Here is a 288,358-nt window from a genome sequence, read left to right on the forward strand (position 1 = left end):
CTCCAGTCTTCACATTGGATTTTCCCTGTGTATATCTGGGTTTTTACATGATGCTCCTTCTACAATAACATTAGTCATATTGAATTAGGGTCCCACCATACTCCACTACAACTTCATCTCAACAAATAATTACATCCTCAATGACCCTATTTCCAAATAAAGTGACTTTATTTGGTAGAGAGGTTAGAAAATCAATATATGAATTTGGAGGGGGCACAATTCAAACCATAACACAGTGTATCATATTGGTTAGTTTTCTCATGTTGAACCTTCCTTGCATTGTGGGATAAATCCCATTGAGTCATGGTGTCTAATCCTTTTAATATGCTATTAAATTCAGTGTGCTAGTTTTCTGTTGAGAATTTTTGCATTTATATTCATAAAAAATATTGGTATTTAATTTTCTTTTCTTGTGATGTCCTTACATGGCTTTGGTGTCAGGGTAATGCTGGCCTCATAGTACAGGTTAGGAAATGTTCCTTCCTCTTCCATTTTTGGAAAAGTTTGAGAAATACTGTTGTTATGTGTCATTTAAGTGTTCAGTATAATTCACTACTGAAGCCATCTGGTCCTGGATTTTTCTCTGTTGGGAGATTTTTAGTGCCCTGTTTCATCACTACTATCCAACATCATAATAGAACTTTTTTTTACCAGAGCAATTAGACAATAAAAAGACATAAAAGGCATCCAAGTGGGGTAGAAAGAAGTAAAACTATCTCTATTTGCAGATGTGAATAGACATCCCCAAATATGCAAATCCACAAGAAGACTACTAGAACTAATAAGTGAACTCAGCAAGGTTACAGGACAGAATATAAACACAAAAAGTCAATTGTATTTCTATACACCTAAAATAAATAATCCCCCCCAAAATTAAGAGCAATTCCCACTACAATAGCATACCTAAATAAAATAATAATCAATCAAGGACGTGAAAGACTTATACAGTAAAAAGTTCATAACATTTCTGAAAGAAATTTTAAAAGGACTAAATAAATGGAAAAGACCTTCATGTTCTTATATTTTTGGCAATGCATTATTAGATATGACACCAAAAGTGTGAGCAACATATCTGGACTCCATCAAAATTAAAAACTTTTGTGCATCAAAGGATATTATCATGAAAGTGAAGAGACAACTTGTAGAATGGAGGAAAATATTTAAATATTTTCAAATCATATATCTGATGAAGGTGCAACATCCAGAATATATAAAAAACTCATGCAACTCGAAATAAAAAACAATTAAAATATGGGCAAAGACTTGAATAGACATTTCTCCAAACAAGATATAAAAATGGCCAATAAGCTTTTGTAAACATGCAGTATCATTGACCATTAGGAAATTGAAATCAAAACCAGAATGAGTTACTGTTTCATACATACTAGGATGACTTTTTTTTTTTTTTTTTTTTTTTAAGGAAAATGACAGGGTTGGCCAGGACATAGAGAAATTAGAATTCTCTTAAATTGCTGTTGGGAATTGCAGCTGCTGTGGAAAAGTTTGGTGGTTCCTCAAAAAGCTACACATAGAATTACCATATGACTTAGCAATTCCACTCTGAAAACAGGAATTCAAATACTTATACAATAACATTCATTGCAGTGTAATTTGTCACAAGGTGGAAACAACTATTGTCAACAGATGAATGGACAAAAACAATGTGGTATACACATATAGTGGAATACTATTCAGCCATCAAAGAATGAAGCCCTTACACATGCTATAACAGAAATGAACCTCTAAAACATTATACTAAATAAGTGAAATAATCCAGACACAGGACAAATATTTATTCTACTTAAATTATATATTGTATACAATAGGCAAATGCATAGACCTAAAAAGTAGATAAAAAGTTACCAGGAACAGGGGTTGAAGGTAGGAATGGAGATTACTGCTTACAATTACTACTTAATTGTTGCAGTTTCTACTTGGAGTACTGAGAAATTTTTGGAAATAGTGGTGATGATTCCTCACCACTATACATCAAATAGTGGTGATGTAATCCTCACAGTGATTACACTGTGAATGTAATGCCACTGAATTTTACACTTAAAAATGTTTAAACTGAAAAATATTGTATGTTCTATCACAATAAAAGAAATTTAAAACTCTCACCCTTCTAGAGAAACTGAAGATGTTATATAGAACTGGACATAGAATAACTGAACAGAGAAAAGCATCAATAAATGAAAAGAGTTACTTACTAGGCACATCTAATGCAGAAAACAGGAAGACCTATTTTAATAGATAAACCTAGACAACTGGATGCAACATTTTTAAAGGTAAGTGAAAAAGGCAATGATGAGAAGAAATGAGTGGGCAGTGAGACACAGTTCTTCTGTTACCCTCTTAAACTGGACTCTGGGAATGGAAATGCAGTAAAACTGACTGGCTGAAATTGTAATCCTCATTGACCATTCAGAAGAAATGCAATCTTTTACAGTTTCTGCAATTCTTTATTATGGATATACTTTATCATACACTGTAGTGATGCAAAAGGGCTAATAAATAGAACAATGGAAAACTAACCTCTACTATAGTTTTAAATCCTCAAACTAGTGTTCCACAGTAACACTATTCTTATTTTAACAATATTAATTAGACTTTAAATACTAGGTTTCCCACACTTTTTCTTATTATATTTGCATTATATAAACCTTTCTCATATATTTTCACATCTTCATAATAAAACTAACTTCTTCCCTCTTTTACCTTGTCCTAAAGCTAGCTGTCCCAATGTTGCTAATCTTATGCATCAGTTTCAATAAGGAGCTTATCAGGTCAATAGTTTTATCTCATACTCTATTTTTTTGGAAAACATAGATATCATGACCAAATGCAATGTGCAGTTTCCCACTGCAGCATGGTCAGAAATGCTGGCCTACAGCATTTCTAAGGAAATTTTGTGGGTTTTTTCCTTAATTTATACCAAACTCTAATACTGGACTTGCATTTTTTCCTAAAGAAGAAAGGAGACCAATTACTGAGCTAACACATTACTTCATACATAGAATTAAGAGTTCACCCTCATATATCCAAGAGAATCTAATTTCATTTGCTGCTTACACTCAATTAAAGGGAACTAAAAACTATGAATCTGAGATGTAAATTAAGCATATGGCAAGATGGAGCCCTTGATAAAACTTTGAGGAAAACAGTGATTAGCCCTCTATCTTTGTTGACTTCTTGACCATTCCTCCATCAAGTCAGTTCTTAGACCTCCCTTTTCCATCTGCTTCCCTGTTTCCCTGATTTCTATTTCTTTTTCTTGAGACCATCTTGGTTGTAGAGTGATGCAAGGGATCAAATGTTTGGAATGTGTTAGATTATTTAATTGGGACACAGGCACTGAGTTAACAATAATACAGTGCCTGTACTATAGGCCCCAAAATTCACTGATTCAAAGCTTGCATTTTTGTTTTTAGTATTCAATTATTCAATCTGTAAATCTCAGTCTCCTTAAACTTGTAACACAACCTGTCACTTATAATAGTCACTTGTAAATATAGTAAATTTGTGTTAAAATTAAAGGCACTCACTTTTACTTGTGTCCTTTGTTCAAATAATACTTAGTTTATCATTTTGACAGTGGAGAATTACCGTAAGTATTTACCAGTTTACAAATTTCATTAGGTAAATTCCTTAAGATGGTTCAAGCTATACGAAAAAATTAGTTTATTTTTCTCAAGCATTCAAAATATCTACATCTCAATCTAGACAACAAAGGCTTCCTACCACTTATAAAACTCTTTTAAATTTAAGAGATCAGACTTTTAAATTTAAAAAATCAAACACTCAAGTATTTCAAAGCATGAAGAAAAGCATAGCGATTATAAAATTTGTCACTACGATTCTTAAATATATCAAATAAATTAGCAATGCTATGGATTTTTTATAAACATGCACCCATTCAAGTACACCCACACACATATATGAATATTTAAACATTATTATAATCGCAAGGCAGCTTTAAGCTTTGTGACCAAAAATAAAGTTTGGGGTGATGAATTTCATTGATGGGTGTCATTAGAGGGCCTGAAATGACTGAAGATTACCAGGATCACCTCACCACTCTAAGGCTAAGAGCAATGATCAGAGAGGAAACCCAACTGTCAATACTTGCTCAATTGAAGCAGTCATCCCCAAGAGACTATTTGTCCTCTGATACTGCTTAAATTAACTGAACATGTAACCAAAAGAGATTTAAACAAGAGTAACAGGATGTTGTCAAGTAAGGAGTTTATTTTTCCATTAGCAGAGTGAGATCCCATGGAAGGCAAAGGGAAGGAATATTAGAACACTTACAGAAAGATGAAGAAACTGTTTTCTCTGAATACCAAAGTATTGTCTGGGTTAATGTGCAGAACTTGTGGCTGGGACTTCTGGCTATGGCTTTGAGGAATTTAATGAATCCTCCTCCTCAAAAATACGTATAAAATTAGACAGAATTATCAAAACAAACCATATTAGGAATCTGGAAATAGAACAATGGCAAAAAAATTTGGGAAGGTATTATTCATAATTTCAGGTAAGAACAGAGTCTGTTTTTTGCATGGGCGGTGCGGGGAGCAGTGTGGGGCTGCTCCCTTCCTTCTCTCTTCCCAACTTGATCAGCTAGGACAGTTTTCACAGAGCATGGTTGACCACTATAACCAGAAGCTTTGCTTCCAGAAAGGGACACTTGATTTGGGGTGAAAGCTAAAAACTTGTGGTGATTTTTTTTTCATTAATAGTAGGGAACTGAGTGGGAAATAAAGGGCAAAACCTGTAACTCTGCTAGGAATAGTTTGTAGTCCTAGTTGGTACACAGTGCCCTAGCCAGAGAGGCTGGATACTGGAGAACTATGTAAGGGTGAGATAAGCTGTCCTGGCTGACACATTCCTGGCTGACAAAGAAACTATGTACATGCATAAGGGATACTTGAGAGATCCTGAGATCTCTCATCCCTGAGATATTTCAGATATCTGAGAAGTGGAAGCCTAGAAAGACTGGAAGACTGGCTGTATTTTGAATGCATTTCAACATACATGCAGGTAATTAGGCTAAGGTTTAAATTCTTAAGGACTTGAGTTGTAGGAGCACATGTTTTTCCCCTATCACTGGCTGACACCTTTGCAGTCTTAGCCTCTTAGACACTAGGCTAAAAAATAATTAGAATAAAAAATATGAGAAGAGATATAACCAGATATATTCTTTGAGATGCAGGAAAGTTACAAAAAATAAAGCAGGATTCAGACTTGCTACAACATATTACCTAAAATGCACAATTTTGTCAATAAAATTAGGAAATATGAAAGAATAAGAAAGCCATGATCCATACTCTGGAAGAAAAGCAGGCACTAAAAATAGACTTTCAGAGGGCCTAGATGTTGGATTTAGTAGATAAATGCTTCAACTATTTTACATATATATATATATGTTTAAAGAATTAAAATAGGATAAAAATGACTCAATAGAGGGAATTTTCTAGTTATTTTTCTGTTATTTCTAGTTCAATTCCATTGTGTTCTAAGAGCAGTCACTATATGATTTCCATTCTTTTAAATTCATTAAGGTGTGTTTTATGGCTCAGAATGTAGTCAGCCTTGATGAATATATTATGTGTGCTTGAAAAGAATGTATATGCTGCTGTTGTTGGAGAAAGTGGTTATAGATGTCAGTTATATCCAGTTGATTGTCCTTATTGATTTTCTGCCTACTGAATCTGCCCATTTATAATATGGGGATGTTGAAGTCTCCAGTGATGATAATTGGTTTATCTATTTCTCTTTGCAACTTTATTAATTTTTGCCTCATGTAGTTTGTCATTCTCTTATTGGGTGTATACATGTTAAGGATTGTTATACTTCTTGGATAATTTATCTTATTATTATGTAATGCCCTTATTTATCTCTGATATCTTTCCTTGCTTTGAAGTCCTCGCTGTCTAAAATTAATATAACTACTCCTGTCTTCTTTTGATTAGTATTAGCATATTATATTTTTCTCCATCCATTTACTTTTAACCTATATATGTCTTCATATTAATGCAATTTCTTGTAGACAACATATACTTAGTCTATTTTTTTACCCATCTGACAACTTGTCTTTTAATTGGTAAATTTAGACAATTGATGTTCAAAGTAATTACTAACTTAAAAGGATATTAGAGGACAAAACTACTAATCTTCCCAAATTTCATAGATCATTTGTTATCACTTTAATGTCAGTGCTTTTACTGGCAAAAAAAAAAAAAAAAAAAAAAAAACTGGAACAAATATAGCTATATTACAAATTAATCATGTTATTACAAATTGATCATGTTTTCAAAAGTAACACTAAATTATAAAATTTCCAGTATCATGAAGAAAAAATGTGCTCTCAAACGTTTCTATGCTATAGCACTTATAAGAATGCCGTTTAATATAATAATGCTATTTAAAGCATTTCAAAAGTTGAAAAGCATAGTGAAATATACTTTTGTGAAGGAGGTTATTTTTGATAGTACATATAACTTAAGTCTTTATTTTGATGGAATAAAATCACCTTTGGAATTTCTAAGAAAAATCTTATTTCAAAAATTCTTATTGAAATTCCAAGAAAGTTGTACTAGAGAGGTGATATGATGAAAATTGAAGAGTTATGAGAATTAAATGATTTGCAATGTGTAAAGCACTTAGAACAGCCTGACACAAAGTAAATTTAAGAGTGCTCAAATGAAATAATTAACATATATTCCCAACTAACCTCTCATTCCTAATTTCTTCCCTGGAGAATTAAAACAATCCAGGAAATCATATTGAAAGGCACCTAGTTTACTTTAGACCAAAAGCAGAGTTAACAGTTATACAATTTTTTCAAAGGCAGTTGGTGACGGCCGAGGGACCTATGGCAAGGAAGTCTTGTGGTACTTTCACGTGAGGTAAAATCATAGATTTGGAAATGTGCTAAGAGTTCTAGGGATAAAAAAGAATAATAAATATACTTAGGAAGTGCTCATATCAGTTAAATTTGGTTCTTGTAAGAGTTAACTAGCTCTTTTTACCCCAATAAATATGTGAAGATGTTATGTTGGTCAGATAAATTGCTCCCAGTGGGCACAGTGGCATCCTTAGAGAATATTGCCACTTGCATCCAGAAAGATCTGAGTTAAGAGAGACAAGAGGTAGTTATGACTTTTCACCTCAATATATGCAAACTACAAATGCTATGTTGATGATCTCAAAAGCTAAATTAAATTGCACACAGGATTTTAGATATATATCCTGATGCTCTTGAATGCCACGAAGAGGGATGGCTTCAAATATTTACTGAGCTTCTACTACATCTCAGGCACTGCTCACATTGGGTAATACAGAAATAAGTAAAACAGTTTGCAGCCTCTGGCTCAGTATAGAATACAAGGAATATATATTAACTGATAATCACAATAATGTAAAATAGGTAGTATGGCTAATATAAACAAAACATGAAAGATAAATGAAAAACATATCTAAATGTACCAAATAGCATAATTTTTAAATCACTGAACTTTCAGTTCCATAGTAATTATATAAATAAATTTGTAGAAAATGAAAATACAAATATGTCTTCTGTAACAAAAAAAAATAACTGATGGAAATATAAGCAATATAAAGAACTGTATTATATCACCATCATAGAAAAGAATCTGGAAGTCAGATATAAAAACATGTAAAGAAATATTTATAAATATGCATGTATATAAGTAGAAGTCTGGAAAGTGATATGGGAAATTGAAACAGTTGTTTTAGCTCTGAGGAGCATTTACTTTTTTCTTTTATAAAATATTCTTGGGGTTAAAATTAATAAGTGAATACCTATATCTTCCTTTCTGCTATTACGTTAATTATCTACTACTTCTGTTATAGCTATATCTTCCTTTCTGCTATTACGTTAATTATCTACTACTTCTGTTATTACATTATCTATCATGGAGTACATGTCAAAACACGTGGGTTTTGGTTAATCCATATTTAAATATTATAATGTGGTGAATAATGACAGAGAGTTGAGAAACAAACACACCTGGGTGCATATTTTCTCTCTGTCACCCAGTACCTGGGACAGGTTACTTATTCTTGCTGTACAATGGGATACTAAGAATTCCCATTTCACAGAGATGTTGTGGAAGAATTATTGAAGCATGTAGATGATGCTCAATAACTTATTACTCTCAATTATTATCAACTACTGACTTTGTTTAGCAATTTCACTTTACAGATGAGAAAACTGAGATCGAAAAAAGTTAATAGACTTACCCAAGGTCATAGATCATAAAATTTAAAGCCAGATTTACAACTATTTATTCTAAATAACAGCTACTTTGCTGTATGTTGATGAATTTTAGTTAAATTTACCATTACTTCAATTTTTTCTAAAATTAATGAATTGTATAATTCACAGATAATTTTCATTCAGATCAAATATCCTCAATGCCCTAATATTCCTTCACAGCCAGAAATATTCACTCCACTATTGAGTCTTGTGCACATGTTCCATACTCTATAAAAACATGAGGAAAAGGTAAAAATCTCACCTAGCCCCACTCCACACCTGGAAGCCCTTTCTGCCTTGCAGTGAGAAAACTATTTCCAGCTAATAATTTGGAAAAAATCAGAGGATCATGTTGTTCGCTTTTCTCTTCTCAAAGGATCACAAACTTACACTGCATTTTGTCCAATGTCCAAAAACAATTATTTCATATTTTTCGTCTGCCTTCAGATTTTGTTTTTGCCGAAGGAGAAAGGGCAAATCCAGTTCATTACTCTGTCATAGATGGAAAGGGAAGTTATTATTTTATTCTTACTCTTATTTTAAAATTTTATTAGAAAACTATTAGGTAGTTTTAGTTGGAAACTTCCTAGCAGATCAACTAAAAGATTTTATACACTAGAGTTTAATCAGTTCAGTTCATGATCAAGACAGTTTTATATACATTCCTTGTGGAGCACATGAATTTCCTCTGAGCTTAGAACACCAAGTCTAAATATCCCTGACCTTAGAGAACTCTTAGTTAGAGTGTATGAGTTTAGTTTTTTATTGACTTGAGAAGTGTGGTTTAGATAAATCACTTTTTGATGTTCTAAACAGTTTCATCACATCATTCAGAACAATTATATTTTGTGTTTAAGACTCCCGTTGCTAATATGTGCCAGGCTCTGATATTATATATTTATAAAAATTTTACATCTGATCTTTTATCGATGATTACACAAAAGATTCCAAAATTCACAAGCTTCAATTTCTTTAAAAGTTTGAAATAGGGTATTGTCTTAACTAAGAAATAAGAATTTCAAAATAATACTATAACACAATCAGATAATTGATCATTATCAATATGTTTTGCTATAAATTATATACTCATTTTCTGAAAATTATATAATTCTAACTTGCTGACAGCCTATTTTAAACACTGAATAAACTATTTTACTCTCTAATGTATTTCACTTATGATTTATTTTTTATTGCAGTATAAGGAAAAAGAAAGCAGCTGCATTCTCCAGCTGTGACAAAGTGTTTCAATATATGAGGCAAGCAACATCAGTAATAAATAAAGCAATTTACTTCTTTACAAAAATGACTATCTCTATTTAATATCAAAGCTGTGGTAATATCAAAGCTAGTGGTAGAGACTAGCAGCTGGTATGGCTAAAGTGAATACTCACAGGGAAATTAGGTTGCCACTATATCAGCTATATTATGCTCACAAAGGCATACTAAGATTCCTGTGGAAAACATTTAAGTGCTTTCCTTTTGAATTCACTACCAAGAAACTATCTTATTTCACTTAGGTCACTGATAACAATTGAGTGACAGAATGCAGTCCATTGCTGCTACCACAAAGCAGTTAACTTCCACTTCCCATTGTAGGCAAAGAGTCCAGAGTGTCCTTTAATGTAAATAAGTAATATACTAAATTCATAAAATTGATGCAAAAGAATAAAATTATATTGAATCTCCAGCAGTTGCCATGTTTCTAGAACAGCTAGGGGCTGTGGAAATAGAGTATGTTCCAATAAGAAGCTTTCAGGTAATTCATCATTTTACACACACACACACTTCCCCAGTTATCAACTATCACAAGTTAGACTACTATGATAAAATTAAAACTTCCCAAAGGGACTTCAGAACTAGTTGTATTTTTGAGCAACCACTAATCTATAAGGATCTATAATTAGACTGAATTTTCTAATGTCATTTTCACTAGAGAAACCAGGCAACTACCCAACAGGTATTTTTCAACCATCGACCTGGAATCATATTTTCACACTAATATTTGGATATTAGAGATCAAGGCATCATCTATTCCTGGATCCAGGTATGTGTCTTGAATTTACATATGTCAACGACTAAGATGCACTGTGTTCATATTTCATTGAAATAACTATAGCTTATATTTGGATATCACCTTATAGTTTACATTATATTTTTTGTATATTAATATATTTAATAACTATGTAAGATGGATATGAGAGTGTAACAGAGAAAAACAAACCTGACTTCATATTGGATCTATTCCTTTAGCTCTAACCCTTGTGCTCTGTTGCCTGTGCTTAGTCATGCTGGCTGTGCACCTTTGTAAAAGAATGTTACCTATAGCCTGAAATATACATGATAGGCTCTGACCTTTAAAGGTATAACACTTTTCCATTTACATAGAGATAAAAAGTTGCAAAACAGAAAATAACATTTGCCTTCTTGGAGGCTCACAAGAACATTGTGAAGGACAGCTGCAAGAACAAAGGATTTCTTCACCAAGAAGTCTGCAACCTTTTAGTATAAAAGAAGCCTGAATTCTAACTCGGGTAAGACGGCTCTTTGGACACTAGTCCACCATCTTTTTGGTTCAGTCTGCTGGATTTCCAAATAAAGACACTAGTCCTTGCCCCAACAACTTGTCTCTCATTTATTGGCCTGTCATGAAGCGAGCAGTATGATCTTGGACTCAGTAAAAAAGGAATTATTGCCCCACTTGATATGAGACCATGAATTTCATAAGGGTAAATAATAGCCTAATGCTACATAGCAGTCATTTGCAATCTGTTTGCTAGACTGTGAAAAGGGAAAATTCCACAGAATAACTGTCAAAGTCATTATCATTACACTAATACACCAACTTTTGGAAATAAGTTAATGGTAGGGAAAAAAAGCTTATAATAGATAATGGAGAAAGGAAATGATTACAAAGGAATTTCTGTTAACTTGCATGTTTTCATCAGTATTTTATTCTATATCTTTTTACTGTATCAACTGAAATAAGTTTCTGCATATAAAACCACATTATATATTATTTGTGGAGAAATTCTGTATTCTGAGAGTGCTAACAATCTTGTCAACTTGCTTGAGCTACTAAATGCCCAGCAGGTACATACTGATAAGAATTTTTATACCCCAAAGGTCTGACACTGAGGACAAATTGGAGAATTTTTCCATAGCTGTCGAATAGTACAACATGATTATAGAAAACTAATAGGTAACTTAAAAGGCCACTTCTTGGTTTTCTATATCTCATAAAATGGTCAGTGAAGTAAAAATTATTTTCTCAATAATAATAACAGTAATATGAAGCAGCAGAAGAGAAGGAAGAAGAGGAAGAAGAGAAGGGGGAGGGGAAGAACAAGTTTGCCTTTTTCATGCTACTTTCTTAAGTATTCCAGACCACGTGATGTATATTACAACTGAATGAATAAGCTCTGTTCTATTGAACCAAACATGAGATTTCTAAAATGATAAGATGCCACTCTTCTTGCTATTTTTGTTTTAAAGTTATTTTTATAGTTATATGAATATATAGAATATTTTATAAATATTTCATAATATATTCATTTTAATTATATTGTTTTATATTATATACAATACCTATTTTAAATGAATATTCTAAAAGTTCTCCATTTAAATTTCTAATATGAAAAATATAGATAGAATTTACCCACTTTAAGGGTCCCCACAATTTTTAAGAATTTTATAAGTTTCTGAGAGAAAATTTTGAGAGCCACTCCCTTAAATTATGTTTTAGAGTATGTTACACCAGGTACATAACTAATATATTTATCTTTTCAAATGGGCAAAGAGTTCTGCTTGTGCTACATATAATATAATGAGTTCTTTTTGTCTGGTCTACTAAGTTAAAATTTTAGAATAAATATTTTCTATGGAATATTTTAAAAATACTCAAATTATCATTAAGCATAGGTAAATGAAATAAAAATTCATATTAAGGATGTGGGTCAAAATTTGTTATTTAATTTGATAGTTTATCATTATAGGTAAAGAATTTTCCTTTTCATAGTCATGACAATTTATTATTATATTGGTGAGTGACTATAAAACTTATCTGTATAAGGAGTAGTATATTTTGAAGTAGAGAGAAAACATATAAACAGTATTCTGGCAATGGTCAAAGTGGATTATATTAAATGACTTCAGTAATAGCACTCTCTTCTTTGGTGTTCAAAACAATAGATCTAAAAGGTTCCTGACTGAAAATTTTGAGAATCACTCAAAGTCACATGAGTATTAGAAAATTTTTTTCAATGAATGTAATTGTCCTCCCTTATAACACAAAATATTTAAAATAATCAGAAGTTAGAAACAACCTATAAAATAAGAATGCTAAAGTTAAAACTAAAGTAATTTGAAAGTATACTATGGGATGTAGATTGGCATATTTTAGATTACCTGAATAATCCCATAATTCTGTCTTTTACAATTTCTAGAGTATGGATATATGATGTTACATTTTCACTTAGAAAACTGATTTAACACATATTATGTGTCACAAATTGTGAGTAAAACTGGAACACGAAGTTAAGATTGATGTCTCAGGCCTAGATGTTACAAAATTTCCAGTCTCTTAGTATGAAAAGTATATATGTATATTATTTGTTAAGTTTTGATATATATATATATATATATACACACACACATATATAAATATACACACACATACACATAAATATAGATATAAATATAGGTATAAAAGGGTGTGAAGACCAATTCTTAATCTATGTAGAAGCTGGGAAGACCTGAAATAGACTAAGGGGTTCTATCAGTCTACTGCGGGTCATGAAGTTCTGATACAATACTATGATGGTTGGTCATTTTGCATGAACTTGGGGAGGTTCATTTCATTATTAAATTTAACTGAATATTTAGTTTGTTTTGTTATTCTTCCACGGAAATCTAAAAAATCTAGCTTGATCTGAGTTATGCTAGTTCTGCCTGTCTTAGTATAAAAGTTAACCTTTATTCTATCTTGGTTTACTTTGTTTCAGCACCAACTTTTGGTCCATATTCAACTGTTTTATTCTTATTGGAAGAAAATTATATATTATATAATTTTTTATCATGGATCATAAGAGTAAAACTAAATTTATCACCACTGCCTAAATTAAAGATTTTTGGTTACACTACTTTATTAACCTAACCACCTGCTTATGCTTCAATAGTTAAATAAACATCTTAATTTATGAAACTAATTGTATATACAACTGCAATTGTACTAGTTAGGAATTATTACTAGAGCTCATACATTGAAAATCTAGCAATCTAGTTAAACTAGCTAATCCCAGTTGTCTTGCATTGGGAAAGAGTTTAAGTAAACCATGCTAATAATAAAGGATACTTCTCTAACAATAATCAGTGCTCTTCTACTCATTTAGCTGTAAGGATAGATAGGGCTCCTTAGCAAAGAAAATAAAATCATGCATTGAAACATTTTCTTCACTATGTAAAGCAATCTATTAAAATATCAACACTGTGATTCCCTTGCAGGTATGAAGAAGCAACTGCCTCAAATCAATCATCTGAGCTTCTGATGTGGTTAGTTTTATGTCAACTTGACTGGTGCCCACGGGGTGGCCAGATATTTGGTCAAACATATTTATGGGTCTGTGAGGGTGTTTCTAGATGAGATTAACATTTGAATTCATAAAAGCAAGTAAAGCAGACTGTCCTCCCCAATGTGAATGGGGCTCAACCAACCCATTGAAGGAATGAATAGACTAAAAGACTGAATAAGAAAACTTATTTCTAACTGCTTGACTGTCTTCAAGCTGGGACATCAGTATTCTCCTGCATTCAAGCTCAGTCTGGAACTTACACCACTAGCTGGCTCTCCTGCATCTCCAGTTTGCTAACTACAGATCTCAGATCTTATGTCAAAAAAACTCGCCTCGCATCACTTCGCTTCACCTCACCTCGCCTCGCGTCTTCGCCTTGCTGTGCCTCAGCCGAGTCATGCCACGCCTGCCGGTTCTCTGCCTACTTCCCAGCTGCCACGTGACCCTGCTGGTCCTGCAGCCTGGTCAGCGTCTGGCCCACTCGGAGCCTCCCCGCCAGCACCCCGTGTCGACCGTAGAGGTGGCTATTGCCCTCGTGGTGTTTTTTACCACCTTCTTAACCCCTAGTGGTTATGTGCTAAGCAATATGAACCAGTTCTGAAGACGGTAGTGGGAGAAGATGTAGAGCAGCTGTTAACGTCCAACAAACTTTCAAAAAACGCTGTGGCTTCTTTAAATGAGTAAAAGTGCTTAGTTGGGTTGATGATGCAACCGCTGTGGGTATTCACTTTCATAACCACATGCTTATGGTAAATATTTTGCACTTTTTTTGTATTGTGTATTATAGAAAGTTGTATAGTCATTTAAAAATGTTAAATAAGATTGAGACAGTTGTTCATGCTTGGTAAAAAAAAAAAAAAGAGAGAGAGGTGTCTTATATTGATACGACACACACACACAGAGTCAAATTCTCAAAAGCAAAGAATACAACAGTGTTTGCCAGGGGCTGGGGGGATGGAGAAAATGGGGAATTGTTATTTAATGGGCATAAAATTTCAGTTACACTGGATGAATAAATTCTAGAATATATGCTGCGCAACATAGTACATATAGTTTACAATACAGTATTGCGCTCTTAAAAATTTAAGAGGGTAGATCGCATGTTAATATCTCACCACAATAAATAAATAAACAAGAAAACTCTGGAAGGTACTGCTATGTATATTACCTTGATTGTGGTGATGGTATCAAAGGTGTATCAAAGGTGTTTGCATATGTCCCAATTCATCAAACTGTACACATTAAATACATGCAGCATACATATAAATGATAACTCAACAAGGCTGTTAAAAAATAGGAAACTTCCTCAATCTGATCAAATGAATCTAAAAAAAAATCTACAGCCTAGATTTTCAATAATGAAGGAAACCTGAATATTTACCCTGTGTAATCAGGAAAAGGGTAATGATTCCCACTTTCAACATTCCTGTTCAACATTGTTCTGAAGGCCCTAGCCATTGCAATAAGGCAAAAAAAAATCAATAAAAGATAAAGCCAGGAAAGTAAGAAGTAAACCTTTTGCAGATAGTATGATTGTTTAAATAGAAAATTCCATGAATCCACAAAAAACTACTAATATTTATGAATTAATACGGCAAAATTCAAGGATAAAAGATTAAAATACCAAAATCAGTTGTACTTTTGTTAACTAGTGGCAACAATTAAAAAAATAAAATATTTAAATTTCCATTCACTATACACAAAATAAAATATTCATGAAAAGTCTAACAAAAGATGCACTATTTCTCAACAATGTAAATTACATATCGTTAATGATAGAAAATAAAAGACTACTAGGTGGAGAAATATTCAATACTCATGGACTGAAACACTTAGTATTTTTAAGATAGTAACGCCTCCCATTTCAACTATGCATTAAATACAATTCCAATCATACAAGTCGACAAGCTGATTCAAAAATGATTTTGAATAAAAAGAAAAATCTGGAAGACTTATTCCACCTAATTTTGAGAATAAAGCTACAAAATCAAAACTGTTTGGTATTAGTGAAAAGATAATATACATCAATGTAACAAAATGGAACATCCAGAAATAGGCCACATATATAGGGTCAATTTGTTTCTGACAAAGATGCCAAAGCAATTAAATTTAATCTGTATGCATAAAGATTGAGCATTCTCCCTTTTCTCATGCCATGAAGAAAAAATGAACTCAAAATGAAAAGCCTACCTAAATATTCAACTAAAAATGATAAAATTTCTTAAAGAAAACAGTTTATTTGTAATCTAATAAAGATTTTTTAGATAAATTAACAAAACATGGAACATAAAAGAAAAAATTGTAAACTGCGACTTCATTAAAAAAAAGTGTTCTTGGGCTTCCCTGGTGACGCAGTGGTTGAGAGTCTGCCTGCTGATGCAAGGGACACGGGTTTGTGCCCCGGTCTGGGAAGATCCCACATGCCGCAGAGCGGCTAGGCCCGTGAGCCATGGCCGCTGAGCCTGCGCATCCGTAGCCTGTGCTCTGCAACGGGAGAGGCCACAACAGTGAGAGGCCCGCGTACCGGGGGAAAAAAAAAAAAAAGCTTTCTTCAAGGACTTCCCCGGTTGTCCAGTAGTTAAGACTCCACACTCCCAATGCAGGGGACTCAGTTCCATCCCTGGTCAGGGAAGTGGATCCCACATGCCTCAATTAAAAGATCCCACATGCCTCAACTAAGACCCGGCGCAGCCAAATAAATTTTTTTTTAAAGTTTTCCTCAAAAAACATTATACAATGAAGAGAAAAACTGTTGAGCTGCCAGGTGTCAAGGTGGTAGATTACCGACAATGAGCCAAACCAAAAGTAACAATCAAGGCTTTGTTCACTTACTGTGTGTGTTTGTTAGGACTGCCATAACTGCCTAAACCATACCACAGACTGGGTGGTTTAAACTTACAGTTCTAGAGGCTAGAGATCAAGATGTCAGCAGGGTTGTTTCTTCTGAGGCCTCTCTCCTGGGCTTGTAGATAACCATCTTCTCCCTATGTCTTCACGTGATCTTCCCTCTGTGTGTCTTTGTCCTAAAATTCTCTTCTTATAAGGACACCAGTCATACTGGATTAGAGTCCATGCCAATGACCTCATTTAAACTTATTACCTCTTTAAGTCCGTATTTCCAAATACAGTCACATTCTGAGGTACTGGAAGTTAGGACTTCAGCATATGAATTGTTCGGGGACACAATTTTCCCCATGATACTGCGATAGTGCAGGCAAGAAGCAAAGAAAAAGAAAAGTATAGGCTAGCCAATGTTCCATTTTTCCCCATGGAAGGGTACCGGCAGAGGGTCAGTCAGATGATATGCAGCACAGTGGGGGAAATCATCTCAAGGCTGAGGATCCTGAGAAAGAAAGAAAGAAAAAGAAACCCTCCTGCCTTTTATAGACCCAGGTGGCCAGGAGCAGGGGGAGGGAGATGTGCTAGGAGTGAAAAAGTGCTGAGTCAGAGTGGAGCAAATATTTCAGCAAGAAGGTTTCAGCTGAGGCGCCTAAAATGTGCCTCAGCTGTGGGCTCTGAATGGCAGCACCTACTTTAGGAATGCTGATATGCATATGAACATGGCTCGCCCAGAAGTGGGGGGCTTTGTCCTTGTCTGCCACTCTCTCCATAGTTACAGTCTCAAGAATGGTTTTTCATGAATACAGTGTATAAATACGTGAAAGTCTACATTTTAAATATAAAATTAGGAACACATATTCTAGAAGCAATTAAAATAAATTTGTCAGGGTACTGATAAAGGAACTGTGGAAATAAACTAAGACAACCCAAATGAGAATGAGCAAATGAGATTTATTCAGAGCCTGCTATAGCAAGGGAGTCAGCCATCAACCCTTTTGTTGGCAGAGACTCAAAGGCAGACAGATGAATGGGAAAGCTTTATATGGAAAGAAAAAAAAAAGGAAGGCTTCAGTATCCTCTGATTGGAGGCTGTTGCCCTGGAGAAGCCGTAAGCAGACTAACTAGAAGTGGAGCAACCTATACAATTGGTTAGGGGAGCACACTTGGCTTTCTCTGGTTGATCCTAAGTTGGAAGCAGGGGCAAAAATTAGAGAAGCCTCCGTTACTGATCAAGTCCTGGCTGTTTTGGGTCAATGGCTACTGAGGCTGTTGTTTAGCTTCCTGGACTGGTTGCTGCAGGTTGAGGGTCAGAATTCTACTTTTATATATGGTTTTGAGATAGGCTGGGACCGGGACCCTTTACTGGAGTGCTTGCCCCTGGACAGACGTCTCCTTCTTGAGCAACAGAATACAAAGAAACTATAAGGGATTAAAAATAACTGCATGCATGCACAGTTGGGGCAAATTATGAACAGTAAGATAGAAAAAGGCCAAAAACCAACTGACACGTCTGAGGTTCCAGGAGCAAAAGCAGGGTACTGCACATGATCCCTGCACACAGCACCACCAAGGGGGTACGCAGACCACCTAAGCCACCCTTCCTGCTCACCCACCCATCTGCCCCTACTCTCACCACATTTAAGGAACCAGCTTGCCCCACCCTGGGGGAGCAAGTAAGGGCACCTGTTACTTGTTTTCACTCCCTCTTGCTGAAGCAGGAGTCCCAGTAAAGCCTTGCTTAAGTTTCTCATCTGACCTCTATCAATTTCTATTTGATTAAGGAGTCCAAGGACCTAGGTTGGTAACACTTTGGCTATTGTCCATTTATATATTCAATCTCTCAGTGAGAAAGCAGTAAAAAATTAGTGCAGAATTTTATGACCAACTTATACTGTCAACTGCTGAATAAAGCCCAAGTAACATATATTCTTTTGCATTTTTTTCTGGAGTTTATATGTGGAATTGAAAGTAACATTAAATATGTAATTAGAATTAAAATTACATTGTAAAGTAGGAAAAGTGTGCACAAAATTAAGTGAAATAACCATGAATGTACTATAAGATACTGAGGAGAAAAAATCAAAGCCTGGAGTTTCCCAGAAGACAGTGAATGCAATGCAAGTCACAAATAAGGCATAACACAAGATCAGCAGATTAGAGATCCTAAAGGCAAATTATAATTTTTTAATTTACCACATTTTTTTCCAGAAAAAAACAACAACTTGGAGTAGTATTTAGAACAGGCATATATTCCAAGGCATTGAAAAAATTAATGACTGGAGAACAAACCAAATTTTAAACTGTCTCTCAGCCAGGGTAAAAATAAATGTTAATTGCATTTGCTCTCTTTAATTGAAAGAATGAACAATACCGAAACCTCAAAGAAGGGAATCATGTTTTAAACACTAAAAGAAATTTCTCATAGTCTGGTAGTTTGATATGATGATAAATAGTGTAGTCTCTAAAATCAGACTGCCTCAGATCAAGTCCTATCTCTGCCACTTATAAGCTGGTTGTTTCTCTCTATAACATGAAATTCTTGTCATGGTTATGTAGCATATATTTAAACCACTTAAACATAACACCTAGCACCTCATTTAATATCTCTTCAAAGTTAGCTATAAATATATTATTCACATAAGAAATAAGTATTGAGTGCTGAAAACTGTCTAGTCACTATTTTAAACACTGGGGATACAACAGTAAGCCAAATAGACATGGTCCCTGGTTTTATAGTTGCATTATGGAGCCATATAAATGCTATAAGGAAGATTAGGGCAAAGTAAGAGTTAGCCATACTGCAGAGAGAAGTGTTCTATATATAGAATAGTCCAAGAAGAACTTCTACACAGTAACTTTTGAACATAGACCTGAAAATAGGGGAAAAGTCACAGGGAAAGGTAGAAGAGTGTGTTTGATAGAAGGAACTTTCTGAAGTGTCACACACATGTCAATGCATTCTTAGCATGTTCCAAAAACAACAGGGCCATATTGGTGAAATGGAAACCATGACATGCTTTGAGCAGAGCAATGATTTGATTTTATTTTGAAAGTATTATACTGGCTACTCTTAGCAGCATGAACTATAGGGAGGCAAGACAGAAGAAAGATCATTATCTTTGTCAATGTCTCCCCCACCTTTCCCCCATATATATCATCCATCCATTCATTTATCTATCTATCTAGAGTATATTATATAATACACATATGTTATATGTATAAAAGAAGACCAGCTATTATATTTGCCTTGTTCATCTAAGGTGATATAACGAGAACTCTTTTGGAGAGAATTTTTAAAACAGAAGTAAATAGAGGGTATTGTTTTGCTTTGGTTTTTGTATTCTGTTTGTCTTGCTATAATTTTAATAAAAGATGACGGCCTGGGAAAGTGAAATTCAATGAAAGCAAGGTTGTAAGCATCTAAGATAAGTATGCCTCAGTTTGGGTCTTGGTTCTGTGACCTTGGACAAATTACTTAACCTCCCTGTGATTCAGTTTCTTCATCTTTAAATTGGAATAATGCTAGGACCTACAGCAAAGTTGATATTTTTGTTGTTGAGAATAAAGTCAATATATATAAAATACTTAGGAAAATGCCCAATTTAACAAGCATTTAATAAATATGAGTTCTTATTATTCTTATTATTGAAGAAAGAGAAAAATGATTTGATTGATCAAACATCATGTGGCTCTAAAAGAATATTTTAAATTCTAACTTAACTAGTAGAATTGTGTCAGTGTAGGTGATTTTGCTTAGCAGCACAGTGGTGAGCCTCTGGGTCAGACACTCTGAAGGACAGCAGCCATCTGAGGTCTTTTATAGACTGAGGTTTATCATACAGATGGCTAGCAGGTGTTGAGTGCAGTTTTGCAGGGTATGCAAAGCAAACAGTCTCTAAATGGCGTAATCTAAAAAATCTGAGTTTGGTGCCTGTGGGCTTTGGAGCTAATGGGCCCCAGCCTGCTATGAAGAAATAATCACCATAGGCCCAATAGACAGAGGCCATCTTTGCCTTGTTTATATAACAGAGCCTCCCATGAGTCCCATGTGATGTGGACATGACTGGTTCAGAGTCAAGTCTGTAGTCAGGGACCCTGAAATAGCAGGGTCCCAAAAAGCAGGTGCCCGAAGAAAAATATGACAGAGAAGTAAAGAGGGCTCCTCTTCCACTCAGGATGAAAGGAAGCCTGAGAGGGACAAGCGCTGTCAGTGGGCACTTTTTAAGACACGGAGATCAGGTTCTTTGTTACTCTGGCATGGACTTTTGTTGCAAAGGCTATCTGGGCAGTGACCAGAGGATACGAATGACAGAAGTGTTCTGTGCCTCACCTTAATAAGAGATCCCATAAACCATATTTCCACACACCTCTTGTCATTTGTAGACAAAGTCTGAGAAGCCTGAGAGACCAAGCATTTTACCTAGAGAGACTGAATGTTTCCTTAAAAGATTCTTGAATCACTTATCTATACTAAGTCTAGCTCTTTTGTTGATTTTCCTTTGCCTGCTATCCAAGATAGGGGTTGGGGATGGCCTGTGAGGAAAAAGAAACCATTTATAGACAAAGAAATCACCTTTCATCTGATCACAGCTGTGGTTGTTTGAGGATTTTTTCCCAGGCTTTCTACCTACTCATTATTTGAGATTATGGTATTGCGGGGGATGGGGGGGGCGGGGGCGGGGGAGGGAGGTGTGGTATCTGTGTTTGGTAAAAAACTTTTATGGTTGCTTGTATTTTCTTTAGTTCTCAATTTATTCAGTTTACAAATTTAAAAAACTATTTTCCTTTTAAACTCCTAAACATGGTTTATAATCTGGTGTATTCAATTATAAATATAGTAATGTGGGTTATCATTAAATACCTTTATTTGGAAAATTTGTTTTTTTAACAACTTTATTGAGGTATACAAAAAACTACACATATTTAAATATGCCATTTGATGGGTTTAGACACAAGTAAACATCTGTGATGCCATCAGTATAATCAAGGTAGTAGACATATCCAACACCTCCCAAAGTTTTCTTGTGTCCCTTTATTGTTGTTTAATTTTTCAGTAAGAACACTTAACATGAGGTATACCTTCCTAACAAATTTTGGAGTGCACCATGCCTTATTGTTAGCCATAGGCACTATTATACAGCAGATTTCTAGAATTTACTCACCTAGCATAACGGAAACTTTGCTTCCATTGAACAACAGCTCTCCATTTCCCTCAACCCCCCAGCCCCTGGCAACCACTATTCTACTCTCTGTTTCTATGAGTTTGACTATTTTAGAAACCTTAGATAAGTGGAATCAAATTTAATGCCCAATTAATTTTCATTTTCATTTCCATGAGTAAATTTCCCTAAATATCTAGTAATGTTTACAAACTTAATTTTATCAATTCTGTAAGACATTTCAAACTACATCTGAAAATGTAATCTATTTCTCTCAACCATTTGCAATACCTACTTCCAAATGTTTGAAAAACTCTTTTACATCTAATAAATCAGACTTTTTTCAATCTCCTTCAATGCTTCAAATAAACATACAGACAAGCACAATGATTTTAAAACTTGTCACTACACTTGTTAAATACAATTTAAACCAATTAATGTTATATTTAAATCTACTATAATTCTATAAATACAAACATTAATTTAAATCTATGAATGTTATAGAATTTGATTTAAAAATCACACAAACACTCCCATGCAGACATGCATAAATATGGATAATTATAGACATAGGGGACAGTGTTAAAAATAACTACATCAACTTCGTAAACACTGATCCACTTACAGACACCTCCCATCTTCTCTCATTCCCACATACATCATATTCAAACCATCCATACATGTCCATATCCAAAAGCATAAGACCCATTGTTCCAAAAGCATACATAAACTCATATTTACATATACATGTTTAAATATAACTGGAATGGACTTATAAATATTGTTGGAAAAATATCAATCCTAAAATAATCTTGCCATATCAATATATTCTAATGATTTAAATACACATGTGGTATAATAAATAATACCAAAATTCTTATAAAAATTGAATTGCTTCATTTGGTATTGCAATATAAAATATTCACATAAAGAAATCTTGTAGAATTGGCAACAATATAGCATATCTGTTCCTTTGTGTTTAAAGCACATCATTTCTTAGGTGAAGATTAGCTCCAGATCTCTAAGGAGTCACTTTTAGTCCTCAAAGTGAACATTGTGAAGAATGGGACATTCTTATATAATAGGTTTCCTTAGATTTGTCACCTATTTCAGCCAGGTTTAAGATTATTTTAGACTTTGCATCTTTTAATCTGAACATCAGAGTTTTCGCAGCAACTTTTGAATAAGCTTATTACTAAGTCATGGAGTTGGAAATGACTAGTTGAGAATGGCCCTTGCAAAATAGCACCTGAGCTGTATACCCAGCAGTAATAGGATTTGCAAAGTGAAGCAAACAAAAAGTCTAATTCATTCTCTTTAGAGTTTAAAATAAAAGGGATCATTTTACATAGTAAATAATTAATTCATTTCTCAAAATGATAACCCCCTGCTAGTTACCTTCTGAATAAAAAACTATTTTTATGGTTTTGGATATATGTAAAGAGAAAGTTTTAATGCTTAAAAATATATGTAGATTCCAAAATGAATCTGAGGATACAGTATATTTAAATATACTTCAATATTAATGTTGAAATATGTTATAATTCATCAATGAGTTTATTTTTGGTTTCAGTATGAATTCATAATTAGACCAAACATGGTTTGAACAGTATATATTTGCAATGAAGAAACTGAATATTTGGGGTAATTGAATCATAAATTTTACCCATTATACCTGGACTTTATGTCTATATCCTTCAAAAGAGCTCTAACATCCTTAATTGCATCCTGTATTATTTTTGTAAAATAGCTTTGCACAATTTATTGCACAATTATTTCAGAACAATATGAGGACACAGAGATATCACATTCATTTTATTTTCTTTCCATTGTGTTTTATGGTTGTGTGAGGAACTGTGGTTCTATAATTTGTATTTTGTTTGAATATTGGACACTACATTAATTTAATTGAAATTTTTAAAAACTTAACAATCGTCCACAGTGAAGAAATACTATTTCAACATTTTTGGTAAATATAGAGATGTACCACCAGATCTCCCACAAGGAAGGCTGACTGCATAACAGTGGAGAGGAAAGTCAGCAGACAGCTTCCAGCTCGTAAGTTCTTCAGAGCCTGCCGCAGCTGCAAACACCTAACCTCACCCAACTTCATGCCCTTCCCAGGAAACCTGTATCCAGACTGAAAGAGATAAGGAGACAAGGGCCTTGCCCTTTTGAACCAACTGGGTATCATCTGATGGGCAACACTCCTGAGAGCCCCTTGCCAGGTTGACCAAGGCTTTTCTTTTATTTTTTTTTCTTTTTTCCTTTAACATCTTTATTGGAGTATAATTGCTTTACAACGTTGTGTTAGTTTCTGCTGTATAACAGACTGAATCAGCTATATGTATACATATATCCCCATAATGCCTCCTCCTTGCATCTCCCTCCCACCCTCCTTATCCCACCCCTCTGGGTGGTCACAAAGCACCGAGCTGATCTCCCTGTGCTATACAGCTGCTTCCCACTAGCTATCTGTTTTACATTTGGTAGTGTATATATGTCAATGTTACCCTCTCACTTCATCCCAGCTTACCCTTCTCCCTCCCCGTGTCCTCAAGTCCATTTTCTATGTCTGTGTCTTTATTCCTGTCCTACCCCTAGGTCCTTTAGAACTTTTTCTTTTTAGATTCCATATATATGTGTTAGCATATGTGTTAGCATACAGTATTTGTCTTTCTCTTTCTGACTTACTTCACTCTGTATGACAGACTCAAGGTCCATCCAACTCACTACAAATAACTCAATTTTGTTTCTTTGTATGGCTGAGTAATATTCCATTGTATATATGTGCCACATCTTCTTTATCCATTCATCTCTCAACTTAGGTGGCTGCCATGTCCTGGCTATTGTAAACAGAGCTGCAATGAACATTGTGGTACATGACTCTTTTTGAATTATGGTTTTCTCAGGGTATATGCCCAGTAGTGGGATTGCTGGGTCATATGGTAGTTCTATTTTCAGTTTTTTAAGGAACCTCCATAATGTTCTCCATAGTGGCTGTATCAATTTACATTCCCACCAACAGTGCAAGAGGTTTCCCTTTTCTCCACACCCCTTCTAGCATTTATAGTTTGTAGATATTTTGATGATTGCCATTCTGACAGGTGTGAGGTGATACTTCATTGTAGTTTTGATTTGCATTTCTCTAATAATAGTGATGTTGAGCATCCTTTCATGTGTTTGTTGGCAATCTGTATATCTTCTTTGGAGAAATGTCTATTTAGGTTTTCTGCCCATTTTTGGATTGAGTTGTTTGTTCTTTTGATATTGAGCTGCATGAGCTGCTTGTATATTTTGGAGATTAATCCTTTGTCAGTGGCTTCCTTTGAAAATATTTTCTCCCATTCTGAGGGTTGTCTTTTCATCTTGTTTATGGTATGCAAAAGCTTTTAAGTTTCATTCGGTCCCATTTGTTTACTTTTGTTTTTATTTCCATTTCTCTAGGAGGTGGGTCAAAAAGGATCTTGCTGTGATTTATGTCATAGAGTGTTCTGCCTATGTTTTCCTCTAAGACTTTGATAGTTTCTGCCCTTACATTTAGGTCTTTAATCCATTTTTAGTTTATTTTTGTGTATGGTGTTCAGAAGTGTTCTAATTTCATTCTTTTACATGTAGTTGTCCAGTTTTCCCAGCACCACTTATTGAAGAGGCAGTTTTTCCTCCATTGTATACTCTTGCCTCCTTTATCAAACATAAGGTGACCATAGGTGTATGGGTTTATCTCTGGGCTTTCTATCCTGTTCCATTGATCTATATTTCTGTTTTTGTGCCAGTACCATACTGTCTTGATTACTGTAGCTTTGTAGTATAGTCTGAAGTCCAGGAGCCTGATTCCTCCAGCTCCGTTTATCTTTCTCAAGATTGCTTTGGCTATTCGAGGTCTTTTGTATTTCCACACAAATTGTGAAATTTTTTGTTCTAGTTCTGTGAAAAATGTCATTGGTAGTTTGATAGGGATTGCACTGAATCTGTAGATTGCTTTGGGTAGTATAGTCATTTTCACAATGTTGATTCTTCCAATCCAAGAACATGGTATATCTCTCCATCTGTTTGTATCACCTTTAATTTCTTTCATCACTGTCTTATAGTTTTCTGCATACAGGTCTTTTGTCTCCTTAGGTAGGGTTATTCCTAGATATTTTATTCTTTTGTTGCAGTGGTAAATGGGAGTGTTTCCTTAATTTCTCTTTCAGATTTTTCATCATTAGTGTATAGTAATGCAAGAGATTTTTGTGCATTAATTTTGTATCCTGCTACTTTACCAAATTCATTGATTAGCTCTAGTAATTTTCTAATAGCATCTTTAGGATTCTCTACATATAGTATCATGTCACCTGCAAACATTGACAGTTTTACTTCTTCTTTTCCAATTTGGATTCCTTTTATTTCTTTTTCTTCTCTGATTGCTGTGGCTAAAACTTCCAAAACTATGTGAATAATAATGGTAAGTGTGGGCAACCTTGTCTTGGTCCTGATCTGAGAGGAAATGGTTTCAGTTTTTCACCATTGAGAATAATCTTGGCTGTGGGTTTGTCATATATGTTTTTTATTATGTTGAGGTAGGTTCCCTCTATGCCTATTTTCTGGAGAGTTTTTATCATAAATGGGTGTTGAATTTTGTAAAAAGCTTTTTCTGCATCTACTGAGATTATCATATGGTTTTTATCCTTCATTTTGTTGATATTGTATATCACATTGATTGATTTGTATTTATTGAAGATTTCTTGCTTTTCTGTGATAAACCCCACTTGATCATCATGTATGATCCTTTTAATGTGCTGTTGGATTCTGTTTGCTAGTATTTTGTTGAGGATTTTTGCATCTATGTTCATCAGTGATATTGGCCTGTAGTTTACTCTCTTTGTGACATCTTTGTCTGGTTTTGGTATCAGGGTGATGGTGGCCGTGTAGAATGAGTTTGGGAGTGTTCCTCCCTCTGCAATTTTTGGGAAGAGTTTGAGAAGGATAGGTGTTAGCTCTTCTCTAAATGTTTGATGGAATTTGCCATCTGTGAAGCCATCTGTTCCTGGGCTTTTGTTTGTTGGAAGATTTTTAATCACAGTTTCAATTTCAGTGCTTCTGATTGGTCTGTGTATATTTTTTATTTCTTCCTGGTTCAGTCTCAGAAGGTTGTGCTTTTCTAAGAATTTGTCCATTTCTTCCAGGTTGTCCATTTTATTGACATATAGTTCCTTGTAGTAACCATTTTATCTTCCAGCTCACTTATCTGTTCTTCTGCCTCAGTTATTCTGCTATTGATTCCTTCTAGAGTATTTTAATTTCAGTAATTGTGCTGTTCATCACTGCTGTTTGCTCTTTAGTTCTTGTAGATCCTCGTTAAATATTTCTTGTATTTTCTCCATTCTGTTTCTGAGATTTTGGATCAATTGCAGACAATTTTGTTATACCACTACTTAAATGAACCAAGGCTCTTAATATCAATCTGAAAATAAACATTATGACATTTTAAGAGCTCACAGAACTTTATCTGTGGTCAGGTCATTATTAACCTCAAAGCACTACACCTTCTGTTAGGGAGCACTTCCTGACCTTTAGTTTCTTGGTGTCAAGACTACCCTTCTATCCTCTGCTCAGTGATGCTGGGGTAGGAAACCTGCAAACTATATTTAGCTAATTCCTTTACCAGCTGAGAGTTACTCTCTCCTAGTAGTAATCACTGGTGGAAGATTAGAAAGCTGGAATGAGGAGAAGAGCTTCCAGCTCATTGGTCTGGTTGACCTCTCTCTGGTTAGGAAGGTTAAGTCCAGATTCCAGCATTTTTTGACACACCCAGCAGTCATGTGTCACTCCTTCTGGAGTATGCATAACAGCCCAGAAACATGAACTGAGGCGTTAGAGCTTCAGAAGCACCAATTTGTACCCACCCCTCCTCTGCTCTCTATACTCCATCAATCACAGCCCTTCATCACAGGTGTGAGCATCAGCGTCAGGATTCCTAGACTCAGGTGATATAACTTCTTCCCTTTGGTTTCCCTGCTCAAATAACGGTGGGGCCTTTATGCAATTTTGATTCTCTGGGTTCCCTTAGGATCCTTTTATCCTCTGTTGGGCTCCACCTATGAAAACAGATGCCTGTATTAAATCTCTGTGTTTTGTTTTTTTTTTACTGGACCCTGGCTGATACAGGATGTTTTCTCAGAACTGGGGTGGAGTGGAATATAAATTCTTATACATCAAGAAAATTTAGTTTATAAACATGAACACAACATGAAAAGATGTGACAGCATGAGAGCACAAGCCAAGTATTATTGAAATTCTTACATTGGAAAATCAATACAAAATACATGTTTAATAAAATCATAATGTTTTAAGTAGTGATCTTTTTTCACAGTGCATACATATACAAAACAAGACCTAAAATAAAGTTACCTAGAAAAGATAACTTCACCAACATCTAATTAGAGTCTGCTAAATTATAACTTACAAGATACATTGAGAAAATCGTCCATTCATTCAAGATTTGTAATTTTTTCTTTAAGACATAAAGTATATAACATCTTTGGTAAAAACCTTGCAATTGGGGGTAATATTTAACTCAATATTACAGACAAAACTATTGCAGCATGCAGCCTTGAAGATGTTCCCTACCTCATCCCTCCATTGCCCCTGCCTATGGGTATTCAAGTCCTTGTGTAATACCCTACCCTTGAATATGGCCTGGACTTACTTGCTCATTTCTAGTGAATATGATATAGCGGACATGAAGAGCTGCAGTCTTTCTTGCTCTGTCTTAGACTGCCCACTCAGTGGGAAACCAGCTGGCAGCCCTGTGGAAAGGCCACATCACTATGCCTACAAACAGACTTTCTGAGACCTGTCAATAATCGTGAAAGTAAGCTTGGAAGTGAATCCTACCCTAGTTGAAATATGAGTCAACTGCAGTCCTAGCTGACACTTTGATTGCAGTCTCTTGAGAGGTCATTGAGCAGTAATACGCAGCAAATCTGTGCCTGACTTCCTGACTGACAGAAACCGTGAAATAATAAAAGTTTGCTGTTTTCAACCACTAAGTTTTGGAGTAATTTATTAGGCAGAAATAGATTACTAACACAGATTTTGGTGCCTGAATGTAAGGACTGCCATTACAAAAACCTAAAACGTGGGAACAACTTTGAAACTGAGCAGTGGACTTTAAGGAGAGTGTTAGTGAAAACTTAAAATGCCTTCAACATTCTGTCTGTGGAATTTAGGACTTTATGCTATGGGTGAGGGCTTACAAGAAAGAGAGGAAAATCTTTCTGAAAAATGGAATAAGGAGAATCCTTGTTACTTAGTGGCAGAAAGATTAACAACACTAAACTGGATTGTGTAGAAAGTAGAACATATGCCTAATGAGCTGGGTGATCTCCCTAAAGAGATGTATAAGAAAAGAGATACATAAGAAAAAAGATGTATAAGAAAAGTTTTGAAGGTGCAGCCTAGCTTCTTCGTGTTGCTAATAGTGAACTGAAAGAAAAAAGAGATAAATTGAAAGACAGACTTAAAAAAGAGCCAAAACTTGACGGTTTAAAAAATCTTCAGCCTCTCCAGACAGCACATGATGCTAAAATTAAGAATGTACCAAAAGAGAAGAGGCCTTTGGACCTCCAGATTCTACTTGCAGGAAGCAGGCTACTACATCTGTTTAGCTACAAAAAAAAGTGCTACCTTTCATGCAATAGGTAAAATGACTCAGAGGGTGAAAACATGAGTTTTTTGTGAGTGCCAAGGAAAATTATTTCCAGGCCTTAAGGCATAATCAAGGAGCTCCTAACATTTCCATACATTTTAGAATTCTTATAAACAAGTGACCACTTGTCTCACTTCCCCCCTTTCTAAACTGAATGTCTATAGCAGTTATCCTATACCTGTCTCACCATTAATGTTAGGTATTTTGAGGGTGGACAACATGTCTTTTTGGTTTCCAGGGTCTACAGATTCAGAACTATAATTGAGGAGCTGTACTTAGAAAACAAACTTAAAGGGCTTTATCCATGTATGGAATTAGATGATGAGATTCTGGACTTTGAGCTGATTAAGTAATGGTATAAAGAGCTCTCTAAGGAGAAATACAGGATATATGTCAGAAAATAAAACTGTTTTGAAATGGAAAAGAGTTTTCAAAAACTATCCAAACTTTACTAATTTCTTAAAAGCATAAGAAGGAAAAAATAATCAAGAACATAATCTTTTCCTCATTTTTATTAGATTATGTTCTTATTATTGAGTTCTAAGTGTTCATTTTATATGTGTGTGTGTGTGTGTGTGTGTACAAGTCCTTTATCAGATATGTGTTTTGAAAATATTTCCTTCCATTCTATGGCTTGCCTTTTTATTTTCTTACAATGACTATTGAAGAGCATCATAATTTTAACTTTGATGAAGTCCCATTTATCATTTTTTTTGGATTTTATAATTCATGATTTTTTTGTCCAGTCTAAGAAGTATTTGCCTAACCTATGGTCACAAAATTTTTTTCTTTGTACCTACTAGAAGCTTTAAAGTTTTACTTTTTACATTTAGGTCAATGATCAGCTCTGAATTAGGTATTGTAAATGTGTAAATTAAGTTTTTAGGTTAAATTTTTTTCCCATGTGGATATTTAACTTTCCCATCATCACTTTTTTTTGAGTATTTCTCCCACCGTATTTCTTTTATAAAAACTGAATTGACCATATCTGTGCAGGTGTATTTCTGAACTCTCTATTTTATGCACCAATATATACATATAATACTTAAGTAATAGTACACTATCTTAATTACTGTAGCTTTATGGTAAATCTTGAAATCAGGCAGCTTAAATCCTTTAACTTTGCTCTCCTTTTTCTAAAATGTTTTGGATTTTCTATGTCCTTCATATTTTCTTATGAATTTGAGAATCAGCCTGTCAATTTCTGAGAACTCCCAGTGAGGTTTTGATGGAATTAATGTTTGCCATGTTTTACATATGGTTGCTTCCTAAAAATTAGTAGTATACAGAAGAAAATAGCTTAGCTTTCAAAAGTGCTTACTCAAGGAAAATGCAAATGATTAGTTAGAGAGGAAAACATTTGGCCAATAGGCTTTTAATCAATTAATAATTTTCTTCATTAAAATACATAAATCCAGCAATAACTCTTAAATAAAAGAAATACAATACTGTCTAACTCCCTTTTTGTATCTAGCTTTACATCATTAAGATGTCTTTCTCACTAGATTACAGGTGAAAATCAAAATGTTAGTGCAAATTAACAATGCTTGCTATAATAAGCATAGCGTAAACACTTTTTTTAACATCTTTATTGGAGTATAATTGCTTTACAATGGTGTGTTAGCTTCTGCTGTATCACAAAGTGAATCAGCTATACATATACATATATCCTTCCTCTTGCATCTCCCTCCCACCCTCCCTATCCCACCCCTCTAGATGGTCACAAAGCACTGAGCTGATCTCCCTGTACTATGCAGCTGCTTCCCACTAGCTACTTTACATTTGGTAGTATATATAAGTCCATGCCACTCTCTCACTTCATCCCAGCTTACCCTTCCCCCTCCCCGTGTCCTCAAGTCCATTCTCTACGTCTGCATCTTTATTCCTGTCCTGCCCCTAGGTTCTTCAGAGCCATTTTTTTTTTTTTTTTAGATTCCATATATATGTGTTAGCATATGGTATTTGTTTTTCTCCTTCTGACTTACTTGACTTTGTATGACAGACTCTAGGTCCATCCACCTCACTATAAATAACTCAATTTCGTTTCTTTTTATGGCTGAGTAATATTCCATTGTATATATGTACCACCATATGACCCAGCAATCCCACTACTGGGCATATACCCTGAGAAAACCATAATTCAAAAAGAGTCATGTACCACAATGTTCACTGCAACTCTATTTACAATAGCCAGGACATGGAAGAAACCTAAGTGTCCATCGACAGATGAATGGATAAAGATGTGGCGTAAACTCTTCTTAATTTTCTTATTGTTCATTAATGAGACAGCAACACATTTTATTTATATATTATTATATTCATTAGAAACATATAGCATTCTTATTCTTCTCAGATGCCCCACTGAATGAGTTTGATGATGCAATTCTCAAGAGAGAGAAATATATAGTGCTGTGTGGCTAAAAGCAAATTTTCTTTAAATAGATTATCTCTTTCATAGACTGAAAAGTACATGCAGTTCTTATAAACATTTAAATTCTGTTTAAGTAGTAGAATAACAATTTGACAATATACTTCAAACATTTTTTAGGTTTAAGTAGATACATTTATAAACAGTCAAAAAATATCTGTCAGCTCTTTTGGTCTACAATTATAATATATAGACTTAATAGAACAGCATCTCTGAACACTTGTACCTTTACTGGCTGGAATGACAACAGAAAATCATGTTGAGTGGAACCTAGAGAAATATGCTTAAGTATTCTGCTGTCTAGGGAGCAAAGGCTCTGAAATACCTCAGTCTGGCACTGTTCCCACTGAGTGAGCTGAAAAGGTCAGGCAAGGGTCTTTAGGGAGCTGGAAGGGGTCAGTGTTTATAGGTATGTTGAGTTATCTGTCACTCAGTTTCTCTGGATGATCAGTATGAGATTTCCCACTGGCTAATCATCTTTCATAGTTAGCATATCTAGACTGACACATATTATCTGAAACTCTGACCATTTCTTACTATATCCACTGTGAGTAACCACCACCATTTCTCAGCTGGGTCATTATTATAGATTCTTAACTGGTCTTTCCTCGCATTTCTATGTCTATTCTCTACTCAAAAGCCAGAGTGAGGCTTAGAATCATTATCCAGATCATCTCATTCTATTTTTCAAAACCATTCAGTGCCTCTCCATCTCACTCAAAGCAAAAGCCAAAGTTCTCACATGGTCTGAATGACCCTCCAAGGTCTGTGCTTCTCAGTAAAGTTTTGTCCCTGCTTCTTTCAAGACAGTATTAAAGGCCACAAGAATGAGTCAACATAATTCTACAGTCTGACATTTTTCTGCTTAGTTCTCTAAACATCCAAACTCTGTAGGCATATGATATACGTCTTTCCACAACACACACACACACACACACACACACACACACACACACACACACACACAAAGAGATAATTTAACCAGGTGCTTAATTACCAAATAAGGATTGCCAAATGCCCACTTGTTACTGAATGTATTGGGTTGGTCAAAAAGTTTGTTCATTATGTTATATAAACGTAACATCTTATGGAAAAATCTGAATGAACTTTTTGACTAACCCAACATATTCCCATCCTTCTGACAACTCCAAAAATTTCATACTTTAGAGCTTGTCAGAGGTAACAGCCTACTTGCAAGTATCAGATTAAGTATTAGGAAACTTTTGACTGCAAATGATGCCAGTACATCTCAGACTAGCTCTAAGAAAAGAAAATATAGTGCCTAAATTGAGACTTTGAAAGGGGAAAATGAATTCAGGTCTCTCTTCTCCTATTGACTTGGCTTTGCTTCCTACTGTGCAGGGCTCCTTTTGTGAGCTCTACAGATGGGCTTCCAGCATTCAAATAGGTGAGATGACCATCAGAGTCCTCAACATCACATCTCATAGTTTAGCAGGTTTAGAGGGGGTTTTCTTCCCTCTTTCCTTGTTTCTTAAAATTAATATTTGAGAGTATATCTCACTGGCACTGTTTAGATTACATGCATAATTCTTTGACAAACACTGTTAAGAAAGAGAAATCATAATTGGCCTGATCTTGATCACTGTTCCCGTAAAACCTGGAAGTGCCTTACCAGGATGACATACAGGTAAGACAGTAATTCCCCAAAGGGAAGGATGCTACACAATGGGAAGAGGAAAATTCTCTGATATCTTGCTATGATATTGTATATTTGCACTTTCAATGATAAGATATGGAAGCTAGTAGCATTTGCCAAATTCTGCATCTTTCACTATAACAAGAATTTCTACTCTGAACAAAAATGCAATGTCTTCCATCCCAAACCTGAAGAAGGAAACAGATATCCAGGTACGGGAAGCATAAGGAATCCATCAACAGAAGAATGGATAAAGAAGGTGTGGTATATATATGCAATGGAATATTACTCAGCCATAAAAATGAATGAAATATTGTCCTTTGCAGCAATGAGGATGGACCTAGAGAATCTTATGCTTAGTGAAATAAGGCAGACAGAAACAAATACTGTATGTTATCACTTATATGTAAAATGTTGAAAATAAACTAATGAATATAACAAAACAGAGGAAAAGTGCAATATTTTTATAGAAAAAAATAGCAACAGGCTAAGTACTGAAGTTTTGCTCTTAAGAAACTTTATGGGTGACCCATACCAATGAGAAGTTGGGGACTACTGTGCTATTTATGAAAATATTATATGGCTTAAAGCTATACATGGATAAGGTCTCAAAATGTTTAAATTCTATGATACAAATGGAAACAAACTGCTATAACTATTAATAGAAAGAGGAAAGATTGTTGGATCCAAGAAGAGTTTATAAATTTTTCAGTATAAAAAACAATTATAACACAGTGGCATAAATAAATTAATTAATCAATCAATTCACCTAACAAAAAATACATAACACCTTTATACATATTTTTAAAATTCAATTAAAGAACAGAAAAAAATACCTATATAAATGCAGACATATACCATTTTCATAGTGATGAAAAATATCAATACTGTAAAGATGCCATTCTCTCCAAAATAATTTAAGTATATATTTAAATAAGTAAATTTAATTTATAAATGTAAAGAAATATGAACAAAATATGCAATTTCATAAAGGGGTCCTAAAATTTACATGAGAAAATAAATGCCCACAGTGAGCAAAAGCAATTGAAAAGAACACACATAAGAGAAGTCAAGGAAAATGCACCCTAACAGCTATTAAGCCAGCTGAAGCCACTGCAATTAAGACAATAAGGAACTGATATAGGCAAACAGACCAAATAGAATCCAGAAATAAGTATGATTTATGTAGAGGTATCATCACAAATAAATGTGAAAATAATAGAATGTTCAATAAATTATTGGGGGAATTTAACTCACTTTAAGAAAAAAAATATGATGCTATTATCATTAACTCACATCATAAATAAAAATAAGCCCCAGGTGGATTAAATGCCAGATATGACAAGCAAAATTATAAAGCCTGGAAGATAAAGCTAAGATGATTTATGGAGTGGGAAGGATTTCTTATACAGGGCCTAAAACGCAAGATCTAAGATAATTTTTAATGAATTTTACTACAAAATATAAATACATTTTATTTAGTTACTATAGCTTTGATCAAAACAATCTCCATACCCCATATAAATTTATCAATAATAATTAAGTAATTAATAAGTTAAAATATAGAAAATACTATTGGGAATATAAAAAGTAAATAAGACAAAAATCTCTATTTTCAAGTAGTTGACATGTGCATGGATAATAACTAAAATTCCAAGTAGAATCTGATAGATTTTTTAAAGATAACTCAAATTACTGATCATTTTTCCCACCTTGTATGTTTTAAAACATAATTTGTATGTGTTATCTTCTCCCTATTTCAGAGAATTCATTATAAATGATACATTCAATAATTTTTATGTTTTCATTTATGATAGTACCAGTCAAACTTACTAATATGTTTGTAAAACTGCTTCAAAGAACCTATTTCCACTTAACTTTAACCTAACCTAAATAGGTTAGGTTACAATAGCTTTTTGGCTAACAAATCTTTGTGTTTTAATTACTGTTGTTAAAAGTGTAAAGGCTTTTCTCCCTCATGATTTTATTATGAAAATATCTACCTAAGCCATATACCATATGGACCACACTAGAGAAAATTTATTTAATGTGTTATAAAAGGCTGTACTCCTCTCTTTAATTAGGACTTTAATGCCAACAACAACCACTGCATCTTAAGTTAGCCACAAAATTATCAAATGCAATGCTTAGATTTAATTAAACATTTTATAATCTCTTTTAACCTGGCAAAGATGTTCACCCTTTGCCCAAGTCCAGTTATAAGAATAGAATGGTATATAACTAATAAATTAGAATTAGGTTTGTAATTTTATTTCCAGAAAAATTACATGTTTTTAATATGCATTTCAGCTTATCTGTAAATAACCTAAAAGTGATGTCAAAATCTTACCAGGTAATATCCCTTCTGTCATATTCAAGTATAAGCTGGTGGGTGCTGTGTGTCAAATGACCACAATTTTCCGAAAACATACAACATAATGAATCACATATTTTAAATGTTCATTAAATACCCATTTATTGTCATTTCTCTTAAGACAAAGATAACATGTACTCATTTGTGGAATATTGTAATAACCTTCTGTTATTTTTAAGGTAAAATGAAGCAAGCTCAAAATTATCAAAAAAGATGAGTTTATTTGGAATACAGAGGCATTACAATTCCAGACACACAAACAGGTGAATCTGCTGAGGGTTTAGGGTAGGCTCTATATATGGTTAGGGAACATAACGAAGGGAGAGTGCAGTTGGAATCTGTTAAAATCAAAAACAAATGGAGACCAGATGTGAAAATTCCCTGAGCAGACAAAACCAGTCCAGACATATAAACAAAGCTCAATTCAGCTTATTTTTCAAGACCAACGAGACCTGGCTCATATCTTGTTGCCTCTGGAAATCATAAGCAAACTTTCCCAACGTTGATATGAGGCAACCCCTAACCAACTCCATATCATTTAAGAAAATTCCAATATTATCAGTCATCTGTAAATCAGGCATTTATAGGAAATCAGTCTCTCAGTCCTTAAGTTTTGTTTTCTTAGGGCACATGCATGACATTTTCCATTTTATACTCTCTGGTTCCATTTCAGATTGACATTCTTTCTAACTATACTCTCCACCACCAGTTTCTCTCCTTTGAATTGTCCCAGCATAGCACTGCTTGCTTATTCTTTCAAAAGCACCCTCAAATGATTTCTCTGTTCAAGAGTCATCAGTTCTCCACTGCCTATAGAAAAATGTCAACACTCATTATCTTACTTAATGTCTTTTATAACCTTGCCCAAATAGTTTTTCAATCGAATTTCCCAATACTATCATACAGGAAATTTGCATTTAAAGACCAAGAGTCTACTTACCATCACATAACTCACTTGTAATTTAACTCAAATCATTGAGTACCTACTATGTGCCAGGTACCACCTTAGCACCCTTGTTCATCTCTTGTATAATATGACATCGTTTGGTGATTTTAATTATTAAAAGTCTATGGGTCTTTCATGTCCCAGAACAGACACCATCTGTACCATGATACCTGTCCTAATTGCTTAAACTCAGTCATCTCTACTTGAGCCAAGAACCCATATTCTGTACAGTCGGAAATACTGACAAAGCATACTTCCTTGTGTAGTGTTGTATATTTTCTCATAGTGTTATTTTATGTTTTGATATTTATTGGTTTATTTTACTATAATTCACATGTGTATGTCTTGCAGAAAAAGATAATTGGTCCCTACAGTGCAGAGACAAAATATGGAATATGAATAAAATACTGTTCCTGCTTTCAAGTGCTTATCAACCCCAAATAGATATCAGATGACCTCACAAATACTTTCCTCTGCTATAAACATCAATAGGCATCCAGCATATCAATACACACACACACACACACACACACACACACACACGGAACAGTCACATTAACTTCAAGAAAATACTTCTCTATAATTTATTTACATTTCCCTCTTTCACTTTTAAGATGTATGAGAATTGAAACCATTTACCAGTACATGCACAGAGCTTACCATCTATATTAAAATGACTTCTAGTTTTTCACCGTCTTCATCAGCACAACCAAGTGGTCATAAAGCAGTTACGGCTTTTGAGCTTTTTTTGGTTGTGTTTTCCAGGAAACTCTTGCCCAGGAAGAAAAAAGTTACAAATAATTTTATTATTCATTTCAGGAACAGTTCCTGAGAGATCTATTTCATTGAACATCAGATTACTGAGCATTTTAATCAATAATCTCAAATGACTGTTTCTTTCCCAGACTTTTGTTTTTTTTATTGAAGTATAATTGACATACAATATTATATTAGTTTCAGGTGTATAACATAGTGATTTGACATTTATATATATTACAAATTAATCACCACACTAAGTCTAGTTACCATCTGTCACCATACAAAAGTAATAGAGTATAACTGACTGTATCTCATATGTTGTACATTACTTCCCCATGCCTTATTTATTTTATAACTGGAACTTTGTACCTCTTGATTCCCTTCACCCATTTTGCCCACCACCCAACTGACCTCTTCTCTGGCAACCACCAATTTGTCTTCTGTATCTATGAGTCTGATTTTGTTTTTTGTTGTTGTTCAGTTGTTTTGATTTTTAGATTCCACATATGAGTGAAATCATATGGTATTTGTCTTTCTCTATCTGACTTATTTCACTTAGCATAATACCACATTTTCTTTATCCATTCACCTATCAATGGACACTTAGGTTGCCTCCACATCTTGGCTATTATAAATAATAGTGCAATGAAATAGGGGTGCATATGTCTTTTCAAATTAGTTCTTTTGTTTTCTTTGGATAAATATCCAGAAGTGGAATAATTAGAACTACCATATGATCTTCTAAACTCTTTCAATCCCCTTCCTCAAAACCCTCACTTTGTTGTATCCATGAGGCCTCAAAACCCTCACTTTGCTGTATCCATGAGGCCTAAACTATCATATCATAATCTTTACCCAATCCTAATCAAACTATACTATCAAAAAGTTCATAAATTTCACAACTCTGTGTCTTCCCTTGGAGATGCTAAGACTCTATCTAGGTAGTGCTCACTCTTATCACAGAAAGTAATGGACTCACCTTTGTCTTATTAACAAATTATTCCAGTGGTATTTTGGGGAGGCTAGTATTTAACATTTGTCATCATTATATATTATGTATTCATTTACAGTCTGTGTTCTTAGCTAGAAATTAGAAATTAAAACTAAAATCCCTAAGAGTAATTTGAGAGACTAAAGATTCTTCGTGCATAAGGTATGATGCAGAAAGGAATAGACCATAAGCTTAGGAAAAAATTATATTTGACGTTTGAAACTTATTTTCTTTTAACACCTGAAGAGAAATTTTATATCTTGGGATTTACTCTCTCTGCATTCTGACATATCTTGATTATAAAACTTATTTAAAAACAAAGTGAAAGGGCTTCCCTGGTGGCGCAGTGGTTGAGAGTCCGCCTGCTGATGCAGGGGACACAGGTTCGTGCCCCAGTCCGGGAAGATCCCACATGCCGCGGAGCGGCTAGGACCGTGAGCCATGACTGCTGAGCCTGCGCGTCCGGAGCCTGTGCTCCGCAATGGGAGAGGCCACAACAGTGAGAGGCCCGCGTACCGCAAAAAAAAAAAAAACAAAAAAAACAAAGTGAAACAAAAACTCAAAAGGTATAAGCACTTTGTGTCCACTTAAAGGTAAATAAGGATAGTTACGAACCAAAATTCTATCTCAATCTCTAATTGAGCCACATGGAGAAAGAAAGCTAACAGGAAATAAATTATTTGGGGGAATCATCATAACTAATCTTGGAAAAGAATGTGAGGATTATTCAAGTGAAAGACCAGGCTCAGAAACTGCCTTTTTGCTCACACACTGTCTATAGCACTGTGTCTCAAATATGCCACATGGACTGCATTCTTTCGCCTGGTAACACTTGGGGTTAATGTGAGACGACCACATGCCAACTCTTTACTTTCCATAATTAAGGGTTCAGAAACATTGAAGAAGAGTTAGAGAAACAGGATAGGATTGATGGGACTTCTCCTGGCCTTAGTTCCGTAACAGATGTAAAGTTGCTGGTAATCCTGCCCAAGCATGATAGAGTCCAACCAGATTTGAGGAAAGTCAGTAATTACTGGCATTAGGTCTTTAGTAATTCAAGTGTCCAGCCCAGCAGAGGGTGGAGGTTGGGGAGAATATACAAGCTTATTTCGTTCACTTAAGGGAATATGAAACTCATTATTAGGGAGGCCATACCTTCACCAATGGGCAATATATAGAGTTCACAGGTATCCTGAGAGCCATGACTGCTTCTTCCCATCCAATGTCTCAAAAAGCACAACCCTCATGAACATATACTGGCACATATCATCTCTAAAATAAAATGGACTTAGGTTAAACTGCATTGCAGTTAATGACTTAGGTTATCATGCAATGAGGACAGGAGAGAAAGCTGTATGGGAGTGAGAGCTTGAAGTCAGGAAAACTGCAGTTTTAGACAAATAACAGATGAAAACTCAGCACTCTAGGGAAACAATGTTGGGCTTCTGGAAAGCTACTAAAGAAGCCTTAAAAATTGTTAGTTTTTACCAAAAAAAAGAGAAGAATTATATCTATGGGAGCCTGGGAGAAAAGAAGAAAATTTTAAAGGCATTTGTCTGAATCATTTACTGTCATTTCTAAAGGATGTAAACATTTCTAAAAAAAGTACATATTCATAATTTTAGAATTTGTGGATTAATCCCTTTGTATTACAGATGAGGAGCAGACAGCCAGAGTTTAAGTGACATATCCAAGGTTATATAGATAGAAACAAAGCTATTCAGGAATAGAACCTCAATACTCTTACCCTTGAGAGAGGTTTTTTCCCCCTCTACAATATCACACTCTCTATTTCAATCAATTAAATTGTGTTCTGAATATTCATTATACAATCAAAAAACATTTTAAAGAATCTACCAGCCACTGGGCTAAGTACGAACAATGGTGATCAAAATGGGTATGCCTCCTCCCCTCATGACCCTTACAGTTTGATATTATGAGAAGGAAATAATGGTAGAGTACACGTATCAGGTCCCATAGTGCTTCAAATAAAGTTGGGGAAGTGGGACTTCATGACTAAATGCAGACTAAAGGAATACACAGGGGGAGACATAGTTCTTTAAGTCAGAAACACAGATAGTGTTTACATTTTACACTTAAAGAGAATGGAGAAGGCATTGCTAGCTAGAATGGTAACATAAGCGAAGAAAAGGACAACTGGGTGAAAGAAAGCAATCTTGCATTGCTTTATACTTAAAATTCTTTTTACATATCTACATAATTTAATTTTTAGAAATATCTGTAATTTAGTTTTAATTTTTTTGTATTTTGTATTTAAAATAGCTTAGATTTAGAAAGGCAATTAATGTGTTCAAGTCAGCTAAGCTAAAAAATGCCTAAACTTGGACTAGACCATAGGTCTTCTGATTTCAAGTCCAGTGCTTTTCTACTATAGTGTTGCATAAATCACAGCTCAGATACAATTTCCTGAAGCAAACAATCACAGTTGAGGTTGTGCCTGATTTGTGTAACAAAAATTGGATCTGGTAATAGAAACGCCAACTCACAATCTTAATAACCTAATCATTCAGATCTGAAATTTGTTTTTCAAAATGTGTGACAAATTAGTTTGAAGTAATAATTTATTTGCTTTTTTCCCAAATTTTCCAATATGTGTTGTAATTCTATCACTGTTAATTGGACATTTGATGTTAATAACCATTTTGAAAACTTCAGTACATTTGAATTATATAGCTAAAAGATAAATCAATTTTTTGCTATGTTTCCCTATTAAATAAATACTTATTACTAGGATGATCTAAGAAGGAATATATTTGAAGACCAGAAATGAGTTATAGAATAGAGAAAAAATTATCTAATCTTTATTGCATACATTATCCTATACTATTAATTTTAATCCCTGTATTTATATTATAGACAAAGAAACGTATAGAATTAATAAAAAATAAATTTATAAATAGTCAATAATGACTCACAAAGGCTGCTGCTATGAGACAAATGATAGAATTGACCTATTTTCCCTTTTTCATATTTTTAAGTATTTTATACTTTAGTCATATTCCTATGTACAGAACTATCAATATACACCAGTTCTTAAAAGTAAAATAAGGTTTGCAATAGGGAAGGATGACTCTGACTCTATATGGGTCTGTTTCTTTAACTTTCTATTGTTTTTGCTACAAGTTAATTACTAAAGAGATGTTGCCTATAGTTTAAAGTATACATAATGGCCTATCCCTGGGAACCCTGCCTCCTATACAATGAGGTTAAACTAAAATACCTTTGTTTAGCTCACAGGAAACATCTTGACCAGGCTTACCTGTGAATAGCTGCAGGAAAGAAGAAATTAACACATCCCCTCTAGAGTCTGGTGGGAACCAGGAAATATCTGCAACAACTTATCACCTTTTTTTTACTCACCTCCCCGCCTTTGTTCTATAAAAGAAACTAGCATCCAAACTCAGGCAAGATGGTTCTTTGGGACACTTGTCCACTATCTTCTTCATCAGCCAGCTTTCAGAATAAAGTCATTTCTTGCCCCAACAACCCATCCCTCCACTTATTGGCCAGCCGTGTGGCAAGCAGTATGAGCTTGGACTTGGTAACAAGTTCACTCCCTTCCTCTACTGAAAAATGTGTAATATTTCATACCAATGACCATTGAATAGAGTATAGAAAGTAAGACAGAAAGGGTAAGAAAGGAAGAAAGCAAGCAAGCAAGCAAGAAACAAGAAAAAGAAAGAAAGGGAAAGAGAGAAAGAAAGTTAGACGTCACAAACTCTTGGATAATGAATTTGGTTTTATGACCTTTATGTTTTTAATAATTTGATACCAGGTTATAAATGCTCAGAATGTGAAATGATGAAAGCAGAAAAAATATTAGAGGGATGTTTATTACATACTTAACATCTGAGAAGCCTATATTTTTAAAAATCCTTACATAAAGAGTATATATACATATATATATATATATATATACACATACATAACTAGTTAATGTAGAAAGAAAGAAATAGTTGCTAATTTGTGGCCATTTCTATTATTAAGCTAATGGAGTACTTAGCTCAAGCATAAACTAAACTTTTTTACTGCTTTATATTTCTAATATAACTTTAGAGCTTGTAGTTTACAATGTTTATAGTCTACTTTTTATCATATGAATGGCCCAGTTAGTACATAAGCATTTACAGTCTTAGTTATAGATGATGAACTGCAGGCTTCAGTGGTTAAGTGATTTTCTTAAGGCTACTTAACTAGTAAATAGTAAAGTCTAGATCCAACCATATCTTCTGAATTTAAAGGCAAGGCACATTCTATTATAAATAATTCCTCTGAAAATGAGTTTTCATTACTTAGTAGTCATAATCAAGGCACATATGCTCACTAATTATTAATTCTAAGGATAGAATTCAAAACAGTCTAATGATTACTGAATTAGTCGCTATGAAAAGCAACTTGAGCATGCTTGAAAATTTTCAAATGCCTGGTTCTGCTCCAGATATCAAGCATGTTACCTACCAGAGAAATAGTTCTCTCTTAGCTATAAAATTTTGCTTCTCATCTCTTAGAATTCACCTAAGACTGGTGAGGAACAGAAGAACTCATCATTTCTTTTTCTCATTTCCAAAGCTCTATTTTCTGCAAAGAGGAAAAATCCAAAGTGGAATATCCCCCTGAGGTGAACCCCATCTTACAATATTGCCATGAAATGATGGTGTAAAAAAAGATGAGCACATAAAACAGGAGAACCTCTAGGAGATGTTTCCTTAAGGATGTGATATTGAGTTGAGGTTTGAAGGATAAGATCAACAGAATAGTGAAAATGTTTTAGGCAGAGAAAACAATGTGGACAAAGACCCTCTGACAAGAACATATGACACATTCAAAGAAATATTAAAAAGTCTACATGACTGGCTCAGACAGAAAAAACATGATGGATGTTGTGATAAACTTCTGACAGAATTTCTCACTGCAGTTTCTCTATTGTCTATTGCATCTGCCTTTTGTGGCTTTTCTTTCTTTCTTTTTTGTCCTGCTATCCTAGTCCTTTCAGTCTTTTATTTTCAAAAAAATGGAAAATGAAACCCATTATCAGATAGTAAGTAAATTTATTAAGCTTCCAAGAACTGTACTAATAAGTAAAATATATATAGAATAAAGCACTCTTTCACATATTTTCTTTTGTTTTGTATTAAGTAGTTCAACATTTTAACTGTCATGCTTATTTAAGTTAACACAATCATTCAAAAATCATGATGATTCTGAAAATATAACAAGAATCTTTTTGTAATAATTTTATAGTCCATAAATAATGTATATTCACTTAGTAAAGATTAAATGAATTCAAAGTGAAAAATATCTAGATAATCATGTTACTCACTGAAGTCCATTAGAGAGAAAGTGAGAAACAGAGAGTTAATAAATGAATAACTGCCAAATAGAGAATATTTTGAAACCAACTAGTAGAAAATATCAGAACTGGATATATAAATATATTTACAATTCCAATGGAGTGTATAGAATTTTCTAAGAGAATTTGGCACATCTCTTAGGTATCCAAATAACAAAATCTTGAAGTAAATGTAAGTTTCAGAACAGGCCTGTTGCAGGTGAGATGTGAATCATCCCTAGGTTTCTCATTATAGACTGTATAGTAGTCAGGAAGGAAGAAATAAAGTAGGATATCTGCTTCTTAATCTTCTGAGACCTAGTTGTATAAACCAGAACTCTGGACTGAAGATGTTGCAGAATGGAGAAAAAAGCTTGAGAAAGAAGCACCTTTGTAACTACTGATCCAAGTCACTTGAAACCAGATAAATAAATTTCCACTTGGGAGAACTATGAAAGCAATAAAAACTCCTGCAGATGAAAAAAGGGGTCACCAAACATGAGGGCAGACATGTTACCCCAGGGAGAGGACCCAGTAGATGTGGTGAAAAAGTATCCTTATAGAGTACAACCTAACTAAAACTTTCAGATGATTCTTATCATTCTCCCCAAATTTCCCCCACAAATTCTTGACGTAAATATAGGCAAAGTTTAAAAAATTGTCCCTGATATGAACAAAGTAGCAGTTTTGTTTTGAAATCTCCCATTCAAAATATTGATGTTCTTTCTTAGTGTATAGGACAACACACTTAACAACAAACACACAAGCACACACAAACAAAAAACACTTTCTCAGGGGAGAAAAGCCAAAGAAAGAATGAAAACACTCACACTTGAAACTAGAACACGCTAAGAGGAAATCCTCAAATTCTAAATGCTAACAGAAACAACAGAGAACTTTGGAACATCAGGAAGCAGCAATGGGAGTGACAGTAGAATGGGGAAAGAGAGAAAGGCATTGAATGGCAGATACCCAAAATCAGAAGCAAAAGTGAGCTTTCACCTCATGTTGCATTTGCACAGGATGTGAGCATATGTGAAGGGATAGAGAGAAAGTGTAGAAATAACCCAGTGACACAAAGTTGGCAGACCTCATAAGGTATGAGGAATAAACATCTTCTAAAACAGAGGAATAGGGCTTCCCTGGTGGCGCAGTTGTTGATAGTCCGCCTGCCGATGCAGGGGACACGGGTTCGTGCCCCGTTCCAGGAAGATCCCACATGCCGCGGAGCAGCTAGGCCCGTGAGCCATGACCGCTGAGCCTGCGCGTCTGGAGCCTGTGCTCCGCAATGAGAGAGGTCACAACAGTGAGAGGCCCGCGTACCGCAAAAAAAATAAAAAAATAAAACAGAGGAACATAGCTTATAAGGAGGGGTAGGAACTTTGGAGATAACAGCCAGGGAAGGAACTAGAGAACACAGGAAGCTCCCCAGAACATGACTGAGTTCATAAAAGTCAGAAGCAGGTTACCTACCAATTGGCACAGCACTTAAAGAGAATAACTGCCCCCACAAAGTTCCCTGGGGGTATCTTCCTTGCCTTCTCCCCTTATGCAAAAAGCTGGTATAGAAAAATTAAACTTGGAAGCAGATTCTAGGACTAAGTTAACTGTTAAGAAACAGGCAAAACTCAGTTTCTTAGAAACATAAAACATTTACAGAAACAAGGTCAAAATTTTAAGTCACACGGGAGATGACAGACCTGGTTAGTAGTTAAGTAGAGAACATAAAGGACAGAAATAAAATAGTGAGCAAACTGAAACAAAAATAAACATTAAAAATTACTAGTAAGAAATTGATCACTGAATAGGGAAAGGATAGCTACTGTATGTATACTTGGAGTTTCCAAAGAAAAATATTAAAACAAATGGGGAGAACAAATGTTTAGTAATACAATTCAATAAATTCCTCTAATAATAGACTAGAATCTGATGTTGAAAGGGCACTTTTTGTGACGGAGAAAGTTAACCAAGAGTGTCGAACACCAAGTCAAATGTTAGAGAAATATTTAGATTTTTTAAACAAAAAAATAATTTTTGGTTACTAGGCCAAAAGATCAACTCATATATTTTAGAGAAAAGGACTATGACTAGTATAAAATTTCTCTGCATTAACATTCAACATACACTAAGACAGGAGTGTGCATACTTTGGGATGAATATGACCACGTTTGCATTTGGGAGGGTAGCCATAGGACTGACTACATAGAAAAATTCTAGAATTAAGAAAATAGTAAAGTTAAGAAAACAGTTTATAGTTTAACAGTAAAAGAGACATAGCTAAAGAGAGAATTAGTGAACAAGCAGAGAGTTCACAAACAAATATACCAACTAAAACACAGAGCAGGAAAAGAGAATTACAGAAAAAAAAAGTTAAGAAATACACAGGCTATGGTGGAAAAGTACAACATAAAGTATAAATAAAACACTAAAAGGAGAGGAGATAGATAATGGGGCAGAAGAAATATTTGAAGGTTTTTGGGTAAGAATTTGTAATACCAATAAAAGACATTAACCTATATATTCTATAAGAACTAGGAACACCAAAGAGGAAAAACATGATAAAAACCATACTTAGGGTATCACAATAAAATTTCTGGAAAAAAAAAAAAAGGAAAAGATTTTAAATGCAGCAAGGAAAAAAAGATAGTTCTGCTATAATGAGACATATGTGTTCCTATAAATCATTGTATTATGCAAAATGACATAATAAAATCCACAGGGATTATGGGTCAACAGGGCTGCAGGCACAATATTCAAAAACTGTCAGTGACACGTTAAAAACAACAACAACATGGGACTCTAATAAAACAGTAGTACAATTTTATACACATTAAATGATTAAGAAACACATAAATACTGTAATAAATATGGCACTTTGCCTTGAAAAATGCCCAAAGTTTGTGAAAGAAACTGTGGGAAGAGTTGCAGCTAATACACAATCTTATGAAAATTAAAAAAAAACAAAGTAGCTCTCTCTGATTATCAGTCCTTTCAATACCTACTTTCTAGAATTATTTTGAGTATAAAATATAAGCAAATTGCTTAGAAGAATGCCTGGCACTTTATGTGTTCACTAATTGTCATTAGTTATCAAGGAAATACAAATAAAAACCACAGTATGATAGCACTTCATACCCAATAAAATGGCTGAAATAAAAAGGATTGACTATGCCTAGTGGCGACAAGGATATGGAGCAACTATAATTCTTATATATTTTAGATGAGAGTGTAAAATGTTACAACTACTTTAGAAAACCTTATACAATTAAACATATATTCATTCCGTGTACCAGAGATAGCAATTCATGGATATATACCGAAGAGTACATAATGTATATACTAATAAAAGATTTGTAAACTAATATTCATAGCATTTTTATTCATAATAGCTAAAAACTGGAAACAACACAAAAGTCCATTGACAAGAGAATAAATATGAAAGTTTTGGCATATTCTTACATTGTGATAGTACTCAGTAATAAATGATATAAACTACTGCTTTGTGAAACACCACAGAAAATTCAAAAAAATATATCATGGATGAATTTTTAAAAATAACATAACATTGCTGAGTGAAAGAAGCCAGATGAAAAAAATTTACAACACAATTTATATGTAGTTCCAGAACTGAAAAATCAAAGCTGTAGTGATAAAAATCAGATCAACAGTTACCCAGAGGCCAGGGCATTGAAAGCAAAAGATCAGGAGGACCTTTCAATGATTATAGAAGTAATTTCTATCTTGAGATTGTGGTTCCACAAGTGTATAAATTTGTCAAAACTCATCAAATTGTAGTCTTAAAATCTGCTCATTTTAATTTATGTAAACTTTACCTTGGTAAAATTGATTTAAAAGATCTGAAAACAACCCAAATATCCATCAACAAAAGAATGGATAAAACATTTGGAGTATACTCATATAATGGAATACTCCTAGGATATAAAAATGAATGAAGTACTGATTCATGCAACAATTGGATAAATCTGAAAAACATTGTGTTAAGTATAAGAATCCAGAAACAGAGCACCTGATGTATAATTGCATTAACATGAATTTCTAAAACCAGCAAACGAAGCTAAGGTGCTAAAAGTCTGAATGGTGATTGCTTTGGGGTGGTTTTGGGAGATTAGATAGAAAAGGGAAAAGCATAAATTTCTGAGATGATGGAAATGTCCTATATCTTGATTTGACAAAGCTTGTTAAACATACAATCAAAATTTTAAAATTTTCTTGCATGCTAATTATACTTCAATGATAAACAAGAACATACATATCTATGGATGTATGTCTTTGAAAAGAAATACAATAAAAATAAAAGTTCAAACTATGTTTTTAGTAGTCTTAAACTAGTATGTAAACTAACTCATGTTTCTAGTAAACACAGAAACTGATGTTTACACAGAAACTGATGTTTCTATGTAAACTAACTGATGCATAAAATTCAAGTTCTCTGACAATAAATTCAAAACTGAAGAGAATAGGGAGAAAAAATTCCATTAGTCAAAGAAAACATGAATGATTTGAATTTGGGGATGGAAATATGTAAGTAATACAAAGACAGAAAACCTCTTATAACTGAACATATTGGTTTACTGTCTCTCGTAGAAATTAAAAGAAAACAAAATATCAATGTACAATATTTGCTTGACGTTTTCAGAGTCAGCTTCAAAAGGCAACCTATTGTCTTATATATCAAGATCTAATCATGCAGCTCAGTGGCCTGCATCTATGCCTTTGCTGCTTGAGAGTGAATTTTGCCCATAACTATAACTAAAGGCTAAATTGGAGCTCCAATCTATCATCTGTTTAAATTTCTTTTACTCATGATGACATAAAAATTACTAGGCAGATAATGTCTATCTCTTCTGTAAGATTTCTGTGCTGCGCTTTTCCATTTTATTTAGTAGTTTTGAAAACATGTTTACAAACCAATAATTCCCCTCCAACCTAATGTAACATTTTTCTTTTTCTCTAAATTTAAGATTATATTCGTATTTTAAGGTGAAAGACAGAAATCAGTTCAAATATAAGTTGGAAGACCCTAGCTTGACCCCAGAGGATTGTGCATCAGACCAAATGTTTGTGGGTCTTGTCTCTCCTTCACGTTATTTATTGCCTGTGTTCTACAATTTCAAACTCCCTGTAATATTCTAATTTGCAATATTCTAATTTGTTGCCACCACTCATTTATAATTCAGTCTTCATGTCATCTAATTAGTATCCAGAAATTTACACTGCCTATTTGTAGTTGTAACATAAGCTCAACCCAGACAGAATTCTCTAAATCAGTGGTTTTTAATAATTTTGGGGCTCATGGATGCTTTTGAGAGTGTGATAAAAGTATGAACTGACTCTCCCAAGGAAATATATGTGTGCACAGAGACACATACATGTGCACATTTACACGTATATGTCCACATATTTATTACATATATGTATATATGTGGATTATCAAATTATATATTCTATTGTCAAAAAAAATTTTTCTTAAGTGAAGGACCCTCCATGGATCTTGTAGGTTTTTCTGGACACCCGATTGAAGTAGGTCTCCATATTTGGTTTTACTTATTCTGGGCTCTAGCGTTTGGGCAGATACATATTTCTCTGTATACCATTATCTGATGTAGACTTTTACTCAAAGTTTTATGAAATTGACAGAATTTATTAATAATAACTAAACTGAAGAATAAATATCCAGAATAATAAGTGATATGGATTGTGATTCTAAAACCTGTTTCTAGAACACTAACAACAACAAAAAAAGCTATCATATAAATACTGACTAGGGGAAGTTTTGATAATATTAAGACCATGGAAGGACAAATGTTTTCCTCTCTTCCTGCTGCATTAAATGTAATGAAGTCCATTGTTCAGTTTGGTAAAGGCTCCAGCCACTTCTCTACATAAGGAGAAAAAGATGATCATATTGGAACAGATCTTTAATCTTTAGAGACCTTTGAGAAGCTCTTAGTTTACACAAATTTAAATAAAATAAACACTTTGTGCAAAAAAGAAAAATTCTCAATACAGCATGACTGCACTATGCCTTGTTATTAATATCCAGGAATCTGAAGAGGTTGGACCTATGTATACAGGGTATAAGAAAACTAGAAATCTTGGTAGCAAGATTAAGCAAGGAAGGAAATCACTCAGTCTCCTTCTCCCTAGGCTTCAGAGTTCTGCAACTCTGTCAGATGGATCTCAGTATCTTTGATCAAGGGATCATTTATTGCTATTTACCATCATAAATGACATTAATTGACTGACCATGAGAGAAGAGAGAGTCAGAATTTTGTGACCTTAACAAAAGGACACAGAGGTCCTCTTACAGATGATTTGATTTGGAAAAGATGATGTACAGACTTTGAAGCTTGTTGTTGGGGAATGTTAGTGGTCCAAGGAGGCTCCTCTGTTACCTACTGCTGGTTCCACTGTTCTGACTGAACCTTGACAGACACATACATTGAGAGTGGTTCCAGAGGATCAGACTCTTAAGGATAAGTTCTATGAATTTGTTCTAAGATTTATGGAATGAGATCTCTGATCTGATTAGATATAAAAGCATTAAGGACTCTGCTTCCAATGGTAAAGGAGGCATGATATTCTATGACATGCATAGGAAAACAGTTACTCAAATTATCATGCTAAGATGCTTGTAATCAAGTGTCGAAAGGCAAGGCTCTGTGTGATTATGTATTCACTCCCATAGAATATTTTAGTGAACATAAACAGAATAGGGCAGATGGTTAGTTGCTTGCTTCTCTGTGATTGCTTGCTCCAACTGTGCTGGAGGGTTTGAGAAAGAAAATTATGCACTCGGGCCTTTAAATTCCTAGTTCAAGGCCTTAAGTAAGGGATGTGAAAGCCTCTATGACTTTGCTGAAGAAAGTCTTATTTCTGTAGCTACAGGGCCAAGACTTCTGAAAACCAAAACAAGCCAATTGAATTCCTAAACTTGTGGGGTCTCTTTTATTAAAGTTAGGTCATTAATTGGGAAGGAATGAGATTCTGACAATTGTAATGGGGTTAGAGGACAGATTCCAATATGGGAAACTTGGAATTAGGCTGAGAGAACCGCTCGGTTGTGAACATGTGCTACATTTTCTGAGAAAGAAACTTCACTCAAAAGAGCCCAAAAGGTGGAGCTCAAAGCCATGGAGAATTATTCCAAAGCCTTAAGACAATTCAAACTTGCAGCATTATTCAGTATGGACTTTAGAAATTCTATGGACCAGTGATCAACTTTAGCCTCCCATTTCCCACATTTTGAACAGGAATGTCTGTAGTGGCTATCCTATATCTGCTCCACCATTGTATGTTAGGTGTATGGGGAGCAGATAACTCATCTGTTTAGTTTCACAGATCAAAAGGAAATGTGTTCAAGAAGCTGTAAAGAAATTACACTTGAGGAGCCTCATCCATGCCTGGACCTGATTTAAAGGACAAGGCTATGGATTTTGAACTGATGCTATGAGACGAGACTTCGGGCACTCGTGGGAGGAAGAGAGTGTATTTCATATGTGGGAGGGCTGTGAACTATTGGGGCCCAAAGGGTAGATTATGGAAGCCAGCATCCAAGATAGCACAAATCATCTTACCTCCTGGAATTCAGTCTTTGCATGATCCCTTCCCCTTGCATGTGGACTAGATTTAGACTTACATCTAATACATAAGGTTAAGTGATAATTTACTTCTGAGATTAGGTTATAAATATCTGAGGTGCATTCTTACTTCCTCCAAGATCATTTATTCTGGGTGAAGCCAGTAGCCATGTGAGATTCCTATAAAAGGTCCACATACAGAGGCCAACATCCAGGGATGAATTGATGCCCTCAATCCAAAAGCCCACAAGGAACTGAGGTCTGCCAAAAATCTCTGAGTGACTTTGGAAACAAATTCTACTCTAGTCAAGCCTTCAGATGAGAATGCAGGCCCAGCTCAGAGTGTGACTGAAATAATGAGAAATCTTGAGCCAGAGTTACCCGCTTAGGCTGCTCCTGAACTCATGATCCACAAGAATTATAATATTTGCAGTTTTAAACTGCTAAATTTTGGAGTAATTTGTGGTATAATATATAACTAATATAGTACTGCTAAAATGAATAAACAGAATTGTAAGAGATATAGACTGTGGTTCTGATAGCAGTATCTTAGGTTTTCTACAAAGCAAGTGAAAAGTAAACCTACCAGCCTTTTCAAGGGAAGGATATCTTTTCTGGTCCGGTTTGAATTATATATGTTGTTCACTTTTGATGATTCTCTTTAGTGGATCTAATATTCTTTTATTTCTTCATATCATCACTATTAGAATTCCACTTATTTGTCACAGTGCCCTTACTATTAAGTTCTTAGCCTTTGTATGCTCAATGCTGCAAGTACCACTTAAGAACTGAACCTTTATCAGTTGATATTCAATGCAGAGTCTATTTCTAATGTGTTTTACAAAATGCCAGCTTTCTGCTTTACTTGTTAACCTTGGGAATGACTATTATCTGTTTGGCCCTGCAGTTCCTAGTTCCTTCTGTAACTAATCAGTCTGTCTTTTTTTTTTTTTTTTATCTTGAACTCATACTAAAAGTCAGCCGTGTCATCTCTGCATGCTGGGGCAAATGTGAGTTTTTATTCTTAATTTTTACCAGTAGTAGGAAAAGGGAGGGAAAATATGCCTGCAATCTTATATAGTTACAGAGTAGCTCTTTTACTGAAAATTTATTTGAGGGGAATAGTCTCAATTTATGCCTGTTGTCCTAGCATAATTTTTAGCATATCCTTTTACTCTAGAAAGTGTCTAGATATAAATGATAATTCTTGACAACTGCATTTTTAATCCAAAGTGTTCAATCTAAAGAGGCAGTGTTAAATTGTGATAAGGAGTGCCATTTTTGTCACCAGAAAACTGTAATGAAATTCTAATGCTATCTTTTTTCAGCTTTTTTGCTCTGAGGCAAATTATTTACCTGCTCCTCGTTTCCAAAATAGAAAAAAAAAAAAGTAATATGAACTCATAGATTTGTTATGAGTATTTAATAAATTAATACAAGTAAAATCCTAAGAAAAGTAACTGTCATACAGTAATCAGTAAATATGAATATTGCTATGGTTAATTTTCTGTGTTAACTTGACTGGGTCATGAAGTACTCAGATATTTGGCCAAACATTATTCTGGATGTTTCTAAAAGGGGGTACCTGAATTAGATTAACATTGAAATTGGTAGACTGAGTAAGGCAGATTGCCCTGCCTAATGTGGGTGGGCTTCATCCAATCAGTTGAAGGCCTGAATAGGATAAAAAGGCTGACCCTCCCCTGAGTAACAGAGAATTCTTTCTGAATGACTGCCTTCAAACTGGAACATTGGCTTTTTCCTGCCTTTGGACTTGACCTGAAAGATCAGTGCTTCCTGAGCCTTGAGGCTGCGGTCTTCAGACAGGAACTACACAATTGGCTCTCCTAGGACTCCAGCGTGCTGACTCACCCTGCAGATCTTGGGAGTTGCTAGCCTCTATAACTGCATGAGCAATTCCTTTAAATAAATAACCAATCAAACTAACAAACATCTTATTGATTACGTTTCTCTGGAAAACCCTGACTACTACACGTATTACATAGTCTATGAGAAAATTGCTTAATAACCAGTTGTGTATGCTAGAGAAGGAAAAGGATATATTCTTCAACTTTTCCACCTGTAGCTTTTTAAAAGGGGAGAATTTAACACTGATCCTGAGCAAATCCATTTACAAAATGGTCTGTAGAGAATTTGATTAAATTAGCTTACAATTTAAAAATATGTAGTATACTATAATTCAGGAATTGGGTTCTCAGAATTTTGATATCGTGGTGAACATGACGACAATGATGACTATGGTTATGGAAATCAAAACAACTATTACAGTCATCATTTACCTTAATACAAAGTGACTAAGACTTGAACCCAGTAGCGAGGCAGACAATATTTTAAAATGTCAAAGAAAAAAAGGTGTTTCTTATCATTAAAATAAAAAATTATTCCAATTAAAATAATGAAGCACAATTAACCTATTAGAATAGCAAAATATTTTCTTTACTTTTCAAGTAACAATAATTGATTTTGAACAGTATCCTGTGAAATGGGTAGTTTCTTAAGAAAATGATCAGTCACACTCAAAAAACCAAATAAATAAAAATGCCATTTCATTGAACTTTAATATTCTTTGTTGTTTTCTTTGAATATAAATTAATAGAAGAACAAATTCCAACTATTCCAACCTACTATGTTGTTCTTAGTGAAGGTCTCCATTAAAATCATCCACAAAGGATAACCATTATTAATAGTTCATGTTTTTTCCTGTAAATGTTTTTCTAGATCTCTTTCTCTCCCTTCATTAGTTTATATCATTGGATCTTGCTATAGAAACTATAAAATGACTTTTTCATTAAAAAATATATAATATCGTGGGAGCTGAGGCTCGGGCTTCGGTCGGAGCGCAGGGAGAGGACTGGCAGCGTGAACACAGCCTGAAGGGGTTAGTGCACCACGGCTAGCTGGGAGGGAGTCCGGGAAAAAGTCTGGACTTGCCGAAGAGGCAAGAGACTTTTTCTTCCCTCTTTGTTTCCTGGTGCGCGAGGAGAGGGGATTAAGAGCTGCTTAAAAGAGCTCCAGAGACGGGTGCGAGCCGCGGCTAACAGCGCAGACCCCAGAGAAAGGCAAGAGACGCTAAGGCTGCTGCTGCCGCCACCAAGAAGCCTGTGTGCGAGCACAGGTCACTCTCCACACCTCCCTTCCAGGGAGGCTATGCAGCCCGCCACTGCCAGGGTCCCGGGATCCAGGGACAACTTCCCCGGGAGAACGCACGGCACGCCTGTTCAACGTCATGGGGCCTCTGCCGCCGCAGGTTCGCCCCGCACTCCATACCCCTCCCTCCCCCCGGCCTGAGTGAGCCAGAGCCCCCAAGTCAGCTGCTCCTTTAACCCCCTCCTGTCTGAGCGAAGAACAGATGCCCTCCGGCGACCTACATGCAGAGGCAGGGCCAAATCCAAAGCTGAACCCCGGGAGCTGTGCGAACAAAGAAGAGAAAGGGAAATCTCTCCCAGCAGCCTCAGGAGAAGCGGATTAAAGCTCCACAAACAACTTGATGTACCCTGCCTCTGTGGAATACATGAAGAGACAACGAATCTTCCCAAATTGAGAAGGTGGACTTTGAGAGCAAGATTTATTATTTTTTCCCTTTTTCCTCTTTTTGTGAGTGTGTATGTGTATGCTTCTGTGTGATTTTGTCTGTATAGCTTTGCTTTCATCATTTGTCCCGGGGTTTATCCGTCCATTTTTTTATTGTTGTTGTTTTGTTTTTACTTTTTAAAAAACCTTTTTCCGTAATAATTATTTTAATAACTTTATTTTATTTTACCTTATTTTATATTCTTTTATCCTCTTTCTTTCCTTTCTTCCTTCCTTCCTCTCTCTCTCTCTCTCTTTCTTTCTTTCTTTCTTTCTACTTTTTCTCCCTTTTATTCTGAGCCATGTGGATGAAAGGCTCTTGGTGCTGCAGCTAGGAGTCAGTGCTGTGCCTCTGAGGTGGGAGAGCCAACTTCAGGACAATAGTCCACAAGAGACGTCCCAGTGCCACATAATATCAAACAGCGAAAATCTCCCAAAGATCTCCATCTCAACACCAACACCCAGCTTCACTCAACGATCAGCAAGCTACAGTGCTGGACACCCTATGCCAAACAACTAGCAAGACAGGAACACAACCCCACCCATTAGCAGAGAGGCTGTCTAAAATCATAATAAGTCCACAGACACCCCAAAACACACCACCAGACGTGGACCTGCCCACCAGAAAGACAAGATCCAGCCTTATCCACCAGAACACAGGCACTAGTCCCCTCCACCAGGAAGCCTACACAACCCACGGAACCAACTTTAGCCACTGGGGACAGACACCAAAAACAACGGGAACTACAAACCTGCAGCCTGCAAAAAGGAGACCCCAAACACAGTAAGATAAGCAAAATGAGAAGACAGAAAAACACAAAGCAGATAAAGGAGCAAGATAAAAACCCACCAGACCTAACAAATGAAGAGGAAATAGACAGTCTACCTGAAAAAGAATTCAGAATAATGACAGTAAAGATGATCCAAAATCTTGGAAATAGAATAGACAAAATGCAAGAAATATTTAACAAGGGCCTAGAAGAACTAAAGAGGAAACAAGCAACGATGAACAACACAATAAATGAAATTAAAAATACTCCAGAAGGGATCAATAGCAGAATAACTGAGGCAGAAGAACGGATAAGTGACCTGGAAGATAAAGTAGTGGAAATAACTACTGCAGAGCAGAATAAAGAAAAAAGAAAGAAAAGAACTGAGGACAGTCTCAGAGACCTCTGGGAAAACATTAAATGCACCAATATTCGATTTATAGGGGTTCCAGAAGAAGAAGAGAAAAAGAAAGGGACTGAGAAAATATTTGAAGAGATTATAGTTGAAAACTTCCCTAATATGGGAAAGGAGATAGTTAATCAAGTCCAGGAAGCACAGAGAGTTCCATACAGGATAAATCCAAGGAGAAACATCCCAAGACACGTATTAATCAAACTATCAAAAATTAAATACAAAGAAAATATATTAAAAGCAGCAATGAAAAACAACAAATAACACAAAAGGGAATCCTCATAAGGTTAACAGCTGATCTTTCAGCAGAAACTCTGCAACCCAGAAGGGACTGGCAGGACATATTTAAAGTGATGAAGGAGAAAAACCTACAACCAAGATTACTCTACCCAGCAAGGATCTCTTTCAGATTTGATGGAGAAATTCAAACCTTTACAGACAAGCAAAAGCTGAGAGAGATCAGCACCACCAAACCAGCTTTAGAACAAATGCTAGAGGATGTTCTCTAGGCAAGAAACACAAGAGAAGGAAAAGAAAGACCTACAATAACAAACACAAAACAATTAAGAAAATGGGAATAGGAACATACATATCAATAATTACCTTAAATGTAAATGGATTAAATGCACCCACCAAAAAACACAGACTGGCTGAATGGATACAAAAACAAGACCCACATATATGCTGTCTACAAGAGACCCACTTCAGACATAGAGACACATACAGACTGAAAGTAAGGGGATGGAAAAAGACATTCCATGCAAATGAAAACCCAAAGAAAGCTGGAGTAGCAATTCTCATATCAGACAAAATAGACTTTAAAATAAAGACTATTACAAGAGACATAGAAGGACACTACATAATGATCAAGGGATCAATCCAAGAAGAAGATATAACAATTGTAAATATTTATACACCCAACGTAGGAGCACCTCAATACATAAGGCAAATACTAACAGACATAAAAGGGGAAATCGACAGTAACACATTCATAGTAGGGGACTTTAACACCCCACTTTCACCCATGGACAGATCATCCAAAATGAAAATAAATAAGGAAACACAACCTTTAAATGATACATTAAACTAGATGGACTTAATTGATATTTATAGAACATTCCATGCAAAAACAGCAGATTACACATTTTTCTCAGGTGCTCATGGTACATTCTCCAGGATAGATCATATCTTGGGTCACAAATCAAGCCTTGGTAAATTTAAGAAAATTGAAATTATATCAAGTATCTTTTCTGACCACAACGCTATGAGACTAGATATGAATTACAGGAAATGATTTGTAACAAATACAAACACATGGAGGCTAAACAGTACACTACTTAATAACGAAGTGATCACTGAAGAAATCAAAGAGGAAATAAAAAAATACCTACGAACAAATGACAATGGAGACATGACGACCTAAAACCTATGGGATGCCGCAAAAGCATGCCCAAAGAGGGAAGTTTATAGCAATATAATACTACCTTAAGAAACAGGAAACATCTCGAATAAACAACCTAACCTTGCACCTAAAGCAATTAGAGGAAAGAAGAACAAAAAACCCCCAAAGTTAGCAGAAGGAAAGAAATCATAAAAATCAGATCAGAAATAAATGAAAAAGAAATGAAGGAAACAATAGCAAAGATCAATAAAACTAAAAGCTGGTTCTTTGAGAAGATAAACAAAATTGATAAACCATTAGCCAGACTCATCAAGAAAAAAAGGGAGAAGACTCAAATCAATAGAATTAGAAATGAAAAAGGAGAAGTAACAACTGACACTGCAGAAATAAAAAAGATCATGAGAAATTACAAAAAGCAACTCTATGCCAATAAAATGGACAACCTGGAAGAAATGGACAAATTCTTATAAATGCACAACCTGCCAAAACTGAATCAGGAAGAAATAAAAAATATGACCAGACCAATCACAAGCACTGAAATTGAGACTGTGATTTAAATCTTCCAACAAACAAAAGCCCAGGACAAAATGGCTTCACAGGCGCATTCTTTCAAACATTTAGAGAAGAGCTAACACCTATCCTTCTCAAACTCTTCCAAAATATAGCAGAGGGAGGAACACTCCCAAACTCATTCAACAAGGCCACCATCACCCTGATACCAAAACCAGACAAGGATGTCACTAAGAAAGAAAACTACAGGCCAATATCACTGATGAACATAGATGCAAAAATACTCAACAAAAGACTAGCAAACCGAATCCAACAGCACATTAAAAGGATCATACACCATAATCAAGTGGGGTTTATTCCAGGAATGCAAGGATTTTTCAATATACGCAAATCAATCAATGTGATACACCATATTAAAAAATTGAAGGAGAAAAACCATATGGTCATCTCAATAGATGCAGAAAAAGCTTTCGACAAAATTCAACACCCATTTATGATAAAAACCGTGCAGAAAGTAGGCATAGAGGGAACGTTCCTCAACATAATAAAGGCCATATATGACAAACCCACAGCCAACACTGTCCTCAATGGTGAAAAACTGAAACCATTTCCACTAAGATCAGGAACAAGACAAGGCTGCCCACTCTCATCACTCTTATTCAACATAGCTTTGGAAGTTTTAGCCACAGCAATCAGAGAAGAAAAGGAAATAAAAGGAATCCAAGTTGGAAAAGAAGAAGTAAAGCAGTCACTTTGCAGATGACATGATACTATACATAGAGAATCCTAAAGATGCTAACAGAAAACTATTAGAGCTAATCAATGAATTTGGTAAAGTAGCAGGATACAAAATTAATGCACAGAAATCTCTGGCATTCCTATACACTAATGATGAAAAATCTGAAAGTGAAATCAAGAAAACACTGCCATTTACCATTGCAACGAAAAGAATAAAATATCTAGGAATAACCTACCTAAGGAGACAAAAGTTCTGTATGCAGAAAATTATAAGACACTGATGAAAGAAATTAAAGATGATACAAATAGATGGAGAGATATACCATGTTCTTGGATTGGAAGAATCAACATTGTGAAAATGACTCTACTACCCAAAGTAATCTACAGATTCAGTGCAATCCCTGTCAAACTACCACCGGCATTTTCCACAGAACCAGAACAAAAAACTTCACAATTTGTATGGAAACACAAAAGTCCCCGAAAACGGGCTTCCCTGGTGGCGCAGTGGTTGAGAGTCTGCCTGCCGATGCAGGGGACACGGGTTTGTGTCCTGGTGCGGGAAGATCTCACATGCTGTGGAACGGCTGGGCCTGTGAGCCATGGCCACTGAGCCTGCGCGTCCGGAGCCTGTGTTCCGCAATGGGAGAGGCCACAACAGTGAGAGGCCCGCGTACCGCAAAAAAAAAAAAAAAAAAAAAAGACCCCAAATAGCCAAAGCAACCTTGAGAACGAAAAACGGAGCTGGAGGAATCAGGCTCCCTGACTTCAGATTATACTACAAAGCTACAGTAATCAAGACAGTATGGTACTGGCACAAAAACAGAAATATAGATCAGTGGAACAGGATAGAAAGCCCAGAGATAAACCCACGCACATATGGTCATCTTATCTTTGATAAAGGAGGCAGGAATGTACAGTGGAGAAAGGACAGCCTCTTCAATAAGTGGTGCTGGGAAAAGTGGACAGGTACATGTAAAAGTATGAGATTAGATTACTCCCTAACACCATACACAAAAATAAGCTCTAAATGGATTAAAGACCTAAATATAAGGCCAGAAACTATCAAACTCTTAGAGGAAAACATAGGCAGAACACTCTGGGACATAAATCACAGCAAGATCCTTTTTGACTCACCTCCTAGAGAAATGGAAATAAAAACAAAAATAAACAAATGGGACCTAATGAAACTTCAAAGCTTTTGCACAGCAAAGGAAACCATAAGCAAGACCAAAAGACAATTCTCAGAGTGGGAGAAAATATTTGGAAATGAAGCAACTGACAAGGATTAATCTCCAAAATTTATAAGCAGCTCATGCAGCTCAATAACAAAAAAACAAACAACCCAATCCAAAAATGGGCAGAAGACCTAAATAGACATTTCTCCAAAGAAGATATACAGAGTGCCAACAAACACATGAAAGAATGCTCAACATCACTAATCATGAGAGAAATGCAAATCAAAACTACAATGAGATATCATCTCACACCAGTCAGAATGGCTATCATCAAAAAATCTAGAAACAATAAATGCTGGAGAGGGTGTGGAGAAAAGGGAACCCTCTTACACTGTTGGTGGGAATGTAAATTGATACAGCCACTGTGGAGAACAGTATGGAGGTTCCTTAAAAAGCTACAAATAGAACTACCATATGACCCAGCAATCCCACTACTGGGCATATACCCTGAGAAAACCATAATTCAAAAAGAGTCATGTACCAAAATGTTCATTGTAGCTCTATTTACAATAGCCCAGAGATGGAAACAACCTAAGTGTCCATCATCGGATGAATGGATAAAGAACATGTGGCACATATATACAATGGAATATTACTCAGCCATAAAAAGAGACGAAATTGAGCTATTTGTAATGAGGTGGATAGACCTAGAGTCTGTCATACAGAGTGAAGTAAGTCAGAAAGAGAGAGACAAATACCATATGCTAACACATATATATGGAATTTAAAAAAAAAAAATGTCATGAAAAACCTAGGGGTGAAACAGGAATAAAGACACAGACTTACTAGAGAATGGACTTGAGGCTATGGGGAGGGGGAAGTGTAAACGGTGACAAAGCGATAAAGAGGCATGGACATATATACACTACCAAACGTAAGGTAGATAGCTAGTGGGAAGCAGCCGCATAGCACAGGGAGATCAGCTCGGTGCTTTGTGACTGCCTGGAGGGGTGGGATAGGGAGGGTGGGAGGGAGGGAGACGCAAGCGGGAAGAGATATGGGAATATATGTATATATATAACTGATTCATTTTGTTGTGAAGCTGAAACTAACATACCATTGTAAAGCAATTATACTCCAATAAAGATGTTAAAAAAAAAAAAAGAATGTTCAACATCATTAATCATTAGAGAAATGCAAATCAATACTACTATGAGATATCATCTCACACCAGTCAGAATGGCCATCATCAAAAAATCTAGAAACAATAAATGCTGGAGAGCGTGAGGAAAAAAGGAAACCGTCTTGCACTATTGGTGGGAATGTGAATTGGTAAAGCCACTATGGAGAACAGTATGGAGGTTCCTTAAAAAACTACAAATAGAATTACCATATGACCCAGCAATCCCACTACTGAGCATATACCCTGAGAAAACCATAATTCACAGAGTCATGTACCACAATGTTCATTGCAGCTCTGTTTACAATAGCCAGGACATGGAAGCAACCTAAGTTGAGAGATGAATGGATAAAGAAGATGTGATACATATATACAATGGAATATTACTCAGCCATAAACAGAAACGAAATTGAGTTATTTGTAGTGAGATGGATAGACCTTGAGTGTGTCATACAGAGTGAAGTAAGTCAGAAAGAGAAAGACAAATACTGTATGCTAACACATATATATGGACTCTAAAAAGAAAAAGTTCTGAAAAACCTAGGGGCAGGACAGTAATAAAGACACAGATGTAGAAAATGGACTTGAGGACACGGGGAGGGAGAAGGGTAAGCTGGGATAAAGTGAGAGAGTAGCACTGACATATATACACTACGAAATGTAAAACAGATAGCTAGTGGGAAGCAGCTGTATAGCACAGGGAGATCAGCTCGGTGCTTTGTAACCACCCAGAGGGGTGGGATAAGGAGGGTGGGAGGGAGATGCAAGAGGGAGGCGTTATGGGGATATATGTATACATATAGCTGATTCACTCTGTTATACAGCAGAAACTAACACAACGTTGTAAAGCAATTATACTCCAATAAAGATGTAAAAAAGAGAGAGAAAATGGGTAGGTGCACAGTCAATGATCTGTGATTCCATTTCTGGATATAAAGCTGAGAAAAATCCCACTCAGGGTCACCACAATATTGCTTGTGATAGCAACACAGTGGGGGGCTAGAATGGGGTTTGGTTACAAGTGACAGAAATCCTCCAATAGCAGTGATTTTTTCTTTTTTTTGGCCACACGGCTTGCAGGATCTTAGTTCCCTGGCTAGGTTTTGAACCCGGGTCCCAGCAGTGAAAGTGCCAAGTCCTAACCACTGGACCACCAGGGAATTACCACCCAATAGAAGTGATTTAAACAAGACAGGAAGTTCCAACCCCGAAAAAAAAAATCTATATACCTAAATCTATCTAAAATTCTATTATCATAGCCAATAGCATGGATTTTGTAATTATAAACACTGCATTCAAATTCTACCACATACTGGCTGTGTCACCTAGAAAAATTATGTAAATCTCTCAAAAGCCCAATTTCCTAGTATATAAAATGCTGATAATATTTTCTGACTCATAGGATTCTAATAAAAATTCAATGAGCCAATACATGTAAAGCTCTTAGCACAATGTTAAATATGTTCAGCTGTTTTTTAGTTGTTGGTATTGTTTATTATTATTATTTTATATTTTACAACAAAATAGTATTTTTACATGCATGAAACATTTTCTTCCAACCGTTTCTATTGCAAATTTTTTGTTCTTACAAAATTTATTGTTACAAATATATATTGGATAAAACATACCCATGCAAATATTGCTTGAGGATCTATTTTTATAAGTGAAATTATGGATCTAAATCTTTTCATCTTAAAAAGTTTTAGCCAATTTAAACTCCTTATAAAAACATATGAGAGGGCTTCCCTGGTGGCGCAGTGGTTGAGAGTCTGCCTGCCGATGCAGGGGACACGGGTTCGTGCCCCGGTCCAGGAAGATCCCACATGCCATAGAGCGGCTGGGCCCGTGAGCCATGGCCGCTGAGCCTTCGCGTCGGGAGCCTGTGCTCTGTAACGGGAGAGGGCCACAACAGTGAGAGGCCTGTGTACCACACACACACAAAAAAATATATATATATCAATGGTCTAAATACACCAATTAGAAGATAGTTTGGCCAACTGGACAAAACAAATTGACGAATCATATGCTAGCTAAAATAAACTTACTTCAAATATAATGATTTCAAACAAAATGATTTCAAACAAACTGATTTTAACAAAAATACTTAGGTTGAAAATAAAAGGATGGAAAAAGTTACAGCATGCACCACATCAAGTGAAAGAAATCAGGAATGGCTATATTAGTTAAGTAGGCTTCAGAGCAAAGAGAATTATTAATGACAGAGGGTGACATATTGAAATGCTAAAAGGGCTAATCTACTAAGAAGATATGGAAATCCTAAATGTGTATGTACCAAACAACAGAGCTGCAAAATATGTAAAGCAAAACTGATAGATCTGAAAGGAGAAATAGGCAAATGCACAATTATAAATGGAGACTTCACTTCAATATCCTTTTATCAACAATTGATACAGCCTATTTGTCTATTGACAGAACATCAACAAAGATTTAGAAAAACTCAACAACACTGTCAACCAACAGGATCTAATCAACCTTTGTAGAACAGTCCACTCCAAAACAATAGACATTTTTTTCCCAGCATGGAATATATACCAAGATAGACTATATTCTGTGCTATGAAACAAAACAAACAAATTTAAAATGATATGCTCTCTGACCACAGTGGAATCAAACAAGAAATGAATAACAGAAAGAAAACAGAAAAATCTCCAAATACATGAAAACTAAACAGTGAATTTCTTAATAATCCATAGGTTAAAGAATAACTCTCAAGGGAAATAAAAACAATGCCTTGAATTAAATGAAAAAGAAAATAAAATATATCAAAATTTATGAGAAGCAGCTAAAGCAGTGTTGGAGGGAAATTTGTAGCACTAAATGCTTGCCTTAGAAAAAGGGAAAGTCCTGAGTCAGCTAATATAAACTCTCACCTTGAGAAACTAAAAAAAAGAACAGGAAGATTAACCCAAAGCAAGTAAAATAAAGGAAATAATAAAAGCAGATATCAACAAAGTATGAAACAGAGAAACAATACAGGAAATCAATAAAAAATAGACCTGGGTCTTTGAAAAGATCAATGAAATTGATAAACCTTTATAAAAACTGACAAAATAGAAATAAGACACACATTACTAAAATAAGGAATAAAACAAGGGATATCACCTCAGACTTTGCAGACAACAAAAGGACAATAAGGGAATACTATCAATAATAATACACGTACAAACTTGACAAATTAGATGAATTAGGCCAATTCTTCAAAAAATATAAATGACCACAACACAACCAATATGAAACAGAAAATTTTAATAGCCCTATAACTATTAAGTATATTTATTCTTTTAAATCTCTCAATAAAGAAATCCCTAGCACAGATGGTTTAACTGAAGATTCTACCAAATATTTAAAGAAGAATTAATATTAATTCTACACAATTTCATCCAGAAAATAGAAAAGGAGTAAACACTTCCCAATTCAACCTATGTAGCATTACACAGATATTAAAACCAGACAAAGACAGTACAAAAAAGAAAACTAGACTAATATTCCTCATGAATATAGACGCAAAAATTCTTTAATTTTACCAAGTAGAATTCAGCAATATATAGAAAGAGAATTATATACTATGAACAGAGTATTCCAGGCATTCAAGGCTGGTTTAATAATCAAAAATCAATCAGGGCTTCCCTGGTGGCAGAGTGGTTGGGAGTCCACCTGCCGATGCAAGGGACACGGATTCGTGCCCCGGTCCGGGAGGATCCCGCATGCCACAGAGCGGCTGGGCCTGTGGGCCGTTGCCGCTGGGCCTGCACGTCGGGAGCCTGTGCTCCGCGAAGGGAGAGGCCGCGGCGGTGAGAGGCCCGCGTACCGCAAAAAAAAATAATCAGTCAATGTACTATCATACTAACAAGCTAAAATAGAAAAATCACATGATCATATCAATTGATGAGGAAAAACCTTTTTACATGATTCAAAACCCATTCATAATAAAAACTTTCAGAAATTAAAAATACAAGAAAATTTCTTCAACTTAATAGTATCTACAAAACCCCATATATCTGATAAATGACTCATACGAGAATATATAAATAATTATTAAAATCAACTGTAAAAAAATCTAATTCCAAAAGGGGCAAAAGATATGGAGCGACATTTCACAGAGGATATGTGGATGGCAAACAAGCACATGAAAAGATGTGCAATATCACTACTCATTAAGATCAAAATGATATCACTACACACTTACTAGAATAGCTAAAATAAAAAGTGATAATTTTTACATTTTAAGAATAGCAACCTATATAAAAATATTTAAATGATTTAGTTAAATAATATTAAATATAAAAATAATGTAACCAAATGATGACAAGGATGCAGAGAATCTGATCTCTCATACATTGGTGGAGAAAATGTAAAATGGTACAACCATCCTGGAAAACTAGTTCAGCAGTTTCTAAAACAAAACAAAACAAAACAAAACAAAAAGCCTAAACATATATTTACCATACAACCCAGCAACTGTTATTTGGAGCATTTATGCCAAAGAAATGAAAATTTATGCCCTCACAAAAACCTGCCCGTGATTGTTCATAGTGGCTTTTTAAAAAAATTGTGGCCAAAAATTGGAAACAACCAAAACACCTCTTGATTAGTGAATGGTTAAACACACTACAGTACCCCCATACCATATACTCAGCAATATTAAGGGATAAGCTACTGATACACACAACACCTTAGATGGATCTCAAGGATATTATGCTGAGTGAAAAAAATCCAATTTCAAAAGTCACATACATTATGATTTCATTTATATAACAGTCTTGAAATGCCAATATTAAAGAGTTGGAAAACAGGAATGTTTCCCAGGGGCTAGCAGGGAATACAGATTAGTGGTTTCCAGGTTTGGAGGGTGGAGGGTGGAAATGACTAAAAATGTATAGCATGAGGGAGAACTTTAGAGTGATGGAACAGTCTGTATCTCTACTGCAGTGGTTGTTATATAAATCTACCCATGTGATAAAAGGACAAGAACTACACACACCAACGTCATTGTACCAATGCTAAATTCCTGGTTTTGATATTATTGTACTCTAATTATGTGAGATATAACCATTGGGGGAATTGGGTAAAGGATACAAGGAGTCTTTCTGTCCTATCTTTACAACTTCCTTTGAATCTACAATTATGTCAAAATAAAAGGACTTTAAAAAAACTAGCAGCATAATGTACATATTTCTTTGAGTCTGGAGAAAAAAGTTGTCTTAAAGATTATACCATGCTACCTATTTCTTTATCATGGCTGTTTACTATATCAATTTTAAAAATTCTGGTATTGTTTGATATTTTGTTTTTTTTCTGACTTTTTGGTATGATAAACTGTTGAAATAAATATAAATAGTATGTGATATCAGCAAGTGCTTATCACAGCACATTCATAATAGTTGGTTACAGTAGTAATCTATTCTAAAAGACTGGGCATATCATTTGATGAATCAGTTCCATTAAAATACTGGCTCTAAAAGTTTTATATGTTGTATTAATCTATATGACAAATTTCCAAGAATGAAATTACTGGATAAATCTATTTTTATTAAGCAAAGTTTAAATTAGTTTTAATAGTAGAGATAGTATCTCCTCACTACTTTTTATTTTTACACAATTTCCTGGGAATATTTGTCTATTTATTTTAATGTGAATTTAGAATAAGTTTTGCTAACTAAAACTTCACACTGATATATTATTGGAAATATGTTAAAATTATAGATTAAAATAGGGAGAGATAGTGCCTTTCTGATAGTGAGTCATCTCAAGATCACACTGTGACTGTAATTAATCAGTTCTTCCTAACTATCCCTTAATTTTTCATATAGATCTAAAACATTTCTTATTAAATTATTTCCATTTTGAGGCTTTTGTACACTGTATGTTTTTTCTAGTACATTTTCTAGCTCTACTGAAATTTTTTAATGAGAAAATCATTGATTTGTGTTTTAATGTTAAAAGCTCCCTCTACAGAATGTAGTTCACTGTATTTAACACTTGTTTTGCTTTCCTCCTGAACACACAGTTAACACCTCCCAGCCACAGTACACCTACACACACACACACACACACACACACACACACACACACACACACATAAACACACACACTACCTTGGAGTTAGGTATAACCATATGATTAAGTTCTGACAAACAAATGTGGAAGAAGGGATGTAACGCACTTACATGAAAAGTACTTGCATCATCTACACATTCTCTCTTTTGTAACCAGATGTGAAGGGTCTAACAGAAGACTCTAAATTCAAAGGGGTAGCTTGGTCTTTAAATCATCATGCAGAAGGCCAAAGGGATGATCAACTGCTAAACACCAGCACTAAACTTGGAAGAGAAATAAGAAGCCATCAAGGCATTTCTTCAGTGATATACTTAAGATCATTTAAAAATCAAATTGGAGTAACTATGGTTCAGGTATCCAAAAGGGAGCTGGGTGGCCATTGTGGATGTGGTTTTAGACACATTCCTATATCACTGGGAACTTGAGTTTTCTCTGAACTGTATCAAACTCTAGGACACCACTAACCATTTTCAAAACACTACCTGCTAGCGGCTACCAGCTGCAAACTTGTACTTTGACAGTTCCTCCCTTTGAAACTATGTAATAATTTCAGACCCCAACCAATCCTTGCTTAGCAAGCCCCCATACTTCTTACCAGCTCCAGTTCTAATTATTGACAAACAACTTATGTAACTGGACAGTTTTTTGCCTTTATAAACCTCCCCCATTTTGTAATCAGGCAGCACATAAATCATGTGCTTCTTGAATCTGTCTCTCCCAAACAGCAGGCCTAACAAACAGCAAACAAATGCCTGTTTATTTCAATCAGGTACCCAGTTTTGAAATTTTTGGTTAACATCTTAAAGCATTATGCATGCAATTGTTTCAGGTTTCATTATCCTTCAACTGCTATGGATTTGGATCAAGGGATTTTTAAATTTACTATAGAAGTTTTTTTTCTTTTTGAAGTCAGAAGAAATTATTAAGAGTTTAAATAAAATTATAGCTTCAGAGATGTTCAAAATTAGTTATTTTTTAAATCCACAAAAGAAAAACACATTATGCTGAAAAATATTAATTATCCAATAAAAGTTTTATCTTTTAAAAATAATTTTGCCTGTTACTGAACTATAAGAAATAAAAATGCACTTTTAATTTACTGACATTATGATTAAAATTTTTAAATAGATGTTTCTGTACATTGCAGATTTCATTTAAATAATGTACGTATTCTATTTAGTCTCATAGAGGGGATAGATACAGATACAGAGGCATGGAGATGGGTAGATAGATGGTGATGTAGATAGATAGATAGATAAATAATATAAAAATATATGGATAGAAAAAAATATATGTGTAGATAGAAATATATAAATATATATTATATATATATAAAATTTTAACCTCTCCAAGATGTTATAAAATTAAGCATTTTGAAATTTTGAAATCTGAGTTTATCCAGAAATAAATGTTCTAGTCCAGATAAAGTGGCTTATTGAAGGGCTCTTAATTTTTGTGGTATAAGGATAAAATAATAGAAATTTTAAGCACTTTGTTATCTAGTATTCTACTGGATATTAAAAGAATTAATGTAATAGTCCTTCATTTATAGAAATAAAATTTACTTCAATTCCAAGCTAAATCATAGTTTCATAAGTAGAAATATATTTTCTTCTCATAATTCACATTCCTACTATTCTCATTTTTATGGCATTTATTCTTACTTTATAATGTCTGAGATTATCTTCATTATATTTCTTTTTCAATGTCTTTTGGTAAACAGGCACCTAAGGGTACATCATATTGCTTTTCTTTGTGTAATGGATCAGCTTGAATTGGCCTGGAGGTTGTTGCATAATGATGTTTAAGATACTCTGTAAAAATCATTAACTCATATCTCAATACTGTCAGGAATTCTTGAAACATTTATTTCTCATTCCCACTGGTTTTCTAGTTCCGGTCTCCTCTAATATTTTGTATTACTTTTAATTAATATCTCTATCTAGCCCACTGAGAAAAAATTACACCCTTCTACATTACTTCTAAATGTTTTTCTGAGTGGGTTTCTTAAATCTAGTTATTTACTATTTATTTTCTTTCCCTAATGGTAGAATGTTTTGTTCAACTTCCAAAAATATTATTCAGATGAATTTATCACTACAGAATAGTTGCCTGTAGATTATATCTTTGTTTGGTTAGCCTTTCTTTTGAATAGAATTTTCTTTCATTTTTAAAAACTAAAATATTAGTTATTAAAATGTATTACATTTCTTTGATTCCTACTATCTCCTTTCCTTGTTAACAATTAAGAGGCATTGGTGATTTTATACGTCCTACTACACTATTTTTTCAACATTTACAAAACACTGGGAACAAGTCACATAGAAAGTGTAAAAGAATTTTTCATTTTTCTTTTTCTTTTAAGCTAAATATACATATTTTTGGCTTTTCAAGGAATTTAAAAGTTTTTTTCCAATTAAATTCAAGTTTTTTCAAATTTCCATAAGAAATATTTGCAATATTTTATTTATGTATTACTTTTAAGTCCTTATTTGGAAGGAACATAGGTGTGTGTGTGTGTGTGTCTGTGTCTGTGTCTGTGTGTCTGTGTACACGTATGTGAGAGAGAGAGATTGATTCTGCATATGTGCCTTTGCCTGTGCTTTCATTTTTTCTTGATGTATTCTATTTTATTATGTTGTAATCAAAATGGTGTCTGTACTGTTTAAGATTCATTAGAACTTCAGATGTTGTCTAACATAAGGTAACCTTTTTTAAATGTTATTCCTATGTAAGTTCAAAGAAACAATGAAAACAGAAGTTACAGATAACGTTACTGAAATGTATTGAGATACAACTAAGAGTAGTGCAGAGGAAAATTCTCAGTCCTAAATATTTACATTTATAAAAAGGAAAGATGAACATCAATTAATTAAACACTCAATTCAAGAAATTATAAGGAAAACAACAAAAATATTTGATGAAAGAAATTAAAATTAAAAATCCAAATATTAATAAATTAGAATACAGAAAAAATAATCCTTAAAACCAAGTGTTGGCTGTTTACAAAAGCAAATCATAAAATAAACAAACCATTAGCTCACCTAATCAAGAGAAAAGACAAAAAGCACAAACATGCAAAATAAAAAGGAGCACACATTTTAAATCATATGGGAAAAAACAATCTTAAATTTATCCATTCTCAATTCAAGGTGGGATGAGATGACAATCTACTGAAAAGAAATTGATTATATTCTATAACCCTCCATAAATTCAAGTAACCATAGTCTATCCTAAAACTCAGTTGTGTCACATAACTCAAACATTTTCTGGATTATTTGTGTAATCAAGCAGGATTCTACGGGGCCTTTCCTAAGACAGATCCCTCCCCCATATCCTCTGCTTTAGCTCTTCTCAGCAATACCTAGATAATAGTAGCTGAGGCATATATCCTGAGTTTTTCAGATGCTAAAACCACCACCAAATGGAAGAAATTACTACTTGATGGTCAAGAGCACGAGCCCCCAGACCTTCATAGCCTAAGGATTGATCACGGTCAACCAATCAGAATTGTGCACAAGCTGATCACATACCCTGGGCTACCCCTCCCTTACCTTCCCTTTAAAAATGCTTTGCTGAAACCCTTTGGGAAGCTTGGGGTTTTCTGGAGCACAAGTCACCTGTTCTCCTTGCTTGGCCCTGCAATAAACCTATCTCTGCTCCAAACTCCATCGTTTGAGTTTGTTTGGCCTTACTGTGTCTCGGGTACCAGAACTTGCATTAGGTAACATTTATATTCAGGGTCCAAGGCAAAATATAAAGTTGAGACCAGAGAGACAGTACTGGGAATTATAATAAAGTGTGAGTTACAGAATGCTGAAGTAAAAAGTATTAATTTTCCAGACTGCATAAGAGTCATGGGATTCAACAAAGTGGTAGCAAGGAAACAATGAAATTGATCAAAGGTAGCACCAGCCTCCTCACACTGAGTTTGCCTTTATTTAGATAGGCTTAGTCCTGGAAGCTCTTTGATGTCCTGAATGTGTTATTTCCTTGATTAGAAAGAATACCTTAGTGTCATGAAAAAATAGAATATACCACTATATAACTAAGGACAAGTTTCAAAATGACCTTAATATGTTCTTCAGCAATCCCCTGGTTTCAAAAGTGAACAATCAGGTGTTGTCAGTGCTTCCATGAATGCTGTAACTGTAAATATTGTGGCATGACATGAAATACTCCAGAACCAATAACTCAAGGCACCTAGGAGTTAAATTGTCTAAACCAACCTAGTTGTCATTAAGCTGTCCATTTTTCTTCACCCTCTGCCAATGGAGAGACTTGAAATTCAATTTTTCTAAGTCCCTCCCATGAGGCTACAGCTGGGTCTCCAAATATCTTCACCTAAAAATAATAACAACAGAATAATACAGAAACATTGAGAAATGACTGATAAATATCTAGGGCAGGATCTACAGTAGCAGACCACAGCAGCGTACTGGGAAGTCAGGAACCTGACCCCCTGTTCTATTTCTCTCTGGTGTCCAAGGAATGCTGTCATCAGAGTGGGTAAGCAGGGGAAATAGATACAGAATAGAAAGTCATTTTGAGACAGGAGACAGATGGGCCCCCAGGGCATACAGTTTGAGTTTGTTCCTTGTGGACCGACACTCCAAGATGGGAATAACAGGACAACTGAGAGAGGAGGCTGGGCCCTGCCCAGATAGAAGATAAGAGACCACATATTTCTACAAAACCATAGGGCCAGGGCCTTGTCACTGACCACTGGTCTAGTGGCTAGGATTCGGTGCTCTCACCGCCGCGACCCTACCTCAATCACTGGCCAGGAACCGAAACCCTGCTTCAAGCCGCTGCAGGCCGAGGCCACTGGAGATCAATTTCAGATCCTGCTCTCCAGTCATCACAGAACAACCCTCAACATGCACGTATGCGCGCGCACGCGCGCGCGCACACACACACACACACACACACACACACACACACACACACACACACACAGGAGCTGACTAAGGGTAAGGGATTTCAGAACATTTTGGCCTGTTCCCCTATCAAGTATGGGCTGCAGCAAGGCATGAGTGCAAAGAGCTTCTTACTTGCCTCAGCAGAGTGTGAACCTAAAAGAAATACTCCATGTGTTGCATAAGAAATGTTTTCAGGTCAAAACTGAGATAAATATTCAAAAAATACGTTGCCAATCATGTGACCTCAACAGATTCAAGAAATGGAACCAAAATAGAAGCCAAATCAGATTATGTAAAACCTAGAAGAATACTATATGGAAACCTAGGTATTCCTATTAACTTTTATAGGGTCAAGATGCTATCTATGTGTGCCTGACTCTTCAATAAACTGCAACTAAAGCAGTGGTTTCTAATCTTGACTGCTTGTTGGACTAGTACTGGGCACCAAATCACCACCCAGCTTTCTGATTCAACTCATTTTAGTGTGGTGTGTGCATCAGATTTTTTAAAAGTTTCTCAGAGATTTCTAACATGCAGCAAATGCTGAAATAGGATATGCTTAGTGAGACAGGCACCCTTAGAATAAAGGCACCTATCCCATCCCCCAAGGTATGTAGCTTCTCAAGTGTCACTACACCTAACCAAGCAACAGGGTAATAAAAATGGAATTCTCTTTTTGGTTTAACTTAGGCTCTAGGAAAGAGAATGGCAAATTGTGTACCTTTGCCTATTTTTGTAAATAAAAAGTTTACTGGAACACAGCCATGCTTTTATTTACTCATTGTCTGTGATTGTTTTTATACTACTTTGGCAGAGTTGAGTGGCTGTGCTAGAGACCATATGTCTGGCAAAGCTGAACAGAAGAGAGTTTACTCACCCTTGACTGAGGGACTGGCTGGACCACTCCTGCTCCTTGCTTCTCCTCCCTCTATGCTCCCCTCACTCTAGCCAGTGAGCTAGAAGAAAGACAAAGAGAGCACTGCAGCCAGAGAGAAGCTGCCACAACTTTAAAAGAAGTTCATAATTTTTAAATTTTATACTGGAATAGACATAAAACTTAATGAACCGATATTGTTTGAGACTAAAGAGAAAACAAAACTTTTGGTTTACTAGCTGTTATGAACTGAATGTCTCCCCAAAGTTCATGTGTTGATGACCTAACCCCCAGTGTGACTCTGGGGTGATGGAGCCTCTAAGGAAGTAATTAAGGTTAAGTTAAGTTAAGTAATAAGAGTTGGGACCCTGATAGAATTAGTGTCTGTATGAGGGGAGACAGCAGAGAGCTTTCTCATCCTCTCTGTGTACATGCAAGGAGGAAAGGCCATGGTAGGACATTGTGAGAAGACGGCCATCTGTAATACAGGAAGAACCAAATCAACTGGAACCTTGATCTTGGACTTCGGGGCTCCAGAACTGTGAGAAAATTAATTTCTGTTTGTAAGCCTCCTATTCTATGGTATTTTGTTACGGTAGCCCAAGGAGACTAAGACACCATCAAAAAGTCAAGAGATAAGCTACATATTTGCTCAAGTTTCAACACAGAGAGAAAGGAAAAATTAGCCTCAACACACAGTTTTGAGAGGTCAATTTGGGGAGAATAAGGTAGTTTTCAATTGAATCCTACCTCTGATTTTCTTTGGACATTTGCACAAAGCATTTATTATCAAATTGACAATTTTTGAAAGTAATTTTTAATACAAGATGGATGTTTCCTTTGATAATGAAAGGTTTTGATTCTTCTTCTCTTTTTATGTCTTCTATTTTAGTTTTTGTTATAGTTTGTTTCCATACACTGGGGAAAATGCCTTAATTTACTTCTTTACATAAATTTGTAATGTATGTACAAAATGTGTTGTAAAAATGACTCTTTGTTTAACAATGTAATAAAACCTGATTCCTGTTACGAGGGACCTCCCCTTTTCTTCAATCCACCCCCATCCACACTCCATGAGTGGGATCTTATGGAATCTAATATCCTTCATCTATGACACTGAAGTATGTGTCCATGAAACTGTGGCAAGTACACTTGGTAGCTTACAAGTAGGGTAAAATCTCAGACCATTCACAATTTTTGATAACTTTCGTCCTCCAGTAAAGTAGCCTGGTTGTGATGAACAGAGTCTAGAAGCAGCCTCATGATTGCCACCTCCTGCTGTTCACATCCTTATGGGATTCCCTCCCCTTGGGTATGGGCTGGAACTGTGATTTGCTTCAAAATCCATAGAACATGGCAAAGGGGATGGTATGTATGTGATTATGCATATGAGATTACATGACATAAGAATGCAGTACTTATCTTTTGAGTTTCTTTCTCTCTGGTTGGCTTTAAGGTAGCAAGCAAGCAGCCTTACGGAGAAGCCCCATATGGCAAGGAAGGACAGTATGCCTCTAGGAGCAAAGAATTGAATTCCTCCAACAACCTGTGTGAGCATAGGAGTGGATCTTTTCTCTGTCAGACCTCAGATGAGACTGCAGTCCCAGCCAATACTTTTATTTCAGCTGTGTGACACCCTAATCAAGGACTGAGCATAGCTGTGCCTGGACTCCTAAACCACAGAAACTGTAATAAACATGTGTGGTTTTAAGCCACCAAGTTTACAGTAATATTGTTACACAACAATAGATAACAGACACACTGTCTTTCTCACAGAGTAGCCTGGAGGAAGCATTCCAAGGGAATAAAAGTGGAAGCTGCGAGATCTCTTAAGGTCTAGCCTCCAAAATCAAGTAACATCACTCTAATCACATTCTGTTGGTCAAAGAAAGTCAGAAGTCAGCTTAATATTCCAAGGAATAGAGAAATAAACTCCAAGTCTTGATGGGAGGAGCAGAAAATTACATTGCAGAGGACATGGGAGGAATTGTTTCAAACACCTTTCAAAGCAATCCAACACAGTCTGCTCTTTGGTCTCAATAACTAATATCCATACCACATGCAAAATAAACTCATTCCCCTCTCTCAAGACCCTCAAAGTCTCATCGATCATGGCTTCAGGCTCAAAGTGTATGAGACGCAAATCAGGCTCCTTGAGCATTATCCTTTTAAAGGTTTTACAAACTGGATTTCTTTTCTTTTTTTTTCTTTTTTGTGGCTGAAAGAAGTCTAGAGAGAAGTGTTCCCTGTCAGTGTAAAACTAGTCATATACAATGAAAAAAACAAATAATGAAATAAGAGCCCATCCCTAAAAATAAAGACATTGCTATTTTCCACATCATATTACTCTTTCCTCTTTTTCTCAAAATGCTCAGCTCAGTTTTACTTTCTGTCTTAAACTTCTCCTCCCCATGTAACAACTACAACCACCAATGAGATCACCAGCTCACGCATTTTCTTGCCCTTTAGCCAGTAAGAGCTGATGAACCATGTTTCTTAAAAGGGTCAGCAATGAAGTTTGGCAGCAAGAAGATGTAACAGGAGTTGTTAGAGCAGGAAGGGAGCATAAATGTATTCATCTCAGCCTAGAAACAGAAATTAATGAAGTACAGATTATTGAAGTTTTCTGGTTGATATTATTATCATTGCTTTCTTTTCTTTAAATGAAATAGCTATAATTTCAGGCCCTGAAATATGTACATTTTTTAAATGATGGGCAATTTCCCTTACTAAAATAGGATACCTTTCCATTTGCTAGCTTCTCTTCTCACCTACAGAGTCTTCTTGTGCAGATAAGAAAAAAGCTAAAGATTAACATTAAATAAATCTGCCTGATTATTCCTTTTACTCTAGAACAGTGGTTGGCAAACTTTTTCTTAAAGATCCAGGTAGTAAATATTGTAGGTTTTGAAGATCACATGCTCTCTGTTGCAACTACTAAACTCTGCCATTGTAGCCTAAAAGCAGCTATAGCTAATGTGGAAACATATGGGTGTATTGTTGTACAAAAGGGGTCATTGGTTGGATCTGGCCAAAGGCAGTAGTTTGCTGACTGCTGCCTTAGAGCATCACTGTCACCTAGAAAAGCATGAGCTACACATCTAATACTACATTTTCTAGTGGCCTCATTTAAAACAATAAAAAGAAACAGGTAAAATTAAGTTTAATACTATATTTCATTTAATCCATATATCCAACATTTATCATTTTAAATGTAATCAACACATAAAGTTGTTTTAAGTAATTTTCTTATAAAATTACTATATTCTGCATGCTTTTGTGTACCTAAATAATATCTTTTTTAAAAAATACCTCTAGATATTTCACATTCTTTTCCTTTTCTGTACTAACTTCAGAATTTAGCGTGATCTAATACTTACAGGACATCTCAGTTTGGTCTAGCCATATTTCACGTGCTTAATGGCCACATGTGTCTAGTGGTTACCTTACTGGACAGCACAGTCTGAGAGTATGCAGAAAATGAAAACAACTTGAAATACTACCCAAAACCTATTTCAAGTGACTTTTATCCAGTTCAATTTCTCTTATATTAGGTCTGAATTTAAAGTTTTGGGAGATATTTTAGAGGAGCAAAATTTGCCACCCCAGAATGTATCTCTCTGGCAGGAGGATTAATTTAGGCTGATTATTATTAAGAAAAAGAAGACTCGGGAAGTCTTTCTTTTTACCTCCCCCTAAGCTGCCTGAAGAATTTAGATAAAGGGACTGTTCCCAGAATACAGTTATTACCACAAAGATCTGCAAAGAATATGGGCTTGTTGTGGTGGGGGAAACTCCAGGCCTGGCCTAAAGATGAGAGTCCATCCTGTGTCCCAGTGTCTCTGCCTGGCCCAGCAAACATTTGTTTACCAAACCTTTGCTTTTCCATCTCCATGTGAATTGCCTTTCTCCCCTCTGAACTCCCAAACCCCTACCCGCAATATCCTCTTTTGAATTTAGCTGAAGATGATATTTAAGGTGAGGTCTTTGAAAACTGAGTTACTCAGTTTTCCCAAGTCCCTCCCACCTACACAAGTTAATAAATTTTGTTTGATATTCTCCTGTTAATCTATCTCACATAAATTTAATTCTTAGACTAGCCAGAAGAACCTAGAAAAGTAGAGAAAAATTTCTTCCTCCCCAACATATTTAACAAGAAAAATTTTATAGTGTTTTCCCATAGACATCATAAACTTAGAAGGGGCATACATAGAGAAAAATGTTGCAGTAGTCAAATGATTGTTCTAATTTAGTGGTTGAGTAGTTTTATAATAAGTTTTTAAAGTTTTGTGATCACACAAAATAGTCTGGCCTCTTGTTAATCATATAGAATTCTCCTAGAGATTCTATTTCAATGGAACTGGACTTGGGCCTCAAGATTTATATATAGTAAATTTCCCATATGGTTTTTAGAACCCTGACATGTTTATACAAAGTTATGTAGTAAAGAAAAAAAAAAATCATGTCCATATTGATTTATACAATAACCTGGAAACTAAGATTAAGTTTATTCTTTAAACACTTACACAAACAAAAACAAACAAAACAGTCCCTTGGTACAGAAGTGGATTTGGAAATTTTTGTCATTCTTTCACTCAACAAACAATCCTTATCCATTCTCTATTTTATCTGCTTTATCTTCTCATTTCTCCTGTCTCAGTTTTATTTTCCTTTTATTTTCCCCTTATCCCTTACAAGTTGAACCTCCCCCTTCCTGTGACCATTCTCCTACCATCCTCAGGATTTTACTATCAACTTCTCACTAACAGATTTACTCTTTCCTTTATCCTTACTTTTACTTCCACACCTGGTTCTCTTAGTGTTGCTATATTCCTTAAAACATTCCTGCATTTATCTCCAACTACGTCCATGACTTAAATCATCACTTCAGTAACCAGCTTTCACTTTATCCAGTTCAAAATTCTTCTTCAATAAAACTGACTGAAATACAGCATGAGATTTCATCAATTTACCATAGACTGTTAAAAATGAAACAGACCTTAAAAATAGTTCCTTCCCTTAGAGGTCCCTGCTCCAGCGACAGAATTTTTCATTTATGTGATACATTCCAGAATGTTTCCAGAGGATAGGTGACTTGCTATTTTCCACATCAGTCTTTAACAGTTATAGTAATAAGGTAAAAATAAACTAAAAGTGACAAATATGAAATACTGTGGACATTTTAATTAAAGAAGAGAAAGGGACCAGCAGAGAAAATAACATAAAAAAATAAAAAGACAGAGATAGGAATCAGAGAAAGGAATGAGGGACAAACATAAACAAAGGCAGAGAAAAACAGAGACAAGGAAAGAATAAAGACAAAGAAAGAAACGGAAGGCACCCAGCAAGAGACAAGAGGAAAAAGCCTAACAGGAAATACATTAAAAAAATGATTAAGTATCTTTGGGTGGCATCACTATAAGATATTTTCATTTTCTGTCCTTGTTTATTTTTCATGTTTTCTACCCATAAGCATCAATTACTTTTATAATTAAAGATACATTTTATGTCTCAATCAGAAAAATAATATATATTTTTAGTATAACTTAATATAAAGACCAAATAATTTTACCCATCCTCATGTAAAAGTATGGCATATGTTCACATTCTTGGTCTGAAAAAAAACCAATTTTTAAATCACAGGTGAACCTAACGAGTTTTAGTATAAATCTGAGTTTTAATCTCAGAGCAGCTTTAACAAAATAGTAATTAAGTTTTTGCAATTGATCTGAGCTCTCAAAATTCTAAATGCTCTTGTTCTCTAAAACTGTTAGTTTTTTCATCATTTTTCTAATAAGCAAAGTTATAAGGGCATCTAAAATCTTGACAGTAAAGATCAAAATAAAACTTCAAATTTATTCCACTGGAAAACTCTCAAATATTATTGAAAGAACAATATATTAGAAATTCTTTTAAAAACGAATTAACAGTAGTTTAATATTGAATTGTGTGAGACATACACAAACTCCCAATATTGTATTTAACTCACATATTGTATATAATATGTTCTCACTGTACTTCCTGAATTCTCAGGCATTCTTCTTTCAGGGCTTATTTGTCCTCTTCTAAAAAGCTGAATTACCTAAGTCAACTGTTTAGTCATTTGATAAGTATATGTTAGCTTCTGCTTTATGCCCAGATTTGTTCCAAACCCTTAGTATAAAAAGATAATTTAATAGGGCCCTGCCTCTAGGATCTTGTAAAATAATATTTACAATTTAGTTATAAAGCCTCTAGCAAATGTAGGAATGATTCTTCAACATCCCTATGCATTCAGATGAAATTTCATAAATAGTAGGTGTCCAAAAATATATAATAATACATTTTAGATTAATAGATTGGCAGTATATAGTCAATACATCTGGAATTTATGTAGAATTGATTTGCCCTGTTTCTCACAAACTGAAAAGCAAATTGGCATGGCCCAATTCCTTTACATATAACTTGGTAATGCATCTTGGGCAGATCATTGCTTTCTAAAAAGGGGTAAATAATATTATTGGACAAATAATTTACCAACAAGCACTATGTAGAACCAATACAGGATTAGTATACCCTTTGAGGATTCTGTTTGGATTTGTTTTTTTAGAGTTTTATTTATTCTGTATCTGGTCTTATTTTATAAATCCTTTCTACTTAAATCTTCAAATCATATTATTTTCTGTCTTTGCTTTTAACTTAACAGTATTTGAAAACACTGCAACTTAAAATAAAAGATTTAAAACGTAAAAAAAAGAATAAATGAAAAGTGATTTTTGAGGTATATTAACCTAGAGCTCTGAAACAAAAATAAACTCAGTCTTCAAGTGACAGTAACTTTAGCAAACAGTAATTTGTATAGAAGTACTTCACCTCTTTTTAAAAGCCCCTTAGTATCAAAAGAAGACATGCAAAAAGTAAGAGGGCTTCAGACAGCAGTTTTCCGAATAAGAAAATTAATAGGAGGAAGCAGTTCCTTTTATCTTTCAATTCTTTTTATGTCAAATACTATAATCTAACCTAACTATATGTTAACCCAACTATAATCTAGATTCTGAGCAATCAAGACACAAAGATGTTGGTTTTTACATTTTATTTATATAATCTGGTGTTGAGCAGATGCAGCTATTAAATGATGAGGAGAATCATCTATGAAAATGAATACCATATAATAACAATAAGTAATGAAAAAATGCACAAAAGAAGTCATACTGATTAACAGCATTCTACTATAATCCTCTAAATATGTAGTATTGGTTTATTACAAGTTGCCTTGGAAACTATTTTAGGAGATTTTGTTTTCAGAGCTAAAATGATTTTCCTAATGAGAACAAAGATCTAGTAAAAGTATGCAGTCAATTTCTCTGCCACCACCCTGCAAAAATAAATAAAAAATGAAAATCCCTTGTGTTTGATGTTAGCTGCTTAATGCAACCACAATTTTCGTATTTTAAGCAAAATGCTTAGTTTGCAACAGCAGAGGAGGGTAATCCAGTGTGGCTATTATCAAGAGTTGTGTTTCCATGTTTTGTGGTGAGGGATAAGGCTTTGGAGCCACACGGGTTGGGTTTGAATCCCAGCTCTGCCATTTATAGCTGGCTGTTCATGGATAAGTTTTTAAAGCTCTCTCTGTTTTAATTTCTTCACCAGCAAAACTCAAAAAATGACTTGCACCTGTATCGTAGAACACAAAGTATAACCTTATTAAATGTTAATCATCACTGACAAAGAATACTGATAAAAGGCTAACCAACAATACTGTGGAAACACAATTCTGTATGGTACCTATTGTTATTTCCCAGTTTTCAGATAAGCAATATTTCATCTGAACTTAGCCAGTTTTCACATAAGAAAATGAGACAGTTAAGAAACACACCAGCTACATGGTTAGAATCTGGAAGACTAGGATTCCAACTTCACCTTCTGACTGTAAGTGTACCACCCTAAATGTGCACCTTGGTTCATATCCTCATCAGCGTCTTCCTCTATCTTAGCCTCCTCTGCTACCCTATCCAACCCCAGCCATCTTCGTCATCATCATCATCACCACTACCACCACAGTCAGGGCTTACTGGTTATTGATTTCTAACTATGTGCCAGTCACAGTGGGTTTTTTGGGGGGTCTTTTTGTTCTCTTCGGGTTTTTTTTGTTTTTTTACAATCATTACCTAATTATTTCTCATAATAACTCTGGAAATTTGGTGCAATTTATCCCCATTATACAGAGAAAGACACTGAAGCTTTAGAGTGGTTAGGTAAATTTTCCAAAGTCTTTGAGTTAAGTGATGAAATGGAGTTGAATCATTTGTTTTTTATGCCGAAGTCCAGACTTTTTTTTAACAGCTTCATTTAGATATAATTCACATACTACATAATTCACACATTAAATTGTACAATTCCATGGCTTAGGTATATTACATTATTCTTTTTAATTGTGGAATATATATATATAATAAAATTTACCATTTTATCCATTTTTAAGTATATAATTCAATGACATTAATTACATTCACCATGTTATACAACTATTACCAGTCTCTATTTCTAAAATTTTTTTATCACCCCAAATAGAAATTCTGTAACTATTAAACAAAAACTCTACACCTGACCTCCCCAAGCCACTAGTAACCTCTAATGTACTTTCTGTCTCTGAATTTGCCTATTTCAGATATTTCATATAAATAAAATCATGCAATATTTGTTCTTGTGTGTCTGGCTTGTTTCATTTAGCATGTTTTCCAGGCTCAACCATGTTATAGCATGTATAAGAACTTCATTCCTTTTCATGGATGAAAATTATAAAATGTATACTACGTTTTATCCATTCATATGTTGATGAACACTTGGGTTGTTTCCACCTTTTGGCAATTGTGAATAATGCTGCAATGAACACAATTTATATTTTAAAAATTCTGTTGTTTGTGATTGGTGTCATATCTAAGAATCCATTGCCAAATCCATGGTCATGAAGATTTACTTCTATGTTTTCTTCTAACAATTTTGTGGTTTTTAACTCTATATTTAGGTTGTTGATCATTTTGAGTTAATTTTTTCATATGGTATGATTTAGGGACCCAACATCATTCTTTTGCATGTGGAAATCTACTTGTCCCACCACCATCTTTTGAAGAGAATATCCTTTCTCCATTGAATGAACTTGGCACCCTTGTCAAAAATTAATTGGCTATGGAGGTATAGATTTACTTCTGAACTCTCAATCCTATTCCATTGATTTATATGTCTTATCTTCATGCCAGTATTACAGTATTTTAATCGCCATAGCTTTGTAGTAAGTTTTAAAATCAGGAAGTATGTGTCCTCCAAATTTGGTCATCTTTTTCAAGATTATTTTAGCTATTTGAAGCCTCATGCAGTTTTATTTGAATTTGAGGATCAATTTTTTTCATTTCTGCAAAAAAGGCCATTGAAATTAAAAGGATTTTGTTGAATCTGTAGATCATTTTGAGTAGAATTGACATCTTGATAATATTAAGTCTTTCTATCCTTGAACATAAGAGGTCTTTTCATTACTCCAGTCTTCTTTAATTTCTTTCAGCAATGTTTTGGAATTTTTAGCGTACATTCTTTTACCTCCACAATTAAATTTATCCTCAGTATGTTATTCTTTAAAACGCTATTGTAAATGGAATTTTTTTCTTGATTTCTTTTTCTGATTGTTCATTACTGGTGTATAGAGACACAACTGATTGTTGTGCCTTGATCTCCTACCCTACAACTTTGCTTAATCCATGCATTAGCTCTAATGGCTTTCTTGTGAATTCTTCAGGATATTCAATTTTGGGGTCATGTTACCTGTGAAATGAGTTTACTTCTTCCTCTCTAATTTGAATGCCTTTTATTTCTTTTTCCCTGTCTAAATTTCTTTGTCTAGAATTCCAGTACAATGTCAAATAGTAGGGTGAAAGCAGGCCTCCTTCTCTTGTTCCTGATCTTGAGGGGAAAGCATCTGTCTTTCACCACTGAGTATGATGTTAGCTATGGGTTTTTCACAAATGCCTTTTATCTTGCTGAGGAATTTTCCCTTTATTCCTAGTTCTCTGAGAGCTGTTGTTGTTGTTGTTTTTAATCAAAGTGTATTGGATTTGTCAAATGCCAGTTCTGAATCAATTGAGATCATTCAAGTAATGTGATTATTAGATTAATTTATTTATTTGCTTATGTTGAACTATCCTTGCGTTCCTGGCATAAATCCACTAGAGTTATGGTGTAATCCTTTTAATGTGCTATTGGGACTTCCCTGGCAGTCCAGTGGTTAAGATTTCGCCTTCCAATGCAGGAGGTGCGGGTTTGATCCCTGGTTAGGGAGCTAAGATCCCAAATGCATTGTGGCCAAAAAACCAAAAACAAAACAGAAGCAATATAGTAACAAATTCAATAAAGACTTAAAACATGGTCCACATCAAAAAAAAATCTTTAAAAAAATGTTCTATTAAATTTCATTTGCTAATATTTGATTGAAGATTTTTTTCATCTACACTATAAGAGATATTGGTTTCTAATTTTATTTTCTTGTGATGTCTTATTTTATTGTGATTAAGAACACTCAACATGAAATCTATCCACTTAAAAAAATTTATTGTTGATTATAGGTACAATGTTATACAACACATCTCTAGAACTTTATCTTACTTAATTGAAACTATATGCCTGTGGATTAGTAACTCATCATTTCCTCCCCACACAGCCCCTGGTAATCACCATTCCAGTCTTTGATTTTATAACTTTGACTATTTAAGGTACCTCATATAAGTGGAATCATACAGTACTTATCTATGTCTGGCTTATTTCACTTAGCATAGTATCCTCAAGATCCATCCATGTTCCTGCATATTGCAGAATTTCCTTCTCTCTTAAGTCTGGATAGTATCCCACTGTATGCACATACCACACTTTATTTATCCATTTATCAGCAAATGGAAATTTAAGTTGTTTCCACACCTTGGCTATTGTGTGAATAGTGCTGCAATGAACATTGAGAGTACTAATATCTCTTTAAGATCCTGATTTTGATTCTCATGGATATATATATATATATATATATATATACACACATACATACACAGAGTTGGGATCGCTATATCACATGGTAGTTCTATTTTCAATTTTGGAACTATTAAAAAACTATCTAATTTTAATTTTAATGTTGGAATGTGTTCCAGAATCCAGGCTCTCTGGATCTGGACCTAGACTACATCTCTTGTTTTTTATAAAGGCAGTTAATTGGAGGAAATAATAAATGTACCATAGTTTGGCCATATTTGGTGCCATGAGTACAGATGAAGAAGTACAAGTGTTCTTAATCCACATTCTGTCACTGGCCTTACTTAAACTTGAATATTTCCAACCTATGAAAAGTATGCAGCTTGTAGCTCTGAGGTAAATAATTTTTATAAAGAAAAAAATGTTTTAATTTCCTAAATTGATGGCATTTTATTGTGCTCTAATGTTGTTTGAGTCTTTCCCATTCAAAGCTTCATGAATCAGAAATGCATGTTACAAACACTAAATCAATTTCACTTCTAAATATCTTCTCTTATATGAAAGGGAGGCATTATTATAGAAATAATATAAAACTTTTCTTAAAAAGCATCTATATGAAAGCCAAATGAATATGAAAAATTAATTTAAGCCTTGGTTTCTGGAGCATTTAAAGAATAATGCTTTACAGCACACACACACAGAGGCATGCACACACACATACACACACACAATAAAATTAATGTATATAAAATCATACTCCTTGTTAAAAATGATCAGACCTAAAGAACAGTAATCATAAAGATCAGTTTGCAATGAAATATAAATTACTTATATGACATATTCATAGATTTACTTTAAATTTTTAATTTTTTATTATTGATGGCACAAAACTAGAAAATTGGACAATTTTTTAAAAGTTGATCATCTTTGATAATATCTGAAGAAAGCAATGGTTATTTAGATACTGCTCATTTTGAGAAATGAACATTTAATTACTGAGATATACATTAATTCTCCAAGGAAAAAATTTTAAGTTACAAATTATTAATACATAAAAGTCCATTCATGAAAGACTAACAACTTGGGAGAGTTACTGGGATGATTTATTATCAATCTACTGATTCAACTAAATTTAATTTGAGTTAAAGTCCATTTCAAAATTTAGGTAAGAGTTTGTGTTACAACTCCTACCTATTTACTTTTGATTTTTAATCTATTACTTTTTCCAGTTCTGTGTAAATAAAAATTGGTCCTTAAATATTGCCTCTAATATATTGAACTCTGTAAATATTCGCTGGAGAAAATTATTATCTTTGAGAGTCAATCATTTTTAGAATAATACATGAGATATATTTTTACTGATATTAATAATGGATAAACATGTATCTTGGATAGCTTTCCTTTGTATCTCAATACTTGCAACACCGCTATTTAATTGCTGCTGTTCAACTTTCAATTTCACTTCCCTTACCATGATGATTGTGGAAGCACAATCTCACTTAATTACTTCCATCTGTAAGTGGAACAGATCACTCATGTTCACGTTTTATTGGTCAAAGCAAGTGATATGATCATGTCTAATCTCAAGGAAACAGAGTGATGTAATTCTCCCAAGTAGCCAGAAGTCTATCCTTCTGGTGACCAAACATTAGGTCACTCTTTTACCTACACTCATTATGCATTCTACTCCTGCTCAAAAAGAAATACTCCCAAAGGTTATTCCAATACTGCAATCATGTTCAGGGTCCAGAATTCTTTGGTGAAAGTTGACGATCTCTATCTCAGATGAATGTTGCAACTTTTGATTCATTATCTTATGAACTAAAAGACAAGTTATCTGACCCATGGGCCCTCAATAATCAAAGGGAAAGAATGAGTGACACATATCAGGCAATAGCTGTGATGGATAATTTTATGTGGCAAGTTGACTAGACTAAATATTGAATAATATTTAGTCAAACATTATTCTGATTGTGTCTGTAGGAGTGTTTCTGGATGAGATTAACATATGAAGCAGTAGACTGGGTAAAGCAGGCTGCCCTCCATAATGTGGGTGGACCCCTTTTAATCAGTTGAAGGTCTGGATAGAGAAAAAGGCCAATTCTCCCACAAGTAAGGGGGAATTCCCTCCTGCCTGACAGCCATGAGCTGGAACATAGGTTTTATTTCTGCCTTTGTGAAGCATTAGCTTTTCTTGGGTCTTAAGCTTCCTGTCCTTCAGACTGGGACTACACCATCTACTTTCTTGAGTATACAGCTTGTCAACAGCAAATCATGGGATTGTTAGCCTCCATAATCATGTGAGCCAATTCCCATTTCTATTTAAGAAGGACTTTTTAGAGAAGTCCAAAGACAACAGGAGAGACAAAAATAAAAACACTAGAAGAATTCAAATCCTCTGGCAACTGCAGGTACAGCAACCACTAAACATAGTACAACTCCTAGCAAGAATAACATACAATTTCACAATAAAGGCCTTTACCTCTGCTCTAATTATTTAATACATCATACCTGCTTTCAACCAAAAATTACAAGGCATGAATAAGGCAAGAGAAAACACTATCTGAAGACATAAAGTAAGCATTAAAATAACTATGATTAATATGTTAAGGACTCTAATGGAAAAACTGGAAAACACAAAAGATCAGGTACATTACCCAATGTAGGCAGAGATATAAATTTTTTTAATGAATCTAAAAATGGTAAAAATGTAGGTCTTCCCTAGTGGTGCAGTGGTTAAGAATCCGCCTGACAATGCAGGGGACACAGGTTCGAGCCCTGGTTCAGGAAGATCCCACATACCACAGAGCAACTAAGCCTGTGAACCACAACTACTGAGCCCGCGCGCCTAGAGCCCATGCTCTGCAACAAGAGAAGGCACTGCAATGAGAAGCCCATGCACTGCAACGAACAGTAGCCCTGCTCGCCGCAACTAGAGAAAGCCTGTGCACAGCAACGAAGACCCAATGCAGCCAAAAGTAAATAAGTAAAATAAATAAATGAAAATTTTTTTAAATGGTAAAAATTTAAAATATTGTAACAGAAATAAAGAATTCTTTTGATGAGTTCATCAGTAGACTGGATATGGCTAAGGAAAGAATCAATAGACTTGAAGATATGTCAATATAAACTTCCCAGATCAAAATGCAGTGAGAAAAAGAATAAAGAAAAAACAGTTACAAAAGGTGTAACATAATGGAAATGCCAGAAGGAGAAGAAAGAGAAAAAAGAACAGAAGAAATATTTAAGTAATAATGACTGAGAATTTTCCAAAATTAATGACAGACACCAAACCCAAGGTCCTAGAAACTCAGAGAATACTGAGTGAGCTAAAAAGTTTTAAAAATTTAAAAATACAGGTAAGCATATCACATTCAAACTGCATAAAATCAAAACAGTGAAACCTTGGAAGAAGCCAGAGGAAAATAGCACCTTACTTATAGAAGAACAAGAATAAGAAATAGATCAGACCTCCCTTCAGAAACCATGCAGGCAAGAAGAAAGAGGAGTAAAATACTTAAAGCACTGAAATAAAAAAAAAATCAAACTAGAATTCTGACCAAATTAAATTCTCTTCGAAAGTGAAGGAGAAATGCTTTTTGAAGAAAGCAAAAGTAGAGAGAATTTGTCCCTAGTAGACCTGAATTGTAAGATATATTAAAACAAGTTTTCAGAGAGAAATCATTGTTACAATATCAAATCTTCCAACTTCTCTTCATATTGGATGCATTCCCAATCAAAATTCTAGCAAGTTACTTTGTGGACATCAACAGACTGATTTTAAAGTTTACATGGAAAGGCAAAAGATCTAGAATGGCCAATACAATATTTAAGAAAAAGAACAAAGTCAGAGGACAGATGCTACGTGACTTCATGACTTATTATACAGCTACAACAATCAAGGCAGTGCAGTACTGGTGAAAGAAGAGATAGATCAATGTGACAGAACAGATATCCCAGAAAGCAACCTACACAAATATAGTCAACTAATCTTTGAAAAAGGGGCAGAGGCTATGGCAATAGAAAAAGAATAGTTCTTTTCAACAAATAGTGCTGGAACAACTGGATATTTATGTGCAAGATGACCTTACAACTCTCACAAAAATTGACTCAAAGTGGGGCATATACCTCAAGGTAAAACACAGAACTATAAAGCTTATAGAAGATAACAGAGGAGAATATCTAGGTGACTATCTCTTTGGCAAAATGTTTTTAGGTAAAACAGCAAAAGCATGATCCTTAAAAAAAAGTATATATTGGATCTCATTAAAATTAAAACTACTCTCTGCAAAAGACTATTAAGAGGATGAAGAGACAAGCCACAGACTGAGAGGAAATATTAGCAAAATAAATATCTGATAAAGGACATGTATCCAAAATATACAAAGAACACTCAAAAATCAACAATAAAAAAAATGCAACCCAATCAAAAAAGTGAGGAAAAGGTTAGAACAGATACTTCACCTGAAGATACAAGGATGGCAAAAAAAAAAAAAAGCATACAAAAAGATGCTCCACATCATATGTCATTAAGGAATTGTGAACTAAAACAAAAAGTAGATATAACTATACACTTACTAGAATGGCTAAAATCCAAAACACTGACAATACCAAATGTTATCAAGGCTATAGAGAACCAAGAACTCTCATGCATTGCTGGTAGAAATGCAAAAAGGTACAGCCACTTAGGAAGACAGTTCTGCAGTTTCTTAAAAATAATAAATATAATCTTACCATATGATCCAATAATCATGCTCCTTGGTAGTTATGCAAATGAGCTGAAAACTTATCTCCACACAAAAACTTACACATGGATATTTACAGCAGCTTTATTCATAATTGCCAATACTTGGAAGTAACCAAGATCTTCAATAGATGAATGATAAACAAACTATGATAATCCATTCAATGGAATAAAGAGAAACTATCAAGCTATGAAGAGACATGAGAGAACCTAAAATGCATATTACTAAGTGATAGAAGCCACTCTGTAAAGGTTACAAACTGTATGATTCCAACTATAGGACATTCTGGAAAAGGCAAAATTACGAACAGTAAACTGATTAGCAATTTACAGACATTAGGGAAGATGGGAGAGAGAAAAATGGAATTATATAAAATGTTGAATGAAAACTAGAAAAGGCAGAAAAAGAGGGAAAGGAAAAAGAAACAAAGAACAAATGCAGTGATTAGAAAACAGTTACAAATATGGTAGATATTAATGTAACTCTATCAATAATGCAAATAGTCTAAATATGCCAATGAAAAGACAGATTGTCAGAGTAGACTAGAAAAAAAAGACCCAATTGTAAGTTTTCTACAGAAACCTACTTTAAATATAAGGACTCTGATAGATCAAAAGTAAAGAGATGGGGGAAAATATATAATGCTAATAATAATCAAAAGAAAGCTGAAGTAAGCAAAATAGATTTCAGAACAAGGAATATTATCAGGAATAAAGAGGCATTTCAGAATGACAAAGAACTCAATTTTTCATAAAGACATAACAGCCCTTAATGTGTGTATTTAAAAAGTGTCAAAACACTTGAAACAAAAACTGATAGAACTGCAAGGAGAAATAGACAATTCACCATTATAGTTGGACACCCACTGTAGTCAGCAATCCTCTCTCAGTAATTGATAAATCAAGAAGGCAGAAAATCAGTAGGGATATAGATGACCTGAACAGAACTATCAATCAACTTGATCTCATTGACATTTACAGAATACTCCATTAAACAACAGAAGAGTACACATCTTTCTCAAACTCACATGGAACAGTCACTAAAACAGACCAAACTATAGGCAATAAAATACCCCTTTACCAGTTTAAAAGGACAGAAATCATGCAAAATGTATTCTCAGACCACAATGAAAATGAATTATAAATCAATAACAATCAATAAAAGGTGGAAAATTCTCCAAATATTTGGACATTAAATGACACACTTCTAAGCAAAACATGGGTCAATGAAGAAGTCTCAGGAGAAAATTTTTTTTTAATCAATTTATTTTATTTATTTTATTTTCAGCTGTGTTGGGCCTTCATTGCTGTGTGCGGGCTTTCTCTAGTTGCGGCGAGTGGGTGCTACTCTTCATTGCAGTGCACAGGCTTCTCATTGTGGTGGCTTCTCTTGTAGAGCACGGGCTCTACGCGCGCGGGCTTCAGTAGTTGTGGCACGTGGGCTCAGTAGTTGTGGCTCGTGGGCTCTAGAGTGCAGGCTCTGTAGTTGTGGTGCACGGGCTTTGTTGCTCTGCAGCATGTGGGATCTTCCCAGACCAGGGCTCAAACCCATGTCCCCTGAATTGGCAGGAGGATTCTTAACCACTGTGCCACCAGGGAAGTCCTCTCATGAAAATTTTTTTTAATTTTTTAAACTACATTTAAATCAAAATTTTAAACTAAATATTTATAGTTTAAAAACTAAAACTAAAAAAAACTAATTTTTAAAATTTCAGTTAAATTGATAAACCTCTAGCCAAGCTAACAAAGAAAAAATGAAAGAAGGCAAGATTATCAATATTAAAATGAAAGAGGTGCCATCACTGATGATCCCATGTACTTTAAAAGGATAATATAGGAATATTATTGCTGATCCTAGGACTGGGGAAAAAATAAACAAGATGAACATGCAACATCTTGTAGTGTCACAAAGTAAAGAAGTGTTAAAAACAACAACAGGGCTTCCCTGGTGGCGCAGTGGTTGAGAGTCCGCCTGCCGATGCAGGGAACACGGGTTCGTGCCCCGGTCCGGGAGGATCCCACATGCCGCGGAGCGGCTGAGCCCGTGAGCCATGGCCGCTGAGCCTGCGCGTCCGGAGCCTGTGCTCCACAACGGGAAAGGCCACAACAGTGAGAGGCCCGCGTACCGCAAAAACAACAACAACAACAACAACAATAACAGCAACACAGTGGTGGGGGATTTGTCAAAGGGACATAAAAGCTAATTTAAAGTGCTTCCAATGGCCAAAGCTAAAACTATTTGAGCAAGAAAGTAATGAATTATTGGTTACAACTCAAAGTATAAACTAAATACCCATGATTCCATAATGACATGCATAAGTGACTGAATTAATAAATAAATGAGGGATAAGACCCCATGTAAGAGAACTCCAAATAACTTATGTAGATACTCCCCCTTCAAGGAGGTTGACTGAACTCACTCAGGCGTGAGCTAGGCAGAGTGACTTCCTTCCCATTACTACAATATGGAAAGTGAGTGGAAAAAAGAGTAACTCTACAGTGAAGAAAGCTGAAAAACTACTAGCTCAGCCAGGTGATCAAGGTCAAGATCAACAGTAATAAATCTTGTTGATAACATGTACTCTTGACATGATGTGATAAAAATAGTGCTTTACTTCTGTGGATTCCTCCTCAAAACCTATAACCCCAGTCTAACCATCAGAAAAATATCAGACAAATGCCAATAGAGGGGCATTCTACAAAATATCTGATCAGTGTGGGTGGGAGAGGGAGACTACAAAGGTGTGAATTCTGGAAGGTTAAAATCACGATGCCATCTTGGAGGCTGTCTTCTATAATCTAGCCTCTGACTTTCAGTGATTCATAGCCACTCCACACGCAAAATACATGAACACCTTCTCAAGACCCCTAAATATCTCAACCCATGACCCATGACAGTCAGCTCATGGTCTGGAATCTCATCATCTAAATCAAATCTGAGTGTGAATGAGATCCCGTAGGTGTTGTTCCTTACATACAGCTACTTGCGAATGGTTCCTCTTTATCTGAAGTCTGGAAAACTAAAGAGATAGTTATATGTCTCATACACTCAACATGTTGAGACAGGAATAGGATAAATGTTATGGACATTCTTCCTCAAAGACAGAAAATAATTGGCATACAATGGATACTGGTAAATTTGATTTTTGCTTAGAAACCATTCATTAATTTTAGCTTTCTTTGCCACCTGAAAAGGTTGGTAACCTTCAAAATCAGCAAGTCCCAGCTTCATTATTTAATGATCCTTCTATTAGCTTAACTTTCTCTTCTTTCATTTTGCTACAATCTGCCAGAAGAAACAAGATGACATTTTCAACCCTAGAGTTACAAATTTCTTTAGCTATATCACACAGTTCACTGGGCACATAGTCTAATTTGCACATTACTACAGGAAACAGGGTTGATAAACTTTATGCCACAACATAACGAGGATCCGCTTTCTTCCAATATTCAGTAGTATTTTTCTCACTTTAAGACCTCACCAGCAGCCTCCTCAGAGTTCAAAATTCTATAAACAGTGTTGAAGACATTTAATGATTTAACTAACAGTCTTCTCAAGATCCTTACAGCTTTCTCCAATTCCATTCCCCACCTGGTTCCAAATCATTCCTATATTTTAGGTTTTTGTTATGATAGTACCCAACTTCTGGTACCAAATCTACCTTGTAATTGTTGTGCAAAAATCACTCCCAAACTTAGTAGATTAAAACAACAAATACTTATTACTTTAAATAGTGTTTGAGGTACAGGAATTGAGGAGCAGGCTTTTCTGGGATTCTCTGGCTCAGTGTCTCTTATGAGGTCGCAGTCAAGCTGTCAGACAGGGATACAGTCTCTAAAGAAGAATTTATTGTGAACATACTCACATGTTTGTTTGTAGGAGAAGTTGAAGTTCCTCACAGTGCAGGTCATTTCATAAGGCTGTTCGTGAGCTGGCTTTCTCTAGAACAAGTGCAGAGAGAAAGAAGAAAGTAATCTTTTATAACTCAATCTTGAAAGTGTATTCTATTGGTCACATAGAACAATCCTGGTACAATTTGGGCAGGGACTATACAAAAAGGTATAATGGCAGAAGTTAGAATCATTGGGGACCATTTTTGGAGGCTACCAACCTCAGCAAGATATGTGAGTTTCCATGCAGGTAGAACAGTAGAGTTTGTTATAAAGGGTAGTTCACTTTTTTCCTCAATATAAAGCAGAGTCATCAGCTGAGATTGAGTAAGGCAAGTAAGTTATTAGATTTCTGTGGGAAGGAGTGAATATATGTGATATTCTTGGAGAATGGGAAGAAAACAGAGTAAGGATATATGGTAGGATTGCCATGCTATATTAAGCAACCACTTATTCTTAGTTATAAATTTAAAGTGCAACCAGTCAGCATAATATGTTTTCTCATAATGTTCTATTGCTTGTTAGGTAGGCTCAGTGTAGATGAACTGTTTAGTTTTAATAAGGTGGGAGTTTTGCAACAAAAGTGCAATGGAGTTTTTAAAAAGTTGCAGGAAACAAAAGCGTTTGACAAGAAATTATTAAATGCAATTAATGAACCTCTGTAATGGGTAAATATTGATACTAGGGAGCAGAGCTCAGACCAGAGTAATGGTTAGAGAGTAAACTACCTGAAAGAAAACACTTGTAAGTCTTCAGGAATGTATTAATGCTTTTCTGAAGAAAGAATTGCTGATATGTGAGTCATTAGATGGCATTTGCTATTATGCTTTGAGGAACTATCTAGAGGAATCGTTTTCTTAAGGAAAAAGAAATAAATTTAAATAAAAATTATTACAAGAAAAGGATTACATCACAAAATAATTTTAACACAAAATTAGTAAATGTATACTTTATGTTATATATACATACTGACCACAATTGTCTTTATACTCTACCTGTCATACAACAGACAGATCAGAAACAATAAAGACCTCCTTATTTCAATTTAATCTATTGTTTATAAATATATAACAAATTCAAATGACTTACCTTACTTAATTTCCTTTAAGCCTATCTTTGACATTGAGAAATGCATGTCTATTTGGAATGAAAAATTATTCCTCACTAAGGTTATAAATTTGGTATAATAAAATTATATTCCTATCACTTAGTAAATTTAGTCTAACCAAGATTGAGAAGATCTCAGAGAAAAAATAAATTTTCATATTATCATATTTTATTTGTGAATGAGGAAGAGGCTATTACTTGTCTTCATATTGATGGAAATTATTTTCTCTTGATTGATTTCAACACAGGACAAATATTTTTAACAAATACTTTAAATTTTAAAAATGATTCAGCAGAAAACGAATCATGTTTAGCCATGCTTTTTTAAAGACAACAATTTCTTATAAGTAGCTCAGGTGAGAATAGCAGATTTTAGTCTCCTATTTGTTAAATAGCTCAGCTTCAAAAAGAAAGGTATTACTTTAGCTACTTAGAGGAAAAGCTGAGTGCTGAATTCTATGTCATCCTCTTTCCCTCTGAAAAGAATAACATTTTTAAAATATAAGAACCATTCAGTAAATGAAGAAAGTAGTTATATCAGTAGAATATCTATTTTTAATGTTCTATTTTTTATTTTATAGATTTTTCTATTTAAAATAATGAGGGGGAAAGAGAATGATTCCTTTAAATTCTTGTATTTATCATAAATTGCATAGAGTTTTAATACATAATTGTCATAACTGGAGGAAGGGTTCTGGTTAGACCCGCTTTTTATTCAGATTTGTTTTTGTGCAGATATGTTTAACTGGTCCATTTCCTACTTTTCTTCTTTTGTGATGTCAGCATTTAATATTATAAATTTCTCCTCAAATATCCCTTTTTATATATACCACAAACGTGGCAAAAGTATTTTCATTAGCAGTCAGTACTAAATATTTCTAATTTTCATGTTTCATTTCATTCATAATATTTTATTTTCATTTTTATTTGACACATGTGTTATAAAAAAGTGAGGATTTACATTTCCAACTTTAAGGGGATTTTCAGTTATCTTTTTATTATTTAATTGTAACTTAATTTCATTGTGGCCAGCAAATTGGTCTCAATTTTTTTGAGAAATTTTTAGGGCCCAATAGATAGTCAATTTTTAAATGTTACATGTTTGTTTGGAAAGAATATGTGTTTTCCAGTTCTAGCGGGGAGAGAGAGAGAGAGAGAGAGAGATACATACACAGATGGTAGATCAATGTAAGTATAGATACATACAGATACAGAGATACAGAGATAGATATATATATAATATGCATATACTGGACTAGTTATGTTTGAAATTTTCTTAAAATTTTCTATATTCATATTGATTTTGAGTCTGAATAATCCATAAACTAGTGAGAAAAGTGTGTGAAAATCTCTTCTAAGGAGTTGTTGATTTCTTCTGTATTTAATTTGTCAGGTTTTGCTTTATATATTTTCAGTCTATATAATTAAGCGCATACAACTTTATGGTTGTTACATATTCCTGGAAATTTGTATCTTTCAAAAGCATAAACTGGATTTTTAAAAAATTTCTAGCAATATATATTATATATATATTTTTTTGTCAAAAAGTCTATAGGTGTACAAACTTCTTTTCGGTTAGTCTTTTCCTTGTATATATATATATATATATATATATATATATATATATATATATATATATATATTTTTTTTTTTTTTTTTTTTTTTGCCATGCCTTCACTTTCAAGTTTTCTCTGTCTATATTCCAGGTATGATTTTAGTAAACTGTGCAAAAATCACATTGTTTTCTAATCCAATTTGGCAATTTTTATCTTCATTGGAGGGTTAGTCCATTTGGATTAACCGTTGATGGATGTATTTGAATTAATTTCTAATATCTTGTGTTTTTTACTTAATCTCCTTTGTACATTGGGTTTTTTTTTCTGTTCAGTATACTTTACACATCTTTTTTCTTTTCTCCTGACTTCTTTTGTATTACTGAATTTATATTTCTTTTCTCTGAATCCAGGTTTTCCCTCCTTGTTTTATGTGAGATTTTCTTATATAACCTCCCAACTTCATCCTGACCCTTAGAGAATGGTTCATTAAAATCAAGACTTTGTTTCCTGGTCCCCAAGGAAGTGGCTCATTAAAACTAAGGGGCTAGGCCATCAAAAATAAACATTAAGAGGAAAGATGCCAGATCTAAAGATTTTTTTCTTTAGGATCATCAGATTATCTTGTGTGGTTAATACCATTGAAGTACCTGACTAGAGTAGCAAGAGGAAATCCAACCCAGGCTCCATGCAACAAACATTTCCCTGGAGAAAAGGGTAACTCTTATAATTCTACCCAAAGACCATGTTTGTTTTTTGCAACTCCTTCACCTAAATTTGTTGCCTTTTCGCAATATCTACACAGTCCCCACATGTGCTAGCATGTATCCATGCTTCTTACTCGGGATTAATGTTTCCTTGTTGAATTGTTTAGTATCCTATAAGAAAAGAGAAACTTCTCTAGATATTTCAAGCATGAGAGACTTAATGCAGGGAATTGGATAAAGAACTGGAGGAGCAAAAGGAAAAGGAGAAAATGCACAAGGGACAGGAGGAACAAAAGGAAAAGAGATATCTAGAAGCTGCTTCCTCTTTCAGGTAGGAAGCTATGAGCCTGCACGTGTCACTGAAATGACAGAAGTGATGCTTTTTTTTTTTCTGCATTTAAAACTGGACTGCTTATGATTCAGAAGCCCGCAATCTTGTTGATGTTTTTGGAATTGCCCCTGATCCTAAGGCAACATGGGTCTATTTTCAGTCAACTGCTGCTCTCATTGCCAGCAATCACTGATAGAAGCAGAATATAAATAGCTCCAGCTTTCTTTCTGCCTTTCAATCTTTCACCTATACTTTCCCACTGGCAAAAGCTAACATGAAGTCAAGTATTAAGCAACTCTGGAAAGTGCAATTTGAGGCTTCCAGCCCCAATGAAGAAGAAAGTACAGGTTTCCCCCACTATCGGAAAGTAGAGCATTCCCATGAAAACTTTCATAATTGCCTAAAGTGAAGAAGCAATTAACTTGGGACACATCTTATTAACAGATGCACAAAATAAAATGAGATAAAGCATAGACACAGTTCAAAGTTACAGCGGCTTGATGCTGAGATGCTGAGTGAATTTCCAGGGGAAGGAGCTTGCTGGTGCCACTCCTGCTGCTTAGGGTGCAGGCTGCCTTTATAACAGCTGGCTGCAAAACAAACACTGAATGCTATTTTCACTTTTTACCTTTTTTGTAAAAGTGAAAATCCTCTTTGTATTTCTTTCAATTAGTGAAAACTAATGTAGGTACTACATGTAGGTACCATTGTAGGTCTTTTGTAAAAACAAAGCATAAGGCAAACTTTCAAAAAGTGGGGGACACCTGTATAGGTGTACCAACGTGGAGGGAGACTAGATGTTAGAGTCTACCCCTTCCACAACTCAGCATCCATATACATTTCTCTACTTGCTAAAGACTGAATGTTTGTGTCTCCCCTCAAAATTCACACATTGACACCTAATCTCCAATGTGTTGGTATTTGAAGGTGGGGCCTTTTGGATGTGACTAGGTCATGACAGCAGAGCCCACATGAATGTGCCCTAATAAGAGACCCCAGAGAGTTCCTTTGCCTCCTTCACGATGTGAGGAAACAGCAAAAAGACCACCATCTATGAACAAGGAAGAAGGCTCCCACCAGACACTGAAATTTCCTGTGCCTTGATTTTGGCCTTTTCAGCCTCCAGAACCATGGGACATAAATTTCTGCTGCTTACAGTCTACCCAGTCTATGGTATTCTGTTACAGCAGCCCAACTGGACTAAGACACTGCTCGTATTTAAATTTCTATTCAACAACAATAAAAACAGTATAAATAATACTTTAGTAAAATGCAACAATAGCTCATACAAATGAAAATAAGTTCATCCTCTCCCCAAAAAGGGGAAACAAAATTTCATCAGTCATTGTACTCAACTATGAAAAATGTTAGTTCTTCTTTCGGTCCATTTGGATATTCTAGAATTAAAGATTACATTTTAAATTTATCTATCAACAATGCACTTTATACAAAATGTTAGTAAAACAGGAAAATAATTATGATATTCAAAGATGGAAATAATAAGTGCATACAATTCTATTTGTATAATTTGTTGATCATACATGATAGTTATAACTTCCATGAGATATTACAGGTTTGTTTTTTTTAACCTGAGCAAGAACCTCATATGGCCAAGGATCTTTACTAATGGACTGTCCTAATCCTCCCTGAATCATTAATTGTCCTGTCTTATTGTGTTGCCTTAATCCTCCATGACCTTGTAATAGATTATTTTAACTGTTCGTTGAAGCAAAATATGTATACACAAAGGTACTCATATAATAAATGTGCAGATCAAATTATTTTTCAAAATTGAACACAACTATATAATCAGCACAGATAAAAATCAACACTACCAGCAGTCTGGAAGCTTCTCTCATGCTCCCTTCCATTCACTATCTTCCTCTCTGAGAGTACTCATTATCTTGAATTCAATTTTTACTTGCTTTTACACTTCAAACTTTTTTTTCTTTTTTTTTTTTTGCGTTACTTGGGCCTCTCACTGTTGTGGCCTCTCCTGTCGCGGGGTACAGGCTCCGGACACGCAGGCTCAGCGACCACGGCTCACGGGCCCAGCCGCTCCGCGGCATGTGGGATCTTCCCGGACTGGGGCACGAACCCGTGTCCCCTGCATCGGCAGGCGGACTCTCAACCACTGCGCCACCAGGGAAGCCCTACACTTCAAACTTTTTTACTTTTACCTACTTTAAACCATTACGTGAATAGAATCAATTTAATATAAATCTGTATTAGTCAGAGTTCTCCAGAGAAACCAGTAAGATGATAGATAGATAGATAGATAATGATGAATTGGCTCATGTAATTATGGAGACTGAAAAGTCTCACAGTCTTTCATCTTCAAGCTGGAGACTCAGGAAAGCCAACAGTGTGATTCAGTCTGAGAAGCAAGGAAGCCTATGATGTAGATTCCAGTTTGAGTCTGAAGGACTGAGAACCAGGTACATCAAGAGCAGGAGACGATGAATGCCCCAGCTGAAGCAATCAGGCAGGAAGGGGATAATTCCTCCTCCCTACACCTTTTGTTCTTTTCTTTTTTGCCTCCACCTTCTGTTTTATTCAAGCCTTCAATGATTTAGATGACGTCCACCCACGTTGGGGAGGACAATCTACTTTATTGAATCCACCAATTCAAATGCTAATCTTATCCAGACACCCTCACAAAAACACCCTCTTTAATCTGGGTGCCCCGCAGCCAGTCAAGTTGACAGGTAAAATTAACCATCACAGTATTATTTTGTGCCTGGCATCTTTTCCTCAACATTGTGTTTGTGAGATTCATCAATATTATTCATGTAGTTTTAGATTGTTCACTTTTCTATTCTATCTTGATAGAAATTTGGGTAATTCCTAATTCTTACCTATGAAAATAGTACTTATATATACATTCTAGTATATTGCTTTTAATAAACATATGTATTCATTTCAGTTGAATATGTATAAGAAGTAGAATTGCTGGATCTTGGAAAACACATTTAGTTATAGTAGATACTGCCAAACCATTTAATCTTCTACTAACTTTTACAGCCGGACGTGGAATCACTAAAGTGACACACCAGAGAATGCCTTGAATTCCATTCATAGCCTTCCCTACTTGTATTATGTAGCAGGAACCTCACTGAGTACAGGCGTACCTCAGAAATATTGCAGTTTGGTTCCAGATCATCACAACGAAGTGAATATGGCAATAAAGTGAGTCAAACAAATTTTTTGGTTTCCCAGTGCATATAAAAGTTATGTTTACACTATACTACAGTGTATTAACTGTGCAAATAATAGTATTATTTCTTTAAAAATGTATATATCTTAATTTTAAAATTCTCTATTGCTAAAAAATGCTAACCTTCTCCTGAGCCTTCAGCGAGTTGTAATCTGTTTGCTGGTGGAGGGTCTTGCCTCGATGAAGATGAATGCTGACTGCTCAGGGGGTGATTGCTGAAGTGTTGGTGTGGCTGTGGCAATTTCTTTTTTTTTTTAAATAAATTTATTTATTTATTTTTATTTTTGGCTGTGTTGGGTCTTTGTTTCTACACATGGGCTTTGCCCAGATCCATCAAAGTATTCACTACCTATGGCAGCTATAACCATATGAAATCTTTCCTAAATAATAAGGCTTGAAAGTTGAAATTACTTCTTGACCCATGGGCTACAAAATGGATGCTGTGTTATGCAATGCCAGCTGCTTTTTTTTTTAATATTTTATTTTTATCTTTATTTTTATTTATTTATTTATTTTTTTGGCTGTGCCGCACAGCTTGCGGGATCTTAGTTCCCTGCTCAGGCATTGAACCCACACCTTCAGCAGTGAAAGTGCGGGGTCCTAAACACTGGACAGCCCAGGAATTCCCCCAGGTGCTTTTCCATAATAGAGTATGTGGCAAGACCAGCGAACTCAATCAACATATGCTTATTGTAAAATATATTTTGCTTATGTGTTAACCATTATCAGAAGCAAGGCTATGTGAAGCAACACGGTAGTAAATAAGTACTTTATAAGTTATTGAATGGTGCTGCTAGCTGAAGCACTGTAGCCAAAAAAGGCAATACTCTCCCTAGGATAAATTTCTTTATCAGTGAAACAAATGACTGCTTCTTTTTAATTAAGGTGAATTCAACTGACATTTAAATTCTACAAGTAGCAGTCGAGTTTCGAATTTGATATTTCAACTGTTACAGCCCTTTAGCTTTTGTTATCTTCCTATGTCTTAGCTGTATGAGGGACTGGCTAGAAATTTAAATACTTGAACTAGCCATTTTCTTCCTGCAAGTTATCTAATGTAGTCAGAAGATGGTGGCTGCTGAGTGTTATGGAGGCTCTGAAGGAAGTCCCAGGATGGTGGAGGGTAATTAATCACAAATAAGGGCAAAGTGTGAAAGCTAGAGGCCCTCTTTAGCAGCATTGAAAAATATCTCATCTTCAATTCTGTACCTTCTCAGGAATCTCCTCCAACCATCCTCTTCTGGTTACCACAGAAATAAGAGGATAAAGTCAAAAATTAACCAAACCAAGGAAGTGTTAGACCTCCTAAGGGAGGAAATGGGTTATACTTTGAAATATCTGCAGAATCTAGACAGCATGAACCCAAGGAATCCAGTAGTATGGGTTCAATTGGACCCTGGTAGACCTAAAGCTCTATAAGGCCAGAAAAAATAGAGTCTATAGATGTGGCAGCATTCTTCCATAAAACAAGATTGAACACCCTGAAAAGGCGCCTGGTGAATGGTGCTGGCTAGAAAGGATCCTGGAAACTTTGAAGAAAGTGATATTCCACATCAAGTAAAGTAGAAATGCCAGTATACTCTTGAGAGATGGAGGAAGAAGGGGTGAAAAGATGCAGAGAAGGGAATAAAGTACACAAGACTGGAAAACCCAGCAGATGGTTATGTTCTTCAGGAAAGACTAGAGAAAGTCATGATAACTCCAATTATCAAGCAATAAGAATGTGCTGGTGAGAGGGGCATCAGTAACTCCAACAAGGTCAATGTTGGCTACACTCTTTGGACAAGGAATGACTATGAAAGATGCTCTTACCTACCAAACTGCCTTACTTGAATGCAACGTGGAGGATAGAATCCTGAAATAATAGAGATCAGGTGGCAGCACCGAACAGTCAGAAACAAAGTGGGTGTAATTACAATAATAGCAGCAAGATTTGAACGGCAACAAAGTGAACCTGGATGGTCAAGAGCTACAGAGATGGTTAACAGAACATGACATCTGTAGTGTCAATATAGATGGCAGCCAACAGTATATTTCTCACTCTTTACTACAAAAGAAATGAAGGATCAATAATCAGAAGCCTTGGAAAAACCACCAAAATAAAAAGTCATGATTTCTTGCCTAATTTCTGGATCCAAGCTTACTTTTAAGCCCCAGTAAAAGGAACCCTATAAAATCATAAAAAACATATTTAGTAAGTATTCCCCCTGTCTTCTCCAAAGGGTAAGTGTACTAGGAGAAAAGAAAATACCTGGAGATGTTGAGAACTGTTGGACAATGGGTCCAAGTTGACATCAATACCCAGAGACCCAAAATTTCAGTTATCATGGGGACTTATTGGGAGCATGTCTTAAATGTAATCTTGACTCAGGATCAGTACAGGGTCTACACACCCACCCAGTGGCCATATAATCAATTCACAAATGTGTGATTGGAATAGATATACTTGGTGTTTGCCAGAATATCCACATGGACACCTGGCCTGTGGGGGAAGTTCTATTATAGTGCACAAGGCCAGTATGCACCTTTGAAACTGACCTCCTGTCAAGCTATTAAACCAAAAATATCACCACCTGCTGACAACAGCAGAAATTAATGCAACTCTTAAAGATCTAAAATAATGCAGTGGTGGCAGCCCCCATATTGTCTCCCATTAAATTCATGCACCTCTCTCCAGTAAAAGTCAGAAAGATCCTGGAGGATAACAATGTGTTACCACAAACTCAACTAAGAAGTATTCTCAATGGCAGATGCTTTCCAGATGTAAAATGTTTGCTAGAGCATATTAACACAAGTACATGGTGATTCAGAACTTTCAAAGATGAGGGTATGTTATTACCCCACCAAGTGAGGCATATAGTCCGGCAGAGGTATTAGCTTATGGAAGGCAGTAGAGGGAGTGTCCTCATAGCCCAGAAACCACATAGTAGTGATAAGGGCTGTAGTTACTCCCACTAATGTTTCTACATTTTCCTAAGAAAAGAAACCAACTAGAATAATGGAAGAGCTGTTCCCAGATGTATTGAAGTTAATTTATGGATCTGAAAGGCACAAGTGTGGTCAGGAGCAGATGCTGCCATGTGCTAACCAGGTTTTGCTTAGGACCAAGGCACTAATTCCCCTAGCTGCTGGGAGGGATGCCTACTGTTGGCTGACACCTGAGTGCCTCCCCAGGAACTGTCCTTGGCCAGAGAGAGTTACCTTACCCAAGGTTATGCCTTTTCTCCAGAGGCATCTGACATCCAATCACTTGCTTATGAGTGAGTACAAACTCTGGCTCTAGCTTCAGAGCTCATGATACAATTTGGCCGAGGCCCGGCAGTAACCACATAGCTGCACTTCAGCTTCTCCCTCTTCTCAGTCTTGCCTTCCTCACACCCTAACAGCCATCGTGCTCTAGAGAACTATCCCAGCAAGGTCGTGCACACAAATTTCCACTTCAGAGTCTATTTCCCATGAATCTCGCCTAAAATAAAGACTGAGAAAACACCACTGGATTTGGCAGTTCTGAGTATATAGTGACACTGTAAAGAGGAAATCATTTCGTTCTGCTTCTGACATTGAAAACTAAAGAGCCTGGTTATTAATTTTCTAGTTTATCCATTAATATACGCATTAAATATATGCATAAAATAAGAAAATGAGTACAAGGCTAGGTGGTTTTTCTTTCCATATTAGAAAACATTTATAAATTTAAAATATTTTTCACATCTGCTGAGTGAAAAAAAAAATTTTATTATCTCCATTTAGAAACTTGCAATTATTTTAAAATCAACTGATAAATGATGGGATTTATGATTAAGCAGTTAATCCCAAAGAGAATATCTTTTTAAATATGTATAGTTAATTCAAAACTTTTATAACTGATTGTTTTTCAAAGCAATTACAATACAAAGTTCTGAATTCCATTTGTTGTATCAATATTCAATTATCTTTCCTTTATAAATATGACTTGTTCTGAATTTGTCACTATCAAAAAAAATCCTATCAACATACATTATATAAAATTGCCACTATATTACAAAGGCAAAATAATATGCTAAAGACAAAAGTAGTTCTTTTCCAATATCATATGAATCACTGATTTCAGTTTTATTGATATTATATTCAGGATAAGTAAATGCTCATAATCAAAAGACTAGATAAAGTATAGGATTTTTTAAAATTTTTAATGCACTTTATAATAGGACTGAAAAATTAAAATTGAATTAAACCCATAAGGGTTCATCCACTAAAGTGATTTTTCTGACAGAAAAAAGTACATAACTACAGAGTATATTCTACTGATGGTAAAATATTCTTAAAAACCTTATCAATTTTGATAACATACCAGCTCACTTTCATTCCAGGATTTCTAGCTAGAAATATTTTTGTTACATGAAAGGAAAACACACTTAAGGGAACTCAGAAAAAGGAAAGTTTATTTGAAAGAACACAAGAATCTGCCAAAAAAAAAACAACCCTAGGAAAATTCAACACCCAGGTCCCAGGAGGATCAAAGACTGTTGAAGATTCAGGTAGCTACCCTATTTTGTCTTCACCCTTTCTCAGAAGCTCTCTTCCTAAGTATTGTTCCCAGCATTTTTTTTTTTTCTTTTGTGATAGGTCCGCTCTCTCTGCTTTTTAATCATCCATGAAGCTCATAATACTTGCCCAAGATGCCACTACAACTGAAAACTTCCCTTTTTGCCTCTTAGAATTCCAAATAAATCCAATTTTCCCAACTCATCTCTGTGAGACTGACACAAATCATGAGTGCCTAGACAGACTAAAATTGGTCAAAACGTACAAAACAAGGTTTGGGATCACAAGGTACTAAAGTCTCAGCAGAACCTGTAAATTGGAGCATTTTCCTCCAGAAAGGGTGATAGCTTATAAACAAAACTAAACATCTTCAAGTAGAATAGACTCTGAGATATATAGTAGTCAATTTTTAACGCCTCCTTTTTCATAATGATTTGTTTTCTCCTTGCCATTTTATATTTGTTTTTTTGGAAATATTTCATTGTCTCTATTTTTTTTTTAACATCTTTATTGGAGTACAATTGCTTTACATTGTTGTGTTAGCTTCTGCTGTATAACAAAGTGAATCAGCTCTACGTATACATATATCCCCATATCCTCTCCTTCTTGCGTCTCCCTCCCACCCCTCTAGGTGGTCACAAAGCACCAACCTGGTCTCCTTGTGCTATGTGGCTGATTCCCACTAGCTATCTCTATTTTACATTTGGTAGTGTACATATGTCCATGCCACTATCTCACTTTGTCCCAGCTTACCCTTCCCCCTCCCGGTGTCCTCAAGTCCATTCTCTATGTCTGCGTCTTTATTCCTGTCCTGCCCCTAGGTTCTTCAGAACCTTTTTTTTTTTAGATTCCATACATGTGTGTTAGCATACGGTATTTGTTTTTCTCTTTCTGACTTGCTTCACTCTGTATGACAAACTCTAGGTCCATCCACCTCACTACAAATAAAAGGAGACAAAAGACCTGTATGCAGAAAACTATAAGACACTGATGAAAGAAATTAAAGATGATACAAACAGATGGAGAGATATACCATGTTCTTGGATTGGAAGAATCAACATTGTGAAAATGACTCTACTACCCAAAGCAATCTACAGATTCAATGCAATCCCTATCAAACTACCAATGGCATTTTTCACAGAACTAGAACAAAAAATTTTGCAATTCGTATGGCAACATAGAAGACCCCGAATAGCCAAAGCAAACTTGAGAAAGAAAAACGGATTCTTGAGAATCAGGCTCCCGGACTTTAGACTATATTTGTTTTTAAATATCACATACCTGTTAATTCCAGGCATTGGCAAGAACTAACAGTGTTATAGAGAAAAGAGCTGAGTGGCAAAAAAAAAAAAAAAAAAAAAAAAAAGCTGTTGCAAAGCCCTGGCCATCTGATTCCTGAGAGAAAGAATCTCCCTAAGACCCTATGGAAACAACTATGTAAAAAAATTAAGGGAAACTCTACTTCTGAAATGGCAATGGAAGGACCTCCAAAGACATATTTCCTAGCAAAACAAGTATAACTGGTAGGAAAAATAATTTTTAATGAAGTTTTTGGAAACTGTTCCAAGGGTAAAAAGTAAATAGCAAACATTTAAGAAAATCTATAAGAACAGGGAAAGTCTGTGGTATTTGAACATGATCCACTTCCTCCTTCTCCTCCTAGCTCAGCTTAATGGAAACTCCACTGAAGGTGGCTACAGCCAAGAATACAGGGTTCCTTCTCCCAATCAAGGGCTATGGTATTGTTGCGGAGGAAGAAATTTTCCTCTGCCCTTCTAGGTTCTTCTGGCTAGTCTAAGAATTAAATCGACAGGAGGCAAACTAACAAGAGAAAAACCAAACCAAAAATTTAATAACATGTTCGCATGAGGGAAGCCCAGGAAAACTCAGTAACTCACTTAAAAAGGCCAAAACCCTCACCTTGAACACCATCTTCAGTTAAAGACAAAGAGGATGTTGGGGCTAGTAGTTTGGGATTTCAAAGGGGAAGAAGGCAATGCACATGGAGATGGGAAAGCACATGTTTAGTAAACAAATGTTTGCTGGGCCAGGCAGAGACACTGGGACACAGAGTGTACTCCAGTCTCTAGGCCCTGCTGAGCTTCCCCCACCCCAACTAGCCCATATTCTTTGCAGGTATCTCTGGTGATAGCTCTACTCAGGGACTAAGCCCTCTAGCTAAATTATTTTAGGCAGCTAAGGGGGAGGCCAAAGCTTTTTCCTGAGTCTTTTGGGTCTTGATTGTTTTCAGCTCAAAATAATCCACATGCCAGAGACATTTCAGGGTGGCCAATTTTGCTCCCCCACAGTATCCTCCCGGGAGGAACAGGCTGCCGGGATTTCTCATTTCTGCCAGCTATTAGTTGCAGAAACTAAATCTCAGGTGAGTGTGGCCAAGATAACACAGGCTCTCTTTGTCCACCAGTCTCCACTCATAGGGTAGAGAATCAACCTCAGGCATGAAAGGCTAGGAAAACTGGGCTCCAGTCTATCCTTACCAAGGCCCATACACAGTGTGGAGGTTCCACACCACGAGACACAAGCTGAGAAGACCAGAGGCTACCACCCTACCCAGCACCTTTCTCTTAAAGCAGAGGCATCACTAAGAGAAAAGTGGGCCACTGTCCCACCCCCAGACCCAGAGCCAGGGCTCAGAGATTTGGCCAGAAGAGAGGCAGGCCTTAAGAACAGGGAAATGTGAAGTTCTCCCCAGTGTAACAGAGGGTAGCAAAGGTCAAAGATAATGGTCCTCTCAAAAACAGTGAAGGTTTTGGTGGTAAGCAATTAAGGTAGCTTCACATGAGTAACAAGTTAAGCCATAGAAAACCAAGTTAATCAGATAAAACCAAGTATCCAGACAACTAATAACTTTCATGGGATAAGCTGGAACCTCAAACATTGGCCTCCAAAACTACCCCTGTAAAGGGGCCGAAGTTAATTATATCAGACAGTGGAGCAATTTACACTCCAGGGCATTGTCAAAACAATAGCGCAATTAGTGGAGTCTAACAGCTGGGTTTAATCAGGAAAGGAGACAAAGAGAAACCTAAAAACACTGTCACTCCAGGGTGAATATACACACGCCCAAGACTGCACCTCTGAGAAAGAGTCAGAGGCTTCACACTGCCGGGCAAGTAGATGTCACTAAAATAATCCAGCTAGTCACTAAACAAATAGACCAACAACAACCCCAGGGAGAGGGGAGCTGCTCCAATATATAATCTTAAGTGTCCAATTCGCAACAAAACAACATTAAAACACATGCAAATAAACAGCAACGTGTGACTCAGAAAAACACCAAAACAATCTTGAAAAAGGACAAAGTCAGCAGGCTCACACTTTCCGTTTTCAAAACTTACTACAAAGTTGCAGTAATCAAGACTGCGTGGTACTAGCATAAGAAAAGACACACAGGTATATGGACTAGAATTGAGAAACCAGAAATAAAATCCCTCACATTAATACTAAGTTGATTTCAAGAAGGGTGCCAGACCATTCCATGGGTAAATCATAGTCTTTTTTTGTGTGTGTGTGGTACGCGGGCCTCTCACTGCTGTGGCCTCTCCTGTGGCCTCTGAGCCTCCGGACGCGCAGGCTCAGAGGCCAGGGCTCACGGGCCCAGCCGCTCTGCGGCATGTGGGATCTTCCCGGATCGGGGCACGAACCCGTGTCCCCTGCATCGGCAGGCAGACTCTCAAACACTGCGCCAGCAGGGAAGCCCCCTAAATCATAGTCTTTTCAAATAAATGGTTCTATGACAATTGGATATCCTCATGCAAAAGAGTGAAGATGGTCCCCTACCTCACTCGATATACAAAACATAACTCAAAAGGCATCAGGAACCTAAAAGTAAGTGCTAAAATTATAAAATTAATAGAAGAAAACATAGGAGAAAACTTTCATGATTCTGAATCCAGCAATGACATGACATTCTTAGATATAACATGAAAAAGGAAAGCTACAAGAGAAAAAATAAGGTAAATAATTTAAATTTTATGAAAATTTTAAAATTTTATACTTCAAACTGTACCATCAAGAAAGTATACAGACAACCCACTAGATGGGAGAAAGTATTTGCTGTACTTGAAACTAAAAAAAAAAGGCAATTTATAAAGTAATTTAAAAAAAGGTGAAAGGACTTCCTTGGTGGCGCAGTGGTTAAGAATCCACCTGCCAATGCAGGGGACACAGGTTCGAACCCTGGTCTGGGAAGATCCCACTTGCTGCAGAGCAACTACTGAACAACTACTGAACCTGGGCTCTAGAGCCCACAAACCACAACTACTGAGCCCATGTGCCACAACTACAGAAGCCCACGCGCCTAGAGCCCGTGCTCCACAACAAGAGAAGCCACTGCAATGAGAACCCTGAGCACTTCAACAGAGTAGCCCCCGTTTGCCTCAACTAGAGATAGCCCACGTGCAGCAACGAAGACCCAACCCAGCCAAATATAAATATAAATAATTTTTTTTGAAAGGTGAAAAGTGTAAAAGGCCTCTGAAAGGTAATTTTTTCCACAGAAGTACAATATAGGTCAATTTGAAACCTATACATGAAGATAGGAATATTTCTAATATGTTTCAGTAGAGAGAACATAGAAAAAGTTAAAAAATAAAAAGAAAGAAACGGAAAAAGAAAAGAAAACGATTGTAGAAGGCTTTGACAAAAATAAGTTGTCTTAAAGTAAAAACTTTGTCATTTTAACCAATCTTATTGTGACATTTTGATTTCAAGGAATTTTTTTTTCAACCACAGGAACCCAAGATACATACCAGAGAGATAAAAAGCTTGACTTCTCAGCATGTCAAGAAAATTGGGAGCATGTCAAAGTTATGGACACTGGAGAATATCCAATGAGGAAATAAAGCAAAATTTTTTGATTGTTTTAAAAAAATAAAACACCTTACATCCTTGCAGTTTGCAATGTTCTGTTTTTGAAATGCTGATATGAGTGCATAATCTCATGAAGTAATAAAACTATAAATTATGACCTGTGAAAATACTGTTTAAAATGGCAACTTGGGTATGTAATGCGGTATTAACATGTGCTATGTAGGAATACTGCTAAACTGCAGCTATATAGTATGTTATATATAGAGACACCTTTATGACTAATGCACCAAGGAGAAAATTCTGGCAAAGTAACGTGTGTTCAAATTCCCTGTATATAACTACACTGAAACCTAACATTGATTTGGTATAAATTATAAGTTATTATACCAATAGCTAACCATTTTTTATTGGCTGTCATGGTTTATAGAAAATAGCTACAGCATCAGCTCACTTTTCTACCTACAATGTATCTACTTTGTAAAATAAAAAATCATTATTTTTTTATTCTAGTCTCTTGAATCATAAGTTATAGCATAATAACTAAAGCCATTTAATACAGGAAAATCATTCCAAATCAAAAGGACAGTAGATTGACTATTGCAAAGGAAATAAAAGGGTAAGAAACTAAAATATTGTTTGAATATGCAAAACTAAGTATTTCACATCTACAAATGCAATTACACCACAATATGGCTCTCCAATACATTCCAGAAATGACATAAATACATGGAATGTCCTATGGTCCCCTATAAACTCCAGTTTCAGACGGTGGACCAGGGCGACCAACTTACACACAGTGAAATGGGAATGAGACCTACTTGGATTTTTTTTTCTGTATTAAATGATGCATTTTTACACATGATGAAGCTTCCTGTTTCATTAGTTTCATGATACTGAGAATGACAATTGTATACCAAAAATTTATCATATGTTCATGCTTTTTATGTTTTTTTTAAAGATTTTTTTGATGTGGACCATTTTTAAAGTCTTTATTTTTATTATTATTTTTAAATAAAAGTCTTTATTGAATTTATTACAATATTGCTTCTGTTTTATGTTTTGGTTTTTGGCCGCAAAGCATGTGGGATCTTAGCTCCCCGACCAGGGATGGAAACCGCACCCCCTGCATTGGGAGGCAAAGTCTTAACCGCTGGACTCCCAGGGAAGTCCCCTGTTCATGCCTTTTAAATTGTAAAAAATCATACATAGTTCTGTGGTCTGTTTCCAATGTCAACTCACCAAATAAGTTATTCCGTCATATAATTTGATGAGTAATTTCATTTTATTCAATGTTTTGGGATGTTATTTATTGACTGACCCAAATGACAATAATTTAAAATATTTCCTTGGATATATTAAGGAGAACTATGTCTATTAAAAAAGGGGGTCTTAGTTATATTCCCAATATTTTATTTTACTCTTAAATCTCAAAAACTCTATGTAATCATAAAGAATTTCAGTTTATGGAACAAAAAAAAAACTATACACCTTAACTACAGCCATCTATCCCCGATGTTTATTACTTGCTTAGGTAAGTATTTTAGACATGTAAAGTGCTACCTACTGAGTTAACTGGTAAAATAATTAGAATTACATAGCTGAGATCGCCTTTCTTTTTGTATTATTATAATCCAATTGCTACCACATTTTATCTCCACAATAAAATGTTAATATTTAGTATATATTAACTGCATTCATATTTGCTTAATTTTTCATACTTTATGTTCCCTGCACAAACTGTTTCATAAAATGGGTTGGGAAAAATTTATTCACATACCATATTTCAATGACATTAGCAAGTTAGCCATTTAGTTGATTACAAATTGTGAATAAACATTTTCTGCTCTGGTTTGAAAACCTAAATACCAAGAATGTTGCTATTTATAGTTAAGAAAGTTTTTGAGAAAATGATTCATATGGACTTATTTTTTAAATAGAATCAAATAAACAGTTAATCCCTGACTTTGTAGACTTTTACAACCAAAATATTAAAAAAAATTTTTTTGTGTGGCAAGCCAATAATAGAAAGTTTCGACTCTCCATCCTCAAAGACCATTGTATGGTGGTATATCCCACACAGACTATGAGGGTCAGGTAACCAAGGGGTGGAAGTGGCCTTGCTTACCATACCGAAATACTTGGGGAATCTGTGCTTTCCATTCTTGGTGATGTTGGTCTAGAGGTCCCAGTTCTCAGAGAGATTGTTTATAACACAGGAAACAGCAAGATTCTCATTAAATGATGGCTGCTGATAGGTTTCTTCAGGTTCCTTTTTCCAAGAGAACATCAAGCAAGGAAAGGAGTCACCACACTGGCTGGTGAACTAACCTTGATTATCAAGAGGAGATGGGTATGTTATTATACACTGAAGGCAGAAAAGAATACATTTGTCTCCCTGGGATCCACCGGGGTGTTTCTTAGTACCCCCCACTCTGCCTATTTGGGGCAGCAAATAGACAAGTGCAGGAGCCCCTGCTTGAAAAGGTCATGATAACAGATGCTTGGACCCCTCTGGTGTGAAGGTCTGGCTCACCCCATCTTATAAGTCACCTAGACTAGAGGAGGTCCTAGCTGGGAATTAGGGAATTTAGAATGAGTTATAGATGAGGGACATAAGAAGCATCAGTTGTGTCTTCATGACCAGCTGCAGTTGTTGAGATCTGAGTCCTTTCCACTAACCTGCTTTTTGTAAGCATCCCCCAAATCCTAGAGAAGCTATTTCTCGATGAGCTGAACTTACCACAGGAAGCAAGTGGATGTGAATGCACAGAATAGGCTGTACCGGATTCTGTGGTGCCCCACCAAAATTGCCCTCCAGGCCTGAGGCATCTTCCCTCAGTTGCCAGTACCTGCTGACATCTCACTTTTGATTTGCTCTCCAGGAATTGTCCTTCACCACACATAGCTTCCTCCCCTTTTTTCTTCCAAAAATTGGTCCCTGCCGGGTAATGAGATCTGATTTCCTCCCACTGGTCCAAGACAACTCTGGAAATTGTCCAGCTCCAGAGTTCTCCATATAATTGGCTCCCATATAATTTTTTTTTTGCATCAGAGTTTAACATCTTTCCTGCCCATGTCTGCTTCTCTTGCGCACAGATATTGTTACCAAAAGCACCTCCTAAGAAACCTCCTGCATAAAAATTTCTGCCTCAGAGTGTTAGATTTGAATAATTCAATCTAAGGCAATAGCTAAACTGTGTGATTAGGATATCTTTTAGTGTACTGTTAAAATATGTCAAGCAATAGTGGCTGGGCAGAGTATGAAAATACTAAATAACAATAGGCTTTTTAGAAAAATGAAGTTAAGTATATGTCTTTAATCACAACAAAAAATGAAAGCTACAAAAATATTAAAAATTTGTACAATAATAAAGGTATTTCTGTTATTCAATAGACAACATTTAGCCTGTCTAATTAGAATGAATTGATAAAATTGGAATATCCCTATTTTGTCACTCATAATGAAAAATATGGATCTAACAGTGATTATCGGTGGCTGCCAACATTACAAAAAGAGAAGCCAGACATACATGCTTCCTGATGGACGTGTACAGCACCATATTTGAAGTACTTTACTAAAATATAAATATATAAACCTGAATTGTACAGTCACTAGATCTAACCACTAATTACAAAATCTGTAAGAATACACTAAATGACACTAGAGGATATCATCCCCAAAGTTCAAACAACAGGAACTACGAGACAAAACTGGCTAATAAATAAATTGGGAAAGGGAGGCAGGAAGAAAGAGTGATGTGTGTACAATCATGGGGATTTGAACACTGATGATATTAAAAGAATTATTGGGTTTGCCAAAAAGCGCTTTCAGTTTTTAAGTACAAATAAAAGACACAGTTTTCATTTTCACCAAGAACTTCATTGAACAACGTATTCACCCTTTGGTTCCACTACCTTCTGCCATTTTTCAGGCAACTTCATAATTCCATCTTCCCAAAACTTTTTATCTTTTTGACCAAAGAACTGTTCCAGGTGCCTTTAACAGTCTTGCAGGGAATTGAAATTTTTTCTTTTAAGAGAATTTTGTAAAGACCCAAATAAATGGAAATCCAAAGGTGCAATGTCTGCTGAATAGGTGGATGAATCAGAACTTCCCAGCCAAGCTGTAACAGTTTTTGCCTGGTCATCAAAGAAACATGCAGTCTTGTGTTATCCTGATGGAAGATTATGCGTTTTCTGTTGACTAATTCTGGACGCTTTTTGTTGAGTGCTGCTTTCCGTTGGTCTAACTGGGAGCAGTATTTGTTGGAATTAATCATTTGGTTTTCCAGAAGGAGCTCACACTAGAGGACTCATTTCCAATCACACCATATACACAACATCACCTTCTTTGGATGAAGACCAGCCTTTGGTGTGGTTGGTGGTGGTTCAATTCACTTGCCCCATGATCTTCTGTTCCACATTATTGTACAGTATCCACGTTTCATCACCCGTCACAATTTGTTTTAAAAACAGAACGTTTTCAGTATGTTTAAGTAGAGAATCTCATGCAGAAATATGGTCAAGAAGGTGTTTTCCGCTTAGTTTATATGGAACCCAAACATCAAAGTGATTAACATAACCAAGCTGGTGCAAATAATTTTCAGCGCTTGATTTTGGTATTTTGAGTACGTCGGCTATCTCCTGCGTGGTATAACATTGATTGTTCTCACTTAATGTCTCGATTTGATCGTTATTGACTTCAACTGGTCTACCCAACTATGGAGCATTGTCCAGCGAGAAATCTCCAGCATGAAACTTCACAAACCACTTTTGACACATTTGATCAGTCACAGCACCTTCTCCATACACTGCACAAATCTTTTTTGCGTTTCAGTTGCATTTGTAATCTTCCTTGAAATAATAAATCATAATCTGCTGAAAATGTTGCTTATTTCTTCCATCTGCAATATTAAAATGGCTACACAAAAATTCACCAATTTTGATACTTTTTTTTTAATGCATGCTGATATGACAGCTGTCACAATACAATCTAACAAAATTGTTTCAAATGAAGTTAAAGACAACTAAGTGCTACTACAGCCATCTTACAGAAAAAAAGAACAAACATTTTGGCGAATCCAATATTATTTTTAACTGTATTTTACATATAATTACTAGTCCAAATTGTTTGTGAGGTTTCTAGAAATACATGCTGAAATATTTACATATAAAATTAAATGATCTAACTCAAAAGAAAATCAATGAAGTGTGGAGTATTGGTTGGCATTTGGATAAAAGAAGATTGGCCATATATTATTATTAAATCTGGGTGAAAGGTTCATTCCACTATTCTCTCTACTTCACTATATATTTGAATTTTTCCATGTTTAAAAGTGAAAAAGAATTAAACCATAAAAAAATGAAATAACAAGCCACCCACATGGAGAAAATAGCTGCCATTCTGTAACTGACAAGGTATGCAATGATTAGATATTTCATTTAGCATATTGTAATTGTTACTGGGGTCTTTTCTTCTAGTGCAGCTTCTAACTGCCTAACATTTATATGGAATAAAATTGATTTCTGAACATTAATATTATATCCAACATTTTTCTAAATTCTCATATCCTCTTAGATATTCGAAATAAACATAATTTTTACACTCCTGACATGACAGAAGAATACCTATATTTTTGTGTTAAGTGTAATTGTGATTTTTGGATTGGGCCACATGTAAATATATTTTATGATAATAAATATCTGCCTATCCCAATTTCATTAAATGTAGGCAATTATATTATTAGCAACTATGGAGATGATTTAGGATTTCCTAATGCTGGATCATCTTTTCATTATTGTATAAACTTGACTTGTTCAAAGTTTATTATTCTTTCATGTGCTATCATTTTTCTTTCCATTTTTGTAGCAACATTCAAAAAATTGTCTTGGTTTCTGCTTTCCTTATTTGTTGCTATCTTTCACAGGCCTTCGTATTCTTCAAAAGGATTTGGAATTTGGATTTCTTTTTGATATTCTTCCTTTCATGTTGTTGTTTGCTTCTGAATAATCATTTAAGAATGTCTTGAGCTGGTGTTATTTCAGAAATAGCTTTTCTCTTTTTCTCATTTTTTTAATATGTAAAGTATTCCATATGGATTTTATATCTCTTTTGGCATGTATGTTTTATATTTTCCTAAAAATTCATTCATTCCAACCAGGTTTTCAAATTAATTTGCATAATTCTGATTGAAGTGAGCTTTTTATTTATTAAAATAAGCATTTAAAGCTACAAATTTTCACTCAAGCATTACTTTAGTGAATTCCCATGTATTTGAATATGGAATGCTTATGTTGTTCATTTATTCTAAGTCTTTTGCAATAACAGCTTTGATTTCTTGTGTGGCCCAAAAGTTTTTTAGAGGCATCTTAGGTCTCTTTTAATATATATTTTGTTTCAGTTTGGTAGAAATTATTTTTTTCTAGGCACACCCTATAGGAACAAGAAAAAAGTGAGACTTCATAGAGGATTTGACATGTCTGCTGGGACCATAATAATATGTAGCCATTTTCTAATGAAGGTAAGGGTCTCCCAAGAAGAAAAAGAATAATAAACAAAGGAATAAAACCCTGATACTTGGAGGAGTTATTTGTAAATCAATTACATTATGTTATATGTAGCGTGAGAAGCACTCTATGTATTATGCGGTAGAGTAAAGCAAAAAGAGATAGATGATAGAGGGCCTTATGTGCCACACAACTTATACTTTACTCCAAAGAAAAATTGAAGTATTAGTCATGGAAGTAAAATCACCAAGTTTAAACATTATAATCAAGACAAGGCACTTATAAGAAGGATAAAATGGAGAAATAAAGATTGGAGATTAGAGACTTCTACATTATTCAAACAAGAAACAGAAAGAATCTAAAATAAGATAGTAGATATGGCAATATCATCTTTACCAATTTTCCTGGATTTGGTCCCTGTTATGAACTGAATATTTGGGGAGTTATGAACTCCCCAAATTCATATGTTGAAGCCCAAACCCCAGTGTAGATATATTTGAAGAGGGGACCTCTAAGGAAGTAATTAAGGTTAAATGAGGTCATAAGGATGGGGCCATGATCTGATGGGATTAGTGTCCTTACAAGAAGAGACACCAGAGAGCTCACTTGCTTTCAGCAAGCACACAAAAAAGAGGTCGTGTGAATACACAGTGAGATGGTAGCTGCCTACAAGCTAAGAGAGGAGGCCTCAGAATGAAACATACCTGGCTGGCACCTTAATCTTTGACTTCCCAACCTCCAGAACTGTGATGAACTAATTTCTGTTGTTTAAGCCATCCAGGATGTGGTATTTTGTTACGGAAACCCAAGCAGACTTATAGAGGCCCTTATTGGATATTGGGATGTGAGGGGAGGAGAAGAAAAGAGAGGGCTTTCTTGATAGAATGACAATAAAAAATGCATTAAAGAAATTTAAAAAACATCCAGTTATAAGATAAATAAATACTAGGGATGTAATGTACAACATGATAAATATAATTAACACTGTTGTGTGTTATATATGAAAGTTTATTTTTGGCTGTGTTGCGTTTTCATTGCTGTGTGTAGGCTTTCTCCAGTTGCTGTGAGCATGGGCCACTCCGCTGCAGTGCACATGTTCTCATTGCAGTGGCTTTTTCCATTGCGGAGCACCAGCTGTAGGCGTGTGGGCTTCAGTAGTTGTGGCTTGTGGGCTCTAGAGTGCAGGCCCAGCAGCCATGGCAAACGGGCTTAGTTGCTCCACAGCATGTGGGATCCTCCCGGACCAGGGCTCAAACCCTTGTCCCCTGCATTGGCAGGCGGACTCTCAACCACTACACCACCAGGGAAGTCCTATATGAAAGTTTTTAAGAGAATAAACCCTAAAAGCTTTCAGCACAGGAAAAAATTTTTTTAATTTCTTTTTTTTTTGAGTTTAAAAAGGTATTATTCTTTATTTTAAAAAATAGTGATAAAATATACATAACTAAAACTTACCATCTTCACTATATTTAAGTGTACAGTTCAGTGGCATTAAGTACATTCACATTGTTTGTGCAACCATCACCACCATCCACCTCCAGAATGTTTTTCTTTTTTTTTTCACACACACACACTGTATTTTATTTTTACAAAAGATAAATAAACTGACACCAAGCATTGACCACAACAAAAGCAACAATGATTGCAATTACCAAACACAAAGCACACTCATACTATGTCATAATATTAATTTTGTATCTGTACGAGATGATGAATGTTCAATAAACTTGCGATAATCACTTCATGATGTACGTAAATCAAATCATTATGCTATAAACCTTAAACTTATACAGTGGTATATGTCAATTATATCCCAGTAAAACTAGAAGAAAAAGTACATATATATTTGACTGGTCTTGAAAGTGTTCCATGTTAATACAAAATACATCTTAATGGAATACATGTGTCCATTACTAAACTGGTTAGAATAAATACTTATATAATTGTTATATTTATATAACTTGATTAAAATAGCAACAGGATACATACCATTAATTTAGATATTAGAGCTTACCACTAGAGATTTATGTTTTAGATTGCTAAAGAGAGCCTGAAAAGATGTCACACACTTCCAGTCTAATCAGTCATTAGTTTAAAACCAATAAAAATGACACCTGAAAATTGGAATCTCAGTAATGAGACTATATTGAAAGATAATTTTGGAATACACCAAAGACAGATTTTTCTGATTTAGAAATTCTGCTTTTCACTAGTTCTTTAGGCATTACACATTTTATTTGTCAGTCTCTACACCTGGGAAAATATTTGTACCATAGGTAAAATTGTTTTAATGTCACATAAAGTAGTTACTGTGGTGTTTCTTAGATTACACAGTCTTGACAATAGAGAATCAGTGTGTATACTCAGAAAAATGAGGTACAGATGATGTCACTGTGAAATCAATACTTTCTTAAGTCTCCAGGCATTAGTGCCCACTGGTACTGACAAAGATGACTGCCTTTCAGAATCCTTAGAATTTATGGCCCTAAGCACAGCCTTGGGAAGTGAGAAAATAAAATGAAGGAAAGAGCCCTATACCATGAGAACCATTAAGAATATAATGAGATAATAAGAATGCTGAAGAATTTAGCAAAGCTCATAAAACCCTTTCCTTCTTCCTTTTTCCCTTTCTTTTCTTAGGTCCTCCCTTTATCTCCCCCCTCCCCTCACACACACACACCACACTATCCTCATCAACTGCTCTTCACTGAGAGTAAAATAAAAGAAGATGCAATTACTGTATTCTTAAACTTACAAAGAGAACAGGCTTTCAAAACCTCAAATCCTCCCTTCTCAACATCTGGTTTCACTAGTTCTTTAGTCACTCAATCTATAATTGAACATAATTCTCCAAATGTCATCAAGAATTACACATAATATTTTTACAAATAAAAAATTAAGAAGGCACTGAAAATAAATAGACATGGTGAATTCCAAATCATTACTGTGAATTTGATTACCAAACTGAAAGTAGAAATGTCCATCTAGTTTTGGCAGAACTTTTATAATGTAAAGGTAGTTTACTAACAGTAATATGATCTGTAGCTTCAGATTATGTTAACATCTGAAAGAGGTAAAGAGACAGGAACATATAGATCTTAAATAAACGTTTTGCCTCAGGAAGATTTAAAAGATAGAAGCTTCTGGTGAGAGTGATATTTTCTACTCCATTGCTTTCATTTATTGTCAATGGACTATTGACTCTCCAAGTAAATATCTCTGCTGAAAAAATGTCTCTGGAGTTCTAGACCCACACGCCTACAGGCCAGGTGGGTAGCTCCATTGGTATGGCACACTCGCACCTCCGCCTCAATGGGTTTAAAACTGAAGCCCTCCTCCCCACTTGAACCTGTTCTGCGACCTTTAATAAAATGTTAGCATCATCATCCAGTTTCCCAGGCCAGAAACCCGAGCCTCAACTTTAAAGTGATAATATATTCTCATTTTTCATTAGTGTCCTCTTTCATTCTCGAAAGTATATTCTTTTGGACAATAAATTATAGGATTACCTTGATCATCTTTGTCTCTTCTCTTTCACTTTCAACTTGTATCTGAACAAACACCAGGTCTTTTCATTCTTCTCCTTAAATGTGTCTCAATTTTGCCCACATCTCTTCTTCTTCAATGCTACTACCGTTGCTTCAGGATGTTACTCTCTCTCCCTGGGGAAAAAATTAAACAGAATATTTGAAGCATCTCGTAAAGCAGGTAGCATATCTCTCCTGTTTAATTTTGTATTCTCAGTCCAGTGGGGCACCTGTTGTGAGCTTATAAATGTCTGTCGTTTAAATGAATTATCCAGTGATCCCGAACCCTGGCCACACCTTGTAGATTTGTCCCCCCAGCTCCCTCACACCATCCTCGGTGGGAGCAGTAATGGTTGTAGAATATGGCCTGTGCTAAGATTTGGAATGACTCAAACTCAACAGATGAACCCTATCCTGAGTAACTTTGGGATCTAAGATCCCACATGCCACGCAACGTGACTAACAAATGAAAACAAAAACCAAGAATCGGAACCAAGAGATTCAAGGGTCAGTCTGACTGCTTTTCTCGAAAAGAGAAAGTGTAAACTCAGAATCTGGGAAACAGTGGATGCTTGCCTGTAAGGGTAGAGATGAATAATGTTGACATGCAAAGAAAAAAAAGGGATTAGAAAGCAGGCTGTAGGGGAAGTCCCCTGGGGGTACCCTTCCATGCTCCCAGGCCCTGGCTCTAGTCTATTTCTGGGGCTGAACCACATCCCTACTCTGTTCTGTGAGTGATTTCTGTATCCTTAAAATAAGTCCCCCTTTTATAAGATAGCTCAAGAGGAATTTTTTAATTTATAACCTGAAAAGTCTTAATTAATTCAGTCTCACTATCATCTGTGAAGATTTTTCAAAATAAAAATGACAAGGCTCACCCCAGGAGATTCAGTCTCAGCTTAAGACTCAGTGGGAATGCATGGGGAGGCTGGCCTCTCTCAAGGTATTTTTAACAGCTTCACAGATCATTCTGATGCTCAGCCAGGGTTGAAAACCACTGAACTATACTATTTGTTGTAGGGAAATATAAAAGAAAAGGACAGTAACCCAGTACTCCAGGGACTTTAGATTTCATTAATTATATTGGACATGCATATGTAAATAAGACTTAAGCATGCTTTCAAAGGAATGTATCAAATGTTTGAACTATGTTTAGAAGTATTGAATAACAGGATGGAATTGGGACACTGGAATTATAGCAAACTGTTTCTTTTAGAAAAATGCATTTATCTCAATCTCAAAGATATCTTTCAGCTCTATAAATTAGAAAACTAATTAACCTCTTAATAATACAAAAATGATGGTCATTTAGGTAAAAATGACATAATTTGAGTTTAAATAAAGGGTCAAAATGTTCAAATCATGCAAATAAATTGTAAATTAGGATTAGCTTCTTGAAGACCATAAAACTGAAATTTTCATTTGATTTACTGCCAGATGAATCCATCCTATGTAAATTCTGTATATCTGCTCTGGGCCATTTTTCTCTGAATTATATGCCATTCATCATCCTGACATGACTAAAATGGCATAAACTTCTATTGATAAAGACAATGCATTTTAAATGTCATTGCTGATATTCTGTTTATGTTTCCATTTACACTGGAAGAGGATCTTGAAAATTAGCAATATGTAAATAACATATTGACCAACAATACAATTTGACCCCAGAGAAAAAAATAAATGTGTAATAATTTTTCTCCATCAAAATAACTTGTTTATTCCTCATGATAATTCTCTTTATATGAGGAAAGGTACACAGAGATGTTATTTACAAGGATAGAACCATACAAGTCTCTCAACTCCCAGGCCACCCCTTTCCACTTATTTAAGCATTCATCTATGTTTTGTACAGTATAAAACCTGCACATTCCTTCTGGTTAGTAGGAAAGGGAGACATTCTTGCTTTCCCTCAATTACACTGTATAACCCTGAATTTCAATAGCATTTGTCATGCTTTTGTGGCTATAATTTTTTAAGTATTATGATCACTCAAAAAAATATTTTTAGACAGATGTTATCACTGTAAAGTTCAGTCAATCTATAAAACCTGAATGTACAATTAATTAACTAATATTGGTTTGGGAGCTAGAAGGCAGAAGTGAATCTCCCAGATAAGGAGGAGTTACCACTTTGTAGGGTCTAGATCTCAACCTTACAGGCACAGAAATGAGATGTTCATTTGCTGAGTATTTTTTTTCAAGTTTACCAACCATATGCATTGCTATTTTTCTGAACTGCCTATTCAATTTTTGTCCGATTTTTCTGTTGCAGTACTCAGCATTTTATTATTGACCTTTAATAATTTTGTATCATAAATCTTTACACATGCATTGCCACTATTTTCCAATTTGTTTTTCTTCGATTTGGCATTTGCTTCTTAGTTGTCAGAAGTTTTAAATATTTGTGTAATTCAAACTATCAGTTTTTTTGTCTTTATTGACTTATTTGGCCTGATCACTATTCAGAATATTTATTATAGATAACATAGAAATAAACATCCGTTCAAAAAAAGGCATGGCTAAAGTTGGCAATCTCAATAGAGATTTAGTCAGTCATTTTTCTTAGCTCTTGGCAGGATGTACATGGTTGAGCACTCCTTCTTTCTTGACATTTTTTCTTTATTTTCCATGATATTAAAGTCTCCTGGGTTTCATCTTTCCTCTCTTGCGCCTCTTTTTCTGTTTCCTTCACAGGGCCATCCTACTTTACCCAAACAATAAATATTGCAATTCCTTAAGATTTGATGCTAGAACATATTCTGGCATCATTCTGCACTCTCACCCTTGGATGCTTCATCGAAACTAATGAGTTTAACTGCTATATATGGCCCATTGGTTACTCACATCTTTATAGCTCCCACATGAATCACTCATCCGAACTCCATATATATTCAACTATCTACCTGACATACGTTCTTATAAATTTCAAAGTACCTGAAAACTCAGATGTATGAAACTGAGATCTTTATTTCACTCCACTCCCTCGCCAACGTGATCCTCTTCCAGTATTAACTAACTCATGAATGCTATCAACATGCACATGAAATTCAGAAATTCAGGAGCCTCTCTCACATTACATTTTCCCTTATTTCTATACCCAGTGTACTGTGAAATGGAGGTATGATTATCCCTCTTGGATTCACGTATTACTGTTTATCTTTGTAAGCTCTCAGCTCTCACCTAGATCATTCAATAGCTGAAATCAGTAGTCAGTAAACTTTTTCTGTAAAGGCCCTAAAATAAATAATTTAGGGTGTTTGAGCATTGTGATCTCTATTCCAATTACTAATGCTGAAATTGTAATGACAATAGCAGTCACAGGCAGTAAATTAATGAAATGAATAAGAATGACTGTGGTCCAATAAAACTTTATTTATGGACACAAATTTGAATTTCACATAATTTTTATGTGACATGAAATTTTATTCTTCTATTTTTCTTTCAAACATTTAAAAATGTAAAAACAAAATTTAACTCCTGGGCTGTAAAATAAAGCACGTGGCAGGCTGGATTTAGCCCACAGATCCCTAGTTTGCTAACCCCTTGTCTTAAGTGGTCCTCCACCTTTTACTGCATATCTTTTAAATTTATTTTTAACACTGCAGGCAAAGGGATCTTGTGGAATTCAAATCTGATTATGTCAAACTCCTTCTCAATGACTTTCCTTGGCTTTTAAGGCAAATGTGAAACTTTTTGACACTGTTTCAAGGCTCTGTAGGGTCTGATTCCTACCTTTCTTTATTTTCATTTTATACTATCTTGATGGACATTTCATATCATACTCCATGAATTTCTCTCACCAATAATTTTTGTCCAGAACTTCTTATCAGTATAACATGGAGACTCTGATTCTTAATTTTTATGTCCTGCCTCACATATAGGACACGATCACCAAGTATATATTAAAAAAGGTTAAAAAAAGTTCTCCTACAAACTGTTTATGTAAAGTGAGTTTCACAACTTTGCCTTCTTGCATTTCAATTTACAAACAAAATACGTATTTTCTGGTTGTCAGATCCTATGTGATAACTGTGTGGTGTCATACAATTATAATCTTTAAGACGGCATCTAACTCTATTTCATGTATTTAAAAAAATCTTGCTAAACACCTAGGAATCAAAACAATACTTTTAATAAGACCTTGTAGTGGAATTTACGTAAATTCACACATTATGTGTAACAAAACAAAAATGCTTATTACTCTGATTTAAATGTTGCTTTCTACATGAATAATCTGTACTGAATTCCATTTTTCAAATCAGTTTACTTAAATGACTTTTCACAAGCTATTAAATAATGTCCATAAGCCAGTAAGTCAGAAATATGAGATTGTTATTACATCTGACACTTGACTCTGTTGGGGGCATCCTGTACAATTTAATCAAGAGAAACTCACCTGGCTTCTATACCTATGCTGACTCTCCACTGTGCCAATTAATTGGGTTACATATGCCAAATCTTATTAACATAATCAGCACATTAAATGGTAAAGGTATTAGTGGTTATATAAAAATGAATCTCTATAATCATAGTAATAGTAATAATGACATCTTGACTCTTCTTCAAGTCTGGACATTATAAATTGTGATTTCTCACAATGGCCATCCAATAGGGTAAAAAATAGATTATGAGAGCTGGAAAACTTAAGAGTGAATTAACTAACATGATTTAAATACAAAATTTAGGGCTGAAAGAACTAGTTAATTAACTTCAGGCAAGTCATTTAATTTCTCTTTGTCTAAAATATGTCACATGTAAAATGGGCTAATAGTAACAACCTCATCATATACATTAGAGAATTGTGTGTATGTGTGTGTAAACATTGTCATACACATTTAAGATGTTATAATGCTCACTTTTCCATGGTGCATTTGCCTGGAAGATCAATCAGTCAACCTTTTATTATTGGATTGTTCTAAAATATAATGAAATATCTGATACAAGTTGAACAATATCACTTTCAAAGTAGGTCTATTCTGATCACCCTATTTTAAACTGCAACTCAAAGAATGTACCCTGTACCTCACACTCACAATCTACCCTGATCTTTTTATTCCATAGCATTTATCACAATCTAGCATACAATTTTTCTATGTATGATATTTCCTTTCCTTCTCTACTATACTGTAAGTTCTATGAGTGAGGAGTGCAAAAATATTTTCCTATATTGGGTGGAGTTGAGAAGATAGTAAGCACTTAAAAACTATTTGTTGGATAAATGAATTAATGAACTTCACACTTTGACATTTTGATGCCTTCCTTCTTCTACTTATTCTCAAAAAGTTACTTTTAAGCCTCCAAAAATAACCTCTCATTCTAGTCTCATATGTTCCCATTGACCCAAAAGTTTAACAAATGGTCTACACGTGACCATTTATTCGATATCTAATTTTAGTAGTATTAGTGATTTGGCTATTATAAATCATTTCAATATGCTTTCAAAGAAAGTAGATAGGTGTTTCATCTAATCCTGTGGGACTGTTTTTGTGAATCACTGATAATTTTTTTTCTTGGAACTCTGTCACACCAGGGGAATAGGTTGTCATAGTGTCTGCTGAATTTAACAAGCACAGATCATCCAATAAAAATCATTTGGCATAATCTAAATTATAGGATAAAATGACATGCTAGGTTAATTATGACCACTGTTATTCTAAAGTACATAATGACTTCATCATTTATTTTTCTTCTCTTGTTCTGGGAAACAAGTATTTTGGTTACTTTGAAATGACCTTTAAGTACATAATGACTTCATCATTTATTTTTCTTCTCTTGTTCTGGGAAACAAGTATTTTGGTTACTTTGAAATGACCTTTAAGATATGGCTATTTTAGAAGATTTGAGGTAATAAAAATTGGCATAGAAGAGTCCCTAGAACAAAAATTTTAGGCCATAAATTCACTTTTGTGGGACGTATTTGATGATAATGATAACATTACAGAGAAATTCATTCCAGGAACGTCTAAGTCTCTAGGTATACAACAGACTGACCATTAGATATGATACTTTTGGACTGGTAATAAATGCAAAAGATCAGTCACAACATACACTAAACCACAAGTCAGCGCCAAGGCTTCAGAATAACTCAGAAGATGGCAAAATTCTCAAACTTCCAAAGGTCTTAATTGTCCTTGAAAGTAGACCCAAAGGTTCTTTGTTCTTCCTTAACAAAAAAACTGTCAGAATCTCTCACCAGGCAGGTAAAAATATTTTTTTAAATGAAGAATAATTTTTTAACTTTAAAAGACAAGTAATAAGATAAAATACCAAATAATAATAATAACAATTCAGGCATTTAATCTATTCTTTTTTTTTTTTTGTATTTAATCTATTCTTGCACTAGAAATTCATTCAGGTGATAAAACAAGAAAACTTTAAATAAATATCTCAGAATTTAACTCAGTATTATTTATTTAAAAATTATTGGATTAATATACATAGGCACAGATATTTGAAAGAAAATATATTTTAGATTATATTTGCTTATATCTCTTATAAACTTTTTAATGTAAATGTATGTATTGTGATGGTTTGGGCAGCAAGTAGCCAGAATTCTAGCTCAACTTGCTAACAATGAGTAAGTTGGAATACTCCACACAAAAGATACCAACATCAGCAACTCAGGTTTCATTAACTCAACATTTCAAGGACCCATATTCTTTCTATCATTTCCTCAGGCATTTTCAAAGTGCTTTCTCTGCTAGTTTTGTTTCCTTCATGGCCACGGAATGGCTTCCACAGGCCCAAATGTCCCAAGCAGATAGGACAACATGCAGAGAATATGACAGATGACAATCCTATGTTTCTTACTAAGAGTAAGAAAACAATTCTTAGAAGCCAATAACATGTAAGACTTCACATCTTATTGTACAGAAAGATGTCATATGCCTAAATGATTGGTTACATGAAGCACAGGACCTTGGGAAGGAGAGTGGATTATCTGAACAAAATGAGGGTATTGTATGAAAGGAATGGGGACTGAGGAAATTCCTCTAAATGTTATGTGAGCATTATACAACATCTACTACATTCATCATTTAATTTATTTGTTAAGTAAATATTTATTGAATGTCTACCATGTTGCAGGCATTGAGAATTAAACATCAGAAACAAAATCAAGAATAGGAAAAGTGAGATCTCTGCCCTCATAGCATCTGCTTGTTAATGGAAAGAAAATCTCAGTATCATAATAATAATGAATATTATTAAAGAAAAATAGATGGATATAAAACATTTTAAAGAGATAACTGTATTTGCTAATGCACAGAATGTGAATAGTGAGAGCAAGATAGAAATCTTGGTGGCTGAGTGTATTTACTGAGATAGTGAACAGGTTTGAGGGCCAGTTATGCAGTAGAAATGTGGGGATATCAAGAGGTCTGTTTTGCTCTGAAGTAGGCATGAGAAATTCAAATGAAAATATTGGATACCTTAACCTGGAGTTCCAAGGAGAATCTCTACTGAAAGATTACATATTCCATAGAATTACCTCATGTTCTCTGGATATTTATTTTTACATTATTAAAAACAGCTTATGGTGGGAATGCAAAATGGTACAGCCACCTTAAGACAGTGTGGCAGTTTCTTACAAAACTAAACATCCTCTTACCATATGATTCAGCAGTTGCACTCTTTGGTATTTACCCAGAGGAGTTGAAATCTTAGGTCTGCACAAACATAACACATGGATTTTATATTTTATAGCTTTACTCTCAATTGCCAAAACTTGGAAGCAACCAAGATGTACTTCAATAGGTAAGTGAATAAACAAACTGTCCTATATACAGGCAACAGAATATTATTCAGCACTAAAAAGAAATGAGCAATTTAGCTGTGAAAAGCCATGGAGGGAGACTAACTGCCTATTACTAAGTGAAAGAAGCCAATACAAAAAGCCATATAATATGATTCCTACTACATGATACTCCAGAAAAGTCAAAACTATGGAAATGGTGAAAAAATCTATGGTTGCCAGGGCTTTAGAGGCAGAACATAGAGGATTTGGGGGCAGTAAAACTATCCTGGTTGATACTATAATAGTATATACATGTCACTGTACATCTGCCAAAACTCATAGAATATACAACACCAAGTATAAACCCTAATGTGAACTATGGGCTTTGGGTGGTAATAGAGTGTTGATGTAGATTCATTGACTGTAACAAATGTACCACCCTGGTGTGGCATTTTGATAATGGGGGAGGCTGCACATGCGGGCAGGCAGGGGGTATATGAAAACTGTGTACTTTATGTTCAATTTTTCTGTGAACCTAAAACTGCTTTAAAGAAAAAAAAATGTTTTAAGCAAGTTGCAGGAAGATATTTTTGTAAATACACTTTACAGGCAGAGATGTAATCATTTCAAATTGTAAAGAGGAAGTTATGTCATCTAATACTTTGCTGAAATTAGCCAAAACTATCACTAAAAATTGATTATAGAAAGTGAAAATACGAAATACAGTTTAAAAAATTATTTTCCAAATTGAGTTATCAGTTGATGTGTTCTTCTTAAAAATTACAGGCACAAGTTCATCAACTTGTGGAGTTCAGCAACTCCAGCAGAGTTGCTTTTCCTTTATCTCTTGTTTCTTAAGAGCCTTGAGATCTTTATATAAATTGCTTTGGCAAAATTTAGAAAGCTAATTACTTTCTTATTGACATTCAACGAACCTGTTATTGAAACCTGCACACTCCTTGCAATGATGCATAACACGCATAATTATTTTACCATCTCAGATTTCTCATATAACATAGAGACAATTTCATGAACAATGATATATGATTGTACCAAATAACTCAAGATTAAAAAAGTAAATAAGAAAAATGACTAAGAACTTAATTCCAGGAAGCTGAATACAATGATATATTCAGTTAGTGAGACATTTGTCTGACACCTTGGTGGACAGGGCACTATACTAGATGTCTTTTGATGATATAGGATGATGGAAAGAAACAAGCAGTATGAAGATTATACATATAAAGAAGAAGCAACATTTAGAAAATTTACTAACAACAGTGTGCCTGTTCTTTTGCCACTTAGAATTTTTGAAAAGGGGGAAAGGGAGGGCTTTGTATTTTTCATCTCAATTTCTGACCAAATAACAACAAGAATTTATTTTTGTCTGAAAATCTGTAATAAAAAGAACTAAAGGGGGAAAAGGAAGAATCACAAGAGAATTCTAAAGAACAGAATGAGTAATTTTTTATACAATTTTGGTAGATACAGGTTTGTATATTTAGATTACTATTTATAATTTCATGGTTAAAACTCTTTGGATATAAATATACACATCAAAATTAGACATTAAATTCACAGCAAACCCTCCATGGTACCCGTGAGTGTTTTTTGTTACCTGGAACTAGAAGAAACAGATAAAGAATATTCATAACCAATGTGTGAAGCTGATTTGCAATTTCTGTGAACCTTGATACTGAATAAATTGCAGCCATGCATCAAAATCATAAGCTGATCTTTGACCAAATTTGAGACTTAAGTAAACTTACTTTTCTTTACAGTATTAAGAAACTTTCTATACCTTTGTGAGATTTCTCAGTAGAAATATTTTATTGCTGTATATTTCATCACATCTCATCAAATTATTTTGCTTGTGGTGCTATTTGTTATTTTCCTTTGATATATCCTTTCTCATCATTCTTCTTAAGTGAATTTGTTTCTCCTCAAGAGTTCAACAGAAACAAGGTTTATTTCAAATTTTATTCTGATGTATCAAAGTACTTCATATATGTTTAGAGTGATAATTCTTGGTTTTGCACTTAAAAAGTGCTATTTCTGAATATTTAAGTACATATCTATACAACATTTAAAAATCTGACATTTAGTTTGAAACAACCCATGAAATATTTATATAAATGGAATGCTTCAACTAATACACAAAAACCAATATGAATTTGTAAATGTTGAATTAAATTCAGATATAGAATTATTTCTACCAAGTAACAAAAAATAATATAAAGCAATTTTCATGGGGTTTATTATTAGAGTCTGAAGAAATAAACTTTTGCCACAATGTATAATATAGTTATAATGAAATATAAAATATATTACAAATACCGAAACATCATAAAAATGTGTAATTACTTAAAAACAAAAAAATTTTAGGTAGAAGCATTGAAGAGGAATTTAAGTATGGTGATTTACTTGTAATTATAATATTTATTAGTGTATACTCATAGTTTTATATTGATATGATCAAGATTAATTATGTTAACCACAACTGTATTACGATAGGTTTGATATTATTTATTTACATCATTTTAAATGTAAATACATACAAAGGAACAAGAAAAAAATGTCCCGGAAACCTCTGAAATGAAGAATGTATATCATTATAAAGTAAATTTAATGTCTTTCTAACTTTTGTATAGCTTTTCTCATAGCTCTAGAATATGTCCCTGTATAGCTACTTACGAAGAAGAAAAACCACCTCTTCAACCAATATTGTTGTATTTTCTCCTGTGCTTTTCTACTGTCATGCACAATTTCTTTTGCCATTAAATATTTTATACATGAGAGATTCACCTCAGCTCTTCTGCATATGAATAGAAAAGGGGAGGATAATAGTATCCAAATAAGTGGAGGTGAATGAAATTAAAACAGGAATATTCTGATTTTATGGGGTAAAAACATCGTGATCATGTTCATAATAAAATGTTCTTATGGAATACTGTGATATATCAGGCCAATTATAAGTCTTAGTCAACTTAACCTTAATGACACATTCACCAATGTCAATATACAGGCAACTGGGTCAAATGACTTCTTAAAGTCCTTCCATGTCTCTGAATCTATAATTTATTTTTTGGATTTACCATTATATCTTTTTCATTCTCATGAGATTAAAATTGGTATATTTCACATATGTGTAAACATGGTCTCCTTTTTCATTAAAAGGCCTTTGCTGAACAAATATTTCCTTTAAAAAAATCGATTAATTGCTGCTTCAAGCTAGAAAGCAGTAACAACCTAGGCAAAACCTCTTCTGTAAAAAACTGGAAAGCTAGAAAATTATTTAAAAACTGTTTTCAGAGACCAGAAAAGAGACAACTCAGAACTATGATTTCTGAGACAAGAGAAATAAATGAGATGAACTATAAAATTACCATGGCTTTCTGCTTAGAGGCAATTTCTAGACCAGGAAAACATGGAGGGGGAACCCAAACAAAACCTAGTGGCCTAGTTGAGGTAGGGAAATAGAGATTGCAGTCTGACATATTTATGGAACCCTAACAGGGTCAAGATTTAGTAGTAAGTTTTAACTATCCCTAGAGTGAGGGATATCTCTGCCCTCAAAGATCTAAAGAATTGCTTTGAAGGGATCAAAATGATCTACAATAACTAAAATGCCTGACCAAACAAGAACAAATAAAACACTCTTTAAAGGAAGACAACAAAATCCAAACACTCAACAAGGTAACTCACATGTCTCTAATATACAATAAAAAAATTACTACTCATGTCCAAAACCAAACAATGTAACCCAGTACCTGAAGAAAAATAAGCCAATAGAAACAGACTCAGGAATGACACTAGAAGAAAAGGGCATTCAAAAGGCTATTTTAAATGTATTCTATATACATAAGAAGATAGAGAAATAGATGAATATGATAGGAAATAGAAACTATAAAAAATAATCGAATGTAAATTATAAAGATCAAAAATACAAGGTCTGAAATGAAATTGCCCTTGGATGAGATTAAAAGCAGATTAAACACTGAAAAAGAAAAGATCGTTGAACTTGAAGTCTTAACAACAAAGCAGAAAAAAACCCATCAGTGCCCTGTGTCCTGGTGTTTTTCATCTCCTATATTTCTTGTGTAAGGGAAATAGTATGCAGAGAAGAATAAAGGTAAGAATTAACACAGACTTCTAATTAGAAACTATGCAAGTCAGAGATCACAAAATTATACCATTACATGCTGAAATTAAAAGAACCTGTCGGGCTTCCCTGGTGGCGCAGTGGTTGGGAGTCCGCCTGCCGATGCGGGGGACACGGGTTCGTGGCCCGGTCCGGGAGGATCCCGCGTGCCGCGGAGCGGCTGGGCCCGTGGGCCATGGCCGCTGGGCCTGCGCGTCCGGAGCCTGTGCTCCGCAATGGGAGAGGCCACAGCGGTGGGAGGCCTGCGTACCGCAACAAAAAAAAAAAAAAAAAAAAAGAACCTATTAACATAGAATTCTATACCCCCCATTAAAAAATGTGCTTAAGAAAAAAGAGCAAGATAAAAATGGTTTCAGAAAACAAAAGTCGAGAGAATTCTCTGCTATCAGAATAACACCACAAAAAATGTTAATGAAAATTCCTTGGAAGAATAAAAAGGATTACATATGGAAACTAAGATTTCTACAAAGAAACGAAAAGCACAAGACGTAGTAAACATGGTAGTAAATATAAAATATTGCTTTTTCATTTTTAATTTTTTTAAAATAAAATTATGTGTAAATCAAAAATGTTAAAAATTTATGTGGGGTTTATAATATACGTAGAAGTAGAATGTGTTACAAAATAAGCACCAATTATAATAAGGAATAAAATGGGAACATATAGTCTAAAAAATCTTACATTTCTGAAGTGGTAGAAGTTTTTGGAAGGTAAACTTAGATAGTATGCTGTGACAGATGAGTAAACAAGGAAAATGCTCCACTCCCAAATTCTGTGTGGCCTGGTCACTAAAATCACACAGCTTGTACATAAATCTCAAATTATGTTCTGGCTTCTATCCATTTTTATCCTCTCCAGTGTTAGACCAACATCCTGGAACTAGAAAGAGAAATAACATAGTCCTGTGTTTAAGGTGTACGGGATTAAAAGGTACAAAATATTATGTATAAAATAAATAAGCTACAAGAATATATTGTACAGCCCAGGGAATATAGCCAATATTTTATAATAACTTTAAATGGAGTATAATCTTTAAAATTTTGAATCACTATGCTGTACACCTGAAACTAATATAATATTGGAACTCAATTATACCTCGACTAAAAAGAAAGAAAACAACCCCATTACAACTGCATCAAAAAGAATAAAATACCTAGGAATAAATTTAACCAATGAGGTAAAAGATCTATACTCTGAAAACTATAAGATACTGATGAAATAAATTGACGACAACACAAATAAGTGGAAAGATATACCATGCTCATGAATTGGAAGAATTAATATTGTTAAATGTTCATACTACCCAAAGTAATCTACAGATTCATTATAATTCCTATCAAGATACCAATGACGGGGAGACCTTCAAGATGGCAGAGGAGTAAGATGTGGAGATCACCTTCCTCCCCACAAATACATCAGAAATACATCTACAAGTGGAACAACTTCTACAGAACACCTACTGAATGCTGGCAGAAGACCTCAGACTTCCCAAAAGGCAAGAAACTCCCCACATACCTGGGTAGGGCAAAAGAAAAAAAAGAAAAAACAGAGACAAAAGAATAGGGATGGGATCTGCACCTCTGGGAGGGAGCTGTGAAGGAGGAAAAGTTTCCACATGCTAGGAAGCCACTTCACTGGTGGAGACAGGGAGTGGCAGGGGGGAAGCTTCAGAGCCACGGAGGAGAGTGTAGCAATAGGGGTGCAGAGGGCAAAGAGAAGAGATTCCCACACAGGATTGGTGCCGACCAGCACACACCAGCCTGAGAGGCCTGTCTGCTCACCTGCTGGGGCAGGTGGGGGCTGGGAGCTGAGGCTCTGGCTTCAGAGGTCAGATCCCAGGGAAAGGACGGGGGTTGGCTGTGTAAACACAGCCTGAAGGGGGTTAGTGCTCCACAGCTAGCCGGGAGGGAGTCCGGGAAAAAGTCTGGAACTGCCTAAGAGGCATGAAACCATTGTTCTGGGGTGCACAAGGAGAGGGGATTCAGAGCACCACCTAAGCAAGCTCCAGAGATGGGCGCGAGCCGCAGCTATCAGCTCAGACACCAGAGACAGGCGTGAAATGCTAAGGCTGCTGCTGCAACCACTCTCTTTTTTTCTCCTTTTCCTTCTGAGCCAGGTGGATGACAGGCTCTTGGTGCTCTGGTTGCATGTCACGCCAGAGCCTCTGAGGTGGGAGAGCCAAATTCAGGACATTGGTCCACCAGAGACCTCCAGGCTCCATGTAATATCAAATGGCGAAAACTCTCCCAGAGATCTCAATCTCAACGCTAAGATGCAGCTCCACTCAATGATCAGCAAGCTACAGTGCTGGACACCCTATGCCAAACAACTAGCAAGAAAGGAACACAAACCCACCCATTAGCAGAGAGGCTGCCTAAAATCATGATAAGGTCACAGACACCCCAAAACACACCACCAGACTTGGTCCTGCCCACCAGAAAGATAAGATCCAGCCTCATCCACAACAACACAGGCACCAGTCCCCTCCACCAGGAAGCCTACACAACACACTGAACCAACCTTACCCACTGGGGGCAGACACCAAAAAAAACAGGAACTATGAACGTGCTGCCTGCAAAAAGGAGACCCCAAACACAGTAAGTTAAGCAAAATGAGAAGACAGAGAAACACACAGCAGATGAAGGAGCAAGGTAAAAACCCACCACACCACACAAATGAAGAGGAAATAGGCAGTCTACCTGAAAGGGAATTCTGAGTCATGATAATAAAGATGATCCAAAATCTTGGAAATAGAATGGAGAAAAAACAAGAAACATTTAAAAAGGAAATAGAAGAACTAAGGAGCAAACAAACAATGATGAACAACACAATAAAAGAAATTTAAAATTCTCTAGAAGGGATCAATAGCAGAATAACTGAGGTAGAAGAATGGATAGGTAACATGGAAGATAAAATAGTGGAAATAACTACTGTACAGCAGAATAAAGAAAAAACAATGAAAAGAATTGAGGACAGTCTCACAGACCTATGGGACAACACTAAATGCACCAACATTCGAATTATAGGGGTACTAGAGAAGAAGAGAAAAAGAAAGGGACTGAGAAAATATTTGAACAGATTATAGTGGAAAACTTCCCTAATATGGGAAAGGAAAAAGTCAATCAAGTCCAGGAAGCACAGAGAGACCCATACAGGATAAATACGAGGAGCAACACGCCAAGAGACATATTAATCAAACAATTAAAAATTAAGTACAAAGAAAAAATATTAAAAGCAGCAAGGAAAAAAAACAATAATATACAAGGGAATCCCCATAAGGTTAACAGCTGATCTTTCAGCAGAAACTCAGCCAGCCAGAAGGCACTGGCAGGACATATTTAAAGTGATGAAAGGGAAAAACCAAGATTACGATACCCAGCAAGGGTCTCATTTAGATTCGACGGAGAAATTAAAGACTTTACAGACAAGCAAAAACTAAGAGAATTCAGCACCACCAAACCAGCTTTACAACAAATGCTAAAGGAACTTCTCTAAGTGGGAAACACAAGAGAAGGAAATGAGCTACAATAACAAACCCAAAACAATTAAGAAAATGGTAATAGGAACATATACTGATAATTACCTTAAATGTAAATGGATTCAATGCTACAACCAAAAGACACAGACTGGGTGAATGAATACAAAAACAAGACCCGTATATATGCTGTCTACAAGAGACCCACTTCAGACATAGGGACACATACAGACTGAAAGTGAGGGGATGGAAAAAGATATTCCATGCAAATAAAAATCAAAAGAAAGCTGGAGTAGCAATTCTCATAACAGACAAAATAGACTTTAAAATAAAGACTATTACAAGAGAGAAAGAAGAACACTACATAATGATCAAGGGACCAAGCCAGGAAGAAGATATAACAATTGTAAATATTTATGCACCCAACATAGGAACACCTCAATGCATAAGGCAAATGCTAACAGTCATAAAGGGGGAATCGAAATTCACACAATCATAGTAGGGGACTTTAACACCACACTTTCACCAAGGGAAAGATCATCTAAAATGAAAATAAATAAGGAAACACAACCTTTAAATGATACATTAAACAGAATGGACTTAATTGATATTTATAGGACATTCCACCCAAAAACAATAGAATACACTTTCTTCTCAAGTGCTCATGAAATATTCTCTAGGATAGATCATATCTTGGGTCACAAATCAAGCCTTGGTAAATTTTAAAAAATTGAAATCGTATCAAGTATCTTTTCTGATCACAACGTTATAAGACTAGATACAATTACAGGAAAAAAGTCTGTAAAAAATACAAACACATAGAGGCTAAACAAGACACTACTAAATAACCAAAAGATCACTGAACAAATCAAAGAGGAAAGGAAAGAACACTTAGAAACAAATGACTATGAAAACACGAGGACCCAAAACCTATGGGATGCAGAAAAAGCAGTTCTAAGAGGGAAGTTTATAGCAATACAATCCTACCTCAAGAAACAAGAAACATCTCAAATAAACAACCTAACCTTACACCTAAAGCAATTAGAGAAAGAAGAACAAAAAACCCACAAAGTTAGCAGAAGGAAAGAAATCATAAAGATCAGATCAGAAATAAATGAGAAAGAAATGAAGGACATGATAGCAAAGATCAATAAAACTAAAAGCTGGTTCTTTGAGAAGATAAATAAAATTGATAAACCATTACTCAGACTAGTAAAGAAAAGAAAGGAGAAGACTCAAATCAACAGAATTAGAAATGAAAAAGGAGAAGTAACAACTGACACTGCAGAAATACAAAGGATCATGTGAGATTACTATAAGCAACTATATGCCAATTAAATGGACAATCTGGAAGAAATGGACAAATTCTTAGAAAAGCACAACCTTCTGAGACTGAACCAGGAAGAAATAGAAAATATAAACAGACCAATCACAAACACTGAAATTGAGACTGTGATTTAAAATCTTCTAACAATCAAAAGCCCAGGACCAGATGGCTTCACTGGCAAATTCTATCAAACATTCAGAGAAGAGCTAACACCTATCCTTTTCAAACTCTCCCCAAAACTTGCAGAGGGAGGAACACTCCCAAACTCATCTAACACCTATCCTTCTCAAACTCTTCCCAAAAATTGCAGAGGGAGGAATACTCCCAAACTCATTCTACGATGCCACAATCACCCTGATACCAAAACCAGACAAAGATGTCACAAAGAAAGAAAACTACAGGCCAATACCACTGATGAACATAGGTGCAAAAATCCTCAACAAAATACTAGCAAACAGAATCCAACAGCACATTAAAAGGATCATACACCATGATCAAGTGGGGTATATCCCACGAATGCAAGGATTCTTCAATATACGCAAATCAATCAATGTGATAAACCATATTAACAAATTGAAGGAGAAAAACCATATGATCATCTCAATAGATGCAGAAAAAGCTTTCAACAAAATTCAACACCTATTTATGATAAAAACTCTCCAGAAAGTAGGCATAGAGGGAACTTACCTCAACATAAAAAAGGCCATATATAACAAACCCACAGCCAACATTGTTCTCAATGGTGAAAAACTGAAACCATTTCCTATAAGATCAGGAACAAGATGAAGTTGTCCACGCTCACCACTATTATTCAACATAGATTTGGAAGTTTTAGCCACAGAAATCAGAGAAGAAAAAGAAATAAAATGAATTCAAATCGGAAAAGAAGTAAAGCTGTCACTGTTTGCAGATGACATGATACTATACATACAGACTCCTAAAGATGCTACCAGAAAAATACTAGAGCTAATCAATGAATTTGGTAGAGCTTCGGGATACAAAATTAACGCACAGAAATCTCTTGCATTCCTATACACTAATGATGAAACACCTGAAAGAGAAATTAAGTAAACACTCCCATTTACCGTCACAACCAAAAGAATAAAATACCTAGGAATAATAAAATATCTAGGAGACAAACGACCTGTATGTAGAAAACTATAAGATGCTGATGAAAGAAATTAAAGATGATACAAACAGATGGAGATATATACCACGTTCTTGGAATGGAAGAATCCAAAGCAATCTACATATTCAATGCAATCCCTATCAAACTACCAATGGCATTTTTCACAGGACTAGAGCAAAAAATTTCACAATTTGTATGGAAACACAAAAGATCCCGAATAGCCAAAGGAATCTTGATAAAGAAATATGGAGCTGGAGGAATCAGGGTCCCTGACTTCAGACTATACTATGAAGATACAGTAATCAAGACAGTATGGTACTGGCAAAGAAACAGAAATATAGATCAGTGGAGCAGATAGAAAGCCCAGAGATAAACCCACGCACATATGGTCACCTTATTTTTGATAAAGGAGGCAAGAAGATACAATGGAGAAAAGACAGCCATTTCAATAAGTCATGATGGGGAAATAGGACAGCTACATGTAAAAGAATGAAATTAGAACACTCCCTAACACCACACACAAAAATAAACGTCAGATGGATTAAAGACCTAAATGTAAGGCCAGACACTATAAAACTCTTAGAGGAAAACATAGGCAGAACACTCTATGATATAAATCACAGCAAGGTCCTTTTTGACCCACTTCCTAGAGAAATGGAAATAAATACAAAAATAAACAAATGAGACCTAATGAAACTTCAAAGCTTTTGCACAGCAAAGGAAACCATAAACAAGATGATAAGACAACCCTCAGAATGGGAGAAAATATTTGCAAATGAAGCAAGTGACAAAGGATTAATCTCCAAAATGTACAAGCAGCTCATGCAGCTCAATATCAAAAGAACAAACAACCCAATCCAAAACTGTGCAGAAGATCTAAATAGACATTTCTCCAAGAAGATATACAGATTGCCAACAAACACATGAAAGGATGCTCAACATCACTAATCATTAGAGAAATGCAAATCAAAACTTCAATGAGGTATTACCTCACACCAGTCAGAATGGCCGTCATCAAAAAATCTACAAATAATAAATGCTGGAGAGGGTGTGGAAAAGGGAACCCTCTTGCATTGCTGGTGGGAATGTAAATTGTTACAGCCACTATGGAGAACAGTATGGAGGTTCCTTAAAAAACTAAAATTAGAACTATCATACAACCCAGCAATCCCACTACTGGGCATATACCCTGAGAAAACCATAATTGAAAAAGAGTCATGTACCACAATGTTCATTGCAGCTCTGTTTACAATAGCCAGGACATGGAAGCAACCTAAGTGTCCATCAACAGATGAGTGGATAAGGAAGATGTGGCACATATATACAATGGAATATTACTCAGTCATAAAAAGAAATGAAATTGAGTTATTTGTAGTGAGGTGGATGGACCTAGAGTCTGTCATACAGAGTGAAGTAAGTCAGAAAGAGAAAATCAAATACCATATGCTAACACATATATATGGAATCTAAATTTTAAAAATGGTTCTGAAGAACATAGGGAAAGGACAGGAATAAAGATGCAGATGTAGAGAATCGACTTGAGGACATGGGGAAGGGGAAGGGTAAACTGGGATGAAGTGAGAGAGTGGCATGGACATATATACACTACCAAATGTAAAATAGATAGCGGGTGGGAAGCAGCCACATAGCACAGGGGGATCAGCTTGGTGCTTTGTGACCACCTAGAGGGGTGGGATAGGGAGTGTGGGGGGGGAGATGCAAAAGGGAGGAGATATGGAGATATATGTGTGTATGTATATATATATATATATATATATATATCGCTGATTTACTTTGTTATAAAGCAGAAACTAACACAACATTGTAAAGCAATTATACTCCAATAAATATGTAAAGAAAAAAAAGATACCAATGACATTATTTTTCACAGAACTAGAACAAATAATTTTGAAATTTGTATAGAAACACAAAAGAACCTGAATAGCCAAAGGAATCTTGAGAAGGAAGAGCAAAGCTGAGGGCATCACACTTCCTGATTTCAAACAATATTACAAAGCTACGGTAATCGAAACACTACTGTATTGGCACAAAAACAGACACATTGATCAATGGAACAGAATAGAGAGCCCAGAAATAAACCTATGCTTACACAGGCAGTTAATCTACAACAAAGGAGGCAAGCACATAAAATGGGAAAAGATTGTCTCTTCAATACATGGTGTTGGGAAAACTGGACAGATACATGCAAATGAATGAAACTGGACCATTTTCATATATACAAAAATAAACTCAAAATGTATTAAAGACTTAAATGTAAGACTTGTAACCATAAAAATCCTAGAGGAAAGCATAGGTAGTAAACTCTTTAACATTGATCTTCTGGATCTGTCACCTCAGGCAAGGGCAAAAAAGTAAAAATAAATGAATGAGACTACATCAAACTGAAAAGCTTTTGCACAGTGAAGGAAACAATCAACAAACTGAAAAGGCATATCACTCTTGTGAATAGATGCCTATGGTGTCACCAGCCTCATACTCAATTTCAGTTTGTCATGTCACTTGGAGTTGCTCTGATGTGGGTTCAAATACAAGTTAAGCCACTATTTACTATGACCTTGGGCAAGTTCCTTAATTTTCCTGAGTTTCAATTTCTTATCTCAAGAAAAGAGGAAGTATCATTACAAGTCTCATAGGTGAGGCTTTTTTTGTGAGACTTAATTAAGACAATGAACATAAATCAGTGAGGTTAGTACCAGGCACATGAAATATCAGTAAATAGTACTAATTATTTATTCTGCCGTTGAAATCACCTGCCCACCCCCATAAAATTTCCTCCACTGACTTCTTAACTCCTCCAAAACAGTTTTACATGTGCTTAGGTACAATGCTCTGGTTTTTTTGTTTTTTGCATTCCAGATACCATGTAACATCTAATTCTAAGCAAATTAAACTTCAGCTAGGACTGAGGAGAATGTTTAATTTCTTAAAAGCCCATCATTCGGTGGTATGTTATTTCCAGCCCCGTTTAGCAAGAAAGACCTATGCAATTGAGCATAATATTATAGATATACTTTTGTGGCTTCCAGCAAGGTCTCAAAGTTGTCAATCATGGTCTAGTAGATCAGCAAGATGGTTCTCTAGAGACATTACACAAGGCAAATCTTTTAATATTTTATCAGCTGCTGTTGATAGGAGGCACTTCAGCTTAGTCTTTTTATTACTTCCTTTCATTTATTCTTGAGAAGCTTTTATCTCTGTTTATTGATTTCTACCTTTTAAATTTTTATTTAACACCAGCAGAGATATGATTAATAAATTTGATTAAATTTTTCAGTAGAAAATTACTTTTAATGTGCTTTCACAAATCTAATTCAGTGATCTTCTCATAGATATTTTTGTATCTATTTGTATTTACTACTTTGTTATGTTGGTTCTCTGAAGAGTGATACTCAAGTGAGGAAAAAAAGCAGAATTTTAACTAAAGAGAAGCTCCACATAACTCTTGGAAAATTCTTCTCAGGCTGTTTCAGAAGAGCAATACACAAGGGGCCACATGCCAAGGATCAGTCATAAACCTCAAAAAGAAAGAAAATAACAGCTACAAATATATATACAGAGAATATTTATTCTCTAAAATGACTGAAATATGCTTGTGCTTCTTCCTCCAAGTATGAAACCCCAAATAACGTCCAATTGTCCAAGAGAAATTTGCTAAGTAGGTAGAAAAAAATTATTCCTTTTAGCTTACTCAGAAACTTGCTGATCTCAATCTTTCCCATTTTAGCAGCTGCAAAAGTGAACAAAGTGAGAAACAGCAAAGCTAACAAAAGTTCATTAGACTCAATACATACCTTCATGAAACATTATAAAGATGTCATTGCTGAGGTTGTCATGGCACATTTCAAAAGACTGCTTTGGGTTAGCAAGCTTTACCATGGTGCTTTCCTGAGCCCCATTAATCTTAACGCTGGCCAGCTATGTTTCTTAGACTAGGTAGGATGCAGCTGAAAGATATGATTTTTATTGTTAGTATTATTGTTTTCTTTAATAAGAATAACCAGGCAGTTCTGCCAAATGTATAAAACTGGGAATTTTTGGATTGATCCTGACCACAAGGATGATTGCTCACAAACCCTAGGAGAAAGGAAGAGAAAATATCGCAAAGGTCGGCTCTGCTTTAAGCCTTTGGGAAGAAGTCTTACTAAGTTAATTTTTCCACATCCCCTCTCAAGGTGAGGATAGTAATATGTAAAAGGTCGAGGTGATGGTATGAACCTAGGGGAAAGGTGTCCAAAGAGGCCAGTTGACATGCTTCCAGACTCCACTGAAGCCAGCTGGGGCAAAAAGAGACCTCAAGCTAATAAATTTTTTAATGGAGCTAACTCGATTAAAATAATTCATTTTCTAGAAATATTTCAGTACTTACACCCCTTGGAAACTTTTTAAATCAGAATTTGTCTAGTGAGTCAGGGATTAGGGGTCCTAGCTAAATCTCACCCATACCAGGATATATAAACATATATGAAATGGTGGTATGTGACTGGAAATGTGTATAGAGATTATTTTAGTCTAAAACACTGGTTCTCAGTCTGTCAACCTTGGCTGTACATTAGAAGCACCTGGAAAATTTCAAAATATCATGATGCTCAGGCCACACCCCAGGTCAATTAAATCAAAATCTCTGGGGTGACAGACTCAGACATTAGCTTTTAAAGCTCCTCTAGGTGAATAAAATGAGCAGTACATGTGACAATGATCATATAGACTATTTACCCTTAGTTCACTAGGAAACTTGGGTGGGCTTAGGTTTCATAAACCAAATCTCTTCCATTTATATTTTCTCAGGCTACCTCAGTCTTTTTAAATCAAGTGATAATTCTTTTAGCACTTCATTCACCCCTAACCCCTTCCCCCAAGACGATACCTAGGGATACGTTTAAGGAGATATTTATAGGTCTTCTGGGCTATTGAGGAAAGAAACCTCACATCTGGGAGATCTCTTCTGGGTATTTCAGAAGTATCTAAGGGAGGTTGCAGGATAGCTTTAGTTCCTGGCTGTCTGACCTTCCTTTGCGCTTCTTGTGCTGTAGTAGATGGTTTTACCAGATGCTACTGGGTACCTGTGACCGCTGCTGAAGTCTACAGTCTAGGCCATAAAGTCAAGACCCTACATACCTATCAGAAGTTCTCCATCTTCTGGCTCCTGACTTGCGCTGTTCCATGGGTTCTCTTAACATTCTTAAACTCTCTCATGATTTATGAAACCTCAGTTGCCTCCTATGAACCGTATATGTGGGACAGACTCCAAACCCCCTTCGGAGACTTTCAGCAGCCACTTGTAAATGATCACTAAGTGCCTTGCTGAACTCAGAGCTTCACTAACAGACTTGAGAGTTTTGGTCTCAAGTTGGTCAATTAATTTAACCTCTCTAAGAAGGTGATATTTCAGTGAGATCCAAATGAGAAGGGGTCAGCTAAATGAAGATTTGGAGAAAGTGTGTACTAGAGAGCAAATCCAAATGCCTGAGTTGGGGAAAACTTGCCCTGTTGGAAAACAAGAAGGACAAAATAGCTCTTAGTAAGCCAGAGGGAAAAAGTGGTAAAGGATGGCATGACAGAGATAAACTGGAGCCAGACCACAGAGGGAGCACTGTAGACCAGGTCAAGAAGATTGCATTTCATTATAAGTGCAATGGAAAAGCAGCGAGGATTTCTGTTGAGAGACAATGTGGTCTGATTTAATTTTTAAAAGATAGTTCTACCTTCTTTAGAGGAATAGATTATAGATTACAGAAGAATAGATTATCGATTATAGAAGTAGGAGAAAATAATTAGGAGGTAATTACATGAGTTATAAGTATGGCTTGGCCCACGGTGGCAGCAATGGAGATTGATGGAAATCAGCAGATAAGGAAAACATTTGAAGAAAATACCAGCTGGATTTGCTAATATATTGCATGTGTGTGGGTCAGGAAAACAAATCAAGGACTATGCCTGTATTCTGGCTTATACAACAATAGTGGTGTCATTTATTGGAGGAAGAAGAGTGGCACAAGAAGAATCAAGAGTTCTCATTTGTCCATCTTATATCTAAATGCATGAGACCCGTGCATAGACACCAAGTAGGCAGTCATGTGTATCAGCTTTAAACTCAGCAGATACTGATTTGAGAGTTATTGAAATGGAGAAGAAACTTAAAACTATGAGACTGGGGCTTCCCTGGTGGCGCAGTGGTTGAGAGTCCGCCTGCCGATGCAGGGGACATGCGTTCGTGCCTCGTTCCAGGAAGATCCCACATGCCGCGGAGCGGCTGGGCCTGTGAGCCATGGCCGCTGAGCCTGCGCGTCCAGAGCCTGTGCTCTGCAATGGGAGAGGCCACAAGAGTGAGAGGCCCGCGTACCGCCAAAAAACAAAACAAAACAAAACAAAAAACTATGAGACTGATCGACATCATATAGGCAGCAAGGAAAAAGATCTAGGGAACTTGAACTCTAGAGAGCAGGCAGGAAAAGAAAAAAAAATGTAACTAAAACAAAGATAGAAGAAATCCAGGAAGGTGTGTATGTGTGTGTGATATCAGAGGAAAAAAGGAAATGGGTTATCACAAGGGAAAGGAGAAGCCACTAGGGCACATTTGCAGAATGCCAGAGACCAACTTGTATGAGAGAAAGTCCTTGTGGAGGAGAGCCAGTGGCCTCACCTGGGCTGTTGGAGCATGAACAGTTAATGGAGCATCCTTGCAGAGGGGAGATACGGTATCTGAACCTGAGCAGGATGAGGCAGGCATCTATGCTGCAGAGGGCAGTGGTGGCAACAGGAGATTAGTTACATACAGAGGGATTGACAAATACAGTACATATTCTGAAGCTAGTAGGAGTTGGGTTTCTCACACTTAGAGAAGGGAAAGGGAGAAAACAAGGACAAATCCTTCAATAGAATTGAAGACACTGATGTTAACTCAGGTATTTTAATACATACAAAGAGACAAAGACAGAGAGAGAGAAAGAAATACAGATACAAATGTATGTGTGGAAATATAGAATTAATATAGATGTAAATGTATGTATGTATCCATGTATGTACATACACATATACCTTAGAACTGTCTACTGAGCCTAGGAAGAGCATACTTTATTAATAAGTGCTACCAGATCTCAGTTTCTAAACATCTGGAATGGAACTGAAGATCTTTGGTGGACTAGCTGAGTCAGGGAAAGTAGAAAAAGGGCCTGGAAAATCTTACTAATGCCTGAAAGAAATAAAGTGCTTAAAGGACAATTTGGACATGTCAAAAGGACACAGAAGCCATATTGAATAGTCTCCCTTTGGCTAAATGTAGGACAATTTGGGCATCAAAATAAGTAAATTTACTAATCTAAACAAATAAATGAATGTATCAAAAGTTTAGTAAAGAATGGAATGTTTACACCATTTTAAAACACTTCTCTACAAAATTCTTAATCACTACAAAAGTAAAATGAGTAATTGTACAGTGGATAAGTCTGGCAGACATAATTTTAAATACATAATCAAAGTTAACATTATGAATAATGAGACAAATCAAAATCATGGGCCTCCTGAAAGGAACATAACCTCATTTCTGTGATATTCTTTCTAAATGTGCATAACTAGAATCTAATCAATAGGAAATATCAGAAAAACCCAAATTCAGGGACAGTCTACAAAATAACAGACCTGTTATCTTCAAAAGTGTCAAAGTTGTGAAAGTCAAGGAAATTGATACTACTCAGAACTTTCCAGACTATGGATCCAGTATGAGATAATGAATTTTATACTTTCCACAAAATACTGTACATTAGAAAATTATCCCTAAAATCAAAGGATTTAAGCAAATTTCAGTTATTTTAGCATAATGCTCTTTTCATATTTGTGAATTAGAATTTTTAGTTTGCAATGAAGGATTTTTTACTAATGAATTATATAACCACAACATATAGATAATCAAAGCTAAAGTGAATAGCTTGTTTTAGAAACACAGGCAGTGTTTATTTTTCTTATTATATACTGTAAAGGTAGAATATTATAACTATTTTTACTACTGATAATAACAATTCAGATATTATTTTCACATAGCTAAAAAATAATCTACGTTAAAAAGATAGGACTTCCCTGGTGGTGCAGTGGTTAAGAATCCGCCTGCCAATGCAGGGGACACGGGTTCAAGCCCTGGTCCGGGAAGATTCCACATGCCGCGGAGCAACCAAGCCCGTGCGCCACCACTACTGAAGCCCGCATGCCCTAGAGCCCATGCTCCACAATGAGAGAAGCCACTGAAATGAGAAGCCTGCGCACCGCAACGAAGAGTAGCCCCCACTTGCCACAACTAGAGAAAGCCCGTGCACAGCAATGAAGACCCAATGCAACCAAAAATAAATAAATAAATAAATAAATTTATAAAAAAAAAAAAAAAAGACAGTAAAATATTTCATTCCATTAACATCTAAACCACAGTTGTATAGTTATCTTTGCAACTTTACTACAGCTAATTTAATTTTTGAAAGAATATTTCTATCAAAATTGATCTTTTTGCTCAGTTATAATTAGCAACTTGAACTTTTGTCACCTGAAAGTAAGATAGTAGCTGCCTACAACAGCAGTGCTTTGATTTTGTACCTTGACAGTCATTTGAATTATTTTTGTATGGTTCGATGGCTTTTTAGCCAAAAATAGGATTTATAGCTTTTGTCAGTTCTGTTCCATTGTTCTTACATTACACGATTAAAAAGTGAGAACTGTTTTCAAAATGATAAATGATATAAGAGCATGACCAATTATTTGTCATCACACAAGGTAAGTTGCTAGTATTCAATGTCTTCACTTGGGCTCTACTGGACCATATATAACCTCTTTGGGTTGTCTCACAGAGCACCTAAAAGCATTTTAGCCCGCTGATTCAGGAAACCTATATGTCAAGCAGAAAAAAATAAAACCACCGTTCTCAGGTTTGTGTTTCTCTGGAGGAAGAAAACAGTTTGATGCAATTTGTCAAAAGCTGGAGTGGTACTTTAATGGACAATTTACTTTAAATGGCTGCCATTACTGCAGAACAAAGGCCCTTAGCCTGAGATAAAAAAAATTCTTTCCAATTGGTTTTACTCAGATAGATTTAGTTCCCTAATATTAACTTAGGATATCTACCTTTTCACACTCCTCATCTATCTAAAAGCAATAGTAAAAACTTCTGAGTTTCTGGGGTTTCTTCATCTTTAATATGTGAAATGCAATCAATCCCCTAAATACGGCATTCTGTTCAGACACCTGAGATAAGATGCAAATCAAGGAAAAGGACAACGACACAACAAAAAAACCAAACTTCCTAAACTCAAAAGAGTTTTTCAGTTCTTGGGTAAAAGTCCCAAATAACCTTAAAATATTTATTAATATATTTATATGTAAAGATATATATGTATATATGTAATGTAATTATCAAATAAATGAAAAATTGAAAGTTTTGACATTAAAAATTTAAGAATATTTCTATTTTATCTTAAATTCAAATTTATAAACTACTCTAATATATTTCATAATGGTCATATTAGGAATTTTAAGAAATACCTACTCAAATTTCAAACTTGTTCCTTTATATTCTCCTGTCATGATTAATTCGATGTTAATATTTGCAGTATTTGAGAGTTTACTGAAAACAGTACCATTATGATTCTGTCTATGTTTTCTTCCTGCTCCAGACTCCTTGGTTCAAAGATTAATCCCAAGTGGCAGAAGGCAAGGAGTGCTGAATATGGACATGTGTGTTTGCCTGAAGCTGACCAGAGTCACACACACTGTTTCTGCAGTGTGAACTGAAAAAGTGGAAAAGTAGCCAGCTGCCCCAGAAACAGTGAGAACAAGAAAAACTGAAGGGGTTCAAAACAGGAATATGATATAATAGATGAAAACAATCTGAAATTTCTGTCCATCTTTCAAGGTATGTCTCTCCATGCATAATTAACCTTTTATGAAGGATTGTACAAGAAGAAAACTCCAAGAGACAACAAATCAACATTAATGTTCTCAGTCCCAGTCCCCATTAGTTCACTGTTGCCTGTAAGGATGTGCTGAGAGCATGAGTTAACTAGATTTGATAGGCTAATGTTAGCTCATATGAATACTGTATATGTTATTTTCAAGTAAAATGAATACACACATTAATACCTACGTCTAAAATCATTAAAGTTAGCTTGTGAAGTACTAGAAAGGCAAAATTTTATATTTATCACCCACTTCTATACTCTACATAACAACACAATCAGAACTGAAAGTTCATAATTTTCTCTTTCCATACACCCTGCAGAGAAATGAATGCCTGGATAGCATCTACTTCAAAATGTAAACTTTCTCTTCATTAAATGGAATTCTGCTCCATTTAGGAAGAAACAAACCATTGATACACACAACGACATAATTTTGCTGAGTAAAAGAAGTCAGACTAAAAGAGTACATATTACATGAATCCATTTATATAAGAATCTCAGAAAATGCAAACTAAGCTATTATGACAAATTATTGACACATAATTGACAGGGAAAAAATGTGATGGTTTGATATAGGTATACACTGTAAAATGTTTACCACAACCAAGTTTACCCACACACCATCATATTACAGTTACCATTTGTGTGTGCGTGTGTGTGTGTGTGTGTGTGGTGAGAACACTTAAGATCTACTCTCTTAGAAAATTTCCAGTATACAATACAGTATTTTACCTTCTCAAAACTCTACTAGGTGGCAGCATCATCTTGGCCATAAAGAAACTTAGTGACCTAGCCCTCTTTTGACTTTGTTTTCAGTTACTCTTTTCAATTGCTCCTTCTTGAATCAATGTCAAAGTAAATTTATAAAGCAGTAAATTTAGTTATATTGTATCTAATTACCAGAATGATACAATGTCTTTCAAACAGCAATTTTGACCATGCCCACTAGACACAGGCACATACATACATTTCTGGGGGAAGAAATTAAACTAAACCTACGGGTGTGGAGAAGTAGTCCATTTTGCAAAACTATTTTGTAACCCAGCCATTATGTAGAACCTTTCAATCTGTGGCTTCTTATTATCTTTTCAGCCATGGACTTCATTTCTGGCATGTAGTTTACCAACACTAAACAAATGAGTACTCATTGCCAAGCTCCAGGCACTGTGCTGTTCTGGGACAGAGCAGTGAGTAAAAGAAGACATACTTTCAGGAGCTTACAATATATGGAAGGGAGTACAAGATTTAAAAGATTTTAGGGCTTCCCTGGTGGCGCAGTGGTTGAGAGTGTGCCTGCCGATGCAGGAGACACGGGTTCGTGCCCCAGTCCGGGAAGATCCCACATGCCGCGGAGCGGCTGGGCCTGTGAGCCATGGCCACTGAGCCTGCGCGTCCGGAGCCTGTGCTCCACAACGGGAGAGGCCACAACAGTGAGAGGCCCGCGTACCGCAAAAAAAAAAAAGATTTTAACACCCAAAACAAATAATTTTGAGAGTGTACATTCAGGGTGCTATGGAAGCATATGATAGGAAAGAGCAGGAGGATATATTATGTAGCATCTCGCTACCCCAAGTACCAGCACACACACACACACACCATGGTCCAATAGCTTTGGTATCACCAGTAAGCTTTTAGAAATTCAGAATCTCAGACCCTACCCCAGACCTACTGACCAAGAATCTGGATTTCTTCAACATCTCCAGGTGATTCACATGTACACTGAAATTTTGAAAAGCACTGTCCTAAAGCCAACTGAAATCTCCACACACACACACACACACAAAATAGATAAAAGGAATCAAATTTAATTAACTTTGAAATAACATGTGGTAATTCCTTGTTTATCATTTCTAAATAAGGAAATTTTAGCTATTTTCTTAGCATATCAGATTATTTTTATCTGTCAATCAGCTAATTCAGGAAGGTAGATAAATTGAGATGCTTAGACAATCAGTGTAAATCAATCTCATGAAATAATTGGCAGCTTTTTTCCTTTATTACATACTATGTACCAGGAACTTCTCATATGCAACCATAATCTCATTTAATCCTCAGTTCATATAAGGAAAGTAATATTCCTTTTCCAATAGGTAGTAAATTCATGTAAAGCTTTGTTTCAAAATCAGGTTTGCCTGACTTCAGAGTTCAGGCTGACAAAATGCCCTTCAACAACCCTAATTTTCATATAGAATGAGACACTAACATTTGTTTGTAAAGAAGTTTATTGTTTCTATTTCACTCATATGTAGGCTAATCTATCACTTTTAATAGAAAATAATGCTTAGAAGAATTCTAACACTCAGATTCACCAATTTGTTTCAGAAAGTATTAATATTAATTATTCAGTTAACCTTTTAATGTTCTATATGTCACGATGGTTAAACTTTTTAATATTTACATATTATTGTAGACTTCTGCACTTAGAATACAGCATTTTATTTTCAACTATGTATTAGATAATTGAATAGGTATCTCAAAGCAAGTAGAAAAAATAGGAAAATAATCAGAAAATTATCTTGCAAATTCAGCTGCAGTTTGTCATTCTTTGGACAATGATTATCCCACCATATAGAGGCATATTAAAACCATATGTAACAGAATCTAGGATGGGACAAAGCATTCATTCCTTTTTTTAAAAATATATATATATATATATTTATTTATTTATTTGGCTGCGCTGTATCTTAGTTGAGGCACACGGGATCTTCATTTGCCACGTGCAGGATCTTCGTTGGGGCATGCGAAATCTAGTTCCCTGACCAGGGATCGAACCCGGGCCCCCTGCATTGGAAGTGCAGTCTCTTAACCACTGGACCACCAGGGAAGTCCGTATTCATTCCTTTTAACTGGTATATATTTTTTAAAGCACTTTAATTTATGACCACCTGTACAACTCATTTTCCAAATAAAACATTCCTAAATCATTTTTATGGACATTGATTAAATCAAGAACAGCTGCCACATCTCTACAAATTATCTGAAACACTGTTTTTGTCCTGTTTTCCAGCCAAATAAATGAAAAAGCGGGAATCCTAGTCAAGAACACCACAATATTGCAAAAAACAAAATTGCTCTTAAAACTGAAGCTAAAAGGCCTTTAACAGAAAAATTGGGGTCAGGCCCTTTAGCATGTAAAGATATATCCAGAATCAGTTTAATATGTTCTGTGGTCTGAGAGTAAAAAACAATTGATATCTGATAAATGATGGTGTTGAGAGCACAAAGGTCTTCAGGCATTCACAGCAGTAAATCAATATATAATAAAATTTTTAACTTATCGGGCATAACAAATGGCAACAAACATAATGAAAACCATATGGCAGTGGGTAAAGAATTTGAACAGAACATAAAATTTATAATAAAGAAATCAAATAGCACATTTAATGTCAGTGCTAACTCTATTTCTCCACAGATAATGGCTATAAATTTGTGCAGCACGGTTGAGTGACTCATTTAATTCTATCAAGCGATTTTCTATGTAGTAACAAGGAATTTTTCTCTACAGCTTAATTTTTGGAATTGTCATATTATCTGTGATGCACAGGACTTAAGTCAGTACTTACAAGATTAAAAAACCATCAACAGTTACACTGCAACTATATCATAGGTACTCAACATACGTGAGCAACTTGGCCTTGTAAAGGATATATCCAATTTTTTGCAATAACTTGCACGTCTATTTGAAATACATTGTGTTACATCAGATGTTACCACTATTTTAAACATGAAATTTATTTTATAGAATTTTAGATTATAAAAGTAATGTGCATAGAAAATTTGGGGAAAAATATAAAACCTAAAGTGGAAGGGGAGTCATTCCTAAAATGCTTACCCAGTAATATTTTGGTATTTCATCTTGTGTTTTATGCATTAAGTATCTTTTTGCTAAAGCAATATATTCACTTAGAGGAATAAAGTCAAGCCATACAGAAAAGTTTTAAGTAAAAAAATATAACGACTTTTCAGTTTCTCTTTTTTATATCCTCTACCAGACCTCTTCTTAAAAATGAATAATTTATAATTTTCCTCATAAATCTTCTCGTTTTCCCCTCCTAATTCATGATGTGTATTAGTTATAATTTGTAGTTCTAATTGTGGTTACAATTATAATATAAAATAATCGATTTAAACCTCTGTTTCTTGCTCTATCACCTTTAAGCTGATCTACTGGCTGATCTAGAAAGCTAAAGAACCTACCTTTACTTCTCCTCATCCTTTTGATTTCTGTCAGTTATGCTATTAATTTTGGTTCTCTAACTATAAGATTTCTGTGTATTGTCAATAGAAAAACTCCATAATTTTAAAGCTGATAAAATAGCCATTATATTGTGCACTGTTGGTGGGACTGTAAATTGATGCAGCCGCTATGGAAAACAATATGATGATTCCTCAAAAAAAATTAAAAATAAAACTAACATATGATCCAGCAATCCCATTTCTTGGTATATATCCAAAGAAAATGAAAACGCTAATTTGAAAAGCTATATGCACCTCCATGTTCACTGCATTATTTACAACAGCCAAGATATGGAAAAACTTAAGTGTCCACTGATAGATGAATGGATAAAGAAGGTGTGAGATATATATATAGATAGATATATATATAGATAGATAGATAGATATAGATATAGATATATATAAAAAGAAGCCATAAAAAAGAATGAGTTCTTGCAATCTGCAGCAACACAGGTGGACCTTGAGGGCATTATACTAATGAAATAAGTCAGACAAAGAAAAATACCATATGATCTCACTCACATGTGGAATCTAAAATCAAAAACAAGCAAGCAAACAAAGAAATGAACAAAGCCCATAGATATAAAAAACAGATTGGTGGTTGCCAGAGGTGGGGATTGGGCAAAATGAGTAAAGGGAGTTAAAAGGTACTAACTTCCAGTTATAAAAGAATTTCACAGGGATGTAACGCACAGCATGGTGACTATAGTTAAGAACACTGTGTTGCATATTTGAATATGGCTAAGAGAGTAGATCTTAAAAGTACTCATCACAAGAAAAAAAATGTTTTTAACTATATATGGGGATGGATATTAACTAGATATTGTAGTGATCATTTTACAGTATATACAAATATTGTATCATTATGTTGTACATCTGAAATTAATATAATGTTACAAGTTATATATCAATTATGCCTCAATTTTTAAAAAGAATGTTGTATAAATAGAATCATATATTATGTAATCTTTCAATATTGGCTCATTTTCACTCAGAATAATTCCCCTGAGAGCCATCTAAGTCATTGTGTTTGTCAACAGTGTGCTCCTTTTTACCGCTGAGTAGTATTACAGTTTGTTTAACCACTTATTTAAGGACATTTGGTTTATTTTTAGCGTTGACTATTACAAACAAATCTGTTGTGAGCACCGTTGTACAAAAAAAAAAAGCCAGTATAATACTGGGATTATTATGTACTACAGAAGTAAGTTTAGCTGTATTTCCCTTAAAAACTCTTCCTGCTCAAAGGCAAGTGCTGTAAGCATCCAAGTTCAATGGATCCACTCTGAATTATTGTTGACCCTCTCTACTCCTTATCAGATCATACTTAGCTGCCCTTCATCGTTGTATCTCATGTTCTGCTCTTTCAGGCTATGAACAGAATTAAAAATCCAAGGTCAATTTCCCTCAGAACTTTGCACTTTCCAGTCCCGTGTTGTCGATAAGTTATTTGAAGTCATTCTCAACTGCATTCATTTGGTTGTATTTTTTTCCTGTATATGCTTAAATCATTTACCTTTAGACCTAGAGTTCTGAAATCTCATCAGATGTGTCTAGATACAAAGTGGTTTTATAACCATCTTTGACAGTCAATAGGTCCTTTCTACCCAAAGAATTTGAATATTTGTTCATTTCCTTTCCTGAATTATCTTGTTTTCATTTTTAAACTCCAAAGGGTTTAGAGAAAAGTCTTCATTATCTATGTCTGTCTTATTAATAATATGACCATAGCACCCTATACATACTTGTATTACTTGAATTTATCATATCATTTCAAAACTATCCTTTAGGTCTCCACAACTTGACTATGATCTCTGATGAAAAAAGGACTGGATGCCTTGTTCTTTTTTGTATTCTCAAATATCCTGAAATATAGTAGGTAATCAGTAATCCTTTGTTGAACTAAACTGAATTTAATAAATAGTGTGAAGGCTTAAATTAGGAAGGAAAGAAACTGAACTATCATTTAAAAATGATGTCCAATATTTATATTAAGGAACATATTTTTTCCTTTGGTAGTACTGAGGTCATCTTCTAACTGACCTCTACAAACTCTAGATTCCCAAGCAACAGCTGATAACCATGGCACCCTGCACACTTCTGGCTGGTAGGGCTGTTCTCTAGGACTCCAAGGCATGTTTGCTGCCTCTAGTTGAGAACACTTTCACAAAATTGCTGATATAGGTATGAGATAGTCTGTTGATAATATCTACTCTCTTTTGGTCAGTATTTAGTTTGATTAAGGCCACTGACTGAGAAGTTTTGTGATTAATTCAGGCTTTCTCTAGAGATCTACTGTACAATATTATAGCTGTGGTCAACAGTAATGTATTATGCACTTAAATATTTGCTAAGAGGGTAGATCTCACATTAAGTGTTCTTACAATAAAACAAAAATTGTAATGATGGTGGAATGTGGGAGAAACATGTTAGAGGTTAAGGAAAGTGAAGTATCTGTGATATCTCCCAGATTTCTACCAATCTACTTTCAATCAGTTTACCGCTCGGCAAAGTATCTGGTAACAGTGCTCTTCACTGAGAGAGATAAGTAGTTTAGGGAGAAGTACAGGTTCATACAACTCTATTATGTGATGTCTTAAAATTAAGAGAGATCAGAAGTATTAAAAAATATTTCTATCTTCGGAAAATTCGTTACATACGCATTATATTTTTAACATGCTTTCTAGGGAAAAAAATCATTGTTAAGAGGCTGAGAAAACCACAAAGGGAACTGTTTCTCTCCATTTAATTTTGACCCAGAGAAAGAAATGGTTAATGAAGAAGAAACGATGGGAAGCTGCATTCAGAAAATACAATCAAGTGATCTGAAAGCATTTTATAAGAACCAAGGTTAAAACCAACAACCTGATCAGAGCAAGATATGAAAACAAGCAAATAAGAACAAAGCACTTTTTAAGCGCAGAGATCCTTCTTTTACTACCTTGCCCAAGCTAATTCCTACTCATGACTTAGATCCCTAAACGCCTAGCACTGTTTTTGTGCCCCCTCTAAGTGTGTCCACAATACCTTGCACCTACCATCATTATAGTACTTATAAGCTCAATGTGTCATATGTACCTTCTCCACAGATGCTGTGAATATCTTATTCACAATTATGCAATCAGCATATATGTCAGACACCTAGTAGGCACTCAATAAATATTTGTTGATAAATATTTGTTGATTTAATCAATAAAGATATAAATGATTCCATGGTCTATGTTTCTGAAAAGGAAGAAAACTAATAATAAACTGACCGCTTAAAAAAACAAAATTCCAGCATAAAAATATTAAGTGATCCTGATAAGATAGTTATCTGATTAGCAGATTAATAAAGAACTAATAAAGGATAAAGACTAATAAATAAGAAGAAAATATTCAAAAACCAAGAATTATTACAGGAAATTGGCAAGGAACCCCTAGAAAACCTAAAATTTATAATGAATTTAATTTGCTCAGATTTCTAAGAACAATGACAAAGCCTCTTTTGTTAGATGCAGCATGAAAAAATCAGTTCAAGAAATAGTCATTGAGTGTTGCTATGTGCAAGGCATTGAGGTAGATCCTGTGGAGATATCAATATATGCACAGTGCACACTCTAATGTTCAGATTATGATCAAATTGGGAAGAGTGTTCCTTTTAGGGGAGGAATCTGTAATATAAAAACTGTATTTGTGAAATCATTCTATAGACAATATATATCATAGAAATACAAAAAAGAGAAATATTTCTTCCATTTGGAAGAACTGTGAAGACTTCTGGGAGGTGAACTAAATGATGGAAGGATGAGTGATTTAACAAATATTTCGTTAAAACAAAAGGAGATAATTCTGCGTGCCATTAAAGCATTAAAAATGAAAGAAAACACATTTCAGCATACTTTTCTCCTGTGTATGAGTTTTTCTTAATTTGGACAAGGAGGAGAAACAAAGAGGAGATTAAACACAAATGGACTAAGGACACAACTATTTTCCCTTTCAAGCCTGAATGTTCCAACTCTGCTCAATAAAATGCTTTCCCACAGGGAACGCTTTCATATAGCAAATTTAAAAGTGACAATTTAACAGCTTAAGATTAATAAAAGCATTCACAGTCCTAAAATACTAGAAGAAGGAGGTAGAATGAAAATACATGATGAATTAAATGATTTAACCTCAGTAGGTTCAGGAAGGCTCTCTACAGCGTTCTCTCTGCCTCTGAGATTTTAGCATTTTTTGCCCTTGATGTGTGGACACCTTTTTACTCCAAAGATGAGAACCTTTGACTCTCTGTCATGGTTGTTAGGGCTTTTATTTTCCCTCAACTTCAGGCAAGAAATTTATTCTTAGCAATGAATGTCTCTATTTTCATTCCCTTTCAAGAGCCAGTGCAAGGTCAATACACAAGAAGTCAATGGTTTAATATAATTTCACCTTGCTTTGTAAAGAAAGTATAAAATATTGTCAAAACACTATTCATCTTTTTTTAGGTTATATGGTGATATCTATACACAAACTGCAAAGTTAGGGAAAAAAAAACTAAACAATTGTGCAGCTCCTGTCTTTTTAGATATTTTCATGTTGAAAATAATGCTGAAATTTTTAAAATGCACATTCTTTAGCTAAAATAAAATTTCTTGCATAAGTTAAAAAATATACCAATTAAATTACTATTTTTTACCTTTTTGCAAAATCAGTAAGTTAAAAACAGAGAAATGGAACTGAAGATATCAATTCTCAGGTACAATTTATATTAAGAAACAGAACAAGTATTTCTAAATGATTTAAAAACAATTATTTTAAATATATACTACTGATAGCATATTAATGAGGCCCTATGACCATTTCCTTAATTTTACTGTAGTTTAATCACGAAGAGCACTATGGCCAAATTACAAAGAACATGCTAATAATAAAAATGAAAGGAGGGGCTTCCCTGGTGGTGCAGTGCTTAAGAATCCGCCTGCCAATGCAGGGGACACAGGATCGAGCCCTGGTCCAGAAGGATACCACAGGCCGCAGAGCGGCTGGGCCTGTGCGTCACAGCTACTGAGCCTGCACTCTAGAGCCCGCCAGCCACAACTACTGAAGCCTGTATGCCTAGAGACCGTGCTCCACAACAAGAGAAACCACCGCAATGAGAGGCCCATGTACTACAACGAAGAGTAGCCCCCGTTTGCCACAACTAGAGAAATCCCTTGCACAGCAACAAAAACCCAAAGCAGCTAAAAATAAATAAAATAAATAAATTTATTATTTTTTTAATGAAAGGAAATATTCCTTTTCTCACCCAGGGCCCTTGCACCTGGAGTTTTCTGTCCCTGGAATGTTTTTTCTCATTTCCTCTTCCTCCTTCTGACCTCTGTACAGCAAACTTCTCATCCTTCATTTTTAATGTTAAATTCTCAGAAAATGTCTTGATTACCCTATCTTCTATCTTCCATTATTTCCTACCTCATGACTCTCTGACAAATATCACAATTGAAAATTTTTTTGTGTTGTTTATTTTTCTGTTTCCTTCATTAGGTCAGGCACCTTGTCACTCTTGTTTGCCATTGTATGAAATTAGAAATAATTAACAGGAAGAAAACTGGAAAATTCACAAATATGTAGAAATTAAACAACACACTATTGAACAACCAATGAGTCAAAGAAATCAAAAGGGAAATTAGAAAGTATCTTGAGATGAAAGTAAAGAAAAATACGATATACTAAAACAGATGGGATGCAGAAAAAGCTGTTCTAAGAGGGAAGTTTATAGCAATAAATGTTACATTATAAAAAAAAGAAAAAGCTAAAATAAACAAACTAACTTTACACCTCAAAGAATTAGAAAAAGAAGAACAAACTAAGCCCAATTTAGTAGAGAGAAGGAAAAAATAAAGATTAGATCAGAAATAAATGATAGAGACTAGAAACATAATAGAAAAACAATCAATGAAACTAAGAGTTGGTTTTTAGAAAAGATAAACAAAATGGACAAATCTTTAACTAGATTAACCAAGAGAAAAGAGAGAGGACTCAAATAAAATTAAAAATGAAAGAGGAGGCATTGTAACTATTACCACAGAAATACAAAGGACGTAACAGGCTACTATGAACAATTACAAGCCAATAAACTGTACAACTTAGAAGAAATGGATAAATTCCTAGAAACACACAACCTACCAGGACTGAATCACGAAAAATTAGAAAATCTGAAGAGACTAATAATGACTAACAAAATTGAAGCAATAATCAAAAACCTCCCAACAAAGAAAAGCCCAAGACAAGATGATTTTGCTGGTGAATTCCAGCAAACACTTAAAGAATTAATGCCAATCCTTCTAAAACTCTTCCAAAAAGATAAAGAGGAGGAACCACTCCCAAGCTCATTTTAGGAGGCCAGCATTACCAGGATACCAAAGACAGATAAGAGTACTAAAAGAAAAGAAAACTATAGGTCAAATTCCCTGATGAATTTATAGATGGAAAATTTCTCAATTCTAAAAATTGACTCCACCAACTGCATGGCTCTAGATAAATTACTTAAATTCTCTGCACCTCAATTTCCTCATCTGTAAAGTGGGGATTATCATCATGTTAACTCCATTTTTTTATGAGGAGTAATAAATTAATGTATATAAAGTACTAAAAGACAATACTCAGCATATAGTAAACCCTCCAAACGGTAGCCATTATTTTCATTAAAGACTACAAACATAGGCAGGTGTGAGGTATTGATACAGGCAAAAGGGAGGTAACAACTACCTTACCATGGAAACAGAAAGGGGTACAAACACAAAGACTCAATTAAATTCACTTCTCATTGAACTGGTGGTCTGTACAGAAACCTGTGGAAGATAAAATGTAAAAAATGACACTCCTCAAGGAATACAGAAGATAAAGCATTTACACAAACATCAAGCCCACATGGGATAATTGTCAGAGGACATGTACAAATAAGTAATAATTGGTGAGGTCTTTTGGTTATATCATCAGTAAACTTTTATAAGGAAGGACAAATGTGAGGTAGAACCTGAAGAATAAATGGAATGTCATAGGTAAATGAGAGGGAGGAACATCTAGGAACTAAAATGACAGGAACACAAATTTGTAGGAAAGGTGAGTATATTGCATAAACAGTAAATAATTCAGGTTAGTGGTGACATACAAATCATGGCAATAGTAGAAGTGGCAAATAAACTCCCAAAATAATATAAGAAGATGCCAATGAGCTTGTTCATCAGTAATTGTATAACAATATAAAGTAACCAATGGAATCCATTTTTTTTTTTTGTTTGTTTTTTTTTGCAGTACGCGGGCCTCTCACTGTTGTGGCCTCTCCCGTCGCGGAGCACGGGCTCTGGACGCGCAGGCTCAGCAGCCATGGCTCAAGGGCCTAGCTGCTCTGCAGCTTGTGGGATCTTCCCGGACCAGGGCACGAACCCATGTCCCCTGCATTGGCAGGCGGACTCTCAACCACTGCACCACCAGGGAAGCCCTGGAATCCATTTTTAATAGTACAATATTTTCTTATAATCAGGCAAAATATCCATTACCCTACCCACTTTGTTTTACCCACTTTGCAGCAAAATAATAATAATCATAATAAAAGTATACAATTAATAGTTTTATAGGCATTATATTTGTATGTATTTATATTCAGCAAGGCAGATAGTAAAATTAAAGGACAAAAATAAGATGTAGAATTCAAGGTATAAAATTTACACAGATAAAGTTTTCTTAGACTTGTTGGGTTCTATCACTGACTGACAAGCAAGAGAAGAAAAACAAAAAGTAACTATAAGGTACAATGAATGAAAATAACAAAATAGGGCATTTAAAAATATTTTTTTAACTTACACCTTTCCTCTATAAATGTGTGCTGGAGATAAAATAGAGAACTGCTATTCCTGGCAATATAGTGCAGTGATTAACAAGAAAAATCTAAATACCTTTAGGTTTTCCTTATAGGACAGTTATGGTAATTATTTTTGTTATTAACTCTCTGACTTTGAAGGTTTCATCATTTAAAGTAAGAAAAAGATTTATATGACCACAGGCAAAAGGGATATGAAAAAGAATGTATGAGAAGACATACAAATTTCTTTCATCCTCAGTGAAAACCCTCATCCTGTCTCTTGCTATCTACTTGAGTTTAAGAGACACCAAGAGAAGATAATTGTTGAATTTTATGAGAATTCTGTTTTCAATGTGTTTGTTATAACATCTTTATTCTGCACAGATCTAAACTGCTACACTTTGTATTACATATTTCTACTAAAAGTGATAAAGAGAAAATGGTGTCCTTTAAGTCTACCCTCTAGATCTCCACGGGCTTTTGATAAGCCCAACCCCTCTATACTGGCACTGATAACCTTTCAGCAAAGTTTATGGCAGGCCCCCAAATCACCCAGCAGTGATACCACCTAACACTCTATAAATTAAGTCTAGGAACACCACAGAGACCTATATGTAAGAAATACCCCCTCCAGAGCTGCCTGTTCTAATGCCATCACTCCATTTTCTGTGACTCTACTTCATGTAACACTACCCCATTCCTCCACATCAAAATACCTAGAGCCTTGCCTAAAAAATCAATTCCAAGAAAAAGATAATTAGAGTCGATTAACCAACTAATCAATGATTTTGTTTACTTCAGATACTACCAGAGGTGCAAATCTCCCCTAATTCTGTGTACACATCTTACTCTATGTCTCACCAGACTTGGACACAGCTGAACATGCCCTTTCTTGAAACATCCTTTCTTTTGTTTTGCAGACATCATCCTCTCCAGATCTTCATACCTCACTGATTACTCTTAATGTTCATAGCTGATTTCTCCTTATTTCCATATTGTTAATGTACGGATGAATATCAAACTTACACGTCCTGAATTTCACTCTTAAAGACTCATGTGTCTAACTTTCTAGACAACATCACCACGTGGACGTCTAAGAGTAAAACAAGGGCTTCCCTGGTGGCGCAGTGGTTGAGAGTCAGCCTGCCGATGCAGGGGACACGGGTTCGTGCCCCAGTCCGGGAAGATCCCACATGCCGCGAAGCCGCTGGGCCCGTGAGCCATGGCCGCTGAGCCTGCGCGTCCGGAGCCTGTGCTCCGCAACGGGAGAGGCCACAACAGTGAGAGGCCCGCGTACCGCAATAAAAAAAAAATAATAATAAAAGAGTAAAACCAGTACTAACACATTGAAAAAAAGTCCTGCATTTTCCTTAGTCTCACTTATCGCAGTAAATGGCACCCCCATTCTTTCAGTTGCTTAAGCCAATAAAACGACATCATTTTTTATTTCTCTTGTTCTCACATCTCATATCTTATTCATTATCAAATCAGATCAGCTCTATCTTCAAAATATTGACTGGATCCAACCAATATTCACCACTTCCACAACTACAACCCTAATTCAAGTCACCTTGCAACATCCCTTGCCAGGACTACTGAAACAGTTCCCTAAGTGGCCTCTCTAGTTTCACTCTCCCCTAAACCCTTTCTGTCTGTCCCTGTAGATCTTCCTAATACTCACATATCTATTCTTTGACTTACCTGTTGCTCCCTTTACTCAGCCTTAAAAATTGAAAAAACATTTTTTATATTTAAATATTTTTTACATTATAAGTTAATGGCATGAAGGAAACAAAGTTTGCTTAATTTCATCACCTACTAGCTTCCATTCCATTTCCTTCTCTCCTTTCATTAAAAAAAAGTGTCGAATGAAAAATTAACCTTTTAGAAAATGGTTTAACAAATTAATTCTTCACTGATTTCTAAAGTGTCACCAATGAACTTTTAGTTGTGAAATATAATGCCCTTTTCTCAGTTCTCATTCTCCTTGTCTTCCCTATACTACTTCTCTAAATATGGTTGTGGGTTTGTTTTGTTTTGTTTTTTCTCTCTTTTCTTGCTCTCTTCTCTAATTTTGATAATCATCATGTGGGTTCTCAATCCACTTCACTGACCACTCCTTTCCTCACTGATTATTTTTCCTCTTCTCAAAAAAGTTATTAATAATCTCATCTACTTCCTTAACACACCACAATTAATTCACATCTGTGATTTCAACTGTTCCTGTTTATCTATCTATTGAATCTATTCATTTCTTTTAAAGATGTATAGTTGATTTACAATATTGTTAGTTTCATGTGTACAACAGTGATTCAATATTTTTATGGAATATATTCCATTTAAAGTTATAAAATATTTGCAATATTCCCTGTTCTGTGCATTACATCCTTGTATCTTATTTTATTCATAGTACTTTGTACTTCTGAACCCTTTACTCCTATCTTGCTCTTCCCCCCATCCCTCTTACCTTGGTAACCACTAGTTTCCTCTATTTATCTGAGTCCGTTTCTGTTTTGTTATATTCGTTTATTTTTCAGATTCCATATACAGGTGAAAACATACAGTATTTGCCTTTCTATTTCTGACTTACTTCACTAAGCAAAATACCCTCCAGGTCCATCCATGTTGTCACAACTGGCAAAATCTCATTCTTTTTATGACTAAGTAGAATTCCATTGTATATAAATATACCAGATTTTCTTTATTCATTCATCTGTTGATGGACACTTAGGTTGTTTCCATATTTTGGCTATTGTAAATAATGCTGCTATGAACACTGGGGTGCACATACCTTTTTGAATTAGTGGTTTTTATTTTCTTTTTCCAGGAGTAGAATTGCTAGATTATATGGTAGTTCTATTTTTGTTTTTTTGAGGAACCTCCTTATTGTTTTCCATAGTGGATGCGGTAATTTACATTCCTACCAACAGTGTACTAGGGTTCCCTTTTCTCCACAACCTGGCCAATGTTTTTATTTGTTGTCTTTCTGATGATAGCCATTGTGACAGGTGTGAGGTGATACTTCATTTGTGGTTTTGATATGCATTTTCCTGATGTCTGCTTTTTTTTAATTGAACAAGTTTGATGTGTAACGTTGTGTAAGTTTAAGGTGTACAACTTGTTACTTTGATACATATATATGTTGTATATTGCTGATGTGGTATTTATCACATTACATAATTATAGTACAATATTACTGTCTATATTCATTATACTGTGTATTAGATCTCTGGTGTTTATTTACTACTTGTTACAAGTTTGTAGCTTAAACAGCATCACTCTTGTCCCCACCCCCACTGGTAACCACCATTTTATTCTGTTTTTACAGGTTTAACTTTTTTAGATTACACATATATGGGATCATACAGTACTTGTCTTTATCTGACTTATCTCACTTAGCATAACATGCTCAATGTTCATCCATGTTGTTGCAAATGGGAGGATATCTCATTTCATATTCTATTGTATATGTGTACCACATCTTGTTTATCCATTCATCCATTGATGGGCATTTGTGTTGTTTCCGTACCAGCACTATTGTGAATGATGTTGCGATAAACATGAAAGTGCAGATATCTCTTTGATATCCTGTTTTCATTTCTTTTGGCTATATACCCAGAAGTGGAATTGCTGAATTGTATGGTAGATATGTTTTTAATTTTTTGAAAAATCTCCATATTGTTTTCCATAGTGGTTGGACCAATTTACATTCCCACCAACAATATATACAAGTTTCATTTTCACCACATCCTCGCCAGCACTTGTCTCTTGTCTTCTTGAACAGTTATTCGAATAGGTGTGACATGATATCTCATTGTGGTTTTGATTTGCATTTCCCTAATGATTAGTGATGTTGAGCATATTTTCACGTGTCTCTTGGCCATTTTGATGTCCTCTTTGGAGAAATGTCTATTTAGTTCTTCTGTCCACTTTTTAACTGGATTTTGTTGTTGTTGTTGTTATTGAGTTAACTGATTTATTCATATATTTTGGATATTAACCCCTTATCCAAAATATGGTTTTCAAAAATTTTCTTCCATTCTGTACACTGTCTTTTCATTTTAATTGTTTCTGTTGCTGTGCAGAAGCTTTTGAGTTTGATGTAATCCCATTTGATTTTTGTTTTGTTTCATTTTTTGTGCTTATGGCATCATGCCCAAAAAGTTATTGCCAAGACCAATATTGATGAGCTTCATTCCTAGACTTTCCTCTACGAGTTTTTATCATATCAGCTCTTATGTTTAAGTCTTTGATCCATTTCAAGTTAATTTTTGTGAGTTTTGTGAGATAGGGGTCCGATTTCATTTCTCTGAATGTGTTTATTCAGTTTTCCCAACATCATTTGTTGAAGAGACTATCCTTTCCCTACTGAGTATTCTTAGCTCCTATGTTAAATATTAGTTAACTGTATATGTTGGGGTTTAATTCTGGGCTTTTTTTTTTTTTTTTTTTGTGGTACGTGGGCCTCTCACAGTTGTGGCCTCTCCCGTTGCGGAGCACAGGCTCCGGACGCACAGGCTCAGTGGCCATGGCTCACGAGCCCAGCCGCTCCGCGGCATGTGGGATCCTCCCAGAACAGGGTATGAACCTGTGTCTCCTGCATTGGCAGGTGGACTCTCAACCACTGCGCCACCAGGGAAGCCCTAATTCTGGGCTTTTTATTCAGTTCTACTGGTCAGTGTGTCTATTTCTGTGGCAGTACCATACTTTCTTTATTACTATGGCTTTGTAGTATAGTTTGAAATCAGGAAGTGTGATATCTCCAGCTTTGTTATTTTTCCTCCAGACTGTTTTGCTACTTATGGTCTTTTATAGTTCCACATAAAGTTCAGGAAGTTTCTTCTATTTCTGTGAAAAATGTTTTTAGTATTTTGTTGGGGATTGCACTGAATCTGTACATGGCTTTGGGTAGTATGGCCATTTTAACAATATTAATTCTTCTGATCCATGAACAAATATCTTTCCATTTGTTTGTGTCTTCTTTGATTTATTTCACTGTAGTTTTGTAGTTTTCATTGTACAAATCTTTTACTTCTTCAATCAAGTTTACTCCTAAGTATTTTTTGATGCTATTGTGAATGGGATGGTTTTATTTCCTTCTGATGTTTCATCATTAGTGTAAAGGAATGCAGTTGATTTCTGTATGTTGATTTTGTATCCTGCCACTTTATTAATTAATTCCAACAGGTTTTTTGACTGCTTCTATGGGATTTATATATATATATGGGATCATATCATCAGCAAATAATGACAATTTTACTTTTCCTTTCCAATTTGGATGCACTTTATTTCTCTGTTTTGCCTAATTTCTCTAGCTAGGACTTCCACTACTATATTGTATAGGAGAGGTGAGAGTGGATGTGCTTACCTTGGTCCTAATCTTAAAGGAAACACTTTCAATTTCTCTCCATTGAGTATAATGTTAGTGGGTTAGTGGGTCTGTCCCATATGTACTTTATTATATTAAAGTATGTTCTTTCTATACCCAGTCTGTTAAGGGTTTTTATCATGAAAGAATGTCAAGTGATTTTTCTTCATTTATTGAAACTATCATGTGATTTTTATCTTTCATTTTATTGATGTGATTTATTACATTTATTGATATGCATAGGTTGAACCATCCTTGCATCCCAGGTATAAGTCCCACTTGGTCAAAGTGTATAATCCTTTTACTGTGTCTTGAATTCTTGAATTTGCTAAGGTTTTGTTGAGAATTTTTGCATCTATATTCATCAGGGATACTGGTCTACAGTTTTCTTGTGGTATCCTTATCTCATTTTGGTATCAAAGTGATGCTGGTCTCATACAGTAATTTGGAAGTGTTCCCTCCTTTTCGATATGTTAGAAGAGTTTGAGGAGGATTGTGTTAATTCTTCTTTAAATGTTTGGTAGAATACTCTAGTGAAGTTGTCTGCTACTGGAGATTTCTGTGTTGGGAGTTTTTGCTTACTGACTCAATCTCTATATTGATTATTAGTCTGTTCAGATTTCCTTTTTCTTCCTGATCTTGGTAGATCGTGTGCTTCTAGAAATATATCAATTTCTTCAGAGTTACATAATTTGTTGGCATATAATTGTTCATAGCAGTCTCTTCTGATTTTATGTATTTCTGTAGTATCATTTGTAATGTCTCCTCTTTCTTGTCTATTTTTATTTATTTGAGTCTTCTTTTTTCTTAGTTAATCTAGCTAAAGGTTTGTCAATTTTATTTGTCTTTTCAAAGAATCAGCTCTTAGTTTCCATGATCATTTCAATTGCTCTCCTGGTCTCTATTTCATTTATTTCCACACTTATTTTTATTATTTCCTTCCTTCTGGTAACTGTGAGCATAGTTTGTTCTTTTTCTAGCTCTTGAGTTGAAAATTTAGGTTGTTTATTTGAGATCTTTCTAATTTCATAATATATGCATTTATTGCTATAAAATTTTCTCTCAGAACTGCTTTTGCTGCATCCCACAGTCTTTGATATGTTGTGTTTCCATTTTCCTTTGTTTTGAGAATTTTATTTCACTTTTTATTTCTTCTTTGACCCAATGACTGTTTAGTAGTGTGTTGTTTAGTTTCCACATTACCATAGATTTTCTCTTTCCTCTTATTGTTGATTTCTAGTTTCATACTATTGTGGTGAGAGAAGATGGTGTTATGTCAATCTTATTAAGTTTGCTAAGGTTTGTTGAGTTGCCTGTCATATGATTTATCCTGGAGAATGGTCCATGTACACTTAATAATGATGTATATTCTGTAGCTGTTGGATTGAGTATCCTGTATGTGTCTATTAAGTCCATTTGTTCTAAAGTGTGTTTCAATTCCTATGTTTCCTTGTTGATTTTCCACCTAGATGATCTCTCTATTGTTGATAGTGGAGTATTGAAGTTCCCTACAATTATTGTATTGTTGTCTATTTCTCCCTTAAGATCTGTTATTAATCGCTTAATATATTTTGGTGCTTGGGTGTTGGGAGCAGATATATTTAGGATTATTATAGCTTCTTGATGTATTGACCCATTTGTCATTATATAATGACCTTCTTTGTCTCTTGTTACTCTTTTTTTTTAAGTCTATTTTTTCTGATATTAGTATGGCTACCCTCACCTACTTTTCATTTCTGTTTGTTTGAAATATCATCTTCCATCCTTTTACTTTGAGCCTACATGTGTTTTTAGAGCTAAAATTAGTCTCCTTTAGGCAGCATATACCTGGGTCTTGTCTTTTTATCCATCCGGCCACTCTGTGCCTTTTGACTGGTGAGTTCAATCCATTTACATTTAGGATGATTTTTGATATTTAAGAATTTACTACTGCCATTTTATATTTTGCCTTCTGGTTATTTTGGCTCTTCATTGTTTCTTTTTCCTTTGTTTCTGTCCACCTTTATACATTGGTGGTATTCTATGGAGGTTTGCTCAGTCTCTCCTTTTTTTATGATTTGTGTTCTGTTCTAGATTTTTGCTTGCCAGTTACCATGAGGTTTACATAAAACATCTCATAGATAAAATAGTCTTTTTTCTGCTGATAGCAATTTATCTTCATTTGCCTATAAGGTTCCATTCTTTTACTTTTCCCTTTTTATATTTTTATGTCACAAATCATGACTTTTTGTGCTGTGATTTTATTACCAAGTTGTAGCAGCTACAGTTATTTTTAATGTTCTTTTCCTTTAACTTTTAAGCTACAGTTAAGAGTTTAATATACTATTCTAAAAAAAAGAGTTACAGTATTCTATTCTATTTGCCACCTTAATCAGAGTTTTGTGTGCTTTTGTCTTTTTGTTTCAGCTTAAAGAGCTCCTTTCAACATTTCTTGTAAGGCAGGTCTAGTGGTGAACTCCTTCAGTTTTTGTTCATCTAGGAAAGCCTTAATTTCTCCTTCATATTTGAATGATAACTTTGCTGGATAGAATGTTCTTGGCTACCAATTTTTATGGTTTAATATTTTGAATATGTCATTCTACTCTCTCCTGGCCTGTAGCGTTTCTGCTGATGAATCTGTTGATAGCCTAATGAGGGTACATTCACAGGTTATTGTCTTTTTTCCCCCAGCTGCTTTTAAAATTCTTCCTTTATTGTTGACTTTTGATAATTTTAATATAATGCGCAGAAATAGAGACACAAATGTAGAGAACAAACTTATGGATACCAAGGGGGAAAGGGGGAGTGGGATGAATTGGGAGATTGGGAGTGACATATATATATCACTATGTATAAAATAGATAACTAATGAGAACCTACTGTACAGCACAGGGAACTGTACTCAGTGCTCTGTGGTGATATAAATGGGAAGGAAATCTAAAAAAGAGGAGATATATGTATACGTATAACTGATTCACTTTGCTGTACAGCATAAACTAACACAAAGTTGTAAAGCAACAATACTCCAATAAAAATTTTTTAATATATATAATGTGTCTTGGAAAAGATTTTTGCAGTGAGATAATAAGGTGTTCTATTAGCTTCATGGCCTTGCATATCCAGTTCCTTCCCAGGTTTGGGAAGTTCTCAGCTATTAGTTTTTAAATACACTCTCTGCTTCCTTATCCCTCTCTTTTACTTCTAAGGAACTCATTATTCTTGTGCTGGCTTTTCTAATGGAGTCAGTTCTCATAGAGTTTCTTCACTTTTTAAAAATCTTAGTTCTCACTCCTCTTTCACCTAAATTATTTCTATATCTTTTTCCTTGAGCTTTCTAATTCTCTCTTCCATATGATCTGCTGTATTTCCAATGCATTCTTCACCTCATTTATTGAGTACTTCAGCTCCAGAATTTCTGTTCGTTTCTTTTTTAGAATTTCAATCTCTTTAGTAAAGTACTCCTCTGTTTGTTCGTTTTTATTTCTGAGGTCACTGTATTGCTTTTCTGAATTTTCTTTAGTTTGTTGGATTTCTTCATAATAGCTATTTGAAATTCCTTATCATACAGATTACAATATTCCGTGTCTTTGGGTTTGGTTGCTGGAAATTGTCATTTTATTTTTGTGACACTGTATTACTGTGATTTTTCATGGTGTTTGATGAGAAGTGCCTCGCCGCTGCATTTGACATAGCAAACACCTTTCTTACTTAGACAAGGCTTTGTTCACTTCGATTATAATAGTTCAACAGATTGATAGTTAGGACACTTTCTTTTGTTTTCTAGAATGAGGTGCTATTGCACAAGTTTTGGGCTTTTCTTATTGGAGCTGATTCCTGCTAATGTTGGGAGCTCACACACTTAAAAAAAAAAGCAGTGTGGTGGCAGAGCAGGGTGAAGTGTGTACTTAACACTTGGGACTTTGGGTATGCCCACAGCTTGGTAGGAGGACCCTCAAGTTGGGGGTCCCAGAAGCCAGTGGGCAGTCCTCTTGCCTTCCAAGGCAGACAACAGGAGACACTTTCCTTCTGTTCTGTCTATTTCCCTTTCCTTTCTTCCCCCTTAGTCACTGCAGTCTCTCCTCAGAGACAGCACCTGGTCCCTGCAGCTGCACACACGTGGCCAAGTAGACCCCCATTCATTTCCTTCATCCTCTGCCCTCCTCTGCCAGAAAAACTGTGCTGTCTCCCTGCTGGACTGGCTACCACCTTCTCTGCCATCACTACCTCTGCCACTGCTGGCTTCGCTGCAACTTCCTTTGCTCTGCCACCTCCTCCATGATCCAATCCACCCACTTTTGGGTGCATAGATAGATGGATCTCTCAGGTGTCCTGGTGTGCTTTGCAGAGGCACTTTTTTTGGTTATGGTTGTCTGATTAGTTGTAAGTCAAAGGAGAGAGAAAAAAGGAGTGATTCACACCACCATGATGATGATTGCACTCCAAATGTCCCTTTTATATGATTAAGAGGGACTGGAATATGGAAAAGATCTCAAGATTAGAAATATGCATATATATCCCAATTGTCCATCTTTAACTACATTAGCATCATTTCTGTGTGACCATATTTTTTTCAAATATAATATGTTAAAAAATGTATATAACTCATATTTCATAGCCAGACACCTACTTTAATCATTCTACTTCTGCTTTCTATCTCTGGAACTATTGCTGTTAACTCAGGCTCCAGGTATCTCTAAAGATTACCTTTCTCTAATGTCCCATTTCCTATCAGTGATTTTTCCATTTCAATACCTCTTACAACTTCCCATTTCTTTCCATTTCTGTTCAGGCCCTTATCACTTCTCACCTGGATTACTTCAATACAATTATAATTGGTCTCTAGGTTTCAGACACTTCACTTTCCATCTTGCTTACTACTGATAGATTAATCTTTCTAAAAGGCCTACAACACAATTTCCATCATGTCATTTCACTGTTCAAAAATCTTCAGGGAGAGAGAACACAGAAAAATGAAAATAGATCATTTGCTTGGGAAGGGATGCAGGGCCAAGTTACTTTTTAATTTTGCTTTTCTTTTTAAACCCTACATTCTTTTTTACAGTGTTGCTTTGTGTGATTTGTATAATAAAATTAATTACCTAGAAGTTAAAATTCTAGTGACCTCTACAATATGCTTCCAACATTTTCTGCACTTCTTATTCCACTACTCCAGTAAATAAAACTTCTGTTCTCTCTATACTCCCTCCACTTTCAAACCATGAAAATTACATCCTTGAATTTTTTTTAACTTAAATCCCAATCATATATAAATTTCTTAATATATTTGCTGGAACTAATTCCTTTCTATATACACAAACCTAATAATTTATGAGAACAAATCATTTGAACCTCATCATTTAAAGTTTTTTGTTCATATTTATGCTTGCATTTTATTTTTTCCTTTCTCCTCTAAGTGAAAAAAAAAGCATATCCTTAAGAACAAGAACTCTTCCTCTTCTCTAAAGTAGAGGCCGTAGTAACTTGAAAACACACAGGCATTTAATAACTGTGTTGTTTCATTAAATAAATGATCAAATACTTCAAAGGCAACAGGGTATTTTCTCATGGAGTAACTTTTGATTTTTATTTTAAAATTAAAACCAGAAGCCAAGAAGCAGAAGCCTTTGGAAACTCTTCCAAAAGAGCCAGCATTGCAGTAATTACAATTACAGGTCAGACTCAGGTCTCCAACTTGACCTCAAGATGCAAGGAAAATGAGCAGCACTCTAACTGTCCCTTTTTTGGGCTTTGTTTTCATGAGCATCACTCAGAGATCAATACTAACTTGAATTGCTATCATTGTGGAGCCTGGATAGGAGAAATTTACTGGATCTATCATTAATGCTTTTTTAATGAAATATTAAATTGCTGTGGCACAGAGTGTATGGAGTGAGACAACTTAGCAGTAGCCTAAGGGGAGGGGGAGGCTTGTAAACATATAAATAACTAGAACATCTTTTCTCTTCTCCCTTCTCTTCCAATGAAACAACTAAGCTGGATCAAAGAAAGCAAATGAATATATCTAGCTCCTTGGACAGATTAACTGATATTTTTACTACACATTTAATCCATGTTTCACTGCAGTAAGCAATACAGGCAAAGATCTGATTACTCTATTTATCATTTGATACTCTTTACAAAAGCTGAAAATTACACTCATTCTAAATCTTACGTTAGCTGGCAGTAAACATAGCTCAGAGCTGGCCAAGCGGCTGCTTATAAGATGCTGATAAATTGCCAAAGGATGCAGAATAGCCCTTTCCACCCCAGTTGTCAGCAAAAGAGAGAGGTGTCAATACACCCACCACCTCAGCCACTGGTTTCTGCTTCTGTCAGTTTCTACCCTAGAAGAATCTTAACTGAACAATCATTTATTGAACAGATTTCCACATACTAAACCTGGAGAAGCAGTTTCAGCCCACTGGTGGTATAGCCAGTGATAACCACAGTGACCACTGAATTCTCCTTAAAAATTATTATTTTTTAAAAAGTTGGATCAAATCATGTAGGAAAGTATTTTCTTTTTTTTAACTCAAACGCAATGAATAACAAATATATAAAATACAGAAATTCCTATTTAATTCTCTCTATTCATGCTGACTTTGGAGTAGATTACAAAATCCTAAGAGATTTTTTTAACTCTATTTCTTACCATTGCAACTTGTAAGTATGTAAAATAAACTCAGTACATTTTTAAATTCCACCATTATCTTTTGGTTCCAAATAAAATGCTACTGCCAGTCATAGCTATTTGATGCTATTTGTTGGATGAACAGATGACATCTGCATCTCAGAGCAATCATATTATCTCTTTATATTGTCAATCTCTATTTATTACCCTTCATCCAAATATATCTATAACCAGGATTATTTATTTACACACTGCATAAGAGAATTGTCTTGGTTTGTGGCACCAGTTGATATCTGCAGAGTTTGGGGATCTTTGGGATGATAACTGGCTGATTTTCTGCTTCTGTTTCCCTGAGCTTCCATTTGCTTCAATTCAAACTCTCCCTCAAGATGTCCTGCAATAGTATCATAATCCACCCCTCTAATAGCTTTTGCAATTGTCATCTGTCTACATTGACAGATTGTGCTTTAAACTGATTTTATTCAATGATAGGAACAATATTCTTCTGGGACCTGGAGGCTGAACTTAATAAAGTAGGGTTTTTTTAAACACTGAGGAAACTGTTTCACAGTGGTAGGCTCAGGTCCTATTATCTATTGAAAAGACTAATATGTTGCCAGTGCTTCAAAAAGCTTCAGCTGGATTTACAAATGGAACCATGATTGTGACTGTCATTGTTTTTATGTTTGTTTAATGTCCTGTGTCTTTCTAAAAATAGATTCTACAAACAAAGGAAGATAATAACAAAAACACACATTCATTTCCTATTGGATTACTAGATGTTACCCTCAAATTTATTACTGATATTCTCAGCATCCAATGCAGAAAGGGAAATGAAATTTATAGTGTTTATAAGCAATATATATATATATATATCTTTTCTTAAGGGAAACAAGATATCCCTGTCAGTGTACTAAGCATATTTCTCCCATGGATCCTTTTAAATGGATCCTTCAACAAACACTAGTTGAACCCTGCAAATGTAAATTATGTACTCATACGCTTCTCAAAGTTCATGAAGTCTCAAAGTAAATTTCAATTCCATTATTTGTATTGGCATTTTAGGTTTTGCAGTCTCTCCTGCATTAATCATGACACTACTTGGCAAGGTGTGCCTATTCTCAGTTTCAGTCCAAACGATGGCACAGACTTTTTCTGTTATTTCACTGCCACATCCCAGGCACCAAATCGGTACCTGGGACATGGCTCATTACCATTTGTTGAATGAATAAATGAAATTTGTGACTTGGAGCAATCATGTAACTTCTTTATATAGTTTATCTCCAGTTGTTATCTTGATCCAAATACATCTAAAATCCCAGGATTATTTCTTCCCAGAAGTCTTTCAATCTTTCTAATTGTCACATAACCAGAAATAGTGGCATATTCCAGATTTCTATTACTCACAACAAGGAAATAGTTTACAGTGTTTTCTTTTGTTTTATATTTCCTTATCCTTCAACGTTCTGCAAAATAGTAGGCCCTTGGGTTCCAAGTTCAAAAGGATGTATAGGTAAATAAGTCAAACAAATTCAAATCTATGTAATCTGAAAAAATATGTAACATCTATGTTATGTTTATAACAATTTGTTACAAAACACATTTAAACAATTTTAAACCAATAACTATAATACAGATTCTAGACAAGTGATGGAATTTCTTAACAACTTCAATCTTGCTGAGTATATCAGTAAGAATTCAGCAATCCTGAAGTTGCTTTACATTTATAGCTTCTGAAATGTAGAGATTACAAATTTCCAGATGCTAGAATTACCTTGAGATTTAACCCTGTGTCCAGTCAATGAAATACTGCAATACCTAATTTGTCTTCTCTTCCATCAGAAAAGCTGTAAGATTCTACTCTGCTTAAGCAGGGCTTTCCTACTCAAACTCTGGAGGAAAAAGAAAATCTTTAAATTTCAAGTGCAAATATAGAAATGGGGCTGCAATTTAGTTTATACCATCTATTCATCCATAATGTTTCTTAACCCCTTCAACAAACCCATTTCAAACCCTAATCAATTTTAGATCTGTACTGCAGCAAAAATCTATCTAAATCTGACCCTTATTCTTCTTTCTCTCCTACTCCAATTGATTAAGCTCAGTTCAATCCAGCTGAGGAATATCAATTATTAAGATCTGATGGGTTGGGGATTTACCAGAGTGGATCTTGCTGGACACAGTATTGCTTCCACAGTGACTCTGCCTTAACATTCCTTAGTGTTCCTATCTCAAAAAACTCATTACTGGTGAAGGCTAAAAAATAATTCTCATACTCCAGCTCCAGATTTCCTATCTGGATAGCTTTATTGAACTTATTTATCAAAAACAAAAAACAAACAAACAAAAGAAAAAAACCTCTGGTTGTCAGTTGGCAGCCATACATTTCAAATAGCAGCTCAAATGACTAAAATTTAATCTATTTTCTGACTCAACATTCAACTGTCCTTACTCATCATATTTCATTTTGTAAAATGCTGTGCATGCTTCCTAGACATGTATTAGAGTAATTATAAATGAATTAAACATTATCAATCCAAGACTGTAACTGGCTACTATCTGCTGCTGCTAGTGACTTAATTATGTTAGACAGACTAAATTGTTTTAAATGAACCTTCACAAAGGTCCTTAATAAAATAAAACAGTGATTTTATTTTGTGTTATCTACTTTCTGCCAGAAGGTTCTCTAGGGGCTTCTGCAGTTTTCTTTTCTTTCCTATTAGCTAGAAAGCACAATCTAGTAAGCCTGTGAACCTTGCAGGAGCTTACACAGAAAATATTTCTCACTCTGAAAAGCACTATGGTAAGATTTGGGGCTGCAGCATAAGCAGCAAGATTTAGTGGTTTTCTCTTAAGGGAACTGGTTCCTGAAGTGACTTAGAATGCCTTAGGAAAGAAAGAAAGGAAGAAGTTTCATATTGATAGTATATGGAGGGGATAACTTTATATAAAATTTTGAGTAGAGTGGATATTTGAAACAGTGAGGAAATTTCCAAAGTAGAATTTAAAATGTCAGCAGATTCATAGAGGAACTGCCTCTGACAGCAGGCTGTAAAAGATTAAATTTTAAAATGAGAGGTTACATTGTTTCTTCAGTTTGCTTTGTGCAATACCAGAAGTTCACGAATGAGGGTAGGCAATTCGTCTATTATTTCTAAAACAGAGTGTATCTGCTGTGACTTCACTCAGAAGGAGGCCCCTCACACGTGAGAGGTGCGATGAGAGGTTGAATGTGCACAAAGTATTTCTCATTCCCACAGCAGTTTTGACAGGCAGGTCAAATATGTGAAAAAGGATAATGGGATAATAAAGTTACTACACTTCTGAGCAAGACGTGCAGTGTAGCAGTCAAAGTGGCGGTCTTTGTGGGAAAGTTGCAGATGAAAGTGGTTCTCTGTGGGAAAGAACTGCTTGGGACAGTGGAAGCTTTCTAGACTAGTTGTTGCTATTCTTAGTCTTCCCTCAGTATGAAACCTAGGCTCAGCAGAGGCAGGCTGTTGTATAGAATTATTTATTTCCCTTCCCCTGCACATTCCCAACAAGAAAACACCACATGCACGCCAACAACATAGAACTCTCATATTTAAGAACTCTTCTATTTTTGACATTCCTTACTTATCAAATACCAAATCACATTGGGATTTTCCAGATGTTTTAGTCCTTTTGTTTCTGAGTATCATCCCCCTTGTATAGAGCACAATGAGGCTGACTGCAAAAACTGGAAATAACAGTATGAATTCCATTTATTGTCATTGAAATTTTCTGTCATCGTGATGCATACCTTAGCTTCTAGCAGGTAGATCTCTATCAAAAATATATCTCTAGTTCTATTTTGAGCTTTACAAATTTTAATTAGTCAATATTGATGAATACAAAGAGTATGTTAAATCTTAAAAAGCATTTAAATATTAGCCAAATAAGTAGCTTCAGTGAAAGCTCAAAATTTCATATGTTTTACTAGAGAAAGAAAGAAACAAACAAACATGGTTTATTCCACGCAGGTGAAGTAGAAACACACAGATCAGGAAGTAAACAGCTTCTTTCCAGCCAATTGGGAAAAGCATTAACAAAGAGCTCACCAAACTTTAAACACTATTAGCACTCAGAAGCCTAGTAGCGATTCATAATTAGGCCCTTGGGGGAAACATAAGAAAGAAATATAAAGTTGAGACAGTATAAAGGAAAGTCAGTTTTCAGAAACTGTATTGTCAGAAAGAAACAAGAACTAGTTTGGTTTTAAAATATGAACTCTCCAGGAGTCAACCCTGATGCAGTATCTTTGAACACCCCAATATAAAATACAGTGGATCTTGAAAAAAACAAAAAACTCTTACCACTTCAAAAACTAGGACCGACAATCAATTTACAGCAGTAATCTGAAAAAAAATTTACACCAAGACATGATAAACTGGACCAGGAAGCAATCATTATATTTGCCAGAAACTGGGCAAAATTGCTAGCCAGAATCAATGTTAGAAGTATGTTTTCTTGACTACTCCAATTTTTCCTGGGCAGATAAATGCAAAATCTGCAAACAATAAAACTGGTCACCTCTCTCATTTCTTCTAAGCAACCTCCTCTATAATTACTTTTGTCTTATATTTCTACATCCATTCTGAGATGGATTCTCTTAGAAAAGAGTGGTAAGAAGTATGAGGAGGGGGATGGAGGTCACATAGGCCATACTGTTAAAGAATAGATCCTGGGCTTCCCTGGTGGCGCAGTGGTTGAGAGTCCGCCTGCTGATGCAGGAGACACAGGTTCGTGCCCCGGACCGGGAAGATCCCACATGCCGAGGAGCGGCTAGGCCCATGAGCCATAGCCATGGCCGCTGAGCCTGCGCATCCGGAGCCTGTGCTCTGCAACGGGAGAGGCCACAACAGTGAGAGGCCCGCATACCGCAAAAAAAAAAAAAAAAAAAAGAATAGATCCCAAACAGAAAATTTTTAAATAAAATGACAAAGGAGTGGAAGCTAGAAAGCTCAGTGTCATCAGTACATTTTACAGATTATAGTTTTTCATGCACTGTTCCTCATGTAAGTGTCATAAAGCCAGTCAAAAGAGAGATATGATAATACATGAGTCTAATATAACTATACTAGATGAATCCGTTCTTAGGTTGGACTAAGAGCGGTGAACATTAATATGTGTTCCTGATATTTTTCTGCCAAAGAAGTGGATTCAATTCTGCCCCAGGTGAACTGAAAACCGGCATTCTGACTTTCGGCAAATATTTGGTCTGAGAGCCCTTTCTTTCTTTGACAATGAAATAACAGAAAATAGCAACACCAATAAAAATAATAATAATTCCACTCTCCTGAATAAACACTGACAGATAAGGTGAATTTTAGTGCTTTCAAAGTTCTGTTTGTGATTATCAAAATGTGTAGACCTGAGATGCAAAAATAGAGCGTCAGGTATGGGAAATTCCTCACATTGAATATTCCTGACCTGTCTTCCATTGGAAAAGGGAAGCAAAAGCAATACAAACACATAGGTGTCAGAAACTCTGTTTAGACCTAAAATATCTCGTGAAGCTAAGATATCGCTGTACATGTCAATATCAACCAGCCAGAAGATTCTGGTTTATTAAATATCTATACCTAAAGATTTTTTAAAAGTTGAGCCACTTGTAAGTACGACTCCACTAACTTAATAGGTTTTTAAGAAAAAAAAAACAATGAAAATTAGGGCCTCTTACCCTACTACCTGCACCCCTGCATTCCCTGATACACACACGCACACCTTCCCCACATACTCCCCACAAACATATACATACATACTTCCCAAACATCTACAGTAAAGAAAGAACCAGGAATGGTCTAATCATGTTTTAGGGTAAAAGTGCTAGGGAGGTGGGGTGGGAGGGTGAGGATCATATTATAAAGTATCATAAGTCTAATTACAGCCTCTTTCTTCCGGGATTGCTTTATACCCATTGTATTTAGATGATTCTCTGAGAAAATCACATTCTACTGGTTATATAAAAATTAGGAAGATGAGAAACTAAGACACAGTACAGGATAACTGATTAACAATATATATCTCAAGAAAAAGAATAGTTGAACAATGAAAATATTTCACTCTGATGTTAAGAGGAAGAAAATAAAGATTGAGTGATGTTTGACACTTCTATTTTTTTACGTTTACTAAATAACTGTGCTTCCATAGACATTTCTTTTTCTTTTTAAAGTTTTCAAATATTTAAACTGATGGATTTATAAAGATAAAAATGCAGAGAACTAAAAGAGGCCAACTGAAAAAAGCCCAGGAGCCATTTGCCCATTGTTTGCCATGTCGTTTGCCAATAAATTCCTTAGTCTATTCTTCACATTTTTTATTTGTTAAAATATTTAACAACATAAATATTTTTACATATTCAAATCTGGTGATCTTTCCTTCAAAGATTTCACCTTTATTGTCAAGCTTCGATTATGCTATCACAGTCAATGATCTTATATTAATTCATCCAGTCATTAAACAATGTGGATGAATTAAAAAATAAGTAGCAACCCTTGGAAAATGCTATGGAACCAACATATGCTACTGAAAATTGCTAAATAAGGGGAAAATCAAGCATTTATCTGCCTTTTCTTTTTTTAATTTAGTTTTTATTTTATATTGGGTTATAGTTGATTTGCAATGTTGTGCTAGTTTCAGGTGTACAGCAAAGTGGTTCAGTTGTATGTATACATATATCCATTCTTTTTCAGATTCTTTTCCCACATAGGTTATTACAGAATGCTGAGTTGGGTTCCCTGTGCTATACAGTAGGTCCTTGTTGATTACCTATTTTTGAACCTAGAGACTATCATACTAAGTAAAGTAAGTCAGACAGAGAAAGACAAATATCATATGATATCACTTATATGTGGACTCTAAAAAGATGATACAAATGAAATTATTTACAAAACAGAAACAGACTCACAGTCTTCAAAAACAAATTTATCATTACCAAAGGGGAAAGGCAGAGAGGGAGGGATAAATTGGCAGTTTGGGATTAACATATCTGCCTTTTCTATAAAACTCTACCTCAAAGTAACCAAATTGCTGCTAAGGAAAAATTTCTTTCAGTGAAAGGTTTATGGAATTAGAATATTACCATTTTGCAAGTCTTAATGAAATAATGGATGTAAGCAATGGTGATCAATGGGTGGTAACAACAACAACAAAATATATTTTGTACTTCCACTAGAATCACACCATGCTATCTATGAAGTAGTCTTGACAAAAAAATAGAACCTGAATCTGATCCAGTCTCTATCTTTAACTAAGAATTTACAAGAAATACACAGTTAAGAGGAATGTGTTAAATGGAAACTATACAGCAAAAAAAATGACCTAAGTTGTTCAACAATTCAGGTGCAAGGAAAAATGAGAGAGAGAAATTAAAGCAGATCAATGAGATAAATTCATCGAGTACAAACATATGGACCTTATTTATCCCTGATTTTAAAAAATGCAGTATTAAAAATAGTAGCAGCTGAGCAAATGTGATTGGATATTTAATAACATTTACAGTTATAGTTGGTTCATTACACTAAATTTTTTCTACATTTATATATACTTAGAATTTTCTACAATAAAATAATTAAGAAAACAAGCTAGTTCCTATGCCATTGAAACTGTTAGATAGATGGATGCACTTTTGAGTGAAAAGCATTTGAATTTGTTTTGTAAAGCTAGCAAAATTTGAACCAAAATCAGAAAACAGTCTGACCATCAAATTACTAATGTGCTTTTCCCCACCTCTCACTCTTCACCAATAGTCTAACTGTTTCCAAGACCATTCTAGGCAGGGAGAACAAACAGTTCAAAGATTCTGAGGCAGGAATAAGTCTGCCTGATTAGGAAACAGCAAGAAGACCAGTGTGTCCAAAGAAGATTTTCCAAAAGGGAAAGTGATCAGAGATGAGGTCTGAGAGCGGACACAGGCCAGAACTTGAAGGATGCCTTGGACAGGAGCAGAGTTTTCACCCTGAAGTATAACGGAAAGGCACTGGAGAGCTTGAGCATGGGAGTGACACGATTTTTATTTTAAGAGTGCTTAGGCTGTTAGGTGAAAAACTGATCAGAAGGGAACAAAAGGGGTAGAAGAAGGGACAAAAGTTTCAACGGTTCTTTATTAATCTAGATTAGAGCTGATGATGACTTGGCGTAGCAGGGTAGCTGGGGTGGGGGGGGCAGAAAATTTTGGATTCAGGATATGTTTCAAAGAAACTGCCTTGACCAAGATGATGAACTGATCTAGAACGTGAGAGTAAGAAAAGAGTCAAGAATGATTTTAAGATTTTTATCCTGAACAACCGAGTGGATGAAGATGCCATTTCATGAGCATTCAGAGTCAGTGAGATCATGTGTATAAGGAGACTACGAGTTCAGTTTCCAATGTATCTTAGATATCCAATGCAAATGAAAAGCAGGCCATTTCTGGACCGTTAGTGAAGAAGCCTGGACCAGAGATATAAACCTGGGAAACATGGAATGTATTGTATCACATTAAAGAGTTTGAAAATTTGATGAGCTGTGGGAGACTATGGAAGAATTTTAAGCAGAGAGGAGATATGCCAACAATTCTAATTCTGACAACTCTGCCTCCTAGCCTGTTGGTTTCTGGAGTGTGGGGAATGAGCAGCCTACACTAGGATTCGAAGATTCCATATCCTCCTGGTATAATTAGTTAATACAAGTAGGTTTTGAAATAATAAATAAAAGAAGACCTAAATCAATGGAGTATTGTTTATTCATAAGAATTAATATCATAAAGATGATAGTTTTACACGAAATATTTGTAAACTCAATGCAACTCTCATAAAAATCCCAACAGTAATTTTCATAGAAATCAATGATTTTGACATAAAATTCATCAAGAGTAAAAAAAAAACAGACCATTTTGAATAATATTTAGGGAGCACTCCACCGATATCAAAAATTGCTATAAAATTATGACAATCAAAAGTTCAAAGAGGGATAAATATATCAAGAAACATAATACAGAGCTTAGAAATGAACCCACATATATCTATGAGGCTTGTCAAATCACTAGGTAAAGTAGAGACTATTCAATACATTTTGCTAAACAAGTTGGGAGGTCTATTAGCTAATAATTGCAGGATGGCCATTATGTAATAAGTATTGTTGTAGATATTTTACACCTATTATTTAATCTCTTCAGTAATTTATGAGGTAAAGACTATTATTAACCCCATTTCATTGAAGAGGAAACTACAGCACAGAGATATCAGGTAACTTGGACAAGGACACACTGCTAATAAGTGGCAGAGTTACCATATCTATACAGTAAAGGATAAAATTAAATCCCTACCTCACAGGAAAGAAAAATAAAATTTACATGGATTAAAGATCTAAAAATGAAGAGCACGTCCATATATTTTAGAAGGAAATATTTTGTTTAACAAAGGATTTTTGAACAAAGATAAAAAAGGCACTGATTATAAAGGAAAAAAGACAGATACATTTGATGTCATTAAATATAAAAGCTTCTATTCACCAAAATCAAATAAATGCACCAAACACACCGTTAAAAAGTAAAAAGGCAACCAGATTGGGAGAGGATATTTATAATCAAGGCTGATCTTCAGCTAGTACGCACTGGGAAAGTCATAGCTATATTTAAAATAATTCAGCACCAGTTATGATTATTAGCAGCTGCTCTGAGCTCCCCTAAGACCCCTTCCCAGCCCTTCCAGGAGCTCCCAGACACCTGCATGATCCAGCAGAGAGCCTCAAGTCACTCTTAGCAAACTGCTGCTCATTATTTTGATTATCACCCTTGCTTGTAACTCATGTGACTAATAAAGGGAATGGAAAGATATAGAGGGTAACTATATCAATGATATTATTTCAAAAAACAAAAAATAATGGTATGAGGCCAAAGTCAAAACATTAACATGGGGTACATAGATGTTTACTATGTTAGTTTGTGTATGTTTGAAGTATTTATAATTAAAAAGAAAGATTTAACAATGAATGAGAATGATGTACTATATATCAAAAATAATGAATATTTCTAGTTTTTGACCCTATGATCTCATTACCAAGGGTCAACCGCCAAAAAGTAACAAGTCAAAGTCAATTATTAACCTGAATTTTCCTACAAGCTAAAGCCCTGCTGTTCCAGAAAAAGACTCCTATCTTACTTCATCCATTGCCTTAAGGGGTATCACCAACTTTTCCCTGCACAAACCCTTTCACTCCTTGATCCATAAGTGCATTTATATACCCTTGGTTTTGTGCCTGGCACACGTTCTCTGCCAACTCCTATAGACTTGATGTTTGGGACTGTGCCTTGCTCCCGGAGACTACCTCATCAATTTCTTGTATATGCTGCTATCAGCCAGCACCGTGCCACCTCCTCTGTGCAGTGTAGACATTAATCCTGATGTCCTGCCTTTCACTAACTTTGGCCTAAAGGGTGAAGTCAGGCAACTGTTTTTGTAGTTTTCTACTGCCACTTCCAAACTGTAGTGGCATAAAAAACAACCACTTCATTTATCTATAACTATAGGTTATCAATTTGCTTTGTGTTTAACTAAGTGGTTTTTCTGCTGTCTGCAGCAGGGTCACTCATGCAGCTGCACCAATCTGTTGGATCTACTGTACCTGGATGATCTAAAAGGCCCTCACCCACGTGTCTTTAGTCTGTTGTTGGCTGTTGGCTAGGCCACATGTCTCCAGCAGACTAGCCTGGACGTCTGCACATAGTGGTAGCTTTTAAAGAGAACAAGCCCCAATGTGCAAGCATTTTTCAAGCCCCTGCTTGCATCACATTTACTGATATTCCATTTGCCAAGTAAGTCACATGGCCAAACTCAGAGTCCCTCATGAAGGGGAAATTAAGCAAGGGCATAAACACAGGAAGCTATGTGTCACTAAAGGTGATTATTTTAATATCTGCTGCAATTATATTACCTATACCAATCAGAGAATTCAGACTAAATACAATCATATGACAATTGTTAAGTAAATTATTAAATATTCACTTTACAAAATATTATACAGCCTTTAATAATACAGTTATAAATCTATGGAGCAACAGAAAAAATTACTGAGTTTAAGCATCTAAAAAATAGTTCAAATCTATGAGCATAATTATGAAAATCCATATGAAAATAAGAATGGAAGAGAAAAATGATAATTGCTATATTAGTATAATTTATTTTTAAATTCCAAATATTCTGAGACACTGTTATATAGATTTTGTTATGAAAGTAAATTTTAAAAATGTGATAGTAGACCTTGGCATAGTATCCTATCAAATTCCAGATTACAGAATTTATTCTTATTTGTAGGTATGGTCAAGTCAGGGATGTTTTAAATTTGCACGTGTGAATCAGATATATTAATCTTTTAAAAGACAGTTGATCATGGATTTGTATAATTTCTCTCCTTTTTCTGCTTTACTGTGCTAGTTAACAACACGAAGGTAACATGATAGATAAAGACAAAAGTGGGTAAGTGGGTAAATATAAATAAGTCTTTGATTTTCGCATGTATCACCTTTCATTTTATGGGAAGTTTCCAGTTAAGATCACCACAAATTTGAGTAGATCACCAAAATTATCAAACAGAACCTTCGGCTCTTTCAAAACTCTCACTCATTTGCAGAAATATCTGAATTAACTTAAATGTCAGCGTATCTAAATACTTGAAATATAGTCATGATTTTACCTGCAATTTAGATTGATACTCTATTTTAACTTCATTCTTATGTAATGAATAAGATGGTGGAGTTAAGTATTAAAAACCTTAAGCTACAAAAAACAGTTTCCATTTGGCCCTGCTTTTGTGTTTTTAACTAAGCATGTCACAGATATTTTTTGTTCCAAATTATCTTGGTACTTTTAAGTTTTAACTGTTTGATTTAATGTTAGAAAACTAACAACTGGCTTTTTGGCATCATGTGTTAAATCCTAGAGATGTGACAGTTACATATAAATTTTAAAGAATTATGCCATTCTTCATTATGAATAATTCTTTTCATGGAATATCACTTTTGAGGTCTAAACTGGTTTCTAAAATTTAAATTTGAATTACTCCAGTGAGGTTTTATCCCTAACTTTAGCAAATGCTATTTTGGTAACAGACCATAAAACATACCTTTCAACTCCTCTGAAATCAGTATTCACATTCAACTGGAGCAGAAACAGTTTTTTTGGTTTTGGGGTCTTATAAATTTTTTTTAAACAACAGTGCCCTTAACTATTCAGTACTCAATTTTGTGACATATGCACAGCTTCCTAATTCACCTAACACAAAAAGAAAGCCAACATGTTAAAATCACACTGCTCAGGACTTTGAAGGGACACAAGCAGGTTACTTCTTTCTAGACAAAAAGGAATCTTAGCACAATAGCCTGACATTGCTCACTGCCTGCTGACCCACAAGTTATTCGCATGTGAGGAACCAATTGGCCAAGAGAAACTAACGACACATATTGACTGATGTGTTAAATATCATGTGTTCTGAGAGATTTGTTGCCAGCTACAGCACTTCTTTTGAAACTTGTTTTGCCAGAGGATGTTAAAATTTCTTATACAAATAGGACGTTTACAAATGACAAGTTATGTACTGAAAAAAAAGTTGCATTATAAATGTAATAGCCAACTTTCATTTACATGTTCCAATGGAAAAATTAAGGAATGCATGCACAGATGTTTTAAATTAGCAGAACATTTAAATATCAATCATATTTAACTTTGCAGTTCATGAATTAATATATTTGTATGAAATATCTATATGGATCAAATGGACATCTATATCCACTGAGAAGGCTAATGAAAGCATGATTTTATATTCTGAAAACACATATCCAATGACAGAGGGGAAGGTGGTCCAGACACCATCTGTTCCTTGGCAGGAGGCTGGCAACTTGCATCTAAAGTTTGCTGCAGAGATAATTTAAAGTTAACCCTAGATACGGGATTTATTACCCCAAACTTAGGTATGTGGAAATAAAAATGCAACCTATTTTAAATGGCATTTTTATATAGACATAGATATAGGCATAGATATAGATAGATATATAGATATATAGATACATATATATTTATATCCTTATTTGTTTTGTTGGCCCATAGTATATTAGGTATAGATGCCAGAACTGCCTTATAGAGTATTGGTGACAGGAGCAGAGAGGTGGGCATGCTAGAATAAATTCATACGTATCACCAGAGAGCCCACCAGTTGACTATATTTCCTTTGAAATCCCAAAGGATGCTTTAATAAAACAATAAGAAATGAGTTAGTAAGGGGCATGGGCATGGGTAAGAAGCTCAATTGTGACTGTCCTTTGCAGACAGTGGTAGACAGTAGGTGGACAGTAGGGAACTACTATGATGTAACTGAACTAATTACTATGATTGGTAATGACAGGATTCTGGAATAGAAAGGGTCTTTAGGAGACAGGTAACCATCAGAGGCAAATGGCCATAATTACCACGGCTGCTCTGCCCATTTGCAAAGGCTGGATGTGCCAGGAAATTTACCACCAGAAGCACCCTCAACAATGACTATTGGGAATTGGTTATAAATGTCTAATCATCCCCACCACTCAGGTGAGATATTCTTCTTTTAAAAAAAAAAACAAAAAGGTTTTATTGAAATGTAATTCATGTACTTATTTAATATAGAGATATAATTTACTGTTTAAAGTGTACAATTTGAAATGTACAATTCAGTGATTTTCTTGTAAGATGTGTCTATTGGCAACAATTCCTCTCAGTTTTGTTCATCTCCAAATGCCTTTATTTTGTCTTCATTTTTGCAAGATAGCTTTGCTGAATATAGGATTCTTGGTAGACAGGGTTTTTTTCCCTCTGAGCGCTTTGAATACATTATGCCACTGCCTGCTGGCCTCTACTGATTCTGAGGGGATGAAACCTGTTAATCTAATCTAAAGGGCTATTCTTGTAAGTGACAACTTGGGTTTTTTTCTTGCTGCTTTCAAGATTTTTTGCCTTTGGCTTTCAGCATTTTTACTATGATGTACCTGTTATGGATGTTTTGTGGTTTGTCTTATTTGGAATTCATTGAGATTCCTGGATGTGTAGACTTTTGTTTTTAAATAAATTTGAGAAGTTTTAAGTCATTATTTCTTTGAAAATTTTCTGCTCCTTTCTCTCTCCTTTCTTTCTTGTACTCCAATTACCTGTGCATTTAATACTATCCCACATTTCTCTGAGGCTCTGTTCATTTTTCTTCATTCTTTTTAATCTCTGTCCTTTGGACTTGCATAGTCTCTATCAATCTGTCTTCAAGTTCAATAATCTTTCTTCTGCGAGTTAAAATCTCCTTTGAGCCCCTCTAGTAAATTTTTCATTTCAGTTATTGTACTTTTCAACTCTAGAATTCCCATTTGGTTCTTTTTTTAGAATTTCAATCAATTGCTATTCCCTATTTAACAAAACATTGTCATCACATTTTCTTTTATTTTCTTTAATCATGGTCTCCTTTATTTTTCTGATCATATTCATAATGATGACTTTGAAGGCTCTGAGTTAAATATGACATCTGGTCACAGGCAGTTTTAGTTGCCTGCTGTTTTCTGGTATATGGTCATTACTTTCCTGTTTCATTGCATGTCTCAGAAATTTAGCTGCAAACTGGACATTATAGATATATTAGAGCAAGAGTGGAAGATGGTCACCCCTCTTTGGGGCTTGTTATTTGCTTGTTAATTTGTTTAAAGATTGGATTATTTTAGTTAAGTGCATACTACCCCTAGAGTGTTAAGCCTCTGATGTTGCTACTCAGAAGGTACAGCTTTGGATATGTCCACAGTTATACTGAGATGATGGTGGTTTTTGCAGGGCTCTCTCTGATTGTCCCTTTCCCTGAGAACATAAAGCTGTTAAATTCCACTAATTTCTAGCTGAGTGCTTTACTGTTTTCAATAATGCAGTGTGGCATAAATTGCCCCACAAATTAAAATAAACAATTTGGGGCTCCTTTGAAAGGATTAATTCCTGAGGTCAGTGTTTGAGATTTGTTTTGATCCCAAGTGGGCTCCAGCCAACTGTCTCTTTCTTAGGTGCTCTTGGGAAAACTAACTGGCCCAAAGTTTAGCCTGTATTTCCAATGAATCTACCAATCTCCTCCAAATTGTCTTTCACAACTACTTCTACTATTTTTGAGAGCACACCAAGCGTTGAACTTTTCCATCAAGGGTCACAAATGAAGTCAGTTCCTTTGGGAAGAGATTAGGAGCTACCAGTTTTATAGCCTGCTTCTCTCCCCAGGAAGATTCTCTGAACCATGACCCTGGAGCTGGCCACAGGGACATTCACACACATCTCTGTGAGTGACACCCTCCATGTTAGGAGCTGACTCCCTAGTTGGTGTGAGCCAGGGTGGGGTGGGAGGGTGCGGGAAGTAGCCTCGCATCTTCTCAGATTGCCTCTCCCAACATGGAAGTTTATGAGCAAGGGCAATTGAGGCCCCAGTATACTCAGTCACTCCACACGCAAGGTACAGTCTCTGTCCTATGAGTGGGGGTGGACCGAAAAAGGGAGCGCCCCCTGCCCCAGCTCTACTAATCCAGAACTTAGATACAACAGATAACTGAGGCAGGATAAGACATCCTTCCTCTCTTGGGAGGCGGGGGGAGAGAGAGCACTGCATTCTTGACTGCAACAGTCAAGTTTCCACCTCACTGAGTAGGGTAGGGAGAGGGAGAAAGTAGGTCTCAGTTCAAATACCACTTACTCTCCCTGTTCCTTCCAAACTTTAGTAGATTTTCTCAAATAAATGTTTCTTCATTTTCTGCATGCCCTTGGGACCATGTCCAGAGACTTAAAATGGTTGGAATTTTTTATCATTTTCACTAGTTTCACTGGAGAGTGAGACCACAAAATTGCTCACATTATGACACTGACGTACCTCCTTTAGGTAGGATAATCCTGAGGCATGTGTTTTCCACCATTTCCTGATCAAGGTCTGGTTGCATACAGGGGTAGGAGACTTAAATGCTACCCTTTCTTGGCTGCTTTCCCTACGCTGTATCACTTCTCATTCTTCTACTGGTGTTCCTTGAAAGTCTTAAATAAACTTCTCGCTATTGAATCTTTATCTTATGTTTGGATAACGCTAAACTGAAATCTCAAGGATGATGCTTACTTTTCTGGCTTCTGCAATTGAACATTTAAATATACAGGGATTGGGGAGGGGGAAGAGTGAGCTCTGACAAAGCAAGAGAGGCATGGACATATATACACTACCAAACATAAGGTAGATAGCTAGTGGGAAGCAGACGCATAGCACAGGGAGATCAGCTCGGTGCTTTGTGACTGCCTGGAGGGGTGGGATAGGGAGGGTGGGAGGGAGGGAGACGCAAGAGATATGGGAACATATGTATATGTATAACTGATTCACTTTGTTATAAAGCAGAAACTAACACACCATTGTAAAGCAATTATACCCCAATAAAGATGTTTAAAAATAAATAAATAAATAAATATACAGGGATTGTGGAATAATGGATAGGATACAATGCATGAGAATATAGAAAGGGGATGGGATCCAGGGCATAGGTGCAAAGATTTGATTTAGCTAAGAGAAGAGACACTTCCTCTATTAAAGCAGGATAGCAAGAGAAAAAAGGGAAGAATGAATGCAAATGTATGCACATGTTTGTGTTTGGTAGCAAGAATCGCACTACTGAGATGATTTTCCAAAAGAGTGTTTATACTACTAAAAGTCCTTTACTTCACAGAATGCTTAAACACCTTAGAGATATGCTTGTTTGCTAAAATATACAAACACTGATCCTAAGGCTTCTTCTTCAAACTTCCTTTGGATGTCACTGCCAAAGTTTGCCAGGCACTTCTCTGAATTATTGCATCCAAGTCTGATGTAATACGGTTGTCTAATTCATTCTTTCAATATCTTAACAGGCTCAGTCAGATTATGATCAAGTCTTTTAGAACTGGGAACTATTTCTCCTCCTTTGGGAGCCCTTCTAGCTCTGCACTGAATCTTTAGCATTGATTTTAAAGTTTAACTCTAAGGGCTAATTTACTTATAATTCTCGTGTGCAGTTTCTCCCTGTAGATGCTAAGTACTCACTAAAGACATGATGAAAAATGACACAAAGTCCTGGAGAGGTTTAGAAAAGGGAAAGGGCATTCAGTTAAAGATGGATCAAAAAAAGACGATATACAGAACATAGATTTGTATTTTGAAATGGACCTTGAATAATGGGCAAAGAAAAAGAAGTTAAAGGAGTATTTTATGTAAAAAGAATGAAGAAAGCATGAAGAACAAAATATGATTGCAGAATTACAAAAAGTTTAGCAAGATAGATGTCATAAAGTTTAAAGAGAAAAGTCAGAGTTAGTTTGGAACGTATTATAGGCCTTGGAAGAGGATGTACTTAATTTGGTAGACAATGAAGGATTACAGAAAAAGATAATAATTTAGTAATTTGTCTGATTTGAGCTACGATTTAACAAATGCTATCAAAAATCACGTAGTTCTGTCTCCATTCTTAGTAATATCATTGTGGCTACGAGCTGCCAAGTTCAGCATGGAGTCTTTCATTACAATCATCTTGGAATCCATGTATCCTTTTTACTTCATAATACCTGAAAACTAATTATGATACTGGACAGTACGTTTCCAGATACTATCATCTTTCCTGTATTGTTCCAACATAATGCTTATTCAGTCTGAAAGCACACCTGCCTACCTTATGTGAAGAGCTTTTCCTCCTCTTGCTATCCACCTGCCCGTTTGGAACTCTGGTATTATTTTTAGGCTTGTATGAGAATCCTTGTACAGCTGCTTTAAAAAAATACCTATACCTAATGGAGAGACCATATTCTCAAACTTCATTATCAGAGATATTACCACCAAATTTGACTTGAAATATAGGATGCAGGTGTCCACAAATGTAACTTTCCAAGTTATAATAAAAGTTTTGCTTTTATCTTACTGCTGCCTCTCTATGAGAAATTCATTTAAGCAATTTTTATACAGTTGATCTTCACAATAATTTGGTGAAACAGGCAGGCCAATATATGTATTAGGGATAAGATACAGCCCTTCTCAAGTACTATAATTTTGGATGTAAAGTCTGGGATACATATCCATGTGAAACTGTACAAAGCACTCTGTACTTAGTCTTCTTAGCATCTATCATAGTTTGTAATTCAATACTTACTTTGTTGTTGCTCCCAGGCACATCTCCCCATGATGATACAACTACATGAAGCATTACTGAGTATTGAGAGTAATACTACTGATACACAGCAAAATTTGTAAAAAGAAATCTGTGTGTTGCGACTACCCCCTAAAAATTCGCTCAACAATGCAACTTCTCTAATGGCTTTTCTCATTCTTCCCTGCCTAGAACAGTCTGAATTCTACCTCCAACTAATCAGCTATCCTTCTCCTATCTTACCTTGATTATCCTGCAACCTCTTTATTACATATAGAAATCTAGTCTTCTGGCAGCACAAATAAAACATCTTCTAAGAAGGATAGGCCCTAGGAAAGTGGGAAAACTTATAAACTCTGCGATAATTTTTAGCTTATAACCTTTCCTACTTACTCAGCCCCCATCTTTCTTAGATTTTCTTTACATAAGTGAAGGAATGAATGAATGTTTGACAAAGGGAACTGGCAATGACTTTTTGGTTCAGTGAGAATATGCCAAGAAAGAAGAATGAGAATAATTAGAATGAAATATTTGTGCTACTTCATCATTTTCAAATTCTGTCCTTTCTTTTAGAGGTCTAAGGAATTATAAGTCCAGCATCTTTATTTAATTTTTCTTTAGTAGAGAGCTAACAAGAGCATAACTGTGACATGTTATTTAATTACTTTCTGATTTGATATGTCATTTTAATTAATTTGGGGTTAAGTTCTTTTACTGTAAGATAAAATGGTAAGGGTTCACGCTATCCCTTTAGCTTTCCCATTACTCTGGGGAGGAGATGGGAGAGTACTAAAGCTTTTAATATCAAATTTACAAGCTGATGAAAATTTAAGTTTAGCACAGACTTTGTGCTATTCATGTAAAACACACTAGCTGAAGAATATTTAGGCATCAACTATATTCATAGACTTTCTCAGAGATTTTTTATCTTGACAAAATAATACTGTTTCTTGGGAAGCCACTGCAAGACTACCTTTGAGTCAGTTTCATGGTTATTTTTAAAAAGCCATCAGTACTTATCCTTTACTGAAATACTCTCTATTTAAATGAGCAGATGCTCTCTGACTCAATATCAAAATGAGTACTGCTTATGCCAAGATTATCAGGTAGCTAAACTTTTCTATTTACCCACTACCGTTTGTTAACACTTTCTTCTCCCCCAGCCAGGTGTCCAGTCACTGTTTCAGATTACTTCATACACCAAGCCTCGGAATTTAGCCCTGCAAACCGTCACCAACTGGGTTTCCTTAGCCCTTTCTCCTCTCTGGATCACTTGAGAACACCTCCCCATTTATAAAAAGAACTGCTGCCCAATTGTTTAGGGTTTCAGCTCTTTATGCATAAATCCCCAGTAAGATACTCATAGATTTTTCTCTCCAAAATAATTTCTTATGAATTCCAAGCTCCAGGAGATAATGAAGAATTCTGGCTCATATTCATCCTCATTTTATAAGATACATTTATTTTTGCCATGAATCCATAAACTTAGGTCACTAATTATTCTAAACTAGAGGTTAGCAATTTTTTTCTAAAAGAGCCAGCTAATAAATATTTTTGGCATTAGAAGCCATATGGTCTCTGTCATAATTACTCAACTCTACCACTACTTAACTCTGCCACTGTAGCAAAAGCAGCCATAGAGAATCCATAAGTGAATGAGTGTGGCTGCATAACAATAACTATTTTTAAAAACTGGTGGTGTACAAGCTTTGACCCATGGAAAATAGTTTGCTAACCCCTGTTCTAAACTAACTAATAACACCCAAGAATGTAGACTGGCACTGGGGAAAGAGGGTGGTTACTGAAATCAAACCAACACGTGTTCAAATCCTGGCTCTGGCAATATATACAATTTGGGGTCAGTCATGATACTCCTTTGAGTCTGTTTTATCATATATTAAAAGGAGATTATACTTCCCACCTTGTGATGTTCTGTGAATATTAAATGAGATAAAGAATGTATGTAAAAAGTCTAAAGAGAAAATTTTATAATAATAAAAATTATAAAAATGACATTTCTAAGTTTGTGGATTATAACCATTATTATTTCCACTTCTATTAAACTTGCCTCAGACTCAGTTCCATGCCTGACCTAGGATGGTTTGTACTTAAATAAACCAGATACTTTTAAGCTATGCTACTGGGCAAACCACAATAAAAAGGAGATTTACCTGTCTGAGCAGTGATCATCAATCAGTAATTTGAACATTACAAAAAAGTTTCATTGAGTAACCTATCAAAGCCTTTATTCAGCAGACTTGTGGGTTATTAACCCAGACTTGTGGGTTATTACAGTTTTCATCTTGAAAACCCATCTTAATTAGTAAGATAGATGACATCTAATATAATTTTGCTACATTTCTATGATATAATTATTCATTGAGATGATCTCCATAGTGAAAATATTTAAATTATTTGTAAGTTATGTTTGATTTACATATACTTATAATAATTTTTAAGTCTGTATTTGGTCATTCTGACTAAATATGAATATCATAGTCTTACCATATTGTCATTTCCAAATTTCCACTAGAAAGTAATAGAAGCTACTGTTAATGAAATCTATCCTGTATATTAGCACCTAAGCTAAATAGGATGATTTTTAAAAAGTTGCTTACATAAAGTTTTATGCAAACATATAATTTACATCGCTTTCAAGGAATGCTTTTTTTCAGATAAAGTATAACAATTCCATATTAAAGAAACTGTATACACGTGTAGAAGATAAGACATAAGAATACGGGGAAATATTTATAAGGGTTATGTAAGCCAAATCTTTTTTACTATCTATTATGTTCAGGATGTTGAGAGATAATTCATGGCATTTCTACATTTCTAGTATCAGCTTTTGCTCCAGACTATGTTTTCAAGGACGTTTGTATAGCAAACAGCCTTGGATGATAGAGATAGTGTCTCCCTCCAGGGAAGAGGGCAGATTTATTTCTTGACCATTATAATAAAGACAATGTCTCCCTCTGGGATAGATTGAGCAGGTTTGCTAACAGTGCCTTATAAAATTGGGAGTTTCCTAAGCCCTGGGCGTTCCTCACCGCTGACACAAACCCACTGTGTATACAGCATCTACTTGGATCCACTTCTGCAATTCCTACTGCAATTCCCAGTTCCTGTGGGACTTGGCAGGGTCAAGGGAAATAATGTGAACTTAAAGCTCATTGCAGGCTGCTGTGGCACGAGCGATAAAGTTCGTTGTCTCTGATCCAGGAGTATTGTGTCTTCTACTAACACCAATGAAACTGTAGCAAGCTAACTTGTTAGTTTGAAATCAGGGCAAAATCCAAGATCCTTTAATGTTTTTCATATTGGGCACATCACAATCTTTCCTTTTTGAATTGTCATTTTTTATCAAATCCTCTATATTGTGAGTATTATATTGTTCGGTGCTATGTTTTGATATTCCTTTAAAAGCTTTGTATTTGTTAGTTATCCAGTTAAGTCACTTGAAATCTGTTGTATCTGGCTATCTTTTAAGTATTTTTAGATTGGTTCTAGAGCAGCTTTTAGCCTAGTACTAATTTATACCCCCCCCAACCCCACCCTGACCACCACCACAAGGTAATACCCTTCAGGAGACTCCACACAATACACATTACAAGATCTTCTTTTCAGGCTGGTAGCAACTTTACTTCCAGTCCTGTGTGAACTCTGGCAACTGTTCAAACTACTGTTTACCACTGGTTTTTTAGCTGGTCTCTGGGGTTTCCTCTAAAGCATGTGCAGATTATACTAATAGTATACAGAAAAAGACTAAGGAGGATCCCTCCACATATCTCCAGAACCTCTCTGTTCAGATACCATATTTCCTGTCCTCTGCCCATAAAGTCTAACCACTTTCACATCCCCAAATTCCATTCTGTCTCTTCAATTCAAGGAGACCACCAGGCTGTTTTTGTTTCCTGCTCTGTGACCTGGAAACTCTTTGCAGGTAATATGAAATTGGGACAGTTGTAAGGCTCATTTCAACAAGAAAACTTCTTATTTTCTTTCTGTCAGGGACCATGGTCCTGTGCTGTTTGTTGTCCAATTTTTAAAAATCATTTTTTTGTAAATTTTGTTCAGTTTTTTAGTTGCTTATTTGCAGTGGGAGACTATATTGAGTCCCTGTTACACTATTATTGCTTACAGTGGAAGTACATTTGCATTTCTAATGTTTGCAAAATGGAAATAGCTTTAGAGATTAAAAAATTGAATTATATGTAAAAATCATAAATACCTGAAGACATTCTGAGGAAAAAGAGACCAATCTATGATTTTTTCCTACATATTAAGTGTCATTAAAATGGTACACGCTTTGTGGATGAATAGTTAATTATAATATCAATAATATAAATAATAGTAACAAAGCCACATTATTTTATTACTAATTTTCTTATCATTATCATTATCTCCTAATAATTTCTGAGTAACTATTATGAGCAATACTTTTATTATGCGTAGTGTCACATTCAAAGATGTGTCTCAGTTCATCACATTCAAAGTTCTACAAACTAGAACTTCAAATCTAGTCATGGAAACAAGAAAACTAAGACAACTTCTATCTGCTATTCATTATCTGTGTGTGTTTATGAAAATCACGTAACTTATCCAAGGTCAAATTTCTTCATCTATAAATGAAAAGTTTAACTAGATCATATTTAAAGTCATTCTTATCTCAGAAGAGTTATGGTTCACTTAGAAACTATTTAAAAAGCTTTATCTGTGTGCTCACTTCTATGTCAGGGAGAATTAGAAAAAAATGTCTCAAATACATACCCTAAAAAGGTCCCCAAAATAACTGCATTTTTATGTAAACGAGAGTGTCAACCACAAAACTGTGAAGTACTAAAATATGCACTACTAATAATCAGTGTAACAATATTAATTGGTATGAGTTGGGATTCTTATTATTATGGCTTCCCAGATAACCAGAAGATAGAGCTAAGAGAATATAACTTTCTTATTATACTCTAGGCATAATTTGGGCGTGACAAAAGAGAGAAATTCCTCTCTCTGAGCATAGTCTCAATAAGTAACACACTTTGTAACATTTTTAAGTGCAATAGTTTGAGACTAGTATTCTAAACACAATACTTTGAGATTAAAAAACTGTTAGAAGGGCGAATTCCACTCAAGATGGCAGGGATTTCATGCTTTAAAGCATTTACTTCTCTACTATAAAAACAAAACAATGATAGGCAAAAGAGAAAAACTGTCCTGCTGGGCTCAAATACAAGACGTATGTTTTTGAGAGCCAGAAACAAAACAATGCTTAACTGGCTAATGGGACCAAAGCAGCAGGTGTGCTACCCTGTGGATCCAGAGATAGGAAATGTCTCAAGTTTGGCTCTGGTGTGCTAATGAACATCAATATTTACTCCGAGAGGGACATGGATTGGAGTCAGGCTCATGACCTGATGCCAGGAGGTGGGTAGGTTTAGAATTGGGCCAGCATACTCTATAAAGAAGGCTAATCCAAACTGCTTCCAACCTGCTGAATGTAACTATGACAGACAGGAAACTACAGGCAAAAAAGACAAAACTAAACCACATGACTAGGAACAGACCTAAAAACACTCCCTGATCCAGATTATAAAATCAGGCTCTGAACCAGTTGCCAGAGTGTTGGATTAAGGCAACCACAAAACTAATTCCAGAAAAAAAAAAAAAGGAAAAACTCAATGCTAAGGAAGGCAGCAAACATCAATATCAAAATAGGTGTGCACTCCAGGAGAAATTTAACTTCATAGAACAATTTGGCAAACTTTAACATAAAGATTTTAAATACTCAGAGATAAATGGAAGCTTATAAACTATGAAAGGAAACAAGAAATTACGAAATAAAACAGGAAGAAATGAAACAAAAACTATGGAAAAAGAGAAGTGTTATAGTTGAAAAGTATAATCACTGAAATGAAAAGCCCAATTTAAAAATAAAAAGAGACAGGACAAACAAAGAAGCAATCTTCGAAGTGAAAACAGAATTGAAGAAATCACTCAAAATACAGCATAGAGAGACAAAGACATAAATGTCATAGAAGTAATTAAGAAATAAATGGATATCTAATAGGTGTTACAGAAAAAATTGTTACAAAAGGAGTGATGGGTAATAGTTGAGAATTTTGCACAAAGGTGAATGTGATTAACAGATAAAAAATATATTCTCAGTATTAAGCAGAATAAATAAATAAACACAAATCCATAGCTGGTCACATTATAGTGAAACTGCAGGTCATTAAGAATATAGAACAAATCGTATAAAATGCCAGAGGGAAAAGATAGATTATTTTTTAAAAACTTAGGAATCAGTAAAACAGATGCTAAGTTTTAAAAACTTAGCATCTGTTATGGGGATGTCACTATTCAAAACAAACAAACAAACAAACAAACTTAGCATCTGTTATACTAGCAAGCAATATAAACAGATGGCATCATCTGTTATAAGAAGCCATAAATCTGTAAAATAATATCTTCAAATTGCCAAGAGAAAAACCTGTTAGTGTGAAATTTTATACCCAGATAATATATCATTTAAAAGCAGGAACTAAATAATGACAGCAATAGACTTTCAGGAAAAGAATGATTAAACATTAGATTCTGCTGTTCAGACAAGGGACCTCAGAAAATGTACTGGAATAAAGTTTTTATATCAATAGCAACAAAACCTTCTTAAAGTCTTTGCTTAGTGTCACCTACTCAAAGTGGCCTAACTTGATAAATACCAAATTGAAACTAGGGGAGATGATGGGAAAAGGTATTGGAAAATGTTTACTGGGGGTTTTAACCATGTTTGTAATGTTCTATTTCTTTTTAAAAAGTTTAAAAGAACCAAAACCAAAAAAAAAAAAAATGTTTTAACCAAACAAGAAGTCAGTGAAATGAAAACATTATTAGATTCTGATAGAGATGGGTGTAAATATGTGATGGTTTATTATTCTCTTTTCTTTCTTGTATGCTTTTCAAAATATCTTACTCTGCAAAAAAATGACAGTAGGAAAAGTATAAAATCAAGAGTTGGTATTTTCCAACACATTATTGAAATATTAGTGGTCAGTATTTGTACAGTGATCTGTAAAGAAGGTTTTCAGGGTGGTAAATGTTTTATGTTCTAATTTCTGCATCAAACAATAGCACATACCAAACCGAACCCTCCACCAAGGCCAATCCTTATTTCACTCTGTGTAATATTAGTCTCTGTCCGTCTGTCTAGGAAACAGATATGGCTTCTCAAACCTTGAGTTTTTGTAGTGATTTCCAAAGAGTGTTGACAAATTAAGGCTGCCATCCACCAGCCATCAGAGAATTAAGAATGATGCAGTGAGCAAGCAACGAGTGTGAGTACCTCTATGCCTTTACATGGCTCCAGGTAACAATCCTTTAGTCTTTGGCACAGGTGAGAGACTTGAGTATAGTCATAGAAAAATGATAAGTTAAACAGTGACATTAGGATGGAGGATTCTTTGGGAGCACTGTGAAGAAGATAGCTAAGCAGTAAGGCAGGTTCATTTGATGGAAAGCCTTGAATTTCACCTTGAGGATTTTAGACTTGTACATTTTATTTGAGTAAATTAAGCTTACTATATGCATGCATAATATTGTTAAACAGCAAAGCTGAGGTAAATACAGCCATGATAGGATATTTAACGGCAACTCTAGAAGTATACTATAGGGCTGTGAAAATAATGAGAAAAATAAAATAGTAGTTAACTGGTGAAATGAGTAAATGTTTTACATTAAGTGAGTTTTCTAATTAAAAATCTTATTTCTTGATTGAAGATAGATGGGGAGAAATCAAAGGATACAAATAATTTCATTTTTAAATCCATCCCCAGTACAATGAGATCGCTGTGTGTTTCCTAGCTATGCAGGGAATTTATTGGATAAGGGAGGAATGAGAGGGGAGAGATGACTAGCTTAAAAATTTCCTAGTTACTCTGCCTCTAAGTCATCCTTCTTGTGAATTTCTTTAGAGGACAGATCATTTTGCCATCCCACAAGGACTAGTTTTATTCCAAGTAAGGAAAATGTTCTATTTCAAAATAAATGATGATATTGTAACAAAGTTTAAAAATTGCATATTAGGCAAATAGTTGACCCATTTAAACCAATGGTGCACTCTTAGAATATTTTTTAAAATGCTAAAAACTAATGCCATCTAATAAGAATTTTACAATAATGTATCTCCCAAGAATATGCCCAGCTAGTTCCATAGTAAATATAACTAGGAAATAGGTACTTACTCAGGTGTTTCTCTGTGAAGCAAGATAACTAATCTTCAGTATTTAGCATTTAGATTAGCGATGCACAATAGAACTTTCTGTGATGATGGAGATGTTCATTCTGAACCGTCCAATATTGTATCCACTAGCCACCAGTGACTACCGTGCATGTAAAATATGGCTAGCGTGACCAAGGAACTGAATGTTTCATTTTATTTCATTTAAATAATTAAAATGTAAATAGTTACATGTTGCTAGAGGCTAGTGTATTGGACAGCATAGACCTAGACAATTAGTATCCAATTCAACTTTGATTACAGTCAAAGATGAACGAAGACAAATGAAAAACATAAAAAGTAGTTGGTAGAAGTTAATTCCTATTCTAAAGACATGGAGAACTACACTGTCCATACCGTTTCAGGTCTTCTCATATGCTGACCTAATGACCATTCACCAAATTTATATGGACTATCCCCATTAGTAGTCAAAACTGTACCTGTGAAACCTATACAATCAATGAACTGAAAATCTTTTCTTCCATCACACCCCTTGCAAAAGTTAAAAAGTGAATCTAGTCCCAGTAATGTGAAGAACCCAATGAAGACTCATAAAGCCATGTGTTTTACTGTGGTAATTCCCACATGTTACCATGAAAGGGCAATGACTCAGAAAACCAAGTCCTCTGGTGGAGTGTGGCCTTGCACTTAGAGGAGGGCTATTCGGGCCAGAATTAAAATTCATATGGTAATGAGAGCTCAAACGCTCACTTCTCCCATTCCCATTACATGCTGTTCTCATTTCTAAAACATTTTCTTCACAACTTTCTTTTCCCCTGGAAATAATTTCTTTGCTGGAGCCAAATTTCTAATTTCTCTGCATGTTTAACACATTACTCCATTTCAAAGTACTTTGAGAGAGTGAGAAGTTAAAGGCTAGAAATCAAGAGCAAAGTAGAAAATCCAAATTAAACAATCTGTTTAAGCCCAGTAGGTTTATATATCTTTCTTTCAAAGCTTTGTGGACTGTTTCCTTTGAATAAAAAAGCTCTTCAAATACCCACAAACCTTGCCCAGACACTATCGCAATATCTGGATAGAAATAACTCTCAAAACAAATCTGTGGACAAATTACTGCAATAAGTAGATTAAATACCAAATTAAATATTATGGTTTTATATCAGTTTTAATTGCTTATTGTTATCTCCATGAATCACATGAATTTTAAATTAGAAGGTAAATATTTGCTCTTTGGTGTATTATTCTAACTGGAAAAAGAAAAAGCCGTCATATTTATTTTTTTAGTTTTATAAACAGGCACACCTCAAGCATTGCCTCATGTTATTAGAGGTCATGGGAAAATAATATCAATGACAAACAAAAAAAACCAGTGTAAGTGACTTTTACATAAGATTTAGTTTCAACCCAAATGTTTGCCCCTTTAATTCAACCTGTGCTCTCAATTCTTTTATGCAAATAGTTTTCATTTGACTCCCTATAGCAAATCCAGAATTTGAAAATAATCAGATAGAATACTGTGCAACTTAAGGTCCTGACAAGTACAGAAATGTTGTTTTGTGCTTGAGGAAACTGCACAGACCATCTGTGCATTGGTGAATCCCATGAAGCCTGTCAAAGCAGGCATGCATGAAGAAATAGACAGTGAAGGGGGAGACGTTCTCCCAGCCACTGGAACAGGGATCTAGGAAACCACAACATCCATGCTGGCCATTATTCAGATTAATAATTAGGCCCATGTGTTATATTTTAGGTCCACCTATTAAACTCAAACCCCAGAGAAGAATGCCATTGGGAGTTTTTATCATGAAGTCACTGTGTACTTCATGCAGCTTGAATTAAGAGGATAATTGAACAGAGTCTCAGGTTGCATTTGCATTGCATTCTGTGACACAGTGGATATAACATGGAAAAAGCAACTTATGCTCTTTTACCAAAGAGTCTTGCAATGTGATGGGTCCATGCTACTTAGGAACTTATTCCCAAAGCAGCACAGGATTTCTCCTTGCCTGCTTACTCATAGACTAAAACTACTTATGCTTAGTAATGCCCCAAACACCCAGATTTTGACATTTAAGTAAAAAGCAAAACAGTGAGTAAGACAGATTCACATAGCGTATACATATAAAATTGGAGAAGCCCTAACTCACCCCTCCCCCACAAAAAATAGTAAAAATTCTGAATTTCCAATCACATCTGTCCCCAAGGGTATCAAATAAGAGACTCTGGACTTGTACTAACTATGCAGGCCTTACAGTGAATTATTCCTGGAACTGGATATGAATAAAGGGAATAAATTATGCACAAGTTACCTAAGTGAGGAATCTGCTGCTAAAGAATGGCTTTTAAATGTGAGAGTCACACTGTCATTCCAGAGGGCAATCAATATATTTTTGAGAGAATTATATTTCACATGTCCTGAAATTATGTATTTGAAAGTTATTCACCAGAGCCTATAACTAGAAATAATTCTTCTAAGGAAAATGGACCCCTACTCGTAACATACTGGGATAGACCTGTTAGAGTTAGCACACCATCATAAGAGCACGTCGTCCTTACAAGCTGCATATATGGTTTGTACACATTAACTTATCTTTAAATAATAACCCAGGATATTGATTCTTATAGTATTCATCCTTGAATTCAACCATGAATTGAACACAACTGAGTGTTTGCAACAGCCTATTGGAGAACCTGATATTTAAGAGGAAGAGCCCGATTTAATAAATAGTTTGGCAGTAGGGCTGGAAAAACTCAATAAATTATGTTTTACAAGTAGACAGAATACACACAGATATTGTAACTACTGTAAATCACTGTACTTCAGGTCAAGGTACTGAACATATTTATACAAATGCACTGAATGTTTAATGAATACTGATTTGTGACACAATTTGGGAGGTGAAGTTAGGGAAGAATATTATTGTGGGGAGATTACAGCAGATTCAATGATAGGAGTTTATCACACTGTAATCTCTTCCTAGGCACATAGAAAAACCGTATTTCCCCACTTCTCACCCCTGGAAGGTTGAGCCAGAGACAGTTCTGGCCAAGGGGATGTGATGGTGGATGTAAAGTAAGCCACTTCAAGACCTGGTGATTAAAAACCTCCTGAACAATCTTACAACTCCTCTTATCCTGCTATGTTGACTTTGGAGGTCATGTGTTCCAGATGGCCTGGCTGCAAGATAGAGAAGGGCCAACCAAACTTTATTAGACTTCACAGGAGTGAGATACAAATCTCTGTTTTACAAAGGCATCAGGGTTTGATTTTTTTTTTTCCTGCAGCATAAGCAAGCCTATTCTACATAATTCAGAGAATTTCTCAAAATGCCTTAGAATGTTTTTAACACCCTCGCAAGCCTCTACTGCAACAGTGATACTTTGGCTTCACTTATGAGCAACTTACGAATTTCCAGGCTTTCTCATGTATATGTTAATGGCTCCCCATTTAATTTCTTGGGTACAAGGTAGTTATGTAAAGAATCTTATCATGGCCTTTGAGAGTTTACCTAATACCGTTTAAACAAATGACCAGGTTGAAATAATAATTCCTACTGGTTGAACAAAAGTGCTTTAAGAAGGAATTTTGGAGAACTAGCCAAGGAATTTTCCAGTTGCTCAAATTGCCCCTCCAGAGAAAAATAACAGAAGTAATAGCTGCTAAGTGGATTTGCATGCCAATGCCCACCTAAACCACTTTATTTATACTTTACTGAGGACATAAAAGTCACAGATATAAGTAGACTTATCACAATGATCATTCTGTAGTGTATAGAAATACTGAATCACTACTTGTGATTCAGGAACAAAAATAGGGTTGTAGGTCAATTAGACTTCAAACACAAACAGATAAACTCATAGAAAAAAAGATCAGGTTTGTGGTTACCAGAATTGGGGTTAGGAGAGTGGGGAATTGGATGAAGGTAGTAAAAGGTACAAACTTCCAGTTACAAGTAAATAAGTACTAGGGATGTAGTATGCAACATGACAAATACAATGAACACTGCTGGATGTTACATATGAAAGTTGTTAAGAGAGAAAATCCTAAGAGTTCTCATCACAAGAAACCTTTTTTTCTTTTACTTTGTATCTTTAGGAGATGATGAATGTTCACTAAACTTATTGTGTACTTATTTCATGATGTATATAAGTCAAATCATTATGCTATGCACCTTAAACTTATAACAGTGCTGTACGTCAATTATATCTCAATAAAACTGGAAGGAAAAAACTCTTATCAAACTCATACAGTTTTATTCATAACAAAAAAAGTTAAATATGAACATTTTTATGCTGTTTGTAAATATCGTTTGCTCATTTTTACCACAAAGCTGATCATGTCCAAGAATCACGAGATAATCTCAAATTAGCTGTTTTTTACTTCTACCATAATTATGTCATAGGACCTTCACCATATAGAATCCATAGTGCACACGGACCAGTGCCATTGCCATGTAAATCATTTTCAAAGGCATTAAGTATGATTTAAAACCATGAAATTATTAGAAGCAAGTTCTCAAGAAATATCTAACATATATACATAGTTCTTTACAGCTACAACCGAAAGATGAAAAGGGGTCACGCGCTATTTAAATAACTACTATAGTAACTCCGCGGCAGCCTCAGATAAGCTTCTCTGCTCATTAAAGGGTTACATTAGCTAAGGGAGGTGATATGTTATATATGCTAGATGGTTTTGTTGTATATAATAATGGGTTTTGTTTCTTTTAGTTCCTGTAGTTGACCATCAGAAGTACCTAGGATAGGATAAGCTCAGAGTTGTTCACTTTTTAACTTGCTTCTCATCTGCTTAATATTACCTGACTCAATTCATTCATGAGAAAGGCTCAGAGAGAATTTTAAAATTATGTTAATAGAGTAGTGTACTTGCATGCAACAATCTCTGTCCATAATTCACTGTGCAAATTTAGAAAAGTCACCTATTCTACCTATTCAGTTACCTTGGGGATAAAATGGTTTATTTCAAACCTAAAATTTCTAACTATAGATTTTTGAGTAACTATTTTCTATTTTGTTAGGAGTAAAAAGGAAAGGGTTTCATCTCCAGCATGAAACAATTAAGATTAAATTTACTGGAAAATAGTGATTGGAATTGAGAAGAAGATTGTAAATGAAACTGAAATCTCATTTCTTGGATGGTATTTAAAGAAGCAATCTAGTCTCTAGAAGTCTCTAGAATTGTTTAGGTGTGACCTTGCTAAAGTGAGAAGAATATTCAAGGTATGTTTCCATTCTGATTTCATAATTCCAACAAGCAATTTGATCTTTTTTCCTTTTCATGAACTGAATTTTAAAATCAACTGAGCCCCATTAGTACTAAACTGGAAGCTTTGGGCTTAGCCTTGGTTTTTTATACCAATTGCCCTGTAACATGACCAAGACATTCCCCAAAGCCATTCCCCTCTCCCTTTGGTTCTCATTATCTTTACCTTATCTTTACCTTTAAAGTTAAGGAGGTTGACCAAGATGGCCTCAAATTTTCCCTCAGCTTGACTAAACTTTAGACAGTCTTCCTCCTGACTCTAAACTCCTTGACCTGCCTCCAACCTCTGCCCTTATGTGCCCAGATGACCTAACCACAGGAGTCCCCTCTTCCCTCTTCTTAGAGCACTTATTATAGGAAACATGCAATTGTAAATTATTTCTCAGTCCTTTGAGAAGTATATCTTCAAAAACCCTCTTGCCAGTTTACAACCCAGAAATGTCTTTCTCAAGGACCTGGAAGACATCTCTTTGAAAAGGAATCATCAAGGAAGACAGTGTCTCTATCTCCCAGTCTCTGTGGAAGGGGAGGATCCTAATTCCAGGGGTGACTTGAAATTCAAGATGTGAAACTACCTCTTATCATGAAGATATGAAAGTTTACGTTTCCTTTGGGTAAAGCCAATTAGCAAACATAAAAATTCTCCCACCTTTTGTTTCAGTGTATTTGAATTTAGACTACATGCTGGTCCCTCTCTCCTCTACTAAAACAGCCTTGAATAAACTCATCCTTGCCTGTTTAACAACATCCAATGCAGTTTTTGCTTTAACAGGTTTACTAGACAGTTTCCAGGGCCCTTTTGCCAATTTTGAAATTTTATATTTCTATGTAAAAGACCTTTTTGTTTGAGTTGAAATCAAAGCAAGTTTTTACAGAATATAAAAAAGATGTGACAGGGCTTCAAATTTAGCAAAATTATAGGTTATCTGCCTACCTATATTCACAAGCACTCACCAGCAGACTAGACAATCTCCCCCACTGATCTAATATTCTTCTAAATCCACTCCCAACATTTGTAACACTACTACATCCCTTTGAGATGAAAGCCAAAGTTTTGCTATCATCACTGGAACTATTTTTTTCTTCTATTATACTGTCTAATTTCAGAATCATTAATAGAGTTTGAATTCACAAATGTGAGCAATTTAAATTTATATAAAAATATAGCTCACAACATAAGAATATAGTGAGGTAAGTAAATCAGCTGCTTTCCTATGCTCATGGAAGAACAATTTTTCTTTAGTTAAGAAGAATTACAGTTGACTGCCATATAATTCATTGTATTTCCCTCCTTCAAAATTCACTGCTATGAGCCTGGCAGAGAGTAGTATTGGTTAACATTGAACTCTCATTGTATTACTCACAAAGTATTCATTAAATATTAGAGACCTCTCCTTCCCTTTATACACAAATAGTGTGCACAGTAGCCAGATCAAAAGGTATGTTTGTCAATCTTCCAAACATAATTTAAATAGATATATTTTTGCCCTCTTGTTAAATAAACGTGTCAATTTTAGAAGGATTATAAACAATGAAAGATGATTTTAATAAAAATTAAAATCTAGGGCTTCCCTGGTGGCGCAGGGTTGAGAGTCCGCCTGCCGATGCAAGGGACACGGGTTCGTGCCCCAGTCTGGGAATATCCCACATGCCGCGGAGCGGCTGGGCCCGTGAGCCATGGCCGCTGAGCCTGCGCGTCCGGTGCCTGTGCTCCACAACGGGAGAGGCCGCAACAGTGAGAGGCCCACGTACCAAAAAAAAAAAAAAAAATTAAAATCTTTCTGTCCCCATAAGTCCCTAATTTTTTCTCCACAATTATGTAATACAAAATAAATACATGGTGCTATGGGCTGAATTACACCCCTCCCATCCCCATCACATTTATTTGTTGAAGTCCCAACCCCTAGTATGTCAGAATGTAACCATATTTAGAAATAGGTCTTTAAAGAGGTGATTAAGCTAAAATGAGGCCATTAGGGTGAGGCCCTAATCCATATGACTGATGTCCTTATAAGAAGAGATACATCGGGAATGTATAAACAGAGAAAGAGTCTTATGAGGACACAGTAAGAAGGCAATCATCTGCGAGCCAAAGAGAGAGGTTTACAGAGAAACCAAACCTGCCAACACCTTCGTTTTGGACTTCCAGCTTCCAGAAATGTGAGAAAATAAATTTCTGTTGTTTAAGCAAAAAAAAAAAAAAAAAAAAAATTCACTGGTATGACCCTATCAAGACTGTCTCAATTTTTAATATTACCACCATTATATATTGTAAATATTTACTGAACTAATATATGAGTGAATAGATGAATAAATGGGAAATTTTGTGGTCATTTTCTATTATGATATATCTTTCTGTGGTAATATATGCCAATATATTCTTAGTAAGAACACATTTTGCATTTTGTTTAGATTGTTATAGAGATGGTAGTTCATTATTTTTCATACTGCTGTGATCTAACGTTTTGATGACATACCTTTCTTAAGTTTCATAGTCATCATATAATCATACATTTTTACATTAAAATATTCAAATCTAGAATAATATTAAACCTATAATCCTTAAAAATAAACAAACAAAAAGAAATCCTGCATGAAAATATCAAATAGCAAATCTTCCCCATCATTAATCACTTCATACTTTTAATATTATTTAACAACAAGTTTTACCTCACAAGGAGTGATATCCCTGAACAAGAAATCATTTTCGTGATTCCTAACAAGGAACCCTGCAGTTTTGTTCAGTGGTTATTCAGAGATTCGAAACTGCACTACATAACTTTGTGACAGTGTAATATATGATTCACGACAGAAAACACAATACAGAGAGATTTCAGGAAACTTAATTGACTAGAACTGCAGGTGACTTACTCCAGTGTTTATCACAGTCCCCCAAAAGGCAGAGTCTTCTGCTGCCTGAATACTCACAATGCAGTAATGTAACTGTTGTAAGGTGTGTGCTGGGCGCCAAATAATCAGAAGCTCTGCTTGAAGAGTACCTAGGCAAACATCAAGATCCTCCTAAGCCTGCCTTGGCTCCCTCATCTGTCTGGAACAGTTAGCACAGCAACCAAGGCAGGAATGATATGAGGGAGTGTGTCACGAGGAATAGAAAGCACTCTTGGTGCTCTCAGAGTTTACTCCTTCCAGCAAGCAGAAAAAGAAAGGAGCAGGCATTCTGTTGATTAGGAGGAAAGGAATCCTCATGTACTTAAAAGAGCTCCAAAGTAACTTACCGAGAACTTTTAAATATTCAAATTACATCAAAATGGCAACTGCTTTTTTCCCCCTAAACTTTGTTTGTTCACCTAAATCACAATCTGAAAGCAAAACGTGGAATAAAGATCTGATCCTGGCAACAAACAGAAATGGGAATTCAAGAAAATGAATACATGAGATGAACAGTGGAAAAGTCATATTAAGTTGTTTACACCCTCATCTACAGGTTTTTGTTACTGGATTATTTCATTACTTTAATGGAAAATGATTTAATGAATGTGCAAAGACTCTGAATCTGTGGCCTTACAAACTGAAGTACTTTTCTATTACTATGAATTAACAGAAAGAAAAACTTTTCCTCAACCATTTGGAATCCTAAAGCAAGCCTCAGTTTATTTGCTGCTACAAGTCACTTAGAAAGTTTGCTGGCACAACTGATCATGAACTGCTTCATAAAGTTTACTGCATGTGTGAGCATATCTTTTTTACCTCACCAGATTAAGGTGAAAGCAGTTTGATTCCTCATATGCCAGATGAGCAAAAATTTGAGTAGCCTCTGTTTAAATGTTTTAACTCGCTATAAATTACCTTAGATTGAGTGGCTTGAGGAAGGGGTTTCCTATGACTTCAACCTTGCTGTCTGCTTTCCCAACAAATGCTGCTGTTTCTTATTGACAGAGGGTCTGTGATGTCTCTCCCACCATCCTAGGCTCCTGTATTAGGGATATAACCTAATCCCTAAGGCATTTTGCCAGGGCTCTATATTTCTCAAAACATCCTTGATACTCAAGGAAAATACTGAAAAGGCAACTTGAGGATATCAAACTCTAAAATACTACACTTAATTGCCACTACACAACATGGTGGACTAATCTCCATTTCTCACCCTGATCTTGTGCCATAACTTGAAACTAAGATTCCACTGAACTAAGATTCCACTGAACATTAGAAATATCACGGGGCTAACTCCAGGTGGCCATGGAGGTAAGACATGGAATGGGTAGTGTGAGTGGGGAAGACCCTGGGCAAAAAAGCTATTTCATTCATTTATTTTATGCACTGAACTTTTGAATACTAATTTTAAATATGGTGTTCTACATTTTAAAAAATAGTTTGAAACATGTTCTGAGGTACATAGGAAAAAACATTAAATGAATTATTGACACCAGCCTTATTGACAATTTTGCTATAAACTGTACTTTCACTATCCAGATGTCATCACAATATCCACTTAATTGCAACCCCGAATAACTTATCAGGAGCTCTAGCAAATCTTAAAAAATGGAGTTCATATTAACAAAGAGAATTCCATAATTACATGAGATTGTTTCTCATGTTAAGTTTTAAATAAGCTAAGGACATGCTGCTGCAATTATTTTTATACATAAATGAAAGAATACTCATTGGTATGTTATTAATGAAATATTTCTTTTGGAATAAAAACAATGGTACAGTAAAGCAAACAACTATTAAATAAAAGCAAAAAAAAGAAAGTCTCAAGTATTCAGAGAAATATTTCATTAAGAAATAGCTATGCTGTAGATAAGAACAGGTGGCAATAATTGGATTTCCCATCTGCAGACTGTAAAATCATCTACAGGTTGGTTTCAAAAGTATTATAGCCAATATGTGGAAACCTGTCCATTTGCAAATTATGCCAGATGGACCCTGACCAAATTCAGAGAGCCATGTAGGACCAATATTCTTTCCGATGTTTTTTAAAGTTTAAAGCAGATGACCATTCCATTTGCACAGCAAAATAGGAACTGTGAACAGTATGTGAGCAGAATTTATTTAGTTAGTGAGTTGAGAAAAGTCAGTTAATGACATCAGACCTCCTTTAAAGTCCAGATCCTAACAATCAAAATCCTCTGCAGATGTGGCCCATTCAGAGGTGATGATAAGATTGGCAATTATCTAGTTTTTAACTGAAGAGTCCAGTATTTCAACTTCTTCCCAGGAAATGGATTAAGAAATTTCCAGAAATGTATAATGAAGCATTATTACTATCACACTGTGACTTGGGTTTTCAGTATTATCACTCTCTATGTAGAACTGTGCCCTGTGCTAGTCTAGTAATTTTTATTTTGTTTGTGAGTTTTTATGCCTTAAAGTTGCTTCAAAGCAAAACGAGCTTTCTGCTCATCAGGAAAAGGATATCAACATTGTGTAGCTGCAGCATTTGTAATAGTGTGGTATACTGGCAACATTGTAGTGCAGCTGAGTATTTTCTTTTTATAATAACAAAACATGCAACATTGCAGTCTTTGTCTAGCTTCCTCTTTCTCATACACTGAAGACAAGAAATAAATTAAGGAAAAGGAAGCAAAGAAATAGAAGGGAAGGGAAGAGAAGGGAAGGGAGGGAATGGGAAGGAAGAGGAGGGAGGGAGGAAGACAGGAAGGAAGGGGGGAAGACAGGAAGGAAGGAAGGAAGGTAGGAAGGGGGGGAGAGGAAACAGGCAGCTCATAAAAGAGATATAAATGTAATTTGCTCTAAAATCCCTTAAAAGAGGGGCAAACAGTTTTGTTCATGAGCAAAGATACAGTAACACTGAAGAAGATGCAGGCTATGTACAAAATAAATGTATCTATAAGAAAATAAAACTGAATTAAAATGCCTTCAAATATCAGAATTAGTTTCCTTTAGAAAATTCTTCTTTCTGTCCCCAGAGCTTTGAGATGCCCTAATTGTGAGGAACCTCCTTCTGATGAATTAAAACTAGATGCTATCTCTTGGGAGAAAATAAATACAGAAGGTGGCAGAGCTCCTTCCAAATTCCTCTTTAGGAAAAAGCAATAATCTAGTTGCTCATTTATTTTAAGAGAATATTTTTTGATAAACTAGAAGCTTTATTCATCAAATAATCTAAATTTATTGAAAATATTCTAATTCCTATGTCATGTGACAGTATGGAAATAATCATTAAATTACACATAGTTTACACATAGTTTATGGATGAATGAAACAAATTAAATATTACACATAGCTTATGGATGAATGAAACAACAAATTAAATATTGAATAAATATAATGTGAATTTTGTGGAATTCTTTATACGTTTTACTTGATTAGAATCAAAGTTAAGCTTAAATTTTTAAAAGTTCAATATAAAAAAAATGAAGAAATCTTATAATAATAAATTCCTCATGGGGAATCATTCATATTTTACAGCTGTATTAAGATATAATGGAAGTATAATATAAACTAGATATTCAATTTGAAAAATTTTGATTTATCATTATACCTATGAAACCATCACTGCAAATCAAGGTAATGAACATATCAATTGTCCCAAAAGTTTAAACAATCTCCACTCCCTTCCCCAGGCAACCACTCATCTGTTTTCTGTCACTATAGATTAATTTGTATATCCCAGAATTTTAAATAAATGTACATATATTTATGTTCCCTTTTTTCCTCTGGCTTGTTGTAAACAGCATAATTATTTTGACATTCATCCTTGTTGCCTGAATCAATATATTCTTAATTATTGAGTAGTATTTCATTATATGGATATACTACAATTTGCTTATCCATTCATCTGTTAATAGATGTTTGGGTTGCTTACAGTTTGGGGTTACTAAAAAATAAAGCATCACGAAAAACTGTGCACCAGTCTTTGTGTGGACATACATTTTATATCTCTTCGATATAGAATGGGCAGGGGATGATTAGGTTATACAAAAATCGTATGTTTAAATGTTCAAGAAACTGTAAAGAATTTTTCCAAAGTCATTATAATAGTTTACATTCCTTTCAGCCAGTGTATGAGAGTTCGAGTTGCTCTGCATGCTTACCAACACTTGGTATGGTCCAAACTTGATTTTTGGCAATTCTCCTAGGGATACAGTGGTGTCTCGCTGTGGTTTAATATGCATTTCTCTAATGACTAATGATCTTAAGCATCTTTTTATATGCTTATTTATATCCATACATATTCTTTGTTGAAGTGTCTGTTCAAAACTTTTTTCCATTATTAATTGGGTTGTATGTATTATTTTTATTGAGTTGTAAGTTTGCTGTACAATATATTTTAGAAAGAAGTCCTTTGTCAGATAAATGTTTGCAAATATCTTCTTCCAGTCAGTAACTTGTCTTTTCTTTTTTGTAACAGTGATTATTGAAGAGCATTTTTTATATTTTTGATAAAATCCAATTTGACAATTTTTCTTTTTGTACTTTGTGTATCTTTTTGTACAGATATTTGTCAAATCCAGGCTCACTAAAATTTTCTCCTCTTTCTTCTGAAGGGTTTATCTATCACAATTAGATCTATTATTCATTTTGAGTTAATAGTGTGAAGTAAGGGTTGGGCTTTTATCTGTTTTTCTATGGCTATCTAACATCATTTGTTGTAAGTTTATCTTTTTTTTTTCCACTCAGTTGCCTTGATACCTTTGTCAAAAAACAATCGGTCATATATGTGTGGTCTATATGTCCATTTTTATATCAATACAAAGCTGTCATGACTAGTGCAGATTTTTCATAAGTGTTGAAATCAGATAGCGTGACGAGTAACTTTGGTATTCTTTTTCAAAATCATTTTAGCTACTGTATTATATTTGCATTTCTATGTAAGTTTTAGAATCTGCTTGTCAATTTCTGTAGTGAAGACTGCTGGAATCTTAAATAGGATTGCTGAAAACTTTAGAAATGTTTAGGAAGAATTGGTATCTTATAAGACTGAATTTTCCAATACATTAATATGATATATTCCTCTATTTAGGTCTTCTCTAATACCTCTCAGCAATGTTTTGTAGTTCTCGGTGTTTCATATGTTTTTCATATTTATCTCTATTTGATGCTTTTGCAAATAGTATTTATTTTAATTTCAGTTTCCAATTTTTCAATGCTAGTATATAGAAACACATAGATTTTTTAGGTTTTTTTTTTTTACAGGTTTATTGAAGTATAATTGATATTTTTAAAACTGCACATATTTAATGTATATAATTTGATGACTTCAGAAATATGCATGCATACAACTGTGATATCACCACAATCAAGGTAATAAACATCCATCACCTCCAAAAGTTTCCTTGTGTCCCTTTGGTGCAGGGGGTGCTTTTTGGTTTTTTGTGGTAAGAGCACTTAACATTAGATCTACTCTCTTAAATTTTTAAGTGCACCATATTGATTGTTAACTACAAGTACTATGTTGCACAGCAGATTTCTAGAGCTTATTCATCTTGTATAACTATAAATTAATATCTATTGAACAACAACTCCCCATTTCCCCCTCTCCTCCCATCCCGTGGCAACCACCATTCTATTTTCTGCTTCTATGATTTGACTATTTTAGATATCTCACATAAATGGTACCATGCAATATTTGTTCATCTTTGACTGACTTATTCAACATAGCATAATGTCTTTCAGATCCATCTATACTGTTTCAAGTGATAGGATCTCCTTTTTTTCTGACTGAATAATATTCCATTGTATGTATATACCACATTTTTTTGTCCCATCATGGACACTGGGTTGTTGCCACATCTTGGTTATTGTGAATAATTCTGCAATGAACATTCTCATTCCTTTTCATAAATTTACATATCTTGGAGAGATTTTCATACATTTACATATCTTGGAACCTCACTACACTCATAAATTAGTTCTAGTAGGTTTTTCATAGCTTTCTTTGCATTTTCTACATAATTAGATATTCCACAAATAAAAAAGTTTTACCTCTTTCTTTCCAACCTGTATGTCTTATATTTCTTTTCCTTACTTTACTACAATAGTTAGGAATTCCAGCAAAAGAGTAAAAAGAAGTGAGGAGAAAGGATATCTTTGCCATTGTCTCCATGTTAGAGGTAAACAACCAGTTTTTACCCATTAAATATGGTGTTAGCTATTGCTTTTCTTAAAGCTCTTCATCATATTGGGGAAGTTATATTCTATTCCTAATGACTTAGACTTTTATTCACAAATATAGGTTGGTTTAATCTAACCTATATTTTTTTCTAACCTGTTAATACGATTATACTGATTGATTTTTTAGTATCAAACCAACCTTGCATTCTTTGCATAAAATCCACTTGATCATGATGTTTTATCTTTTATATATATCATTGGATTCAATTGGATAAAATTTTATTAAGAATTTTTGTGTATATGTTGATAACAGCTAATGATCTATATTTTTGTGTCTTGTAGAATTTATGCTGGCCTCAAAAAATGAGCTGGGACATGTCCCCTCCACTTCTATTGTCTGTATGTATAGTATTGGAGTTATTAATTCCTTAAGTCTTTAGTAGAACTTACCACTTAAGGCACCTAGACCTAGAGTTTCTTTTGCATAAAGCTTTTTAACTACTTATTCATTTTCTCTCATTTATTTGGGGTTTTTCAGGCTGTTTCTTCCTGAGTGAGATTTGATAGTTTCTATCCTTCAAAACCTTTGTTCATTTCATACAAATTTTCAAATTTATTTATATAAAATAGTTCATAATTTCCCCCTTATTTTTCTTTTAAAAATTGCAGAATCCATATTGATGCCCTCTCTCTTATGGTATGGGTAATTCTGTCTTATTTAGCTTTTCTTTTCATCAGTTGTAGCAAATGTTTATACATTCAATGATCTTTCCAAAGAAATGGATTTTTGTTTCTTCAGTCTTTTCTGTTGTTTTTGTTTTCTGTTTCATTGATATCCACTCTGACCTTTATTGTTTCCTGTCTTATGATTACTTTCCGGCCTAATGCATTTTTCTTTCTCTAATTTCTTAAGATCAAGTTTATATTATTGTCTTGAGATTTATATTTTAATCTAAATATTTAGTGGTATAAATTCCTATATAAGCAGTCTTTAGCTGTGTTGCACAAATTTTTTTTGTTTCATTCAGCTTAAAATACTTTAAAATTTCTGTTGTTTCTTTCTTTGCTGGTGGATTTTTCAGAATTACGTACTTAAACTTCCAAATATGGGCAGACTGGAAGCCCAGCAAGCAATGAAGACGGCAGAGAGCAGTGGTCGCACTGGCAAGAGCAGCCGGAGCGACTCCGGGAAAGGGGTTCACATCAGCAGAGCAAGTAATTGCTGGCTTCCATCGCCTTCGGCAGGAACAGCGGGGCCTGGCCTCCAAAGCAGCTGAGTTGGAGACGGAGTTGAATGAGCACTGTCTAGTGATTGATACTCTGAAGGAGGTAGATGAAACCTGCAAGTGCTACCGCATGGTTGGAGGGTGCTGATAGAGCGAACTGTCAAAGACGTGCTGCCTGCCCTGGAGAACAACCAGGAGCAGATACAGAAGATTACTGAGACACTGACACAGCGGTTTCTGGCAAAGGGAAAAGAACTAAATGAATTCCGGGAAAAACACAATATTCGTCTCATGGGGGAAGACAAGACTCCAGCAGCCAAAGAAAACTCAGAAGGGGCTGGGGCTGAGGCCAGCCCAGCTGCAGTACTGGTCTCCTAGAGAGCAAGGCCTTTGCATTTTTTCTACCCTGACTCCCACTTCTTATAATTTCTCTTTATTGTTATTATTTTCTCTGCCATTGTAATTTTTTGGTTAATTAAATTTTTTGGTCAGAAAAAAAAAATTTCCAAATATGTTGACAGTTTCTAGATTTTCTTTATATTTACTTCTAATTTAATTCCACTAGGCTCACACAACATACTTTTTATGATGTGAATATTTTAACAATTATTGAGACATGGATTATGGCCCAGAATATTGTGTCTGTCTTAGTATTTGTTCCTTACATATTTATTCTACTGTCTGGGGACAGAGTGTTTGTGAATGTTAGTTAATTAGTTGGCATCTCACTTAAATTTAGTCATATCTCCAGGAAAAACTGTAATTTGAGGCCCATAATTAAGACATTAACTTTTGTCAATTGGTACATTTCGGCATATGTTAAAGTTAATTCAAAACCTATGTTGTAGGGCTTCCCTGGTGGCGCAGTGGTCAAGAATCTGCCTGTCAAAGCAGGGGACACGGGTTCGAGCCCTGGTCCAGGAAGATCCCACATGCCGCAGAACAACTAAGCTCACGAGCCACAACTACTGAAGCCTGTGCACCTAGAGCCCGTGCTCCGCAATGAGAAGCCACAGCAATGAGAAACCTGTGCAGCTCAACAAAGAGTAGCCCCACTCGCCGCAACTAGAGAAAGCCCGTGCACAGCAACAAAGACCCAACGCAGCCAAAAAAACAAAAACAAACAAAAAAACACTATGTTGTAGAGGCACAAATGCCAACCAGTGCCCTTTTATCTTTTTGTTGTATGCATTATTTTAGAAAACTTTGGTTTCCAATTGGGTCAAACTGTGGGCTTCTGTTTGAGTGTTGAGTTTCCGCCTCCTGTACCCAGGGTTTTGGGGGATTTTGTTGTTGTTATTGTGTTTTGAATTTTTTGCGGTAGTTAACGGATATACTTAAGGGAGAGAGTGTCCTCTCTATACTGCTAATATTTACAAGTTTCTTACTCCAGAGAGTCTCAAATAATTATTGTCCGGGTTAAAGGTGTTCCCATGGCTTTACTGGGCTTAGAATCACAGGCTTATGCTGGGTTTATCCTTGACTACACCACAGTAATGTCTTGGATGTGTTTTACCTATAACCCTGAGAATGAGGACCATTTTTGGAAACAGAGGCAAAGGCAGCAGCAGCAAAGGCATTTTAGAGGATTCTAGTTAGCCATCGTCTTTTAAGAGTGTGGAAATCAGCATGCCACATGGTGAGTGCTCTGTCCTCCACATGAGCAAAGAACCAGTGGGCCTATATATGGCAGGGTATTGGTCTTTCCGTTCATAAGGGTGTACCAACATGATCACAGTTCAGTTTTTTCCCTTTAAAGTCATTCTTAAAATTTCACTGGTGTATATTTTTACTTGAGCATCTGTAATTTAGTCTTCAAATCTGTTATGATTTTTCTCCTGTTATGACTTTTCTATTTTTTTAGAATACAAAACTCTTGTTTAATTTTTTCCTCTTTTTGTCCATTTTTCTTCTTAGTAAAAACTAAGGTTAAATCCTGCTTGTTTTTATATCCTCAAATTTTTGTTTGAACATATTTAATTCAGCTTGGTATTTTGTGTTAAAACAGCCTTTTGCTTCATAGTTGTTTTTTGTGCAGGGAAGGGAAATTTTATTAGGTAAAATATTTTTATTCTCTTCAGTTTTATTCTTGTAGTAGTTTTATGTAGAGTTGTGTGAAGACTGCCCTGTTGCCACATTTGATAAACAAAGTTGATGGCTTGGAGTAGCTCACAAGACTCTTATTTCAAGAGAAATCTCTTCTGTTAGTGTATAAAACTGCACTTTCTTTATGAGGTGGCCTTTTGAGGAGTGTATGTGTCTGTCCTTCCAATTTCTGTTGTTTTCTTTTGCCTTCCACAAACTTTAAAATGTCCCCCAGATTTATTTTTCCTTGAAATACAGTATCCATTTCACTTTTTTTTAACCTTCCTCTCTCCAAAAACCATTATCTTTCCAAAACTGCCTCCTCAACTCCCATATGTACTTTTTACCTCCAGCTTTATTGATAAATAATTGACATACAACATTGTGTAAGCTTAAGGGGTACAACACGTTGATCTGATATACTTTTATTGCAAAATGATGACCACAGTCGTGTTACCTAACACCTCCATCACCTCACATAATTACTAGTTCTTTAGTGGTGAGAACGTTAAAGATTTACACTCTCAGCAACTTTCAGGTATATAATACAGTATTGTTAAATATAATTATCATGCTGTTACATTAGATACTCAGAACTTATTCATCTTATAGCTGGAAATTTGTACCCTTTGACCAATATCTCCCCACTTCCCCCAATTCCTAGCCCCAGGCAACCACCATTCTTCTCTTGGTTTCTATGAGTTTGGCTTTTTAGATTTCATATATAAGTGATATGATACAGTATTTGTCTTTCCCTCTCTGACTTACTTCATTTTTCATAACGTCCTCAAGGTTCACCTATGTTGTCACAAACGGCAGGATTTCCTCGGCAGGATCTTTTTATCCATTCATCTATAGACAAACACTTAGGTGGTTTCCATATCTCGACTATTGTGAACAATGCTGCCATAAACATGGGAGTGTAGATATCTCTTCAAAATCCTGATTTCAATTCCTTTGGACATATTCCCAGAAGTGGGATTGCTGGATCATTTCCTTCAATTCTGAAGGATAACTTTTCTGTATAGAATATTCTTGTTGGCAGTGTTTTGTTTTGTTTGTTTTTCTTTTAGCACTTTGCATATATCATCCCACTCTCTAGTGGCCTGTAAAGTTTCTTATGAGAAATCCACTATTAGCCTAGTGGGGGTCCTTTTTATGTTATAAGCTCCTATTCTCTTGCTGCTTTTTTAGATTCTCTCTTTGCCTTTGATGTTTGACTGTTTTAGTGTAACGTGTCTTGGAAAGGATCTCTTTAAGTTGAGTTTGTTTGGTGACCTATGAGTTTCTTGAACTTGGATATCTAAATCTCTCCCTAGCTTTGGAAAGCTCTCAGCCATTATTTCTTTTTTTTTTTTTTTTTTAAATTTATTTGGCTGTGTCGGGTCTTCGTCGCAGCATGTGGGATCTTTGTTGTGGCATGCAGGATCTTTTGTTGCGGCATGCAGGCTTCTCTCCACTTGTGGTGCACGAGCTCAGTAGTTGAAGCACATGGGCTCTCTCTGTGTGGCACGCGGGCTGTAGAGCACGCAGGTGTAGCTGCCCCATAGCATGTGGAATCTTAGTTCCCCAACCAGGGATTGAACCCACGTCCCCTGCATTTGAAGGCAGATTCTTAACCACTCGACCACCAGGGAAGTCCTGCCATTATTTCTTTACATAAGCTTTCTGCCCCCTGCTCCCTCTCTTCTCCTTCTGGAACCCCATCAATTTGCAATTTTTTTTTTGATGGTATTCCATAGATCACATAGCCTTTCTTCACTCTCATTCTTTTATCTTTGTTCTTCTTGATAATTTCAAAGTTCCTTTCATCTAACTCACAGATTCTTTCTACTATTGAAAACATTCTGGTGATGTTTTCATTTGCATTTTTCATTTCATTTGTCTTATTCTTCAACTCCAGAATTTCTATTTGGTTCTTTTTTATGATTTCTATCTTTTTGTTAAACATCTCATTTTGTTGTGTATTGTTTTCCTGATTTTGTTGGATTACCTTTCTGTGTTTTCTTGGAGCTCATTGAGTTTCACTAAAACAGTTACTTTTAATTCTTTACTGGGTAAATCACAGATCTCCATAGCTTTAGGATTGACTACTGAAAGATTACTGTGATTCTTTGATGGTGTCATGTTTCCTTGATTTTTCATGTTCCTTTAAGTTTTGCACTGCTCTCTTCACATTTTAAGTAGCAGTCACCTTCTCCAGTCTTTACTAACTGCCTCAGGAGAGAAATAACTTCCCTCATCCCTGTTAAGTATTCTGATGCTTTCTCAGACCTTCTGTGAGCTCACCTGCTCCGCAATTTTTGCTCCCTCTTGTGGCAAAATTTGTAAGCAAGTATGCCTCCTCTCAATCCAGCGACACACCTTTTTGTTTTCCCAAAGGTGGTGCTAAAGCTCATGTTTGTGGTCTCCCCTGGCCTGCAGATTTGAGCCAGCATTCTCTGTTTGCTCATTAGCTGTCTCCCAAAGCTTGCTCTCAGCACCTCCATTGGGAGTGCACACAGCAAGTCAGCTAGAGGATGGGAATGCATGCATGTGAGGCACACAGAGTGCTTGGGATGCTTGTGGGCCAGTTACTGGAAAATGCAGGTGAGGCATCCCTAAAGGCTCATTGGCTTCTTGATGGAGTTGTTGATGTCATTACTTAATAGGATCTGTGCTTCTCTAATGCCCTTTGAGAGCCCTAGCTGCCACTCTCTCAGACTCGTCCCACTCCCTAGTAATACAGCTCATGAATCAGTACCCTGGATGGGATGAAAGAGAAGTGAGTCTCTTTGTCAGTGTTCCACATAGTTTGGGAAGCTGGGAGCTCACTCACACACTCTCACTTTCCCCCATGGGAGAAATCAAGGTCCAAGACCTTAGGGGAGGAATGATGCCAGTAAAATCAAACTGTTCCTCTTACCCTCTCCAGTGAGTCCGAACTTGTATCTTTTTTCTCCAACAGTGTACTGGAACTTCTCCACAAAGACACGTGCTGACCCAGAATCAATTTCAGACCATTTTACATCAGTCCCCAAACCTATAAAAGCAAGCCACCAGTAATCATGTAATCAATCATTTAGTCAAACCCTCCTACTTTTTGATGTTTGCTAATCTTTTAAAGCCACAACCCCAAAATCCCCTATGAGGTTAGTTGTTGCTTTCTGGGGGGAAACTGAACCTTCCAAGTACAGCTTTCCATTGCTTATCAAGCAATGAATTCAGTACTTTTGTTTGAGGTATTAAGAGATGGTCTTTTCCATCTTCCCATTGTATTTGGTAAATCATAAAGTTTGAGTAACATTTAGAAGTTTCTTAACATAAACACCAACCTCAAATTTCATTAATTATATAGACAAACGTGTATGCAAAGTTCATTTCTATAGTCCATAATTGTTTATCTCTCCCTAGTCCAATTACTCAAATATATTCCCTAAGCTTGTTTCCACAGCCATTCTTCCTAATATTTTGTTAATATACTTTTTTTTTTTTTTTTTTTTTGGCGGTACGCGGGCCTCTCACTGTTGTGGCCTCTCCCGTTGCGGAGCACAGGCTCCGGATGCGCAGGCACAGCAGCCATGGCTCACGGGCCCAGCCGCTCCACGGCATGTGGGATCCTCCCAGACCGGGGCACGAACCCGTGTCCCCTGCATCGGCAGGCGGACTCTCAACCACTGAGCCACCAGGGAAGCCCCTATACTCTCTATTTTTAAGTCATTACCTCCACAGCTTCACCCTTCACTACCAGTAATTCTCAAAATCCAAAGGTCTGAAGTGTCAATTGACTACAACCTCAAATTCAGTTTTTATTCTGTAGATGCCTTAGATGTCTCAAGAGCACTAAAAGCCCATCATATCTAAAACTACACTTAACTTTTCCATTAAACTTGCCATTAAACATTTAAGTTTACATTAAACATTAGTCTTTCTGAAATCATATTTCTATTTAATTTCATTACAGTCCCACTCATAACTAGGCATAAAATTTTATTTATGGTTATCATTTTCCCCCATTTCTCCCACATTTATTCAGTTGCTAAGCAATAAAGACTGAACTTCTTCAAAGTCTCTCAAAAACATTCCTTCCTTTATATTCCCACTTCCAAGGCCCTGGGTCAAATTCCAATTACTCTTAACCTGTTCTAATTTTTATTTCTAATTGATCATTTATCTCCTCCACTCTATTTCTGCCTTCCAAAAGTTTCTAGAGTTATTTCCTTTAAATACAGATCAGATCAAGTCACTTTCTTACTCAGATCTTCAATTATTCTTCAAAATAAAATTTTCAGCGGACTTTCAAGACACCTAAAAATATAAGTACAATTACTCTTTTTCTGGAATTTGCCCTTCACACACACACACATACACACACACACACACACACACACACACACACACACACACAAACCCTGCATATAACTCATCTTTTAGCTAAAGAAGGTTATCATTCTCTAAATTAGAACTTTTTATATTTCTGTGATTGCTCATGTAATTATCTCCTTTGAAATATTATGACTTTTTATTACCACCTTTTAACACTATTAAAAACTATTTTTAAGGCCCAATTCAATGTTCCATTAATTCTTCCCCTATACAGAAGTTGTCTCTTGTTTTTCTTACTGTCTTATAGCAATTCTTTTTTCTTGAGGTACATTTGACATACAACATTATATTAGTTTCAGGTGTATAAAATAATTCCATATTTGTTTTTATTGCAAAATGATCACCACAATAATTCTAGTTAACATCTGTCACCAGACATAGTTGCAGAATTTTTTTGCTTGTAATGGAAACTTTTAAGATGTACTCTCTTAGCAACTTTCAAATATGCAAAACAGCATTATTAACTGTAATCACCACACTGTACATTACATCCCCACGACTTATTTATTTTATAACTGGAAGTTTGTACCTTTTGACTCCCTTTACCCATTTCGCCCATGTCTGAATCTCCACCTCTGGCAACCACTGATCTGTTCTCTGTATCTATGAGCTTGGGTTTTGTTTTTGGCTTTGGTTTTAGATTCCACATGTGATATCATACAGTATTTGTACTTCTCTGTCTGACTTATCTCACTAAGCATAATGCACTCGGGGTCCATCCGTATTATCACAAATGGGAAGATTTCATTCTTTTATATGGCTGAATAATATTCCATTGCATATATATACCATATCTACCTTATCCATTTATCCATCAGTGGGCACTTAGGTTGTTTCCATATCTTGGCTATTGTAAATAATGCTGCAATGAACATGGAGGTACATATATCTTTTCAAGCTAGTGTTTTCATTTTCTATAGCAATTATTTTTGTCTCATATTCAGTTTTTATTTAGGTATGACTTACATAAATGAAAGGCACATAGTAATATTACAGTATGACAATATATTTTTTTAAATGTACCTCTCTTTCCACCCAAATCTGAACCAATCCAGACAAAGTAATCAGCTTATGGAAATTAAAATATCAACTGTATTACCAATCAGCCAATATTGCAAGACATAATTCATACCTGTGGCTAAGTGAGCTCTCTGATACTGACCTCTACAATTACACAGATATCCATCTGGTCACATCTCTATGGTAGGAAGTGGGGCGTGGCCTTATAAATCCCATGGCATAAAGGGACAAAGCAGATAATATGCTCTCTGCTGAAAGCCAGCTAACAAAGAGGAAGAAAAGAAAAAGGGCTTGGCTTACGGTTAATTATCTACCCTAAATCATCAATAAAGTAAGGTGTTCTTCCTCCTTCCAGAGGAATGAGTGATGGTGTGGAGAGAAAACAGAAGGTTTATCTAAGAGGAGCTCCCTTCACTTGGAAGGAAGCAGCAGTGCTGGAGGAATTTATTCTCTACATAACAAGCAGGTGTTCTTTCTTATATATGTAAAACTTCAAAAGCATAAATAAATATAAAAATTATTAATACCATGTTAAAGGCCAGTTAGACACCAATGAAATAGTGCAAGGCAGAAAAAAGAATTAATTTATTTTAATTCATAATATTTATCATATTGAAAATCATTTTTCTCAATAGATAACCATGTATTAAAGACCTCCTTGTTAAAAGTGACTAAGAATTAAAATTCCACAATTTATTCGTTTAAAAAGGAAAAGGAAACTAACTTTATAAGCAATAATAAAACTGACTAGAATACTAGAATCAGGTTTGATTTGCCATGATTAGAGAAATCATTGATGGGATTGGAATTTTATCACTACCATTGTCTTTCTTCAGAAAATAATAATATAACTGGGTAAAGAGAAAAGCTCAAGAGCAGTAGGCTGTCCAAAATGGCCCTCTGAAGAGCAGCATGGCATCTAAGTGGCTCATTAGAAATGCAGAGTTTCAGGTCCCACTCCAACTAAATAAATTAGAATCTTCATTTTACTAAAATCCTAGGTGATGTGCTTGTATATTAACGTTTGAAAAGCACAAAAAGTCCTACTTAGCAGAGGTGATGCCCCGTGAATGGCTTTTTCTGAAAGCCAAAAGCTAGAGTAGCCCGATATATTTTCACATTAAGTGCTATCAGTTCTCTAAGAGAACCAAATCTGTAATTCAGGGTGAATAGAGTTAAACATCAATATCTAAGAGCATAATTTATAAGGGAAAAAAACATCATTTTGGAGGTCCAAATTGTTGCTATCTTCGGTATCTTTTCAAGCTCAACTAGGCTTTGTGTTCTAAAAGGGAGGAGAACGTGCCTTATTTATATTTTGTTCTTTCACTAAGTTGGTGCTCAGTAAATATCTATTGAACATCTGTCATAAAGAAAGAAGAATTTGGGCTTCCCTGGTGGTGCAGTGGTTGAGAGTGCGCCTGCCGATGCAGGGGACACGGGTTCATGTCCCGGTCCGGGAAGATCCCACATGCCGCGGAGAGGCTAGGCCCGTGAGCCATGGCCGCTGAGCCTGCGCGTCCGGAGCCTGTGCTCCGCAACGGGAGAGGCCACAACAGTGAGAGGCCCGCGTACCGCAAAAAAAAGAAAAAAAAAAAAAGAATTTTCCATAGTGAATAGGAAGTTGCACTAGAAGATCTCTGTCTTTCTAAATCTAAGACTTTATGACTCATTGAGTAATATTTATATTTATAACTTTATGTATGTGTAAACAGTATTACATTCATATTTATATGGTGGAAATAAGTGAGGAAAATTTAAACATCTTTTCTCTTGTCTACAGCTTGGCATCAGCATTTTCATTGGTAGGAATTACCTGAATTTTGGGGAATGTAATCAAATATAAATGAATCAGTCTCCCCAAGTGCACATCTAACCAGTTAAACTCCCTCTCCCTGATTATAGCCCTGAGAAGCCCCTAGTCCACCTTTCCTCCCAGTGGTCAGGGTTCACAGGTTGGAGGAGGTGTTAAAATTCTCCCTCACAGGCCTCCCTCCCATTGTCTTCTCCAGGCAGAGGAAAACTGTCTTCACTGCTTGCCAGTGAAGACAAGCAACTGTTTTACTAACATTTAGCCTTTGTCATAACCATTTGCTATATTATGGAAGTCTTAAATTTTGTTCATTGAGATACACACCAACCTACAGTATCCCAGGACTCCAACTTTCTCATACTAAAAGTTCAATAGCCAATATCTACAGGAAGTTACCTAGTTCTGTAATCAAGGTCCATTCAGGTTTCTATCTTTGCTGTGATTTTAGATGGACTATTACATATATATATTTTTAATTTATTTATATTTTTGGCTGTGTTGGGTCTTCGTTGCTGCGTGCAGGCTTTCTCTAGTTGTGTGGAGCAACGTCTGCTCTTCGTTGTAGTGTGCAGGCTTCTCATTGCTATGGCTTCTCTTGTTGCGGAGCATGGGCTCTAGGCCCGCAGGCTTCAGTAGTTGTGGCTCGTGGGCTCTAGAGCGCAGGCTCAGTAGCTGTAGCACACGGGCTTAGTTGCTCCCCAGCATGTGGGATCTTCCCAGATCAGGGCTTGAACCTGAGTCCTCTGCATTGGCAGGCGGATTCTTAACCACCGCGCCACCAGGGAAGCCTCTATTTTTTTTATCGGTATCTCAAATTCCCTATGATGACTTTCCTGTGGGATGACATAAGAAAAGTAGATATGCTATTATGAAGAAAAAACTGGTGCTGTTGAATACACTTGTACTGGAACTAACAAGTTAGCATTTTCCCTGCCACTGGGGAGTAATAGCTTTCATGGTTAGGAAGAAAAGGTAACCTTTAACATTAGTAGAGCAGAAAGAAACTTGAAAGTGAAGCGGTTGGGCTTTAAAATATTCTGGTTCAGCAGGTAGAACACTCATTTTATACAAGGATCACATCTGATGATCCATAAGGATGTTTAGATCTAAATTTCATTTAGTATTTTGAGGATCTCCCTTAAAATGCTTCTGTATTACAATGAAGAGATATTTAATGCTCCCATTTATCTTTTTATTAGAACTGTCTAGACATTAGCTGGTAAATTAATAAAGACTGTCATTGTTGTTATATCAATAAAAAGCAGAAAAATGATTTTACCTATTTATAACCACACTGTAATACTTAATCTCTCAGTTATATAAACTGCTTTTCATAAAACAAAATGTTGAACTCAACAATAAATTACCACTCATGAGATTTGGCTTTCGTTACAAAAAAAAAAAAAAAGGGGTGGTATTTTGTTCCAATTTTGTTTAAAAAAACTCACATACCACAAAATAAATAGAGATGGAAACAAAAGTACAAAAGAGTAAAAAAATGCACGGAAGATTTTACTCTATCTCTTGAATTCTAGATACCTCTAAGGCATTCAAGCATAAGGACATAGATGGATTACAGAGAAAGAGAATCCCCATCACAGTAGCACTCAGGGAATTGAGGGTGGAGAGGAAGGTGCTTTTGCAGGCACTTTGCAATTTGTTAGTTCTTTTGAGATATATAGGCTTTCTGTCAGACTTTTATAAGCTTTTCCTTATGCATCAAAATTTGGCAACAAGTTTCTGTGTGTGTGCGCACGTGTGTGCATGCGCATCTGTGTAAGTTTCAAGAAGTGTTAGAAGCCAAAAAACCCCAGCAATAAGAAAAAGACAAATTTCAGTATGAGTCAACATCATGAAAAAGAATCAACTGACTTAGTCAGTCCATTAGCTTCAATTATTTGTATCTGAGGTCAGAGGTAAGGCCAACTAACAGAGCTGGTGTTCTTGCAAGATCCCAATAACAGCTAGGGAAGGGGAGGCTGACAGGCCCATGGAAAGCACCCTCTACTTGTTATGAAAACAACAAAGAAGGCAACTTCTTAAGCTGTTCAATGACTAAGACCATGTTCCTTATAGTCCCCTTGGCCATGAACAGAATTGGGCTGCTAGAGCTAAACAAAGGTAGAGTTCACATATGGGGATTAGAATGTTGAGGGGGCTAGAAGCCAAGTGGTTTATCATATTTACAAACACAAAACTATGTCTTGATTTCTTTACCTAAAATATATGAAAATTTGATAATGATTACCACAATAATATGTTTACATAATAAAGAGTAAAGTGTAACCCCATCATTTTACAATAGGAAGGAACTACAGTCTATAGAGTATAGGTGTCACAGGTTGGATTCTCCCAAAACAGGTGCTAAAATGGAGTTTGGAGTGAAATATAGTTTATTGGGGATAATATCTACAAAAGGAAGGGAGAAAAAGAAGCACTGGGCAGAAGAAGAAGCTGAACTACAATGCAGATGCCACAAAGCCTCAGCCAACCCAGCTCCAGTCTGGAGAAAGTACTGGCATCTAAGATCCCCGTGAAAGGCTGAAATGGCTGGGTGTTTTCTACCTCTGTCTTCCTTGATCAAGGGATGTGGGCTGCCCAGGAAGTGCAGGACCTCAGGTAGAATAAGGTAGCACTTGGCAGCACAGGCTGATCCTGAAAAAGTGACAGCCAGAAGCTGCTTCCTCACCCACATCTGAGCAGGAAGTCTTATTTTGAAAGGGATCTGGGCAGTGCACCCCCGTGTCTACCACAACAAGACCAGAAATCAGTTCCCCAAAAGAATCCTTGTACTCTAATGTCTAGGTCTTTGTATTATGAAGCTAATTTATACTTATTTGCCCCCTTCGTAAAAAAAAAAAAAAGTGGAGAAAAATTCATTTTACATAATTCTACCCCCAAATGTGATCACAGTAAAATGCACTAAATGAGCCATATAAAATTGACTCACTTGACAAAAACAAATCACATGGAGGAAAGTCAGTATCTACAAAATCAAGGAATACTTGTTTTACTGAAGATACCGAATTCTGAAAACATAGTGCAAGGAAAACCATTAAAGGAACAGAACATAATTTGAGTGTCTCACTGAATATAAATTGACATTGTAAAATATCTATTTGAACAACAATGAAAAGTGGTTTTAATGTCACAAAACTTTTCTTTTTTTGGCAAAAGGAAAACAGTCTATTCATAATCATATAAAGACATGAATCAGTCATTATCATAAGGTATGTAATGATGTCTGCTTTGAAAGTAAAAAGAGCAAGCTCCTTATCTTCCTTTGGATCCATATCGCAAAGGGTCAGATTGTGACTCTATCATTTGTTATGTGTTATACTATCAGCAAGTAACTATCTCTCTGTGCCTTAGCATTTCTGAAAATTAGGAAGTAGTAAGGAAGTGTGAGGATTATCAAGATAATATTTGTATAATGCATAGAACAAACTCTGGAACAAAATAAGTCTCCCTTAAGTGTTAGTTATGGGATAGTTTTCTTAGAATTAGACATAATAATAATATTTCTTTTCTTTTTTTTGACAGCTTTATTGAGGTATAATTCACATAAACAATCTATCTAAAGTGTGCAATTCATCCTTTTCATTATATTCATAGATGTGTGCAACCATACCTACAGTCAATTTTAGGACATTTTCATCTCCCTAAAAAAGAAACTCTTCACCCACAGCTATCAATCCTGTGTCTCCCATCTCCGCCCCCAACCCTAGGCAACCACTAACCTATCTTCTATCCCTATTCTGGACTTCCATATCAATGGAATCATATAGTATGTGGTCTTTCGTGTCTGGCTTCTTTCACTGGGAATAATTTTTTTTAACAACTTTATTGGAGTATAACTGCTTTACAATGGTGTGTTAGTTTCTGCTATATAACAAAGAGAATCAGCTATATGTATACGTATATCCTCATATCCACTGCCGCTTGGGTCTCCCTCCCACAGTCCTTATCCCACCCTTCTAGGTGGTCACAAAGCACAGAGCTGATCTCCCTGTGCTAGGCGGCTGCTTCCCACTAGCTACCTATTTTACATTTGGTAGTGTATATATGTCCATGCCACTCTCTCTCTTTGTCCCAGCTTACCCTTCCCACTCCCCATGTCCTCAGTCCATTCTCTACGTCTGCGTCGTTATTCCTGTCCTACCCCTAGGTTCTTCATAAATTTTTCTTTTTTTTTTTAGATTCCATATATATGTGCTAGCATATGGTATTTATTTTTCTCTTTCTGACATACTTCACTCTGGATGACAGTCTCTAAGTGGATCCACCTCACTACAAATAACTCACTTTTGTTTCTTTTTATGGCCGAGTAATATTCCATTGTATATACGTGCCACATCTTCTTTATCCATTCATCTGTCGATCGACACTTAGGTTGCTTCCATGTCCTGGCTATTATAAACAGAGCTGCAATGAACATTCTGGTACATGACTCTTTTTGAATTATGGTTTTCTCAGGGTATATGCCCAGTAGTGGGATTGCTGGGTCATATGGTAGTTCATTTTTTAGTTTTTTAAGGAACCTCTATACTGTTCTCCATAGTGGCTATATTAATTTACATTCCCACCAACAGTGCAACAGGGTTCCCTTTTCTCCACACCTTCTCCACAATTTATTGTTGGTAGATTTTTTCATGATGGCCATTCTGACCAGTATGAGGTGATATCTCATTGTATTTTTGATTTGCATTTCCCTAATGATTAGTGATGTTGAGCATCCTTTCATGTGTTTGTTGGCAATCTGTATATCTTCTTGGAGAAATGTCTATGTAGGTCTTCTGCCCAGTTTTGGATTGGGTTGTTTTTTTGATATTGAGCTGCATGAGCTGCTTGTAAATTTTGGAGATTAATCCTTTGTCAGCTGCTTCATTTGCAAATATTTTCTCCCATTCTGAGGGTTGTCTTTTCGTCTTGTTTCCTTTGCTGTGCAAAACCTTTTAAGTTTCATTAGCTCCCATTTGTTTACTTTCGTTTTTATTTCCATTTCTCTAGGAGGTGGGTCAAAAAGGATCTTGCTGTGATTTATATCATAGAGTGTTCTGCCTATGTTTTCCTCTAAGAGTTTTATAGTGTCTGGCCTTACATTTAGGTCTTTAATCCACTTTTAGTTCACTTTTGTGTATGGTGTTACGGAGTGTTCTAATTTCATTCTTTTACATGTAGTTGTCCAGTTTTCCCAGCACCACTTATTGAAGAGGCTGTCTTTCCCCCATTGTATATTCTTGCCTCCTTTATCAAAGATAAGGTGAGCATATGTGCGTGGGTTTATATCTGGGCTTCCTATCCTGTTTCATTGATCTATATTGCTGTTTTTCTGCCAGTACCATACTGTCTTGATTATTGTAGCTTTGTAGTATAGTCTGAAGTCAGGGAGCCCGATTCCTCCAACTCCATATCTCTTTCTCAAGATTGCTTTGGCTTTTTGGGGTCTTTTATGTTTCCATACAAATTGTGAAATTTTTGTTCTAGTTTTGTGAAAAATGCCATTGGTAGTTTGATAGGGATTGTACTGAATCTGTAGATTGCTTTGGGTAGTATACTCATTTTCACAATGTTGATTCTTCCAATCCTAGAACATGGTATATCTCTCCATCTGTTTGTATCATCTTTAATTTCTTTCATCAGTGTCTTATAGTTTTCGGCATACGGGTCTTTTGTCTCCTTAGGTTTATTCCTAGGTATTTTATTCTTTTTTTTTTTTTTTTTCAGTACGCTGGCCTCTCACTGTTGTGGCCTCTCCCGTTGCAGAGCACAGGCTCCGGATGCACAGGCCCAGCTGCCATAGCTCACGGGCTCAGCCACTCCGCGGCACGTGGGATCCTCCCAGACCGGGGCACGAACCCACGTCTCCTGCATCGGCAGGCAGACCCTCAACCACTGCACCACCAGGGAAGCCTGGTATTTTATTCTTTGCATTGCAATGGTAACTGGGAATGTTTCCTTAATTTCTATTTCAGATTTCTCATCATTAGTGTATAGGAATGCAAGAGATTTCTGTGCATTAATTTTGTATCCTGCTACTCTATCAAATTCATTGATTAGCTCTAGTAGTCTTCTGGTAGCATCTTTAGGATTCGGTATGTATATTTTCATATCATCTGCAAACAGTGACACTTTTACTTATTCTTTTCCAATTTCGATTCCTTTTATTTCTTTTTCTTCTCTGATTGTTGTGGCTAAAACTTCCAAAACTATGTTGAATAAGAGTGGTGAGAGTGGGCAACCTTGTCTTGTTCCTGATCTGAGAGGAAATGGTTTCAGTTTTTCACCATTGAGAATGATGTTGGCTGTCGGTTTGTCATATATGGCCTTTATTATGTTGAGGTAGGTTCCCTCTATGCCTACTTTCTGGAGAGTTTTTATCATAACCGGGTGTTGAATTTTGTCAAAAGCTTTCTCTGCATCTATTGAGATTACCATATAGTTTTTATCCTTCATTTTGTTAATATGGTGTATCACATTGATTGATTTGCATATATTGAAGAATCCTTGCATTCCTGGGATAAACTCCACTTGTTCATGGTGTATGATCCTTTTAATGTACTGTTGGATTCTGTTTGCTAGTATTTTGTTGAGGATTTTTGCACCTATGTTCATCAGTGCTATTGGCCTGTAGCTTTCTTTTTTTGTGACATCTTTGTCTGGTTTTGGTATTAGGGTGATGGTGGCCTCATAGAATGAGTTTGGGAGTGTTCCTCCCTCTGCTATATTTTGGAAGAGTTTGAGAAGGATAGGTGTTAGCTCTTCTCTAAATATTTGCCAGAATTCGCCTGTGAAGCCATCTGGTTCTCGGTGTTAGTTTGTTGGAAGATTTTTAATCACAGTTTTAATTTCAGTACTTGTGATTGGTCTGTTTATACTTTCTATTTCTTCCTGGTTCAGTCTTCGAAGGTTGTGCTTTCCTAAGAATTTGTCCATTTCTTCCAGGTCGTCCATTTTATTGAAATATAGCTGCTTGTAGTAGTCTCTCATGATTCTTTCTATTTCTGCAGTGTCAGTTGTGAGTTCTCCTTTTTCATTTCTAATTCTGTTGGTTTGAGTCTTCTCCCTTTTTTTTTGGATAAGTGTGGTTAATGGTTTGTCAATTTTGTTTATCTTCTCAAAGAACCAGTTGTTAGTTTTATTGATCTTTGCTATTGTTTCCTTCATTTCTTTTTCATTTATTTGTGATCCTACCTTTATGATTTCTTTCCTTCTGCTAACTTTGGGGGTTTTTTTTTTTGTTCTTTCCCTAATTGCTTGAGGTGTGAGGTTAGGTTTTTTATTTGAGATGTTTCTTATTTCTTGCGGTAGGATTGTATTGCTATAAACTTCCCTCTTACAACTGCTTTTGCTGCATTCCATAGGTTTTGCGTCATCATGTTTTCATTGTCATTTGTTTCTAGATATTTTTTGATTTCCTCTTTGATTTCTTCAGTGATCTCTCAGTTATTTAGTAGTATATAGTTTAGCTTCTGTGTGTTTGTATTTTTTACAGATTTTTTCCTGTAATTGATATCTAGTCTCATAGCATTATGGTCAGAAAATATACTTGATACAACTACAATTTTCTTAAATTTACCAAGGCTTGATTTGTGACCCAACATATGATCTATCCTGGAGAATGTCCCATGAGCACTTGAGAAGAAAGTGTATTCTGTTGTTTTCGGATGGAATGTCCTATAAGTATCAATTAAGTCCATCTTGTTTAATGTATCATTTAAAGATTATGTTTCCTTATTTATTTTCATTTTGGATGATCTGTCCATTGGTGAAAGAGGGGTGTTAATATCTCCTACTATGATTGTGTTACTGTCAATTTCCACTTTTATGGTGTTAGTATTTGCCTTATGTATTGAGGTTCTCCTATGCTGTGTACATAGATATTTACAATTGTTATGTCTTCTTCTTGGATTGATCCCTTGATCATTATGTAGTGTCCTTCTTTGTCTCTGGTAATAGTCTTTATTTTAAAGTCTATTTTGTCTGATATGAGAATTGCTACTCCAGCTTTCTTTTGATTTCCATTTGCATGGAATATCTTTTTCCATCCCCTCACTTTCAGTCTGTATGTGTCCCTCAGTCTAAAGTGGGTCTCATGTAGAAAGCATATGTACGGGTCTTGTATTTGTATCCATTCAGCCAGTCTATGTCTTTTGGTGGGAGCATTTAATCCACTTACATTTAAGGTAGTTATCGATATGCACATTCCTATTACCATTTTATTAATTGTTTTGGGTTTGTTATTGTAGGCCTTTTTCTTCTCGTGTTTCCCACTTAGAGAAGTTCCTTCAGCATTTGTTGTAAAGCTGGTTTTGTGGTGCTGAATTCTCTTAGCTGTTGCTTGTCTATAAAGGTTTTAATTTCTCCATCGAATCTGAATGAGATCCTTGCTGGGTAGAGTAATCTTGGTTGTAGGTTTTTCCCTTTCATCACTTTAAATATGTCCTGCCACTGCCTTCCGGCTTGCAGAGTTTCTGCTAAAAGATCTGCTGTTAACCTTATGGGGATTCCCTTGTATGCTATTTGTTTCTTTTTCCTTGCTGCTTTTAATTTTTTTTCTTTGCATTTAATTTTTGATAGTTTGAGTAATATGTGTCTTGGCATGTTTCTCCTTGGATTTATCCTGTACGGGACTGTCTGTGCTTCCTGGACTTGATTGACTATTTCCTTTCCCACGTTAGGGAGGTTTTCAACTATCATCTCTCTTCAAATGTTTTCTCAGTCCCTTTCTTTTTCTCTTCTTCTTCTTGGACCCCTATAATTCGAATGTTGGTGTGTTTAATGTTGTCCCAGAGGTATCTGAGACTGCCCTCAATTCTTTTAATTCTTTTTTCTTTATTCTGCTCTGTGGTAGTTATTTTCACTATTTTATCTTCTAGGTCACTTATCCGTTCTTCTGCTTCAGTTATTCTGCTACTGATGCCTTCTAGAGAATTCTTAATTTCATTTATTGTGTTGTTCATCATTGTTTGTTTGCTCTTTAGTTTTTCTAGCTCCTTGTTAAACCTTTCTTGTATTTTCTCCATTCTATTTCTAAGACTTTGGATCATCTTTACTACCATTATTCTGAGTGCTTTTTCAGGTAGACTGCCTATTTCCTCTTCATTTGTTAGGTCTGGTGGGTTTTTACCTTGCTCCTTTATCTGCTGTGTATTCCTCTGTCTTCTCATTTTGCTTAACTTACTGTGTTTGGGGTCTCCTTTTCGCAGGCTGCAGGTTCGTAGTTCCCATTGTTTTTGGTGTCTGCCCCCAGTGGATAAGGTTGGTTCAGTGGCTTGTGTAGGCTTCCTTGTGGAGGGGGCTGGTGTCTGTGTTCTGGTGGATGAGGCTGTATATTGTCTTTCTGGTGGACAGGACCGCATCCGGTGGTGTGTTTTGGGGTGTCTGTGACCTTGTTATGATATTAGGCAGCCTCTCTGCTAATGGGTGGGGTTATGTTTCTTTCTTGCTAGTTGTTTGGCATAGGGTGTCCAGCACTGTAACTTGCTGGTCATTGAGTGGAGCTGCGTCTTAGCGTTGAGATGGAATGCTCTGGGAGAGCTTTTGCTGTTTGATATTACATGGGGCTGGGAGGTCTCTGGTGGACCAATGTTCTGAACTCAGCTCTCCCACCTCAGAGGCTCAGGCCTGACACCCGGCCAGAGCACCAAGACCCTGTCAACGACATGGTTTATAGCACAAGGAACTCCTCTCGGGACTCCATGGTGACCTGCTTGTGTTGCTGGGTCTCCTGCAGAGGCATGGGGTGGCTGTGGCTCACCGTGGGGACAAGGACACTGAAAGCAGAAGTTCTGGGAAGTACACCTTGGCATAAGCCCTCCCCGAGTCTGCCATTAGCCCCACCAAAGACCTTCTTTCTTTCTAACAATACAAGAATAGAAAAGTAAGTGATATCAATAGAATAATAATGCATGGCCCTTGCCCTTCAGGAGGTCATAAGCTAATGCAGGAGAAAGACACATAAATAAGTGACAGTAGAATGCAACAACTGCATCTGGAAATATGAGTGCCAAGGAATCATCTAGCCCATACTGGGGCTGGAAGCAGTCTGGGGACATCAGGAAAGATGTTGAAGAAAAAAATCTCTCCCAGCTCTCAGCATTCCCACCATCAGTCATCTACCATCAGGCAAAGAACAGAGGGCTCATCTCTCAAGGAATACAGATAATCATCTGAGGAACTCTAATGCTTCTAAGGAAAATATTGGCACCTCAAAGTAGAGCTCTTCTCATTCTAGCATTTGGTGACCTACATCTGAAGGCAAAACCTGATGGTCCTCATGCCCCACTCAACTCACATACATAGAGTTCATGGTCAAAATGCCAATTCAGGGAATAAAATTAATGTGATGCCTATATGCAGAGTGCATATATGTGTACACACACACACGCACATGCACGCACACACACACAGTAAAAACCTACCCTCTTTCTTTTTAAAATATGAATGGGCAAGAAGTCACTAGTATATGAGGAGAATCAAGAGCATACAAGACAAAGATGATGCAAAATGAAAACCTAATTCCAAGGGAAGGAGGGAGGGAGGAATAAAGAGAGAGGAGAGAGAGAAAGAGAGAGAATACAGTATAATAATATTCTCAGAGAAGAGTAAGGAAACATTAATTCTGTAAATGAAGAGTGGGATACTATTCCCATTCAGGGAATGGTAATAGAGGAAGCAGTCATAACAAGAAAAAGTCTAAAGAAAGTAAGAGGATAGTACCTAAAATTTTAAATGATAGAAAGAGGCTAGAAGAAAAGCCAAGGAAATCTCTCAGAACATGAATCAAAAAGACAAAGAGACAGAAAATATGAGGGAAATTACATAGAGAATTAATCCAGGGAGTTCAATATTCATCTTACAGGAATTCCAAAACCAGAGAGAATGGATGGACTGAAGAAATAGTAGAAGATTATTTCCAAACGCTAAAGAAAAGCAAGCCTTTAGACTAAAATGGGCTATACAAAAGGAACAAATCTTGATACTAGCCCATACAATTTGAGATCATACTAAAAATAAAAAAATATTTTTATAATTTCTACAAAAGAGTCAGAATGAGAATCAAATGGAAACCAGTATCTCACCAAGAAAATAATGGAGACAAAAGCTTCAAAATACAGAGGAAACTTAAAATGCAATGTTAGTCAATACATCCATCAAGCGTGAAAGCATTTTCAGATGTACAAAGGCTCAGTAAGTTAATTTTCCATGCATCTTTTCTTAAAAGTTCCTTAGGAAGCATGGATATTACAGCAGCATTGAAGGTTGGGTCAGGGATCAACAGAAATAAAACTACAGACTCAGACCACCTGTAAGTTTTTCATTTCTGTGGAAAAGGAAACAGAATTCAACAGAAATATCCACACAAAGAAGATGCAGCATATCTCTGTGTGACTTTTTCCTGGACCCTGTATCCCTACAGGGCACACAGCTGCTGGTAAAACTCAAAATTCCTGCTAAGCCACTATTCTTTTTATACCATGATTTCAGTTCCATTTCAGATCTTAACCTCACCACCCATGTACTTCTGTTCAAGGAAATCTTTAGAAAAACTAAGCTTTCCTAAATTTTAAACCAAACTTAATACTAGAAAGGTATTTTTTTCTCAAGGCAAGCAGAGTCAGTGCCCAGGTGTTCCTGAAAAATATCACTGCCTACTACTTTCCAGAGTCTCAGAAAACCAGTCATCTCACCATGTCACAACCAAGCCAAACCAAACAAAACAAAACCAGTGAAAGACCAAAGACATAAAATACAGGAAGCAGTGGGTCCACTGAAGGAAAGCAGTAAAGGGAAAGTCCTGGGGTAGCACATGTGTGGGGGGCTGGGAGGCAGTGGGTCCAGTTTTGAACAGGAGAATACACTGCTGTGGGAGGGAAAGTTCTAGGGAAAGAGCAACTCCATGCACATTTACAGATTTTCTTTTAGCCTTCACTTTTTTAGATTTCATTTTTTTTACTTGTCTAGTTGAGGGCAGGTCTACTTAAAATTGGAGGAAATGTTTTAGATTAAGAAAACAAGAGTTTGGACTTTGGACTGGTCTTCTTATTATTTCTTTTACTTTGTGCTTCAGATTTAGGCATTATTACCATTTGGGGTGTTTCAATCAGGTTCTCAATGGTGAAAAGATTTCATACTAAAAATGAGTTAACTCAAGAAGAGTTTACTGAAAAGACGCTAAATCATCAAAGTGTGATGGGATGCAGGGAACGGCAGGGGACAGCAGGGACCCGGGGCTAGCAGCAGCAGAGCTCAGCCTCAGGAGATGAGGGGAGAAGTTACCGGAACCTGAAAGAAGAGAAATTCATGCAGAACAGGTGACCTGGAAAGGATCAGGAATCTTTGTTTAAGGGATATGACAAACCCCAGGGAGAATGAATGCCTGAACCTCACTCTTCATCCTTCCCTATTTCCTGCTGGAACTCACCAGGAACGAACCCAGCTAGAAGCCAGAAGGCAGGGAAATCTGAGTGACAGTCATTCTCCGCAGGAAACAGCAAGGTGGAGGAGGGGGGGACGATCTGGAAAGGAAATGAAGATATCTGGCCCATATACCATCCTGAATTTCCTTTTTTTTTTTTTTTTTTTTTGCGGTACATGGGCCTCTCACTGTTGTGGCCTCTCCCGTTGCGGAGCACAGGCTCCGGATGTGCAGGCTCAGCAGCCATAGCTCATGGGCCCAGCCGCTCCGCTGCATGTGGGATCTTCCCGGACCGGGGCACGAACCCGTGTCCCCTGCATCGTCAGGCGGACTCTCAACCACTGCGCCACCAGGGAAGCCCCTTATCTTTTGAACAGATACGACATCCTCTGTTCCTCTTGTCTTAAAACGTTTTATCCTTTCATAATCATGTAGGATTTTAGTAATTGGGTTTTGAAGTAATCCATTGATTATGGAAACGAAGAAAGGCTCAGGAGACATCTTTGGTACCAAGGTAAACAGCTGTAGCTTCAAGTCACAAGAAACCAAAAAGCTCTGAAGAGTATAGGAAGAGACCGTTCAGTGCAAACCCTTCTGAACTTGAAGTAGAGAACTCAGAAGTAAGCTGACTTTATCTTGGAAAAAAACCATAGTTGTCTTCGTAATGGAAGGGTGATGTAACTGGGAGAGAATTATAAAATGTTGCAGTTAGTGAAGAAGCAGGAGTTTGGAGTTCAAGGGTCTCTGGTTATTATTTCTCTCCTTTTGCTTGTATGTTTCGGTCAAAATGAGCTAGGTAAGAGACATCCATAACTCACTTTTTGCAAACATAATCATAACATCACTGGCTCATAAGTGTAAGAGAACAAACCTGATGCCACATTTTATACATTGCCACAGTAACACAGGACTCATTAGAAATGAATCTGGGGACTTCCCTGGTGGTCCAGTGGTTAAGACTCTGCACTCCCAATGCAGGGGGTCTGGGTTCAATCCCTGGTCAGGGAAACAGATCCCACATGTCGCAACTACAAAAAAAGATCCCACATGCTGCAACTAAAGATCCCGCATGCTGAAACTAGAAAAAGATCCCATATGCCACAATTAAGACCCAGCGCAGCCAAATAAAATAAATAAATATTTCTTTTAAAAAAAAGAAATGGGGGCTTCCCTGGTGGCGCAGTGGTTGAGAGTCTGCCTGCCGATGCAGGGGACACGGGTTCGTGCCCTGGTCCAGGAGGATCCCATATGCCGCGGAGCGGCTAGTCCCGTGAGCAATGGCCGCTGAGCCTGTGCGTCTGGAGCCTGTGCTCCGCAACGGGAGAGGCCACAACAGTGAGAGGCCCGCGTACCGCAAAAAAATAAATAAATAAATAAAAAAGAAATGAATCTGGGTGCTAGTAACAAGTTCATTCTAAAATTGCTCTGAAAATACTAATAGCTGTGTATGCAACTGTTTTTCTCAGTTGCTTTAAACATGTGATTAGACTTAATTGATAAGTCACGTAAAGTGAATGCAAGAATAATCATTTATGATTTTCAGAGATTTAAAAATTAAGCAAGATGGCTATCAGTGCCCTGACAACTTCATATCACACACAGAAACATGAACTTCATTAGGTGAAACAGCTTTATGCCCCAGGATTCTTGTTGCTTTTGTTCTGCCTGACTGTTCACTGCCTGCCCCTTGCAATGGAGTAAACTACTCATTAATTTTGTATATTTGGTTTGTGACATTTTCCATTCTCAAAATCCTTGGGCTGAATTACCCAACACAATGGAAACAACTATAGAACAAAACAAAAACACACCACATGTGGTTTGCTAACCAGAATCCTGTCAAACAAAATTGGATACTGCATTCCCATGGTTTCCTTTCAATAGTAAAAAGAAAATGTATGCTCAGAAGCACCATTTCTGTAAATTGCTGAAAAATCTTCATATTAGTGTAGCCTAGAAAATATTTTGGTAGCAAAAAAAAGCTTCAAGGAAACCAAGTAATACATTCCTTTTTTCTAACACAAAAGAAGAATGTACTTTATAAGCACATGGGGCAGAAATGATAACAACAGGTCCATTTATCTCACTCAGTAATAAATCCCACTTAGGGAGAAGGTATTTTAACAAGTAAGTGTTTTATCCTACCTTGCTAAATAAAAATTTTAAAATATCACACATCACACATAGTGAGTAAGGAAAGAGATAGAGTACATAGCAAAGAGAAAAGAACAGGACCTGGCCCTTTGAGAGTTAACCTCCTAAAATCAATACATAACGGATGAGATTAACTGTCTCTAGGAGCCTCCTAACAAGAAAGGATGTCGCCTAGGACAAAATTCGAAGACCAAAGCCTACAAATCTAATTACGCCTAATAGGACTTGAAAGACGGTGTTAATTTAATTCGTGGAAGGAAAACTACATAGAAAAAAAAAAGAAAACAAAGTCATTTGTGACTAAGAGGATCCCACATAAAGTCTTAGAAAATGGATCCAGGAAGTATTTTGCCAGGACTTATCCAGGATTCTGCAAAGCAGTGACAACCTGTATCTGGAGGTCTCTATTTAGAGAGAATCTTGATCATCAGGCATTGCCACAGCCTGCAGAATGTATACCAAAGCTACTTTCTGATGACCCCTTCAGTTGTCCACATTCCCATACTCAGGGAAGGAAGCATTCTGATAGGCTACAAAGGAAGAAAATATCTCCAATTATGAATTTAAAAACTGGAATTTAGAGATCCGTGCCAGTTACTCACCTGTCCCCAACTAGTAGATCAACTTTGAGAGCGCTCACAAAACTATTTCTGGGTCCCAACACTGGAGACCTGACCTTGTTTTGTTTAATTTATTTTATTGAAGTATAGTTGATTTACAATGTTGTGTTAATTTCTGCTGTATAGCAAAGTGATTCAGTTATACATATATATACATTCTTTTTCATATTCTTTTCCATTATGGTTTATTATAGGCTATTGAATATAGTTCCCTATGCTATATAGTAGGACCTTGTTTATCCATGTTAAAAAATTTTTCTTTAACCCTTGTACCACATTTACCTCACAAAAACCTTACTTCTTTTTCCTTAAAACACACTTCAATTATTCTTTTTATGATAAAAATAATACAATTCAGTGGCAAAAAACTGAAAAGAACAAAGGAAGATTTTTAAATAATCCAACAGATCAGTATTGATATTATGGTGTTATTATCTATCCAGTCTTTTAAAATTTTACTTAAATTCTTGCCTTTACATTAAAATACAAAATAAACTGAAAGAAAAAAGGTACATAAAACCTATTCCTAGTGTACCACTCCCAGATGTTGTGCATCCACCTTCCTCTACCATAGCTGTAATTACAATCCCAACTTTACTTTCATTCTTACTGTTTTCCAAATTAATACCAATTTTCAACAAAAGTCAGTACTGCAAATTTTTGCCAATCAATGGGTGTGCAATAAATATTCATGTGGCTTTTAAATAATGTTGACTTTAGACAACTGTGAAATTAGTCCACACAAGAAGGCCCTCACTTCTGACGCCAGTGACAAGTCTGAGGGTTCTGGAAACCACCTCAAGTTTGATAAATCTCTAGAAAGACTCAGAACTAACTGAACGCTGTTATACTCATGATCATGGTTTATTTCAGGGAAATGATACAGATTAAAATCAGCCAAGGGAAGAAGCACACAGGACAGAATGCAGGGAAAAACACTCTCTCCACGGAGTCAGGGCAGCGTTACTTGCCCACTACTAACTGATGTGTGGCAATAGGCGTGGAATATTATTGCCATCCAAGGAAGCTCACCCAAGCCTTGGTGTCTAGAGGCTTTACTGGAGTTCCATCACATAGGAATGGTAGACTTCCCACAAGATCATCTCAAGCTCTACCACTTCAGAGGTCAGGCTTCATGACCCAAAGCCCCACCCTAATCATACTGTGATCACCTGGCTTAGTCTGTGGTCTTTACTCTAAATCACACTGGTTTAGCCAGCTCCCACCCCAAATGACAATGTTAGACTATCCAACACAAGGCTCCTAGGCAAACAAAGACACTTCAATCAGGAATGACATTCCTAGAGCTTAAAGATTAACTCCCAGAAGCAGAGGGCAAAAGTCAGGCCTCCTTGAGGGAAAGGTTAACTCTTTACTACACACCTGATTCTGACTAAAGTTGAGTGTCTTTCACAAATTTATTGACCATTTGATTTTCCATCTCTTTGTAGTATCTCTTTCATATATTTTTAAATTTAGATAAACTGTCTTTTTTCTTACTGAATTTTAGAAGTCTTTATACATAGTGGATATGACTTCTTAGTTAAATATGTATGGCAAACGTCTCTGGCTTGCCATGCCTTTTTCTTTGTCTTTATGACATATGTTTTAAAACAGAAATTCTGAATATTAACGCAGTTGGAATTATCACGTTTTCATTTAAGTTTTCATTCTGTGTCTGAATTAAATCTTTCCCTGTCCCAAAGGTCATGACAATATTCCCTCTGTTATCTTCTAAAATGTTTATAGTTTTGTTTTTCATATTTAGATTAATAATACATCTGCAACTGGTTTATTTCTATACAATGTGAACTACGGATCCAATTTTTGCTCATATAGATAACCAATTTTGCCAGAACCATATATTGTAAAAATCTACCTGCCCTCATCTGTTACAGATATAACCAAATAAGTCTCTATTTATGTCTGTTTTCAAGCTTTCCATTCTGTCCTATGGGTGTATTTGTCTATTTCTTGTGCCAATATCATACCATTTTAATTACAACTGTAGCTTTATAATGAATCTGGATATCTGCTACAGCAAATCCTACCACATTGTTCTTCCAATTCAAGAGAGTTCCTTTGCACTTTTATTTAAACCTTACAATCAGCTTACCAAATACTATCACCCCCCCCCCAAAAAAAAAATCAATATTTTGAGTGGATTTTAATGATTCTCTGGCTCAGGGGGAGTGAAATGGATATCAATCCAATATTATGTCTCTCTATCCATGGATAATATTTTTACAATCCATTTATTAATATTTTCACTTTTTGTAGATAATTTGTATTAGGTTTTCAAAATTTTCTCTTAAAAAGAAAAAGTGTTAACGCTTTCTCCTTTTAACCTACAGATATTGTTATATTGCTTTTTGGAGTTAATGTTTCTTCAGATTTATCCACAGATTTACCATTTTACTTGCTGTTCATATATGTTTGGAAACTCATAATTTCTATCAAGTATCACTAACTTCTGTATATATATATAAGCTTCAGAATTTTTATTTTTGAAGGTCTATTGGTAACAAACTCTGTTTTTATATTTCTGTCTTTATTTTGCTCACATTCTTGAAGGATATTTTTTCTTGGTACATAATTGTAGGTTGGCACGTATTTTCATTCAGCACATAAAAGATATAAAGAAAATACTTGTTTCTTGTGAAAATTTAAAAGCATAGAGATGAAATTTGTTAAAAGGCCCCAAATCAAACTGCCCAGCCATCATTACTATTAACATTTTAGGGTTTACCTACCCAAACTTTTCAGGCATAGACAGGTAACTCATTTACAAAAGTTAGATCTTAGTTTTTGAAAACTGAATTTTTTTACTTGACAGTATATTGTTACTTTTCTTTGCATAGTGTAATTTTTAAGAGTCTAGGTTTTGGAGTCAGCCACCTAGGTTCAAACCTGACTCAACTACATACTAATTGTTTAACCTTGGCACTTACTTAGCCTCAGTACCTGAGTTTCTTCATAGGTAATCCAGCTGAGACTTCTGTTGTCTACTTGCACAACTCAAAGTGTATCATCCTAGCCAAGCTAAAATCACTTTCACACCTTGTATGACTTCTCCTCTACCTCAAATACAACTCAGACACAAATACTAAATAAATATTAAAAGTTGACTACATTATTTCCCTAATCTCTCTGATTTGCCCTATCCTTTGGATCAATGCTAAATTCCTATTCACATGCCTAAGCATCTTTATAAACTTTACAAATGCTCATCAGTATTTTCAGTTCTCCTCTCCCTTCCTGACACATAGATTGATAGAGGTGCTGGGAGGGTCTTGAACACATCTAATCAGTTTTTTTCTAGTAACAGTGGTCCCAATATTTAAAGAGGCCTCTTAGATTCTGCCTTTGTCTTTGCTACTCCTGGCTAAATATCTCTAGTTTCTTCACTTATTTCACAAGAGAAGTAATTCCCCATTACTTTGCACATTGGTTGTTACCTTATGACCATTTAATTTTGTTTACAACCCTTTTAAAGTATAGCACTAAGCGCTGACTACAGTACTCTAAGTATTTATAAACTGTGGGTCTGAGGGAGAAACATAAGCAAGTAATTATTAGAAGGATGGTCCAAAATATATAAAAGTAAAACAAACTACAGCAATAAATTTTTATTGTGAGCAAAGATTCTAGTGTTGTGGGAAAAAGGAAGAAAGCAAAGTTTAACAAAACTCTGCATAGCTTTATAAATAAGGAACAAAAAAATCAAATATAAAGGGAGTGATCAGATATTAATTAGAAGGTCTGCCATGGGGACGGGCATTTTGGGGATGGAGGGGAGTAATACTCCAGGGAGCTAAACTCCACCCAAAGGAGTTTAGATGATGCTCCAGAGAGCTAAACTCTGCCCAAAGGGTGAAATTTAAAAGGAAGTCTATAATAGCTTAATATTTAGACCAAACTTAATTTTAACTGATGCTTTTCATCAGTGTAAATAGCTGCCTCTGAGGAGATAAAGTAACTGTTAGCTTTATTTTGAAGTCTTTCATAACCTTTCAATAAAAATAAGGCACTCACCTTCTCTGGTTTCCCCTGGGTCTTCATTCACACCTTGATTATTCTATTGTCTCTCTCTGATGGACTGCATAAAATCTGCTCATCTAAGGATAGAAACCTGTGGTGTTTTTAAATCTTGGTACCATCCCTGGTGTCTGACACACTGCTTGACACAAGACAGGGCCTCTGTGACTCTTTGTTGAATGAATGAGTGAATGAATGCTTTAGAAAATATTCATTTATTTGAAAGAAGGCATAAAGCAAATCATCTCCCAGTTTCTTTACAACTCCAAAAAGCCAGGCATCCATAAAGTTATGTTCAGTTTTCAAAAGCACAAAGAGTTTGGAAAGAACTGATGGCAGATGGTCTTTTCAAGAATGTGGAAATATCAGTAAGTCAACTTTATCTGAAAAATAATTTAGGCGTATAAAAAAAAATAGAGCCACGGCCAGTGTCTTTGATATATCAGGATTTATCAGGATTATACATTTGAATGTAAAAAAAACAATCTTTGGGGTACAAAATCATGGGCTTCAAAATCATGAAATATTCCTTTCTCTCATGGGTAAGATAATTATGTACGGGAACATCGTGATTTGAACATATTTAAATGTAGCCAATATCTTCGATTTTCTCATTTATAAAATATATATATACATATACGCATAGAGTTCTATATACACATAAATTAAATTCATATAGAAATAGATTTGCTTGAGAAAAATTTAATCACACAATATGAATACATAATAAAATCTGAAGAAGTATAAATAATTTCAAACCCACCACATACATATGTGTGCATTTATTTTTTGGAAACAACTCTTCTTACAGATAATTAGCTAAACTTTTCTAACCAGAGATTCACGGATTGGTTTTTAATACAAAGCCATGGCTAGAGAGCCCTTCAAGTCCTGGCCCCTGTGTACCCTTCAGATCTCCTCTTTTACACATTGTTCCCATCTCACTACACTCTATCCACACTGACCTTCTTTTCCTCCCTCAAACATGCCAGGCTTGTGTGTCTCTCTGTACCTCTTGTCTGGAAAGCTTTCAACCCACATCTTTGCTTGGCTGTGCTCTGTTGACAGACAATTCTCCACGGGTTTCTCACAGTTATGTACATTCATGACTATTTTTTCAAGGATATTTATAAACTGTCTCCCTCCAGGGCAAAGAACACGTTTATTTACTGTCCAGTATACTAAAGATAATGTCTCCCCCTGGGGAGTTTGGGCAGGCTGGGTTGCAGTCCCTTGTAAAAGACTGAAGTGGTCTAAGCTGTGGTTCCTCAGCTGAAATGTAAGCTCACAGCCTGTGTAGCACCCACTGGAGCCCCTCTGCTTCCCCAGCAGGACTCAGGAGGCAAAGAGGACAGATACAAACATGCAATTTATGCTGCTTGTTCTGGTACGAGTAATAAAGTCCTTGTCTCTGACCCATGAGAGTTCCCTTCCTGCACCACGTACTATAAAATTGTGACTTTCCTGAAAAAAACAAGCTATTTGGTGTTCCAAAAAGCTATTTCCAACTCATAACAGGTAATCCATTTATTTGACAACATTCATTGAGCATCTTCGTGAATGAGGTATACTATACCAGACTGGTAGAAAACAGTAAATTGGAACACAATCCTAGCCTCAAGGCGAAGAGACAGACAAACAAAAAAATTACTAAACAGTGTGATGCACACATTTATAGAGTTATGAACAAGATAGTGAGGACCACAGAGAAGCAGATTAGGTTAATTTAAGCAAATCGAAGTGGAGCTGGCTACCCAGGAACGGAAAGATAAGCATTCCAGCAGAGACAGACAGTAGCAAAGAATTCTGAGAGGGCATGGAGAGTTTGGCAAATGGTGTGACTAAATTAGCTTTAGGTATGGAATTAGAGCTTGATCAGGGCTGCACTTTTCTCATGTTGAAGATGATGAATTATGCCATGTCTCTCCCTCAGAAATTTATTATTTGGGAGGGAAAATTTGATTTAGTTTCATAACACTGCTAGAAAATCCTGGAGAAAAAAAAATAGTGGCATATTTGGATGTTTACACATTAAACTCTCTCTTTCAACTCATGAATTTGGCAGAGTTCACATTTTCTTTTGACTATTTATTTTAATTTTTGAATTTTATTTATTTTTTTATACGGCAGGTTCTCATTAGTCATCAATTTTATACACATCAGTGTATACATGCCAATCCCAATCACCCAATTCATCACACCGCCACCACCACCCCCCTGCCACTTTCCCCACTTAGTGTCCATACGTTTGTTCTCTACATCTGTGTCTCATTTTCTGCCCTGCAAACCGGTTCATCTGTACCATTTTTCTAGGTTCCACATATATGCGTTAATATATGTTATTTGTTTTTCTTTTTCTGACTTACTTCACTCTGTATGACAGTCTCCAGATCCATCCACGTCTCTACAAATGACCCAATTTCATTCCTATTTATGGCTGAGTAATATTCCATTGTATATATGTACCACATCTTCTTTATCCATTTGTCTGTCAATGGACATTTAGGTTGCTTCCATGACCTGGATATTGTAAACAGTGCTGCAATGAACATTGGGGTGCATGTTTGACTCTTTATTACCTCTTAGGCATTTATTAAACTATAGTAACTACTGTGGATTGAATCATGTCTCCCCAGAATTCATATGTTGAAAACCTAAACCCCAATGTGACTTTAGAGATAGGTCTTTTAAAGAGGTTATTAAAAGATTGAGTGAGGTCATAAGGGTATGGCACTAATCCAATAGGACTGGTGTCCTTATAAGAAGAGGAAGTGTACATAGAGAAAAGGCAATGTGAGGACACAGCAAGAAGGCAGCCGTATGTAAGCCAAGGAGCGAGGAAGACTTCAGGAGAAACTAAACCTACCAACAACTTGATCTTGGATTTCCAATTTCAGAACTGTGAGAAATTCACTTCTCCTTAAGACATCCAATCTGTAGTATTTTGTTATGACAGCTCTAGCAAACTAACACAGTAACCCATATAATGAAGACTAAGTTGCTTTTTAAATATAATTCAATTTTGGTCAGAGAATGTATACCAGGAAGTGAAAATAGATTTTCATTTATATGAAATTTAATTCAACAGTTATTAAGCACCTGGTTCCAGGAATTATGTTAGAACTTGAAACAACTGCCAATTTTAAAATAATTTATAGTTTACAATATAGTATTTCTGTAATTATCTTCTCACAATTATCTGTAAAGAATTATAGCTTCACGTTAAAGATTTTTTTAAATTAAGTCTTAGAGAAGTTAAAGAATGTAGCAAGATCATTAATTTTGGTATGGAAAAGCCAGACCCAAATTCTGGCCCTCTTTAAAAAAACAACCGATCAAACACAAACTCTTACCACCATTCTCGAGTTCAGTCTACCTCACACCAATTAAGGATTTTGTTTTCAAAGCAAAGAGCTAGATTTTAGTCAAGTTTCAGGCTCTAGTCCAAATGTTTATAAGACCAAGCGTGTAATATAAATAAGTGGAATACTCAATGCTGAAAAGCTGAAAGCTTTTCCTCTAAAATCAGAAACAAGAGAAGGATGCCCATTACTGTCACTTTTATTCAACATACTACTGGGAGTCCTAGCCACAGCAATCAGACAAGAAAAAGAAATAAAAGGCATCCAAAAAGATGTAAAACAATCACTATTTGCAGATGACATGATACTATATATAGAAAAATCCTGAAGTCTCCACCAAAAAAACTATTAGAATAAATGAATTCAGTAAAGTTGTAGGATACAAGCTCCATATACAGAAATCTCTTGCTTTTCTACACACTAATAATGAACTATCAGAAAGACAATTCAAGAATACAAGCCTATTTACAACTGCATCAAAAAGAATAAAACATCTAGGAATAAATTTAATTAAGAAAGTGAAAGACCTATACTCTGAAAACTATAAGACATTGATAAAGAAAACTAAAGACAATACAAATAAATAGAAAGATATCTCATGTTCATGGATTGAAAAAATTAATATTTTTAAATATCCATACTACCCAAAGCAATCTACAAACTCAATGCAAGCCTAATCAAAATACTCATGACATTTTCCACAAAACTACAACAAATAATTCTCAAATTTATATGGAACCACAAAAGACCCCAAATAGCCAGAGAAATCTTGAGAAAAAAGAACAAAGCTGGAGGTATAACCCTTCCAGACTTCAAACTATACTATAAAGTTATAGTAATCAAAACAGTATGAGACCGGCACAAAAACAAAGATCAATGGAACAAATAGAAAGCCCAGAAATAAACCCACACACCTATGGCCAATTAATCTATGACAAAGGAGGCAAGAATTTACAATGGAGAAAAGACAGTCTCTTCCATAAGTGCTGCTGGGAAAACTGGGCAGCTACATGTAAAAGAATGAAATTAAGAACATTTTCTCTCACCATATACAAAAATAAGCCCCAAATGGATTAAAGACCTAAATGTAAGACCAGAAACCATAAAACCCACAGAAGAAAACATAGGCAGAACACTCTTTTACATATTTTGTAATGTAAAAAGCAATATTTTGGTGGGTCTGTCTCCTAAGGCAAAGGAAACAAAAGCATAATTAAATGAAGGAGACCTAATTAAACTTAAAATCTTTTGCACAGCAAAGGAAATCATTGACAAAACAAAAAAAGTCCTAGTGAACGGGAGAAGATATTTACAAATAATATGATCACTAAGGGGTTAATATCCAATATATATAAACAGCCCACACAACTTAATATCAAAAAACAAACAATCCAATTTAAAAGTGGGCAGAAGACCTGAATAGACATTTTTCCAAAGAAGATATACAGATGACCAAAAGGTACATGGAAATATGTTCAACATCACTAATCATCAGAGAAATACAAATCAAAACCCCAATGAGATATCATTTCACACCTGTCAGAATGGCTATCATCAAAAAGTCTACAAATAACAAATACTGGTGACCATGTAGAGAAAAGGTTGATGGGATTGTAAATTTGTGCAACCACTATGGAAAACAGTATGGAGGTTCCTCAAAAAACTAAAACAGGACTACCATATGATCCAGCAATTCCACTCCTGGGTATATACCCAAAAAAAACAAAAACACTAATTTGAAAAGATATATGCACCTCAATGCTCACAGCAGCATTATTTACAATAGCCAGGAAATAGAAGCAACCTAAATGTCATCCATCAACAGATGAATGGAAGAAGAAGATGTGGTATATATATAATGAAATTACTCAGCCACAAAAAAGAATGAAATTTGCAACAACATGGATGGACCTATAGGGTATTATGCTTAGTGAAATGTCAGACAGGACATTTCAAGGACAAATACTGTACATTATCACTTATATGTGGAATCTAAAAAATAAAACAAACAAATATAACAAAACAGAAACCGACTCAGATGTAGAGAACAAACTAGTGGTTACAAGTGAGGAGAGGGAAGGGGAGAGGAGCAAGATAGGGGCAGGGGAGTAAGAGGCACAAACTACAATGTACAAAATGAATAAGCTGCAAGGATATGTTATACAGCACAGGGAATGTGGCCAATATCTTATAGTAACTTTAAATGAAGTATAGTCTATAAAATTTTTGAATCACTATGCTGTACACTGGACACAAATATAATATTGTAAATCAACTATACTTCAATTTTTAAAAATGAGTGGAAAAGTCTAGATGTAACCTAACAGGAGGTGATGTAATCTGTGGTTGAATTGGAGGCTACATGCACAGTCAGAATGCCTTCTTTACAAACTGGGTTTTAAACATTGTGCCAGCAAACAAATCATAACCCGAATGTAAATTCAGGCCTCGAGATGACAATTTGTGCATCTTTCAATAGGGTTAAAGTCAAAGATCATTTTCTTGCTATTCTGTTCTATAATGACAAAGCTAAACTTTTTTTTTTTTTTTTTTTTGCGGTACGCGGGCCTCTCCCTGCTGTGGCCTCTCTCGTCCCGGAGCACAGGCTCCGGACGCGCAGGCTCAGTGGCCATGGCTCACGGGCCTAGACGCTCCACGGCATGTGGGATCTTCCCAGACCGGGGCACGAACCCGTGTCCCCTGCATCGGCAGGTGGACTCTCAACCACTACGCCACCAGGGAAGCCTGACAAAGCTAAACTTTTATAAATTTATTCTATTTTGTGAAATAGGCAAACAGAACATATGTTTTATTTATTTGTTTCCGTGATTTTATTTATTGTTTGCTTAATACACCCCTGCACTTCTCTGCATGTGAGAAATCACAAGGTTTTCAGATAACTAATCTAAAATCTGGAAAGAAATCTAGATTTATTGCCATGCACTCTAGTCTTCTCCTGTAATAAAATATCATTTCCTCCTAAAAACACCATGACAGATATTTTTGAGGAAAAGTTCAACTATATCCCAATTTCAAAAAATTTCTTGTGTGATATGTATTTGCTGTCCACTGGCCTTGACCCATCTCTATTCCCACCCAACTTATTAGAGTTCATCAGTGTTTTAGCACTGTTTTTACATTTGCACTTATATTTACATTTTCTTTATGAAACAGACTGTTAAAAATGAAATGAAGAGCAAAGCAGAAGAATAAGTTTACTAACAAAATTTTAGAGGATTTTTAACCTTACATCTAATTTAATTCTTTAAAATATGTTACAAAATTTGATCAAAATATGTGGAGGCAACTTAAACTAGGCGAGTTCTGAAATAACCTTAATCACTCATTCATTCAAAAAATATTTTAGTGCCTTGTGGAAGCACACTAGCCCTGGAGGTAAATGTAAAATAAACATGATTCTTACCCTTAAATATCTGGTCTATCAATTATTACGTATCGGTTGGTAAATGCTAGGAATGTACTGGAAACAGACAGGAGGGGTGTGTAAATTATAATGGGAGGTCAAGCCTACCAGAAGCGATATATGAACTGAGCTTCGAAGAATGAACAGACATTAGCTAGTTAACAAGGAAAAGACATTCCAGGTAGAGAAAATAGCATATTAGAACGAGGGAAGGAAATGTGAAGTGGCATTATACATTCAGGGATTCCTTAGGACTCAGTATGTCTGGGGGAGAATGTATGCCACAATAAAAAACTGAAGGTAATGTTACAGACATGCACAGGAATCACATCATCAAAGACTATGTTTGAACTTTATCTTGGAAGCAATGGGATTCTTTGGAGGTTCTAATCATGCTGTGATTTCTTTTCACCAAATTTCACCAGATTTTAGAAGCTTCTCTGTGAAGTAGGGTAGAGCCTAGGTTAGACTCAGTTCTGACAGTGCAGAGAGATGTCAACTACCAAGCTGATTAACAGCTTGGACACTAATGCATTTACTGATCCAACATGAAATCCTGGGTTTGCCATTTACTTGACAAACTTACTTGTGTGATCTTGGACCAAGTACATAACTTCTTTGAGGCTCGGCTTTTTTATTTTGTACAACAGAAATAGTAATAGTACCTACACCATAAGGTTATCATGAAACTTAAAGGAAATAATACATGTAAAGTTTTCCAAATACAGTTCTTGTTCACTAAATATCATTGTTATTATGAGAGTATTATTAATAATGTGAGCAGCAGGAAGGCAGTGGCAGTGGGAATGGAACAAGATTAAGAACGTAGAATCAAAATGGCTTGGTGACCCTCTGGATTTGGTTGAATGGGGTTCTGGATTACCATCAGTGTTCTCTCTTGGGTAGTTGGTACATCTCCACATCATTCACCAAGACAGGGAATACAAAGAGATGAGCAAATTCAGAAGAAGATAATAAGTTCAGTTTGGGATATGAGAAATTTGAGACACCAGACGGATGATCATATGTAGATATTCAGAAAGCAGCTGGGTGGAGGTCTGCTGTTCTAGATTGCAGACATAAATATAGGACTCAGCATCAAGTAGCAAGTCACTAGGAGCATGAGTATTCCAAATGAGGCCACACAGGAAGAGTACATGGATTCAAAGGAGCATAATGCCAGGGACAGAGGCCACAAGAATACAGACACTTAAAAGGATGATTTTTGTAAAAGATACAAAGAATACTAAAAAGGAATTATGAGACAAGTATTATTTTAAAAAACAGTTACACAGAGAGTTTAAATGAATTAGTAGTAAAATTTGCCAGCTGTCACAGAATGATCTGGTAAGAAAAGGATGAACACAAATGAACTGCCTTTGGCAGTGTGGAGGTGACTGATGATCTCCTTAGTGGGAAATAAATTGGTTTACAATATCCATTCTCACATTTGCTCCTCTATAAATTGAAAATTAAAAGTCCTATCTTACAAGTATTTCCCAAGGATTAGAATTTAACAATATATAAATCTGAACTCCTGAGAGACAGTTATTATACAAACAAAATAAATAAATGTATATTTACATCATTTAACAGCATTATTTATTTACTTCTAATTCATAGCCACCTTCCCAAAAGCATTATAAAAATGCCCCCATATTTTTCAAGGTGCAATTAAGCTTTAGCTTAGAGGTAGTTCTTTTAAAATAAGAAATGAGAGAAGCTTATATTTAGTCCATAAATCAAGATCACTGGTAAGGAAAATCATTTAAATGCACTAATTTGACTCAACACAAAAAAGGCACCTTAACACAATACCATATTTTAAGCACAGTCTGTGAAGAATTGTGAGAAATTGACTATTGATGACTTCATGTGTGGAACTGGAAAATCTCCCACTGTATCATCAGGAAACACATGCAGATTGATTTCCATTATCCCACTATTCAGCATGTACAAAAAGGATACACAGAAAATAACAAGAGTAAGACTTCAATTACATGTAAGATTTCTAAGCTTTTCTCTGTATCCTACCCACATATGTATACCTCTTTTAAATATTCCTCATGACTAAATAGGAAGTATGTATAAGGCACTTCTACTACACACCAAAGTATAATGTTGGCCTTATACTTTGAAAAAGTATAAGAAAAAGTACTTGTGTGACTGTTTGAGTTGTGAACTGAATTACTGTTCTTTTCATGGAACAAATAGTAACAAGAGTTATTCTGACTTCAGTATCTGGCAGACATCTTCTCAAAAGTGAACCAAGTAAACCTTCACTTCAAGAAAAACAACAGTATCAGGACTTCCCTGGTGGTTCAGGGGTTAACACTCCATGCTCCCAATGCAGGGAGACTGGGTTCGATCTCTGGTCAGGGAACTAGATCCCACATGCCGCAACTAAGAGCCCGCACGTAGCAACGAAGATACCGCGTGCTGCAACTAAGACCAGGCACAGCCAAAAAAAACAACAGCATTTGTTACCAATAATAAAATACAGGATTTCAAGAGAAAGTTAGATTCCTAATAATCTGACAAGATTAGTAGTGATAGTAATAAATCAATTTTGGACATCTTATAATTAATAGATGAACATTTGGGTGACCCACATTTTTCGGGTCTCCGTGTACCAATATTTTGCAAGTGATCAATAAATTATGTCACAAAATCATGCACTGGGTAAAAGACCAATTCTAAGTGCAAGATAAATCAATGAATTTTAATAAAATAGAGTACAAAATGTTCTTTAGTATGGTTTCATATTTCACAAAACAACTGATCCTATCTATGAAACAGAAACAGAATCATGGACATAGAGAACAGACTGATAGTTGCCAAGGGGGAGGGGGCTGGGGGAGGGATGGAGTGGGAGGTTGGGGTTAGCAGATGTAAGTGTTTATATATAAAATGGATGAACAACCAGGTCCTACTATATAGCACAGGGAACTATATTCAATATCCTATAATAAACCATAATGGAAAAGAATATAAAAAAAGAATGTATATATATATATATATATATATATATATATATATATATATACACATACATACACAAAATATATATGTATAACTGAATCACTTTGCTGTATAGCAGTAATTAATACAACATTGTAAATCAACTATACTTCAATAAACAATAATATAATGTTGGCCTCAAGAAAAAGTACTTGTGTGACTGTTTGAGCTGTGAGCTGAATTATTGTTCTTTTCATGGAACAAATAGTAACTATAGTTATTCTGACTTCAGAGAACAAGAATGCTCATCTTTTCATTTGAAAATGTTGCTTTTAACAATTATTCATAAGAACACACCTTCAAGCCAAGGTGGGTGGGGTGGGGATTGTGACAATATTTCATTTCATATAGTCAAATTTTAGGAAGATTTTCAAGTGCATCCCCCCAAAAATAACTACCTAAGGCCAATCACAATTACTAAAAGAGATTGAAATTTGTGCCAAATATCTGTGATGTAACAAAAGACAGAGGAAGATGGTCCAAAATTACTTCAAAACGCCAGATACTTTGAGGTATGAACTATCAGTGATATATGACTTAGGTTACCTAAGGATTTTACTAAAATTTTAACAGCTATGAGCTATATATGTTTCAAGGGACTGGAACAGGTGATGTATACCTCTTCTTTTCTAAGGGACTGAGAAAGTTAAAAGGTGAGAAGTTGATGAGAGGTAGGCTATGACAACACTTTTGAAATTAGAGATCAGTTTGTTTTAACTTCAATATCTTTCCTGATATTGGAACAAATCCCCCAGCAAGCAATTTGCAAAGCTCTAGAAAGTACAGGAGGCAGGGTAATAACCAACACGACTTGGTGGACAACAAATCATGTCAGTCCAATTGAATCCCCTTTTACCCAGTGACAGCCTTATAAATGTGGGGGAACAAATGAAGTCATATATCTTGGCTTCACAAGGCTTTGGACTGTAACGCTCAGAAGATACACAGGGTAGTAAACTATGGTTTAGAGCATAATCTTGGAGGAGTAATTAGTTATTGCTCATTTTTCAGAGATTACTCTTTGCAGTGATGTATATCAAGGAAATTACCCAGGTATATCCCTAGGAAATATTTTTATTAATGACTTAAATATTAAAATACATGGCATTTTCATAAAATTCACATGTTAAAAAGCAGCATATATAAAGAAAAATTCAAGTTATTACATTTAGAATACTTGTAAGAAGTCATTTCCATTTGGTGCCCCTTAGAGCCTATTTCTGAATCATTCGCATGGGATATAATATTCATAGAATGTGCAGGTTTTCCCATTTTCCATTCTATCTCCATTGCAGTTATACTACCTAGTGAAATTCAAGATAAAGGCACTGTTCTTGGATCAGTGTGAAGCTGTGGAATTGCCTTCCGGGAAAGATCATTTTCCTTTTGTTTTTACATTTCCCTTTTGTGTTATGTCTTCAAGTGCCATGCTTTTATTATGAATTGACCGTAGCTACTGTTAAGAAGGGCACCCCTCAAAATCAAGGTGGATTACATTTCAGAAATGTAAGCAGATGATCTTAAAACTGGAAATCTATTTAATACAGAATAATAAGAAAATAAAATAAGAACTGACATAACCTAGATAGAGGAGAGAAAGTGTAACATTTGGTACTGGCAATTAATTTAAATGTAAAGGTGAACATAATTTGAAAATATTTCATTTAGGACACTTGTGGCTACATTCATAAAACAGTCTACCACTGTTATATGATATCAGCTTTGGACAGCAGGATTATGGTAACATAACATAAATTAAGTGGCTTTGTGAATAGATTATCTGTTTCTATAATAACTCACTAATAAAATCATTTGATTCCATAGTCTTTTTGGAAGTAATATTTTAGTAACTTCAAATTTCACAATTATTAGTCTAAGTTTTCCTTTCCTCTTTTTTTTTTTTTTTTTGTGGTACACGGGCCTCTCACTGTTGTGGCCTCTCCCGTTGCGGAGCTTCCGGATACGCAGGCTCAGCGGCCATGGCTCACAGGTCCAGCCGCTCCGCTGCAGGTGGGATCTTCCCAGACCGGGGCACGAACCCGTGTCCCCTGCATCGGCAGGCGGACTCTGAACCACTGCGCCACCAGGGAAGCCCTCCTTTCCTCTTGAATTGATTTTGGCAATATAAATAATCCAAGAACATTTCTCAATTCACCAAGAATTTCAGAGTATTTTTGTTAAATTACACATAATAAAATATGGGTTCTGTTGCCATGACTTATATAAGTAACTACACTTCTTTTTGCCTCATAATCTTCATTATTCAAATAAGCATTAAAATGGTGCTTACTTTATAGTGTTTTTTTAAAAGGCTAAAAGAGTTAAAACACACAAAACTCTTAGAACAGCAAACACAGTATGCACTTAAACTTTGTTATTATTATTGCTATTATTATCCTTTCCTAAGATACAAATGCCTCTGCATTTATCATATCACCTTTCTTATTATTTTTCTCATTTTTTGTTGATCCATTGATTTACATTATGGTTGGTTGATTGACTGACTGATCGATTGATTTTCCCTTGAGTAGCCACAACTATGCCCAACCTTTTATTTCATCCTTTTCGGGTCATTTTTTTAAAGCTGTGTCTATCTATTAGAATGCTTTCTCAGGGCTTCCCTGGTGGCGCAGTGGTTAAGAATCTGCCTGCCAATGCAGGGGACACCGGTTTGAGCCCTGGTCTGGGAAGATCCCACATGCCGTGGAGCAGCTAGGCCCGTGAGCCACAACTACTGAGCCTGTGCATCTGGAGCTTGTGCTCCGCAACAAGAGAGGCCACGACAGTGAGAGGCCCGCGCACCGTGATGAAGACTGGCCCCCGCTCGCCGCAACTAGAGAAAGCCCTCGCACAGAAACAAAGACCCAACACAGCCAAAACTAAATAAATTAATTTTTTTTAAAAAAGTGCTTTCTCTTGCAAGTGTCAGAAAATCTAACCCACACTAGTTTAAACAAATGAGTGGGTTTAGTGGCTCATTTTTGTTCCTGAAATGTTTAGAGATAGGGGAGATTCAGGCAATGTTTGATACGGGCTCCAGCTCCATTTCTCTGTAATTCCTTCAGCTCTACACTTGTCTCTTGGTTGGCTCCCTACTTAGACTGGCTTCCCTAGTGACTGTGAGATGTTTAGGATCACCAAACAAAAGCTCCAAAGAGAAGTATAGCAGATTGTTTCCTACAACAATCAAATAAAAGTACTCAAAGTCACTTTTATTAAACCATCCCTCAACTAGTCACCATGATCAATGGGGAAGCCATGAACTAACTGGCTCAGGCTTAAACCAATCACTGGCAAGGGAGAAAGGCCCTCCTATGAAACCAGGAGTGGGATCAAGCCACCAAATTCGTAGAATTACTGTACAGGCAGGGAGAAAGTAGTTAGCATCGATTGCCAAGCATGTGAGTGAACCATCTTCAATGTTCAAGCCCAGTCAAGCCCCTAGATGGAGTCAGGCCCAGACAACACACAGGGTGCAGAGTCTAGTCAACAATAGATCACAAGAAATAATAAAATTGTGGGTTTTTTAAGTTACTAAGCTTTGGGAGTGGTTTGTTATACAGCAATACATAATCAAACCAGTTGTCAGTACATTTTCATGTGCACTTGAATGAGGAGACTTCTATTTGTATTCAGGGTTTGCTAATGAACAGTGTGTACATTGTCTCTGGCCCTAATCATTGATAATTTGAGGTATGGTTGAATCATACTTCACAAATCTATAGCAGGATGACAGGATATGCTCAGCTTTCAACCTAAGTCCCACTATCTCTTGGAGCATTCACCGAGAGTGGTGATGTAGCTCTAAACTGGGGTCATCTCCTATACCCACCTACTGGTTATCCAGTACTTAGAATAAACATGGCATGTACAAAGACACAATTCTAAACCTCAGCTCCCACCTACACCACATTACTTGAGGAGACTTCATCTCCAGTAAGTCTACAAATCACTGCTGCTCTCACACATCCCAATTTCCTGTAGTCTTTCTTGAAACTTCGGTGTCTCTGACAAGATGCAGATTTTTTTTAAAGCATTAATATCAAATGGGGCATCACAGCTTTTAGTTCTCTATCTCAGAAAAATAACATTCATGCAGGAGAAAGAAGTTTTCATTTAATATAAACTTTGGATTTTTCTACCAGTATCAGAAAAAGCATAGTGCCACTCTCCTTTGAAATGGCAGATTTGCTCTGTCCTGGCAGTAAAGTACAGATAACATGGATAAATTCCACTAGTCATGCCATTAATGACAAGTGTTCCCAAAATCTTGTCATAGGTTTACTGCAAATTTTGTTTTTTCTTTGTATAATATTTAGTATTATCTGTGACTTCTTAAGTTATTTCATTGAAGTTGTGAATAACTATTACACAATTGATCAGATAAAATTTCATCACAGCCTTTACAGATCCATGGCATTTTTAAATTTCCAATTGTCTCTATTCCCCTTTTGTATTCGGCAAAATTAAAAAATAATACATTAACAGAAAAAAAAGTATATGGAAGGAAGGAAGGGCAGACAAGAGGAAGAGGGAAGAGAAGGGAAGGAGGAAGAAAATAAAAGATAACAGGTAAAAAGGAAGAGAGTTTTGAAAAAAACAAAGGATTCCTATTATCATGAGCACCAAAATTTCATATTTTCTTGTCTTCACTATAGTCACCCCTATATAAGTTACTACTTTACTTTTTCATTAGGCTTGGTTCTGGAAACAAATCTGTAATAGATCTGTTTTCAATAATTTATGGTATTTTTATCTTCCACTCTTCTTTTCAGTTTTCCTGAATCTCTGGAATTATCCTCCTCACTCAACCATCTTCAACTCCACAATATATTGTACTGGCCCCATCTTAAGTTTCTGACATTCACTCCACCTCCCTTGACTGCCTCCTAGGAAAACCTTGACCTCTCAGAAATGGGAACTAGTGAGCCTGTCGTTCTGTTTTGCTCATGCTAGCACATTAACTAGCTAATCCTGAACATGCATATAATGAAATTACATTTATAAGAATGTACTTTAAAATGATAAGCATATGTACTTTAATATAAACCAATTAATGGTTTAATACAAACCATTTCCTTTTGATGAAATATAAGGAAAAGTTATCTTCTTTGAATTTTATCACATACTTTTTATTAATAATTCCTAAATTATAAGATACTTATAAGACATTTAAGACGTTTTTAATAAGTTCTAAATTATAAGATACTCATGAGAGTTTTAAGCAACTTGGAGGGACTGAGGAAGAAGATATTTGAGATTAAAATAGGTGTTTCAATATTCTTCCTATAATTGGATACTCCATTATACTTGAGGCCAGTTCTAACTGCAGGTGTCAATGACAGAAAAATGAAACTGAAACTGTGATAGTCTTCATATTTCTTTACTCTTCTTCTTATTTTTACTCCTTTCTATTTCACGTGTGGATACATATATATATATGTATATCAGTACTGAATACATGTGTATATATTTATGAGTATATGGACACATATATAAAATTTTGAAAAGGTTTAAAGAAAATATATTTTGCCAGTAATACATATCACACTTTCTTCTCACTGAGAAGAAATAAAAATATCTACGGTCCCATCTAATGAGTCAAATACTCCAAAAACAGAACAAATAAAGATAAAATAGTCAGTATCAAAAGAAGTCTACTATTAGAACAAAATCTGAAAGGGGAATAATAAGCAGGAACTAGAGAAACGTATCCATATATATATATATATATATATATACACACACACATAATCTTGAAAAGTAATAAAGTCAGCTTTATTATTTCAGAAATCAAGATAGTTGTCCCCTCCATTCTGGCACTTGCCTGAGACAGAAATACGGCAGGGGCAACAGAATGTTAAGTGATACTTTATCTTTGGTGACTGTTGGCCCTTCAGAGACAGTCATTTTTCAATTTGCCAAAGGCAGGAAGAAGCCTTGAGTCAGATAATGAAAAATATTTTTTTGCAAAGAAAGCCAACAGAACGTCTCATTTCTAAATTGTTCTACTAAATAACAGTCAAAATAAAAAACACCTGGAAAGAGAAATACCAAAACTTTATAGCTTAAATATCTTAGTGTGGGTTTCCAAAAGCAGAGTCTTAGATAGGATGTAAGTTGCAAATGGTTTCTTTGGAAAATGATCCCAATGAACAAGGTATAGGAACGGGCAAGTGAGAAAGACAAAGGAGAAAGTTAATAAAGAATGTTAGTTGCTAATGTGACAACTGGGGCTCAGTTCCTGTGGGGACCTCTCTGAGGGCTATGTAGAATGCACCTCAGAATTTGCCTACTGAGATGCTGAGGCTTTTATTCACCAATTCCCATTCCTCTTTGACTACAGTAACTCCTTATCATGACAACTCCCACCTCCTGGGGAGAAGAATGCAGGAAGCAGCAGTATTTAGCATGTTTGTTTCCCTGTGAACTCTCGGGTGGGCTGAAGGGCTTTGAGCAGGGCACTGACAATTTCTGCTACAAATAGGCTTAATTCATTATGGCTTAAAATAGACCTGTTCTAGAAGATATGCATTCTCTATAATGTAACAGAGTTTTTCCATTTTGACAATGACTATTTGAATATTTGTGTATTACCAGTGTTTCACACAGGTCTCAGCACATACTAAATATTTTTAGATAGTTGCTGGATGAATAATGCATCTTTTGATGGAGAGCACAACTTGAATGAAGAATGCCACAATAAACAGGAAAAAAATGGATTTACATTTTTTAAATAGAAGCCAAAGAAACATATCCAGAATGTTGGCTGAAGAGGGGCCTTTGCAGCAATCCTCTCAAGAGTTCAAAAAAAAAAGGTGCCATGCACTAAATAGCTCAAAGGAAGCACACAAAATGTTGAATTCCATAAGAACCAACACACAAACAAACATGGTGCAATCAGATAATCCAGCAGAAATAAATATTGCAAAATACTAAAAGAGGAAAAAAAGAGTATGGAGTTAGAATTTGTTTTTATACTTCAACTTTGGGTGAGCCGAGTGGGACTAAGCTCAAATATAACATAAAACATGCTGTCCTACAAACAAATAACATCCTCTTCAGATTCATACATTTTAAAATAATACATGCCCATGATGCCAAGGCACTTTAAGCTGTATGGATCAAAGGAATCTCTCCCTCCCTTCCTCCCTACCCTCCCTCTCTCTGTCTCCCCCTCTCTCTCCCTCTTTATCTCCCTCTCTCTCTCCCTCTCCTCTCTCAATCTCTCTCATCAATTAAAGAAATCTGGTTTCATAATCAAAAAGCACTTATTTCTCTTGGTTTTGAAAGAGGTTTCATTATATTCCCTTCAAATGACTAAGACTCCCAGTTTTAAAATATCGGACCTGTTAAATGTACACATTAAATGTAAGGTCTAAAACAGCCCTAATAGACTTCATTATTATTTGGGGAATGTTGTATACAACATATGGAAATATAAGTTCTAATCTAAACCATTAAAAACCTGAACAGTACAAGAAATGAATGGAGCTCTGTTTTTCTAACCTCATGTGCATTAAGATGCCACCAAACTGGGACCAGTTCCTCCCCTCCAAATAAGAAAATGGCCCAGAAATCTCTTGTTCCCATGAAAATTTATGAAAGAGCAGAATACAACTGGATTCTTATTTTGTATCAGTATCTATAACAATTGTGAGGAGAAAAAATCCTTTTAAAGAATTCCAGGACTTCCTTGGTGGTCCAGTGGCTGAGACTCTGTGCTCCCAATGCAGGAGGCCCAGGTTCGACCCCTGGTCAGGGAATTAGATCCCACATGCCGTAACTCAAGAACCCGCGTGCCGCAACTAAGACCTGGCACAGCCAAATAAATAAATGCGTGTATTAAAAAAAAAAAAAAGGGGGGGGAATGTTTTGTCTAGCAACATTGAAGGGACTTCCCTGGTGGCACAGTGGTTAAGAATCCGCCTGCCAATGCAGGGGACATGGGTTTGATCCCTGGTCTGGGAAGGTCCCACATGCCACAGAACAACCAAGCTCGTGTGCCGCAACTACTGAACCTGCGTGCCACAACTACTGAAGCCCACATGCCTAGAGCCCATGCTCCACAACAAAGAGAAGCCACCGCAATGAGAAGCCCACACACTGCAACGAAGAGTAGCCCCCACTCGCCACAACTAGATAAAGCCTGTGCGCAGCAACGAAGACCCAACACAGCCAAAAATAAATAAATAAATTTAATAAATTAGGAGGAAGTCATTTGATGCCTAAAAAACAAGGTAAATTTAAAAAAAACAAAAAAAAGAATTCCAATTTGTGTCTGTGGCATGTGGTCTGCCATCAAAACTTGATCTAAGATAGGACTAACTGCAAGTGGTTTATTTAGGAAGAGATCTCAGTTAGCAAAGAATAGGAACGGGGAAGTGAGAAAGAGAAAGGAGAAAAGTTAATAAAGCATCAGTTAAACAAAAGAAATATTTTAGAAGTGACAATCCTAGTTTCCCTTTCCATGTTTCTTACCTTTCATGATTCATTATCCTCTTACTTCTTTGCATAATCCATGTCTGTTTCTTTTCTTTTTTGCTGTTTTTTTTTTTAAACTAAGCTGAAATGTTGCTTTGTTCTGCTGAGAACAAAGCAGAAAGCATTCTTTTTTTCTTCAATTTTGAAACACTTTCTTTAAGCTAATTGGAGTTTATTCATTTTGCTGATTATAGACGATAGATGATAATCTTCCTCAGCATAAAAAAATTGGCCATATTTGAAAATGCAAACTGACACGGCACAAAAACACATGCACAAGGTTACTCTACTGCAACACTGTTTGACAGTGTGAAATACTGGAAATACACATAAGAGAGTGAATAAGTGGGATGCTATTTTTTGAATCCTAAACACTCCCTTGACTTGACTTTGCTTTTTGCCCCACCTACCACCATTTTTCTGCTCCCTTAAAAGCAAAATTCTTGGAAATATTTGTCTATATTTGCCATCTCAAATTCTTATTTTTCCATCTTCTTTCAAAACAACTCCAATAACTTTCTACCCAACCAGCCACTGAAATTCAATTCAAAGATGCTGGTGATTCCCCATATGGCTAATTCAATTATCTGTTCCCAGTTCCCTTCTTACTTGACCTGTGAGCATCATTTGACAGTTAATCACTCCCTCCTCCTGCAAATACTTTATTCATTTGGGTTCCAGGTCTTCACACTGCCCATGTTCCTCTACATCACTAGATGCTCTTCTCCATATCTATTGTGCCTTCATTCTCTTCTCTCTCTTCTTTACATTACAGTCTTTGGGCTCAGTTCTTGGAGCTCTTCCCTATTTCCCTTCATTGCCTTATGATTTCATTTAGTTTCGTAGCTTCAAATCCTGCCTAAACCCCAACAACTTTTAAGCTTCTGTTTACCCTTCCAGATTCACTCTATACTTTTCTTGCTTTTTCTGTGCCCTAGAAAGCTGATATTTCCTTTTAACCCCCATCAGGGAATCCTCCTCATAAAACCCTTTCTCCAGGTTCTAGTAACCACTCCCCCCTGGTACCTTTAAAGGCTCACTGCTGCTACTAGCTTCAGTATACTGCACCATACGTTGTTGCTTTCTCTAAAAGGTAAATATTTTCTTTATTACATGTTCCTTAATTATCCAGCCTGAGTGTGGCATCTGTCTAAAGCATAATAATAAAACCCATATTACTTTGAAATGCAAGAGGTAAAGAACGAGAAATAAATCTAGCATCCTCATTACTATTGGCCACATGCGTACCAAACACAGTGGTTAGAGGCATACGATACAAGGTAAATAGATTCCTGATACAGAAATCCCAGAATCAAACCTTCAAAATCGCCCCTATTTATGGAAATGTAACATAAGCATGAATAGATGCGCTGGTAGGACCTAGAGAATATATTTAAATTTCCAAATATATCTGACTGGTTAAATACTAGAATAAAAGACACTGATATACTAGAGATGGAGTCCATATTTGTAGAAGTGAATAAACAGTAAGACAAAATAATGATCCAAAAATGAGCCAAATACCCATGATGCCAAAGGATAAGCACCCTAAAGATGCTACTTGAGTAACTTTGTACATCTTACTTGCTATATCTCTGAATGCATTGCTCTGCATGGTTGCCAGAGAATTCCATCTTTATTCCTTTCAAATAGTTAATTTGAAGATTCCTTAAGTCACAGGGTTCCCTCCTCAATCTGCAACTAGAGGGGAAAAATGCAGAAGGCATAATATTTGATCTTTTGCCTTCATTCAACCAACAACAAACTCTACTTAACATCCATCCACCTACCCCGCTACCCAAGACGACACACATTTAATAGTACAACATAAAATCAATTATGGAAGAATAGCCTACCACTTAGGACTTATAAGTGACAAAACTCAAATCAAGCTGGCTTAAGCAATAAGGGACACATTTTAATTCACATGAATAAAGCTCCAGTAGCAGGTCTGGATTCAGGCTAGTCATGATCCAGTGGCTCAAACAATGTTACCATAAAACCAGTTTCTCTTTCACTCTCTACTCAGCCCTCACTGGTGTCCTTAATCCTTAAGCCACACACTGCCTCTTATCACCCACCAACATAAGCTTCAAATTAATCACTTATGATTGATAATGGCTGCCACTGGTCCAGCCCTCACATACTAACAATTCATCATCCAGGGAAATGGAGTCTCTTTTCCTCCCATACAAGGTCCTGGAATTCACTGCCCCTTAATATCCCTAAATATGTCCAATCCAACCACTGTGCCTAATGGAATAGGATTTAACAATAGGGTAAAGCCAACAGAGACCCACCCTTGAATCAACCCACATAAATGAAAACGAAGGTAGTATGAACTCTTCAAAGGGAAACTGGGGCACCACTGGTGAGAAAGAAGGGAATGAGTCCTGGGAAAGAACAAATACATTGCTCCTACAAAGCATAAAATATGAGAATACGGAAAGAGGTATATGGGAGGATAAAGTCCTTTTCCACCTACACTTCTAAGTTCTCAGCTGGAGCCCCTGTGATGAAAGACTGATTAAAGAGAAAAAGAAATGTTTATTAACATGTGCATCTTACATATTCCTAGGAGAAACCAGTGAATGAGCAACTCAAAGAGGTGGTTTTGTAGTCCAGAGATAATAGTATCTTCAACAAAGAAGAATACATTTGTACAGAAATGACAGAACAAAGGAAAGTGGTTTTAGGCTTCCGAGGGTGGCAAACTGTGAGAAGGTAAATGTAAGAGAGAAAACTAATGGAGTAAGATTTGTTTGCAAGCTCCTCTGGTGCCTATCTGGGCTGATAAGAGTCTAGAGTCATTCTGCCTTTAGGTAAAAAAGAGGAAGGTAGAGAGAGCTTTTCCTGCATTTGCTACTTCTTAACTACTTTCAGCTCAAAATAATTTTTAGGTCAAAGAGGTATATTTTAGGGTGACATATTCTGGTTTCCTTCAAGTTCTAAGTAACTAGCCAGTTATAACCAGAGTAATCAGTTAGCTTATCACCCAGACGAGAGTGAAAGTAGATGCTATTAATAATTAGGCTAGCCGAACAGCTGTAAATCAGGACAGTCTCTTTCTGGCCTCTTCCTGGAGTCTGGTGGTTACCAGGAGCCTTGGTGAGTCTTGGTTTGCAACTTCAGCACTTCAGGCTCTGCCTCCATTGTCACATAACATTTTCCCTCAGGTGACTCTTCTCCTCTTCTTATTATGGCACCAGTAACACTGGATTAAGGGCTCATACTATTCCAGAGAGACCTCCTCTTAACAACTAATTATGCCTGCAATGACCCTATTCCCAAAAAGGTCCTTTTATGAGATACTGGAATCAGGACTTCGTATATCTTTTGGGGGAACAAAACTTAACCCAGAACACATGCTGTATGTCTTTCAGCCAAGACTCTTTGTACAAGCTGTTCCCTCCACAGGAAACATTCATGCCTCCCGTTTGCTTAGTTGATTCTTATTCATCATTCAATGTCAACTCAAATGTCACATCCTTGGGGAAGATCTTCCTGGCACAGACTATCAGTCAATTTTCCCTATGACGCACCCTCTCTATACCACCAATCTTTTCTTCATAAGAATTATCACATTTATACTTTTACTAATTACTTACCATTTTTAAAAAATTTTTATTGGAGTATAGTTGATTTACAATGTTGTGTTAGTTTCAGGTGTACAGTAAAGTGAATCAGTTATACATACACATATATCCACTCTGTTTTAGATTCTATTCCCATATAGGTCATTACAGAGTACTGAGTAAAGTTCCCTGTGCTATATAGCAGGTTCTTGTTAGTTATCTATTTTATATATAGTAGTGTGTATATGTCAGTCCCAATCTCCCAGTGTATCCCTTCCCCCACCCCCGACCTTATCCCCTGGTAACCATAAGTTTATTTTCTACATCCATGACTCTACTTCTGTTTTGGAACTTATTTACTTAGTATTTATTATTTATTACTTACCCCATGGCCTAGCAGAGTGCCTGGCACAAAGTAGGAACTCAGTATATTTATCTATCAATTTAATTAATGAAGGAATGAATAAAAATGAGGACTTGCAATTTCTCTGACAATATAAATTAGCCTAGAAAAATTTACATTTTGACACCTTGTAGCTTATTAGTCCTGAACACAGGAATTAGTAAACTCTGGAGTTAAGTTCCAAATTTTAATCATATTTTTGGAGCTTTTATTCTTACTCTGTTCCTCTTAACTAATTTCTTAGTACCAGTTGCATGATTAACACTCCAGAGTCTAGATCCTGTGCTCTCTTTTATAACATGATTTTATTTTAGTTTTACATATTTCGGACAGGAGATTTAAAAAAAGATAATGGATATTTGTAACCCTTTTGTAAAATGTATACCCATTAAGTGTCAAAATCAACTAAAAATATGAGATTATATGAAGAAAGAACTACCAAAACAATTTGATTTCAATCTATGATTTGCATTTGGTATATCATCACTTTCCTCCCTTGTGCTTAGACTTTATTTTGCCAAGATTCTATTGTCAACACAATTGAGTAATGCAGAGCACATCAGATTGTCTACTGAAAGTACCCAGTAAACATTCATCTTCATAGTCTTGCATTACCTCAGCATGTAACAAGACAATTCTACTTATACTAGAATATACCAGCTTTCAGCTTTAGGTTGTCCTATGTATCATTCAAATATTTCACTAGGGATGTTAAGTTGTAGCTCCAAAAATTATCAGCTGAAATTCTTGCCAAATTCTTTTTGTTTTTGTATTAGTGACAACTGACATGAACAATTCAGCTTACTGTAGCAAGATACTTAATATAGGAGAGGAGGCTCAGAAAACCAGGTGGAAGATAGGTAATATATTCTGAAAACCTAAGCCATAATGAAGTTTTTGGACTTAGCTGACACTAAATACTCTACTTCTTCCTAATTTGTTTTCTATATATTCTTTTATTCCTTTCAATTATTTTCTAACAAAACATTCTGCTCTCATTCCTTAACTTTCCTACAATGAGACTAACTATAAATTCATAAATATTACTTGATGATAAAGGACAAGTATATATGTATTCATATGTATAATATATATAATGTACTTTATATAATAAGGGAAAAACTAATTCTTATATTTATACATTTTCATGGGAATCAACCTGAGATATCAAAGAAAATGTGCCATTTCTTTCAAAGCTCTATTTCAGCTCCATATTATTCTTTTTTTAAATAAATTTATTTATTTATTTTTATTTTTGGCTGCTTTGGGTCTTCGTTGCTGTGCACGGGCTTTCTCTAGTTGCGTTGAGAGGGGGCTACTCTTCGATGCAGTGCACGGGCTTCTCGTTGCGATGGCTTCTCTTGTTGAAGAGCACGGGCTCTAGGTGTGCAGGCTTCCGTAGTTGTGGCATGCAGCCTCAGTAGTTGTGGTGCGGGCTTAGTTGCTCCAGGGCATGTGGGATCTTCCCAGACCAGGGATCGAACCCGTGTCCCCTGCATTGGCAGGCGGATTCTTAACCACTATGCCACCAGAGAAGTCCCTCAGCTCCATATTAAATGATAACAGGTACTTCTGTCATGTCAAGGTAACATAGGCTTAAAAATCGCAAGAGGGAGGAGATATGGGGATATATGTATAGGTATAACTGATTCACTTTGTTATAAAGCAGAAACTGACACACCACTGTAAAGCAATTATACTCCAATAAAGATGTTAAAATAAAATAAAAATTTAAAAATCTGCTGATCTTGTCCCCAGATCTTGATGTGACTGAAGTTTCTTTACAGTGTCAATTTCAGCATGCTGAAGAGATACCATATCTACCATCATCATGTCTATAACATACTTCAATATTTTATTTTGAAAACTGAACACATCAACACACGTCTATCTTGTTCATTTCTTTCTACCATATTCTGAAAGTTAAACTTTCACCAATCTCTGGACATTTTTCTTTTTCTTCTTATTTTAGAATTATTTTATCTTAACTTGGTAACATATATTATTTTAAAAATTCTAATGCTCAACCTTGAATAAATATATGTTTTTCATTTTTAATGAATAACTCATCTAGAAGCATTACCCTTAAGTTTAGGCATACAGAATGTGCCAGAAAAAATGATTCAACATTAAACATCTCCAGGCATATTTTAAATTTAGGTTTATATAATATCACATATACTTCACAAAAGTAGTTAATTTCCAAATTTTTCCTTTTATACCAATGGTTTCATTTTCTTAGGGAAATAAGCTTCAGTAATTTCTGATAGCCGACCAAGTTAAAGACAAACACCTCTGGCTGTTTCAGAGCTCTATGTACACCCAGCCTACTCCAAGCAGATATGGAAGACTAGCAAAGAAGAAACTAAAATGTACTGAGTACCTGTGATCAGGTCTTGAGTACCTGATGTACATGTGCCTTGGTTATGTCACTAAATACTGCTTTGTATCACTATGACTTTATGTGATCTTTCTCTCTTTTACTGTTCCCCACCCCCAAATGCCTGAACGGTCAAAGTCAGGTATATTCCTTAAAGAGACTACAGAGCACTTGGCAATTAAAAAGAATTTGTTGTATTAAATAAATACCATTTGTGCCTTTAAGCTGGAGAGTTATCAGAAAATAACAGTAGGGAAATGACAAGAAGAACAATAAAACTGCAGTGGTGGTTGACAACTGTAAGCTTCTTGCCTCTAGCAATCACTTCTCAGTGCCCTGTTCTCAGTAGGGATGGCAGAGCCCTACTTCCAAACCAGGGGAGTGCTGTGCCAGGGGTGGAGAGAAGTGGCAACATGCGGTGCACCAGTTGTGCTAGGCAAGTCTGCGTTTAGAGTCCTGGAGCCTTGCCATGAGCTCTTTATTCAGAGTGTGTGTGTGTGTGTGTTTTTATCTGCAGATGCACTCTGGATTATTTTTTCCAATGTCATTATGCTTGGCCTGAAAGTAAAATGGACATTTCAAGTGTTAGCTCAGCCAATAGGAAGTAGAATAGGTCATGAGATTCTATACATTGTGAGAGCTCTATAGTACTTGCACAAAAGGTCAGTAAAGTGTCTGTTTGCAGTCCTTTGGTAGAGGAGGGTGTTGTCATTTATGATGTTCTAAGTCCACCTTTGTTGTCTAGAGTAAAAATGGAGCAATTTATGTGAATATTAGATTCCATCACCTAGGGGGCTTATTTACTTTATGAGCATCTAGAAATTGTTTTTTGAAAGCCAATAGTATACCTGTAGATGTTCCACAGGAAGTCATAAAGCCCTTGATAACTTAAGATATGCATACTTAAATGCATAAGCTAATACACACATTAAATATAAGGAAGCTAGAACTATTTATCCCCAGCACTAACATAAGAGGTAGTACATATTAGGTGCTCAAAAAACAATGAGTGAATGAATTAGTGAATGAATGGGTGCTTGGGTTTTGCATTATGTGTCTGACTCATATCTTCTCAACATGGGAGCTTTTCAGGACATTGTTTTTATGATACTATAGGGTTTGAGAAAACAGCTATCCCAACATGTTCCTCTTATGCAGACTCATGGAGGAAGGAAATTTTGTTCATTTCACTTATATTCCTCAAGTCAACATTTTGCTCTCTAAAATCAGGACAAAAATATTCAAAGCTAAGATCATAATCTTGCCCTAGATGACAATCAAACCCCTAAATGAATGGCATTTAGGAGAAAATATACATATATCATATATATAAATACATATATTTCACATATATATCATATAGGTGGTCTCATGATTTAAAGATAGTTATAGATACATTTTACATAACATATTTTTTAAATATGTATATATATATATATCTTTAAAAACATGAGAATGCCTTTATGATAAATGTTATAACCAAATAAAACTGCTTTCTTCCTGTCAGTAATGATCCTGGCATCCCTAATGTGTGACTTACATTTAACTGGCAACATTCTGGGTTACTCACATTAACTGCAACAGTCTGAACAGCTTGAACTTCAATAAAATGTGCATTAAGTGACTGAGTTAATTTAACCTCATTAATCCTCAACCCAATAGAACCATCTGAAGCCTTCCAAGCAGCCTGTGCTTCATTTACAACATAAACATGCCCCTGTAGGAAATCAACACCCAGAATGTGCTGAAGCTCTAGCTCCCAAGTTGTCACTGAGGGGTAAATGGCTGCATAATTGCCAGGACCAGGCTCCAACTGCATTCTATGATTCACTCTTTCATTATTCCTGTTAACAGTGAGATGAGTTCTCTAAAAATAAATTTCTCTCTGAACTTTTTCTTGGAACTGTCTCTGGACTAAATGCTCTAATTCATCAAAGAGTAGGATTCTCGTTCAAGATAGTTTTTTGCCTTGTAACTTAAGAAACATATTTATGGCAAATAAAGGACGGTGTTCAATTAAAAGGAAACTTTGACCCATCTGCCTCCATCTTCCCCATTTAGGATTAATTACAGAACCAGTAATAGCAGTTAATCCTCAAATTTTACTCATAAAGGGCTGAAACTTCAAACTAGGAAAGGTTATCAACACAATTTCAATATTAAGTCAAATGTTTGTGGCTATACCCAAGACATTTTAATTTTATGTAATAGGGTGGGACTTTTATGTAACTTGATCAACTTAAAAATGAGTCTTAAATTAATATATGATTTGTACTGCATTGCTCTTTCCACTATTTAATGACATTAAACGCATCTTTTACTTTGGGGAGTTTTTAGTTCATTTTTTATTTACATTACTCTCAAGCCAAGAAAATAAGTAGTACTTTACCTGAATGTGCCTTCATTCCTTGTTAAGAGACAGTGACCTCTAGGAAAAGAGTACTACATCTGAACCCAAGACACTGGATTTGCTCCAGTTTTATGAACCCAAATTTGTGGATAGACTAGTTAATTGTTCCTTTTTCAGCTTGTGGGAACATAGTGCCCACCACCTCAATAAGTTTTTGTAATGATCAAATCATATAATTTATTCAGACAACTTTACTTACTATAATGTCTACAAATACAGCTATTTTTATTTCTTCATAAGCACAAGTTGGTAGTAATAATATATACAGCAAAAGGTGGGTGAGGGCTTCCCTGGTGGCGCAGTGGTTGAGAGTCTGCCTGCCGATTCAGGGGACACAGGTTTGTGCCCCAGTCTGGGAAGATTCCACATGCCGCGGAACGGCTGGGCCTGTGAGCGTCCGGAGTCTGTGCTCCGCAACGGGAGAGGCCGCAACAGTGAGAGGCCCGCATACCACAAAAGAAAAAAAAAAAAAAAAGGTGGTGAAACAGAACTCAAAATAGACTATATTCATAGATTATAGGTTATATTCCTCACCGGCTCTCCACAGTATTTCTAAAAAGGTCCGGAGTTTTGAAAATAATTTCATAACTTCATTACCAAAAAATATACTAAAATATAGCAGAGATAATATATGAAAAAAAAATTATCTAAATTTTTAAACACCTGTATGGTCCAATACTTCTCAAAGTCAAATCATAAATGTTTCCACTTTGTAAAAACATGTTTTCTTTAGTCAAATAATTTCATTAAATGTCCTCAATACATTAGTTATAGAAATGGATACTTTGTTTTCTGACTTTGTTATATACAGGTAACAACTCTGTACCATTATTTTACCAACTTTGTTAAGATGGCAGTCTCCAGAGTATTATATTTGGGGTTTTCCTGACTTAAAAAAAAAATCAATTAATGTATAATTTCAACAAGTTGGTACATCTGTCCTTCCCAATTTTCATCAGTTATAGGGAATTAAATGGACCCAAACTCCATAGAGTTATAAAGCAAGCAAGTGACTCAAACTTTGGAAAAGGGAGTATAGAAAAGAAATATTCCTAAAAGAGAAAAACAAATTTTTGTAGCTGTAATGAAATAGAAATTAAAACACCTTCCTGCTTGGCTAGTTCCAATATTTTTCTTACCAGGTAAGCGCTCTACTGGCAAGCAGTTTAAACAGTTATTTCATTTAGAACTGCCAGTTTCAGAAATATGATAGTCCTCAAGTAAAACACACTTTAAAAAATATGTCATGCCAGTACAGTTCTGTTATAGTCTTGGAAGACAGATTTTAAATTACTATTTAACCGAGTACAATTTTACCCCAAGAAACAATTTATGAAAATAACATAAATCAGATGTGATAAAATCAGTAATAAATATTGTGAATGAAAGATTTTTGAAAAGATAAGCTCTCTTTAGAGAAGATAGAACAATTTACAATTCCAAACCACAGTGCATAACATCCTTTAAATCACATCCAAGATGTTGAAAAATATAAATATATGCACATCCCTGGTATTAGAGCCAGAATATATCTCTTGATAGCTGCCTACCCTTACACGTGTGCATGCTTTTACAGAAGCCTGTCTCCCTTTTTTAAATATATTTTTGCAATGTATTTATAAAGTAAAACAAAATTGCAACATATTTCTAGAACTATCTTAAATGTAACATACTTGCTATTTTCAAATTGTGACTTTTGCTATTTATAGAAAATAAATTACTTTTTCTGGATAACAATTTTAAAAATATATTTTTAAGCCATGATAATTTCCTGATGAAACAGAATAGTGAAAATGACCATCCAGGACATTTCAAGTTACCCCATCAGCACCTTTAATATGTTCCCCACATCTGTTTTATTGCTCTAATGATCTTCCCTCCAGACTCAGTGCCATTCTTAAATGAACACATATTCCTCATCATGTTGTGGCATTCCTAACATCTGCCCAAGGTTCACTTCAAAAATTGGTGCCCTGTACTTTCAAAATTTGTTACAGAAAACAAGCTACTTTTCTGTAGTTTATTTATAATGAAACAAAAACAATCTTTTTAATCTCAGGCATGATTGCCACCATAAATTTACCAAACACTAATGTAACAGTAAAGTATTAAAAGTCATAGATCCTAGTAAAACTTTACTTCATGCTCATATTATCGCATATTTCTTACCAAGAATGTATTCAAAATAAGCATCAGAACAAAGTGTGATTGCAAGACAAAACTGAATTATGTATGTTTATTAGCACATGGATTGGTTAGGCAAGGAAAAGAGATCCACTTTATTTCAACTAAAGGGAATTTGTTGTAATGATACAGGAACTGGCCCAGAATCAGCTTTAAGGGCTGGCTAACCTTTCTCTCCATCAATAGCTAAATTAGCTTTCTTAGTGTCACTGTTCTCTCTCCTTACCTACATCATTCATCTTTGCTATGTGGTTTCCTCTGTTTATCCAGTTTTTGCTCCCTCATAACTTCAGTTTGTACATGACTTCGATGCGGCAACTACCTAAAAGCATCCTTTCAGCTGCTATGCCTATTGCTAACAGACTTTGTGCTTTCCAGTTCAAATTCCCAAGGGTGAGAATCTGATTGACCTAATGCACCTGTTTACAGCAGAACAAGTCACAGGCTTCTATTAAGCCAATCTATTGGCTGTAACTTTTCTTACCATCAATTCTCATTCCTAGTCCACTTAACTGTAGCCAAGAGATAGGATCTTGAGGTATAAAAATGGCCACCAAGGAAGAAGGGACTGTATGAAATATGTTTTAGGTAGAAATATGTGAGCAAATATTAACTGACATCCTTACTGTAACATATATAAATACATTTATTTTGAATGACTATTTTAATAAGGCATTCCATAACAAAACTTGTCTAGGAATGAATTCAAGTGAGTTTTTGCAATAACCATTCAAATCTTACAAATCTGACTGAGCAATCAACTTTGAATTTGTATATGTGAGTATCAGGAAAATGTACTGTAACTTTCCCAAACTTATCATTTAAGAAAAGAGAGAGACTATGTCTCCAATGACACTGGCATAGTATTTCCACCTGGAATTAAATTTGTAGTGCTGTCTAAATAGTGGTAGACCAATTAGAGCTAAGAACTCAGAAGATAGTCTCTTTAAACACTTGCAGCTATTTTAGCAGAAGTCCAGGTTTGACTGAGTTTAGTGAGCAATTTTAGTATGTCTTCATATAGTTTTATGCCGCTTAAGATGATCAGACTATCATATTTTGGTAAAGTATTTCAAACTTAATCTATCTGAACAACAACAGGTGCACGCAGCATTCTAATGAATATAATTTCACTATTTTCAACATAATGTACAAGGTTTCCACTTTTTAGTTGAATATTGAAATTGAATCCTCATCAATAATAAACATACCCAACATTTATGTAATGTTAAGTTGGAACATGTTTTCACACAGAGTACCTTATATATCATGTATCACAGCACTTATTTTGTAAAGAAGGAAACCTGGACTTAAGAGGTTTAAATAACATAGCTTGTAAAGGGCAGAGCCAGGACTCAAACCAATGACCATTTGTGAACGATTACCACAGTACTCCTCCACTAGAGAGGCATGCTTGGATCAGTGGAGTAAGCAAAAAGAAGAGAGTAAAGTACATAAAGTCTAAAATCCAAAGTATCTGAGGCTGAAATCATGAGGATAAAATCCAGACCCAGGAAAGAGAAGGCATACTAAAGTGACCTCAAAGGAGGTGATCTTAATTTCTTTTGAATTTTGTCTCTTTAGCTTGGACCTAAGACCAAATTCATTTTCATTTTATACACAAACTTCGAAAAATTGGGACTAGATTCTTGAACACTTGGTGGAAAAGAATTCTGAGGTCACATTTAAGCCCGGTGAGAAAGAGTGCCAAGGTGGATTAGCAATGTCTGCCATGGGTGTGGGAGTTGAGAATGGAAGCATGGCTGCTGCATAACTGCCAACACTGACTTGGACCACTGTTTGGTTGATATATATACATAGCTCTCCTGGCATGAAGTACTGCCTGGTGTATAGGACTAGAAGCCATAAGGATCCAAAAGACCAATTGACAAATCATCAGCAAATGTTTGGAGATGTCTGCAAGTGGTAAGGTAGCCCCTCCATTCTATAACTTGGTCAGAGGATCATCATGAAAAGTTATTGAGAGCAACATAAAGTCAAATATTACAATCAACTCTGTAGCCACTATGTTTCTAGCATGGAAAATTGCCATGAAGACATGTCATCAATTCTTTGCAAAATCTGTTCCCAGTAAATACTACCCTTTATCTTTGCTGAGGTTGGAGTCTGGTGGAGGAAGATATGGATGGGAAGGTAAGAGAAAACAGCAACTCAGAAATACTTTCCAGATGTTTCCAAGTAGTATAATTTTAACATACACTTTTGCTTCTTCTCAAACACACTCTACTAACTTCAAAAGGAACATCCCTAGAAAAGGCTGAAGAGATTGGACCTTGGTCACCAGTCCATTGCCCACACATGGGCCCCCAAACAGGAAACCAGAATATCCTGGATAACTTCACAGTTTTCTCTGTGGATTCCTGGAATTCCCAATCAATGGGGGGATGCACAGGTAGCATAACTACCTCCTTTGCTGTTCACTCTCAGCTCTGAATTTTTCATCCCCCTCAAGAGCTCAAGTCTTCAGTAAAATGAAAGGTAGTTCCTCTGCACAAAAATATAGAGACATCCTTGTTCAAATTGTAGAATTCTGTCATTGCTCACATATCTAATGATTTTTTACTAATCCATAGTATCATAATTTCACCAAATTGTAATTCACACATTTCACCAAAAACAGCACAGTTTTAGTAAGATCTCATAATGTTAAGACAGTAAGTTTTAAATATTCACATTCAGTAGTTTGTTATTAAACAAATTCATAAAGGATTAAAATTAAAATATGCTTGTCAAAATAAGAGATAAATTAGAGGATCAGAGACAAAATTTATTAGCATTTCTTTTACTCATTAGGGTGTAACATTTCGATAACTAACAAGAGTTTTATGGATATGGCTATGAAATCAGATTCTATAATGTGAACTATTTTATTGCCCTCTATAGAATTCATTACTACCTATAATTCAAAAAACTATGAAATCAAATTACAGAATATTATGTATGGTGTTATCCTTTAATATTAACGTAAACAAATTTATACATAGATCTTTTATATGGATAAAACTTCTGGAAGGAAAGGTTCCACACTGCAAATAATCATCCATATTGTTGGAATTTTTATAAGAAAGCATTAATTTTATTATTGGCAGAAATAATAAAGATAATCTGAGGAAATAAAAAGGAATTTTGGTCACCTGTATATTTTGAAATATATTGCAACTAGTCTCACTTCTCCATAGCTTTAGTCCATGAAAATAAAATATTTTAAACTAGTAATACTCTCTTATAAAATTTCTGCATAAAAAATGTAATTTTTAAGATATTTTCCTACCTAGTATACACAATAGTCACATAATCCTCAGAAAGAGTTTACATATGAATGCAGTTTGGCTTTTGTTTTACCAAGTACAAAAGCCATATTTATTTATTTATTTATTTATTTATTTAATTTATTTATATCTCCTTAATATGACTAATATAATACGATGTTTAGAAGGACATAAAGTTAGAATAGCATATATTTTCAAAATGAATTAACCTAATGCCCTACTTTAGAGACATTTAGTAACTTATCCAATGTCTTATTGTTTATGGCAATCTTATGACTTTCAATCTAATACTCCTTTAGAGCAGATTAAGTGTTATGATTTGAAGCATTCAGATAATAATCTGGACCAGCAGAACAATAATATGCCTATTTTGAGAATAACTCCTGAAATACTATTTAAAGATCCATTATTTTACATTAACAATGTGTTATCCATAATCTATTAAACGGGTAAATTATATTATGATTCAGAATCCATAATTTATGAGGAAGGACACCAAAGAACGATAGAGAGAAAATATCGAGAACATGAAACTCTGAGTCATAAAGTAGAAAAGAAGCTTTTTCGGCAAAGGTGGAACTTCAGGGATGAGTCAAGGCATGCTATCTTTGTTTGGAATTAGGATAATGAAAACAAATTTCATCTATTTCCCAAGTTTGCTTCAGGCTGGCCATACGTAATTCCATGACAGAAAGCTGTTGATTTCTCTAATTCATTTTATTATGAATATAAATATTTCAAGAGTAAAATTCAGACAATAGAAATGAGAGGAAAGAAGCTTTTCTCAAGGATCTTTTTAATAACAAATTAGCAACTGGCAAAATCCAAAGTCAAATAATAAATAATCATGATTGTCCCTGAGCAAACATTTTGAAGTATTATTCCAGAAATTACTTATATGAATACATTTAAATTCCTTTACCATTTCAGGTTGGATATAATAAAAATTTGATTTGTTATTATGTCTGATGGCCACAACATAATTCAAGAAAATACTTTATAATGGTCTACTTTCTAATTAAATTTCAATTTCAAACATGTTCTCCTTTTTATCCTCACAAATATTATTCCAAATGCTTTTTTAAAAGCCCAAAGTACAAACTCCATCTTCACTAAAACCAAGAGAGGAACCCCAAATATATACATAAAATTGGAGAATAAATGAAAAAAGTTGAACATGACTTAGAACAGGAATTGAAAATCTAGCTTCCTACAGAGAAGGACACTGACAAAAAGCTAGTCAATTTACCCACAGAAGACTGGAAAGACTCAGGGATCTGAGCCATGGAAGGCAGAAGTGAGAAATGGGGCAGGAAACATAAGGATTATTTGAAAGTCTCTAGAGAGAAAACTAGATTATCTTCTCTGTTCTATCCATAGGAAATGTGGTATTTATTCCCTTGCTATTTATTCAAAATGTTCTATGAGGACCAGCAGCATCAACATCACTCAGAAGCTTAACAGAAATATAGACTCTCCAGCCTAACTTTAAACCTAATAAATCTGAACTTGCATTTTCATAATATCCCCAGGTATTTCACATGCACATTAGTTTGAGAAACACTTATCAAGAAATTTACCTACAGGAGCATAGGATTTTGGAATATCAAGCAGGAGAGGGTAAAGGTGAGACACTAAGTGAGGATCTCTGTATTAAATGGTACAACCCTCAGCTACCTTCCCCTACCCAGCTCTAAAACACCAGCAGACTGATTTCCTGCCTTATCCTCAACTCCTGCTAAAAATCTGGAGAACCATCTCTAAAGAAAATGAACCCCTAAAAGTAATGTTCTCAGACAAGGATCAGCAAACTACAGCCTTCAGGCCAAATTTAGCTCACTACATTTTTTATAAATAAAGTTTTATTGGAACACAACCACACCCATTCATTAACATAGTGCCTGTGGCTCTTTTCACTCACTATAAGGGCAGAGTTGAGTACAGATCTTCCTCAACTTACAACCGGTCACTTCCCAATAACACCATCATAAGCTGAAAATACTGAAAGTCAAAAATGCATTTAATACACCTAACCTACCAAACATCATAGCTTAGCCTAGCCTACATTAAATGTGCTCAGAATAACTTACATTAGCCTACAGTTGGGTAAAATCATCTAACACAAAGCCTATGTTATAATTAAGTGCCGAATATCTCATGTAATTTATTGAATACTGTGCACTTGAAAGTGAAAAACAATGGTTGTATGGGTACAGAATGGTTGTCAGTGTATGGATTGCTTACCCTCATGATCGTGTGAATGACTGGTAGTTGTGGCTGTCTGCTGCTGCCCAGGATCAGAGGAGATTATTGTACTGCATATCATAGCTCCAGAAAAGATCAAAATTCAAAATTTGAAGTACAGGTTCTACTAAATGCATATCACTTTCACACTGTCATAAAGTCAAAAAATCGTAAGTTAAACATCATAAGTTGGGGACCATCTGCAGTTGTGATGATGACTGTACATAAAGTCTGAAATATGTACTGGTCCTTTATAGAAAAAACTAGTCAATCCCTGGTTTTATATACTGACATTTGAAGGTCAAGAGATTTTTTTTAAAAAAGACTATTGATTGGTTACCTGATGATCCTCAAGAAAAACCCATGATTTAAACATGCCCACCAATGTACTGGGTTAGCCAAAAAAGTTTGTTCAGGTTTTTCCATAAGATCTTAAGGAAAAACTCGAACGAACTTTTTGGCCAACCCGATATATAACTTCCGCTAGTGTTTTAGGGACTCGTTCTAAAATGAATGGAAAGACAAGAAACACCAAATATACAAGCAAAATCTCCATATGGGAATACATACCAAATCAACAGGAAGAAAACAAAGAAATTCAGATGACACAGACAATGGCAGGTACAGAAGAAACTTTAAACTATGAATAATATTCTCAGTGACATAAAAAATGATAATGCATCTATTAAAGACAAAATACTACAAGGATCAAAATGAATATTTATAGAGCAAGATAAAGTTCTCAGGTTTTAAAAATATGGCAGAGGGGCTTCCCTGGTGGCGCAGTGGTTGAGGGTATGCCTGCCGATGCAGGGGACACGGGTTTGTGCCCCGTCCGGGAGGATGCCACGTGCCACGGCGTGGCTGGGCCCGTGAGCCATGGCCGCTGAGCCTGCGCGTCCAGAGCCTGTGCTCCGCAACGGGAGAGGCCGCGGCAGTGAGAGGCCTGCGTACCACAAAAAAAAAAAAAAAAAAAAAAATGGCAGATGAAGGTTTTTTTTTTCATGAGTAAAGAAAGGTTAGATGATAAAGTCAAATATATCTCCCAGAATGTACTGAGAGAGAAAATGATGGCCAGAAGGAGAAGAAAGGCAGGAAGACAGGAAGGGATGGAGGCAAGAGAGAGAAATAGAACAAGCGGAAAAGAGGGAAGGGGAGGAGCAGGAAGGGAAGAGGATGGGAGAGAAAATAAAGAAAAGAATGAAGGAATTATGGGATGGCACAAGGAATCCCAAAGGTGAATTAAAAAATTTCCAGAAATTCTATTGTGGTAATATTTCACAATATATAGATATGTCAAATTTATCATGTTGTACACCTTAAACTTACACAAAGACATATGTCAATTATATCTCAATTAAGCTGGGAGGAAGAAGCACTCCTGGAAAAAAAGAACAGAGAAAGTGGAAGAAAGGAAATAATTTTAAACAAAAACTACAGAAGATTTTCTAGAACAGAAGGAAATGAGTCTCCTTTGAAGAGTGCCCAGCAAAATGGATGTAAAAAGATCTACACCAAGGCACATCCTTATACAATTTGAGAACAACAGGAAAAAAGAGGTGATCCTAGAAGGATTAGGTCACACAAAAAGAATGAGAAATAACATTATCAATCTGTCTAAAAGCCACACCAACATGAAGGTTAGAAGGCAGTGGAACATGACTTCCTTATTTCTAGGGCCAAATTATTTCTGGCCTAATGTGTATATCAATCCAAATTATTAGTCAAAAAATAGGGTAGAGAAAAAAACATTTTCTAACATTAAGCATATCAAAATTTTACCTCTCATGAATTCAGTATCATGAAGCTACCAGAGGAAATACAGCAAGGAAGAGGAAGACATGGAATTTGGAAAACTAGAGATCCAAGGGGAGAGGAAAAAGGAATTCCCAAAATAGCATTTCTGCAGATCTTAGCAAGCAACTATAGCTGAGGAGATCGGAATTGTGTCAGATTTATGAGCAATTTACCAAAGACAAACAAAACTGGAACAGATATAGTAACTGATAAGACTTGACTCCGTGGAAAACTGTAATGAAAGGCATTTTATCGAGCTCCTGGAGAGGATAAAAGAACCAAGATGTCATAGATTAAAGAAAATTAAGCAGATGAAAGAAAAAAAATAAACAAAAGGAAAAGAAAATTAGGTAATTCTCAAAGCAGAAAAAATATGATTCTTAGCTGAAAAACAAAATGTTGTACAAGAACAGAAATGTAAACAAGGCACACTACTTGGCTTGGCAGTTAACCTTTCTTACGTAATCATACTATGGAAAGAATGACCATGGATTTAACAGAAACTTTTAATATCACCATACACAGTTAAAGAAGCAGAAAAGGGGGACATAAAAGAGGTAAAATCGGGGCTTCCCTGGTGGCGCAGTGGTTGAGAGTCCGCCTGCCGATGCAGGGGACACGTGTTCGTGCCCCTGTCTGGGAGGATCCCACATGCCGCGGAGCAGCTGGGCCCGTGAGCCATGGCCGCTGGGCCTGCGGGTCCGGAGCCTGTGCTCCGCAACGGGAGAGGCCACAACAGTGAGAGGCCCGCATACTGCAAAAATAAAAATAATAATAATCATCATGCAGTATTTAATTGGTTAGATACATGGAAGTAAATGCCAGAAGTAATAAACAAAACACTGTAAGATAGTGTTGGGGAGGTGGCAGGCATGACCATTTTTAGTAATGTTTAGCATTATTGGACATTTTAAACCATGATTATGTATTTAAAATATTTTTAAATTATAAAGGTAAATGTAACACTCCTACAGGAAACTCACCACTGTTATATGAACAACTCTCCACAACTTTTTTTTTTTTTTTTTTTTTGCGGTAGGTGGACCTCTCACTGTTGCGGCCTCTCCCGTTGCGGAGCACAGACTCCGGACGCTCAGAGGCCCAGCTGCTCCGCGGCATGTGGGATCTTCCCAGACTAGGTCACGAACCCGTGTCCCCTGCATCGGCAGGTGAACTCTCAACCACTGCGCCACCAGGGAAGCCCCACAACTTATATTTTTTAAAAAGACTACTCATCTCTTGAGAACTGTGATGACAGATATAGCCCTGGAGGCCTTTGAGAATTTGTGAAAATACAGACTAAAATAAAATTCAGAAAACTCTTTCATATATTCCCTTTAATGAGCTCCTGTGCTATATAACTAATTCTATCATTTGAGACTCCCAGATTATCTTGATGGCAACATTTAGAATTTTTGGTATTGCAAAAAAAGTGGAGACTGCTATGTTAATAAGTCTCACGTGTGTTGAAACCCAGAGTTTCATTTTACATTGCTTCTTGGCCCTTTTAATTCAATTTTGTGACTCAAAATGCCTCAAGATTTGATCTGTGTGTGGTCCAAATGCTGTCAGTAGCCTAGTGAAAGATTTGATATTTTTATTGATATTTTTATTGTCAAATATGTCTCCAAAAGTTTTAACCTCTCTCCATTACTCCTTTGTAAAGCAGGCTAATGCAGTATTGGCGTCACAGTGAGTCAATGAAGAAGCACCTCAAAATACAAGGAAGGAATTGTCAGTTGTTGGAGGCTTAGCGGGACTACTTTTCCAAACCCTTAAGGATAGTAAGTTTGTTGGCTGTAGGACTGTTACTTGGGTTTTTTAAAAAAACACTTGTAAACCAGATTCTTGTATGGGAATTTATTTACTGTGTCTAATTTGTTGGAGCTTAAATTTTACTTTTAAAGTAATTAGAAAAAAGAACTAGTAATTAAGGGAACTGAGATCCTAGTCCCAGTTCTATCAATCATTCAATATATTCAACAAACACTTAATGAACACCTCAAAGCCCTGTCCTAAGATATTACAGATGTGTTAAGTGGATGGCGAACAAGATCACTCCCTAGGAAGAAAGATCAAATTATCTACACTACAAGCTTACAGGTTTTCCAGATAATTTTAAACCCTTGATGATAAGGTGATGTCAGACCTTTAGAAACTCCCTTTCAGGAAAATGACTCACATTTAGAGGATGATTATTGCAAAGTATAGACTCTACTTCATCTCAAGCCTTGATTTTAATTATTACACATAACCACAGTGTCCCTGAGAAATGCAGGGAAACAAAGCAATTAGTGTTCCACAGGGTTAGAGCTGACCTTAGGTACCTGACTTTTATAAAGTAAACATTTGGAATGTTAACTCCTATTTTGCTATTGCAGGAGGGAGAGGTGTTGATAAGCCAACAGAGCCTGCTTTGAAACACTTTCATATTAAAAGGAAAGGATTTTGTTTGTATATCCAACCCTCATGGGCATCTTCCTATACTAATTCCTTGACTAGTCCCTTACTCCTTGGTCTCTGCATCATTACATACCTCTTAAGGTATTTCTCTAAGTATTTCAAATGGTATTGAGTATGAAAATAGTAAAAGAAATAAATATGCTAAGAAAGCAGGAACTTTAAGGTCTATAAGGAAATTCACCTAATATAGCTCTCTTTGTATCTATTAATAAAGACGTAGAGAACAAGGAAACAAGTCATCTATTCATTAGCTCCTGGATATCCCTGAGACATTTTTATTCTAGTCTGAAATTTTGCTCAGTTGAGGAGCATTGTGAAAGCTATTAAGGTTTAAAAACTCTGACATTCATAGTAAGTAAGGGGGTGAATTCAGTTGCTTAATTATAGACATTTGAGTTAGGGAAATGGATAGCATCACAGTGCTTACTGTTATTTAAGACAGAAATTATAGTGTACAAAAATTCAGTTCAACTCTTCTGGTATAATCTCTCCCCAACCCAGCTAAAATAATTACTCCATTAGAGTAGCCATTAAGTCTTGAATGTTCCTTCTATGTGAAAAGAGTGTGCTTTTCTCTCAAATTTAAATCGCTCAATATCTTTCTAATGTCTTTTGCATGTGTATTGAATCCACAGTAATCAATAATCACTCATTCGATTCTACCGAGATTTTCATTCCTAATAGTCAAATATTCTTTTCCTATATTTTACCCCTTTTCACAATGTTTTCTCAAAGCCCACTTCACATTTTCTTCTGCCCACCAGTCCAAACACCAGCACTCAATGGCATAACCACTGCAGGCAAAATGTGAATTTTATTTCTCCCCTCACTGAAGCTTATCTAGTCCCATTTCTCCCCAAGTTGTTCTACAGATTCAACCCAATTCCAAATAAAACCCCAGCAGGCTTTTATATAAAAATTGTCAAGCTGATTCTAAAATTCATATGGAAATGGAAAAGACCTACAATAGGCAAAACAATCTTGATAAAGAACAAAATTGAAAGACTAACACCCCCTGATTTCAATATCTAATGCAACATTACAATGTGGTATCAAGATCAACAAATAGATCAATGGAACAGAATAGAGAATCCAGAAATGAACCCATACATATATGGATAATTACTTTTTACAAAGGTAAAGAAATTTCAGTGTAGAAATGATGGTCTTTTCAAAGAGTTCTCAGATAAAACAGCAAAGGCATGATTCTATAAAAAGCAAAACGATAAACTGGACATCATCAAGATCAAAAAACTTTTCTTCTGCAAAAGGAAAAGGAAAAGCTATATAGGGTGGGGAAAAATATTTTGCATATCCAACAAAGGACTTATATCCAAAATATACAAAGAACTCTCAAAACTCAGCAGTAAAAAATAAATAACCCCATTTTTTAAGTGGGCAAAATATTTGAACAAATACCTCACCAAAGACGACATGCAGAAGATGTACAACTAATAAGCATATGAAAAAAGTCCCAAACTTATTAGCCATTAGGGAAATGCAAATTAAAACACTGAAATAGTACTAGACACACCTAATAGTATGGGAAAAAAATTTAAGGCTGAGAACTGACACCACCCAGTGCTTGTCAAGATCGTGGATAAACTGGAACTCACATATTTTGCTGGAGGAAACGCGAAATGGTACAGCTATTCTCAAAAACAGTTTAGCAGTTTTTTTACTGAGTGAAATATATACTCACCAACGATGCCACATTCCTCCTAAATTTTCAATCACTCCTTCTCAGTTACCCTCACCTGCATCTGGTGTTTTACCTAGACTATACTGATATCTCTAAAGGCTCAGTTATTGTCCCTCTTCTATTCTTATACTCTACTTTCTTATACTGTGTTTTCTACCCAGGCAATCTAATCTACATCTATGACTTCTATAAACATCCAATCACTGATAAGTCCCAATTTTATATCATTATTTTTGACCTGTTCTACAGCTTCAGATCTACATATCTGCAAGATCTCCTGGATGTATCAAATGGATCAAAGTTGCCTCAAACTCAACATGTCCAGAAGTTCTTTCCTCCTAAGCTAGTTTACTTTGATGTTTCCTTGTTCACTGAATGGTACAATATATTCAGTTCCTCAAGACTGAACAAGAATCAACACTGACAAGTCTCTCTTCTTTACCACCCCTTCCTCTATGCGCTATTAATCAGCAGTCTAATGATGTTTTCTTTAACTGTCTGTGAATTCCATCCTTTCTTTTCATCTCAACCTTATTAGAAGCTACCATCATATTTCCCCAGGACCACACCTAGACCCACCCAGCTTATGCCATTCTCCTTTCATCTACACTGTCTCCCTTCCCTAGTTCATTCTCAAAACAGTACATGAGCTGACCTTTTAAAAATACAAATCTGATTTTATCATTTTTCTGCTTTAACCTTTTTTCATATTGCTTTTAAGATGAAATTTCAAATTCTTATATGGCCAAGTCCCTCTGTAATCTCCATCTCTAGCCTCGAGTCACACCATTATCGCTCTTTTATCTAAAGTCAGGTCCTTGAAAGTGCTGGCCCTTTGCACATGCTGTTTCCTGTTCGTAAAATGAATTTTTTTCCCTTCCTTGCTCTTACCATTTTACAAAGTATCTATATTCATTACTCCAATCTCAAATCAAACATAACTTCTTCAGAGAAAACTTCACTATTCAATCTAAATTAGGCTCTCATATTATGATCTTTCATAGTTCACAATACTGTCCTTCACAACAGTTTGCCAATTTGAAATAATAGGTTTATTCGTGGATATTCTTAATGCATCTCCCTCTCTATGCTCTAAGCTCCATTAAATCAATAACCATAGCTGTTTTGCTGGGTACTGTAACCCTAGCACTTATTCCGCGTCTGGTACATAATAAAGACTTAATAAATATTTAAGGTAGAAATACATCTGTATATTATAGATACAGAAACTGTAACTTAGAAGGATAATAAAACTTGCTTCTAAGTCACACTGCAATAAGGAGGAAGCAGAATTCAAATCCAAGTATGTAGAATTCTAATGTCAATTCACTTATTCAGCTGAACCCCTCCCTTTATTTTAACTGTCTCAGCTAATCAGATATACAGAGAAACTTATGACAGGTTTGCCCATCCTTTCCCTTTAGTTTAAATAGCTTTGATGAACAGTTTCAAACAGCAATTATTATCTCAGCACAGTGCCAACTGCCTGAGCCTACAGTACCCACTCCACTTATGCAGTAGCAAATTCTAGATGACCAATGAGAATGACAGCCAGTCTATATGACTGACATGTAAGCATAACTAGTGAATCAAAATGTTTTTTACGAGTTAAATTTATCCTCCATTTTGTCCAGCAGCTGGCAAAGCTATAATTGGCAACTGTGAGGAAACTGTTTGCCACATGCAGGTGGTAGAAGAGAATTAAATTACAAACACATGAAAATGTGGTTTTCAGCTGTTCCACAGTGCTACTTTGTTGGCCAAGAAATCAGTGGAATTTCTACTGGCTTGAATTTCCTGAGATTTTATATTTGAGTCAAATGAGTTCAAATTAAGGGCAAGACTTCCCAAACAACAACAACAACAACAAAAACACGTGGCTTTTCCTTTTGTGTCTCTACTATTTCATATCGAGCCTAAGTTGGAATTATTGAGTTATAATGCTGGCTGACTTGGCTAACGTTAACTGCTGACATTGACATTTTTTCTCTATTATTAAATGATTGTCCAACACAGTTTAATAACTTTCTTTTGAAATTCCCCTCATAAATTTTGACAAAAGTTTTGTCAGAATTTTGAAAATAAAAAAAAAAAAGCTGAAGTGGTATCTTCTATCACCCAATTGGCAGGAATATCTGTTTCTTATAAATATAGAAAATTATTATGTCTGTAAATAAGGGAAAGTTGATGTTTAATATGATAAGTTCCTCTGATAAAAATGTGGGGGGTTTTTTGTCTTCCTTTTCTGTTACTTTCCATTTCCTATATTTATATTATCAGATTTTGGATAGTGTTTGCTCAGTAACTTTCGTTAAAAGTCTATCATTGTTCTTCCTGTTCACTCTCACCCTGTGTTGCTGAAAAGAGAAAAATCCATTTTAAAAAAACAGAATTGAACAGGAAGAGGTAATATATATCAAACTGCAAGGTAATATATATAATACAATTAATATAACAGTGTAACATAATACAAATGAAATGTGTGAAGGTACAATTTTGCTAGGTGGTGTGTGGTTACAGGTATTCCTTAACCGTAAGAATTCAGAAAAAACAGAAGAAGCTTATCCAAATCTATCCCAACGAAGTCACAAAGATTTAATGAAATTATCCGTCTTAAAACAGTGTTTTAAAGAGCAACTCCAACTTCCCCTTGCCCCCAAGTCTCTCACTCTTCATTATGTCAGAGCATTCTCTTGTGGTATTTCCTACCCTAAAATGAATACTACATTAAAAGAGTGATTCCTCTGAGATCGTGACTGCCTGTTCCTGGGGCCTAGCTTCTCTTGCTTCCACAGGAGGTGGAACCCAAAGAGTTGGATCAGGCATCAGCCTGATAATTCAAACAATATATACACCCCTTCACCAAGACTCATCCAACCCTAGTGATGCCCCTCTCCTGCCACCAAAATCTGGGGTCTAATTCTATGAGACACCCAAGATTGTTACATCAAGTAAGGTTTTCCCCACTCCGCTAGCCATGGACACATTCAGCACTTGATGTTTTCTCTAACAGGTTTCCTACCATCAGCTTCTTCCTTCCCTTCTAGTAAATTCTATTCATTCAATAAACATTTACAGAACACCTACTCTTTTCCAGGCTCAGTGCCAGGCATCTCTCTGACAATGAACAAGACAGAGACCGTCCCTCTTCTGGCAGAGATTAGACAACTAATATGAACATCGACATGAGTAACAAATTTGATGTTATTGGTCTCTCCCTTATTGTTCACAACTCACATGCATGATTCCCCCACATGGACTTCCTCAAAACAATATTTCAATAACTAGATTTTTTAAGTTTCTTTAAAGGAACAATAACTTTTAGAGGTACATATAGCTGATATTTTTACAACACCTCCTGGAATGCCACAAAATGAAGAAAAACAGTAATTCTCTATTAGTATTAGTATGATTCAGAGAAAAGAGTCCCTAGTTTCCTCCCGTTCTGGTTTTAAAATAATGAAGCTTAGACGGGGCGAGGTGCATCATAGTTAAATTTCAGTATTTTTGGTTTGGTTCCCCATTAATGCCTGTAGTTTTATAACAGATGATATAAAGCAGTTAATCTCGTAGTTTTTGCTCCTCACTAAAAAATGACAGGAAAGAGTTTTGTGGACAAGTCGTGTAATATTGTGGTTCTCAGCCCTCATGAGATCACCAGAATCACTTGGAGAGCAAAATAAACCAAGACAAAACAAACCTTGTTCAGGCACCTCATTGGCGCTGGTATTTTTTTTTTTAAAGTACTCCAAGTAATTCTCATGTGCAGCCAGAATTAAGTTGTAACCTGCAAATCCAACATAACCATTTGCTTATGGACTTCTGCACTCTCTGCCAGAGTCTCCTTCCCAACTTTTTATTCACTGCCCCATGTCCAGAGTTTCATGTAGATCTTTTTATTGATAGAGTATACGTTATTTGATCATTTCAATTTGCCCTCTGCAGCATGCTTACAGAGATACTTTTCATTTTTGCTGACGGTCAGGTAACTGATTTCTCAGTTTTTCCCATTCTAGTATCCAAACTGCCTAGAAAGTCCTACCTAGATCATTCCAACCTTTGCAACAAAGCATATCATTGCTGCCTTTACTTACAAAATGTTATGCCAGAGCCTACTGAAAAGCATTACAGGTTTCATTTCGATGATTTCTAGCAATCTGAAGGAAAGTGTTTCTACTGATGCAACACTATTGCTCACAGATTTTTCCATAGTCATGACAAATGGCAGCACATTTTCTGTCAGGAAGAAAATAACTAGCCATTTTTAGTAGTATCAAACAGATAGGGAAAGTATTTTTCTACAGAAAATCATCGTAAGGATTTTTTTTTCAGGGACACATATAAAAGCACATTTACTTATGTGTTTTTCGTGTACATAATGAAAGCATTTATTTATCTCATTTATTTTTAGTTAAGTAAATAAAAATCTCTAAATGTCTACTTAAGTTTCATATTATGATCAGTAGAGCAGAGGTAATGGTAAAAAGAAAAAGACAGTAGAACAGAAAAAGAATGAGAAAGGGAAGAAAAAAGAATAAGAGGAGAAAAGAAAGATATCTCAGGAGATTAAAGGAAGGGAAGACACGTGCATCAAGAGGAGTTCAGAACCACCTCATCTCATCAGGTGGTGCAGGATGTGCCCTACTCAGGGCCTCTAGAGAGTGGGGACTGGAGATGAACCTCAGATTTACTCACTTGTCTCCTGCATCTTGGTACAGGGTTGCATACTTCAAGGAAAGGACATCTTTTTTAAAAATTTGTACAAAGTTACCTATGGGTTTGCAGAAGTCTAGAGGAAGGCATTAGAGAGAAAAGAAATTGAAGAGCAAAGCATATGCCAGAGAGAAAGGGGGAGAGGAAAGAAGAGCATGAATGAGAAGGAAAAGGAGAAAAAAAATGAGAAGAGTGATGGGCAAAATAATACCAGTGTGTCTTTGCAATGCCTTTCCTCTTAGCTGGAATGACCTTAAGACCCCTCATTCAACTTGTAAACCCTTTCATGAAGTGTCAACTCAAACACCTTCTCTGATGGGAAGCCATTTGTGAATCTCCAGGCAGAATTGATCACTTCTGTACACACACATACATATACATATACATGCACATACACAGACACACACACTATGTGTACAGATACACAGATACATATATATACTACACTAATTTATCAATATCCCCCACATATTTGTCATATTCGTCCACATACTATGAGTCCCTTAACAGTAGAAACAAAGCTATGTTTGAGACCCCAATGCCTGATACACTTAAATTTAGCTAATGATTGTTTGATGGATAATTGAATATGTGAAACACTAAGAATATTTGTAAACACTATGGCATAAGCTATAAAGCAGTGTGTGTAGAAAAAGGAGCCTGGGTTTCTGTCAGGTTTAGATCGAATGACTTCTTCACCATCTCCAAGATGTGATCTTGAGTATATCAGTTAATCAATTAATCCTACATTTCCTCATCTCTAAAATGGTGATAATGACTACTTACATGATAAGATTACCAAAAATCATATAAATATGGTTTGAGAAACTTCCTCAGATAAAACAGCTCTATAATAAATATCATTCCCATTACCAATAAAAGAATGTTGTAATCTATAGAGATGGAAAGTAGGTTAGTGGTTGCAGAGGGCTCAGGGTGGGTGGGAAAGAGAGTAAAGGAAAATGGGTACAAGGAATCTCTTTGGTGTGATTAAAAATGTTCTACAACTGGTGTGGTGATATTTGTACAACTCTGTAAACTTACTAAAAGATACTGAGTTTTACACTAAAAATGGTTATGATTATGATTCAGTAAAGCTGTTTTGCTTTTAGCGTTCCAGAGAGTTAAAGAAGGGAGTAGGTGGAAATTAAATGAAACAGCCATAATTGCTTAGACTGGGTTTTGGGCGTCAGGGGTTTATTAAGCAATTGTCTTTAATTTTGCATATATTTCAGAATTTCCATAATGAAAAATAATTTGAAAAAAGAATGTTGTAGTTAATGACAATTAAGTTTTATAATTTTAACATTGTTAAATTTACCTAGTTCCTTAAACTAGATATAAGGTCTCATTTCTTAACAAATATAATGCTAGTAAAAAAATAAGAATAAAGG

At 35.5% G+C, this 288,358-nt stretch overlaps 1 long non-coding RNA gene and 1 pseudogene across 2 annotated transcripts; one reads left to right on the plus strand and one right to left on the minus strand.

The window, feature by feature from the left end:
• Positions 1–71,749: 71,749 nt before the first annotated feature.
• LOC307188115 lies at positions 71,750–218,074 on the minus strand. The gene is made up of 5 exons (XR_013828807.1): positions 217,987–218,074; positions 119,203–119,355; positions 92,890–92,965; positions 73,303–73,381; positions 71,750–71,847 (listed from the first exon to the last, which is right to left on the minus strand). It is a non-coding gene; the product is annotated as an uncharacterized lncRNA (long non-coding RNA).
• Positions 212,877–213,374, plus strand: LOC307188353 (prefoldin subunit 2-like; annotated as a pseudogene). Its single transcript has one exon. The product of its transcript is annotated as a prefoldin subunit 2-like (transcript).
• Positions 218,075–288,358: the final 70,284 nt, after the last annotated feature.

Source organism: Stenella coeruleoalba, assembly GCF_951394435.1.
Source record: "Stenella coeruleoalba genome assembly, chromosome: 6".
In the NCBI taxonomy this organism is placed as follows: Eukaryota; Metazoa; Chordata; class Mammalia; order Artiodactyla; family Delphinidae; genus Stenella; species Stenella coeruleoalba.